The following is a 229,308-nucleotide window of genomic DNA, read 5'->3' as shown; positions in this document are numbered from 1 at the left end:
GTGGCGGCTCAGGAGTAATGTGGATGTTGAGAGACAGAAGGAAATGATCAGATATTTGTAGTGGAGTTACTATTGTTTGATCAGTGAAGCAGTGTCGTGTGTAAATAAGGTCTAGCTGATTACCTGATTTGTGGGTAGCAGAGGTAGGTGCTCTTTTTAGGTCAAAAGAGGCAAGTAGAGTCTGAAAGTCTGCAGCTTGCGGTTTGTCAACGTAAATGTTTAAGTCACCTAGCACCAATAAGGGAGTGTCATAATTAGAAAAAGATGAGAGAAGAACATCCAGTTCATCTAAGAAGTGACCTAATTTACCTGGTGGGCGGTAGATGACAACCACATTTATGTAGAAGGGGTGGATAATGGTGACTGCGTGGAATTCAAAGGAGCTGATTGTTGGCAGGGACGGTATCAGAGTAAATTTCCATTCTTTGGAAATTAGTAGTCCAGTCCCACCCCCTCTCCCTGTGTGACGAGGAGTGTGGGAAAAATAGAAATTAGCAGAAAGAGTAGCATGTGTAGCAGTGTCCTACGGCCTCAACCAGGTCTCAGTTAGAGCCATGAGATTATAGTCAGAATATGTTGCTATGGAGGTAATAAAATCTGCCTTGTTAACAGCTGATTGACAATTCCAGAGGCCCACGGAGAGAGAGAGTTGTGAAATAGCAGATATATGTATTGAACGAAGGTTGTGAGGATTACGCCTGCAGCGTACCTCCCGTGTTTTGCGAGTGTTAGTAACAACAGGAATTAGAAAACACATAATAAAAGTGCACTGACAACAAAAGATAAAGTAAAAAAAAGAAAGTAAAGTACTCAAGTTCTTTGTCGGTGTCTGCTCGGTGGAGTCGCGCAGGTAGAGTCGATGTCAGATGTGCTCCAACATTAGGCACATTCAAATCAAGACTGAAAACACATCTGTTTAGCTGTGCCTTTACTGAATGAGCACTGTGCTGCGTCTGACAGATTGCACTATCATGTTTTTCTCTTCTTCTTCATTCTTTTATATCACATTTTACCTGTTTTTATGTTTTGTTTTTACGCATTTTTATTATTTGTTTTTATTTTTATTTTACTTGTTTCTTTTATTCTTGTTTATGTAAAGTACTTTGAATTGCCATTGTGTATGAAATGTGCTATATAAATAAACTTGCCTTGCCTAAAGAAACAGCTTATATTAAATATTGTTTCATAAAGTGTGATAATTGTAATTTACAGTTGCAGAACAAAAAGCACTGTGATAACGTCAAGTACACTTAAACTCACAAGAGAAACGATATCGGTGATGTCTTGGTCTGGGCAGTCCTTCAGGTCAATGGTGGCTGGCTCATCATGGCCTAGTAGAGGACTGAAGATAGAGGGGCACAACCCTGTCAGCAGTGGGCCTCCGTAAATAAATGAGTGCCCAATCATTCAGCCAATGACCCTAAAAAGATCACTGTCCAGAAGAACTCGTGATGAAGATGGCACCAAGTGATCCTCTTCTCCATTGAAAAATAATGTTTTTCCAGTGTTTTCTTAAAAAGATAGAAGTGGCATTTATTTTACACAATAATTAAAACACAATTCTATTTAATTGCACAGGTAAAGGACAAAAAATTAAATTAATTAAATGTACCTACCAATATTTAAACTGAAACCATACTGTACTCTTGACACAATTAAATTATTTTATACATGCACATAACACACACTGCGAGCATAATTGATAGGCAAGTTGAAATTTTGGTTATATATTTTTTTCCAAAACATTTTTTTCCAATTCCAAATCACATCAATCTCAAATACTAGTAATAATTATTTATAGTTGTCTTAAAAAAAAAAAAAAAAAAAAAAAAAAATATATATATATATATATATATATATATATATATATATATATATATATATATAATATGTGTGTGTGTGTGTGTGTAAACCAATTAAATTATTTGAAACTAGGCATGAGCATTAAACACAGGTGGAGAAGAAAACACAACTGTCTAATAATTATGCATGCAGTGTAGATAATAATACTATGTTTAATAAAATAAAAAAAATATATATTTTTTTTAAACTTTTAACCACTATACCTTCAAGGTTAATTGACAGTAGACATGCCCAGTCAGTTCTGTGTGACTTGTAGAATGATAGAAACTCTCTATCTCGGTCTTCCACAGTGCTGGTAAGATCAATAGTAACCTTTAGAGGGGTCCGGTCCTCAGCTCCGCACAACAAGCTTTCTTCTGAACCTGTTTGCTGCCTGCTGTTCATCCATCTCTATTTTCCAGTCTGAAAAAAGAATTACAATCATAAGCACTAGCATTGCTGGTACATTAATTACACTATACATGCTAGATAAATTAAAAACTACTAATGATGACTGATAAAAGACCTAAGGAGCTCGTTTCAGTTTTCAATAGCAGCCTGTATCTATCTTTACTTTTTATTATACAGGTTAAGCCTTGTCTGTAAAACTGGGGGTCTATGTTCTACAGGAAAAATATATATATACAATTAAAAAACTTCATTGTATATTCACAAAGGCTCACACAATTGCATATGAAGACACATAATAAAAAGAATTTAGAAGACTTCTCAAAATATGCTAACCTTCCACTACAGTACAAATGTCAAAACACTGGTCTCTTGACGCTCATGCTCTCTGCCAGAAACACTGCTTCCTGCACTGCTACTGTTGTCACGCGTGGCAAAGCTGCTGCTGCTCCCTGCACTGATGCTGGTGTTACGTGTGGCAAAGCTGCTGCTGCTTCCTGCACTGCTGCTGGTGTTACGTGTGGCAAAGCTGCTGCTGCTTCCTGCACTGCTGCTGGTGTCAAGTGTGGCAAAGCTGCTGCTGTTGTCAAGTGTGGCAAAGCTGATGCTGCTTCCTGCACTGCTGCTGGTGTCACGTGTGGCAAATGTGACGGTCTTGCTTGGGCTGTCTTCTTACTGTACACTGTACAATGGAGACAGACAGCGCGTGTAAATAGTTGCTGGATCAAAGAAAATGACCACTTCCACAGCAATGCTTCGTTAACTCTGCTCTGTTTTATTTAAAACAGTTTTATATTTTTTTTTATATGCCAATGAATTCTTTTTAACTTTGTGATCGTATAGTGTAAATTTTAACAGTCAGAATATGAAAAACATAACACACTTTGAATTTTACATGACAAATTAATGAATCACAATTCTCAATGTACAATCACTGAGTGTAACAGAGCAATACAATTCAACTCCAAAAGTAATGAAACTTCCCCACCTAGTGGAGACTTTTAGTAACTCGTTTTGAGTAAGAAGAAAAATAATTACAAACAATTAATTTATAACATTTAGCACATACCTGTACAATGGAGACAGACAACGCGTGTAAATAGTTGCTGGATCAAAGAAAATGACCACTTCTATATGAAACACAAGACAAATTGATTTCAATCAGGCCTCGTTATATAAACACATTATAAACTCAAAATTGAACAGCACACTCGACGCCAAACACAACTCAACAGTGTCCCAACATATTTATTGAAACATTAAGTCACATTAAAGCTAATATTTATGTGTTTTAAACACTTATTAATGGTCATTTTCCACCCGGGAGAAACGTGCAACTTACCCACAGCAATGCTTCGTTAGCTCTGCTGTGGGCGGTCTCTATTCCACGCGCTTATTACATCACGCACACTCTAGAGGGCGCTGTCCCCATTTAGGCATTAATTTAACACACTTATTTACTCCGTTACATACACACCCCTTAAATTATGCTAAACTGGGGCAGTGCCTGTACAGTAACAAAGCTTAACAACACAAGAACTAGAAAAAAAAAAAAAAAAAAAAAAAACGGGAATATCCTTGACACTTTTCATTGTAAATATCAATTACAAAATTCCTCCATTAGAGGTATGCAAGAATGGACCAGTACCAAAATCCAGACTAAACACAGACTAAAGAGATGCCTTAAACACCTCCCTTTAGATATGCAATTCAAGGATTGAATTAAATTCAGACTATGCTAAAGAGAAAATTCCAGCTCAAAAATGAAACCAACTCATTTACCCACGAAAGAGATTTTTCACTACATCAAGAAGAGAAATCACAGATGGTGATGAATCAAGTACAAACTGATTGTTCATCTCACAGATCAGTCTTTGTGGAGGTTTAACGGTCCTACCAGCCCTCGTTCTAATCACGTCTGTTTGAATGTGTTCTGGTTGGGGCAAATTACAGGGTTAACTGTATCCGGAACAGGGTTTTTGACTACTTTTGAAAGAGGTGAAATTGGCCTAGTCAAAGAGTTCTGTGAGGGACTCTGGTCTAAGTCTACATCTGGAACTAGTACTTCATCCAACAAATGCGGGATGTTACTTATCATTTCACAGTCCTGTTGAGCAGATACTGAGCTATCACAGGTATCAGAATCTGCCTTTGAATCAGAATGCTGAACGACTAAAGAACACTGAGGTTCAGACAAAATTATTGAGTCAGAGTCAATGTCAGGGCAGCTATGCTGATCAGACTGCACAATCCAGTGAGCGGTCCTTAAAATACTGTCAGGATCATCAGGTAAGTCTGAGGTTGATTCAACTGAGGGAGACTGAGATGGTAAATCGGACTCATCATCATTGTACAGAAAGTTAACAGGGAGCAAAAGATTTTGGTGGACAGTCTTTTCTCTGTTTGTTTCAGTGTCTCTTATCCGATATACATTGATTGGTGACCTTACTGACATCACTTCGTAGAGATTGGACTCCCATTTGTCTGCAACTTTCCGTTTGCCACGCTCACCGCGATTCGCCAAAAGGACTCTGTCACCAACAATCAAGGGTGATCCCTTCACTTTCCGATTTTAAATCCTTGCATGCCGAGCTTGCTCAGCAGAAGTGTGCTTTTGTGCAATTTTTGCAGCCTCACTAAGGTCATATTTAAGTTTAGATACAAAATCAGAATACTTAACAACAGTGTCATTTCGGAGAACATGTTGGAACATCACATCGATGGGAAGACGTGGGACTCTCCCAAACATCAAATAGAAAGGCGCAAAGCCTGTGGTCTCGTGAACAGTGCAATTATAACAGAATGTTAGCATCTGAAGAGACTGTGGCCACTTGGCTTTTGACTGAGGAGGTAAAGCTCTTATCATGTTTCCTAATGTCCTGTTGAAGCGTTCAGTGATTCCGTTCCCCATTGGGTGGTAAGGAGTGGTGTGTGATTTCTTGACACCTGCCATTTCTAGTAGCTCCTTAATCAGTTTGCTCTCAAAATTTGGACCCTGATCTGAATGCACACGCTTAGGGAATCCATACACACAGAAAATTCCCTTCCAGAAACGATAAGCAACCTGCTTAGCAGACTGGTTCTTGCAAGGGAAAGCGTAGGCTAATTTAGTGAAATGGTCCGTTGCCACCAAAACATCCACACTCTTGTTATCACTCTGCTCTGCTGTCCAGAAATCAATGCAGATGAGCTCTAATGGCTCCGTGGTGTGTATGTTCTCAAGAGGGGCACGATCTTTTGGTTCAGGGGTCTTTCCCACGATACATCGCATACAGGTCTTAACATGATTCACTATGTTGCGTTCCATTCCTGTCCAGAAAAATCTTTGTCTGGCCAACGAAACTGTCCTGGAGCGACCTTGATGGCCAGCCGCATCATGCAGACCATGAAGAACCTGTCCTTTCAGGGAATCTGGGACAATAAATTGATATAGCTTTTTGTTCATGTGATTGTCTCTCTTGACTCTGAAAAGCATGCCGTCTCTGATGGTAAGTTTATTCCAGTTCTTAAGAAGCCTTAAGACAGAACGAGGCTCACTAGCACGTTCATGTTCATGTTTGTTAGGACGCTTATGTCGCTGAACATAAAAGATTGCTCTCCTCACTACATTATCATGTTCTTGTGCAGCTGACAAAGTGCTTGAATTGAGCGCAGTAGTCTGATCTACATTGATTATGTCTGGAATGGATTCCAAGCCTGTCATCTCTCCAACACCACCAGAACAATGAGCATCCAATACTGCAGTGACATCTTGTGAGCTCAAAGTACCTGCCATCATCTGGTCGTCGCTGCTAACTCCAGTCCCATCAGGAGGAACATCAGCAGGACTGAACACTTGATAATTAGTGGTAAGTCGAAAAGAATCCTGCACAACTCGGTCCACAACACCATTCACTTGATTTAGCAGAGAGTGGTAAGGTTCCGTTACAAGACGGTAAGTCACACTTGACTGAACAAAAGGCTCCCTGCTCAACGCGTCAGCAACAATGTTCTTTGTGCCAGGCACATATTTCAGGTCAAAGCTGAACGAGGCTATTTTAGCAACCCAGCGTTGCTCGCAGGCATCGAGTCTTGGCTTGGTAAGTATGTAGGTGAGGGGATTATTATCTGTCCAAGCTGTAAAATGGCGGCCCTTCAACCAATAATGGAACTTGTCACATATCGCCCATTTAAGCGCAAGAAATTCTAGTCTGTGAGCTGGGTAATTGATCTGAGAATGTGACAATGTCTTGCTAGCAAATGCCACAGGTCTGGCCCTAGTGCTACCCTCAGGAATTTGTGAGAGAACAGCACCTAAACCGTCAAATGAGGCATCTATTGCTAGAATGAATTCACGGTTAAAGTCAGGGTGTGCTAACGTTACGCTTGTGAGAAGGTCCTCCTTCAATGTCTCAAATGCATTCTGGCATTTGTCAGTCCAGTCTGTAGGTGTAAGCTTGATAACATTTTTCAAGTTAAGTTTCTTCCTCCTGCCTCTACAGCCTTTTGTGTCTGTTTTTGAAATCAGATCAAACAAAGGTTTGGCTTTAGCAGAACATCGCTCTATAAAATGTTGGTAATATAATACCATACCTAAGAAAGATCTGATTTTCTTATGACATGGAGTGACACCATCAGCACCCATCAAATCAACTGCTTTAACATCTGTGATGGCCTTTATTTTCCCAGGGTCTGTTCGGACACCATCTGCACAAATGACATGGCCAAGAAACTTAACTGATTTTCTCAAGAAATGACATTTACTTGGAGAAAGCTTGAGATTGTGAGCCTTTAGTCTTGAAAACACCATCTCTAGCCTTTCAAGTGCAACTTGCTCATTGGGAGCAAAGACCATGAGATCGTCAAGGTAGCATAATAGACTTGTGAAGTTCTTGTCACCAAAGACTGACATCATCATGCGCATGAACGTTGCTGGACTATTGCAGAGGCCCTGCGGCATCCTGTTATATTCATGCAGCCCAAATGGTGACGAGAAAGCAGTATATTTTCTATCATCCTCATGTAACGGAACATTATAGAACCCTGAGGTGAGATCCATAGTTGAGAAGAAAGCATTCCCTCCAAGAGCAGCCAAAGCATCTGACTGGTGTGGAAGAGGATGAGCATCTTTTACAGTTCTGGCATTTAGCCATCGAAAATCAGTACAGATCCTCAGATCTCTATTCTTCTTCCACACCAGGACAAGGGAGGAAGCATACTCACTGTTAGATTTTCTGATTATGCCCTTTTCTTCCATTTAATCCAGGGCTACTCTCAGTTTCTCATAATGGCTTGGAGGAACTCGACGATAGGGGAGACGAAAGGGCTTCTCATCTACTAGACGAATCCGATGTACAGTCTTTGGCTTCACCACAGTCCATTTTATTCCTTGAGAATATGGAGTCATATTTCTTGATGAGATGGAGTAATTTAATTTTCCATGAAGCAGAAACTTCACAAGACATCAGATCCAAGTCACTTAATCCCATTTCATTTAAGATCTTTGCCATCTCATCCTCAGATTCTTGGGAAGCAATGTCATTATTTAAATGTTGGACATGGGAGCTAATAGGGTCACTCTCTGGAAGATCCTCAACAGCAGTGCATGGTGAAACATCTGCGATCTTTGCATTTCTACGCAGTGTTAACACACTGTCTGTGGGGTTAATAATTTTCACAGGTATCCAGCCATCACCCCATAAAGGTGTAATGACCAACCATGATCCGCTTAGGGCTACATCTGGATTGTGTAGGTTCCACAAGCACCGTGCTCCCCACAGATGTTGTAGAACCAGCAGGAAGCTTGCCCCACACAAGATGTTCACAATGAGGTTGAAGTGTCACACAATGTTTGAGCTTAACAGTACCCACTTTGTCAGGTATGTGACTGCCTCTCCATCTCTGGGTATTGGAAAGCAAAGAAATGAACTCCAGACTCTCGCTTTCTGCATTACCGCTTGGCAGTGAGATTAATCTTCAGTACTCATCTGTATTTTTCAGGATAGTGAGCAGGCTTTTGATGGTGTTACTGCCCAATATCATCTCATCTGTTTGGCCTGGAACAACCAGCACAGGTATTATCATTTTACATCCATAAACACACATGGACAGATCATACATCGCTGTTGGTGCCACTCGATGATCTCCACATCCAATAATTACAACATCATCAGCAGAATGCTTTGACAGTGTGGGAGTACTCACCAACAACTTAGCTTCATTTCCCCCATAAGAGTGCAAGCCATAGAACCACTGTCGAGTAACGCAACGAAAGATGGTCCATTTTCAACAGAAACAGTGGTGTAAAATAAAGAATCATTTCTAGGGACTCGCTGTATACCTTGAAAAACAGCCGTTTTTTCAGGTGAGACACTACATTTACTTTGCTCAAAAATAGACAGGTAATCTTGTGTAGCAAATATGGGAGGATTATCATTGTGGTCTGTACTAACCTCCCTTGCGCACAGACCCATTAGTTTTCCTGGTTGGGCTGAGGTGATTGTCCCCACCTGTCTGGAATGATCAGGAGACTGACACTGAAAACATAGCCGATGCTCTTGACAATGTGTTAAAGCAGAGTGAGCAGCATCATTGCAGATAGCACATGGCAAAGCATTGAAACCTTCAATCCTAGGAAGTCTGCTGTAAGGCTGTGGTTTAGGACGAGGCCGATTTCTGTTAGTATTGGTCAGCAGGACTTTTTCAAGCATGTCGATGACTTTTTCTAGAGCAGAGACATCTGCGCTTTTCTGTTGTTGCACACAAACAGAAAGAGCAGGCGTTGGAACTGTATTAATGTCAATTTTGTTAACTGAAACTTTCTCACTTTGTCTGCGGTACACTGTGCTGGTGGCTTTGAATGATAAATCAGATTGATAGTCATTAAGCACAGCCTGAACTTCATGAGCTGACCATTTATCAATTGGTTTGGATCTGAAGGTTAAGCCCAAGTCCTTACTCGGGCAGTGTCTGATAAACATGTGAACTATTTCCACACTAGGCTTGTCAAGTGTTTTACCTTGTTCTCGCAGGCATTCAGAGGCGACATCAGCAGCTTTGTTAAGTCTCAGCCAGTAGTCATATGGGTTTTCTCCTTCCTCAGGCAAAGTAGTGTAAAAGTCAGCAAGAGGGACAGGTGAGTAATGAGTAAAACTGAAATGCTTGCGCAGAAGGCCGTAGACAGAATTTGGGCAAACAGTGGTGGCAGTATCACAATTTCTGATCCAGAATTTGACTACATCTTTTGCTTTACCACGAAGGTGTGTAAGGATTTCCTCCACATGTTCGTTGGCACTCATATTGCTCTTTTTAACAAATGTTCTCATGAGATCTTCCCATTCCTCAATCACAATTGTGTCAGAACTATCCCCTCTGAAGGAAGGCGGCTCCTTGACTTTTCTGTGTTGAATCACTTGGTTTTGCGACACATTTAACAAGCCTGAAGGGCTATCTAATTTATTATCATCAGATTTATGTCTAATAGGCGTGACAGTGTCCAAACTATAGGGGCTAAGATGAGACATGATATTGTCTACCAATTGTTGACCAATCTGATTAACAATTGAAGTCATCTGCCCTAGCATATCAGGTGCAGCATGAGGTGTTGAGGTGCTAGCCTCTACAAATCTATGACTGGCACTAAACTGCATGTCAGCTGCATTGCGCTCTTGTGTGGAGTGCACCCCATAAGTATAACCAGGTCTATTATTATTACTATCAGTACTGGGGCTTTCCATTGGAAATGGAATTGGGAGGCCTAAAACCCCTCTGCCTCTACCCACCGGAACAGAAGTATGTTTATCAGCTAAGTATCTATTGATGTTACACATTTTGACCAATGTGATTCACCAATTGTCCATTAATCAACTTGATTTCAAAAAGCAGTGTGAAAAAGTCCTGTAGTGTGAAATGTGTGAAAAGTGTGTGTCCTACACCCTTAGATTGTGTTTTTGATAATTCACATTGTTTGATTTTCACTCCCTTGAACAAACACCGATTTGCCTCCAATTTTGGGCTTTTGTCTGCAGTTTCACAAAACTTGTTGGTGAATGAAAGTCCACCTAAACTCGGCCGGTGTGAACTTGCAATGACAGTGAGAGACTGATGCAGACTCCATAAAGCCCTGATCAGACTATACAATGCCATTTGCCAGTTACCACAGATCAGATTTGTGTCAGATTATGAGATTTTGACTTGATCAAATCTTGATGTGTTGTGGGTAACAAATGAAGACTTTGGTTTCAAAGCACTACACATTTATTTTGATGGACTGATTTTAGAAAATAAACAACTTTTCTTAATGAAGACATTTAAACTTTCTGTAGACATCTAGTTTCCCTTAAAGAAATGTTCATGTGAAAACTCCCACATAACTACAAATAAATCTGTGTATGGGAAACCCAGTGTCTCAATTGTGAATGAGAACATGACTGATTTGTTAGCTTACATGCTAATTCCAGGACTTAACAGACTACTGAAGCACTTCAGCTATCTGTAAATTCCAATTATTATTAATATGCAATACATATTGTACTGCTCATGTGGACTGATAGATTATATTGTATGCTGTCTGCATATATATATATATATATATATATATATATATATATATATATACATATATATATATATATATATATATATTAGGGATGTAACGGTATCAGAATGTCACGGTACGGTAATACCTCGGTATGAATGTCACGGTACAGTATTTATTGAATAATTTACAGGAAAAAACAAAACTTATAAAAAAACTCCAAAAAAGTGCCAAAAGTGTCAATGACATACAAATTAGCCATCTATCTGTAAGCTTTGAAACAGGAACTTCAATTTTAATAACAAAAAAATATTAAACCATGAAAAAAACAATAAAGTTTCAATTTAGTATTGTTGAAAACTCATCACATTCAACATTTAATCACACTCAGCTCTGCTAGTCGGACTTCTCATCAAGCATCTCCCGCTGGATCTAATCTCACTATATTTATGAAACGGGATATTTCATTTATCTTGTTGTCTTTATCTAACGACATATTCCCTGACTTTGGGCATTGGAATCTATTACTTGTTCTCAGGTAACGTGTTTTGGCTGAGCGCAAAGATAAGTTAATGATTAATGTAACCACGTACATTCTGTATATTGACTCATCGCTTGCCTTTATTTCCTATAATGTATAAACTTATTGTATGTTATACTTTTAAAATGGCCATTATCGATTATTAAAACTGATACTCAGCAAAAGAGAGGCTGTGTTTCGTATTTTCACTGAAATTGAAAGGAGGCAGTTGTTATCGGCTCCGTTTTGTTATAAATATCCACACAATGAAGATGACGCTCATGTTATGCAGCACGACGCCTCGACATGTCTGCTGTCTAAGTTGCTAATATTAAAATGAAAATAGGCAGTTCCTTAAATCATGTTTACATTTTATTGTTGATAAAGTGAAACAACGAAGCCAGGGTGATGTGAATGAAGTTATAAAGTACACTGTTCCCTTTGAAGATTTACCCGTGTTCTCGGTATAGTCTGCTTTTCCATATCAAACTGAGAAGAAGAGACTGCAGCCTTGATCAAACTTGCGAAGTCTGAACTTAAAAGGAGAGGATGCAGGACTGAACTGTGCGTGTTAGGCTACTTAATATTCAGGAAAAGCCCCAATCAGAGAGGCGAACGTCTGCAGCCCCGCCTCCGTTTTCAGATGTCTCCGTTTTCCATTATCCACACTGAGACATTATCCACACATTTCGAAACGCTCCGTTTTCGGCGCTCGAGAACTCCGGCATAGTGTGGACGGTTGGCGTAACCGTAGCAAAACTTATGCGTTTTCAAACTAAAACGCATTAGTGTAAACGGGGCCTTAGAGTTTTCCAGCTCTTTTCATCCCCGCTTCTAGCAGCACACTCCATTTCCGCATTACTGGATCTGTAGCGACAACAGACCGCAAGGGATGATGGTCAACCATGGGCTGATGGGTATTGTGGTTTTCGCTACCTCCCGTTCGCTTCATTCGCCTAAGCAAATTTTCTCAGAAGACCTATAGTTTTACCGAGTCATGCGACTTCGGTAATATCGAAAAAAATTAATATTGCGGTATGACGGTATTTACAATACCGTTACATCCCTAATATATATATATATATACTATTACTAACCAGCAATGATAGGTGAGCAAAATAAAAATTGAAAGAGGATACTTTTATTAGGCCTTTCATGAGTCTAATAATCTCAAAGTCACACTTTAAAAGAAGGTCCAAAAACCTGCATTTATAAATGAAGAATGTTTTGCAAAGCAAAAAAGGTTGTTAACCAGGTAATGCTGTATACAATTTGCTTTAGTTACACCAAATTTAACTTGTTTATTGTAAAAAGGATTTACATGGATATTGACATGAGACATTCTGTATTATGCATTAAGTATTATGAGTCATGAGTAGGGCCAGAAAGAATCTGTCAACGTTTTTTTGCTATTTCTGCTAAGAATATTGATAAAAATCTGTGGATTTCTGCCAAACTATTTTGGGAGTATTATAACTAAAACCTAAATATGTGAAACAAAAAATATTATCTTTTAAACTTTTATTTAATGTTTAAAATGCAAATCCAATTAGATACACTTTATTTGATAAACAAAGCAAGTCCCTCATATAATATTTCTACTAAAAGACAAAAAATATTACTGTACAAACTGCATTGTACATAAATCAGATAAACATTTTTATATTAGTCAATAATATTATTAATTAATTTAAAAAGTGAATAAATATATATTTACACAAGTAAATAAAATAGAATTAATGATGTGCGCGACATTATGTGTTATGAGTCATGTACATGAGTATATGCAGTTGTGGAAAATATGCTCAGTGTTTTCAATAACTTTCACAAAATTGACAAGTTCTCCTCAGTATCAACTTTTAATCTCAGGAATTCTTTTGATGGATACACATCATTAATCATTTTAACTGAAGTTCTTTAATTTTGGGGAGAATTAAAAAAGAAATGTAACTTGTTCTTGTTTTTCTAATTCCTGTGAATTAAATTCTTTTAAAATAAATGAGATCTGAGCTGATTAGGATGAAGCCTTTGAATAAGAATATTCATTTAAAACTTATTATTACATTTTGGATCTCTAAAAATAAAGATGGAAGAGCGAACATTACAGAATAGTGTGAAAGAAAACCTCTGATCAATACTGTGATGTTTTTAGGAATAACATTAATAATTGTGTAAAACTCTTTAGGGTGACAAGCAAAACCCTCTTTAAAGAATGGGTTGAATTATTTTAATTTAGCAAAAAGATTGTCATTTCAAGTAAAAAAAAAAGTCAAATGCGATTATAATCTATTTGAACAAGTTTCCGTTTAATTTTGATGAGATGACGAGGAATCTGGACCAGCACCAAAGCCACTCCTTCCACCTGCTCCATCAATAGAATATCCACCTGTTACCTCAGATGCCACTGAACTTTTACTATAGTTCCCACTATGATTTGGCCACAACCAGCACCAGCAGTACCACCAGCTCCACCTACAACATGTACAGAGATGCTGAAGCACTGGGAGCCACTGGACAATGTACCACATGCCCCCTCAAACTACTTAACACAGTGATCTTTTTTTTTTTTTTAGCTCTGCACAGTTGCCAGACATTCAGAATCGCTCCCCAGGAAACATCAGAAACAGGTGGGTTCAACAAAGGCTTCCACCCATGTGAAAAAAAAAATGTTGCACAACAAATAGTAGTAATAACTATAATATACAGCCACAGTAAAAAGTTTGGAATACTTTATAATAAGCTTAATCTGCTCACTAAAATGTTATTGCATTTTTAAATCACTGTTATTTTATTAAATGTTTAAAATATAATTTATTCACATTTAAGCCTGAATTGTACGCATGATTAGTCTTAAGTGTGATGATTATGGAGGACCAAGAGTCCGAGGTTGCCACAGCGGGATGAACCGCCTTCCAGCCGCAACCCATCTCTGGAAAACACACACACATGCTCTCTCTCTTTCACACACACACGCGCTCTCTCTTTCACACATGCATACACACTCACACACAGGCACGCACGCATATGTCGCACACACACACATGCACATAAGCTCTCTCTCACAAACACATGCACGTGCACGCACGCACACACACACTCTCTTATGCTTATGGTTATTATTGTTCTGTATTTTAATGTACAAATGATCTATAGAAATGTCATAGAGCTACAGTGTATAGAATTAAAAGTCAGGGAGTAGTCAGTTATTTATAAATGCATTATTTATCTAACAATTGTCAACAGAACAGTAATGAATATAGAGTAGAAAATGTAAAAATAATAAATTAGTTATTAATAATACAGTATTAACAATATAAATAAACAATGTAAATAAAATGTTAAATACAAACAGAAACCGACACAAAGTGGACTTAAAAGTCAAGGACCAGTCATTTATAAATGCAATATTTATTTAACAATGGTCAACAAAACAGTAATGAACATGGAATAAAAAATCTAAAAAATTAAATGTGAAATATTAACAAAAAAATACAAAAATTAACAAATTAAATAAAATGTTGAATAAATTTAGAAACCAACAAGTGAAATAGAATAAATTGAACTATTATTGTGCACCGTTGTGGAGGATAGTAGCATCTGTGTGCAAGTCCAATATAAACTAAGGATAGCTGATGTTGTGCTGCATCTTCTTTTGTTTAAAAGTTACTGTGTAGTTCAAATACAGGGAAAATCTGTTTGCTAATTATACATACATGAACACATTAGTGCATTGAATGACTACGTTTTTGTGAGCTAAACTAGGTTTTTGGGAAATAAGCATTGTATCAGTTGATAAAATATGGTTATTTTCTGTAAATTAAAACAGTTATATAAATCTTCCGTATTTTTACAGAAAATTCCTGGCAACCACTGCCGGTATTTTTCAGTAAATTTAAAGGATTTTTTTAGCAGTGTAAATAAATTAAAGTTAATTATAAATGTTGTGTTGATTGAACTAAACACCATTACCTTACCTTTATGTAACTAGCTTAAGTTCACTCAAATGAATATTCTTTCTTTAAGGTAACTTAACTCGGTTACGTGGAACCTGTTGACATAAAAAAGTTAAAGCCAACATATAATTTTTTTGAATGCAAGGTCCTCTGTCCACGAGACTGCAATGGGCATTTCTCAATCTGAAAAAAATCATGAAAAATAGAATAAATAATTTTAACTCAATGACTCCTTTAATAAAGCACAAAATAGCTCTGTAAATTAATTTAACACTGTTTCTAGAATGTGTGTAATATTTATCTAATATGTAATTGTACAGTTTGTATCTCCAAAAAACAAAAAGAAAAAGATAGAGGTAAAGTTGGTTTTATATTCGCACATTCGTTCATTTAGGAGTCTCTATATTGTTTACCATATTACTTTGAATATTCGATCGGAATTAGCATGCAAGTATGATTTAAAAACAATATCAACAATTATCTAATTCCCTGTGAACAATGCTGTACTTTGATAATCATTAATCATTGTCAGCTAATATAATTTTCCTATTTAGAATTTGCAAATAATTTTTTTCTGAAATTATATTATTAAGGAGAATGTCTGAATATCCAAATATAAAACCAACTTCACCTCTATAAGAAAAAAAAAGAGGAACTGGACAGGAACATTTCAGGCTTTAAAACCACATGCTGTATTGTACATTCATAATCCATTCCCCCACCTTTTAAAATCTCATAAACGGTCAAACTATAGTAAATTATTCGACGTAAATCTCAAAATACATGCATTTTAAAACACATTATTATTTAAAATCAAGTATGACATGTTTTACATAGATACTGTACTGAATGTACTGAAGCCTAACAAGTTAAGCAAATTTCAACAAACATTATATCATGTAAACGAAATACACACCCTTTGATAAATCTCATGCCACTTTTTTTGCAGAGGAGCTGGCCTGTTCCTGTTGCCCTCATCTGATGGCCAAACTCCTGTGCTGGCAAACTTTTTCAGATGTGAAATCCAGTCAGCGTCTGACATGGCTTTGTGGAATTTTTCAGACATTTTTTCTCCTATAAATTAAACGGTTTTAGATTAAAGTATCCAAATTTGAATTACAACACACTAAAACATTAATACGTGCAATTATGTAGATTTTCTTATCTTTTTTAAGAAATCACTATCAGAAAAAAAGTCCTGAACTTTAAACAAAACGATGCTGTGCTCTGTCGAATGATGCTGTTTGTCGAAAATCACTGAAGGTCAAGGAACTTTTTTGACCTCTGACCCGCCTCCAGATGACCCTGTTATTCCTTCGTGTACCTTCGGCTTAGTTCGGAAAATTGATTGACATCTGACTAACCTGTTTGACTGCACACCTAGCGGTGATTCTTGGAACGGTTCCTTCCCCTGCTTTACCATTGCCATGACTCTGATTGGTCAAATGTTGAAAATGTTGAGAATTACGGTCCGCGATTGGCTGCAAATATTGAGATGCTGCAACGTGATTGGCTACAATGTTGGACCGAATCGCTCCGATTGGCCCTCATCTTCAACATTTGTGAAATATTGATGGACAATCCTTCAGCAGCTGGCATTGCTAATCCATTGTGCTCTTTAAATCCCATCCTCGTCGCTAATATGTCCTGGCATTCGAGAGAGACTGGTGCTTCTGTGGAACTTGTTTTACTCTCACTCTTTTAGCGTTTTGAAGGATGTTGTTGGAAAATTTTATTACGAAGTGGCCAAGTCCATCGAATCCCATCCTTGTCGTTCAAATGCTTTGGCGTTTGAAAGAGGCTGGTGCTTTTGTGAAAGGTGTTTTACTCGCACGCTCTTATCGTTTTAAAGAATGTTGTTGCAAAAATTCATGTCATCTTTACCGAAAAGAGCTGCAAATACATACAGAAATGCTATAGTCCAGCCCCCATCAGGAAAGGGAGTATATACATGACGAGGTGGCCGAGTCCATCGAATCCCATTCTTGTCGTTCAAATGGCAAAACTGAAAGTCATCTTACCAAAAATAGTTGCACAAACATACATTTACAAATATGTGCCACAGTCCGGCCTCCACCAGAGAAAAAGGTGTATACGAGACGAGTTGGCAGAGTAGCTAAGGCGATGGACTGCTAGTCCATTGTGCTTTGCACACGTGTGTCTGAATCCCATACTCTTTGCTAACATGTTCTGGCATTTGATAGAATAGTGTTTCTGTAGAAGTTGTTTTACTATCACTCTCTTAGCGGTTTGAAGGATGTTGTTGCAAAATTTAATGTCATCTTTATAAAAAATGAGCTGCAAATACAAACATATATGCCATTGTCCAGCCCCCATCATGAAAGTGAGTACATACATGACGAGGTGGAAGAGTCCATCAAATCCCATCCTTGTCGTTCAAAAGCTCTGGCGTTTGAAAGAGGCCGGTGCTTCTGTGGAAGGTGTTTTACTCGCAACTCTTATCGTTTTGAAGGATGTTGTTGCAAAATTTAACGTCATCTTTACCGAAAATAGCAGCAAATACATACAGAAAGGCCATAATCCAGCCCCCAACAGGCAAGTGAGTACATACATGACGGGGTGGCCGAGTCCATCGAATCCCATTTTTGTCGTTCATACAGCAAAACTGAAAGTCATCTTACCGAAAATAGTTGCAGAAACATATATTTACAATTATGTGCCACAGTCCAGCCTCCACCAGAGAAGTCGGAAAATACATGACGAGGTGGCCGAGTGGTTAAGGCGGATGGACTGCTAATCCATTGTGCTCTGCACGCGTGGGTTTGAATCCCATCCTCGTCACTCATATGTTATGGCATTCAAGAGATCATGGTCTTTCTGTAGAAGTTCTCACTCTTTTAGCGTTTTGAAGGATGTTGTTGCAAAATTTTATGTCAACTTTATCGAAAATAGCTGCAAATACAAAAATATGCCATAGTCCAGCCCCCATCATGAAAGAGAGTACATACATGACGGGGTGGCCGAGTCCATCGAATCCCATTTTTGTCGTTCATTTGATCTTTCATTCATACGGCAAAACTGAAAGTCATCTTGCCGAAAATAGTTGCTGAAACATACATATACAATTATGTGCCAAAGTCCGGCCTCCACTAGAGAAAAAGGAAAATACATGACGTGTTGGCTGTGTGGTTAACGCGATGGACTGCTAGTCCATTATGCACTGCATGAGTGGGTTTGAAACCCATCCTCGTGCTCATTTGATTCAGCATTCGAGAGTTCATGGTGTTTCTGTAGAATTTCGTTTATTCTCATTATTTTAGCGTTTTAAAGGCTGTTGTTGCAACATTTGATGTCATCTTTATCGAAAATAGCTGCAAATACAAACATATATGCCATAGTCCAGCCCCCATCATGAAAGTGAGTACATACATGACGAGGTGGAAGAGTCCATCGAATCCCATCCTTGTCGTTCAAAAGCTCTGGCGTTTGAAAGAGGCCGGTGCTTCTGTGGAAGGTGTTTTACTCGCACGCTCTTATCGTTTTGAAGGATGTTGTTGAAAATTGAATGTCATCTTTACCGAAAATAGCAGCCAATATATACAGAAATGCCGTAGTCCAGCCCCCAACAGGAAAGTGAGTACATATATGACGGGGTGGCCGAGTCCATCGAATCCCATTTTTGTCGTTCATTTGCTCTGTCGATCATACGGCAAAACTGAAAGTCATCTGACCGAAAATAGTTGCAGAAACATACATTAACAAATATGTGCCACAGTCCAGCCTCCACCAGAGAAGAAGGAAAGGACGTGACGAGGTGGCCGAGTGGTTAAGGCGATGGACTGCTAATCCATTGTGCTCTGCATGCGTGGGTTCGAATCCCATCCTCTTCGCTCATATGTTCTGGCATTCGAGAGAACATGATGTTTTTGTAGAAGTTCTCTCACTCTTTTATCGTTTTGAAGGATGTTGTTGCAAAAATTTATGTCAACCTTATCGAAAATAACTGCAAATACAAACATATGCCATAGTCCAGCCCCCATCATGAAAGTGAGTACATACATGATGAGGTGGAAAAGTCCATCGAATCCCATCCTTGTCGTTCAAATGCTCTGGCGTTTGAAAGAGGCCGGTGCTTCCGTGGAAGGTGTTTTACTCGCACGCCTTGATTATTTTGAAGGATGTTGTTGCAAAATTTAACTTCATCTTTACCAAAAATAGCAGCAAATACATACAGAAATGTCATATTCCAGCCCCCATCATGAAAGTGAATACATACATGACGAGGTGGAAGGGTCCATCGAATCCCATCCTTGTCGTTCGAATGCTCTGGCGTTTGAAAGAGGTTGGTGCTTCCGTGCAAGGTGTTTTACTCGCACGCTCTTATTGTTTTGAAGGATGTTGTTGCAAAATTTAACGTCATCTTTACCGAAAATAGCAGCCAATATATACAGAAATGCCGTAGTCCAGCCCCCAACAGGAAAGTGAGTACATACATGACGGGGTGGCCGAGTCCATCGAATCCCATTTTTGTCGTTCATTTGCTCTGTGGATCATACGGCAAAATTGAAAGTCATCTGACCGAAAATAGTTGCAGAAACATACATTAACAAATATGTGCCACAGTCCAGCCTCCACCAGAGAAGAAGGAAAGGACGTGACGAGGTGGCCGAGTGGTTAAGGCGATGGACTGCTAATCCATTGTGCTCTGCATGCGTGGGTTCGAATCCCATCCTCTTCGCTCATATGTTCTGGCATTCGAGAGAACATGATGTTTTTGTAGAAGTTCTCTCACTCTTTTATCGTTTTGAAGGATGTTGTTGCAAAAATTTATGTCAACCTTATCGAAAATAACTGCAAATACAAACATATGCCATAGTCCAGCCCCCATCATGAAAGTGAGTTCATACATGATGAGGTGGAAAAGTCCATCGAATCCCATCCTTGTCGTTCAAATGCTCTGGCGTTTGAAAGAGGCCGGTGCTTCCGTGGAAGGTGTTTTACTCGCACGCTCTGATCATTTTGAAGGATGTTGTTGCAAAATTTAACTTCATCTTTACCAAAAATAGCAGCAAATACATACAGAAATGTCATATTCCAGCCCCCATCATGAAAGTGAATACATACATGACGAGGTGGAAGGGTCCATCGAATCCCATCCTTGTCGTTCGAATGCTCTGGCGTTTGAAAGAGGTTGGTGCTTCCGTGGAAGGTGTTTTACTCGCACGCTCTTATTGTTTTGAAGGATGTTGTTGCAAAATTTAACGTCATCTTTACCGAAAATAGCAGCCAATATATACAGAAATGCCGTAGTCCAGCCCCCAACAGGAAAGTGAGTACATACATGACGGGGTGGCCGAGTCCATCGAATCCCATTTTTGTCGTTCATTTGCTCTGTCGATCATACGGCAAAATTGAAAGTCATCTTACCGAAAATAGTTGCAGAACCATACATATACATATATGTGCCACAGTCCAGCCTCTACCAGAGAAAAAGAAAAATATGTGACGAGGTGGCCGAGTGGTTAAGGCGATGGACTGCTAATCCATTGTGCTCTGCACGCGTGGGTTTGAATCCCATCCTCGTCGCTCATATGTTCTGGTATTTGAGAGATCATGGTGTTTCTCATAAGTTCTTTCACTGTTTTAGCGTTTCGAAGGATGATGTTGCAAAATTTTATGTCAACTTTATCGAAAATAGCTGCAATTACAAACATATGCCATAGTCCAGCCCCCATCATGAAAGAGAGTACATACATGACGGGGTGGCCGAGTCCATCGAATCCCATCCTTGTCGTTCAAATGCTCTGGCGTTTGAAAGAGGCCGGTGCTTCTATGGAAGGTGTTTTACTCGCACGCTCTTATCGTTTTGAAGGATGTTGTTGCAAAATATAACGTCATCTTTACCGAAAATAGCAGCAAATACATACAGAAATGCCGTAGTCCAGCCCCCAACAGGCAAGTGAGTACATACATGACGGGGTGGCCGAGTCCATCGAATCCCATTTTTGTCGTTCATTTGATCTTTCGTTCATACGGCAAAACTGAAAGTCTTCTTACCGAAAATAGTTGCTGAAACATACATATACAATCATGTGCCAAAGTCCGGCCTCCACTAGAGAAAATGGAAAAAACATGACGTGTTGGCCTTGTGGTTAATGCGATGGACTGCAAGTCCATTATGCACTGCATGAGTGGGTTTGAAACCCCTCCTCGTCGCTCATTTGATTCTGCATTCGAGAGATCATGGTGTTTCTGTAGAATTTCGTTTATTCTCATTATTTTAGCGTTTTAAAGGATGTTGTTGCAATATTTGATGTCATCTTTATCGAAAATAACTGAAAATACAAACATATATGCCATAGTCCAGCCCCCATCATGAAAGTGAGTACATACATGACGAGGTGGAAGAGTCCATCGAATCCCATCCTTGTTGTCAAATGCTCTGGCGTTGAAAGAGGCCGGTGCTTCTGTGGAAGGTGTTTTACTCGCACGCTCTTATCGTTTTGAAGGATGTTGTTGCAAAATTTAACGTCATCTTTACCGAAAATAGCAGCAAATACATACTGAAATGCCGTAGTCCAGCCCCCAACAGGCAAGTGAGTACATACATGACGGGGTGGCTGAGTCCATCGAATCCCATTTTTGTCGTTCATTTGCTCTCTCGTTCATACGGCAAAACTGAAAGTCATCTTAACGAAAATAGTTGCAGAAACATACATTAACAAATATGTGCCACAGTCCAGGCTCCACCAGACATGAAGGAAAGGACGTGACGAGGTGGCCGAGTGGTTAAGGCGATGGACTGCTAATCCATTGTGCTCTGCATGCGTGGGTTCGAATCCCATCCTCGTCGCTCATATGTTATGGCATTCGAGAGATCATGATGTTTGTGTAGAAGTTCTCTCACTCTTTTATCGTTTTGAAGGATGTTGTTGCAAAATTGTATGTCAACCTTATCGAAAATAACTGCAAATACAAACATATGCCATAGTCCAGCCCCCATCATGAAAGTGAGTACATACATGATGAGGTGGAAAAGTCCATCGAATCCCATCCTTGTCGTTCAAATGCTCTGGCGTTTGAAAGAGGCCGGTGCTTCCGTGGAAGGTGTTTTACTCGCACGCTCTGATCGTTTTGAAGGATGTTGTTGCAAAATTTAACTTCATCTTTACCGAAAATAGCAGCAAATACATACAGAAATGTCATATTCCAGCCCCTATCATGAAAGTGAATACATACATGACGAGGTGGAAGGGTCCATCGAATCCCATCCTTGTCGTTCAAATGCTCTGGCGTTTGAAAGAGGCCGGTGCTTCCGTGGAAGGTGTTTTACTCGCACGCTCTTATCGTTTTGAAGGATGTTGTTGCAAAATTTAACGTCATCTTTACCGAAAATAGCAGCCAATATATACAGAAATGCCGTAGTACAGCCCCCAACAGGAAAGTGAGTACATACATGACCGGGTGGCCGAGTCCATCGAATCCCATTTTTGTCGTTTATTTGCTCTGTCGATCATACGGCAAAATTGAAAGTCATCTTACCGAAAATAGTTGCAGAACCATGCATATACACATATGTGCCACAGTCAAGCCTCTACCAGAGAAAAAAAAAATTTGTGACGAGGTGGCCGAGTGGTTAAGGCGAGGGACTGCTTATCCATTGTGTTCTGCACGCGCGGCGTCGAATCCCATCCTCGTCACTCAAATGTTCTGGTATTTGAGAGATCATGGTGTTTCTGTAGAAGTTCTCTCACTCTTTTAGCGTTTTGAAGGATGTTGTTGAAAATTTTATGTCAACTTTATCGAAAATAGCTGCAATTACAAACATATGCCATAGTCCAGCCCCCATCATGAAAGTGAGTAGATACATGACGAGGTGGAAGAGTCCATCGAATCCCATCCTTGTCGTTCAAATGCTCTGGCGTTTGAAAGAGGCCAGTGCGTCCGTGGAATGTGTTTTACTCGCACGCTCTTATCGTTTTGAAGGATGTTGTTGCAAAATTTAACATCATCTTTACCGAAAATAGCAGCAAATACATACAGAAATGCTATAGTCCAGCCCCCAAGAGGAAAGGGGAACATACATGACGGGGTGGCCGAATCCATCGAATCCCATTTTTGTCGTTCATTTGATCTTTCGTTCATACGGCAAAACTGAAAGTCATCTTACCGAAAATAGTTGCTGAAACATACATATACAATTATGTGCCAAAGTCCGGCCTCCACTAGAGAAAAAAGAAAATACATGACGTGTTGGCCGTGTGGTTAACATGATGGACTGCTAGTCCATTATGCACTGCATGAGTGGGTTTGAAACCCATCCTCGTCGCTCATTTGATTCGGCATTCGAGAGATCATGGTGTTTCTGTAAAATTTCGTTTATTCTCATTATTTTAGCTTTTTAAAGGATGTTGTTGCAAAATTTTATGTCAACTTTATCGGAAATAGCTGCAAATACAAACATATGTCATAGTCCAGCCCCCATCATGAAAGTGAGTACATACATGACGAGGTGGAAGAGTCCATCAAATCCCATCCTTGTTGTTCAAATGCTTTGGCATTTGAAAGAGCCTGGTGCTTCTGTGGAAGGTGTTTTACTCGCACGCTCTTGTCGTTTTGAAGGATGTTGTTGCAAAATTTAAAATCATCTTTACCGAAAATAGCAGCAAATACATACAGAAATCCTATAGTCCAGCCCATATCCGGAAAGTGAGTACATACATAACGAGGTGGCCGAGTCCATCGAATCCCATTCTTGTCGTTCTTATGCTCTGTCGTTCATATGGCAAAACTGAAAGTCATCTTACCGACAATAGTTGCAGAAACATATGTAACCCTAGTGAAATAGTTAAAGTATAATCATATTATCATTATATCTACAAGTCTTTATAAATATGATAAACAAAATAAAATTCATGTATACAAATGTAGTTTGAGGTAAAGTAACAACCAATCGTAAGAGCGGGTTGTTAGCTCCGCCCCTTCCAGCTTGCCACAGAGAGAGAGCAGAGACGAGACCGGTTGGCAGAATAATAGAGGAGCAAACTTGAACAAAAAGATTAAAATACAGTATGTTAAAGGGTCATGAAACACCAAAACACATTTTTTGAGCTGTTGACAGTCATATATGTGTCCCACACTGCTAAGAACACTATTAGGACACCTATATTTCACTAAAAAGTGTAAATTGGTTGTTTTTGCGTTATTTCAAGCAAATTCGTACTTCCTGTTTGAAACAAATTTTTGAAGCTGCGTCACGGTCATGACATAATAGCGTTGTATTCCAGCGTGCAGACTGGACGTCTGTGCCAGAGTGTGCCTTATTACGTCTTACAGTGTGATGCATTAATGCATGAGTAAGGCTTGGTTCAAACCAATCAGCGCGCTCTATTGTGCAACTTCATTAATATTCATTAGTGTCACCGTCTTTACACCACAGAGACGCCACGTTGTGTTGGCAAAACAAGCGTGAAGTGTTGCTTTTACAGTTTGCTGCTGTTAAGTTTCATTTTCATTTTCTCTCTGTGAGAGCTCATCTGGATCACGTGTGGATTACAGTGTACGCGACGCTCGACAACAATAATTTACGTGTCTAAGGGGGATTATTGTTTACCTGAGAGCTGTTCTCATCTGCAAAAGCTGAAATCCGGATTCCGGATGTAGTCTTCTCTTCATAAAGACGCGGCTCTAGTTGCTGGTGATTGTCCTGTCTCTACAGATTTGGTAAGTGAGCGACCAGTGCTCTTTGTATATTCAGTTTGTTCGTATCAAATAAGTTAACTATTGCATTGAGTGCAAACATGTTAGCACCGCATTTTGTGACCGGAATAACACACGCGGCTTTCGGACGCTACCTGCTGTGTGCATCTAAGTTTCCGGGAAATGCTGAGTTTTTTTTCTGTCATTCGCCGTGCGGTATCAAACATTGCATGAAAAATACACGCTTAGAGCAGATCTTCGAATCAAATATCTCATTTGTCGCGAGGGGCATGAATGAATTCCCTGAATGAAAGAGCCAAACTGCAGTTAAAGTCCAACATTTAATAATTTGGCAAATAATTCGACTACAGATGTCCATGTAGGTTAGGTTAAACACCATCCCTTTCTCCTGTGTATTTTGACTGAAACTCGCGTGTGCCCAAATAGACACTCCCACACCCTCCCACTTTAGTTTCTCCGACACTCCCCCCTAAACAGAGCTGGACACCCCCACTTTTCTGACTTTTTCCAAAGAAGAGGTGTGAAAACACCCTGCTGAAACGAGGGGGTTTCATGGCCCTTTAAGATTCCCAAACAGTTTAAAAGTGATTGTAGTTGTACTAAATCAAGTTGTACCTGCAAAAGTGTTAGTGTATTTAAGAGTGTGTTGAAGTCAGACTGCATGTTGCATTGCGTTTACTGTGCGCTGATGCCATTTTGCAATCGCGTGTGTGTGAGAAGACCATAGAGTGATATAGACATCGTGAGTTTGACAGGTATTCCATTATATTAGCTCATTTTATGGTATACATGTGTGTGGATGTGTTTTATTTGTTCTACGTGTTGTATATTTTGTATGTTTTTGAAATAATTTTGAACATATTAAACTTATTTATAAATTCTGGTCTGTGATCAGGCCAGGTTTTTTTTTCCCCGTGATTTTCTTGACGGGGAAAAAACAGAACTTTATCTGAATTGAACTGATTTCACCAATTTTAGAGTGAACAACGACACTGATTTATTTGTGTTATTTTATGGTTTCTTTTGTTTTAACTTGAATTCATTTATTGTGATTTGTGTTTGATTTAAAATAATTGTAAAGTGGGTGCACCCTGGGGTTGTGTATAAATAGTTATGTTACTGATGTAAGTATTGTTTACTAAGACAAATACGAAAAGGAAAAAATTCATACAATCTAAAGTAAAACTATTTTTGTATTTAAAAAATTCAGTTTGTCTTTGGTTATTGCTCAGTTTCACCCCCACCTCCTTGTACTTACCTTGTAAACTTCTGGTTTTATTGTCTGGTCAAATAATAAATAAATATAGTACACTTGTTACACTTGGATGGGAGACCGCCTGGGAATACCAGGTGCTGTAAGCTTTTCGAAGTCCTTCATTTGGCAGCTGATAGACTTCCCCGTGTCACAGCTTCGCTGCCATTATTTTTTCTCACCTTCAAGGGCATTGTTTCTGTCGGTGCTGTGTCGATGCCAGCTGAGCTGCGCTCGGTCCCTGGTGCTGCGCCTGTTTTAAATAGCCAACTCTTGACAGACTCTCTTGCTTACGGCCACACCACCCTGAGCACGCTAGAGGGAGCTAGAGTGCAACAAGGAAGTGACTGGCAGCAGTCAGGAGAGGAAGGCTCTCCTCCATTTTTTCTGTTTATTTTTTTGTGTTTTACACTTTTTGTGGACTGATATAGTTTTTTTTGTTTTTGATTTTTGTTTTTTAACCACCTGACAGCAGCATTTTGCTGGCTGGAGGGTGGTTTTTTGCGTGTGTTTTTTTGCTATGGAGCAAACAAAGGACGGATTGATGGCAAACGACCCTGGACTGGATGCAGAGACACGAAAGGAATATGAAACAGGACTGGATGACGAGACAAGAATGGTTAAAGACAACGGACTGGAAAATGGACAACGAGCTGGACAACGGAAAAGCCAAGTAGGTGGAAGAAAGTATTTAAAGGAGGCAACAGTTATCATTAATGTGGAAGATGTACAGGAAGTGAGAGCAGAAGATATTATTAAAGCGGTGATTGAAAAATGTGGACATGGAAAAATTCTGGCTTTAAGACCAAGACAAGGGAAGGAGTACGAACTAACAATGGAAACAGAGGAATTATGTGAACAATTGACTGACAAACTGATGATAAATGGGGTGAACTGTGAAATTAAAAAGCTTCATAATAGGGATTTTGTTGTTTCCTTCATGCACCTGCCGGTCTATCTTGAAGATAAGGAAATTCTGGAGAAATTAGATACTTGGGGAGTTTGTCCCATATCTAAAATTAAACGAAGGTTTTATCCGGGTACCGACATAGAAGACGGAACAAGGTTCCTTAAAGTGAGGTTCCCTAAAGAGGTGGAATCCTTGCCATATAGCACAAAAATGGAGACAGCAGAAGGAACGCAGTACTTCAGGGTGATGCACAGCCATCAGGTGAAGACCTGTAGGCTGTGCATGAGCCCGGAGCACATGCTGAAAGACTGTCCAGAATTCAAGTGCTACAAATGCGAGGAAAGGGGGCATTTTGCAAGAGACTGTATCACTGTCAGGTGCCCGGAATGTAAAAATTTTTTAAACAAGTGTGAATGCTGGATGGAAGGAGAGGAAGGAGGAGGAGAAGATCAGGACCGGCAGGTGCATGAAGAAAACAACAAAAGGGAAGAAGATAATGAAGCAATAGAAAGGACAATGGAGGAGGAAATGAATAACAATGAAAAAAAGGAAGGAGAAAACGAAAATGAAGAGAAAGAAGTACAGTTATCAGGACAAGATGGACAGTGGTCACAAATGGAAATATCGGACAGTTTTAAAACTTTTTTAAGCACGATGGAAAAAGAGGAACTAAGAAAGACTGGTCAAGCTGAAGGAATGGCAAATGATGAAGAAACAAGGATGGAAAATGTGGATAAGAACAAAGTGGAAAGAGGATTTTTAAGAAGAAGAACTTTTAAGGTAAAACCAAACTTGGACATGGCAAAGAAAAAAGTTTTAACAAAGAACAGAGCTAAATATGTAAATAGGTATGAAGTGTTAAGGGGACTGGAAGAAGATGAAGAAAAATGATATTTTTAAAATATTTTATCTATTTTAAAATGCTTTTAATCTTTGCCTCTTTTAACGGAAGAAGTTGTTGGTTGAGAGCGTTGGAAGGAGATGAAGGACAATGAGGATGTGTAGGTTTTTAATTTCATTTTTATTTATTTTAATGGTTTTAAACTGTGTGTCTTTTAATGCAAGGGGACTGATGGGAAAAGATAAATTTGAGAAAATAAGAGAGAAATGTAAACACAAGGAAGTGATAGGTTTACAGGAAACAAACTGGAAAGAACATGCAATGGACGATTTTAAAAAGTTGTGGCAAGGGGATATTATATATAATAATGGTGATGGTAAATCTGGAAGAGGTGTTGCTTTTTTAATAAGGAAAGATGTTTTAAACTTTAAAAGAATTGTGTATAGGGATAATTATGGAAAATGTTTAGTAATAGAGGTGAACTATGAAGGACATGAATTAATAATAGCAAATATACATGCACCAACAGAAGATAAAGACAAAAAAGAATTTTTTGAGGTTTTAAATAAAGTATTAAAAGGTTTTAAAGAAATAATAATGATGGGAGATTTTAATACTGTTTTTAGAAAACAAGATATGGCTGATGGAATGGTTTTTAAATCGGATATAGAAAGAAAGGAACTAAATGAGTTAATAAAGGAAAATAGTTTAGTAGATATATGGAGGGAAAGGAATAGAGTAAAAAGAGAGTTTTCAAGGAGACAAATAGTGGGGAATTTTATATGTCAAACGAGAATAGATTTTATTTTATGTACTAGAAATATTGAAAATTTTATAGAAAACATACAGTATGAAGAGAACAGTTTTAGTGATCATAAGCTCTTGCATTTTAAAGTGAATATAGAAAACATACAAAAAGGACCAGGGACTTGGATTTTAAACACAACTATTTTAAAGAATCAAGATTATGTTCAAAAAGTCAAAGAAATAATAGAGAAAGAAAAAGAAAATAGAATGTATGATGAAGATAAAAGGATATGGTGGGAAAACACAAAATATCAAATAAGAAAATACACAATCAAATATTGTGCAGTACTACAAAGATATAAAAAGTATACAGAAAAAGAAGTTAAAAGATCCTTAGAAAAAGAATTAAACAAAGAAAATAAAGACATTGAAAAAATCAAAGAAATAGAGCAAAAATTAAGAGATTTAGAAGAAGACAAATATAAGGGGGCAATGTTGAGGAGCAGATCTAAATACACAGTAGAAGGGGAAAAATGCACGAAATTCTTTTTTGATTTAGAGACGCAAAGAGGTAAAGCAGGAATACTAAAGGAAATTAAAGGGAGAAATGGAAAAATTGCGAAAGGAAACATAGAAATACTAGAAGAAATCAAACATTTTTATGAAGATCTTTTTGAAGCAAAAGGTATTGATGAAGAAAAAGAAAGGAAGATTCTAAATTATATAAAAGTAAAACTAGAGAAAGATGACAACAAAGAATGTGACAGAGAAATAGAAGAAGAAGAGATTGAAATTGCAATAAAACAACTAAATAAAAAGAAAAGTCCAGGTATAGATGGAATAGGAAATGAATTTTATATTGTTTTTAAAGATATTTTAAAAGGAATACTTAAAGAAGTTTTTAAAGAAACTTTTAAATGTAAAGAGATGAATGAAAGAATGGGGATGGGATTAATGAAGTTAATATATAAAAGAAAAGGAGCAAAAACTGAATTACAAAATTATAGACCAATAACAATGTTAAATACAGATTTAAAGATTTTAGCAAAAGTTTTAGCGAATAGATTAAAGGAAGTAATGCCTAAATTAATTAAATCAAACCAAGCATATGCAATAAAAGGGAGAGATATAGCAGATGTAACAATGAGTATTAAAAGCACAATAGATTATTTACAAGAAAAGAAGATGAATGGTTTTTTAATTAGCGTAGATTTTGAAAAGGCTTTTGACAGAGTAGAACATACTTACTTATTTGATGTACTCAAAACATTTGGATTTGGAGAGAATTTTATTAATTGGATTAAAATTTTATATAAAGGGGCTTTTACAAAAGTAAAATGTAATGGTTTTTTAACAGATTGTTTTAAAATTACAAGATCGATTAGACAAGGATGTCCCCTTTCAGCGCTATTATATTCCCTAGTCGCAGAACCTTTAGGGTTAGCAATAAAACAAGAAACTAAAATTAAAGGAATAAAAATAGAAGAAGAGGAGGATGAAGGAAAAATATACCAGTATGCTGATGATACAACAATAATAGTGAAGGAGAAAAAGAGTGTAAAAGAAGCCATGAAAAAAGTACAGGAGTTTTGTAAGGGAACAGGAAGCAAAATAAATGAAAATAAAACAGAATATATGAGGTTTGGTAAAGCAGATATTTTAACAGATTGTTTTCAATTTAGAGAAGTAGAAGAGCTGAAAATTTTAGGAATTTTAATTGGTAAAAATGAAAGAAAAGCAACAGAAAAGATGTGGGATGATCTAATAAGAGGAATAGAATCAAGATTAAATTTTTGGAGGATGAGAGAACTTTGTTTAAAGGGGAAAGCCTTAATATTAAATGTTTTAATGACATCAAAGCTATGGTATAAATTATATGTAACAGAAATGCCATGTTGGATAGAAGGGAGATTGAAAAAGTGTGTTCAAGATTTTTTATGGGAGGGGAAACCCCCAAGAATTGCGTACAATACAATAATAGGAGCAACAGAAGAAGGAGGGATAGGATTGATGGATATTAAACAAAGGAAGAATTGTCTTAGAGTCAAAATAGTTAAAAAGCTTTTACAAGAGGAGAACTCAACAGAATGGAAAAAGGTTATGAAATATTTTTTAAACAAAGTTGGCAATTTTAACTTAGGAGAAGACATTCTTTGGTTAAAAACTAAAAACTGGATGACGGAAAAGTTACCAGGGTTTTATCAAGAAATTTTAAGTGCATGGGGGAAATTTTTAGACGGAGTATTTTACCAAGTAAAGGGAAGAGAAAACTTGTTAAATCAACCTTTGTTTTTAAATAAAAGTATTTTAAAAGAAGGGAAGGAACTATTTTTTAAAAAATGGATGGATGTGGGGATTTTAAGAATAAGGGATGTTCTTTATGAATTCAAAAAGGGATTTTTAACTAAGCAATATATAGTAGACTTAATGGAAGAAGCTAAAGAGGAATACAGTGTAAAGGAAATAGAAAATAAACTTGAAACGGTCAAAGGTGCCATACCAAAAGAATGGATTACAAGAATAGAAAATATGGAAGAATGTGGGAATGAAAAAGTCATACATGTCTATTTAAAAGGAAAGCTTTGTGATTTTAAAGATTGTTTACTGAAAGACTTTTATGTGTATTTTAGAGATAGTGTATTTCAAGAACCAATAGCAAATAACTTTTGGGTACAAAGATTGAATAGTGTGAAAAAGGAAAATATATGGAAAAACATGAGAGGAAAAATAATAGAAACAAGATTGGAATGTTTTGAATATTTTATAAGACACAAGGCAATTTTTACTGAGTGCATTTTAACAAAGATACATATAGAACAAAATGCAACATGTAAGGTTTGTTTTCAAGAAGATGAAGGAATTTTACACCTGTTTTTATACTGTAAAGAATTAGAATGTTTTTACATGAAATGCCAAAAAATGCTAAAAGATTTATTGAAAGATTGGGATGAAGAACAATTGGAATGGAATACTCTTGTGATGTTCGGATGGAATATGGAAAACAAAAACAAAAAGTTTGTAAATCTTCTCATAATGATGATTAAAAAATGTGTGTGGGAAAGAAGAAATGTAGCAAAACAGGAAAAAGTTGTTTTAAATGTGTAGAATGTACTAAAACGAAAAATGGAAAGATACATAGAAAGGCTGTACTGGTATTTTAAAGGAGAAGACATGTTACCAAGCTTTTATGATGTGTTTAATGATGAAGTGTATAATGTTTTAAGTGGTTTAAAGTGGAAAATGCCCAAAGAGGATGTTACTTTATGAAGAATGTTTATTTTAATGTATTTGTTTTGTGAAATTTCTTGAAGTATTTAAATGTTAATGTAATGTGAATATTTTTGAATAAAAAAAAAAAAAAAAAAAAAAAAAAAGAAATGCCCGATCTCATCTGAACTCGGAAGTAAAGCAGGGTCGGGCCTGGTTAGTACTTGGATGGGAGACCGCCTGGGAATACCAGGTGCTGTAAGCTTTTCGAAGTGCTTCATTTGGCAGCTGATAGACTTCCCCGTGTCGCAGCTTCGCTGCCATTATTTTTTCTCGCCTTCAAGGGCATTGTTTCTCTGTCGGTGCTGTGTCGACGCCAGCTGAGCTGCGCTCGTTCCCTGGTGCTGCGCCTGTTTTAAAGAGCTGTCTTAAGCTGTTGGTGTGCCAAAAAAAAAAAAAAAAAAAAAAAAAAAAAAAAAAAAAAAAAAAAAAGTCTGTTTCCACCGGGGTACTTATTATTCACCTAGAAGGGCAGGGATTTTTCTACCAGCAGTCTGGTGTCAGCGGCTGGCTACCAGGCTGGCCTTGGAGATCAGTCTGCCTTCTTTCACCTGCTTGGTTCTCACCTCGTGCACCACAATGTGCCAGCATATTCTGTAAAAAAGAGTTTAAACCCTGCTGTGTACCAATCTCGGATTCCCACTGGCTGGTTGAGAAAAAATAAGTTCTCTAGATCCACGTAGCCTTTCGCCATATACCCTAGGAACGCCTTGATCAATCCTGAAAACTTTCTATTCAGGGACCATAGAAAGTGTATTGACTCAATGTATCTCAGTGTGGTAGGGAAACAGCTCAAACCAAGACCGCAAAGCACTTCAAATAGTTGTGCGATTAGCTGAGCGCATCTCAAGGTCTGCTCTCCAGTCCTAGCAGGACATCTATCTCAAACGCTGTAAAAATAGAACTGTTAAAATCTGTAAGGACTTAAATCACCCTGGTAATTACCTATTCACTTTGCTTCCATCTGGTAAGTGTTTCCGTAGCTTGATGGCAAAAACTGAGAGACTTAGGAGGAGCTTCTTTCCCCAGGCCATCAGGCTTCTAAATTCTAACCCGGTGTTATACATCACTTGACTCTACGTATATCACTGTATTAGTCATATCTATAAGCTACCTCATATTGCTGCTATTCTTATTACTTTGTATAATTTTATCATTATTTTTTGCACATATTTTTCTTATTATTATTTAATTTTTGTTTATCTATGCTTGCACTGTCTCTTGAGCGGACCTGACCTTCATTCACTGCTGGTCATACTTTGTATTATTATTTATGTGACAAATAAAACTCTTGACTTGATTCTCGTCAGTTTGGATGAGACGTTTTGCAGACGGCCAGTGAACTCGCTTTCCAGTTTATAACCCTCAATCTCTTCCAAGAGCAGGTCTGCAGAAATGGGACGAAAGTCTAAAGTCTGCCCTGATGATATACCCCCACCAGCCCAACAGAAAAGTGCCATAACTATACTCAACTCAGGGCGGGAACATGGTCCGGGTAGGAGTACTTTTGTGAGACGTAGGCTTCCAGAGGTCTGGGGGGTGTAGGATCTTTGGCCACCCCTTGCCTGGGGGCCGGGTCGGGGAAGTGGTGCCGGCTGAGCAGGAGACTACCTTCTCCTCCTCTTCCCCCCCCACCAGCTTGCTGAGATCTTTGAGCTGGGACTGGATGCACTCTGTAGTAAGCATGCAGCAAGGTTCGGCACACAGACGCTCGGCTTCTGGGCCAACTGGTTCCCAATCATCGTCTTCCGACCACGCTAACCGAGACACCACAGGAACCGCCCATTAATTTGATTGCAACCACGCAACTACTCCTGAGCAACAACTCCTGAGTCACTTTTCGATGCTTTGCTCTTCCCATGGCCTCTTTCCAGCCAGAGGCAGAGAGCTCTGTGTGCTGCTTCAGGTGTCTGTCTAGACGGGCCGGTGTTCTGCAACAGCTGGGCACCCGGCACAGCATCTTACGTGTGTCCTTATTGCCAGCGCTGAGCGAGAGCAAAAGCCTCTTCTCTTCCGAGTTTGTCACCTTGTCAACCGCTAACAGGTGCGACAAGAGCCGGCTGTAGACTGAAGCAGAGCGTACATTCAGCCATGACCATCCAAGATCAATGCTGCAGGGAAAGACTTACACACTGAGGGGAATGGTTTAAAAGGAGGCGGCAGAGGCATCCACTTCCGAGTCATGACGCTTTTGACACTTCTTAAAGGGGAAAACATCCACCGCTGAACCAGGGGTATAAACCGATACCTTCAAGATCCCCTTGGTCCAATGCATGGATAAGCTGTAACTACTTTTGGGGGATTTCCCCATTCCTCTTTCAAAGGAACCATGTGTGTCCAAGGAACAACGCACCGTTTGGGCAGCTTTACTGCGCCAGCCGTCGGAGCTTTTACACAGCCTTTTTCTTTCTCTTTCCCACAAAGGGATGGTATGAGCCCCATCGAACACGCACCATTTTGGCAGCTTTACTGTGCCAACCATGGGAGCTTTTGCACAGCTTTTTTTCCTTCTCTTTCCCACAAAGGGATGGTATGAGCCCTATCAAACACGCACCGTTTTGGGCAGCTTTACTGCACCAGCCGCTGAAGCTTGAGCACTGCTTTTCCTTTTTCAAAGGGTTTAGTAGAACCCCACCAAACACACACACCTTTTTGGGCAGCTTTACTGCGCCAGCCATGGGAGCTTTTGCACGGCTTTTCCCTTTTTCAAAAAGAATCGTAGAACCTGATCGAACATGCACTTTTTCAGGACATTTAGTGGGCGTCATTGTGCCCACCAGTCATTAGACCAGCCATCTTTCAACTGGACCATGATAGCTCGCTAGAAAGACCAACAATCCCACAAACTGGCCTAGTCATTCCAGACGCTTGCTAGAAAGACCCACCACCCTGCAAACTCACTGAACTAGCTCTCACTTGACCAAAGCTTGCCCGGGGACCCACACCCTTCCCAGGGAGCCAGGGTCCACGTTAGGGGGGCTGGAACCACTGAGCTCAATATCCCACAAATCACACCCCTTCTGCCTAGGGACCCACATCCTTTCTGGGGCCATCGCCAGCCCCACAGGGTTCTCTTGATTGACACCTGTTCTCCAGCAGTGCCCGAGCACCCCACTTTTAAGCCCGGGAATATGGACTTAGAGAAAAAGCATGTGCTAGTTGTTCTGTTGGTGACCCACCTGGCTCTGGGGCACCACCCTCTCCACCACCTTAATATACTGTGGTTCAGACAGCAGGGGTGCACCAGCCTTTCCATGTTCCACTACCTATGGCAGTGCTCAAATTTTGAGGTGGCTGGGGTGCACCAACGACGCGTAGTTCTAGCAACAGATGATATAGGAGTTCTGTGTTAACCTTGCTCGGTTGGCAGGGTTCGAACGTGTTTGCTGGGGCAGCTAGTCTACATACAGACCCCTTGGTTCTTTCCCAACCATGCCGGGATGCACGACCAAATGCTCGCCAGAAACGGATGCAACTGCTCGGGCAGATGGCTTGGCCATAGACCCCTGCTTCTTTCCCATTGAGCCAGGATGCGCAACCAAAGGCTCGCGGGAAACAGATGCACCTGCTTGGGCAGATCAGCCTGGTTATAGCTCCCCTGGTTCTTTCCTATTTTGCCAGAACGCACAGCCAAAGGCTCGCAGGAAACAGACACAGCTGCTCAGGCAGATGGCTTGGCCATTGATCCCCTGCTTTTTTGCCATTGAGCCAGGACCCACGGCTGACGGCTTGCAAGAAACAGACACACTTACTCGGGCAGACCAGCCTGCCCTTAGACCACCTGCTTTTTTCCATTGTGCCAGGACGCACGATCAAAGGCTAGCGGGAAATGGATGCACCTGCTCGGTCAGACCAGCCTGGCCTTAGAGCCCCTGCTTTTTTCCCAATCGTGCCAAGAGGTGCGGCCGAAGGCTCGCGGGAAATGGACACACCTGTTCAGGCAGACCAGCCTGGCCTTAGAACCCCCTGGTTTGTTTAACCGCACAACTATCAACAAACAAAGTCCACAATTTCACGCCGTCCCCAAAATCCTGATGGCAGGTCAGAGGCATTTGGCATCAGGCACGTACTTCCAGGCGCAGGACATCTCGACAGGTTGGTCAGGAAAGATTGTTTCCCACCGGCAGTGGTGGAAAGAGTACTGAGAAAGCATACTTAAGTAAAAGTACCATTACTTGCATAAAAAATATAGTGAGAGTAGAGTAAATGTACCTGTTGTAAATATTACTCAAAGTAGGAGTAAAAAGCAGCCCTTTTAAAAGTACTCATGAGTAGTGAATACTGAGTATTATGCTGTTAAAAGTTGATACATTTACATGTAATTTGTTGATGTGTGTAAGCCTAACATTCTGTAGAAAAGCAAATGCATAAAACTTGTCTTCGATGTTCATCGTGCTCTGAATGAGCGTTATAACTGTAGTGTAGCGTGTAACTGCTTCATTCTGGAGGGTTAAAAAAAAAACAGACTCGTCTCTGGGAGTCGATTCTTGTCTTCAAGTCAATTCCAGCACAATGTCCATTGAGGAATAGAGGAATTGACTATTTTGGAGTCGACACTCTAATCCCTAAGCAACGGCACTCAATCTGGCTGTCAACAAAGCTGCTCATGCGGTTGCTTTCGCCAATTTCAGGTAAGTTTAGTCCTTAAAAGCACTCGAATATTACATACAGCTGTTCCCGACTCTTTTCTTACTGGTAATTGACATTTGTGTTGAATATTTATTTTATAGTGATGGTTAGAGTGTGTAAAAACTCTGTTAGTGCCTTGGCATAGTAATGGGCTTTTGTTTATAAAATTTTTAGCTTTTAATGACAATGTTTTGTTATCAATGTTTATTAGGAGGTCGTGTAGTAAATAGCCTAAAATATCTACTGTACTGTCAAACACGAATTGAAACCCCTTGTGGAAAAACAGCTTAAACCTGCCAACCAGTTTAGACAATTTTAAGCTGTTTTTTTCAGCAGGAACATTAGTACATACTTTCACTGTAACGTCAAACTAATACAGCTTTTAAAAAGTACTTTGTGATTTCAGGACTGACACAATTACCCTCACAACAGAATAGAAGAGATTTCTAAAAACCTGATGGGAACTAGCTGATCACAGAGATGGAGGAAACATGGGTAATACAAGAAAACTTATTAAACAAAAATGTTTGATTAGTGTGTTAAGGCGCATTGTTGGTGCGTTGCTATTTTGAGTAAAAAAAGTTTTAAAATTCGTAAAAAAATTCAATTTGGTATACGAAATGCATTTTTTCTGTTTGGAATAGAACACTCATTTGAGGGATGGTGGGTCTCTAGCACGACAAAGTCAGTTTGAGGGGGATGGTGGGTCTCTAGCACGACAAAGTCAGTTTGAGGGAATGGTGGGTCACTAGCACGACAAAAGTCAGTTTGAGGGGGATGGTGGGTCTCTAGCACGACAAAGTCAGTTTGAGGGGGATGGTGGGTCTCTAGCACGACAAAGTCAGTTTGAGGGGGATGGTGGGTCTCTAGCATGACAAAGTCAGTTTGAGGGGAAGGTGGGTCACTAGCACGACAAAGTCAATTTGAGGGGATGGTGGGTCTCTAGCACGACAAAGTCAGTTTGAGGGGGATGGTGGGTCTCTAGCATGACAAAGTCAGTTTGAGGGGATGGTGGGTCACTAGCACGACAAAGTCAGTTTGAGGGGGATGGTGGGTCTCTAGCATGACAAAGTCAGTTTGAGGGGATGGTGGGTCACTAGCACGACAAAGTCAGTTTGAGGGGATGGTGGGTCACTAGCACGACAAAGTCAGTTTGAGGGGATGGTGCGTCTCTAGCACGACAAAGTCAGTTTGAGGGGGATGGTGGGTCTCTAGCATGACAAAGTCAGTTTGAGGGGATGGTGGGTCACTAGCACGACAAAGTCAGTTTGAGGGGGATGGTGGGTCTCTAGCATGACAAAGTCAGTTTGAGGGGATGGTGGGTCACTAGCACGACAAAGTCAGTTTGAGGGGGATGGTGGGTCACTAGCACGACAAAGTCAGTTTGAGGGGGATGGTGGGTCTCTAGCATGACAAAGTCAGTTTGAGGGGGATGGTGGGTCTCTAGCATGACAAAGTCAGTTTGAGGGGATGGTGGGTCACTAGCACGACAAAGTCAGTTTGAGGGGATGGTGGGTCACTAGCACGACAAAGTCAATTTGAGGGGATGGTGCGTCTCTAGCACGACAAAGTCAGTTTGAGGGGGATGGTGGGTCTCTAGCATGACAAAGTCAGTTTGAGGGGATGGTGGGTCACTAGCACGACAAAGTCAGTTTGAGGGGGATGGTGGGTCTCTAGCATGACAAAGTCAGTTTGAGGGGATGGTGGGTCACTAGCACGACAAAGTCAGTTTGAGGGGGATGGTGGGTCACTAGCACGACAAAGTCAGTTTGAGGGGGATGGTGGGTCTCTAGCATGACAAAGTCAGTTTGAGGGGATGGTGGGTCACTAGCACGACAAAGTCAATTTGAGGGGATGGTGCGTCACTAGCACGACAAAGTCAGTCTGAGGGGGATGGTGGGTCTTTGGAACAACCGCTGGCAAACTTATGGATGCGATCAACGGGGGAGTTGATTAGACCCAGGCCCAAGCCCACCATGACCTTCCCGAATAGAGACCACCTTTCTCAGCATGTCCCCCGCCTGGAGATGCATGCGCGACGCTGGGGTTCTCTGACCTGCCGTTAGGTTTTCGGTGAAGGTGAAAAAAACGGGACTTAAAATAATTTTGGCTTTAGCTGTTAAACGAAACAGGGGTCTAAGGGCAGGCCAGCAGCCCCCAGAGGCGCACCCGGGCAAGGCAGGTGCGCGCTATGACCCTTGTGCAGGCAAGGAACCAGGGTCCAAAGGTATCAAACGCTGCCAGGTAGGAGTGCCCGAGCTCGGGCAAGGCAGGTGCGTGCTATGACCCTTGTGCAGGCAAGGAACCAGGGGCAAAAGGCATCAAACGTAGCCCCAGGTAGGAGTGCCCGAGCCTGGGCAAGGCAGGTGCGCACTATGACCCTGGTGCAGGCGAAGAACCAGGGCCAAAAGGCATCAAACGCAGCCCCAGGTAGGAGTGCCTAAGCCCGGGCAAGGCAGGTGCGTGCTATGACCCTGGTGCAGGCGAGGAACCAGGGTCCAAAGGCATCAAACGCAGCCCCAGGTAGGAGTGCCCGAGCCCAGGCAAGACAGGTGCGTGCTGTGTGGCCCCTGTAGGGTTACCAGTGGCACCGTTTATGCATATGGCTTAAGCTCCGGCAGGAACTCGTTCTGTCTTTGGAACGGCAGGTGGAAACAATGCGCTTTTCGGTGGAGTTAATGAAACCCAGGCCCCAGCTCACCAAGCCATTGCTGAAATGAGCTTTCCCAGCATGTCCCGCGCCTGGAGATGCATGTGCAATGCTGAGTTTCTCTGACCTGCCGCTCTGTTTTCGGTGAAGGTGAAAAAAACGAGACTTGGAATAATTTTGGCTTTACCGGTTGAACAAACCAGGGGTCAAAGGGCAGGCCAGCAGCCCCAGGAGGCGTGTCCGTACCCGGGCAAGGCAGGTGCGCACGCGTCACGGAGTCAGGAGCCCATTGCTGAGCTGTCAAGCCGCGCACGAGCGCGACCGTTTCCCCTCAGGCTAGCCCGTGCGCGTTCTGGCGCCAAAGCCGGTTGGTTCACCAGCAGCACATCTGTCTTGCCCGTGCTCTATGGGAAAGTCAGTGTCCCCGCTGGCGATCAGGAGTCAAATCTAGAGGGTCTTTGGGGACCGGCGCTTGCTCCCGGAGAGTGGGGGGTCCCTGGGCAGAGCGTGTGACATGGGGCCTTGGAGGCCAGTGGCTCCAGCATTGGTCACCAGCGGCACCATTTATGCATCTGGAGTGAGAAAGTTCCAAAAGAGAAAACGTGCCAGCAGGTGCTCACAGGGGGCGTTGATTAGACCCAGGCCCAAGCCCACCAAGTCTTGTCCGACGAGAGACCACCCTTCCCGGGTTACCTGTCGGGACGTCCCGCGCCTGGAGATATTTGCCCGATGCCAAAATTCTCTGACCTGCCGTCAGGTTTTCAGGGAACGTGAGAAATCCCGGACTTAGTTTCTGACAGTCTTGCTGCTGAACCCCTCTGATACTGAGCGATAGGAGCTCGTGTGACGCCCCAGGGGTTAGGCCCCCACCCCGGCCCCCAAGCACCAATGGGTCAGCCTCTATGGGTGTGGTTGTTTCCTCCCTGTCCAGGGCATGCTTTCAGGGAGGCGTGGGGGTGTCCCTCCGCACACAACTTTCCCCCCTTCCCGCCTCTATCCGTGGGTGAGGACTCAGATGGCCCGTCTGGCTTTGACCCAGAGCATGTCTGCCGCTCAGCCCGCCAGCTCGCCCCCCTGGACACCCCCCTCCCCCTTGAGTCGTAACAAGAGAGGCATTGAACCAAATGGATCTCGTAGGCATCGGTTTCCACCCCGCGGGGGGGGTGTCTTTCCCCTTTAAGAGAAAGATCCATGACGCAAAAGTGGACGCCGGCTCCGCCCTCTTTTGAACCGCTGCATGTGGCGTGTGGGTCTCTTTCCCCTTCAGCCTTGGTCTTGCATGGTCATGTCCGAATGTGCGCTGTGCCTCAACGTCTACAGCCGCCTCTCGCCTCACCTTACAGCCAGTCCACAAGTTGACCTACTCGGATGAGAAGGGGCTATTACTGGCGCTTGTCGCGTGGACATGCGGAAGACCCCATGCCCGGCTGTCGCAGAATGCCAGCCCGCCTAGACAGGCACTTGAAGCGGCATGCAGAGTTCTCGGCCTCGGGCTGGATAGAGGCTATGGTAAGAGCCAATTGTCAGAAAGTGGCTCGGAATTTGCAATGGCTGCTGTCCACCCAGCCGGCGGTTCCCGTCATGTCTCAGCTAGCGTCGTCCTCCGAGGAGGAGCGGGACTCGGACGGCCTAGAGGCTAGCTGTCCTTTCGCCAACCCCGGCTGCAGGCGTACTACGAAGCACATACAGGCCCAGCTCACAGACCTCGGCAAGCAAGTGGACAAGATGAGGTCTACCCTGGTCCAATTCACGCACCTCTACCGGGAGTTGAGGAGGGGGGAAGAGAGGAGGAGGAAGAGGAGAACCAGGTCGCCTCCTGCACCATCGACACTAGGCCCCCAGGCGAGGAGCGGCCGGAGGTCCGACGCCCCCCGAGCCTTTGGAAGCCTTGAACCCGCAAGCCTACCCATTCCTGGACCACGTCCTCACACTGAGTTAAGTATTTTTATAGCACTTTGCTGTTGGGCTGGTGGGGTTATGTCGTCATTTCTGCTGACTCTTGGTTGTTCCCTTTCTGCAGACCTGCTTTTGGGGGAATTTGAAGGCTTCCAACTGGGCAGCGAGCCTACCGCCCGCCTACGGAACATTGTCACTTCCAAGCTGGGCAGTATCAAGACTTTGGCAAAAGGCACCGCGGAGCCAGAGTACTTCCTTTTTCTCAATCAGCCAGCCCGAATCCGAGCTTGGCCTGCCCTGCTGGGCCGCACGCGGATGACCGAGCCAATGAGACAGCACTATCTAAAAAACCTAGCCCAGTTTCTAGACTACCTCTCAGAAACCCCGCCGGCCTCCTGCCGCCTCTCCAGCATGGCCCTGGTTCTGATTCGCAGGGAGGTCAGAGCTCTCATTTGCGGCAAACGCCGGCATTTCATCGTGTACAAGGTCAGAACCAAGCAGGCGAAGGAAAGCAGACTAATCTCTAAGGCCAGCCTGGTACGCTGTCCCCAGACCGCTGGAAGGAACATCCCTGCCCTCCTAAGTAAGTGATCTATCCGCCGGTCAGCATTTCCACCTTTTCGTTTCTCCGTTTCTGCTCCAAGGCACCAGCAGCTCTTGGTTAAATCAGCCACGTCAGCCAGCCCCCCCTTCCCCCCCAAATGGAATAAGAGGAGCAGGCTGACGTGGCTGGTTTAACTGGGTTACCAAAAGCGCTGCTGGTGACGATGTGCAGAAATTGGTGTTCTTATTTCCCCTTTGCTTTAGGCCACCAACAGCTTTTGGTTAAACCAGCCCACGTCAGTCTGAAGGGAGGGCAGACTCACGTGGCTGGTTTAGCTGGGTGAACCAAGAGCTTCTGGTGACCCGGAGCAGAATATGATTATTCCCGCCCCCTCCCTTTGCTTTAGGGCTCCAACGGCTCTTGTTAAACCATAGTTAAACCATTGGTGGTCTAATTTGTCTAACCTTACTGCCTTCATCAGATAGCCTGGAGTCCAACACAAACACTGTAGTATCAGGTTAACTACTGAGGTAGGAACCTTGTGTAGGTGTTTGTTGAAGGGGGAGCATTAAAGCCGTGGGTTTAATAGACATACTGTGTGGTCCTTCTGATGTGCCTCCTAGAAAGGTTATAGTGTACATATTAACCACTTAACATTGTGTCAGAAGCAAAAACATAATATTAACGGATGTCGAACAAATAAGAGACAACACAGTACGTAGGCTATTTGTTACTCTCTGCCGTTTACTGAAAGCTCGGGGCTAATGCTAGCGAGCTCACGGACTGCAAAATGAATCAGTTTCAAGTTTCTCCACCAGAGAAGTTTATATTTAAAGCAGAAGACTTGACTAAATGTATTATACGCTTTAACAGATTCCGCATCACATCTGGATTGGAGACGCAAGCGGATAAAAATCAAGTAAATGCACTAATTTATACAATGGGGGAGCAGGCGGTGGATATATTGTTTTCCCTGCACCTCAGCCCAGTGGAAGCGAGTGAGTACGACACAGTTAAGACAAAGTTGGATGCTCACTTTGTAACACGCAGAAATGTGATCTTTGAGAGGGCAAAGTTTAACCTGAGGCAGCAAGAAACGGACGAGTCGCCCAACAGCTTTCACACAGTGCTGCACTGCCTAGCGGAACAAACCGGGTACGGGGCTTTGCATGACGAAATAGTGAGAGACAGACTTGTGGTGGGTTTGAGAGATAAACGCTTGTCAGAACAGCTAAAACTCAATCCTAAACTGACTTTAGAGAAAGCAATTACCAGAGCTAGACAAAGCGAGCAGGTGAAGAAGCAACAAGAAATGCTAAAAATTAACTTTAAAGCTGATATCTCTAATGCTCAGCTTGACAGCGTGCACACAAGACAGCGAAACAGGGCACACGCTAAACAACTCAAGCCACAATACAAACACACAGAACAAAACAACAGAAGGAAAGACAGGCACAATGCAGCAGATGTGGTGACTCAAGATGGCATAGCCAACAACAATGTCCAGCCAAAGATGTAATATGCAATAACTGCAGGAAAAAAGGACATTACGCCAGGGTGTAAAAAACCAAAAGAATGTGTGAAATGCATGTAGCTACAGTGATTGAGGACACTGGTGAGAAAGTTGCATTTTTGGGTTCACTATCAGCAGATGCTAATGACAGCCCATGGATGACAGACATGCATGTGGAGAATCTAAATGCACGCTTTAAAATTGACACTGGCGCAGACGTCACCGCTATATCAGAAATGCTGTATAACCAGGGCCAATTCAGTAGGCTGGAGAGGTCAACAAGGGTTCTGCTGGGACCAGGAGGGTCTCGTCTGAATGTGAAGGGCAAGTTCACCGCAACTCCCTGAAAAAAACAGTAAAAGTACTAAGGGAGAAATTTACGTTGTGGAGGGGCTGTGTACACCACTGCTAGGTGGGCTCGCAGCGGTGGCATTGCACTCAATGATAAGTGTGAGTTTTCTAAGAGCAGGATAAAGTTCCTGGGGCAGGTTACAGAGGCATCAGGTGTCAGCACTGATCCTGACAAAGTGAGCGCTGTAAAACCCATGCCAGCGCCAAGTAATGTTAGCTAGGTAAGGCGCTTCCAGGGAATGACAAACCACCTGGGGAAATTCCTGCCTCACTTAGCGGTGAGAACACGACCGCTCAGAGACCTGCTGATGAAGTCCAGTATGTGGGCCTGGGGGCCTCAAGAACAGCAGGACTTCGATAATATCAAAGATAAACTGACGACACCCCCAGGGCTTGCGTTGTATGATCCTTATGCTAAAACACTCATCTCCGCTGACTCTTCCCGTTCCTCTCCAGCGGCAAACAGACACAGAGTGGAAACCTGTGGTGTATACCTGGAGAGCCCTCAGCAGCACTGACCAGCGATACGCCCAGATTGAGAAGGAGACACTAGCATCAACATGGGCCTGTGAGAGGTTCGCAGAGTTCCTTGTTGGGAAGAGTTTTTTCATTGAAACGAACCACAAGCCCCTGATTCCTACTAGGCTCAAAAAGATTAGATGAACTTCCCCCACACATACAGCGCCTGCGCATGCGACTAATGCGGTTTGCCTACACCATATCGCATGTGGCTGGCAAGGACATCGCAACTGCAGATGCGCTGTCCCGAGCTCCTGTCAGTCATACTGCAGAAGAATTGCAGGAGGAGGAAATCAACCTCTCTGTTGACTCTGTGGTAGCGAGCCTCCCAGCTACAGAAAAGAGGCTAAGAGAAATTCAGAGACACCAGGACAATGACTCTACACTCCGTCACTTGAAGAAATTCTGTGTCGAAGGATGGCCAGATAATTTTTCTATTCTATTTCTATTCTAGCCATTTCTGCCATTCAAAGGTGAGCTCACAATCCAAGATGGTTTACTATTGTACGGCAGCAGAATAGTCATCCCAGTGTCACTCAGGGCTGACATCCTGTCCAAGTTGCATGAGGGCCATCTGGGAATAACAAAATGCTGAGAGTGGGCTAAGCATTCTGTATGGTGGCCAGGGCTCAGCAGAGAGCTGACCAACATGATAGAGAAATGTGATGTGTGCAGCCATGAAAGAGTCAATTTCAAAGAAAAGATGATGTCTACTGAATTTCCGTCTAGACCATGGTCTACTGTAGGAGCGGATTTATTCCAGATAACAAACAATACCTAGTCATCGTGGACTATTTCTCCAGATATGTTGAAGTAGCCAAACTGACGTCTACTACATCTGAAGCTGTGATTGATCACATCAAGTCTATCTTCGCTCGTCATGTCAAACATGAAGTGGTCCTCTGAGACAATGGCCCACAGTTTGCATCTGAGATCTTTAGACAGTTCACAAGGGATTGGGGGTTTAGTCATGTGACATCCAGCCCCCATTTCCCACAGAGCAACGGGGAGGCAGAGCGTGCTGTGAGGACAATCAAATGTCTCCTCAAGAAATCCGGCGACCCTTATCTCGCTCTGATGGCATATCGTGCCGCTAACCTGGCGAATAGGTACAGTTCCACTGAACTTCTGATAGGGAGGAAAATAAGAATGACAGTTCCTGTCATTTCGTCCAAGCTCAACCCAGGGTGTGTAGACCTGGATAACCTGGAAAGGACAGAGAGGAGATACAGACAAAAACTGTGACAGTATTATAACCATAGACATAGAGCACGAAACATGCTGCACCTTCAGCCTGGTGATCATGTGTGGGTCAAAGATACAGTGGAAAGAGGCACGGTGGTGTCTACTGCCAGCACACCGAGGTCATACATCATTGAGACACCTGGGGGCACTATACGAAGGAGCAGATACCATCTTTCACCGACCCCTGTGGCTCCAGGAGAACCTCCTAACTTAACTGAGCCAGCACCTGAGAGCATAGTTCTTAATGACACACACACTCCTGTCACACCCGGAGCACAGAGTGCAGCCAATCAGCAGTCTCCTGTGTGTGAAAGAAGTTTCCCAGCCCGAATAAGGAATCCTCCTTCTTTCTTTAAAAGACTTTGTTCGCTCCTAGGAATGGAATTCGAGTGAAGGGTTGTCGCCTCCAATTTATGTTGTTGACAGTGTTAACTAAAGCACATGTTCATGGTACTCTTAGCTAAATTGGAAAAAAATAAGAGCCATAAATGCGATTACAGGTGTTACTGATGTTGATTGTCATTTAGTTATGTTAGGACTAGGAGTTATATCTTAAGTAAAATTAATCGGAAGAGCCTCCTGTTAAAGTTTAGAAACACTCTAAAGGTTATTTCTGTTTCTGCATCTGCACATAGTTTATCCTTTGCTTTGAAAGGGCGATGTAGTATCAGGTAAACTACTGAAGTAGGAACCTTGTGTAGGTTTTTTTGAAGGGGGGAGCATTAAAGCCGTGGGTTCAATAGACATACTGTGTGGTCCTTCTGTTGTGCCTCCTAGAAAGGTTATAGTGTACATATTAATGACTTAACAGACACTAGTGAGGATTTTTTTTTTGGGGTGTACACATTTAAACAGCTTATAGGAAGAGGAGTTTGAGCTCAAACTCCCTCTCATTGGAGCCCAAGTGGCTCTGCAGCGAGCAGTGTCTCAATCTGTTTGCTAACTGTTAACACACATTATTGCATTTAATGACTTTACATTGTTGAGCACTGAGCTATGTTTTAGTGAACTGAACATTGTATCAGTTGATGAAATAAAGTGATTTTCTGTAAGTTTAAGCATTTCTATAAAACTTCAGCATTTGTAACCGAAAAATCCTGGCCACCACACTGCAAGTTGTAGATAGTATATTTACCTACCTTGAAGTTAAAATTAACACTCCCTCAGAGTTAATATGGAAACCACTATAAAAGTGTTAAAAATAACACTTTTGAAAGTGTTAACATTATCAACACCAAGAGAGTGTTAATTAGAGAGTGTTAATTAGCAAACTCTTATTAATATAGATATATAGATTAATAATAATATATATTATTAATCTTATTAATAATAATTAATAATATTATATAGATATAAAATATCTGTTAAATTTCTAAAAAAAAAATTCTGTGAATATGGAAGTTTTTTAGAACTGTATAAATGTACAGTCATTAAATGCAATAATGTTTTCATGTGTGATTGCAACTAGAAAACAGATTTTGACTGCATTAGTAACTACAGTTACCTTTAAAAAAAAAAAAGATGCAGCATAACATCAAACACTCTCAGTTCATCTTGGACTTGAACACAGACGCTACTGTCCTTCACAATGGTGACACAAAAACCGTTTAGCTATTTTTCTTTTTCCTTTTTTGATTTTACGAAAAAAATACCGGCAGCTGTGGTTGCCAGTAATTTACTGTTTTAAACATTTAAAATTCATAAATTCAGTTTACAGAATATTTTTGTTAAAAACAAATTCCACAGTCTGTTATTTTTATATTTTTTTATTAACTACCTTGGAGTTAAAATGAACACTCTCTCAGTGTTTATATGGGAACCACTATAAAAGTGTTAAAAAAACACTTTTGAAAGTGTTAAATTTTTTAACACTCAGAGAGTGTTAATTAGCAAACTCTTATTGTGTAAAATATCTGTAAAATGTATGTTAAAATACTGGCAGCAGTGGTTGCCAGTAATCTGATGTTTTCAACATTTTACATTGGTAAATTCAGTTTCCAGAATATTTCTGTTAAAAATACATTCCACAGTTTGTATTTTTCATCGAACACATTTAACTCCTTCAAACCCAGAGCAAAATCCTCACTAGTGTTGTCACTACAGAGGGTTGAACAATCAGAGAGTGATGAAGTTAATGAGACAATTAAGTGTCTAATTAAAGAAGGATTGAGAATTATTGATGAACAACTGTCAACAGCAGAATCACTGAAGGAAAGAAAAACACAAACTACAGCCAAAACCAAAGATAAATTCAACTGAGAAAATAAACAGTAAATAAAATAATAATGGAAAAAAATTAAACAAATTACAAAATAAAAAAAAAATCTTTAAAACAACTCATCACATTAAACAACTCATCATGGAGCTTCACTTATTACTGATCTTTGACTTTATTTTAAAAAAAACCAATACACAACAAAAACCAGCATGTCAGGATGCAGAAAATGTTGACAAGATGGACTTGGTCTTTTAGAGTCTGGATGATCATGTCTCAAACCTGAGCGGTAACCTGGCCTCTGTTCAAAATCAAAGCAAAAAATGTGTGAATTTATTTTTATTTAATCTATCCTTAATCATGTGTTAAGTGTTTTTTGGAACCTCCAGTTTCATTACATCCAAACCCAGAGTCAGCTCGGAAAATGGAAATCAGGACAAACATATGCTATCGGCCATTGAAAGAGTTTCAGATCAGAAAGCCACTCTCCCATAAACTGAGGGAAAGGTGCAGTTTGGATTTGAACCTAGCACCTGCTGTTCCCAAGACAGGTGCTCTGGCCAACTCAGTCTTAACACTAATAGAAAAAAACCTCTGGATACGATACTTCCAAACGCAGTTTCATCTAAGACAGTGGGAGCAGGGGAAGCAAAATTTACTATGCTTTCTACTCAGTTACTTTGCACATGCATAAAGAGGCTCTTGTACAACAAATCCAAAAGGCTTGATCTCAGCAAGAGGTGGCAGTTACTTTTCCCCAAAACCACAGGTTGCCTTCGAGTCATTCCTCAAGCCCACTAGGCCCTACACTGTTTTCTAATCTCCCTTATTTAAAACACCTCAATTAAGTCATCGGCTTTGTTTTAGAGTACCCCTAGTATCTGAGCCTGCACTGCGATATGAAAGAAAGAAGCAAAACGGGATGGACAGATGCCTAAAATCTTGGAAACGCACCACACCTTAAGTCAGTGAAGAAAAAGAGCCAAGCTTGCGACTCTGGTGGGACTCGAACCCACAACCTTTGAATGGCTCAGCTCACAGCCTAGAAGTCCAATGCGCTATCCATTGCGCCACAGAGCCTGAGTGCTCTGCTGCTACTAGCACTGTTGCACAGAAAGCACTTTTTAGTACTCTCTGGCCCATAAAAGAACAGCTAACTGCAGACAAAGCACTGCTGGGATTCGAACCCAGGATCTCCTGTTTACTAGACAGGCACTTTGACAAACTAAGCCACAGCGCCAAACAACCTTGACAGAGGCTAATTGTTTAATTCGAAAAAAGAAAAAAAAAATAACAACGGTAGCACTGCATGTGTGAATGTCAGGACTTGAAATACTAAAGTCCAATGCGCTACTTGCACGCCTACTTCCGCATTCTTTTCAATAGGGCTCACTCAGTTCCGCTTTAGCAATCGCTATGTTCTACACCCGCTGTCTCCAGGACCTCCCACGGATTAACGTTATCGATGTGCATCGCATTTGCAGAACTATAACAGCTCCATCCAGCAAGCTGGAAAAAGGCTTTAAATTATACGCAGCCTCGTATATACACGGTTACGAAGGTAAGCAACATTTAATGTTAATCAATTTCATTGCTAACGTTAATTGTTGGCTAACTGTAAACAAACAGGAATGCATTAATTGTTTTCATCATGTGTTTGTGTTATTGTTATCAGTTTCAAATAAAGACAGGGTGTCAGGGGAAGTCTGCGTTAGAGCCTTGTGCTACAGATCAATGAGGAAAAATGAGGCACCACACAATTTAATAGTATGCTAGTGACATAGGGTTCACCGTTCTCCAAACCAGTTCAGGTGTTTTAGAGGTGAAGTTGTTTTTATATTCACACATTCGTTCATTTAGAAGTATCTATATTGTTTACCATTTTACTTTGAATATTCGATCGGAATTAGCATGCAAGTGTGACTTGAAAACAACATTAACACTGTTTATTTGACTGTGAACAATGGTGTACTTTGATATTTGTTTCTAATATGATTTAGCTATTTAGAGCTTGCAAATAATACTTTTATAAAATTATATTATTAAGGGGAAAATTCAAATGTGCAAATATAAAACCAATTTTACCACTATTCAGGTGTTCAAGTGTGTTCAAGTGTTCAAATGCCTTCATTTGTGTTCCGAATTGTTCATGTGTGTTCCGATGTTTTCATTTTCTTGAAGTATTACAAATAACAAGTAGGTTTTGCAGAAGAATCAGAATGTTGTCAGTCTGAATTTGGCTTCCATATTTAAGAAACCTAAATGGTTTTAGTATATAAGTATTACATAAACCCAGAGCAGCCAAAGTGTTATCTGCACCTACAAAGCCACCTTGGTTATTGTTCTACTAAAATTAACATGCTTCTAACTTGTATTTTATTGGCAAGAAGTACAATTAATAATTATGTATATATATATACATTTTTTTTAGGTTGGACTCAAGGATGCTTCACCTGTGGTGCTCACACACAGCAAGTGTTCATGTGTGGCAGGCACTGCTTTGTGCAATCATACTTTTGCCTTGCTGTTTCAAACTGCTCATTATTCCCAGCTTAATTTATCTGTTGTACCCCCTGTGCTTAGCTGCACTGAAAGAGAACAATCCTGACATAAACCACGAACAATGGTAATTTAACCTTAGAAATGTAGGCTTATTTGTTAGACAGTATAATCACAATATGTGACATTGTTTGTGAAGTTTACACTAAAATCTCAATGTAATTTTGAGATTAGGAGCTTTAAAGTTTAGTTTCAACCATTTATTTGACCATGATTTCAATATTTGACATGACCTTATTCTGTTCATATTAAAGATATCATGGTTAAATTTTCTAAGAATGTTGTTTATGTTATGCAGGTTAATTTGATGTAGAAACTGAATTCTTTTAAAAGTACATTTAACATTTGTAGTTTAACATTTGTTATATGATTATTTACATTTGTTTGTCAGGGTGTGAAACCAGGCCCGATCAATGCCATGGTCATCACAAAGCCGTTCTGCACAAGGTGGAGTGAGGTGAAGTTCAACAACCACATTTTTTTTCAATGGTACAAGGATGCTGAGAACAAAGATATTTTGTTACATTTCATTGCAAGGCTTTATGCTGTTAAAGCATTTAAAATAATACATATAAAATAAAATAAAAATAAAAAAACTGAAATAGTAATTAAAGCAATGAGACCTGGCCTCTGTTCAAGATCAAAGCAAAAAATGTGTGAATTTATTTTATTTAATCTATTCTTAATCATGTGTAAATTGTTTTTTGGAACCTCCAGTTTCATTACATCCAAACCCAGAGTCAGCTCGGAAAATGGAAATCAGGACAAACATATGCTATCGGCCATTGAAAGAGTTTCAGATCAGAAAGCCACTCTCCCATAAACTGAGGGAAAGGTGCAGTTTGGATTTGAACCTAGCACCTGCTGTTCCCAAGACAGGTGCTCTGGCCAACTTAGTCTTAACACTAAAAGACAAAACCTCTGGATACGATACTTCCAAACGCCGTTTCATCTAAGACAGTGGGGGGGGAAGCTAAATTTACTATGCTTTCTACTCAGTTACTTTGCACATGCATAAAGAGGCTCTTGTACGACAAATCCAAAAGGCTTGATCTCAACAATAGGTGGCAGTTACTTTTCCCCAAAACCACAGGTTGCCTTCGAATCATTCCTCAAGCCCACTAGGCCCTACACCGTTTTCTAATCTCCCTTATTTAAAACAGCTCAATTAAGTCATCGGTTATTATTGTAGAGTACCCCTAGTATCTGAACCTGCAATGCGCAATGAAAGAAAGAAGCAAAACAGGATGGACAGATGCCTAAAATGTTAGTGTTACATATTGAGTAACATTATTTTTGACAATGCTAGTTTGTATTGTTCCTGTGTGTGTTTTCTCCATTATCTATCTCTTTCTCTCTCTCCACATGAGCGGAGATCAGGTGCAGCTGTGAGAGGGGCGGCGCCAGCTATAAAGCCACGCCATTGACGCTCCTCATCGAGTTCTCTTCCTATTTCCCCTCGCTATTGTGTGTGTGTCTGAGCAGTTCGTTCTGAGTTCTCTGTGCGGCAGTGATCTGTCTGAAACCTTTTTTTTAAAGTAATCTGGTGAGATACTCTGTTAAATACGGTAATAGGAAGGTAACCTGCAGTAGCGGTGGCTGATTGTTTAATGCCTTTCTCCAACCCTGTTTCAAAGTCATCTGGTGAGATACTTAAATACGGTACTAGGACGGTATCATGTGTTAGCTGTGGCTAATATTTACCTTAAGGCTAAATGATCAAAGGGAAGGCCCATTTCTTTTGTCCAGTTTTCTCCTGTTTTGTGGCTAGTTATGGAGGTTAGAATTGTATGCTTAATTTATGGAACTTTATTTTTTGGTATGGGTAAGAGGTTTAATATTAGGTAGCGTACCTTGTTTTGTTTGTTGTTTTGGCCTTTTTGTTCCCTAATTCTGATTTTGACCTTTTTGTTTAATTAATCTGATACCCCTTTTTGACAACTTGGCCTGTGTGTGTGTGTGCTTGGGGAGCAGGAACGGGGACTCCAGGTGACCACTTTTTATAGCGGTTATCCTTAAATTTATGTGCGTAGCGGGGTGCATCCGCTACGTAACAGTATCTTACCAATCTTGTTAATAATATTTACGTGATCAACGATAATAACATAACACAGTACTGAGTTAACTTTTCGCAAGGTAACAAGATCTACAGCTCGAGGCAATGACTTAGAAGCACATAAACAAGAACACAGTTCTTACAAAATGAGAACAAAGATTTATTGAGCTACACTACGATACATGAAACTAACTACGTAATAAGCAGACAACAAACAAACTCGCGCACACACAGAGGCAGTTCAGAGGATGTACAATGAGTTGACAACCATCCCAAATTAATTCTAATACTTTTAACAAGATCTAAGAATAACACCTGAGAAACCACAAAAGCAGAGATATGGCTTATCTTTAACTGTTTACGATCAATCTGCACCAGATCAGCAAGAGACAACGTTTGTTTGTTACTTGCACTTTTGCTGAAGATGAATCTCCCTCGCCAGCTGGCCTTGGGGAAACACAGTGCTCCTGATTGGATGGTGGCTTCTGTGACGTCCTTGGAATTCCCTCGCTCGTGGGTGGGTAGTTCTGGGTTACTGAGGTGACGGACTGCTGAAAGTCGGTTTGCGGAAGTTCGTGCCGTTTCAAAGCGGTTTTCGTGCGGTTTGAAACCGTTTGTGCGGTTTCAAAGCGGTTTCTTTGTTGCAGGGTGTCTTTAAGTGACCTGGTCTGATCCATCCCTATGGCACTGTCTGCCAATGAGCAATTGCCATGAAGGGCGGGGCCACACCCCGTGCCGACGTAGAAAGGGTCAATCATTAACACACTGCATGTAGATTTCACGGGGAAGAACTCTTGCAAGATTGAAACTATCTTACATCAAATGTTACAAGACGAATACTGTTTGTACTACTAGTTTTTCATTTACACTAACAGATTGCAAATGTCACTAGCTTTCATTCAAGACCAGATCTCATACATTTCAGACACATACAGATCAATTTAATCTGCTTTAAGGGTTAAAACAACACATTGATTAACCTGGTTGGTTGAAATAACCACAGCATATGAGGAACATTATGGTGTATTATTCAAAGATACATCTGCCTTAGTTCTAACATTTTAAGAGATTTACTTTCATTTGTATGCATTAATGTTTCTAGAGATCTCTTCGTCTCTACGAAATTGTGCATCTGACAGGATGCACAATTTCAATGTCATTCAAAAGTCTTGTGAGGCGGTTCCTGCTGAAAATCCCGTAAAGCCCCTTTGTTTAGTTTAAATCATTTACTAATTTTGCTGAAGGGTACCTGGAACATCTGCAGCCAGAGAATTGGTCAGAATAACCCAAAATCAATTGGTGCTTTGTTATCGTGATGGTTTAAGCCCTTAAGCCAGTTCAATGACTGAGACAATTTGCAGATGCCCAAGATTTCAGATTCAACTCGTGTTGACCACTGCAATATGCCCATGAGTTCCTTCAATGTGTTTATTAAGGTGTGATGATTTGCTGAAACTCTCCCCACACTGAGTGCATGTGAATGGTTTCTCTCTAGTGTGGATCCTCATATGGTGATTAAGGTTTGTTGAGCAGTAAAAACTCTTCCCACACTGAGTGCATGCGTATGGTTTCTCTCCAGTGTGGATCATCATGTGTAGATTAAGGTTGGATAATTGGCTGAAACTCTTCCCACACTGAGTGCATGTGAATGGTTTCTCTCCAGTGTGGCTCCTCATGTGGTTATCAAAGTTTGTTGAGCAATTAAAACTCTTCCCACACTGAGTGCATGCGTATGGTTTCTCTCCAGTGTGTATCCTCATGTGTTGATTAAGGTGTGATGATTGGTTGAAACTCTTCGCACACTGAGTGCATGTGAATGGTTTCTTTCCAGTGTGAATCATCATGTGATAATTAAGGTGAGATGATTGGTTGAAACTCTTCCCACACTGAGTGCATGCGTATGGTTTTTCTCCAGTGTGGATCCTCATGTGTTGATTAAGGTGTGATGAGCAGTTAAAACTTTTCCCACAATGAGTGCATGTGAAGGGTTTCTCTCCAGTGTGGATCATCATGTGTAGATTAAGGTGTGATGATTGCTTGAAACTCTTTGCACACTGAGTGCATGCGAATGGTTTCTTTCCAGTGTGGATCATCATGTGATAATTAAGGTGAGATAATTGGTTGAAACTCTTCCCACACTGAGTGCATGTGAATGGTTTCTCTCCGGTGTGGATCATTATGTGAATCTTAAGTTTGCTTTTGGTTGCGAAACTCTTTCCACACTGAGTGCAGGTGAAACGATTCTTGCCTCTCCTTTTTAAAACACCATCAGTCTGTAAATGAGTTTTTTCCACAATTTTGACATGATGTTCCTCCTCTTTACTCGCCTCATTCTGTTCAATTAGGTCTGAAATAAATAAATAAATAAATAAAACATTAGTTTTCATTAAGTCTTAAAAACTCTCATCAAAAGCTAAAAAGTGAAAAGACACTGGAAACATTGGCTTCACACACTGTAATTTTGATGCACATTGAATGTCAAATGAATCAGATCATATTTTGTTTGGTTCATTAACGTGTACCAGAGGTGTGGACTCGAGTCATGTGACTTGGACTCGAGTCAGACTCGAGTCATGAATTTGATGACTTCAGACTCGACTTGACAAAATATGAAAAGACTTGCAACTCGACTTGGACTTGAACATAAATGACTCGGACTTTCACTTGGACTTGCGCCTATTGACTTGTAAAGACTTGCTACTTTCTATAAAAAGCCCAAAGATAAAAAGTATGTTGACACAGAACGCTCTATCTCTGCGTGTGTGTGCGTGTGTGACAGAGAGCATGCACGCATACTTTCGACCACTAGCGCTTTGTGGCGCACTTCCGTGTTTTTGCACCAGCGGGAAATTTGAAGATGCCATTTCATTCTGACTCGGAGAGTAAAATAAACACATCCGCAATCTGCTCCTTTTGTTTTATTCAGCGGATTTACAACATCTGTCAAAGGTTATTGTTGTGCAAAAGCATTGTTTTACTGTTGTGTATAAGTCAATGAACTTCAGTTTTTTTATTTACCCTCTCGTGATTTATATCATATAATTGTGAATGAACATGGCTGTAATTTATGTTTTTGCACTTGGTCGTTTGTGTCAATGCGCATATTATGTTTTATCTTTGTGTTTTGCCCATCCTCTGACAGTATTTTCTAACTATTTAATTAGTAGTAACATTAATTACATGCCATAATAACTAGATATATAATTTATTTTTAAAGCTCTTAAAACTGTAAAAAAAAAGTTTTTTGTTATTTTCTGGTGACATTTTGCAATAAGGTTTCTTTAGTTAATCTAACATGAACTAATAATGAACTATACTTCTAAACCTTTATTAATTATAGGTTAACATTTACTATTGCATTATTACAATTTAAAGTTATGCTTGTTAACATTAATGTTAATGCACTGTGATTTAACAAGAATTAACCAATAATTTTATTTCCATTAATTAAAGCATAAAATAATGAATACTGTAATGAACTGCACTGCATTGTTTGTTCACATTAGTACATACATAAACTTAATAAATTAATACAACCTTATTGTAAAGTGTTACATTTTTCATATTTTGGATTAATACTATTAATTTTATTTAGTATTTAAAACCTTAAAGGTATTTTTATTATTGTTGATGTTATGCCTCTTAGCAATATTTTAGTCCTCTATATGGTTTTTAATTAAATTTTTATTGTGAGATTGTAATGTAATGCATCTATATTGTTGAATTTCTGTTTGTTTGTTTTTCTGTATTTCCCCCTCTATATTTAAGGATTATCTACTATTTTTAAAGTACTTAAAACCAACCATCTAATAAAAAATACAATTAACAATCACATTTTGTTTCATGAGTGTGTCAGGGTTCTGCCACTTTGGTCTTGTAAATTCTTGTTTTGGTGGCAGAGCTCTGACACTACTCCATGTCTGGTTCTGTTTCTGTCTCTGTGTGCCCGCGCGCGCCGTCGTGGGTGTATGCAGAGTGTGCGCGCTGCCACTTGATGTGGCCGCGCACGCTCTGCGTCCCTCAGACGCGCGCGCTCTTGTACTAGTGTTTGTGTTTGTTCTGTCAGCAGCGCGCTGCTTTATTCTCGGCGCCTCCGTCTAGTTGGTTTCAGTTTTGGTTGGCGCTGAGATGAAGCATGCGCGTTGCTTATGTGTGAGCGCACGGTAAGGTGTTTATCTATCGTGTGCTCGTGTCTTGCGTCTCTTGTCAAAGCACGTGGCTTGGTGTTTACATTGTGGTCACGTGCTTTTGTCGTGTGCTTCAGTGTTGTGTTATGTGAGCGCATGGCTTGTATTGTCTCTGTGTCATGCGCTCTCCTGTCTATTGTCTAGTCCCACCCTCCTTGTTAACCCATTATTAGTTAATTGTGTTCACCTGTGTGTCAATTTACTTTTGCTTTATAATCCTCCTCATGTTTTCAGTCCTTTGCCAGTTCGTTGTCTACACTCCCCGTGTTCCTGCTCCAGTCTTGCCTTGTTCTTGTTGAGCCAAGTTTGTGTGTTTTGTTAATGTTTTCCCCCTCGGGGTAGTTTTGTTTTGCTTTTTATTTTTATTTTTATTAATAAATACCCATTGTTTCTTTGCACTTGAGTCCTCGCTCCTTTTCCCCACCACAACCGTGACAGTACGAACTGGCCAAAACAGAGGACTCAGCAGAAATATGGGTATCTTCCTTTTCCCATCTCCCAGTTCACGTCCCTCTGCATGCCAGCAGAAGGAACGTTTGGGCAAACTCTTTGGTCTTCATCAAGGGGAATCTTCAGTCAAGGAGTTTGCCAACCAGTTTGTCTACGCAGCAGAGGGGCTTGAGTTTACCACCACAGCACTGAAGGAGGCTTTCAATGCTGGACTCAACAGCCCCCTTCAGGCCTGGGAGATGGGGATGCTGGGGATACTGTCATTCTGTCAGTTTGTGAGCTATTTGTACCACAGCCAGGGAGACGGTGGCCTGCCTCCCCTTGGCCCACCGCCAATCCCGCTCACAGACTGCCAAATCCCCAGTCCTCCGATGACCCACCAACGGAGACGGAGGAGGAAGAACGGGCCCTCCTCACCTGTCACCCACCTAGAGGTGACTGAACCCACTGCAGCCCATCCAGCAACCACCCTGGCGGCAGCAACATCCCTCAAGGTGCCCGAAACAGACACTGCAACACTTTCAGAGGTAGTGGAGTGCCCAGCAGTGTCTGAAGAGGTGGCCAGCTTCCCGCCACCAAAAATAAGGAAGCGTAGGAGGAGAAAGGGCTCCTCCACCATACTGGCTCCAGCCCCTGAGCGCCCTCCAGTGTCGGCTCCAGCCCCTGAGCGCCCTCCAGTGTCGGCTCCAGCCCCTGAGCGCCCTCCAGTGTCGGCTCCAGCCCCTGAGCGCCCTCCAGTGTCGGCTCCAGCCCCTGAGCGCCCTCCAGTGTCGGCTCCAGCCCCTGAGCGCCCTCCAGTGTCGGCTCCAGCCCCTGAGCGCCCTCCAGTGTCGGCTCCAGCCCCTGAGCGCAGCTCAGTGCCGGTCCCAGTCCGGCTCCTTGCCCTGCCGGCGCCACCCAGACGTCTTGCCCTGCCGGCTTCAGCCCGGCTCCTTGCCCTGCCGGTCCCAACCAGACGTCTTGCCTTGCCGGCGCCACCCAGACGTCTTGCCCTGCCGGCTACAGCCCGGCTCCTTGCCCTGCCGGCACCACCCAGATGTCTTGCCCAGCCGGCCCCACCCAGACGTCTTTCCCTGCCGGCACCTACCAGACATCTTTCCCTGCCGGCACCTACCAGACATCTTTCCCTGCCGGCACCTACCAGACGTCTTTCCCTGCCGGCACCTACCAGACGTCTTTCCCTGCCGGCACCTACCAGACGTCTTTCCCTGCCGGCACCTACCAGACGTCTTTCCCTGCCGGCACCTACCAGACGTCTAGCCCTGCCGGCCCCAGTCCGGCTCCTTTCCCTGCCGGAACCTACCAGACGTCTAGCCCTGCCGACCCCAGCCCGGCTCCTTGCCCTGCCGGCCCCAGCCCGGCTCCTTGCCCTGCCGGCGCCACCCAGACGTCTTGCCCTGCCGGCGCCACCCAGACGTCTTGCCCAGCCGGCCCCAGCCCGACTCCCTGCCCTGCCGGCCCCAGCCCGGCTCCCTGCCCTGCCGGCTCCCCTCTGGTCTTCAGCCCTGCCGGCTCCCCTCTGGTCTCCAGCCCTGCCGGCTCCAGCCCAGCTGCTTCTAGCCCAGCCGGCTCCCCACCGACCTCCTGCCTTGTCTCCCCTGATAGACTTTCCCTGGGTCGTCCCTCCTGCTCCTCCCTGGTGTTCCCTCCCTGCACCCTGGACGGACCCTCCGGCTCCACCCTGGCTCCCTGCCGGGGCTCCCGACCCGCTGGACCCACCCTGGACAGTTCCTCCGGTCCCACCCTGGACTGATCCTCCCTTGTCTTGCCCTCCCATCCCTCCCTTGTTTGTCGTTTTGGGTCTGGCTTGGCTTCCCTCCCTCCCCCCCTTCATGTCGTCTTGCCTGTTCACCTCCCTGTCGTGTGTCTGTTGATGTTGCCTGTTTTGTTGTCTTGTAGTGTTTCTTGTCTGTCTTGTACCTTGTTGGATGTTCCCTTTAGGGACGCCAGGTGGCGTCCCTTTTGGGGGGGGCTAGTGTCAGGGTTCTGCCACTTTGGTCTTGTAAATTCTTGTTTTGGTGGCAGAGCTCTGACACTACTCCATGTCTGGTCCTGTTTCTGTCTCTGTGTGCCCGCGCGCGCCGTCGTGGGTGTATGCAGAGTGTGCGCGCTGCCACTTGATGTGGCCGCGCACGCTCTGCGTCCCTCAGACGCGCGCGCTCTTGTACTAGTGTTTGTGTTTGTTCTGTCAGCAGCGCGCTGCTTTATTCTCGGCGCCTCCGTCTAGTTGGTTTCAGTTTTGGTTGGCGCTGAGATGAAGCATGCGCGTTGCTTATGTGTGAGCGCACGGTAAGGTGTTTATCTATCGTGTGCTCGTGTCTTGCGTCTCTTGTCAAAGCACGTGGCTTGGTGTTTACATTGTGGTCACGTGCTTTTGTCGTGTGCTTCAGTGTTGTGTTATGTGAGCGCATGGCTTGTATTGTCTCTGTGTCATGCGCTCTCCTGTCTATTGTCTAGTCCCACCCTCCTTGTTAACCCATTATTAGTTAATTGTGTTCACCTGTGTGTCAACTTACTTTTGCTTTATAATCCTCCTCATGTTTTCAGTCCTTTGCCAGTTCGTTGTCTACACTCCACGTGTTCCTGCTCCAGTCTTGCCTTGTTCTTGTTGAGCCAAGTTTGTGTGTTTTGTTAATGTTTTCCCCCTCGGGGTAGTTTTGTTTTGCTTTTTATTTTTATTTTTATTAATAAATACCCATTGTTTCTTTGCACTTGAGTCCTCGCTCCTTTTCCCCACCACAACCGTGACAGTGTCTTTGTTCCTGTTTTGTAGGACTCTTATTTTAACAGATTTCATTTGGAAACACTTGACTGATCATTCAATTAAAGTTTTACCTTTATTATTCCATCACTCAATCAGATCATTTAATTGTGAGTTGAATTACTCCATTGGTAATTGTTTTTAAATAAACTAAAAACTAAGACTTGTTTTATTCAGTTTGTTGAATGTGAACGTCTCTACTTTACATATTAAAAGATATTTAAAACCACTATGAATGTATTTAAACTAATATTTAAATTTATATAACTGTTTCACTGTGGGTATTTCTATTTTAATTTATTTAGCACATTTATTGGCTATTCAAACATGAAAACAAGTTTTAGATACTTTGTGGCTCTAATAAATGGTTAAACATAACAATATCCCTGCAAAAAAATCCAGCTTAATCCAGCCTAGGCTGGTCGACCAGGCTGGTTTTAGAGGGGTTTTGGTCATTTCCAGGCTGATTTCCAGCCTGGTCTTAGCTGGTCAGGCTGGAAACTGACCAGCAAAATCCAGCTAAAACCAGCTTGACCAGCCTGGTTTAAGCTGGACATAGCTGGTTTTAGCTGGTCATCTCCCAGCCTGACCAGCTAAGACCAGGCTGGAAATGGCTGGAAACCAGCCTGGAAATGGCCAAAACCCCTCTAAAACCAGCCAACCAGCCTAGGCTGGTTTAAGCTGTTTTTTTCAGTAGGGATTTTTGACAAAATGTTCTAAAATGATTGTTTACAAGTGCCTAAGTGGGATTCGAACCCTGTTCTTTATGAAAAGAAAGAAAAATCTGATTGGCTCTGACATTACTTTCACCAGTGGGCAGGTACTTCAATCTGATTGGCTGGTCTCTCACGCGCATATTCAGTCTCTCTGCGTTTGCTTGAGTTTTGTTCACACTGGCGCTTCATAATTTTCCTGCTCTCCAGAGATCCTCCTGGTAAATTGATTATTCCAGAATGTTGATATGGTTTATGTATTGCTAAACTATTTAGTAACAATACACAAAAAACTATGAGGTTAAGGTAAATTCTATAATAAATACTAATGTTTTGAGAGTTAGGTATACTGCCTATGTTTAAGCCTAGTATTATTTACAAGTTGTTAATGAATGCTTCAGCATACTGTAGTATTAAGAATAGTGAACTAATAAAATGAAATACAGAGTGTAGTTTTACTACAGTAAAGTGTGGTGAATTGTAGTATAATATACCCAATACTGTAAAAAAAACTACAGCACTGGGTCATTTGTTTATATTACACTTGTGTTACCATAGCAACTATAATATTACCCCAACAGATTAATTAAAGTACTTTACTATAGTACTGTTCAAAACCCTGTTCATGCCAATAGATGTGTTCAGGGGCCCTGTGGAACAGCTTTTCCTCAAAATGAAGAGGATGACATGGAAAATGTTCTCCACAATCTCATCAATAATGTGGAAGACAGCAGAGACGTGTTCACTTTATTTTAGTTGCCATGATAAAATGGGATTGATAGTGAGATTTATTTAAAGAGTGAATAGTACAGTAGGCTATAATGCCAAAGTTTTTCCTTATTTTTATCACAGTTACATTTCTGCTTGCGTTAGTTATATTTTTGTTTAAATGTTTTTTATTTGATTAGTATGGTGAACCTTTTGGATGTTTAATAAATGTTTGTAAAACAAAATGCATTCTTTACATCCAACCTCTATTCTCTGTCTTTAAGTGTTTGAAACTGGAAATATCTCAACATATAACATACAGCCAAAATGTTATGGTTTATTAGATAAAAAATGTAATATGTAAGTCTATTTTAGTATTTTGGTTATTGTTAATAAATAGTGCCTCAATATAAATCATATCAAAAGCACAAAAGGAAGAGGAAACACAAGACACAAATTCTATATATAATCTCTGAGAGCGCGCAGGAAAATATGTGTGTGAGCAGTACATATTTGAGAGCGAGAAAATTTGCGCGTGAGCAGCGTATATTTGAGAGCTCGCAAGCAGTTTTGTCCACAGAGGAAATCGGTGCACGAGCATCACACAAGGTAGAGAGCAAAGTTCTTCATTGTTATGTGAAGAAAACAACGTTATTGTTTGTATGAAGTACCCTACTTCAATTAGAATATGTGCCACAATTTTACATTGCTGCTAGACAGATTTACATCTCCATCTCTTTAGCACACACGAGATTCAATTGACAAAATACCAATTTCACTCAATTTTACTTTGCAGCATACAGGAGTTGTTGGTCTACTGCTGCCTCATTGAGGTTGTTTATGTAGTTTTAGTTAATCACAAGTTGATCACTGAAGACATAACATAGCACAACTAAACTTAATGAACTAGACAGCATTAGAACTGCAATTTCTGTGTGATGTGAGGCAAAATGGACTCTTTTTTTGGTGGAACTCGTTCTTGTGCAATAGGCTGTGTAGACGAGACACAGGACTGTTTAGCACTTTTTCAGAAAATTACATTTGTATCTTTATATATCTAAGCAATGTTCTTTCATTTAAAAAAGGTTTGTTTAATAAATACAGATCTTACAGCCATACATTTAAAAGACTCGAAAAGACTCGAAAATCAAACTATAGGACTTTGGACTTGACTTGAGACTTGTTGCCTTTGACTTGGGACTTGACTCGGGACTTGCCTGTCTTGACTCGGGACTTGACTCGGGACTTGAGGGCAATGAATTGAGACTTACTTGTGACTTGCCAAACAATGACTTGGTCCCACCTCTGACGTGTACACATTTAGGCAGATTCAATTCAATTCATCTTTATTTATCTAGTGCTTTTACAATGTAAATTGTGTCAAAGCCGCTTAACATAGAAGTTATAGTAAATTTAAACAGTGTCAGTCCAGTTTTCAAAGTCATTTGGGTCATATTGATAAGACACAGATTTCTACGATTTGTAAAGTGGACAGGGAATACTTCTTTGTTGTGTGCCTGACTGGTAAATGTATCAGAAAAAAAAGTTCTGGGGTAAGAGCTGAATATTTGCCTGTGTGGAAATATAAATTTCTATCATCTAATTCCAAATGAACAATAATCTACGTATAACTAAAAAGTTATATTCTTTGGTTTTTAATTATATGATTTCATTAACATCCCAGCTTGGAGGGACATTTAATCTTAATCTTTCTGACTACAGGCTAAGCCAGTGATGCAAACGCTTTAAACGACTCTGTCTTTGTCTTCAGGTGTTGCTTTTATGCTACAGAAACCCTATGTTGATTAACTTGTGTGGTCAGTAGCTGGGCCGTTTTTTAACACCTATGCCATGCTGACTCCAACTCTTAATTTGCATGCTTTGTTTAGCCATGTCCCGTCCTCCTAAGAACACAATATAGACAAGAAATCTTTGTCTTAAATTAGACTTGTGTGAGACTTGTGAAAGAACTTGCAGACTGCGGACCTCTAGTAGGCTCTTGCAGACACATGGACATCTTAAAGACGCTGTATGACTGCAGATTAACCAACACGTCTTAATAAAGGAATTCTGCTTGTTTCGAGTCTCCTGGACTGGGTTCTCTCTTCTTTTCACTCATTTATTTTTTTACAACACCTGGCAGATATGAGACATACCTGTAGAGCATCTGCATAAAGGCTGGAATGTGCACCTTTCCTTTTGTTTGCTGTTGGGTCATTTTCATCCATTCTGGGGTGATTTTGAGGTTTAATTTGGCCAAAACGTTCTCAGTGTTTCAGCAAATGGACTGATATTTGGGGACATCTTATTTTGACATATTCTGGAAAAATGCTCCATTGGCCTCTATTATAAATTTTTTTATAGTGCACATAAAATACAATAAATAATAACAACAACAACAACAACAACATGGAAATCACTCAAATAAGCATATAAATGAGAGTAATAAATTCATCAAGACACAATGAAGTCCCCATCAATGGGAAAATGCTTTACATTTTTTTTAAAAACCTCAATACACTCTGGGCAAATTTACTCCCTTTTCGTTATATTCATGGCTGTTTTTTCTCCATTGACGTCTATTATAAGAACATTTTTTTTTATTGCAAAGCCATGACAGCACATATTCATGAATTTATGATTGTTGGTGTTCTTTGTGACGACATTGTTTAATTGGTCTCCACCCATGTGACGGCAAAAAGGAAATGGGTGAGAGAATAAAGGAGGAGGAGGAGAGTTAAAGAAGGCAGCATTATGTGGTGTGTAGAAGAAAGAGAAGTTGACTGTACTGTTGCGGTGTGGGGAAAGGAGTAGAGAAGTCGGGTCGAGATGAGCAGTGTAAACTTAACGACTGGCTGTGAGAAACAAAAAGCGGAAGTATGTATTGAAGCAACAGAGCAAAGACCGCTGTCTTGTTACTGAAGTGCACGTGACGTCGTTGAATGTGTGCGTCACTAAAGACTTCAGTGCAGTGTGTCCTGAACAAAATCAACTTACTGATTTATCTCCTGACATGGAGTCAGCTGCCAACTCACCGGCTGGGTTTCACCAACACCCTCAACCTTCACATCCACATTCGCCATTCCCCACTCATTTCCCTTGACCCCTCGCTCCGTGGGTAAGAAGCAAAAGTTTTTGTTTTCTTTGCCCAAATTCTCATTTTGTTTCTCTTGTTTTGTTTTCTCCCTGTACTATTGTTATCATTATTATTTTCCCCGTTTTCAAATCTGCTGGCCTGAAATCATTTGCATTTTTTTCTTTCATTTGAGTTATAAGTGCTGAGGGTTCTGCGTTTCATTGTTATATTGTTTGTTTTGTTGTTGATACTGCTGTTTGTGTGTGAAAAGTATTTTTTATTAATATTATTGACTAATACAAACTTTATTTAGACAATTACAGCAATTATCTGAGTTTTTTTTCTGGTTCTCATTGTTTGTTATTTTATTTATTTATTTTTTTTTTATTATTTGTAACTGGTGGTGAGAGCTAGCCGTGGTATATTTTGTTTGAAATGTATTTTGACATATTCTGTCTGGCGCCCAAGATTAACTACTTAAAAACAAGTGACAAACATATTTGTTTAATATTTGTTTATTGTATTTTTTGGGGGGGATCACCATTCCCACATCACCATTACATTTCCCTGTTGGGAAGAGATTTGTGATTTTTAAAATTGATTATCAGTTTCAGTGCAAAAAAGTTTCTGCCTTATATATGGAGTATAGTGTGTGTGTGTGTGTGTGTGTGTGTGTGTGTGTGTGTGTGTATGTGAGAGAGAGAGAAAGAGAAAGAAGCTGGATTTATTGACCTTATTCTAAAATGCGGAAGTGTGTCTGTTTTCGCGATTGTTTTAGAACTTCCGATTCAGTCGCCTATTGGAGAAATGACTAGGAATAATAAACGGCAGAAAATGGTCAAACTACTTGCTCTACAAGCAAATGTTTGCATGACTATACAGACCAAGTAGAATAATATAATAAGGAAATATCAGTTTGCAACATCAAACAGCGAAAATAGCAGTTTTTAATGTCTAAAAATGAGTGTAAGTGAAAGACCGGAAGTCTCGTGCCAAAAAGATTCAAATGGCTGCGCCCGCTCATCGGCGAAGAATAAGGTAAATACTCTAGCCTGGCACTGCATCACACACCACCGCTGACTGCACGCTCACCTCGCGAAATGGACGAGGCTTTACTCGCCACGTTCGCCATTGTGATATTCTTTAAAATGACAGGAGGCGGTCAAAAGAAACCCACTGTAAAGTCAGACGGATAAACAGAGAAGTAAAAAAGTTTCCGAACCTAGGTCATTTCGTTAATATCGTTCAATGTTTTTAAACTAAATAGATTTTTTGTTTATATAAATTATTTTAATGATTATAAGGATTTCTATGACCATTCAAGATTTTTTTATCAAACTTTGGTGCATCACTTGCTTTTGTTCATATCTCGGACAGTTCTACCCATTATAATTTCTTAAAACATTCTTCAAACATTAATGACAGCAGAACATGGGTTGCTCTACAAATACATATTTTTATTATGGCAAGAATAAAAGCAACAACAACAACAACAACAAAAAAGTACACTTACTAAAAAATGCATGTGTCTTTAGATTTTGCCCGCTCCACAATTCACAGATTACTGTCTGGCTAGTTTCCCTCCTCTGCTTATGCTAAAAAGGCAATAATGGTCCAACATTTCTGACGATTAACACCAATAAAGCCTAGAAAAACAGGGCATCAGTATATTGTAAACTGATAGGTTCAAATATTCCCTGTGTGTTTTGTTTTTGTGAAGTTTCAGTGCACTTTACTGACGCATTTCATTAAAACAGTTTGCATAGAGAGAACAGAGAGAATTCTAGACATCTAATTGTTGTTGTTCTGAGATTGTATGTAGAGCAGTCTACAAACTTGTTGTGAGTGTTTAAGTTGGCCTCTGCTGATGAAACTGCAAACTATCTACAGTAAACTTTCTTTTAATTGAATCTCTGACTCCTGCTCTTCTTCATCTGATAGACTGGTCATTTTTGGGTTAAAACTGTTGGTCCCCCTACATAGTGTATTTATGCACTCACACTATAATCTGCTGTTTTACTCCACTAAACTCCATATAAAAGACAGAAACTTATTTGAACAGGCCCATCTAAAGGGTGAATGCAGCCAACTGATGATCAACAGTAAAAATGACACATTTGACCTCTTCCCAACAAGGAAAACAGCAACAATCTAGAATGCATGATTATTTGGTGTCATGGCTTTGCGGTTAAAAAATGTGGTTATAATGGAAGTCAATGGGTCAAAAACAGCCAAGAACATAATAAAAGGGTATATAGATTGCGAGATTAATCGTATTATCATCACGATAACTATATTTTTGGCCCATGATCATGAAAATGGGAGACTAATAATACATAAAAGAATGACAAAAGACATGAGAACAAGTAACAAATGAAACTCATTCCTGTCTTTCAATGAGTGCTTATGTGCATTTAGGAGAACTAGGCAGCACACTCAGGGCTGTAAGATGGATTAATTTAGTATTCCTATTATTAAAATATATCTGAATGAGGATTAAATGACTGAGTTGTTCTTTGAGAATGAAAACTAACCTGTTTGTTCCTGTGGATCTTCCTGTTTGACTGTGAATGTTTCTTCAATCTTCACATCTTCACTCTCCTTTTTAATAAACACCATCTTTATAACAGTGTGGAGATCAGTCACTTTAGCAGAATTTTTCTCTGTGTTTGGACACTTTGTCCTGCTTAAAATGAACAAAACAATAAAAATGTTCCGTTTAAAATAAATAAAACAATGAAAAGAAACAAAATAACTTCTCTTCAACACTTACTTCAACAGTTTCTTTGTATGAAAGAAATTAACAAAAATAAATCAGGCAAGTCAGAGCAAGAAACAAAAGCTACAAAGCAGCAAAACCTGATTAAAACTAGTCCTCCATTTCTTATAGTGATGTATACTTAGAATGGAAAGACATTATACTATTTAATAAAGTAAACCTTCATTAAAACACTTATTACACACTGTTTCATCCCTGTAACTTTATTTGAGTATGTTCTTAATTGTTGTTTGTTTTATTTACTTTATTGTCTGCTTACAGCAACATGTAGCATTTTTTTGCCCAAGACAAATTTTCTCGGGGACAAAAAGTTTATCCTATCTTTATTCAAACAATAGACCTCATTACTGTGAGTTAAATAGTACTACGTTGTATAAAGGGTTAAAATACTATTGTCAACAGCAGGTACATAATTTAGCACTGAATAAAAAAACAAACTTTAATCAATCGCTTTATATAAGTGTAAACGCTTTAAAACAAACCTTTCTCCAGTTGAATCACAGCGCGGGAGCGGCGCAGGCTTATGACGTCACAATCCACGCCAAAATAAAAGCCTTTTTAACCTTTTTTTTTTGGCATTTAAGTTACTTTTAGTCATGACTTAATATTTATAGTTTTTCTCTGCGTTTTGACTTTTTATCCTGTTAAAAATTAACAAAGCAATAAAAATAAATAAAACTTTAAACAGAAACAAAATAACTCTTCTTCAACAGTTTATTTATATGAGAGTAATTAACAAAAATAAATCCAGTAAGTCCGGGCAAGAAACAATAGCCACAACTGAGCTGATTAAAATTATTACTGCATTTTTTATATATAGTAATGTATACTTAGATTGAAGTGAAATTATTTTATTTTAAAAAAAAAAAACCTTCATTAAGACTCTTAATACATTCACGTTGTTCCATAGTCCTCTTTACTTTGAGTAAAATAGTATTACATTTTATAAAGGGGTAAAATAATATTGTCAACAGCAGGTACATCATTTAGTATTGGATGAAAAACCTGAAACTTTAATCAAACGCTTTATATCTGTGTAAAAGCTTTTAAACAAACCTTTCTCCAGTTGATTCACTTTTTTTGGCAAAAGAAAAATATCTAAAATCACATACAAATACAAATAACACTATTAGACAGAAAGGGAAAAATATTAATATAATTAAAGTATTAATAATAATAATATTAATAATAAAATTACTAAATTAAACAAACAAAATTAAACAAATGAATGAAATTACAATGACACTTAAACAAATCACCATAAGGAAAGCAACTAAAATCGAGAATCTTCTTTAAATACATCTGCATAATATTTCAGGAATCTTATTTTTTTTATATTGTTAATAAGATGAAGTGATTTTAGGAGGGAGTTATTCTATTCTAAAATGAGCAAATGATGAGTAATTATTTGTGAATGAAAAATTTGCCATATAACATAAAAAAATGTATGATGTGTTTCAGGGATTTAGCTTTTGGGTTATTATAATAACAATAATGTCTTTTAGATTAAAGCAATTCACAGCATTGGCAAAAGTAGATATATGCAAATTTAGGAGTGACCAAAATTGCTTGGATATTGGACAATCAAAAAACATATGTACAAGTGTCTCATATGTACAAGTGTCTCCTCTGCTTGTTTGCAGAAAGAACAGGAGCTGTCGATGTCAAAAAAATTGGAAATACTAGAATTTTACAGGATAGATTTTCTGTACAATTTTAAAGTGTATTTCTTTTGCCTTGTTGGAAATGCAATATTTTCCAGGTAAAAGCCAAGTTCTAGTCTATATCCTCAACCAAAGACCTCCAGTAACACTTTCCTCTAAAATAATTTTTTCTTTTAAATTAAAAATTTGACACACAAAGCTATTGTTTAATTTCTTATCTAACAGACTAACACCTTCTAAAAGCAAAGGAGAATGAATATTCAATGAGCTCCTCGAGTTAAATCTACATTAACACAATTTTGTTTAACTTATATAATATATATAATATATATAATCCAACTAGACTAAGCAAAAAATCCCAGCATTCTAAAATGTATAACAAATAATCTTATGGGTGTTTTGAGCTGAAACTTTACAGACACATTCAACGAAGTACTATTTTACTCACAGTAATGACGACTATTGAACAACGTGTGTGTAATAAGTGTCTTACTGAAGCTTTAATTTATTAAACAGTATAATGTTATTCCATTCAAGTTTACATCACTATATATAAGAAATGGAGTACTAGTTTTAATCAGCTAATTTGTGGCTATAGTTTCTTGCTCAGACTTATCTGATTTCTTTTTGTTAATTACTCTCATAAGAAGAAGATAAGTTATTTTCTTTCTGTTCATTGTTTTATTCATTTTACATTTTTATTGCTTTGTTAATTTTTAACAGGATAAAGTGTCCAAACGCAGAGAAAACTATATATAAGTCATGACTAGTTAGAAGAACTAAAACGTGTAGTAGTAATGAATACTTTTTACATGAAGGATACCTATTTTACCTCCCTTTTCTGTAAAGTTTCAGCTCTAAACACTCATTAGATTATTTGTTATACCTTTTAGAATGTTGAGATTTTTGCTTTAAACACTTAGTCTTAGTGGATTAAAAAAGTTTTTTAATTGTCTTAAAATGTTTAGAGTAAAGGTTTTGATCAACTCCAAATACTGAATATATGTGCGTCTGTGAGAAAATGGAAACGAGGGAGAAATGTATCAATAAGTCAAGAGAGCAACAGTAAGTGGCAAAAGGTTTAAAAAAAAAAAAAAAGACTTTTATTTTGGCGTGACGTGTGACGTCATAAGCCTGCGTTGTTCCAGCGTTGTGATTCAACTGGAGAAAGGTTTGATTTAAAGCGTTTACACTTATATAAAGCGATTGATTAAAGTTTCTGTTTTTTTGTCATTCAGTGCTAAATTATGTACCTGCTGTTGATAATATTATTTTACCCTTTATACAACATAGCCCTCATTAATGTGAGTAAAATAGTACTATTGTTTGAATAAAGATGTGATAACCTTTTTGTCCCTGAGAGGAAATTTGTCTAGTGCAAAAAAGTGCTACACATTGCTTTAAGCAGACAATAAGCTAAATAAAACAAACAAAACGATTAAGAACATACATAAAGAATAAAGTTTAAAAAGTTACAGAGATGTGAGTAATAAGTTTCCTTATTGAAGGTTTAATTTATTAAACAGTATAATGTCATTCCATTCTAAGTATACATCACTATAAATAAGAAATGAAGTAATGTTACTTGTTTTAATCAGGTCATTTGTGGCTATTGTTTCTTGCTCAGACTTTCCTGATTTATGTTTTGTTAATTACTCTTATATAAAGAAACTGTTGGAGTAAGTGTTAAGGAGAAGTTATTTCATTTCTGTTTATTTTTTTTGTTTATTTTAAACAGGATAAAGTGTCCAAACACAGAGAAAAACTGCTGAAGCGACTGATCTCCACACTGTTATAAAGATGGCGTTTATTAAAGTGGAGAGTGAGGATGTGAAGATTGAAGAAACATTCACAGTCAAACAGGAAGATCTGCAGGAACAAACAGGTTGGTTTTCATTCTCAAAGACCAACTCGGTCATTTAATCCTCATTCAGATATATTTTAATAGTAAGAATATTCAATTAAATCCATCTTGCAGCCCTGAGTGTGCTGCCTAGTTCTCCTAAATGCACATAAGCACTCATGAGCTATGTTTCTATCCAAAAATGCAAATTAATATTATGTGCAAAACTGGATCAAATGAAATCAACTCACTTTTATTGTCACATCATCAGCAGCACGTGTGCTATGATGAGTGGAAAGCTTAGGTGCTGGCCCCAGACAGTACAAAATACAGACAGTTTAAATACAACAACAGTGCAAAATACAGACAGTGCAAATACAATGACAAAGAGTCAAAGCGAACAAAATCATCACTTCCTGATTAACTGGCGCCAAATATCAACAATGAAAATGGAATTTGCTGCGAAAAGAGAAGCTGCATCAATAGCTGCGTTTCCACTATCATGCCTAAAGTGAGCGAGCCAAGGCCAGTCACGTTTCCACTATCACTTCCGGGGCCAAAGCGGGGCTTTCTCGGGGCCAGCGGCCGGCCGTTTTCAGCCCGCCGAATACCTTGGGCCAAAGAGGGCTAGCTGGGGCGGAGTGAAAGGAGAGGCAGACACTAGTTTTCCGATCGCACACGAGTACATGCACCAAACAAATAACCAAATAAAAAAAAATAAGGGAAAGAAAGCATCTAGCCTTTTAGGCTGGGGTCTTTTTGTGTATAATCGCCCTTATGTTTCCCTTTTAAATGTAAGGCTGTTGCATAAAATAATAAAGTTTTCATTTATAAGTGACTTTGCTGCATCCTCCTTGATGTTTCAATAACGCATAATAATCTTTACACCGTATTTAAGACACAGCAGACAGGAAAGGTTATCGAGAGTTTTCATCAAGTTTAAAAGGTGTTTGTGCACGTTTAGATGCCTGTATGTGAATGTGAGACCGAGCAAAAGAGCGCTCCCTTCACAGTTCTGTTGATGCTGCGAGCGGCTTCTGTTTTTATTTATTTTGAAGATAATACACAACATAAATACAACTGAAAGACATTAAACTTTACAAATTTCGTGTCCATTTTTGTAGACTCAAAAACAATAGTGTCATATCCTAATAATATAGCCTAAGATATATTGAAATAATTTAAATAATTACAAATGTCGCATATAATAAAATCACATAAAATGAATAAACCAATATAAAACAAATAAAATCTAGCTATAATAATTTAGGTAGCCTATAAACAGTACATAAATCAAACCATTTAAACCCATATTAAACTTTCATTTTACAAAGGCCTATCTGAAAAAAAGATTTTAGATATTTTCTAAAACAATAAACACCGGAGGAGGTTTGAAATATTATTTATAAAGAATATGGATACGATAATATTAATCAAATCATGTAAACAGCATTTTATGGGTGAGTGAAAGCAGAAACTAGGCTACCTTTTTTCTGTCATGCATGCATTATCCGCCTGATTCCCGCTGAAGTGGGCGGGTTGTGTGACGTTTGATTCGGGGGAAGTTCTGGGGGCGGGGTTTGCATGACACGCTGCGAGGTACTAGCCCGACAGTGGAAACGCGACATGATTTCTGCCTCACTGCTCAACCCTCCCTTGCGATTGGCCCGGCCCTGCCCTGCCCGATAAAAGCCCTGGCTTGCACATGCCCAACAGTGGAAATGCGGCTAATCTTTTCTTCATCTAATAAATGACTTGCGCCTCAGAGGGTGATCCTGAAACGCAGTGAACGCGCGGTGGCGTTTAAAGGTGTCAGACGCGAAGATGCTATTAATTCTGGAGGTCATGAATAATATAATAACACTAATACTTAAACTGTAAGGTGTTTAAGAATGACCAAAACAAGAGTTAAGATGTTTTATAATGTACTGAGCCAGCTGGTTTGTCCATTAATACACATTTTTATCATCACATGATCTCTTATAACAAAATCACATGACCTTTTTAATGCACATACTGGAGTTTGTATCGTGTTTTCCATCGTGATTTTTGATCTTTTCTTATTGAATAAAACGTTTATCCAACTCAGTTATGCGCATACGTTTTTTTTTGTTTTGTTTTTTTTTGCATCATGGTGTTTTCATAAACCGTTTTTTTATGTGCATAAAAATAGGTGGATGGAAACATAACTATTGAAAGACAGGTATGAGTTTCTCTCTTGTTACTTGTTCTCGTGTCTTTTGTCATTATTTTATTTATTATTAGTCTCCCATTTTCTCTACCTTCTTAAGGTTATTGCTTTTCTTGTTCTCCTACTGTTTGTAAAGTGTCCTTGAGCATCAGCGCTATATTAAATAAATAAAAACAACTAATAATAAAAAAAAACTTAAACTGAGCTGAAGATATTTGACCTACTGTATTCTCATAGAAGATATCTGCTTTAACGGTAATGGTGTTGGCTTAGTACTCTCCATTTGCATATGTCACATTGATCCAAATTAACTTTTTTCATCAATATATATTTTTAATTAATTTATTATTGTATTATTAAATGTATTAAATTATCATATTTTTTTAAATGGGGCAAATTAAAATCTTTTCCATCTGGGCAATTTGAAAAATCCCTTAGCCTTTAGCCCTTTATGAGTCTAAAATTGTCATAATGGTCTCAAAAATGTCTTTAAAAATTCTTACATTTAACTTGGTGAAACCTGCAGAAACCCTGGTTTAAAGTATAAAAAAAAAAAAAACATGGATGCCCCTGATATTAAATATGCTGAATGAAGTGGACAATAAAATAATTAATTATTATAAAACATTGTACAGTAATCTAAACTATATGATGTTGCTGCAGGGCGACGTGAGACTAAATGAACAAACTATTGTGGAACAATAACGTTAAACATTGCGCTGACTACAACTGGCCAACAAACTAGTCTAAAAATGACTTTTGCTGCTTAAGAAATGGATTACAGCATGCTGATATAATGCAGAGGTTTGAGTGTAAAGTTCATCAGTATTGACCATATTCTTCACGTACCAGCAGGCGCCGCCATTTGAATCTTTTTGCTCTTGACTTTTATTAAAGAATTAATTTTAGATCCTAAAAACAGTGTTGTGCTGCTGAGGCATGGGACGATAACCGTTTTCAAGGTATAACGCAGTTTGAAAAAAGCCGAGGTTTAAAACCGCCAATATTTTCTGCTGTACCGTTTATCGCTACATGTAAGTTTTTTTTTACATTTTGTTTTAAGATTTTCAGGACAACAGTATCTCCAAAGATGCCATTTTAAATTGTAAAGAAATCTCTGTTTATGAAACAAATGAAGACAGCAGAAGTCAATGATTCAATTGAGTGATTCAGCCTGACATGTTTACTGCTCCAAAATACTTTAAAAGTTTCTCAAAAGAAAATGTTTTTTGTGTTCAAAGAGGAAAAAGTTTTTTTTTTTTTTACAGAGACATTTAAAAGAATATATTTTAGAGGAGTAATCACAGTACCATAAAACTGTGATATTTTTTATTCAAGGTTATCACACTGTCAGAATCTTATACTGACCCATGCCTAATGCTGCTTATTGTAGCAAAGTCATATTTTCTAATTTTATTGTTTTTCTTTGTATGTATAGTCATGAACACACTTGTTTGCAGAGCAAGAGAGCCTGTCTCTGAAAGAGATAAAAGATAAAGTGGTATTTCTCACTTAGCCTTACATATTCAGCCACCTAATTTTATGTGCATTTTGGGTAGGCTATAAGCATAAAAAATTGGTTGATGGAAACGTCATGATGCACATAACTTTTGAAATATAAGCATAAAGACACATGCGCATAACTGAGTAGGACAAACTTTTTATTCGATAAGAGAAGATAAACTCTCGTAAACCTTGCAAGCACTTTTACTGAACAAATTCCAGTATGTGTGTTTAAAAAGGTTTGGTATAAGAGATCATATGATGATGAAAATGTGTGTGAATGCACAAACCAGCAGGCTGAGAACATTATAAACATCTGAAATGTTGTTTTGGTCATTCTAAAACACCTGAACCGTTTCAGTATTCATGTTATTATATTATTATTGACCTCCAGAGCGTCTAGAGCATGTCGAGAGTGTCTGTTCTCTGCGTCTCATTGCTTCAAACGCCAACACGTGTTCATTGTGTGCCAGCATTGACCTCTGAGCTGTCATTTAAAGAAAAGATTCATGTAGCTTCTTCTACCGCAGTAAATTCTGTTTTTACTGTTCATATTTGGGGCCTGTTAATCAGGAAGTGACTATTTTGTTCTCTTTGATTCATTGGATGGAAACGCAGCTTTATTCGCACATTTTTTATGTGACATCCCAGTTTTGCGCATAAATTTAATTCACATTTTTAGATGAAATCATAGCTATTGCCTACATTTCAGTAACACAAAGAACAAAGTCACATAGCAGAATGGCTTGTCCTTTCTTAATGAATAATTTGCTTAAATTCACTAACCTTCGACGGACATGTACTGTAACTAGATTAATGGGATTATTACTAGTTCTAAAATGATTTTTTAGTCCTGTTTACATTCTAAATGTCATATCAACCTCTACCACTTGATAGGGCTGTGCAATTAATCGAAAATCTGGTTTCAATTTTGATTTTGGCTTCTAATGATTATGAAAATCCATTTATCGAGATAAACGATTATTCCATCATATACCGCTCCCTTTCCAGTTGTACACACTTGTTGCTCTGCAAAGCTCAGTTCCACATGAAAATGACTAAAAGCATGTGCTGTAATGTAACTTTTGCAGCACGGGACGCGCATCATTCCTATTTTTAAAAGTGCGTAAGTGCACATGCTCTGTGTGTGCACCGCGCTTAGCCTTGGACAGGCTCGGAGACAAGCAGAAAACATACATCTAATGCCATCTTAATGTGAGCGCTTTAATGATCAAGTACATGCAAATTTGTGTAGTGTTTAGTGATTAGTCATATTAACCCTTGTTAGTATAATATACAAACAAGTTGAGAATCAAAAGACACTTGAAAGAGAAACCATATCAGAGCCGCACTATTCCTAAAGTGACAGCGCACAATATTCCTGCTGCCGACTGTTTTTAGCATTAATCAAACAACAAAAGAAGAGAAAATCCCTTACTGCTCTTGACTGAAAGACTTTTGTAGCTCAAATGTTTTTCTCAAACCGAAAACTCTGAGTATTTAATCTCTCGGTAAATCAACTCAGAGTTCAAGTTTAAACTCGTAGTTGGTTGAACCTCCTTACTGAAACAGGCCCCAGGTCATCATGACGTGATTGACAGTTGTCACTGTTTGTCATTGTACTCTGTTTATCCTGAGAGCTGATGCGGAGTATTCTTAGGGCTTTTCACACTTCAAATTGTTAACCCTGGGTCATTCTAACCCTGGATAAATTCTGGGTTATCTGTAGTCACCTTCCACACTGCTCATGCTATACCTGGGGTTAAAAAATAATCCTGGGTGTTCATTAACAGACAGTTCACATTTGTAAACCCTGGGTTATCATTATTATTTGTATAATTATGTTGTCACTGTCCCTGATTGGACAAACCACAAGTAACCTTTTTAGATGGCATTTCTGCATCTTGTCAGGTATATACAATGTCAACAAGTAGGTCTTCAGCTAAGCCTCAGGGCATACACAAAGACAAGAAAACAAAGACAAAAGTGCAAATAAATGAAAACAAGTAACAAAGCATGTCATCTTGCCGTATCCTCATCACTCCTGTTTAAAGCAAATGTGGCATTAAGAATTTGCATAAGTTTTATACAATAATGCAAACTTGCAAATATAAGCGTGAATTATGCATACTTGCTATGGACATGCAGGATATGTCTCAATTGAGGAAAAAACATGAGTAATCTAGAGCGAGTGCATTTGGTTATGTGCATTTAAAGCCACATGCACAAAAAGAGCTTGGTTTTCCTCTGACCCCCAAAATTAAATATTCTACAAGGTATACGATCTAATTTTGAGCTGAAACCTCAGACACATTCTGGGAACACCAAAGTCTTATTTTACATCTTGTAAAAAATGGGTAATTGTAGGAACCTTTTAAAGGGATAGTTGATGCAGAAATGAAAATAGCCTCACCATTTATTCTTCCTCGTGTGGTTTTAAACCTTTTTGAGTTTCTTGATCATGTTAAACACAAAAGAAAATATATATATAAAAAAAAAAAACGCTACTGGCTTACTGTGTTCCACAATAAAGGAAAGTTTAAAACAACATGATGAAGAGTAAATGGTAAGGTCATTTTAATATTTGGGTGAAAACATCCATTTCTTGCTTGTCGCTTTGAGCCTTTATACTAAAGCAAATTTTTATTTTATTTTTTTTTTTAGATCTGATGGTGCTGAAAGAAGAGACTCATGGACAGAATGAAATGGATGAGAAACAGCAGTTTGAGAAACCCCAAGAAATAATGACTGATGAAAAACCCACACTGACTAAAAAGACTTCATCACACAGAAGACTTCGGAAATCCAAATCTGGGTGTAATTTCAGCTGCAAACAGTGTAGAAAGAGTTTCAGTCAAAAGTCAAACCTTGATGTTCACATGAGAGTTCACACTAGGGAGCAACCTTTCACCTGCGAACAGTGTGGAAAGAGTTTTGGTCAAATACAAGGCTTTAAAGCCCACATGAGAATTCACTCTGGAGAGAGGAAGTTCACATGCCAAGAATGTGGAAAAAGCTTCCGTCATGCAAGAAACCTGGCAGCACACATGAGAACTCACACTGGAGAGAGGAAGTTCACATGCCAAAAGTGTGGAAAAAGCTTTTATCATGCTGGACACTTTGCAGCACACATGAGAATTCACACTGGGGAGAAGCCTTTCAGCTGTAAACAGTGTGGAAAGAGTTTCTGTCAAAAGCCAAACCTTGATGTTCACATGAGGGTTCACACAGGGGAGAAACCTTACACCTGCGAACAGTGTGGAAAGAGTTTTAGTCAAATACAAAACTTTAAAATCCACATGAGAATTCACACTGGAGAGAGGCCATACACATGCCAAAAGTGTGGAAAAAGCTTTTATCATGCTGGACACTTTGCAGAACACATGAGAACTCATACTGGAGAGAAGTCTTTCAGCTGTAAACAGTGTGGAAAGAGTTTCAGTAAAAAGCTGACCCTGATTGCTCACATGAGAGCTCACACTAGGGAGAAACCTCACATCTGCGAACAGTGTGGAAAGAGTTTAGGTAAAAAACAAGACCTTTACATCCACATGAGGATTCACACTGGAGAGAAACCTTACACATGCACAGAGTGTGGTAAAAGTTTTGCACTTAAAAGCACACTCAAACACCACATGAGAACTCACACTGGAGAGAAGCCGTTTACATGTGCTCAATGTGGAAAGAGTTTCACAACCAAAACTAGCCTCAAGAACCACATGGATGGTCATACTGGAACCATATTGTTTACATGTGATCAGTGTGGAAAGAGTCTCACACGCAAAGACTCCATTAAGCAACACATGGAGACTCACTCAGGAAAGGATCGTTTTAAATGCAGTGAGTGTGGAAAGGGCTTTAAGTGTAAAAGAAGCCTCAGCGCTCACCTAAAGCTTCACAATGGGGAGTAGAGTCCTCAACATTGAGGCCTTGTCCACACAAACACAGGTATATTCAAAACGGCAGCTTTTTCACGTAGTTTGGCTGTTCATTCAAGTGAAGTTTATTTATAAACTACTTTCAAGAGGATCACATGCTTATGATTGTCCTCTTAACTCAGTTATCTTCGTCTTGAAGAATCCCCCTCCCACCCTTACTCCCCCTCCTTTCTAGATTGAGCAACACGGCAGCCAATGATTAGCCAGTGGTTAGCACTGTTGCCTCACAGGAAGAATGTCGCAGGTTAAAGTCGCTGCTAACCAGTTGACTTTTTGTGCAGAGTTTGCTCATTCTCCCTGTGCTCGCGTGGATTTCTCCTGGTTTTTTCCCACAGTCCAAAAATACACAACCTAAGTAAACTGGACATTAAATTGGCACCATAGTCGAGCTCTTAGTAAGCCTTATATCTCCCTTTAGCCGACCCTATATCTGTCATTAGAATAGAAAGAAGTCTGAGGAGTTCATCAAGATCTACCTGAGCTCACACTCCCCTCTCGTCCTGCTAATGGGAGGGAGCTTAGGGCTCGAGGATCTTTTGAGCTTAGGTCTCTTCCGGGATAGCATGCCAAACAAGTGTGAACTCTTGAATACATATTAAGTTACTGATAATGAAACCCTTCGAACACCTGAAAATTTAACCTCAACTGAAGAGGGCTGAAGATTTTGCCAGCTGTTTTGTAGTGTAGATCAGGGGTCACAGCCCAGTACCAGGTTGTGAGAGTTGCTATCGGGCTGCAAGAAGGCACAATAATTCTGTATGTTGATCGATTGTATTGGCTTGTTTCATATGCAACCAAATGACCTACAGGAACTCAAGAGATGTGACCCAACCAAAGCAGTTGTGTAATCTCCAGGGGGGTTTCATGCTTTGTTATAAATTAGTGTCTCACAGACTTTGGTTTAAGTTACTTGAAGATAGACAAGTTAACATCTGATGCTGATGAACTGTCCAATTAATTGTCTTTAATAAAGTCTTCTGCCCGTAAGAACTTTGGTCAGCTTACTTATTTTATGTATTAGAGTTATCTATACATTGGTGAGCCACCCAAGAAGGGTTAAGCCAAATACAGCAAAATCTGACAATGTGCTTCAACTTATTATGAACCAATCACCATATTTGTGCACATATTTGAGCAGGGTTCCACACAATACTTTCATGTTGTCACAACACAAATTAAGTTAACTTAACACTTTTAACAAATTTATGTGGATTAAATATTAAGGCCCAATCCCAATTCTATTTTTGTACCCCTACCCCTTCCCCTTGGCCCTTACAACTGAGGGTTAAGTTGAAGGGCTTCAAATTTTACCCCTAAGAATTGGGACAGCACTACAGTACCTGCACACGTCATCATATGTCCTCGCGATTTTTTGCTTCATATGAGATTAGACGATCGCGACTGCTGTACTTATTTCAGTTGTTATTTTTGGGTATTTATCTTCAGGAAATCACTGAAGGTATATGTTATCATAATGATCTAATGTGGCAATAAGATCGTAACAGTACTGTGCATTTAACACAGTGGCCATACTCATCAATGTAAACACAAAACAACAGCATTAACATTATAGCAGACACTGTAAAAAGCTCATTGACAGCCACTAGACTTTTCTGACAGGGTATTCCAGTGTCACCGAGTGTCAGAAATTTGTGGGACTGCTGTACAGGAGTTATGATTAGGGATTAGAGCCGCACAATTAATGGTAAAAAGATTGCGATCTCGATTCGACCCCCTTGATGATCTTCCAGCATTTCAACGATTCTGTCAATCATATTTTCAAGTTAAGGAGAGAAGAAAAGGCGGCTGCACAAGTCTTTTCATTGTTTCACATAATGTTGCTCAGTGACATAGACACCTCCAAATGTTGTTAAAAGTGTCACATACTGTATTTATAAGGTATAATTCACCTGAAAATGTCATTCTTGTCTTCATATAATGATGTTTTTGCAGCCGGAAAATCACACGTGATGTGAGCTGCTGACCGTGAGAGCGTGCTCAACTTAATAATAGACACGCACGCGCCTACTTTAGTGAACAGAATTTGCAAATGTTGTAAGTAACAGGTATTACAGTTTTAAATAATATTCAGTTTGTGGCACAGAGTGATCGTTTGGGAGCCGCGCGTGAAGTATGAAGCACTTAGCACTTAGTCAAAATAAAACCGCAAGTGTGCACTTCATTTAAATGATCATATCTCATTTTAGAGTTATGATTACGACAAGCATTTGATGTTTTTTTTTTCTTTCATAGCGAAGTTGTGCATGAAAATAAATGTTTACAGTGTCAGTATAACTACTCTAGCCTACATATTGTTGAATATAATCTGATAATGACAAATTTCTGTAATAATCTAATAGTCTAATAATGTTGTCAATGACGGATTGCAAGCATAATCAAATCAAATAGAAATACAAGTTCCTCTTAGCAAATCAGAAATCAAGACAATAATTAAAGAAGGTGTTAATAGATTATGGCAAGAGAAATGGGAAAAAGATGAGAAAGGCAGATAGAGTTACAGTTTTGCAGCTTTATTCAATATATCCTCTTTATTGTTCAGCAGAAAAAAGAGCTAAATATGTTTGGAACACGTAAATGATGTGGCTAAATGACAGAATTGTTAGTTTGGGTGATCTATTCCCATCTATCACCAAGTTAAAGTATATAAATAGATGTTAAAATGCCTAAATAATATTGATATCAATAAAAAGATCTGCTATCTACTATTTTCACATTGAGGTAATCTTGTATTGATAATTTCTGGATTTTAATTATGTGTAAGTTGCATAAACTCTATTATTTAGCCACTCACTGTTGTTTTCAAATACTCATGTAACTTGTCTTTCAGAATGTTTATGGTTGTTAAAGTCACCTCAGATTACAGTGTTGCTATATTCCTGATCTGTGGAAAGAATAATTAGATGAGGTAAGGAATATACTACTCTATTTACTATTATATTAAATGCAGTTATGTTATTCAAAACACAGTATGTCCATAGTGTGGAAAATAGATCATGCTTATGAAAAATGTCTTTATTATTTTGTACAGCTGTTATTGAAATGACACTAAGTGTAACATTCCATTTTACAGCGAGTAATGCCACAACAACAGGACCTCTTCTTCTTTCTCTTCTCATAATTTAAGTAAGTATTCAGAGACTAACTCTGACTTCTGTTAACTCAAACCAGCTTTCCCTGTCTCTCTAAATTCATTTAATTGTATGTAATTTTAGTATATGATAGATTATTAAAGAATTAAAATAAAGTAGGCTACATAATTACTCACTGTAGATGTTATGCCTGAAGCTTCAATAAGTCATTCCCTGTGTAGTCCTGTTGTGTCAAGCTCTGATATATATATATATATATATATATATATATATATATATATATATATATATATATATATATATATATATATATGAGATATATGTGTGTTTGTGTGTAATAAAATCTATACTTTGTTTTATACTGTTTGCTTATAATATTAGATGTGCACTGTATGTATTAAATGTTGTGAATATATATAATAAAAAGTTTGATTATATTCATTTGTGTGGCATTTTTATACTTCAAAGTTTACACATGCAGTTGTTAAATTAAAAATAAATGAACAATGTTTAATATTAATAGAATTACTGCTGTATCCTGTATTCTAGGCAGTATTGATAAACTGCCACAAAAAATATTAAAACAAGTAGTAAGAATGCCGTCTCACAGTTGTTGAATGTCACACGAATTTTATTTTATGAAAATGAACAAATTATTTATAACCTCAGCAAAACATCTTGTATGATGTCTTAATTAACCAATAAGGGCCAGTTAATAATGTTTAAAAGTTTGACTAAATATTTTAAATCTTGGATTTTTATTAAAAAAATTATGTGCAACGATTGCATATTTTATCTGGAAATCAATGTTTTGTCCAATATTTCATTATTAGGAATAGGTTTTTTTATAATCTATAAAGTTGGGTTTGTAAAGGGACACATGGCCTTTCTGAAAATACACATTTATTAATCACACTAAAATGAAGATATACTTTGAATTTGTCCTTGACAGTGTTGACACAATTTGAGGTTTGTTTAAGTGGCAAAAAACTAAAAACAAAAGACTTTTATTTTGGCGTGGCGTGTGACGTCATTAGGCTGCGCCGCTCTTGCGCTTGATTCAGCTGGAGAAAGGTTTGTTTTTAAAACCTTTACATAAATATAAAGCGATTGATTAAAGTTTCAGGGTTTTCATCCGATGCTATAAATTATGAACCTGCTGTTGGCATTATTTTGACCCTTTTTACAACGAAGTACTACTCACAGTAATTAGGGCTATTGTTTGAATAAAGCAACAGAAATGTGAGTAATAAGTGTTTTAATTAAGGTTTAATTTGTTAAAAAGCATAATGTCATTCCATTCTAAGGACAAATCACTATATATAAGAAATGGAGTACCAGTTTTAATCAGCTCATTGTGTCCTGCTCAGACTTACCTGATTTATTTTTGTTAATGACTCTCATATGAAACTGTTAAAGCAAGTAATGAAGAGAAGTTATTTTGATTCTGTTCATTGTTTTATTTATTTTAATCAGGACGTTTTTAATGTTTTTATTTTTTTAAACAGGATAAAGTGTCCAAACGCAGAGAAAAACTGCTGAAGTGACTGATCTCCACACTGTTATAAAGATGGCGTTTATTAAAGAGGAGAGTGAAGATGTGAAGATTGAAGAAACATTCACAGTCAAACAGGAAGATCTGCAGGAACAAACAGGTTGGTTTTCATTCTTAAAGACCAACTCAGTCATTTGATCCTCATTCAGATATATTTTAATAATAAGAATACTAAATTAAATCCATCTTGCAGCCCTGAGTGTGCTGCCTAGTTCTCCTAAATGCACATAAGCACTCATTTAAAGACAGAATGAGTTTCATCACTTGTTCTTATTTATGTCATACTTGTTATGTATTATTCGTCTCCTATTTTCACTACCTTCTTAAGGTTATTGCTTTTCTTGTTCTCTTTGTTTGTTAAGTGTCCTTGAGCACTGGCGCTATATAAAATAAATAAAAACAAAAAATTAAAAAAGTTTAACTGAGCTGAGAATATTTGACCAACAGTATTCTCATAGAAGATATCTGCTATTACAGTGGTAGTGTTGGCTTAGTATTTTCCATTTGCATGTGTCACGTTGATCACAATTCCCTTTTTTTATCAACTTCTTTATGGGTTTAAACTTGTTTTGGTAGTTGTTACTAGTTCTCACAGATATTATCTTAGTTTGACCTACATTATTATAATAACTAATTACCAGGGCTATTGTGTTTAAACAGGGTTTCTGCTGGGTATTAAAATGTCTTAAATTCCAAAATCAAAAATTTAGGCCTTAAAAAACACTTAAATTTACTGAAATATTGTGCTGTATGTCTTAAATCTTTTTAAACAAGTCTTCATTTTCCTGTGTTCATGTTTTGTTACCCAATCTGGCCAAAACCCATACAATCACCAACAAGACATTTTAACTCTGTTTATCATAATGATAAGGACTGCTGAGGATATCGACCTGGACAGATTGTTGTGCATAGATTTAGTTTAATATAGTTTTATTTAAAACATTTGTTAATTTGTTTTTTTATTTTAAAGAATGTTTATTTTGGGAAAAAAGTGTGTGGATCCAAGTAGAGCTCTCTTGTTTTTACACAATATTTAAGATCTTTTGCTAAGAAATATCTAAAATATTTTAATGTTATTATTATTATTAATGTTATTATTTATTATTGTATTAATAAATATTTTATATTAAAATATTTTTTGTTTGGACATATAAAAATCTTTTTCATCTGGGCCAATTGAAAAATTCCTTAGTCTAAAATTTCATTCATAATGGTCTTAAAAAGTCTTACATTTAACTTGGTGACACCTGTAGAAACCCTGATTTAAAGTATGTCAGAAAAACGTGGATGCCCTTAATTTTAAATATGCTGAATGAAATGGACACCAAAATAATAAATTATTATAAAACATTGTACAGTTTTCTAAACTATATGATGTTGTGGGACGATGTGAGACAAAACTAATTAAAGTGAAACAATAACGTTTAGCATTGCACTGACTACAACTGGCCAACAAACTAGTCTAAAAAAGACTTTTGCTGCTTAGGAAATGGATTACAGCATGCTGATGATGTGCAAACATTTGAGTGTAAAGTTCATTAGTATTGACCATATTCTTCACGTACCAGCAGGTGTCGCCATTGGAATCTTTTTGCTTTTTAAACAATACATTTTTAGATCCTAAAAACAGCGTTAATATAATAAGCCAAGACTGACATGCAATGTGTTGAACACCTGCAATGTTTTTTCAGCAATTCATAAAAATACTGCATAGGAACTGTCTATTCATTTATACAAATAAAAACCATTTATTAATAATAATATAACAATTAATTAATCATTTATTAATAATATAATACACCTTTACTAAATGTGCTTGTGCATTTTTTTGTTTATTTGTTGATGTTATCTCACAGATGAAAAGAGAACAGAATATTTGTACTCAAGTTATAAAACACTGCTAAAATAATTCAAGTTTTAGTAAATGATCCTAATATTTTACAAATTACTCTTTAAAAAACTACTTTGAGTACTAGTCAATTACTTTTGGGGAAAAAAATCTGTTTTTCATTATGGCCCTTTTTAATTATACAATTATTTAAATTGTTTAATTGTTTAAATCAAAGGCTACATATAGGTATTTGCATTAACAAAGTATGGTCTATTTTTTTCCGTACACGACAATGAATCATTTTTAATAGCACTGGCAAAACTACCACAAACTTTTAAGGCCATAGAGACACTTTTTGTCCATTTTTAAACAATACTTTCAAGCTTTTAAATGTTTAAAGTATATGATGAAAAGATTTAAACTTGGGGTTTTATTTACATATTTTACACTGTTTTTCTTATTTGCTTGTTGTCTATACAATATTTTATTTTACTCTTGATCCTAAACTGAAATAATTTTACAAAAAATATAAGAACACTGTCAGTAATAAAATAAAAAAAAGTAATTACTTGGTTTCTGACAACAATACATTTCTCAAGGCAGTGCTTTAATATTGTTTATTTTGATAAATGTAACAGATTGCTTTGACCTGTAATGCTCGTACAATTTTGTGATGCTTTAAGACAGATCAGAATACCTCTATTATTTATAAATCACATAAATACCTCATCCAGAAACATTTCTAGCATAATTATTTTGCCGTAAAGAAATAAAAAGTTCTACCTTTGCTAAAAGTTATGGTAGGCTAAGTTTCACATCACAATACAGCCAAGTAAGTGCGTTAGCATTGTCACCGGTCATGCATCAATCTAATTCTAAATACTTGATAGTTTTTGACTAAGTTTAGTCGAGGAGCAAAGATAAATAATTTCTACTTCTGAGAGATCACAATTGTATATAGTCTGAGCACACACACACGATGATGAGATCATGAGAGGACTTGCAGTTCATTTGAAAAAGCCTATTTAAGGGCTCGGATATCCAGTTTTGGCGATTAACTACATGACTGCACTCTCGTGTTAAAATAAAGCACTTGCGACATTTGCAGAAATGAAGAATTGCGCATTACCTGCAGCTCGCGCCGACACTCTTAGAGCCTACTCACACTATGCTATCCAAACCGTGCCCAGGCCTGTTTCCCTGATCGTTTGAGAAGTGTAAGTGCGCTGAATCGGGCTCAGGCACAGTTCACTTGGGCTTTGGCGCGGTACGCTTGTGTGTGAGTGCAAAACGCCCCTAAGCCAGAAACTGAAAGCAAGACGTTTCTTTTAAGGGACTATTTCATATGCATTTATTAATCATTCTTACCGTTCAATGAACACAAAACTGTTGTAGTTTATTAAAGACGCAAACCCCTCACTGCACCACAGCTGTGCCTTCAGCAAACCTCCTAATTCCTGCAGCACGTGGACTTTATGACTGTTTATGAGCGTCAGAATTGGCGGATCTGTTCGGCGAAATATTTGATTGTGTGTCACTGCATCCCAAACAACTAAAACAACATAACTAGAGAAGTCTCGACTGTGCTGAGCGAGAGCACTTCTCTACTGAACAGTGCATCATCGATGTTGTAAGCGTGCCCTGGCCTGAATGGAGGACAAGCGTGCTTTGGCCTAGTTCAAAGCAACTGTACATAGTGTGAGTATGCTCTCAGATTGTATTAAACTAGGCTTCAGAAGAGTGATAGATTAGAGGCGAGTAAACTCCGTCGAAGAGAATTCAAAATGGCAGGATGTCCGCGGCTTAATTACTCTTGTGAATAACATAATCATCTCTATAGTAAAAACACCCAAAAAGCATTATTTCAATATTGCATTTGTTTTTAAGTTGTTGTTTTCTGTCACTGGAACATAGAAAGGCCTTTGTCCCGCCCTTACGTTCAACGCAAAACTAGACAAGGTTGACTGTGATTGGTCACTTTTCATGTCAGTCAAATCATCTCTTCGAAATCCTGGTATATTTTATATTGGTATATTGAGAACCACTGCTGAAGGAGATAAAATATACCCACACAGCATCGAAGGCCTGTACCTTCTCACAACAGCATCTCTGTTACAACTCCAACTCCACAATTACAGCAAAACCAAGTCATCCTCCTACCCATGAGTTCATACCACAACAGCTAATTGTATCAAGCACCCTTGGAGCTTGGTCTGGAAAAGCCATAATCGACACTGGAGCCAGCTATACCCTACTTCACCAACATTTGAGGGCAGCACTTGCTTCCCTTGATGTTCTTCATCAATGGCCCCATGGTCTCCTCTACTTTGCTAATGGTGAGACCGCCATACCTTTAGGATGGGCAAAAACAAATGTCATTCTTTACAATATGCTTTTTTTCCTATTCCATTTGCTATCCTCACTTCCACAGCTCTCACTTATTTAGTGATCCTAGGATTGGATTATATATTTACCAGTGGGCTACAGATCAATGTGGCTGGTGAAAATTAAACCTGCACATCAACCCGAAACCAAGTGTATCCTTTTCAGCCTGGGCAGGCCAGCATTCCAGAAAAAAACATACCTGCACCAGAAGAAAAAAAGTGCACAGAAAAAACTCAAGCCAAGCTCTTTCGTTGTTCACCTCAATTCCCCCATCACAAAGTCTATTCCAGTTACCAGATAATAGGGATGACAAGACAATAATAAAAGCATCAGTTGATCAATCTCACCTGCATCCAGAAGAAAAGTGCCAGTTACATCATCTACTTCTGCAGAATCCACAAGTATGTACCTCCCAGCTTGGAAGAACAACTGTTCTACCGCACTGTTTGTATACTGACTACCCTGTGCTGATCAGACAACGTCCATACCGTTTAAAACCAGAGAAGCAAGAGATTGTTAAAGAGCAAGTCAAAGAAATGCTAATGAATGGCCTCACAGAACCTACACACTTAGCGTGGGCCTCACGCATTGTCCTTGTTCCCAAAAAAGATAGCAGTATGAGGTTCTGTGTGGACTATCGTAAAGTGAACGCTATCACAGAAAGAGATGCCTACCCCTACCTAACATCACAGAGATACTGGAATCCCTCTCTGGTGCTGTCATCTTCTCCACCATTGATCTCAACAGTTGGTACTGGCAGGTAACTAGGGAGCCTGGAAGTGAATCCAAGACTTTTGGATTTAAAAACTTTAAAATCCCCCAGCAACATTCCAGCAATTAATGGAGTCTATCCTAGCAGAGTTGCTGGGAATAATGTGTTTTGTGTATATTGATGACGACATCATATACTCACCCTCAGTCACCCAACACTTCAAAGATCTTCACCTGGTTACACAAAGCTGGTCTGATCATTAACCTGAAGAAAAGTAAATTCTGCCAACATAAATTATCATTTCTTTGACATGTGGTGAACACCCAGGCCATTCCTGCTGATTCCCTTAAAGTAGAAGCGATAACAACCTACCCGGTTCCAAAAAAACATCAAAGACATTAACTCCTTGGATTGGCAGGGTGGTACCATATGTTTGTGCCAAACCTTTCTCAAATTGCAGAGCCCATGAACTCATTGAAGAAAAAAGGGTGAATTTTTCAATGGACACCTCAATGTCAACAAGCGCTGAAGAAATTAAAGACTTGTCTCACCTCGCCTCCCATCCTTGGACATCCTGTTCTCCGACTCCCCTTTGTGGTTTACACCGATGCCAGTGATTCCGGATTAGGTGCAGTGTTGACACAACACAAGGCGCAAGGACAGGAGGAATTTATTAATATTTATAATTTGTTTAGCCATACTATAGGCCAGGGGTTTTCAAAATGTCGGGCACCAGCGACTGTTAAGGGGGGATCGAGAAACTGAGGTGTGCACTCGAGTAAATTATGACGTTTTTTTTATGTTCACAAGAGTCAATCTGATTAGTCCCGCAGCTAACTATCAGGCACGAGGCACCTTTTGTAGTTAATTCGATCACGTAAAACATATACAAAAAATGGACCTGTGGCTTTTTAAAATTAACGACTGTGAAGTTAACACCGGTAAACCGTCTGACAAAAAAGATGACGAGTGCCCTTCTGAAGCATTAAAGCAAACGGATGACCAACCCTCCGCGTCAACGGGGATCTCCACACAGAGAGGTTTAACGCTCATTACAAAAACCAAAGGCCTGTGTGCATCAAAGCAACGGAAGTATGATGAACAGTACATACAATACGATTAATAACAAACCATGTCCACAATGTGTTGTGTGTTCAGAGGTCCTTGCAAATGACAGTTTAAAACCTGTGAAACTGGTGCGTCACTTACAGAAGAAACATCCGATGTTAAAAGATAAGCCAGTCGACTTTTTTCGATGTAAAGAATCAGCATTAAGAGGACAAAAACAAACGATGACCAGTCAAACCACGCTGCAAGTAAAATCGCTTACTGCTTCAAATGAGGTGGCACATTTAGTTGCCAAGGCCAAATAGCCACATACATTTCCAGAGAGCCTCATATCTCCAGCTGCAAAGGCCATCTGTAAAACTGTTTAGAGAGAAGTATGCAAGTTACATTGAACAAATTCCACTACCAGACAACACCATAAGCCGGCGTATAACTGATATGGCATGCGACGTCAAACGTCAGCTGATTAAAAGAATAAAGAATGGGATTTCTTTTTTATTACAATTAGTTGAGTCGACAGACATATCAAACTCATCTCAACTACTTGTATTCGTCCGCTACAGTCATGAGAGAAAATTGCTTGAGGATCTACTATTTTGCTCATCAATGAAAAGACGTTTACAGGAAAAGATATTTTAGAAAAACTCAGCGGTCAACTGAATGAACTTGGTCTTTGTTGGGACAATTGTGTCGGTGTGTGCACTGATGGAGCGGGATCCATGTTAGGAAAAAATAAAGGACTCGCTGCTTTGGTTCATAAAGTAGCTCCGCATGTTTGTTTCACCCACTGTATGATTCGCAGAGAGGTCCTCGCAGCGAAAACACTTCCTGCGGACTTGAACGCAGTGCTTCAAACAGCAATACAGATTGTGAATTTCATAAAGACTTGTCCCACTAAATCAAGACTGTTTGCCTTGTTGTGCATAGAAATGGGGTCCGAATATGAGTCGTTGCTTTTGCACAAGGAGGTTAGATGGCTCTTCACAGGCAAAGTCCTGCAGCGTATTTTTTCATTGCATTACGAACTGAGGATTGATTGTGGATCTTCCTTTAGGAGTTATTTTACTGACGCTAAGTAGCTCACAGATCCTACATACCTGTCTGACATATTTGATAGGCTTAATTCGCTTAATTTGTCCCTTCAAGGCCGTGTTCAAGCCAACTAAATCTAAACATGTTCCTGACCTTGGATGAATTTATCACAGAAAGTGTGTTTAACTGGGATACTACTAAAACGGAAATCACTCTCCATCTGCAATCTCTGTCTGCACATTTCAATAGGTATTTTTCTGAGCAGCATAATTGGAACCAGTACGACTGGGTTCGTAAACCCTTCATCAAAAGCACAGTGAGTCTGTCATCAAACCAGCTGGATGCCCTTCTGCACCTTTCAAGTGACCGTACTTTGACCCATCTCCATTGCAGAAATCTGGGAAGAGCAACACAAAGACCCAGATATAATCAAGATATTTCAGAACCTAGCAGACAGAGATTCTACTGTGCAATCCTAGAGGAAACACTGGAATTATTTCCCATGCGAGAGGCCACTGCCCAGACAGAAGCCAAATTCTTCAGAGAAGAAATACTTACTTGTTGGGGATTACCAGATTCCATTCTATCTGACCGAGGCACACAGTTCACATCAGCAGTTTTCTCTGAAGTTTAAAAATGGAAAATCAAACAGAAAATGACAAAAATCAAATAGCCTACCAGCCCCAGACCAATCTCACAAAACGACTGAACAGAACCCTAAAACAAATGATTTCTGTGTACGTAGAAGATAACCATAAAAATGGGACCAATACTTACCAGAACTTCGCTTTGCCATAAATTCTGCAGTCCAAGAAACCATCGGCATGACTCTAGCAGAGCTTCTACTCGGGAGGAAACTCCAAGGTCCTGTAGATAAGTTACTGCATGGACACAATTTATACCGATTCTCCGGCCTACGACGTTGCAGAACAACTGTCAAATTTGAAAATGAAAGCAAGTGAGTTCAGAAAAAAAGCTATGGCAAGACAACTCTGCAGTTACAATAAAACAGGATGAGAGGCATCCTATAAAGAAAAAGACAGTGTCAGGGTAAGCTTTCCTCAGTCAAGTTTATTGCATAATTTCAGTGCAAAGCTTGCAAACATATTTTATAACATGTTTTATAAACAACCAGGGGTTGTTGTTTTTTTTTTTTTTTTTCAAGGGTGAGAGTGTGGCAAGACTACACTGTTAAAAATTGTCCCGTTAAAAAACAGTAAAATACTGGCAGCTGCAGTTGCCAGCAATGTACTGTTATTTTACAGTATGTTGCTGTAAAAATACATGGACTACATTGATTTACACAATACTCAAGTGAACTCATTTTGCTCACTGAAAGCAACTGCCTCAACTTGGTCAACTGCTGAATGAGTTTATGAAGTAATGTGCTATATATGCTTAGAAGTATACTTATAATGATAACTTGTTTTAGTTAATTAGAAAAGTTCGGTTTAACTCTAATGTCTTATTTTTCACAACAGCACACATACATGTAAATCTGGAATCACCAGAGAGATTCTGACTGCATCAGCAACTAAACAGCTGCTGTCTTTAAATAAATAAACATGCAGAATAACATCAGCAGTTCATTGTTCATCTTTAACTCATACACTGGCTCTACTCTCCTCCACAATGGTGACAGACAGAGGAAATTAGCTTCAGGTTTTACAGTAAAATACTGTTTTTTCCTTGATTTAACAGTAATCTACTGGCAGCTGTGGTTGCCAGCAATCTACTGTTTTTTTACAGTCTATTTCCGTTGTTTAAATTAACAGTATATTACTGTTAAAATACATTTTTACACTGTATTTTTACACTTTTTACCTCTCACACCTTTAACCCTTTAAACCCCAGAGCATATACTTCAGTTTTTATTGAAGTGTCCACACTACTGAGTGTTCAAGAAACATGGAGCAAAGCTGAAGTAAATTCATTAATTAACTGACTAATTAAATGATAATTGAGGATTAACAATGAACAAATGAAGAAATACTGAAGGGAAAAAACAAGAACAGAACATACAAAACTTTAGTCACAGCTTTATAATGAAATAACCTGAAGAACAACAAATGATTAAATCATTTAAATGATCAGCGGATGATTAAACAACTCTACAAACATCATCACCAGCTACACTTATTACTTAATACATGTATTTTTGTATAACATCTACTAAAGTTCTTCTTGAGAAAAAAGTGAAAGTTTTACGTCACCATCATGGAGAACAGAGTTTGCTTTAGTTGGGCTCTTAGCCCTGTCATTTTTAACATTTATATATCTTGGCTGCTGCAATTGTTAAGAACTTTGCTTAAAAAGCTCCTTTGTTGTGGCAAGCCAGCCAAAAACCTAAATCTGAAAAAATAAGATCTGGTGATGTTCATGTTGCAATTAAATGGCAGAGTCTGTTCTCATTTAGTATAATATAATTTTCTGCTCCTGTTCAATGTTAAATCTATTGTTTTACATTATATGTCTATATATGGCAATGATTTCTGGAAGTTTTTAAGAATATCTTGGACAATAACACTGCTCTATGGTGTAAATCGCACTCAAAAAGACATCAATAATCAGCGTATGAACCTCAATAATGGTGACAACTAACAAAATTAACAGTTTAACTCACAAACAGGCAACTGAAAGTCGAAACATAAACAAAAGCAGAATCAAATACAAATAAAGAAAACTGTTTTCCATTATACAACATTTATTTATACAGCAATTCATGCTGGGATATTTGTACCGTGCCACTCCCAGCAAGCATGCATTGCAGCATGAAACATTTGAGATGTTACCATTGTTGAGATACAAGGTCAGATTCATGAGGTCTGAGTGTGTAGTTGTCATAACTGAACTGTTTTTGTATGTTATTTCTTAACTGTTAAGTAATTACAGAGGTATCTTTTCTGTTTCCACTTCTCATTAATTAAATTAATACCTGCAACTAAGCATAAATTCTATTGCATGAGGCCCTTCTTCCAGATTTATACCAAAACATTTATCAGAACTAATTTCAGACAAATAGATTTTTCTATTTATTGACTATCCAACTTGATTACTATAATACAAGCATTTTGTTAACTCTTTATTATAGTGATTGGAGAGTCTGAATTAATAAGTTCAAGGGTGAAGAGCCCAACTAAACCAGCCCCTCACTCCATTACGGTGACACAAAAAACACCTTAATTTCTGTTGGATCTCAATGAGAATAGTATGGAAGTCAAATCAGTCAGTAATAAGTGTGTCTGCTGTTGTTTGTGGAGTTGTTTAATGATCCTCTGCTGAGACTGAAGCTGTTTTATTTGATTTGATTTTATTTAATGCTGTAACTCAAGTCACTGTTTGTGTTTCTTGTTTATTTTCTTCAGTAATTGTAATTATTAACAGCAGGTGTTCATCAGTGTCTGAATTCACTCATTAGTGTTCATTAACTCTGTCAGGTGAACTATATTGATGAACTAGTTGATGGAATAGTGAACAAAGTGTGATTTTAAACACAGACTTCAAAATGTCGAATCTGAACTCTGTTAGCTCAGTTTTCTGCTGTTGGTTATTTTCTCGAAAACAAATTTTTTTTAACAGATTATTACTGTTTTAGTGAAAAAACATTATTTTACCGTAGAATCCGACCGTTTTTTAACAGCAATTTTTTACAGTGTAGATCAGCTCCTGACAGACATGTTAACTAATCAGTTTAACTCTTATTAAATTCATTCATTCATTTTCTTTTCTGCTTAGTCCCTTTATTAATCTGGGGTAACCACAGCGGAATGAACTGTCAACTTATCCAGCATATGTTTTACGCAGTGGATGCCCTTCCAGCGGCAAGCCATCACTGGGAAACAACCATATACGCTTGTTCTCACTTATACACTACAGACAATTTAGCCTACCCAATTCACCTGTACACCATGTCTTTGGACTTGTAGGCAAAACCGGAGCACCCAGAGAAAACCCATGCAAACGCCGGGAGAATTTGCAAACTCCACACAGAAATGCCAGCTGATCCAGCCGAGGCTCGAGTCAGCATCCTTGCTGTAAGGCGACAGCACTACCTATTGTGCCACCACGTCACGCTCTTATTAAATTATATTTATATAATTTTGTGTTTCAGTACATGCTATTTTGGGAAGACAAAATATATTCATAAGCTCTCAGAAAATTCAATAAGAGAATTAACTGCACAATTACTTGAAATGTGTGGATGGGATTCAATTATTTGTTAACCCAAAGTGAGTTTCTCTTTTTTTGCAGTATTGGATGCCTGATTGCAGTTCAACTCCAAACTCAGTTGGACCAGCTGATCAGTGTCTTCAGAATTACCACAAGCTTCTGGGCAGATGTGTGGACAGCTATGAGCCAAACTTGGGACGTTTGGCTTTTAGGTAATTCCAGAGACAAGGTATTCAGTAAATTGCTTATAATAAAAGATGCTCACTGCTTACCCCCTTATAGTTAAGTTGTTTGCAGTTTCATTGTTGTAAAAATACCATACTTTTTCCTTTTTTTATCAGCAGGTGGAGAGACCGTCTGGGCAGCAGAAACAAGACAACTAATCATAGTTGAGTTGAGATTAGTATTATTAACTTGACTAGTTTGGTTGCAGACTTGTTCAATAATTAACAATTTGTATAAGTTACAAGATCAATGGTCCTGCTATCAATGTTTTTGTAACTTAAATTCAGTACAGTTTAGATACAATCAAATGTCCAAACCATCTCTGACTGAATGACATCAAGGAAACAGGATCAAAAGATCATTCATTATAGACCGTTTCATAGGTAACAGCACATCCTTTGTGAAAAATAATTTATTTTTGTGTCATCATCACACGACAAAATACATTTCAACTGATTTCAGTTGGTTATATTTTTCAGGTCCTCCTGATCATTCTGTTCTCCTGGTTGTGAGGATGTGCAGAGGCTGTATTTGTCAGTGTTAAAAGACTTGTGCAGCTGTATGCAGACATACAAGCAGCTGACAAAGAGTTCTGGAGCAGGACAGACAGGTAGTTCACAGTGGCTAGGCTAGAAGTTTATACTTGGGTGGCCAGAAAGTGGCCTCCGCTATTTTGGGGGGTCCATACAAATACACCAGTGTAAGCTATACTATTGCACTGAAAAAATTAAATGAAAGAATTAATTAATCGGTTGAACACAAAATATTTTAAAGAAAGCTTAAGTATCAAGGTGGCAATATACAGTATCTGTTACATTGTAGTACATGAGCTGGAAAATACAGACTCGTAAATGTTTAGTTGTTAAGATTAGTTAAATACTAAATCCTATACTTGAGACCGGCTGCATATACAGCTTTAACTGAACTGAATTTAACTAGAACTACACCAGCATTCCAAGTGCTCTAGACTAGCTTTTTGCACTGGTGCATCTAAAATGTTTGATGGCATTGCATTTAACACTGCAATTTTATATGTTATTTTTTTTTTAATCACAATCCATATAGGCAATATTGACTTGTAAATGATTAACTAAAATCGGGTCAACAACCATTATCGCGATTGTGTGTAGAATTTTGTGGAAATTAATGAATTTAATCCATTTTGAAATAAGACTGAACCATTAAAAATGTGAAAAAAGGGAAGCGCTATCAATACTTTCTGGATGCATTGTATATGGTTTATAGCGCGTTATCAAAGACTTAAAAAAAATAGTCCAACTTTATCTACAGCAGCAAAAGACCCTCCACATCAAAAGCTACTGGTCAGCTCACGATTAAGAAAAAATCTGAAAAACAAATAGCTTATTATGCCTTCACAAGAAATCAGTGTTTTTGAGTCTAATGAAGATAGTACTATTTTATCAAATTACTATTTAGCCTGGCATGTTTACTGTTACAAAATATTTTAAATGTTTCTTAAAATAAAACATATTGTGTTCAATGGGGAAAAAGTAGCTGTTTTTTACACAGAGATAAAAAAAAACACATTTCAGAGCAGTAATCACAATACTGTGAAACTGTGATATTTTTATCCAAGATTATACCCTCAGAATCTTATACCTGCCCATTCCTAGCCAGTTACAGTCAGAGTTTTTTTAATTAATTTTTTTTTCATTTGGCCTATATTCTGTTTTTCTATGTTCTTGAAAATGCTGCTGTGCATGAAAATGTGACGATATATCCAGGTTCTATAGTTAATTCTGAAATAAATCTTAAAATGAAACAATATTTAAAAATGCATTATTTAATGTGTCAGACACTAAATAAACATGTCAATTCATTTATATTAATCTGATTCCCTAACAGGGCAGCACGGTGGCGCAGAGGGTAGCACGTTGCCTCACAGCAAGAAGGTCGCTGCTTCGAGCTTCGGCTGGGTCAGTTGGCGTTTCTGTGTGAAGTTTGCATGCTCTCCCTGTGTTGGCGTGGGTTTCCTCCGGGTGCTCCGGTTTTCCCAAGTCCAAAGACATAGGTGAATTGGGTAATCTAAAATTGACCATAGTGTATAAGTGTGTGTGAATGAGTGTGTATTGGTTGCAGCTGGAAGTGCATCCGCTGCGTAAAACATATGCTGGATAAGTTGGCCTTTCATTCCGCTGTGGTGACCCAAGATAATAAAGGGACTAAGCCCAAAAGAAAATGAATGAATGAATCCTTAACAGTTAATATTGGTATAATGAGCAGCAGTTGACATTTATGTAAATTAACCATTTGAGCGTGCTTAGTGTGGGCTATGTTGTGCCATTAAATTGTCAATAGGTTTTTTTTTTTCTACATTTTAAATCTGCTTTAGCTTTCTTCTTTCCTATAAACCTGGAAATATAATATATATATATTTTTGGTTTTTAACAAATTGCTCATTTTATTCTTAGATTGGTGTACGCTGATGGTCTGCTGAGAATTCTGCTGAGTTGAAGGGATCCTCCTGTCAGACAACCTCTCCAAAGTACAATAGGACTAGTAAGTAACATCTTAAACATACACTACTGTTTCATAGCTTTTAGGTTGGTATGGTAAATTCTCTTCTGATAGTGTCAGCTTTATTTAATTAATACAGTCAAGCAGTAATACTGTGAATTTAATACAATGTATATAATTAATAGTGTCACATGATCCTTCTGAAAAAATAGTATTCCAATGTACTGATTCTCTCCTCAAGCTGTTTTTTTTTTATATAAAACATTTTAAATAAACATATTTTTAGTATTCTTGATGTATGAAAAGTTTATTTTTAAGAGCATAGTATTTATTTATATTTTATTTATATATATTTGCTCTTTGATGATTGCTAACAATCAGACATGTTTCTTTAGAACAAAAAGAATTTGTGCAAAAAAGTATTCTCACTGAGCGTTGTCCAACTGTGGTCCAACACGTCATTTAAGTTTTCAAATAAGCCTAAAAGACTTGATTAGCTGCATCAGGTGCATTTAATTAGAGAGTTGAATATATAATTTCTTTATATATCCTCCTCTATAGCCTACATATAATAGAAGTTGTTTGCTGAAAAACCTTTTTGTAGCAGAAATAAAGCTATGATTAGGCCCACCCGGATTTTTCGCAGAACTCCGCAGATGTTTAGCCTATCATTAATTCTGTTTATTTACTTGAGTAAATGTGTGTAAATCTATATTAATTCAGTTTTTTAAATTAATTTCAGTAATATTATTGACTAATGTGAAAATATTCATCTAATTTATGTACAATGAGGTTTGTACAGTAATATTTTCTGTCTTACTAGATATGTTATATGAAAAACTTGCTTTATTTACCAAATAAAGTTAATCTAATTGGATTTGCATTTTAAACATTAAATAAAACTTAAAATATATATATTTTTTATATTTTTATATATTAAGGTTTTAGTTATGATACTCCCAAAATAATTCCGCAGACTTCCACCATAATTTTCAGCAGAAATAGCAAAAAACACCCGCAGATTCCTCCTGGCCCTTGCTATGATATATTAAATGTGGTGTACAGTGTGACATTTTAGTTGACGAAACTTAGTTTATTTTGCATGTAATGTGGTATCTGAAGATTAGACATATATTTAGATACACATTTATACTAACACAATGATACTAAAAACCAAAAAAAAACATTTATTATGATTTCACAAGGAATTTAACTTTCAAATGGCTTTTCTAAAAATTAGTGCTCAGACACACTCTTTAAGTTTAAATTAAATTACACATTTTAGCTAGGCACTTGCATAACACATACTCCAGTTATATGTCATGAAACAAATAATATATATTTGTGGTAATATGAACTGCTGCAATGCTAATCTTTCTTCTTTTGGTTTCTTGCTTTATTTAAGGGTTCCCACTACAAGGATTAGATTTGGCTACTGCAGTCCCGGTTTGGGCCAGCCTCACTTGTGAAGACTAAAGATGAAGACAACATACAAGAACAATTTAGAGGATGGCGACACACTTTTTATTCCACCTATATATCCCCTTTTATGTGTAAGCAACATTCCACAAGAATAAAACAAAACTAGCCCCTTCAAGCAATTTTTTTTGACTGTCTACAGAACAAACCATCGATATACAATAACTTGGCTAATTACCCTAACCTGCCTAGTTAAGCTAATTAACCTAGTTAAGCCTTTAAATGTCACTTTAAGCTGTATAGAAGTGTCTTGAAGAATATCTAGTCAAATATTATTTACTCAGTTATTAGAAATGAGTTATTAAAACTATTGTGATTAGAAATGTGTTAAAAAATATATCCGTTAAACAGAAATTAAGGGATTTTATATATATATATATATATATATATATATATATATATATATATATAATCCCTTAATTTCTGTTTGTGTCTTGCATTAGAGTTTGCTTAAAAAAACTGGTTATCTCTGAGAAAGTATTGTTATTTTATATTATTGATGTGTTATTAGTTCAGAGGAGATTGCAAATTGTTGAATGCCATTTATTAAAAAAAAATTGTACTACAGACTTTAATAAGATTTTATCAGACAATTATTTTAATTTGTATGATTTTATTTACTACTGTAAATATTGTTTGCTTGGTATTTTTTTTGTGTTTGTGTACTCTTTTATTATTGTAACTCCCTGAGGAAAGTCTTTTGGATAATGAACACATGACTGGTATTATCTTGTATTTTAAAATTATAGTCTTGGAAACATGCATTTTCTTTAACACTATTTAAGAAATTATAAGCATTATAACATGTGCTGACACAAGTTATTTGTGTTTTTACTATAGTAAACTATAGTCACCCTTAGTGTACATGTTTTGAAGTACTTGTAAATATTCCTATGGTCTTAATGTAAATGCTGCAATGGACTTTGTATTTAAAATCTTTATTGCACAGTAGTTCAGCCATGGTTATAGTAAAACTTGTTGGTTTTGTTTTAAACGTGGTAAAACATGGTTATGTGTGATAAAAGTATGTTAATCTATTTGTATGTTTGTGACAATATTAATAAATCTTCAACTGTTATTGAGAGTGGTGTGTCGTGTTTATTATAAATAAGCAGCTGCTGCAGCTAGTGGTCCACAAGTATGAGCAAAACGCCTGAGAACAGCGCCTCCGCGGCGCGGCCGGTATTTCCGGTTGCGTCGTCCTAACATCGGCCGGACAGCGTTTCCGATCATTTGCCGACGTCGCGGCGACATTTTGCCAATTAACAAACGCTTCCTGAGCGACATCGCACCGATGGAATTTTGAAAATCGGCACGACGTCGGCCCAACGTATGTGTGCTGTCTGGGATATAAATGCAAGTATATATAAAACAAAGATGTCACTCTGTAAAAAGGTGTTTATTTTAATTAAACAGCCGAAATGCAGAACATAGGCTACTTGATTTTTACACTGGGAAAAATGTAGCCTATTAGAAAAAGCCACAATAAAAAAAAGCAAACAGCAGTTAACACCAGAAAAAAACAACGTTTTCATTATTAAAGCATAACAACAAAACTTTTTATATTTTAATGAATTGAAATCATGTATTGTAGGCATTTTGGTCAGTTTTACTGCATTAATGTAGGCTATTTAAAGCTGGACCGACCGACGCAGTAGACATGATGCGCATTTGTCTAATTTATTATGCACGCAAAAACTTGTAAACCAAATATGTTGCCGGATTCTTTCATGGGCATGAGAGATAAAGTGCTTATGAAGTGCTTCGTCGGCCTCTGGTCGTTAACCGATGCAGAGCCGACGTTTGTTGAGCTGGAACAATAGAACACACAACCGAACGATCATGTGTATGTTTGGCCAACCATATACCGATGTTAGAATTAAAGGGGCCGACGTGTTGACCTTCGGCCGACGTCGGCCCAACGTATGTGTGCTGTCTGGGATATATATATATATATATATATATATATATATATAATAAGATTGCTTTAATAGGAGATTAACTCGCTGTTTGGTTAACTGGTGATCAGTAACCTTTAGCCAGAAAAGTTTTTTTTAAACAAAAAGAGCATGTATACAGCTATATTCAGCTTGTTTTGACACATTAATTAAAAATTTGTGGCTAAGAAATAAAGCCCCTTTACAGCCCTGGAGTTTCAAGGCTTAGATCGGCCCACCTCAGTTCACAACTGACTATATTAAACTCAGGTCATTTCCAGTTCAGTTTCTAATGACACGATCACGTCTTTTTCAAGCACACAGCTGCTTTTAAGATTAAAGGGGAGCTGAATCTCCAACACTATTCTTTACAACAGCACAACGTCCTTTCCTGCAATATCTGAATATATATTCTGTGCTGAACTCTTTATAGATATCCAGTCCTTTTATAACGGTGCTCACACGATAAGATAAAATATGTACACCTATATAAGTGACCCAAACAGTATTACATGTCTTAGCACTAAAAATGAAAATAAATGACTCGGGTGAGGTTTGAACTCCGGTCAGCGGCGTCATAATGAAACGTGCTGACCGCTGGACCACAATGGCTTCAGCATTTACTCTCCTTTTTAGATTTCTGATCAAGGTATGTCAGATTTATTTCAGTTTTTCTGCTTTGGTTTGTGCTAACTGATCCTGAATCTGTGAACTCTTTTCCACCGATTTAAAGGTTTTAATCATTCCCTGATTTCAATACAGAGTTACTGTAAAAATCTATTAAGATGACAATGTTATCTGTATTTAATTTAAACATTCCCTTTTATAATGATTTGTGCATAACTATGTATTCCCTAATGCAGTGGTTCTCAAACTGTTTTCATCAAGTACCACCTCAGAAAAAAATTGTCTCTCCAAGTACCACCAAAATGAGCAGTATTGAAATACAGTAGCGTAGTAGGCCCAATAAAGCAGCTACAACTCTGCACAGTTAAAAACACGTGGCAGATTACCTCAGAAATATAGGCTATATGTCATATACGGCATATTATATCCATCATTTTAGATACATTTTGAAATATGTGTAGCATGTACATGACATATTTCATTCCTCCGCGTACCACTAAAGGAAGCCTGCCACAGTTTGAGCACCACTGCCCTAATGTTATTTGCCTTTAAACATATAATAAAAAGAACAAATAAATAAATAAGAGCTGCTAAATTTGATTTTACTGATAATAATAAATCATTTCTAACAACCAAGACACGACAACCCTGTCTTAGTTTCTGAGGAGAAATATTAATATTTTTATTGACATTTATCCTGAATTTTAAGTAATGACCACAAAAAAATAGTATTTAACATCAGTATTGTAATAGCAAGTGTAGACAAACAGATATATTGATTAAAATAAGAGTCTAAAAAACCCCTTCAGAAATAGAGAGATAACACATGTACATTCACATTATGTGCTGCAAACAATAAATAAAAGACAAACTACAACATTTGAACTGAATGTAATGCTGTTTAATGGTTTTCTTGATTTTTCCTCTGGTTAAACATTATTCATTTGTGTGTGCTGTTTCTCTTCACTGTGATCTTCAGTTATTTTGTTCAGTTAGTTCAGTTTTGCCTTTGGTACTGACTAATCTATTGTATAAACACTCTTATTGAATATTATTAAACAGCATCCTATAGAAAATAATAATAATATAGCAGAGAGATCTGTATGAGGTGTACTCATTTATATAGAAACCTCTAATCTTATTTTACAGGTTCAACATTACTCTAAATATTCTTCAGAGACCTCTCAGATTTCATCTTAAATACCTTCTCTAAATCTTGCTTCAACACACTCGTGTTCAGGACACGCCCACAGACAGGTGAGTCTCATGAATATTCATGTCAGTGTCACTCTGTGGAGCCAGTAATATTTCAGGATGTACCTGTAGATCACACAGGTGTGTTTTAGTGAAGTGAAAGAGTGAAAGAGCTCAGATTGTGTTCCTGCTGCACAAGAGCGTCTGTACTTCTGCATGTGAGTTTAACACTTCTACATTACGCTGATTTGTGGAGATGATGAAGGGTTTATATGTGTGAATGTGATTTAAATGTCTGATCCTGAAGATCAAATCCTCAAACACAGATTAAACACTGAGTCAAACACGCTCATTTAAACACTGTGTCTAAAAGCTTTATTTTTAATCCCTTTAAAGTGTTTGTTCTCTTCTATATCAGACTGACTCAATAGTGTCCAATAATTCAGCATTAAATATAACTCTAAACATTCAGAGTCACCAAATCAAAAGTAAAGTTAAAGCAGACCTTCCAGTTGAACAGGAAGAAAAGCTGCTGAAAAACAACAAGCTGATGATCCTTAAACAACACTGCATTTAACCCTTTACTGTCAGAGTAACTCATTAACCAAATAGCCTCTTTAGTAGAGAGACATTTTAATACTCACTAAATCAACAATTGGCTGAACCTGAACTTCTCTTGATAAACTCTATATAACATGCATTTACCTTAAATCAAATGTGAAACAGCTGAGATGTCAGATCAGGGTTAAACCAACTGCATTCATGTTAATGACTATATATATATGTGTGTGTGTGTGTGTGTATGATAGTTTCCTGAAAGCTCTGCTAATGTCTGCATTGGTGTTTTAGCTGCAGTATGGCAGAGGAGCGAGTAAAGGACTCTCTCTCAGAGAAACACAGGTATTGACTCTGTTTTTACACCATTATTTCAACACTTTCACTGAAGAACAAAGACCAACAACAATGCACTTATTTGTGTTGCTATTGCCTGATCAAATGATGGACAAAGCTTCAGTTTACAGCTTCAGCAAATGTGTTTAGATCATTCTAGATTACAGACAGCTTGATCTGGTGACATATTTACCAGAGCTGAATATGTGTAATTTGTGCTGTTTAAAGTCCTGTACAACAACTGAATTAAGGCTTGATCAGATTTAATAAACATTTTGATTGAAATCAGAATACAGAATGAAAGGTTTTAGAGTCAAATGTGTTGTTCATTGACGATTCCTCTGGTGTGTTTATGTCTTCAGGGTGAGATCAGGAAAATATGTGTCCAGATCTGTATTTCTATTGAATGACTGCTCAAAAGATCCGCCAGACCTCGGAGAGAAAACACCATCATCTGCCCAAAGGTATTTTGAGGTTTACATTATTGGTCACACAAAAAATCTTAGCAGTGTTCATCAGGTTTTTAAAAAATATATAATTAAACAATACTTTAAGATTAGTCTTAGACCTTGAACAGCACCGTGAGGTTGTGATGCTCCTTCTCCACTGGTGTGTTTGTGTCTTCAGTGTGAGATCAGGATCATGTGTGTCCAGCTCTGTGTCTCTGAAAAGTGACCGTTCAAAAGGTCAACCACCAAACCTCAGAGAGAAAACACCATCATCTGCCAAAAGGTATTTAGTGTTTTACATTATTGATTACACATGGACTGTATTGTGTAAACCAACAATCCACCACTAGAAAATAAATCACACTACTAGAAGATAAATCACGACACTAGAAGATAAATCACGACACTAGAAGAAAAATCACGACACTAAAAGATAAATCACGACACTAGAAGAAAAATCACGACACTAAAAGATAAATCACGACACTAGAAGATAAATCACGAAAAAAGTAGATAAATCACGACACTAGAGGATAAATCACGACACTAGAGGATAAATCACGACACTAGAAGATAAATCACGACACTAGAGGATAAATCACGACACTAGAGGATAAATCACGACACTAGAAGATAAATCACGACACTAGAAGATAAATCACGACACTGGAAGATAAATCATGAAAAAAGTAGATAAATCACGACACTGGAAGATAAATCACGACACTGGAAGATAAATCACGAAAAAAGTAGATAAATCACGACACTGGAAGATAAATCACGACACTAGAAGATAAATCACGACACTAGAGGATAAATCACGACACTAGAAGATAAATCACGACACTAGTAGATAAATCATGACACTAGAAGATAAATCACGACACTAGAAGATAAATCACGACACTAGAAGCAAAATCACGACACTAAAAGATAAATCACGACACTGGAAGATAAATCACAACACTAAAAGATAAATCACGACACTGGAAGATAAATCACAACACTAAAAGATAAATCACGACACTGGAAGATAAATCACGTCACTAAAAGATAAATCACGACACTGGAAGATAAATCACAACACTAAAAGATAAATCACGACACTGGAAGATAAATCACAACACTAAAAGATAAATCACGACACTGGAAGATAAATCACGAAAAAAGTAGATAAATCACGATACTAGAAGATAAATCACGACACTAGAGGATAAATCACGACACTAGAAGATAAATCACGAAAAAAATAGATAAATCACGACACTAGAAGATAAATCACGACACTAGTAGATAAATCACGACACTAGAGGATAAATCACGACACTAGAAGATAAATCACGACACTTGAAGATAAATCACGACACTAGAGGATACATCACGACACTAGAAGATAAATCACGACACTAGAAGATAAATCATGACACTAGAAGATATATCACGAAAAAAGTAGATAAATCACGACACTAGAGGATAAATCACGACACTAGTAGATAAATCACGACACTAGAAGATAAATTACGAAAAAAATAGATAAATCACGACACTAGAGGATAAATCACGACACTAGAAGATAAATCACGACACTAGAAGATAAATCACTACACTAGTAGATAAATCACGACACTAGAAGATAAATCACGACACTAGAAGATAAATCACGAAAAAAGTAGATAAATCACGACACTAGAGGATAAATCACGACACTAGAAGGTAAATCATGACACTAGTAGATAAATCAAGACACTAGAGGATAAATCCCGACACTAGAAGATAAATCACGACACTAGAAGATAAATCACGACACTAGAAGATAAATCACGAAAAAAGTAGATAAATCACGACACTAGAGGATAAATCATGACACTAGAAGATAAATCACGAAAAAAGTAGATAAATCACGACACTAGAGGATAAATCACGACACTAGAAGATAAATCACGACACTAGAAGAAAAATCACGACACTAAAAGATAAATCACGAAAAAAGTAGATAAATCACGACACTAGAGGATAAATCACGACACTAGAGGATAAATCACGACACTAGAAGATAAATCACGACACTAGAGGATAAATCACGACACTAGAAGATAAATCATGACACTAGAAGATAAATCACGACACTAGAAGATAAATCACGACACTAGAGGATAAATCACGACACTAGAGGATAAATCACGACACTAGAAGATAAATCACGACACTACAAGATAAATCACGACACTAGAAGATAAATCACGACACTGGAAGATAAATCACGAAAAAAGTAGATATATCACGACACTGGAAGATAAATCACGACACTGGAAGATAAATCACGAAAAAAGTAGATAAATCACGACACTGGAAGATAAATCACGACACTAGAAGATAAATCACGACACTAGAGGATAAATCACGACACTAGAAGATAAATCACGACACTAGAAGATAAATCACGACACTAGAAGATAAATCACGACACTAGAAGATAAATCACGACACTAGAAGATGAATCACGACACTAAAAGATAAATCACGACACTGGAAGATAAATCACAACACTAAAAGATAAATCACGACACTGGAAGATAAATCACAACACTAAAAGATAAATCACGACACTGGAAGATAAATCACGACACTAAAAGATAAATCACGACACTGGAAGATAAATCACAACACTAAAAGATAAATCACGACACTGGAAGATAAATCACAACACTAAAAGATAAATCACGACACTGGAAGATAAATCACGAAAAAAGTAGATAAATCACAACACTAGAAGATAAATCACGACACTAGAGGATAAATCACGACACTAGAAGATAAGTCACGAAAAAAATAGATAAATCACGACACTAGAGGATAAATCACAACACTAGAAGATAAATCACGACACTAGTAGATAAATCACGACACTAGAGGATAAATCACGACACTAGAAGATAAATCACGACACTTGAAGATAAATCACGACACTAGAGGATAAATCACGACACTAGAAGATAAATCACGACACTAGAAGATAAATCATGACACTAGAAGATAAATCACGACACTGGAAGATATATCACGAAAAAAGTAGATAAATCACGACACTAGAGGATAAATCACGACACTAGTAGATAAATCACGACACTAGAAGATAAATCATGACACTAGAAGATAAATCACGACACTAGAAGATATATCACGAAAAAAGTAGATAAATCACGACACTAGAGGATAAATCACGACACTAGTAGATAAATCACGACACTAGAAGATAAATCACGAAAAAAATAGATAAATCACGATACTAGAGGATAAAACACGACACTAGAAGATAAATCATGAAAAAAATAGATAAATCACGACACTAGAAGATAAATCACGACACTAGAAGATAAATCACGACACTAGAAGATAAATCACGACACTAGTAGATAAATCACGACACTAGAAGATAAATCACGACACTAGAAGATAAATCACGAAAAAATTAGATAAATCACGACACTAGAGGATAAATCACGACACTAGAAGGTAAATCATGACACTAGTAGATAAATCAAGACACTAGAAGATAAATCACGACACTAAAAGATAAATCACGACACTAGAAGAAAAATCACGACACTAAAAGATAAATCACGACACTAGAAGATAAATCACGAAAAAAGTAGATAAATCACGACACTAGAGGATAAATCACGACACTAGAGGATAAATCACGACACTAGAGGATAAATCACGACACTAGAAGATAAATCACGACACTAGAGGATAAATCACGACACTAGAAGATAAATCATGACACTAGAAGATAAATCACGACACTAGAGGATAAATCACGACACTAGAGGATAAATCACGACACTAGAAGATAAATCACGACACTACAAGATAAATCACGACACTAGAAGATAAATCACGACACTGGAAGATAAATCACGAAAAAAGTAGATAAATCACGACACTGGAAGATAAATCACGACACTGGAAGATAAATCACGAAAAAAGTAGATAAATCACGACACTGGAAGATAAATCACGACACTAGAAGATAAATCACGACACTAGAGGATAAATCACGACACTAGAGGATAAATCACGACACTAGAAGATAAATCACGACACTAGAAGATAAATCACGACACTAGAAGATAAATCACGACACTAGAAGATAAATCACGACACTGGATGATAAATCACAACACTAAAAGATAAATCACGACACTGGAAGATAAATCACAACACTAAAAGATAAATCACGACACTGGAAGATAAATCACGACACTAAAAGATAAATCACGACACTGGAAGATAAATCACAACACTAAAAGATAAATCACGACACTGGAAGATAAATCACGAAAAAAGTAGATAAATCACGACACTAGAAGATAAATCACGACACTAGAGGATAAATCACGACACTAGAAGATAAATCACGAAAAAAATAGATAAATCACGACACTAGAGGATAAATCACGACACTAGAAGATAAATCACGACACTAGTAGATAAATCACGACACTAGAGGATAAATCACGACACTAGAAGATAAATCACGACACTTGAAGATAAATCACGACACTAGAGGATAAATCACGACACTAGAAGATAAATCACGACACTAGAAGATAAATCATGACACTAGAAGATAAATCACGACACTGGAAGATATATCACGAAAAAAGTAGATAAATCACGACACTAGAGGATAAATCACGACACTAGTAGATAAATCACGACACTAGAAGATAAATCATGACACTAGAAGATAAATCACGACACTAGAAGATATATCACAAAAAAAGTAGATAAATCACGACACTAGAGGATAAATCACGACACTAGTAGATAAATCACGACACTAGAAGATAAATCACGAAAAAAATAGATAAATCACGACACTAGAGGATAAATCACGACACTAGAAGATAAATCACGAAAAAAATAGATAAATCACGACACTAGAAGATAAATCACGACACTAGTAGATAAATCACGACACTAGAAGATAAATCACGACACTAGAAGATAAATCACGACACTAGAAGATAAATCACGAAAAAAGTAGATAAATCACGACACTAGAGGATAAATCACGACACTAGAAGGTAAATCATGACACTAGTAGATAAATCAAGACACTAGAGGATAAATCCCGACACTAGAAGATAAATCACGACACTAGAAGATAAATCCCGACACTAGAAGATAAATCACGAAAAAAGTAGATAAATCACGACACTAGAGGATAAATCATGACACTAGAAGATAAATCACGAAAAAAGTAGATAAATCACGACACTAGAGGATAAATCACGACACTAGAAGATAAATCACGAAAAAAATAGATAAATCACGACACTAGAAGATAAATCACGACACTAGTAGATAAATCACGACACTAGTAGATAAATCACGACACTAGAAGATAAATCACGACACTAGAAGATAAATCACGAAAAAAGTAGATAAATCACGACACTAAAAGATAAATCACAACACTAGTAGATAAATCACGACACTAGAAGATAAATCACGACACTAGTAGATAAATCACGACACTAGTAGATAAATCACGACACTAGAAGATAAATCACGACACTAGTAGATAAATCACGACACTAGAAGATAAATCACGAAAAAAGTAGATAAATCACGACACTAGAAGGTAAATCATGACACTAGTAGATAAATCAAGACACTAGAAGATAAATCACGACACGTGAAGTTTATTCATAAACTAATTTCGAGAGGAGCACGTGATTATGATTGAACACGGCTGGTTCTGCATTAGCATGCTTGATCCACCAATCAGGCCATTCCTAACCACTATAAAGAGCCAGGGTTTTCTCACTACAGTCATCTTCGATTTGAAGAATCCCCCCTTCCACCTCTACCTTTTCACCTTTCCCTCCATAGGGCAGCACGGTGGCTCAGTGACTAGCACTGTCGCCTCACAGCAAGAACGTCACCGGTTCTAGTTCCTTAACAGGCCGGTGGTCGTTTCTGTGTGTAGTTTGCATGTTCTTCCCGTGCTTACGTGGGTTTTCCCCGGGTTCTCCGGTTTCCTCCCACATTCCAAAAACATGTACAACAAGTTAATCGTTAAATCTAAATTTCAATACAGGTAATCTAATAATGCAGCATATCTTTTAATAGCCTTCAATCTTAATCTTTAGCTATTATAAAAAGGGGAGTTGTCGAGATCTACCTGAGCTCGAGGCTCCCCTCTCTTCCTCCAAACGGGAGGGAGCCCAGGGCTCAAGAACCTTCGAGCTCAGGGCTCTCTCCCGGGACAGCATGCCAAACTTGCTTATAATCAATCATCAGCTAAGTGTGAACTCTTGAATAGTAGATAAATCATGACACTGGAAGGTAAATCACGACACTAAAAGATAAATCACGACACCAGTAGATAAATCACGACACTGGAAGGCAAATCACGACACTAGAAGGTAAATCACGACAAAAGTAGATAAATCACGACACTTGCAGATAAATCACCACACTGGAAGATAAATCGCGACACTAGAAGGTAAATCACGACACTAGAAGGTAAATCAGGACACTAGTAGATAAATCACGACACTAGAAGGTAAATCACGACACTAAAAGGTAAATCACGACATTAGAAGGCAAATCACGACACTAAAAGATAAATCACGACACTGGAAGGCAAATCACGACACTAGAAGGTAAATCACGACACTAGTAGATAAATCATGACACTAGAAGGTAAATCACGACACTGGAAGCTAAATCACGACACTAAAAGGTAAATCTCGACACTAGAAGGCAAATCACGACACTAAAAGATAAATCACGAAATTGGAAGATAAATCACGACACTAAAAGATAAATCACGACACTGGAAGGTAAATCACGACACTAGAAGGTAAATAACGACAAAAGTAGATATATCACGACAATATAGATATATCACGACACTGGAAGATAAATCACGACACTAGAAGATAAATCACGACACTAGAAGATAAATCACGACACTAGAAGATAAATCACGACACTAGAAGATAAATCACGACACTAGAAGATAAATCATGACACTGGAAGGTAAATCACGACACTAGAAGATATATCACGACACTAGAAGATAAATCACGACACTAGAAGATAAATCATGACACTGGAAGGTAAATCACGACACTAGAAGATATATCACGACACTGGAAGGTAAATCACGACACTAAAAGATAAATCACGACACTGGAAGATAAATCACGACACTAAAAGATAAATCACGACACTGGAAGATAAATCACAACACTAAAAGATAAATCACGACACTGGAAGATAAATCACAACACTAAAAGATAAATCACGACACTGGAAGATAAATCACGAAAAAAGTAGATAAATCACGACACTAGAAGATAAATCACGAAAAAAATAGATAAATCACGACACTAGAGGATAAATCACGACACTAGAAGATAAATCACGACACTAGTAGATAAATCACGACACTAGAGGATAAATCACGACACTAGAAGATAAATCACGACACTTGAAGAGAAATCACGACACTAGAGGATAAATCACGACACTAGAAGATAAATCACGACACTAGAAGATAAATCATGACACTAGAAGATAAATCACGACACTGGAAGATATATCACGAAAAAAGTAGATAAATCACGACACTAGAGGATAAATCACGACACTAGTAGATAAATCACGACACTAGAAGATAAATCACGAAAAAAATAGATAAATCACGACACTTGAAGAGAAATCACGACACTAGAGGATAAATCACGACACTAGAAGATAAATCACGACACTAGAAGATAAATCATGACACTAGAAGATAAATCACGACACTGGAAGATATATCACGAAAAAAGTAGATAAATCACGACACTAGAGGATAAATCACGACACTAGTAGATAAATCACGACACTAGAAGATAAATCATGACACTAGAAGATATATCACGAAAAAAGTAGATAAATCACGACACTAGAGGATAAATCACGAAAAAAGTAGATAAATCACGACACTAGAGGATAAATCACGACACTAGAGGATAAATCACGACACTAGAGGATAAATCACGACACTAGAAGATAAATCACGACACTAGAGGATAAATCACGACACTAGAAGATAAATCACGACACTAAAAGATAAATCACGACACTGGAAGATAAATCACGACACTAAAAGATAAATCACGACACTGGAAGATAAATCACAACACTAAAAGATAAATCACGACACTGGAAGATAAATCACAACACTAAAAGATAAATCACGACACTGGAAGATAAATCACGAAAAAAGTAGATAAATCACGACACTAGAAGATAAATCACGAAAAAAATAGATAAATCACGACACTAGAGGATAAATCACGACACTAGAAGATAAATCACGACACTAGTAGATAAATCACGACACTAGAGGATAAATCACGACACTAGAAGATAAATCACGACACTTGAAGAGAAATCACGACACTAGAGGATAAATCACGACACTAGAAGATAAATCACGACACTAGAAGATAAATCATGACACTAGAAGATAAATCACGACACTGGAAGATATATCACGAAAAAAGTAGATAAATCACGACACTAGAGGATAAATCACGACACTAGTAGATAAATCACGACACTAGAAGATAAATCACGAAAAAAATAGATAAATCACGACACTTGAAGAGAAATCACGACACTAGAGGATAAATCACGACACTAGAAGATAAATCACGACACTAGAAGATAAATCATGACACTAGAAGATAAATCACGACACTGGAAGATATATCACGAAAAAAGTAGATAAATCACGACACTAGAGGATAAATCACGACACTAGTAGATAAATCACGACACTAGAAGATAAATCACGAAAAAAATAGATAAATCACGATACTAGAGGATAAATCACGACACTAGAAGATAAATCATGAAAAAAATAGATAAATCACGACACTAGAAGATAAATCACGAAAAAAATAGATAAATCACGACACTAGTAGATAAATCACGACACTAGAAGATAAATCACGAAAAAAATAGATAAATCACGATACTAGAGGATAAATCACGACACTAGAAGATAAATCATGAAAAAAATAGATAAATCACGACACTAGAAGATAAATCACGACACTAGAAGATAAATCACGACACTAGTAGATAAATCACGACACTAGAAGATAAATCACGACACTAGAAGATAAATCACGAAAAAATTAGATAAATCACGACACTAGAGGATAAATCACGACACTAGAAGGTAAATCACGACACTAGAAGATAAATCACGACACTAGAAGATAAATCACGACACTAGAAGATAAATCACGACACTGGAAGATAAATCACAACACTAAAAGATAAATCACGACACTGGAAGATAAATCACAACACTAAAAGATAAATCACAACACTGGAAGATAAATCACGACACTAAAAGATAAATCACGACACTGGAAGATAAATCACAACACTAAAAGATAAATCACGACACTGGAAGATAAATCACAACACTAAAAGATAAATCACGACACTGGAAGATAAATCACGAAAAAAGTAGATAAATCACGACACTAGAAGATAAATCACGACACTAGAGGATAAATCACGACACTAGAAGATAAATCACGAAAAAAATAGATAAATCACGACACTAGAGGATAAATCACGACACTAGAAGATAAATCACGACACTAGTAGATAAATCACGACACTAGAGGATAAATCACGACACTAGAAGATAAATCACGACACTTGAAGATAAATCACGACACTAGAGGATAAATCACGACACTAGAAGATAAATCACGACACTAGAACATAATTCATGACACTAGAAGATAAATCACGACACTGGAAGATATATCACGAAAAAAGTAGATAAATCACGACACTAGAGGATAAATCACGACACTAGTAGATAAATCACGACACTAGAAGATAAATCATGACACTAGAAGATAAATCACGACACTAGAAGATATATCACAAAAAAAGTAGATAAATCACGACACTAGAGGATAAATCACGACACTAGAAGATAAATCACGACACTAGTAGATAAATCACGACACTAGAAGATAAATCACGACACTAGAAGATAAATCACGACACTAGAAGATAAATCACGAAAAAAGTAGATAAATCACGACACTAGAGGATAAATCACGACACTAGAAGGTAAATCATGACACTAGTAGATAAATCAAGACACTAGAGGATAAATCCCGACACTAGAAGATAAATCACGACACTAGAAGATAAATCACGAAAAAAGTAGATAAATCACGACACTAGAAGATAAATCACGAAAAAAGTAGATAAATCACGACACTAGAAGATAAATCCCGACACTAGAAGATAAATCACGAAAAAAGTAGATAAATCACGACACTAGAGGATAAATCACGACACTAGAAGGTAAATCATGACACTAGTAGATAAATCAAGACACTAGAGGATAAATCCCGACACTAGAAGATAAATCACGACACTAGAAGATAAATCACGAAAAAAGTAGATAAATCACGACACTAGAAGATAAATCACGAAAAAAGTAGATAAATCACGACACTAGAAGATAAATCCCGACACTAGAAGATAAATCCCGACACTAGAAGATAAATCACGAAAAAAGTAGATAAATCACGACACTAGAAGATAAATCACGAAAAAAGTAGATAAATCACGACACTAGAGGATAAATCACGACACTAGAAGATAAATCACGAAAAAAATAGATAAATCACGACACTAGAAGATAAATCACGACACTAGTAGATAAATCACGACACTAGAAGATAAATCACGACACTAGAAGATAAATCACGAAAAAAGTAGATAAATCACGACACTAAAAGATAAATCACAACACCAGTAGATAAATCACGACACTAGAAGATAAATCACGACACTAGTAGATAAATCACGAAAAAAGTAGATAAATCACGACACTAGAAGGTAAATCATGACACTAGTAGATAAATCAAGACACTAGAAGATAAATCACGACACGTGAAGTTTATTCATAAACTAATTTCGAGAGGAGCACGTGATTATGATTGAACACGGCTGGTTCTGCATTAGCATGCTTGATCCACCAATCAGGCCATTCCTAACCACTATAAAGAGCCAGGGTTTTCTCACTACAGTCATCTTCGATTTGAAGAATCCCCCCTTCCACCTCTACCTTTTCACCTTTCCCTCCATAGGGCAGCACGGTGGCTCAGTGACTAGCACTGTCGCCTCACAGCAAGAACGTCACCGGTTCTAGTTCCTTAACAGGCCGGTGGTCGTTTCTGTGTGTAGTTTGCATGTTCTTCCCGTGCTTGCGTGGGTTTTCCCCGGGTTCTCCGGTTTCCTCCCACATTCCAAAAACATGTACAACAAGTTAATCGTTAAATCTAAATTTCAATACAGGTAATCTAATAATGCAGCATATCTTTTAATAGCCTTCAATCTTAATCTTTAGCTATTATAAAAAGGGGAGTTGTCGAGATCTACCTGAGCTCGAGGCTCCCCTCTCTTCCTCCAAAAGGGAGGGAGCCCAGGGCTCAAGAACCTTCGAGCTCAGGGCTCTCTCCCGGGACAGCATGCCAAACTTGCTTATAATCAATCATCAGCTAAGTGTGAACTCTTGAATAGTAGATAAATCATGACACTGGAAGGTAAATCACGACACTAAAAGATAAATCACGACACCAGTAGATAAATCACGACACTGGAAGGCAAATCACGACACTAGAAGGTAAATCACGACAAAAGTAGATAAATCACGACACTTGCAGATAAATCACCACACTGGAAGATAAATCGCGACACTAGAAGGTAAATCACGACACTAGAAGGTAAATCAGGACACTAGTAGATAAATCACGACACTAGAAGGTAAATCACGACACTAAAAGGTAAATCACGACATTAGAAGGCAAATCACGACACTAAAAGATAAATCACGACACTGGAAGGCAAATCACGACACTAGAAGGTAAATCACGACACTAAAAGATAAATCACGACACTAGTAGATAAATCACGACACTGGAAGGCAAATCACGACACTAGAAGGTAAATCACGACACTAGTAGATAAATCATGACACTAGAAGGTAAATCACGACACTGGAAGCTAAATCACGACACTAAAAGGTAAATCTCGACACTAGAAGGCAAATCACGACACTAAAAGATAAATCACGAAATTGGAAGATAAATCACGACACTAAAAGATAAATCACGACACTGGAAGGTAAATCACGACACTAGAAGGTAAATAACGACAAAAGTAGATATATCACGACAATATAGATATATCACGACACTGGAAGATAAATCACGACACTAGAAGATAAATCACGACACTGGAAGATAAATCACGACACTAGAAGATAAATCACGACACTAGAAGATAAATCACGACACTGGAAGATAAATCACGACACTAGAAGATAAATCACGACACTAGAAGATAAATCATGACACTGGAAGGTAAATCACGACACTAGAAGATATATCACGACACTAGAAGATAAATCACGACACTAGAAGATAAATCATGACACTGGAAGGTAAATCACGACACTAGAAGATATATCACGACACTGGAAGATAAATCACGACACTAGAAGATAAATCACGACACTAAAAGATAAATCACGACACTGGAAGGTAAATCACGACACTAGCAGATAAATCATGACAATGGAAGGCAAATCACGACACTGGAAGGTAAATCACGACAGAAGTAGATAAATCACGACACTTGCAGATAAATCACCACACTGAAAGATAAATCGCGACACTAGAAGGTAAATCACGACACTAGAAGGTAAATCACGACACTAGTAGATAAATCACGACACTAGAAGGTAAATCACGACACTAAAAAGTAAATCACGACACTAGAAGGCAAATCACGACACTAAAAGATAAATCACGACACTGGAAGATAAATCACGACACTAAAAGATAAATCACGACACTAGAAGATAAATCACGACACTGGAAGGTAAATCACGACACTAAAAGATAAATCACGACACTAGTAGATAAATCACGACACTGGAAGGCAAATCACGACACTAGAAGGTAAATCACGACAAAAGTAGATAAATTACGACACTTGCAGATAAATCACCACACTGGAAGATAAATCGCGACACTAGAAGGTAAATCACGACACTAGTAGATAAATCACGACACTTGCAGATAAATCACCACACTGGAAGATAAATCACGACACTAGTAGGTAAATCACGACACTAGAAGATAATTCACGACACTAGAACATAAATCACGACACTAGAAGATAAATCACGACACTGGAAGGTAAATCACGACACTAAAAGGTAAATCACGAAATTGGAAGATAAATCACGACACTAAAAGATAAATCACGAAATTGGAAGATAAATTACGACACTAAAAGATAAATCACGACACTGGAAGGTAAATCACGACACTGGAAGGTAAATCACGACACTAGAAGGTAAATAACGACAAAAGTAGATAAATCACAACACTAGAGGACAAATCACGACACTAGAGGATAAATCACGACACTGGAAGGTAAATCACGACACTAGAAGATAAATCACGACACTAGAAGATAAATCATGACACTGGAAGGTAAATCACGACACTAGAAGATATATCATGACACTAGAAGATAAATCACGACACTGGAAGGTAAATCACGACACTAGAAGATAAATCATGACACTGGAAGGTAAATCACGACACTAGAAGATAAATCACGACACTAGAAGATAAATCACGACACTGGAAGATAAATTACGAAACTGGAAGGTAAATCACGACACTGGAAGATAAATCACGACGCTAGAAGGTAAATCACGACACTGGAAGATAAATCACGACACTAGAAGATAAATCACGACACTAAAAGATAAATCACGACACTGGAAGGTAAATTACGACACTAGCAGATAAATCATGACAATGGAAGATAAATCACGACACTAGAAGATAAATCACGACACTAGAAGGTAAATAACGACAAAAGTAGATAAATCATGACACTGGAAGATAAATCATGACACTGGAAGGTAAATCACGACACTAGAAGATATATCATGACACTAGAAGATAAATCACGACAGTGGAAGATAAATCACGACACTAGAAGATAAATCACGACACTAGAAGATAAATCACGACACTAGAAGATAAGTCATGACACTAGAAGATAAATCACGACACTAGAAGATAAATCATGACACTGGAAGGTAAATCATGACACTAGAAGATATATCACGACACTAGAAGATAAATCACGACACTAGAAGATAAATCACGACACTAGAAGATAAATCACGACAATGGAAGGTAAATCACGACACTAGAAGATAAATCACGACACTAGAAGGTAAATCATGACAATGGAAGGCAAATCACGACACTAGAAGGTAAATCACGACAAAAGTAGATAAATCACGACACTTGCAGATAAATCACCACACTGGAAGATAAATCGCGACACTAGAAGGTAAATCACGACACTAGAAGGTAAATCACGACACTAGTAGAAAAATCATGACACTAGAAGGTAAATCACGACACTAAAAGGTAAATCACGACACTAGAAGGCAAATCACGACACTAAAAGATAAATCACGACACTGGAAGATAAATCACGACACTAGAAGATAAATCACGACACTAGAAGATAATTCACGACACTAGAACATAAATCACGACACTAGAAGATAAATCACGACACTGGAAGGTAAATCACGACACTAAAAGGTAAATCACGACACTAGAAGATAAATCACGACACTAAAAGATAAATCACGAAATTGGAAGATAAATCACGACACTAAAAGATAAATCACGACACTGGAAGGTAAATCACGACACTGGAAGGTAAATCACGACACTAGAAGGTAAATAACGACAAAAGTAGATAAATCACAACACTAGAGGACAAATCACGACACTAGAGGATAAATCACGACACTGGAAGGTAAATCACGACACTAGAAGATAAATCACGACACTAGAAGATAAATCACGACACTGGAAGGTAAATCACGACACTAGAAGATATATCATGACACTAGAAGATAAATCACGACACTGGAAGATAAATCACGACACTAGAAGATAAATCACGACACTAGAAGATAAATCACGACACTAGAAGATAAATCATGACACTGGAAGGTAAATCACGACACTAGAAGATATATCATGACACTAGAAGATAAATCATGACACTGGAAGGTAAATCACGACACTAGAAGATAAATCATGACACTGGAAGGTAAATCACGACACTAGAAGATAAAACATGACACTGGAAGGTAAATCACGACACTAGAAGATAAATCATGACACTGGAAGGTAAATCACGACACTGGAAGATAAATCACGACACTAGAAGATAAATCACGACACTAGAAGATAAATCACGACACTGGAAGATAAATCACGACACTAGAAGATAAATCACGACACTAAAAGATAAATCACGACACTGGAAGGTAAATCACGACAAAAGTAGATAAATCATGACACTTGCAGATAAATCACCACACTGGAAGATAAATCGCGACACTAGAAGGTAAATCACGACACTAGAAGGTAAATCACGACACTAGTAGATAAATCACGACACTAGAAGGTAAATCACGACACTAAAAAGTAAATCACGACACTAGAAGGCAAATCACGATACTAAAAGATAAATCACGACACTGGAAGATAAATCACGACACTAAAAGATAAATCACGACACTAGAAGATAAATCACGACACTAGAAGATAAATCATGACACTGGAAGATAAATCACGACACTAGAAGATAAATCATGACACTGGAAGGTAAATCACGACACTAGAAGATAAATCACGACACTGGAAGATAAATCATGACAATGGTAGGTAAATCACGACACTAGAAGATAAATCACGACTTTGGAAGGTAAATCACGACACTAGAAGGTAAATCACGACACTGGAAGATAAATCACGACACTAGAAGATAAATCACGACACTAAAAGATAAATCACGACACTGGAAGGTAAATCACGACACTAGCAGATAAATCATGACACTAGAAGATAAATCATGACAATGGAAGGTAAATCACGACACTAGAAGATAAATCACGACACTGGAAGATAAATCGCGACACTAGAAGGTAAATCACGACACTAGAAGATAAATCACGACACTAGAAGGTAAATCACGACACTAAAAGATAAATCACGACACTAGTAGATAAATCACGACACTTGCAGATAAATCACCACACTGGAAGATAAATCACGACACTAGTAGGTAAATCACGACACTAGAAGATAATTCACGACACTAGAACATAAATCACGACACTAGAAGATAAATCACGACACTGGAAGGTAAATCACGACACTAAAAGGTAAATCACGAAATTGGAATATAAATCACGACACTAAAAGATAAATCACGAAATTGGAAGATAAATTACGACACTAAAAGATAAATCACGACACTGGAAGGTAAATCACGACACTGGAAGGTAAATCACGACACTAGAAGGTAAATAACGACAAAAGTAGATAAATCACAACACTAGAGGACAAATCACGACACTAGAGGATAAATCACGACACTGGAAGGTAAATCACGACACTAGAAGATAAATCACGACACTAGAAGATAAATCATGACACTGGAAGGTAAATCACGACACTAGAAGATATATCATGACACTAGAAGATAAATCACGACACTGGAAGGTAAATCACGACACTAGAAGATAAATCATGACACTGGAAGGTAAATCACGACACTAGAAGATAAATCACGACACTAGAAGATAAATCACGACACTGGAAGATAAATTACGACACTAGAAGGTAAATCACGACACTGGAAGATAAATCACGACGCTAGAAGGTAAATCACGACACTGGAAGATAAATCACGACACTAGAAGATAAATCACGACACTAAAAGATAAATCACGACACTGGAAGGTAAATCACGACACTAGCAGATAAATCATGACAATGGAAGATAAATCACGACACTAGAAGATAAATCACGACACTAGAAGGTAAATAACGACAAAAGTAGATAAATCATGACACTGGAAGATAAATCATGACACTGGAAGGTAAATCACGACACTAGAAGATATATCATGACACTAGAAGATAAATCACGACACTGGAAGATAAATCACGACACTAGAAGATAAATCACGACACTAGAAGATAAATCACGACACTAGAAGATAAGTCATGACACTAGAAGATAAATCACGACACTAGAAGATAAATCATGACACTGGAAGGTAAATCATGACACTAGAAGATATATCACGACACTAGAAGATAAATCACGACACTAGAAGATAAATCACGACACTAGAAGATAAATCACGACACTGGAAGGTAAATCACGACACTAGAAGATAAATCACGACACTAGAAGGTAAATCATGACAATGGAAGGCAAATCACGACACTAGAAGGTAAATCACGACAAAAGTAGATAAATCACGACACTTGCAGATAAATCACCACACTGGAAGATAAATCGCGACACTAGAAGGTAAATCACGACACTAGAAGGTAAATCACGACACTAGTAGAAAAATCATGACACTAGAAGGTAAATCACGACACTAAAAGGTAAATCACGACACTAGAAGGCAAATCACGACACTAAAAGATAAATCACGACACTGGAAGATAAATCACGACACTAGAAGATAAATCACGACACTAGAAGATAATTCACGACACTAGAACATAAATCACGACACTAGAAGATAAATCACGACACTGGAAGGTAAATCACGACACTAAAAGGTAAATCACGACACTAAAAGATAAATCACGAAATTGGAAGATAAATCACGACACTAAAAGATAAATCACGACACTGGAAGGTAAATCACGACACTGGAAGGTAAATCACGACACTAGAAGGTAAATAACGACAAAAGTAGATAAATCACAACACTAGAGGACAAATCACGACACTAGAGGATAAATCACGACACTGGAAGGTAAATCACGACACTAGAAGATAAATCACGACACTAGAAGATAAATCACGACACTGGAAGGTAAATCACGACACTAGAAGATATATCATGACACTAGAAGATAAATCACGACACTGGAAGATAAATCACGACACTAGAAGATAAATCACGACACTAGAAGATAAATCACGACACTAGAAGATAAATCACGACACTGGAAGGTAAATCACGACACTAGAAGATATATCATGACACTAGAAGATAAATCATGACACTGGAAGGTAAATCACGACACTAGAAGATAAATCATGACACTGGAAGGTAAATCACGACACTAGAAGATATATCACGACACTGGAAGGTAAATCACGACACTAGAAGATAAATCATGACACTGGAAGGTAAATCACGACACTAGAAGATAAATCACGACACTGGAAGATAAATCACGACACTAGAAGATAAATCACGACACTAAAAGATAAATCACGACACTGGAAGGTAAATCACGACAAAAGTAGATAAATCATGACACTTGCAGATAAATCACCACACTGGAAGATAAATCGCGACACTAGAAGGTAAATCACGACACTAGTAGATAAATCACGACACTAGAAGGTAAATCACGACACTAAAAAGTAAATCACGACACTAGAAGGCAAATCACGATACTAAAAGATAAATCACGACACTGGAAGATAAATCACGACACTAAAAGATAAATCACGACACTAGAAGATAAATCACGACACTAGAAGATAAATCATGACACTGGAAGATAAATCACGACACTAGAAGATAAATCATGACACTGGAAGGTAAATCACGACACTAGAAGATAAATCATGACACTGGAAGATAAATCATGACAATGGTAGGTAAATCACGACACTAGAAGATAAATCACGACTTTGGAAGGTAAATCACGACACTAGAAGGTAAATCACGACACTGGAAGATAAATCACGACACTAGAAGATAAATCACGACACTAAAAGATAAATCACGACACTGGAAGGTAAATCACGACACTAGCAGATAAATCATGACACTAGAAGATAAATCATGACAATGGAAGGTAAATCACGACACTAGAAGATAAATCACGACACTGGAAGATAAATCGCGACACTAGAAGGTAAATCACGACACTAGAAGATAAATCACGACACTAGAAGGTAAATCACGACACTAGAAGATAAATCACGACACTGGAAGGTAAATCACGACACTAGAAGATAAATCACGACTTTGGAAGGTAAATCACGACACTAGAAGGTAAATCACGACACTGGAAGATAAATCACGACACTAGAAGATAAATCACGACACTAAAAGATAAATCACGACACTGGAAGGTAAATCACGACACTAGCAGATAAATCATGACACTAGAAGATAAATCATGACAATGGAAGGTAAATCACGACACTAGAAGATAAATCACGACACTGGAAGATAAATCGCGACACTAGAAGGTAAATCACGACACTAGAAGATAAATCACGACACTGGAAGGTAAATCACGACACTAAAAGGTAAATCACGACACTAGAAGGCAAATCACGACACTAAAAGATAAATCACGAAATTGGAAGATAAATCACGACACTAAGAGATAAATCACAACACTGGAAGGTAAATCACGACACTGGAAGGTAAATCACGACACTGGAAGGTAAATCACGACACTAGAAGGTAAATAACGACAAAAGTAGATAAATCACAACACTAGAGGACAAATCACGACACTAGAGGATAAATCACGACACTGGAAGGTAAATCACGACACTAGAAGATAAATCACGACACTAGAAGATAAATCACAACACTAGAAGATACATCACGACACTGGAAGGTAAATCACGACACTAGAAGATATATCACGACACTGGAAGATAAATCACGACACTAGAAGATAAATCACGACACTAGAAGATAAATCACGACATTATAAGATAAATCACGACACTGGAAGGTAAATCACGACACTAGAAGATATATCATGACACTAGAAGATAAATCATGACACTGGAAGGTAAATCACGACACTAGAAGATAAATCATGACACTGGAAGGTAAATCACGACACTAGAAGATAAATCATGACAATAGAAGGTAAATCACGACACTAGAAGATAAATCACGACACTGGAAGATAAATCACGACACTAGAAGGTAAATCACGACACTGGAAGATAAATCACGACACTAGAAGATAAATCACGACACTAAAAGATAAATCACGACACTGGAAGGTAAACCACGACACTAGCAGATAAATCATGACAATGGAAGGTAAATCACGACACTAGAAGATAAATCAAGACACTAGCAGATAAATCACAACACTGGAAGATAAATCATGACACTGGAAGATAAATCACAACACTAGTAGATAAATCACGACACTAAAAGATAAATCACGACACTAGAGGATAAATCACGACACTAAAAGATAAATCACGACACTAGAGGATAAATCACGACACTAGTAGATAAATCATGACACTAAAAGATAAATCACGACACTAGAAGATAAATCACGACACTAGAAGATAAATCACGACACTAGAAGATAAATCACGACACTGGAAGATAAATCACGACACTGGAAGATAAATCACAACACTGGAAGATAAATCACGACAATATTAGATAAATTACGACACTGGAAGATAAGTCATGACACTAGAAGATAAATCACGACACTTGAATCACGACACTAGAAGGTAAATCACGACACTAGAAGATAAATCACGACACTAGAAGGTAAATCACGACACTAGAAGATAAATCACGACACTAGAAGATAAATCACGACACTTGAATCACGACACTAGAAGGTAAATCACGACACTAGAAGATAAATCACGACACTAGAAGATAAATAACGACACTAGAAGGTAAATCACGACACTAGAAGATAAATCACGACACTAGAAGATAAATCACGACACTAGAAGGTAAATCACGACACTAGAAGGTAAATCACGACACTAGAAGATAAATCACGACACTAAAAGATAAATCACAAAATTGGAAGATAAATCACGACACTAAAAGATAAATCACGACACTGGAAGGTAAATCACGACACTGGAAGGTAAATCACGACACTAGAAGGTAAATAACGACAAAAGTAGATAAATCACAACACTAGAGGACAAATCACGACACTAGAGGATAAATCACGACACTGGAAGGTAAATCACGACACTAGAAGATAAATCACGACACTAGAAGATAAATCACGACACTGGAAGGTAAATCACGACACTAGAAGATATATCATGACACTAGAAGATAAATCACGACACTGGAAGATAAATCACGACACTGGAAGATAAATCACGACACTAGAAGATAAATCACGACACTAGAAGATAAATCACGACTCTAGAAGATAAATCACGACACTGGAAGGTAAATCACGACACTAGAAGATATATCATGACACTAGAAGATAAATCATGACACTGGAAGGTAAATCACGACACTAGAAGATAAATCATGACACTGGAAGGTAAATCACGACACTAGAAGATAAATCACGACACTAAAAGATAAATCACGACACTGGAAGGTAAACCACGACACTAGCAGATAAATCATGACAATGGAAGGTAAATCACGACACTAGAAGATAAATCAAGACACTAGCAGATAAATCACAACACTGGAAGATAAATCATGACACTGGAAGATAAATCACAACACTAGTAGATAAATCACGACACTAAAAGATAAATCACGACACTAGAGGATAAATCACGACACTAAAAGATAAATCACGACACTAGAGGATAAATCACGACACTGGAAGATAAATCACGACACTGGAAGATAAATCACGACACTGGAAGATAAATCACGACAATATTAGATAAATTACGACACTGGAAGATAAGTCATGACACTAGAAGATAAATCACGACACTTGAATCACGACACTAGAAGGTAAATCACGACACTAGAAGATAAATCACGACACTAGAAGGTAAATCACGACACTAGAAGATAAATCACGACACTAGAAGATAAATCACGACACTTGAATCACGACACTAGAAGGTAAATCACGACACTAGAAGATAAATCACGACACTAGAAGATAAATAACGACACTAGAAGGTAAATCACGACACTAGAAGATAAATCACGACACTAGAAGATAAATCACGACACTAGAAGGTAAATCACGACACTAGAAGATAAATCACGACACTAAAAAATAAATCACAAAATTGGAAGATAAATCACGACACTAAAAGATAAATCACGACACTGGAAGGTAAATCACGACACTGGAAGGTAAATCACGACACTAGAAGGTAAATAACGACAAAAGTAGATAAATCACAACACTAGAGGACAAATCACGACAATAGAGGATAAATCACGACACTTGAAGGTAAATCACGACACTAGAAGATAAATCACGACACTAGAAGATAAATCACGACACTGGAAGGTAAATCACGACACTAGAAGATATATCATGACACTAGAAGATAAATCACGACACTGGAAGATAAATCACGACACTGGAAGATAAATCACGACACTAGAAGATAAATCACGACACTAGAAGATAAATCACGACTCTAGAAGATAAATCACGACACTGGAAGGTAAATCACGACACTAGAAGATATATCATGACACTAGAAGATAAATCATGACACTGGAAGGTAAATCACGACACTAGAAGATAAATCATGACACTGGAAGGTAAATCACGACACTAGAAGATATATCACGACACTGGAAGGTAAATCACGACACTAGAAGATAAATCATGACACTGGAAGGTAAATCACGAAACTAGAAGATAAATCACGACACTGGAAGATAAATCACGACACTAAAAGATAAATCACGACACTGGAAGGTAAATCACGACAAAAGTAGATAAATCATGACACTTGCAGATAAATCACCACACTGGAAGATAAATCGCGACACTAGAAGGTAAATCACGACACTAGAAGGTAAATCACGACACTAGTAGATAAATCACGACACTAGAAGGTAAATCACGACACTAAAAAGTAAATCACGACACTAGAAGGCAAATCACGACACTAAAAGATAAATCACGACACTGGAAGATAAATCACGACACTTAAAGATAAATCACGACACTAGAAGATAAATCACGACACTAGAAGATAAATCATGACACTGGAAGGTGAATCACGACACTAGAAGATATATCATGACACTAGAAGATAAATCACGACACTGGAAGATAAATCACGACACTAGAAGATAAATCACGACACTAGAAGATAAATCATGACACTGGAAGATAAATCACGACACTAGAAGATAAATCATGACACTGGAAGGTAAATCACGACACTAGAAGATAAATCACGACACTGGAAGATAAATCACGACACTAAAAGATAAATCACGACACTGGAAGGTAAATCACGACACTAGCAGATAAATCATGACACTAGAAGATAAATCACGACACTGGAATGTAAATCACGACACTAGAAGGTAAATCACGACACTAGAAGGTAAATCACGACACTGGAAGATAAATCACGACACTAGAAGATAAATCACGACACTAAAAGATAAATCACGACACTGGAAGGTAAATCACGACACTAGCAGATAAATCATGACACTAGAAGATAAATCATGACAATGGAAGGTAAATCACGACACTAGAAGATAAATCACGACACTGGAAGATAAATCGCGACACTAGAAGGTAAATCACGACACTAGAAGATAAATCACGACACTAGAAGGTAAATCACGACACTAGAAGATAATTCACGACACTGGAAGGTAAATCACGACACTAAAAGGTAAATCACGACACTAGAAGGCAAATCACGACACTAAAAGATAAATCACGAAATTGGAAGATAAATCACGACACTAAGAGATAAATCACGACACTGGAAGGTAAATCACGACACTGGAAGGTAAATCACGACACTAGAAGGTAAATAACGACAAAAGTAGATAAATCACAACACTAGAGGACAAATCACGACACTAGAGGATAAATCACGACACTGGAAGGTAAATCACGACACTAGAAGATAAATCACGACACTAGAAGATAAATCACGACACTGGAAGATAAATCACGACACTGGAAGATAAATCACGACACTGGAAGATAAATCACGACAATATTAGATAAATTACGACACTGGAAGATAAGTCATGACACTAGAAGATAAATCACGACACTTGAATCACGACACTAGAAGGTAAATCACGACACTAGAAGATAAATCACGACACTAGAAGGTAAATCACGACACTAGAAGATAAATCACGACACTAGAAGATAAATCACGACACTTGAATCACGACACTAGAAGGTAAATCACGACACTAGAAGATAAATCACGACACTAGAAGATAAATAACAACACTAGAAGGTAAATCACGACACTAGAAGATAAATCACGACACTAGAAGGTAAATCACGACACTAGAAGGTAAATCACGACACTAGAAGATAAATCACGACACTAAAAGATAAATCACGAAATTGGAAGATAAATCACGACACTAAAAGATAAATCACGACACTGGAAGGTAAATCACGACACTGGAAGGTAAATCACGACACTAGAAGGTAAATAACGACAAAAGTAGATAAATCACAACACTAGAGGACAAATCACGACACTAGAGGATAAATCACGACACTGGAAGGTAAATCACGACACTAGAAGATAAATCACGACACTAGAAGATAAATCACGACACTGGAAGGTAAATCACGACACTAGAAGATATATCATGACACTAGAAGATAAATCACGACACTGGAAGATAAATCACGACACTAGAAGATAAATCACGACACTAGAAGATAAATCACGACACTAGAAGATAAATCACGACACTAGAAGATAAATCACGACACTGGAAGGTAAATCACGACACTAGAAGATATATCATGACACTAGAAGATAAATCATGACACTGGAAGGTAAATCACGACACTAGAAGATAAATCATGACACTGGAAGGTAAATCACGACACTAGAAGATATATCACGACACTGGAAGGTAAATCACGACACTAGAAGATACATCATGACACTGGAAGGTAAATCACGAAACTAGAAGATAAATCACGACACTAGTAGATAAATCACGACACTAGAAGGTAAATCACGACACTAGAAGGTAAATCACGACACTAGAAGGTAAATCACGACACTAGTAGATAAATCACGACACTAGAAGGTAAATCACGACACTAAAAAGTAAATCACGACACTAGAAGGCAAATCACGATACTAAAAGATAAATCACGACACTGGAAGATAAATCACGACACTAAAAGATAAATCACGACACTAGAAGATAAATCACGACACTAGAAGATAAATCATGACACTGGAAGATAAATCACGACACTAGAAGATAAATCATGACACTGGAAGGTAAATCACGACACTAGAAGATAAATCACGACACTGGAAGATAAATCATGACAATGGTAGGTAAATCACGACACTAGAAGATAAATCACGACTTTGGAAGGTAAATCACGACACTAGAAGGTAAATCACGACACTGGAAGATAAATCACGACACTAGAAGATAAATCACGACACTAAAAGATAAATCACGACACTGGAAGGTAAATCACGACACTAGCAGATAAATCATGACACTAGAAGATAAATCATGACAATGGAAGGTAAATCACGACACTAGAAGATAAATCACGACACTGGAAGATAAATCGCGACACTAGAAGGTAAATCACGACACTAGAAGATAAATCACGACACTAGAAGGTAAATCACGACACTAAAAGATAAATCACGACACTAGTAGATAAATCACGACACTTGCAGATAAATCACCACACTGGAAGATAAATCACGACACTAGTAGGTAAATCACGACACTAGAAGATAATTCACGACACTAGAACATAAATCACGACACTAGAAGATAAATCACGACACTGGAAGGTAAATCACGACACTAAAAGGTAAATCACGAAATTGGAATATAAATCACGACACTAAAAGATAAATCACGAAATTGGAAGATAAATTACGACACTAAAAGATAAATCACGACACTGGAAGGTAAATCACGACACTGGAAGGTAAATCACGACACTAGAAGGTAAATAACGACAAAAGTAGATAAATCACAACACTAGAGGACAAATCACGACACTAGAGGATAAATCACGACACTGGAAGGTAAATCACGACACTAGAAGATAAATCACGACACTAGAAGATAAATCATGACACTGGAAGGTAAATCACGACACTAGAAGATATATCATGACACTAGAAGATAAATCACGACACTGGAAGGTAAATCACGACACTAGAAGATAAATCATGACACTGGAAGGTAAATCACGACACTAGAAGATAAATCACGACACTAGAAGATAAATCACGACACTGGAAGATAAATTACGACACTAGAAGGTAAATCACGACACTGGAAGATAAATCACGACGCTAGAAGGTAAATCACGACACTGGAAGATAAATCACGACACTAGAAGATAAATCACGACACTAAAAGATAAATCACGACACTGGAAGGTAAATCACGACACTAGCAGATAAATCATGACAATGGAAGATAAATCACGACACTAGAAGATAAATCACGACACTAGAAGGTAAATAACGACAAAAGTAGATAAATCATGACACTGGAAGATAAATCATGACACTGGAAGGTAAATCACGACACTAGAAGATATATCATGACACTAGAAGATAAATCACGACACTGGAAGATAAATCACGACACTAGAAGATAAATCACGACACTAGAAGATAAATCACGACACTAGAAGATAAGTCATGACACTAGAAGATAAATCACGACACTAGAAGATAAATCATGACACTGGAAGGTAAATCATGACACTAGAAGATATATCACGACACTAGAAGATAAATCACGACACTAGAAGATAAATCACGACACTAGAAGATAAATCACGACACTGGAAGGTAAATCACGACACTAGAAGATAAATCACGACACTAGAAGGTAAATCATGACAATGGAAGGCAAATCACGACACTAGAAGGTAAATCACGACAAAAGTAGATAAATCACGACACTTGCAGATAAATCACCACACTGGAAGATAAATCGCGACACTAGAAGGTAAATCACGACACTAGAAGGTAAATCACGACACTAGTAGAAAAATCATGACACTAGAAGGTAAATCACGACACTAAAAGGTAAATCACGACACTAGAAGGCAAATCACGACACTAAAAGATAAATCACGACACTGGAAGATAAATCACGACACTAGAAGATAAATCACGACACTAGAAGATAATTCACGACACTAGAACATAAATCACGACACTAGAAGATAAATCACGACACTGGAAGGTAAATCACGACACTAAAAGGTAAATCACGACACTAAAAGATAAATCACGAAATTGGAAGATAAATCACGACACTAAAAGATAAATCACGACACTGGAAGGTAAATCACGACACTGGAAGGTAAATCACGACACTAGAAGGTAAATAACGACAAAAGTAGATAAATCACAACACTAGAGGACAAATCACGACACTAGAGGATAAATCACGACACTGGAAGGTAAATCACGACACTAGAAGATAAATCACGACACTAGAAGATAAATCACGACACTGGAAGGTAAATCACGACACTAGAAGATATATCATGACACTAGAAGATAAATCACGACACTGGAAGATAAATCACGACACTAGAAGATAAATCACGACACTAGAAGATAAATCACGACACTAGAAGATAAATCACGACACTGGAAGGTAAATCACGACACTAGAAGATATATCATGACACTAGAAGATAAATCATGACACTGGAAGGTAAATCACGACACTAGAAGATAAATCATGACACTGGAAGGTAAATCACGACACTAGAAGATATATCACGACACTGGAAGGTAAATCACGACACTAGAAGATAAATCATGACACTGGAAGGTAAATCACGACACTAGAAGATAAATCACGACACTGGAAGATAAATCACGACACTAGAAGATAAATCACGACACTAAAAGATAAATCACGACACTGGAAGGTAAATCACGACAAAAGTAGATAAATCATGACACTTGCAGATAAATCACCACACTGGAAGATAAATCGCGACACTAGAAGGTAAATCACGACACTAGTAGATAAATCACGACACTAGAAGGTAAATCACGACACTAAAAAGTAAATCACGACACTAGAAGGCAAATCACGATACTAAAAGATAAATCACGACACTGGAAGATAAATCACGACACTAAAAGATAAATCACGACACTAGAAGATAAATCACGACACTAGAAGATAAATCATGACACTGGAAGATAAATCACGACACTAGAAGATAAATCATGACACTGGAAGGTAAATCACGACACTAGAAGATAAATCATGACACTGGAAGATAAATCATGACAATGGTAGGTAAATCACGACACTAGAAGATAAATCACGACTTTGGAAGGTAAATCACGACACTAGAAGGTAAATCACGACACTGGAAGATAAATCACGACACTAGAAGATAAATCACGACACTAAAAGATAAATCACGACACTGGAAGGTAAATCACGACACTAGCAGATAAATCATGACACTAGAAGATAAATCATGACAATGGAAGGTAAATCACGACACTAGAAGATAAATCACGACACTGGAAGATAAATCGCGACACTAGAAGGTAAATCACGACACTAGAAGATAAATCACGACACTAGAAGGTAAATCACGACACTAGAAGATAAATCACGACACTGGAAGGTAAATCACGACACTAGAAGATAAATCACGACTTTGGAAGGTAAATCACGACACTAGAAGGTAAATCACGACACTGGAAGATAAATCACGACACTAGAAGATAAATCACGACACTAAAAGATAAATCACGACACTGGAAGGTAAATCACGACACTAGCAGATAAATCATGACACTAGAAGATAAATCATGACAATGGAAGGTAAATCACGACACTAGAAGATAAATCACGACACTGGAAGATAAATCGCGACACTAGAAGGTAAATCACGACACTAGAAGATAAATCACGACACTGGAAGGTAAATCACGACACTAAAAGGTAAATCACGACACTAGAAGGCAAATCACGACACTAAAAGATAAATCACGAAATTGGAAGATAAATCACGACACTAAGAGATAAATCACAACACTGGAAGGTAAATCACGACACTGGAAGGTAAATCACGACACTGGAAGGTAAATCACGACACTAGAAGGTAAATAACGACAAAAGTAGATAAATCACAACACTAGAGGACAAATCACGACACTAGAGGATAAATCACGACACTGGAAGGTAAATCACGACACTAGAAGATAAATCACGACACTAGAAGATAAATCACAACACTAGAAGATACATCACGACACTGGAAGGTAAATCACGACACTAGAAGATATATCACGACACTGGAAGATAAATCACGACACTAGAAGATAAATCACGACACTAGAAGATAAATCACGACATTATAAGATAAATCACGACACTGGAAGGTAAATCACGACACTAGAAGATATATCATGACACTAGAAGATAAATCATGACACTGGAAGGTAAATCACGACACTAGAAGATAAATCATGACACTGGAAGGTAAATCACGACACTAGAAGATAAATCATGACAATAGAAGGTAAATCACGACACTAGAAGATAAATCACGACACTGGAAGATAAATCACGACACTAGAAGGTAAATCACGACACTGGAAGATAAATCACGACACTAGAAGATAAATCACGACACTAAAAGATAAATCACGACACTGGAAGGTAAACCACGACACTAGCAGATAAATCATGACAATGGAAGGTAAATCACGACACTAGAAGATAAATCAAGACACTAGCAGATAAATCACAACACTGGAAGATAAATCATGACACTGGAAGATAAATCACAACACTAGTAGATAAATCACGACACTAAAAGATAAATCACGACACTAGAGGATAAATCACGACACTAAAAGATAAATCACGACACTAGAGGATAAATCACGACACTAGTAGATAAATCATGACACTAAAAGATAAATCACGACACTAGAAGATAAATCACGACACTAGAAGATAAATCACGACACTAGAAGATAAATCACGACACTGGAAGATAAATCACGACACTGGAAGATAAATCACAACACTGGAAGATAAATCACGACAATATTAGATAAATTACGACACTGGAAGATAAGTCATGACACTAGAAGATAAATCACGACACTTGAATCACGACACTAGAAGGTAAATCACGACACTAGAAGATAAATCACGACACTAGAAGGTAAATCACGACACTAGAAGATAAATCACGACACTAGAAGATAAATCACGACACTTGAATCACGACACTAGAAGGTAAATCACGACACTAGAAGATAAATCACGACACTAGAAGATAAATAACGACACTAGAAGGTAAATCACGACACTAGAAGATAAATCACGACACTAGAAGATAAATCACGACACTAGAAGGTAAATCACGACACTAGAAGGTAAATCACGACACTAGAAGATAAATCACGACACTAAAAGATAAATCACAAAATTGGAAGATAAATCACGACACTAAAAGATAAATCACGACACTGGAAGGTAAATCACGACACTGGAAGGTAAATCACGACACTAGAAGGTAAATAACGACAAAAGTAGATAAATCACAACACTAGAGGACAAATCACGACACTAGAGGATAAATCACGACACTGGAAGGTAAATCACGACACTAGAAGATAAATCACGACACTAGAAGATAAATCACGACACTGGAAGGTAAATCACGACACTAGAAGATATATCATGACACTAGAAGATAAATCACGACACTGGAAGATAAATCACGACACTGGAAGATAAATCACGACACTAGAAGATAAATCACGACACTAGAAGATAAATCACGACTCTAGAAGATAAATCACGACACTGGAAGGTAAATCACGACACTAGAAGATATATCATGACACTAGAAGATAAATCATGACACTGGAAGGTAAATCACGACACTAGAAGATAAATCATGACACTGGAAGGTAAATCACGACACTAGAAGATAAATCACGACACTAAAAGATAAATCACGACACTGGAAGGTAAACCACGACACTAGCAGATAAATCATGACAATGGAAGGTAAATCACGACACTAGAAGATAAATCAAGACACTAGCAGATAAATCACAACACTGGAAGATAAATCATGACACTGGAAGATAAATCACAACACTAGTAGATAAATCACGACACTAAAAGATAAATCACGACACTAGAGGATAAATCACGACACTAAAAGATAAATCACGACACTAGAGGATAAATCACGACACTGGAAGATAAATCACGACACTGGAAGATAAATCACGACACTGGAAGATAAATCACGACAATATTAGATAAATTACGACACTGGAAGATAAGTCATGACACTAGAAGATAAATCACGACACTTGAATCACGACACTAGAAGGTAAATCACGACACTAGAAGATAAATCACGACACTAGAAGGTAAATCACGACACTAGAAGATAAATCACGACACTAGAAGATAAATCACGACACTTGAATCACGACACTAGAAGGTAAATCACGACACTAGAAGATAAATCACGACACTAGAAGATAAATAACGACACTAGAAGGTAAATCACGACACTAGAAGATAAATCACGACACTAGAAGATAAATCACGACACTAGAAGGTAAATCACGACACTAGAAGATAAATCACGACACTAAAAAATAAATCACAAAATTGGAAGATAAATCACGACACTAAAAGATAAATCACGACACTGGAAGGTAAATCACGACACTGGAAGGTAAATCACGACACTAGAAGGTAAATAACGACAAAAGTAGATAAATCACAACACTAGAGGACAAATCACGACAATAGAGGATAAATCACGACACTTGAAGGTAAATCACGACACTAGAAGATAAATCACGACACTAGAAGATAAATCACGACACTGGAAGGTAAATCACGACACTAGAAGATATATCATGACACTAGAAGATAAATCACGACACTGGAAGATAAATCACGACACTGGAAGATAAATCACGACACTAGAAGATAAATCACGACACTAGAAGATAAATCACGACTCTAGAAGATAAATCACGACACTGGAAGGTAAATCACGACACTAGAAGATATATCATGACACTAGAAGATAAATCATGACACTGGAAGGTAAATCACGACACTAGAAGATAAATCATGACACTGGAAGGTAAATCACGACACTAGAAGATATATCACGACACTGGAAGGTAAATCACGACACTAGAAGATAAATCATGACACTGGAAGGTAAATCACGAAACTAGAAGATAAATCACGACACTGGAAGATAAATCACGACACTAAAAGATAAATCACGACACTGGAAGGTAAATCACGACAAAAGTAGATAAATCATGACACTTGCAGATAAATCACCACACTGGAAGATAAATCGCGACACTAGAAGGTAAATCACGACACTAGAAGGTAAATCACGACACTAGTAGATAAATCACGACACTAGAAGGTAAATCACGACACTAAAAAGTAAATCACGACACTAGAAGGCAAATCACGACACTAAAAGATAAATCACGACACTGGAAGATAAATCACGACACTTAAAGATAAATCACGACACTAGAAGATAAATCACGACACTAGAAGATAAATCATGACACTGGAAGGTGAATCACGACACTAGAAGATATATCATGACACTAGAAGATAAATCACGACACTGGAAGATAAATCACGACACTAGAAGATAAATCACGACACTAGAAGATAAATCATGACACTGGAAGATAAATCACGACACTAGAAGATAAATCATGACACTGGAAGGTAAATCACGACACTAGAAGATAAATCACGACACTGGAAGATAAATCACGACACTAAAAGATAAATCACGACACTGGAAGGTAAATCACGACACTAGCAGATAAATCATGACACTAGAAGATAAATCACGACACTGGAATGTAAATCACGACACTAGAAGGTAAATCACGACACTAGAAGGTAAATCACGACACTGGAAGATAAATCACGACACTAGAAGATAAATCACGACACTAAAAGATAAATCACGACACTGGAAGGTAAATCACGACACTAGCAGATAAATCATGACACTAGAAGATAAATCATGACAATGGAAGGTAAATCACGACACTAGAAGATAAATCACGACACTGGAAGATAAATCGCGACACTAGAAGGTAAATCACGACACTAGAAGATAAATCACGACACTAGAAGGTAAATCACGACACTAGAAGATAATTCACGACACTGGAAGGTAAATCACGACACTAAAAGGTAAATCACGACACTAGAAGGCAAATCACGACACTAAAAGATAAATCACGAAATTGGAAGATAAATCACGACACTAAGAGATAAATCACGACACTGGAAGGTAAATCACGACACTGGAAGGTAAATCACGACACTAGAAGGTAAATAACGACAAAAGTAGATAAATCACAACACTAGAGGACAAATCACGACACTAGAGGATAAATCACGACACTGGAAGGTAAATCACGACACTAGAAGATAAATCACGACACTAGAAGATAAATCACGACACTGGAAGATAAATCACGACACTGGAAGATAAATCACGACACTGGAAGATAAATCACGACAATATTAGATAAATTACGACACTGGAAGATAAGTCATGACACTAGAAGATAAATCACGACACTTGAATCACGACACTAGAAGGTAAATCACGACACTAGAAGATAAATCACGACACTAGAAGGTAAATCACGACACTAGAAGATAAATCACGACACTAGAAGATAAATCACGACACTTGAATCACGACACTAGAAGGTAAATCACGACACTAGAAGATAAATCACGACACTAGAAGATAAATAACAACACTAGAAGGTAAATCACGACACTAGAAGATAAATCACGACACTAGAAGGTAAATCACGACACTAGAAGGTAAATCACGACACTAGAAGATAAATCACGACACTAAAAGATAAATCACGAAATTGGAAGATAAATCACGACACTAAAAGATAAATCACGACACTGGAAGGTAAATCACGACACTGGAAGGTAAATCACGACACTAGAAGGTAAATAACGACAAAAGTAGATAAATCACAACACTAGAGGACAAATCACGACACTAGAGGATAAATCACGACACTGGAAGGTAAATCACGACACTAGAAGATAAATCACGACACTAGAAGATAAATCACGACACTGGAAGGTAAATCACGACACTAGAAGATATATCATGACACTAGAAGATAAATCACGACACTGGAAGATAAATCACGACACTAGAAGATAAATCACGACACTAGAAGATAAATCACGACACTAGAAGATAAATCACGACACTAGAAGATAAATCACGACACTGGAAGGTAAATCACGACACTAGAAGATATATCATGACACTAGAAGATAAATCATGACACTGGAAGGTAAATCACGACACTAGAAGATAAATCATGACACTGGAAGGTAAATCACGACACTAGAAGATATATCACGACACTGGAAGGTAAATCACGACACTAGAAGATACATCATGACACTGGAAGGTAAATCACGAAACTAGAAGATAAATCACGACACTAGTAGATAAATCACGACACTAGAAGGTAAATCACGACACTAGAAGGTAAATCACGACACTAGTAGATAAATCACGACACTAGAAGGTAAATCACGACACTAAAAAGTAAATCACGACACTAGAAGGCAAATCACGACACTAAAAGATAAATCACGACACTGGAAGATAAATCACGACACTAAAAGATAAATCACGACACTAGAAGATAAATCACGACACTAGAAGATAAATCATGACACTGGAAGGTGAATCACGACACTAGAAGATATATCATGACACTAGAAGATAAATCACGACACTGGAAGATAAATCACGACACTAGAAGATAAATCACGACACTAGAAGATAAATCATGACACTGGAAGATAAATCACGACACTAGAAGATAAATCATGACACTGGAAGGTAAATCACGACACTAGAAGATAAATCACGACACTGGAAGATAAATCATGACAATGGAAGGTAAATCACGACACTAGAAGATAAATCACGACACTGGAAGGTAAATCACGACACTAGAAGGTAAATCATGACACTGGAAGATAAATCACGACACTAGAAGATAAATCACGACACTAAAAGATAAATCACGACACTGGAAGGTAAATCACGACACTAGCAGATAAATCATGACACTAGAAGATAAATCATGACAATGGAAGGTAAATCACGACACTAGAAGATAAATCACGACACTGGAAGATAAATCGCGACACTAGAAGGTAAATCACGACACTAGAAGATAAATCACGACACTAGAAGGTAAATCACGACACTAGAAGATAATTCACGACACTAGAACATAAATCACGACACTAGAAGATAAATCACGACACTGGAAGGTAAATCACGACACTAAAAGGTAAATCACGACACTAGAAGGCAAATCACGACACTAGAAGGCAAATCACGACACTAAAAGATAAATCACGAAATTGGAAGATAAATCACGACACTAAGAGATAAATCACGACACTGGAAGGTAAATCACGACACTGGAAGGTAAATCACGACACTAGAAGGTAAATAACGACAAAAGTAGATAAATCACAACACTAGAGGACAAATCACGACACTAGAGGATAAATCACGACACTGGAAGGTAAATCACGACACTGGAAGGTAAATCACGACACTAGAAGGTAAATAACGACAAAAGTAGATAAATCACAACACTAGAGGACAAATCACGACACTAGAAGATAATTCACGACACTAGAACATAAATCACGACACTAGAAGATAAATCACGACACTGGAAGGTAAATCACGACACTAAAAGGTAAATCACGACACTAGAAGGCAAATCACGACACTAGAAGGCAAATCACGACACTAAAAGATAAATCACGAAATTGGAAGATAAATCACGACACTAAGAGATAAATCACGACACTGGAAGGTAAATCACGACACTGGAAGGTAAATCACGACACTAGAAGGTAAATAACGACAAAAGTAGATAAATCACAACACTAGAGGACAAATCACGACACTAGAGGATAAATCACGACACTGGAAGGTAAATCACGACACTAGAAGATAAATCACGACACTAGAAGATAAATCACGACACTGGAAGGTAAATCACGACACTAGAAGATATATCACGACACTGGAAGATAAATCACGACACTAGAAGATAAATCACGACACTAGAAGATAAATCACGACACTAGAAGATAAATCACGACACTGGAAGGTAAATCACGACACTAGAAGATATATCATGACACTAGAAGATAAATCATGACACTGGAAGGTAAATCACGACACTAGAAGATAAATCATGACACTGGAAGGTAAATCACGACACTAGAAGATAAATCACGACACTGGAAGATAAATCACGACACTAGAAGATAAATCATGACAATAGAAGGTAAATCACGACACTAGAAGATAAATCACGACACTGGAAGATAAATCACGACACTAGAAGGTAAATCACGACACTGGAAGATAAATCACGACACTAGAAGATAAATCACGACACTAAAAGATAAATCACGACACTGGAAGGTAAATCACGACACTAGCAGATAAATCATGACAATGGAAGGTAAATCACGACACTAGAAGATAAATCAAGACACTAGCAGATAAATCACAACACTGGAAGATAAATCATGACACTGGAAGATAAATCACGACACTAGTAGATAAATCACGACACTAAAAGATAAATCACGACACTAGAGGATAAATCACGACACTAGTAAATAAATCATGACACTAAAAGATAAATCACGACACTAGAAGATAAATCACGACACTAGAAGATAAATCACGACACTAGAAGATAAATCACGACACTGGAAGATAAATCACGACACTGGAAGATAAATCACGACACTGGAAGATAAATCACGACAATATTAGATAAATTACGACACTGGAAGATAAGTCATGACACTAGAAGATAAATCACGACACTTGAATCACGACACCAGAAGGTAAATCACGACACTAGAAGGTAAATCACAACACTTGAATCACGACACTAAAAGATAAATCACGACACTAGAAGATAAATCACGACACTAGAAGGTAAATCACGACACTAGAAGATAAATCACGACACTAGAAGATAAATCACGACACTTGAATCACGACACTAGAAGGTAAATCACGACACTAGAAGGTAAATCACGACACTAGAAGGTAAATCACGACACTTGAATCACGACACTAGAAGGTAAATCACGACACTTGAATCACGACACTAGAAGGTAAATCACGACACTGGGGAGAACATACAAACTCCTCACAGAAACACCCACCGGCCCTAAGGGACCAGGGGGCCGGCAGTGTTCTTGCTGTGGGGCTCGCAGTGCTAACCACTGGGCCGCCGTGCCGCCCAATCAGAGGAAAAGGAGGAGAATAGAGGAGGAGGGGGGTTTCTTCCAAACGAAGATAAAATGAGCTGAAAACTGTGGTTATTTATAGTAGCTTAGGGCTCATGTGTTTGGAAGATAAAGATTAGTAAATAAGGGACTGGCCGTGGTAAATCATAAGCACGTGATCCTCCGAAATTAGTTTATGAATAAACTTCACTTAAAATGTAAGTCAAATGTTTCTGTTTTTTTTTTCTAAAATATTTCCATCTATAGCTACTTTTGAAAATTCTCTCAGACGCTAACCACAATACTGACTTTGGTGTGTGATTTCACAGCTAAATGTATTATGTGACACAGCAGTGGTCCAATCACACAAGAGACAGTTCTGTCCACTGTCCTGACTATCTGTTTATTATAAGCTCTACAGCACATGTATTACTTTCAGTGTTTATGTCACACAACCAGCGATCACTCTCCAGAGATCGCTGGTTCGCACACGAACACCAGGACTACACTTCCGCATTTGCCAGGACTACATTTTCATACATGCACTGCTCTCAGACACCCATGCTCACACATCTAGCTTGATTGCACTCACCAGCTGCACCTTGTCAGAGACTGATATCACACCACTCATGAACCCATCCAGTTTGCAGAGTCTTGTTTACCTAGTGTGACATTACAACGCTGTTCCCTGTCTTGTTTCTCCGAGTTAGACCCTAGCCTTGTATTCCCTGTTCTCCTGTTTAGCCGCCTGCCTTTTGCCTGTTGATACGACTACGATTTTGGATTAGCCTGCACATACCTGTTTGTACCTGATTTGACCACTGCTTGCCTGATGCTGAATAAACCTGCATATTGGATCTTACCTCCAGTTGTATCTGTCACTCCCCCCGGTCGTTACAGTTTGTAAGATATATCTGTCTGTGTTTGCCTCTAAATGTTTCTTACAGTAGTTTTATTTGTTAACAGTGTTGAATATGAGTCAGCAGATTCAAGAGACAAGACTCACAGGAAACACAAGAGTTTCACAGACAATCTCCAGTGGATCTTCCAGGTGGGAAAAAACTCATTTTCCTTCATTAAAGTCACTGAAATAACTCCATGTGACATCTAAAGGTATCAAGCTCTGGCAGACGATAAATATCTCTGCCACTAATGACGCCATTGCTGACTGTAAACAAATCTTCTACTGGTGCAAGCAAACTAGTCCAGTTGGGGTGATGTTTGACTGACAGTAGGTACATATTTTATATATATTAATATATTACGTATATAGCTGACAACAGTTTAAATCATGAAGGTAAAAATAAAAGATTTTGATAAAATATGAATAAAATATATTGTTCATTATGTTGATTATTATACTGATAAATAAACATTAATTTCATGTTACTTTCACAGATAATACACACATTTTTGATATACTAGGTATATGACTTGTTTGCAACACTAGTAATAAATTCTTTGTTGGACATTAATCTAGAGCAGTGGTCACCAAACTTGTTCCTGGAGGGCCGGTGTCGTGCAGATTTTACCTCCAACCCTAATCAAACACACCTGAACAAGCTAATCAAGCTCTTACTGGGTATACTTAAAACATCCAGGTAGGTGTGTTGAGGCAAGTTAGAGCTAAACCCTACAGGGACACCGGCCCTCCTGGACCAGGATTGGTGACCCCTGATCTAGAGTCATTTCAAATAGTTTCTGAGACACTGAAGTAATGATGAAAGCTTTGATCACAAGAACAAATAATATTTTGAACACAACATTTCAAAACCTTTTACATTCAGCAGTTTATTATGATGAGTTTGCCAATCATGCTGACAGACACAGAAAGAGAAAGCACTCCCTGCCTGTTTTACTAATTTTACTAGAAAATATAAACTGAGTCTTTACTGTTCAGATCTGTCTTTGTCTAATCAACATGATCAAAGATGTGACATATCTTTGATCCCGCACAATACAATGAGAATGTGAATATGGGTCTGTTGACCGGACACCACCTGCATTGGAATATCATTTGCCTACAGCTGTGTTTCTCACCCTCTGCCAGTACTGACTGGTGTTGGCTGAAAAACACGTGCTGGTCAGGGAGGTGTCCGCTCCTGCCGTATTTCTCAGCTCACTCGCTATTTGCTCCTCTGGAGCCACACGCGGTTTGAATCACTGTGTGGCATTCATATCCTGAGCAAGCTCAACCGCGCAGATGATACACTCTCACTGCATCTCACCTTTCTGGGAAAATGGCAGCTCCACCCCGTTGCAATCCACTTGATATGGAAACGTTTTAGTGAGACCCAGGTCAACCTGTTTGCCTAAGCCAAGACCACACATTGCACCCTACTTTCAGTAGCTGACACCATCACCCAGGCTAGAACCTCATCTACGAGACAGGCGTACACCCTAAGGTGGAGTCTATACGTTGATTTGTGCACTTCTCACAAAGAAGTCCAGAGAACTTGCTCAATCACTGTCGTGCTTTCTGTCCTTCAGGTTAAGATGGAGGATGGGCTGTCGCTCTCCACACTGAAAGTTTTCGTTGCAGCCATTTGCAGCTCACTAGAAGTAATACAATACAAATACAATTGCGAGACTCTATAATCTAATAGTGTAGCCGGTTTCTTCCCAGGTGCTGGGTAACACCGGCCATTCAAGAGAAAACTAAGCTCGGTGTCAAAAATGCTTGCTGCGCCACACTCTATAACCCAGAGCAACATGCGTGTTTTAACTGCTCTACTAGGTGAGTTGTTGGCACACCCTAGAGAGTTATTCTGAGGCCCCCTCCATTTGACACGATGGAGGAGTCAGGTGCAGGCCCGTTATGTTGTTGGTATGCCCGTTTGTCATCTTGAGTGCTGGGGAACGGTGTCAACTATGTGTGGTTCCTTTTTAAGGCAACACCATATGCATTACTCGACCATGGTGTGTCCCCTTACTGAGGTAAATCCGTATCTTCCCTACCAAGCGAACCATTTTCCATATGTTGTACTCCCCCTTCCTAGGGCGAACTCATATGTTATTCTTGTAACAGGTCTCACCATCAGGGTAGTAGTGATCTCCACAGTGTCCTTCCCCTTCAAAATTTTCCAACATACTGTCATATTATAGGTCAGTCCTAACATAAGTTGCTAGGCATGATTAGTGAGTGTAACTTCCCAAACTATTTTCCCTATTGAAGAAATTAGGGCCAGGAAAGTTGGTTGGTTACACCTTTGGTGGTAATTGGTATTCATGCTACTTGCCTGCTACACTTTGCACTCCAAAGTGTGCCATGGCACTTAGACTATTTTCCCCCTAGTCAATCAACTCTACACAAATTTGTAGTTATTGACTAATGGGGAAAATCTTGGTTACATATGTAACCCTCATTCCCTGAAGGAGGGAACTGAGATGTTTATGTCCCCAAATTTTATATGCATTCTATTTTGCATGTTTGCCTGTTTTATACAAATTACAGTGATTGATGCTTCTACGCGAATCCCCTACTTGATCAACTCGACATAATTGTCTCTGCTCCCTCCTTCAGGGAATGATGGTTACATACATAACCAAGACATATTTCACTGACAGCCCACATTTAGCCTTGTTTTAGCAAAGCTGTCTTTGTTTAGATATGTTTATTATGGTTCCCACAGCTAAAGCCTGTTCTGATGTATTTCAGACATTTGCAAGGTTTTTATTCTTAATCTGCTCCTGTGTATAAATAGGTTCTTAAACATCTTAACCAAAGACTTCTGTTGTAATGTGATGTGATTTTTGTTTGCTGCAGTTGTGAAATATCTGAAAACATTCACTGTAGTGATATGGAAGTGCTCAAAACCTGCCTGGATGTACTTTAGCTATGTTTATCCAAAAAATAACCGTTGAATGTTCATCAGCTCATCAGAATCAAACATTCAACACTCATAATGTATTAAAATATATTTTTAAGTATTGAGTAGTTTGTGTATGTACAGTTGCGTGTGAAAGAAAAGTTGGTTAAATATTTCTTTTTCTTTTTTCTTTAATTATAGAATCTTGAGAGCAAAATTAGCATATTTCTAAAGAGAGAACTGGAAAAGTTTAAGAAAATCTTACAAGATGAAAACAGACAAGACTTCGTCAAAGACTTTAATGCAAACAGTTGTAGTATTACAGAAGCAGCTCTTGATCTCACACTCTTCTTCCTGAGAGAGATGAAGCAAGATCAAGCTGCTGATACTCTCCAGGGTAAGAGACTCATGACCATCTGTCAGACTGACACTTACAAATATAGCTGGAAAAGTCTAGACTAAATCTCTCTGTTTCTTTGCTCCTGTGTTTAGGCGAGCTGTTCTTCATTAATCAGCTTAAATGTAGCCTGAAGAGGAAATATCAAAGTGTGTTTGAGGGAATTGCTCAGCAAGGAGACTCCACACTTCTGAATAAGATCTACACAGATCTCTATATCACTCAGGGTGCGAGTGAACAGGTCAACACTGAACATGAGATCAGACAGATTGAAGCTGCTTCCAGACGTCATCAGTCACCAGAGATACAGGTTGAATGCAAACATTTGTTTGAAGCAGCTGAACAAGACAAGCAGATCAGAACTGTCCTGACAAAAGGAGTTGCTGGCATCGGGAAATCAGTCTCTGTGCAAAAGTTTGTTCTGGATTGGGCTGAAGGGAAAGAAAATCAAGACATCAGCTTCATATTTCCTCTTCCATTCAGAGAGATGAACTTAAAGGAGAAAGAAAGACAAAGTTTAAAAGACCTCATAACTCAGTTTTTCCCAGAGACTAAAGGACTGAACCTTACAAGAAGCACACTATTCAAAGTCCTGTTCATCCTTGATGGATTGGATGAATGTCGTCTTCCTCTGAACTTTGCTGGTAATGAGACGTGTCGTGATGTATCTTCAGCAGTCTCTCTGGATGTTCTCCTGACGAACCTCATCAAGGGAAATCTGCTTCCTTCTGCTCTCATCTGGATCACCAGCAGACCAGCAGCTGCCAGTAAGATTCCTGCTGACTGTATCGACCGGCTGACAGAGATACGAGGATTCAATGATGCCCAAAAGGAGGAGTATTTCAGAAAGAGACTCACAGATCAGAATCAGGCCAGAGAAATCATTGATCACATTAAACAGTCAAAGAGTCTCTTTATTATGTGCCACATCCCAGTCTTCTGCTGGATTTCAGCCACTGTTCTCCAGAACATACTGAAACTGAAACACAGGGCTCATGCTGAAACACTGCAGGAATCTCCCAAGACTCTGACACAGATGTACACACACTTTCTCCGCTTTCATATCCAGCAGAGCAGAAGAAAGTTTGATGGAGAAAATACAGCAGATGTCTCCTGGGATCCAAAGCTCATCCTTTCACTGGGGAAACTGGCCTTCCAGCAGCTGGAAAGAAACAATGTGATCTTCTATGAGAGCGATCTGAAAGACTGTGGCATTGACGTCTATAAGGCATCGGTGTACTCAGGCATGTGTACCCAGATCTTTAGGGAGGAGACGGGAATCATTCTTGGTACCATGTACTGCTTTCTTCACTTGAGCATTCAGGAGTTCATTGCAGCCCTTTATCAACATCTGATTCTAGACAGAGACAAGACACAAGCAGTAAAAAGCAGAGATGAGTTTATGATTGATTTGCTGAAGACTGCAGTAGACAAGGCTCTGGAAAGTGAGAATGGACATCTGGACCTTTACCTTCGCTTCCTTCTCGGTCTGTCTCTCCAGTCCAATCGACAACTCTTACGAGGCCTGTTGACACAGCAGGATGACAGAGACCAGAGCAAAAAGAAAATAATTGCCTACATCAAGCAGAAACTTGAAGGGAATCTGTCTCCAGAGAGATCCATCAATCTGTTCTACTGTCTGAATGAACTGAACGACCAAACTCTGCTGAAAGAGATTCAGTCTCACCTCAGAAGAGGACGTCTGTCATTTGCTCGCCTTTCACCTGCCCAGTGGTCTGCTGTGGCCTTTGTGTTGTTGACCTCAGAGGTGGAGCTGGAGGAGTTTGAGCTTCAGAAATTCAAGAGATCAGACGAGTGTCTCATCAGACTATCAGCAGTCATCAAATCCTCCAAAAGAGCTCTGTAAGTCAAAGTGCTTCTTTCTTTCATCTGTAGAAGTCCATCTATTAGCCCAATGATGAAACTAACAGCATGGTCAAAGGTTAAATGCATATAAGCCTTTTCTAGTGCTTCTGAAAATAATTTTGTTATTTATTGGAATTTATTTATATTTGTTTTTTAGCTCTAAATTTTATCTAACTCCAATTTTAAGTGACCATCAAATTTAGACTATTTCTAAATGTAAGAATGGATCACATTCATCATTTATGACTCAATGTAGAGTTTTGATCTATATCTGTTCCCATACTCCTCAGTTATAAGTTCATTAAATGTTTGGGAGAAATACCTCTAAAGTAACAGCATAAGTAACAGTACAGTATTTAGCACACTTTTTTTTTTTTTTTTTTTTTTTTACAATTTGTATATTTCTTTAATATATTACTACTATACTTTAAATTAGTCATAAATATATTTAAATGTTTTAAATTAGGGTTTAAGTGTATTTCTAGTTGTAACTAAAAATATTTTTTAAAATACAGATATAGCATGTTAAAAGCACATTTTAATTAAATTTCAGTGTGTCTCATAATAGCACAGTTGAGTACACTTAGATGGTATTAAGTTTATCTTAACATATACTTAATACTATGTTTTAGTACATTAAGTACAAAATTAGTGTGCGAAAATAGAGCACTTTTAGCACATTACTGTAAAAAGTGTACTAAGTATACTTAAATAAAGTGCATTTTAGTGCACTTTTTTTTTTTTACCTGGGATAATGTGTGTACAAAGAAAACAGCATCTGTGGTTCATCAAAACACTTTAATATTTTTGTGCAATAAACCACAAGTCCAAAAAATGCCTTATGTGGAAGGGAACAAAAACTGAGAACACAAAAATGTAAATAAGATGCAACATTACAGCACATATATGAAAGACATTTTGGGAAAATGTACTTGTACTTAAAATTACTTAAAAACTTAAAATTACCACACTCAAAATCAGTTTAAGTGTTAGTGATAATATTGCATTCACATTAAGTGTACTTAAGTACAACTTTTGGGAAAATGTACTTCTACTACAATACATTACTAATAGATTTTTAATATATTAACTTTTTTTAAACTTAGGATTAGTATGTCAACAGTGTACTCAAAATCAACTAATGTTTAAAGCATTTAAAGCACACTTTTAAAACACACTAATAAAAGTCTTTTGGATGTTTTTTCTGTAGTGTACTTTATTGAATTACTGGTATTTGGTATACTTTTGTCAAGTGTACTAAAGTCCTACTGAAGTATAAACACTTTTAATGAGTATATTTATAGTGTAAAACCATCAAACTTTTATTTAACACAAAAAATAACAATGAGCTAAAAATGTATTTGCGGGTATTTAAGTGTATTTTAGTTGCATTTAATTATAGATTTTTTTTCACCTGGGCACACTGTGGAGGAAACTGGAGCTGGGACTCAAACCAGTGACCTTCCTGTTGTTAGGCAAAAGTGCTAACCACTGAACCACTGTGCAACCCTCTTCTTCATTATATCTTCCTCTAATCGTGCAAGCAAAGCCAATGTTAGATTCAGGTGCAGTTCTAATGTTTAATGTAATCTAAACACAAAGAAAATGACAGAGCTGAAGAGCAGAAAACACAGACAAGAGAGACACACACACATACAGCAAACTATGATCAACACACAGTGACTGAAACAGAGGAGCTTAAACACACAGAGACTAGTGAGTTAACAAGAGGGTGAAGAGTAGTTGGGCAACTAACAGGTGTAACATGGAGAACACAAGGACAACATAACAATACACGGACTGGCCAACCAGGACCGTGACACAGCTCCCTTCAAGAAGAAGACTCCAGATGATCCTCAGAGGAAAACACATAACAAGAGTGAGTTCAGCAGCTGGAGGTGTTACAGTGGACAAGGGTGATGGCCAGTGCCAGACGGACTCTGCAGATGTTTTTTGCTATTTCTGCAGAGAATTTTGGTAAAAATCGGTGGATTTCTGCGGAATTATTTTGGGAGTATCTAGTGATGGAGAAGAGGCACGTTAATGACATGACAGGGTACAGGACAGGTGAGGGGAAACTGACAGGCAGGAGGACAAGGCAAAGCCATGGACTACTGGACAGTAAACCAGAGCAGATCCTGTGGATCAGGATAAACAGCTGAGCACAGAGATATAATGTGTTCCTATATTTTGCATTCACGGGTGAGGCAGTCCTCATCACTGGCACTGATCAATATAAACATGTATTTTCTGTATTTCTATGATGTCTGTATCTCTGTTTGCTTTTATTTGTCTGTTAATATGCAACTTTTAAATGTGCTAAAGGAAATGATTATTATTTACTTTTGTTCATGTGTTTTATTGTCTGTCATCTGTGGACCTTTTTGCGTGATTTTCTCGTCTTTTGATAAAAATATTTCTTGGACTATTCAGACATCTGAAGGAAACCATTTACTGTAGTTGCACAAACATAAATCCTATTAAAAGCTAAAATCAGCAGATGTGCTCACTAATTAGTGAAGTTAAACCAGTCACTACAGTCAGACGTGCTTCAGACTATTAAACACACCAGATTAACACAGAAATATTGTGTTTGTCCTCTACACAGGCTACAGGGCTGTAAACTCACTGTTCGGTCCTGTGAGAGTCTGTCTTCAGCTCTACAATCCTCAAACTGTGTGCTGAGAGAGCTGGACCTGAGTAACAATGACCTGCAGGATTCAGGAGTGAAGCTTCTCTCTGATGGACTAAAGAGTCAACACTGTAAACTGGAGATACTGAGGTAAATGATTCTCCACTCTACAATAACTACAGTCAGACAGTTTCATATTAGAGCTCTTCATGCTTGAACATGTTAACCCTGGGTGATACTAAACCCCAGATAACAGGAATTCTGGTTTATCAGTAATTGTGTTTCACACTGCTCATACTATACCTGTAGTTAACCCTCAGGGGTCTGAGGTGATTTTGGGACCCCTGAGATGTTTTGACATGCCCTGACATCGGTGCTGATTTCAGCTACTTATTACACAGAACTGGCCAACATGTGTTTTATTAGTGTTCAGCACAAACTGAGCTACAATAATATGTGGGAAATATTGATGTACATGCTTGTGTTTTTTAGAAAACAAATATTATGTGTGGTTAGTTGGTTTTAGAGGAAAAAAACAGACTGAATGTGCCTGAACAAGAGTTTAGAGTAAGCAGTCTTGTAGACTAGAATATTTACTGCACAATTATGTGAAATTATTCTGTTCTCTCATTCAGAGAAAACATTACAATGATCTACATTTTGTTAAGTTTGTTTTGGGTGATCTCAGCTGTATGTGTGAGTGACAATGCTCATGAATAATTCACACCTGAGAGACAACAGACACTCCCCCACTCACCCATCAAGGGCAGTATACAGCAATGTCCATCTGCAGAAGCTAGCCCAAACTCAATGCTTGTTGTGTTACTGCTGTGTGACCATGTAAACACTCTGGGTGAACAATATACAGTGCTCAGCATATATAAGTACAGCCCTCACTAATCTCTCTTTTACATTCATAGTTTAATAGGAAGCTCTACAGTATTATATTTGTGCATATACAATAGATTAGCCAAATCTGGAGCTCATCTAACAAAATAACTTAAGATTAAAGCTGCAAGCAGCGATGATAGGGACCTCGCACCCGGGCTCACCGCCGCCCGGTGACCTTACGATGACAGAGAACAGCGAACAATAATAATTTAAGCCGATATATAAAAAAAAATCTAAGAAAATCACAGATTTATGCCAAACTTCCTCCTGTCAGCAGGTGGCGCTATAACTGTGACTTAAGATTGGCATGTAGATGTCTTCCGGAGAGGAATCTTATCAACCATGTGAAGTTTCAGGCACATGGGACATTGTGTGGCTGACTTATAAGCCAAACTACCTTCTGCCAGCAGGTGGCGTTATGACTGACTCAATATTGTTATGTGGATGTGTTCAGGAGCGGACTTTTATCAACCATGTGAAGTTTCAGGCAGATCAGAGATTGTGTGGAGATTGTGTTTTAAGACAAACTACATTCTGCCAGCAGGTGGCGCTATGAAAGACATTATTATGTAGATGTGTTTAGGAGAGGACTTTCATCAACCATGTGACATTTTAGGCAGATCTGACATTGTGTGGCCGAGTTACAAGCCAAAATTCCTTTTGCCAGCAGGTGGCGCTATGACTGACTCAATATTTTTATGTGGATGTGTTCAGGAGAGGACTTTTATCAATCATGTGAAGTTTCAGGCAGATCAGACATTGTGTGGTTAAGTTATAAGAAATTCCTGTTCCATGGCGAAGCGTTGAGGTTTGTCATGCCACCACAGACACGCCCCTCTGCAAAAACTCTAGATCTTTACAATATATCATCGCTAGAGCTTTCAGATGACACCACTCTATTTTGGTGCTGATATGGGAAAGTTTGTGGGAGGAGTTTGTTGCAGTGTCAAACATATCACTTCCTGTGGCCAGCAGGTGGCGCTATAACTGTAACTGGATATCGGCACGTAAACCTGATCAGGTCAGGACTGTTATTAAATGTGTGAATTTTGAGGCAGATCGAATATTGCATGCCAGAGTTATAAAGACTTCCTGTTTTGTGGCGAATCATCAAAGTTTGCGAGGCCACCACGGACACGCCCATCGATGAAAACTCTAAAGCTTCGCAATTTAACATCACCAAGGCTTTAAGATGACAAAACCCAATTTTGGTGTTTATCAGATAAAATCCCTAGGAGGAGTTCGTTAAAATACAACGTCTGAAAATGGCAAAAGCGCCACTTTTTCGCCACAGGAAGTTAAAAATATCCGACTTCCTGTTGGGTTTGAGATATGGCTCCAAGAGACTTTTTCATATTTTTCGGCATGTTTGAGGTGTGTGCCAATTTATGTGCATGTGCGTGATTCGTAGATCGGGGGCTCGTCCGTTTAATTTTTCTAGGTGGCGCTGTCGAGTCATTTTGCCACGCCCACTTCAATATTGTTATGTGGATGTGTTCAAGAGATGACGTTTATCAACCATGTGAAGTTTCAGGCTGATCGGACATTGTGTGGTTGAGTTATAAGGACTTCCTGTTCCATGGCGAAGCGTTAAGGTTTGTCATACTGCCATGGACACGCCCCTCTGCGAAAACTCTAGATCTCTACAATATATCATCGCTAGAGCTTTCAGATAACACCACTCAATTTTGTTGTTGATACGATAAAATTTGTGGGAGGAGTTTGTAACTCCGTAAATCATGTCATTTCCTGTGGCCAGTAGGTGGCGCTATAACTATATCTGGATATTGGCATGTAAACGTGTTCAGGTCAGGACTGTTATCAAGCGTGTGAATTTTGAGGCAGATCGGATAATGCATGCCTGAGTTATAATGACTTCCTGTTTTGTGGCGAATCGTCAAAGTTTGCGAGGCCGCCACGGACACGCCCATCGACGAAAACTCTAAAGCTTCGCAATTTATCATCGCCAAGGCCTTTAGATGACAAAATCCAATTTTGGTGTCGATCGGATAAAATCCCTAGGAGGAGTTCGTTAAAATACAACGCCTGGAAATGGCAAAAATGCCACTTTTTCGCCGCAGGAAGTTAAAAATATCTGACTTCCTGTTGGGTTTGAGATATGGCTCCAAGAGACTTTTTCGTATGTTTTGGCATGTTTGAGGTGTGGGTCAATTTTCGTGCATGTGCGTGATTCGTATATCAGGGGCTCGTCCGTTTAATTTTTCTAGGTGGCGCTGTCGAGTCATTTTGCCACGCCCACTTCCGAAGCCCATAACAAACGTAAATTTTCGCCACTTCTGAGGCGTGTGCAAAGTTTCGTGAGTTTTCGGGCATGTTTAGCCCCTCAAAACCGCGATTCATTCCGCGGAAGAAGAAGAAGAAGAAGAATTAAAGCTGCAAGCAGCGATGATAGGGACCTCGCACCCGGGCTCACCGCCGCCCGGTGGCCTCAGGATGACAAAGAACACCTAAAAACCTTAATTTAAGCCGATATATATAAAGAACCTGAGAAAATCACAGATTTATGCCAAACTTCCTCCTGTCAGCAGGTGGCGCTATAACTGTGATTCAAGATTGTTTTGTAGATGCCTTCAGTAAAGGAATCTTATCAACCATGTAAATTTTCAGGCAGATCGAATATTGTTAGGCTGAGTTATAAGCCAAATTTCTGGTTGCCAGCAGGTGGCGCTATGACTGTGACTCAATATTGTTTTGTAGATGTCTTCAGGATAGGACTTTTATCCACAATGTTAAGTTTCAGGCAGGTCAGACATTGTGTGGCTGAGTTATAAGCCAAAATTCCTCCTGTCAGCAGGTGGCGCTATGACTGTCAGTTAATATTGGCATGTAGATGTCTTCAGGAGTGGATTTTAATTAACCATGTGAAGTTTCAAGCTGTTCAGACATTGTGTGGCCGAGTTACAAGCCAAACTACCTTCTGCCAGCTGGTGGCGCTATGACAGATTCAATATTGGCATGTAGTTGTGTTCAGGAGAGGACTTTTATCAACCATGTGAAGTTTCAGGCAGATCGGAAATTATGTGGTTGAGTTATAAGGACTTCCTGTTCCATGGCGAAGCGTTGAGGTTTGTCATGCTGCCACGGACACGCCCCTCAGTAAAAACTCTAGATCTTCACAATATATCACCGATAGAGCTTTCAAATGACATCACTCAAATTTGGTGCTGATACGATAAAGTTTGTGGGAGGAGTTTGTTACTCTGTAAATCATGTCATTTCCTGTGGCCAGCAGGTGGCGCTATAACTCTATCTTGATATCGGCATGTAAATGTGTTCAGGTCAGGACTCTTATCAAGCGTGTAAATTTTGAGGCAGAACGGATAATGCATGCCTGTGTTATAACGACTTCCTGTTTTGTGGCGAATGGTCAAAGTTTGCGAGGCCCCTACGAACACGCCCATCGATGAAAACTCAAAAGCTTCGCAATTTAACATTGCCAAGGCCTTTAGATGACAAAACCCAATTTTGGTGTTGATCGGATAAAATCCCTTGGAGGAGTTCGTCAAAATACAACGCCTGGAAATGGCAAAAATGCCACTTTTTCGCCGAAGGAAGTTAAAAATATCCGACTTCCTGTTGGGTTTGAGTTATGGCTCCAAGAGACTTTTTCGTATGTATAGGCATGTTTGAAGTGTGTGCCAATTTTTGTGCATGTGCGTGATTCGTAGATCGGGGGCTCGTCCGTTAAATTTTTATAGGTGGCGCTATGGAGTCATTTTGCCACGCCCACTTCAATAATTTTATGTGCATGTGTTCAGGAGAGGACTTTTATCAACCATATGAAGTTTCAGGCTGATCAGACATTGTGTGGTTGAGTTATAAGGACTTCTTGTTCCATGGCGAAGCGTTGAGGTTTGTCATGCCGCCACGGACACGCCCCTCTGCGAAAACTCTAGATCTTTACAATATAACATCGCTAGAGCTTTCAGATAACATCACTCAAATTTGGTGCTGATACGATAAAATTTGTGGGAGTTAGTTTGGTACAGTGTAAAACATGTCATTTCCTGTGGCCAGCAGGTGGCGCTATAACTGTATCTGGATATCGGGATGTAAACGTGTTCAGGTCAGGACTCTTATCAAGCGTGTGAATTTTGAGGCAGATCGGATAATGCATGCCTGAGTTATAACGACTTCCTGTTTTGTGGCGAATCATCAAAGTTTGCGAGGCCGCCACGGACACGCCCATCGACGAAAACTCTAAAGCTTCGCAATTTAACATCGCCAAGGCCTTTAGATGACAAAACCCAATTTTGGTGTTGATCGGATAAAATCCCTAGGAGGAGTTTGTTAAAATACAACGCCTGGAAATGGCAAAAACGCCACTTTTTCGCCGCAGGAAGTTAAAAATATCCGACTTCCTGTTGGGTTTGAGATATGGCTCCAAGAGACTTTTTCGTATGTTTTGGCGTGTTTGAGGTGTGTGCCAATTTTCGTGCATGTGCGTGATTCGTAGATCGGGGGCTTGTCCGTTTAATTTTTCTAGGTGGCGCTGTCGAGTCATTTTGCCACGCCCACTTCCGAGACCCATAACAAACGTAAATTTTCGCCACTTCTGAGGCGTGTGCAAAGTTTCGTGAGTTTTCGGGCATGGTAAGGCCCTCAAAATCGCGATTCATTCCGGAAAAGAATAATAATAATAAACGGAGCAATTCCAATAGGGCCTTGCACCGTTCGGTGCTCGGTCCCTAATTAAAGCTGCAAGCAGCGATGATAGGGACCTCGCACCCGGGCTCACCGCCGTTCGGTGGCCTCAGGATGACAGAGAACAGCGAACAATATTAATCTAAGCGATATATATAAAGAACCCGAGAAAATCGCAAATTTATGTCAAACTTCCTCCTGTCACCAGGTGGCGCTATGACTGACTCAAGATTGGCATGTAGATGTCTTCAGGAGAGAATTCTTATCAACCATGTGAATTTTCAGGCAGATCAGACATTTTGTGGCTGAGTTATAAGCCAAACTACCTATTGCCAGCAGGTGGCGCTATGAATGATTTAATTTTGTTATGTGGATGTGTTCAGGAGAAGACTTTTATCAACCATGTGAAGTTTCAGGCTGATCACATTTTGTGTGGTAGAGTTATAATGCAAACTACATTCTGCCAGCAGGTGGCGCTATGACTGTGACTCAAGATTGGCATGTAGATGCCTACAGTAGAGGAATCTTATCCACCATGTGAATTTTCAGCCAGATCGGACATTGTTCGGCTGAGTTATATTTAATTTCCTGTTGCCAGCAGGTGGCGCTATGACTGTGACTCCATATTGGCATGTATATGTCTTAAGGAGAGGAATTTAATCAACCATGTAAAGTTTCAGGCAGATCAGACATTGTGTGGCTGAGTTATAAGCCAAACTACCTTCTACCAGCAGGTGGCGCTATGAGAGACTCAATATAATTATGTAGAAGTGCACGGGAGAGTACTTTCATCAACCATGTGAAGTTTCAGGCTGATCGGATATTGTGTGGTTGAGTTATAATGCAAACTACCTTCTGCCAGCAAGTGGCGCTATAACTGTGACTCAAGATTGGCATGTAGATGTCTTCAGTAGAAGAATTTAATCAACCATGTGAAGTTTCAGGCAGGTCAGACATTGTGTGGCTAAGTTATGAGCCAAACTATCTTCTGCCAGCAGGTGGCGCTATGACTGACTCAATATTGTTATGTGGATGTGTTCAGGAGAGGAATTTTATCAACCATGTGAAGTTTCAGGCAGATCGGACATTGTGTGGTTGAGTTATAAGGACTTCCTGTTCCATGGCGAAGCGTTGAGGTTTGTCATGATGCCACGGACACGCCCCTCTGCAAAAACTCTAGATCTTCACAATATATCATCGCTAGAGCTTTCAGATGACAACACCCAATTTTGGTGCTGATACAATAAAATTTGGTGAAGTAGTATGTTACAATGTAAAACATGACATTTCCTGTGGCCAGCTGGTGGCGCTATAACTGTATCTGGATATTGGCTTATAAACGTGTATAGATCAGGACTCTTATCAAACCTGTGAATTTTGAGGCAGATCGGATAATGCATGCCTGAGTTATAACGACTTCCTGTTTTGTGGCGAATCGTCAAAGTTTGCGAGGCCGCCACGGACACGCCCATCGATGAAAACTCTAAAGCTTCGCAATTTAACATCACCAAGGCCTTTAGATGACAAAACCAAATTTTGGTGTTGATCGGATAAAGTCCCTAGGAGGAGTTAGTTAAAATACAATGCCTGGAAATGCCAAAAACGCCACTTTTTCGCCACAGGAAGTTAAAAATATCCGACTTCCTGTTGGGTTTAAGATATGGCTCCAAGAGACTTTTTCGTATGTTTTTGCATGTTTGAGGTGTGTGCCAATTTTCGTGCATGTGCGTGATTCGTAGATCGGGGGCTTGTCCGTTTATTTTTTATAGGTGGCGCTGTCGAGTCATTTTGCCACGCCCACTTCAATATTGTTATGTGGATGTGTGCAAAAGATGACGTTTACCAACCATGTGAAGTTTCAGGCAGATCGGACATTGTGTGGTTGAGTTATAAGGACTTCCTGTTCCATAGCGAAGCGTTGAGGTTTGTCATGCCGCCATGGACACGCCCCTCTGCAAAAACTCTAGATCTTCACAATATATCATCGCTAGAGCTTTCAGATAACACAACCCAATTTTGGTGCTGATACGATAAAATTTGTGGGAGGAGTTTGTTACTCCGTAAATAATGTCATTTCCTGTGGCCAGCAGGTGGCGCTATAACTGTATCTGGATATTGGCATGTAAACGTGTTCAGGTCAGGACTCTTATCAAACGTGTGCATTTTGAGGCAGATCGGATAATGCATGCCTGAGTTATAACGACTTCCTGTTTTGTGGCGAATCATCAAAGTTTGCGAGGCCGCCACGGACACGCCCATCGACGAAAACTCTAAAGCTTCGCAATTTAACATCGCCAAGGCGTTTAGATGACAAAACCCAATTTTGGTGTCGATCGGATAAAATCCCTAGGAGGAGTTCGTTAAAGTACAACGCCTGGAAATGGCAAAAACGCCACTTTTTCGCCGCAGGAAGTTAAAAATATCCGACTTCCTGTTGGGTTTGAGATATGGCTCCAAGAGACTTTTTCGTATGTTTTGGCGTGTTTGAGGTGTGTGCCATTTTTCGTGCATGTGCGTGATTCGTGTATCGGGGGCTCGTCCGTTTAATTTTTCTAGGTGGCGCTGTCGAGTCATTTTGCCACGCCCACTTCCGAGACCCATATCAACCTGCTATTTACACCGCGTTTGGTGTGTGTGCAAATTTTCATGAGTTTTCGGGCATGTTTAGACCCTCAAAAGTGCCCCGATAGGGGGCGGAATAATAATAATAATTAAAGCTGCGAGCAGCGATGATAGGGACCTCGCACCCGGGCTCACCGCTGCCCGGTGGCCTCAGGATGATAGAGAACAACGAACAATAATATTTTGAGCCGATATATATATAAAGAAGCCAAGAAAATCACAGATTTATGCCAAAATTTCTCCTGTCAGCAGGTGGCGCTATGACTGTGACTCAAGATTGGTATGTAGATGTCTTCAGGAGAGGAATCTTATCAACCATGTGAAGTTTCAGGCAGGTCGGACGTTGTTTGGCTAAGTTATAAGCCAAACTTCCTGTTGCCAGCAGGTGGCGCTTGACTGTCCTAATGTTGGTATGTAGATGTCTTCAGAAGAGGATTTTAATCAACCATGTGAAGTTTCAGGCAGATTAGACATTGTGGGGCTGAGTTGTAAGCAAAACTACCTTCTGCCAGCAGGTGGCGCTATGACAGACTCAATATTGGCATGTAGATGTCTTCAGGAGTGGATTTTATTTAACCATGTGAAGTTTCAAGCTGTTCAGACACTTTCTGGCTGAGTTATAAGCCAAACTACCTTCTGCCAGCAGGTGGTGCTATGACAGATTCAATATTGGCATGTAGATGCGTTCAGGAGAGGACTTTTATCAACCATGTGAAGTTTCAGGCAGATCGGAAATTGTGTTGTTGAGTTATAAGAACTTCCTTTTCCATGGCGAAGCATTGAGGTTTGTCATGCCACCACAGACACGCCCCTCTGCAAAAACTCTAGATCTTCACAATATATCATCGCTAGAGCTTTCAGATGACACCACTCTATTTTGGTGCTGATACGGGAAAGTTTGTGGAAGGAGTTTGTTACAGTGTCAAACATGTCATTTCCTGTAGCCAACAGGAGGCGCTATAACTGTAACCGGATATCGGCACGTAAACCTGTTCAGGTCAGGACTGTTATTAAATGTGTGAATTTTGAGGCAGATCGAATATTGCATGCCTAAGTTATAACGACTTCCTGTTTTGTGGCGAATTGTCAAAGTTTGCGAGGCCACCACGGACACGCCCATCGATGAAAACTCTAAAGCTTCGCAATTTAACATCACCAAGGCTTTAAGATGACAAAACCCAATTTTGGTGTCAATCAGATAAAATCCCTAGGAGGAGTTCATTAAAATACAACGCCTAGAAATGGCAAAAGAGCCACTTTTTCGCCGCAGGAAGTTAAAAATATCCGACTTCCTGTTGAGTTTGAGATATGGCTCCAAGAGACTTTTTCGTATGTTTTGGCATGTTTGAGGTGTGTGCCAATTTTCGTGCATGTGCGTGATTTGTAGATCGGGGGCTCGTCCGTTTAATTTTTATAGGTGGCGCTGTTGAGTCGTTTTGCCACGCCCACTTCAATATTGTTATGTGGATGTGTTCAGGAGAGGACGTTTATCAACCATGTGAAGTTTCAGGCTGATTGGACATTTTGTGGTTGAGTTATAAGGACTTCCTGTTCCATGGCGAAGCGTTGAGGTTTGTCATGCCGCCATGGACACACCCCTCTGTGAAAACTCTAGATCTTCACAATATATCATCGCTAGAGCTTTCAGATAACACAACCCAATTTTGGTGCTGATACGATAAAATTTGTGGGAGGAGTTTGTTACTCCGTAAATCATGTCATTTCCTGTGCCCAGCAGGTGGCGCTATACCTGTATCTGGATATTGGCATGTAAACATGTTCAGGTCAGGACGCTTATCAAGCGTGTGAATTTTGAGGCAGATCGGATAAAGCATGCCTGAGTTATAACGGCTTCCTGTTTTGTGGCGAATCGTCAAAGTTTGCGAGGCCGCCACAGACACGCCCATCGACGAAAACTCTAAAGCTTCGCAATTTAACATCACCAAGGCCTTTAGATGACAAAACCCAATTTTGGTGTCGATCGGATAAAATCCCTAGGAGGAGTTCGTTAAAATATGACGCCTGGAAATGGCAAAAACGCCACTTTTTCGCCGCAGGAAGTTAAAAATATCCGACTTCCTGTTGGGTTTGAGATATGGCTCCAAGAGACTTTTTCGTATGTTTTGGTGTGTTTAAGGTCTGTGCCAATTTTCGTGCGTATGTGTGATTCGTGGATCGGGGGCTCGTCCGTTTAATTTTTCTAGGTGGCGCTGTCGAGTCATTTTGCCACGCCCACTTCCGAAGCCCATTACAAACGTAAATTTTCGCCACTTCTGAGGCGTGTGCAAAGTTGCGTGAGTTTTCGGGCATGTTTAGCCCCTCTAAATCGCGATTCATTGGAGAGAAGAATAATAATAATAATAATAATAATAATAATAATAATAATAATAAACGGAGCAATTCCAATAGGGCCTACGCACCGTTTCGGTGCTCGGTCCCTAATTAAAGCTGCAAGCAGCGATGAAAGGGACCTCGCACCCGGGCTCACCGCGCCCGGTGGCCCCCGGATGACAGAGAACAGCGAACAACCTAAATTTAAGCCGATATATATAAGGAACCTGAGAAAATCACAGATTTATGCCGAACTTCCTCCTGTCAGCAGGTGGCGCTATGACTGTGACTCAATATTGTTATGTAGATGTCTTCAGGAGAGGAATTTTATCCACCATGTGAAGTTTCAGGCTGATCGGACATTGTGTGGTTGAGTTATAAGGACTTCCTGTTCCACGGCGAAGTGTTGAGGTTTGTCATACCCCCACGGAAACGCTCCTCTGCAAAAACTCTAGATCTTCACAATATATCATCGCTAGAGCTTTCAGATAACACCACTCAATTTTGTTGTTGATACGATAAAATTTGTGGGAGGAGTTTATAAAAAAAATGCCACTTTTTTGCCGAAGGAAGTTAAAAATATCTGACTTTCTGTTGGGTTTGAGATATGGCTCCAAGAGACTTTTTCGTATGTTTTGGCATGTTTGAGGTGTGTGCCAATTTTTGTGCGTGTGTGTGATTCGTAGAGGGGGGGCTCGTCCGTTTAATTTTTATAGGTGGCGCTGTAGAGTCATTTTGCCAAGCCCACTTTAATATTGTTATAGGGATGTGTTCAGGAGAAGAATTTAATCAAGCATGTGAAGTTTCAGGCAGATCAGACATTGTGTGGCTGAGTTATAAGGACATGCCGCCACGGACACGCCCCTCTCCGAAAACTCTAGATCTTCACAATATATCATCGCTAGAGCTTTCACATGACACCACCCAATTTTGGTGCTGATACGAAAAAATTTGTGGGAGGAGTTTGTCACGATGTAAAACGTGTCATTTCCTGTGGCCAGCAGGTGGCGCTATAGCTATATCTGGATATGGGCATGTAAACGTGTTCAGGTCAGGACTCTTATCAAACGTGTGAAATTTGAAGCAGATCGGATGATGCATGCCTGAGTTATAATGACTTCCTGTTTAGTGGCGAATCGTCAAAGTTTGCGAGGCTGCCACGGACACGCCCATCGACGAAAACTCTAAAGCTTCGCAATTTAACATCGCCAAGGCCTTTAGATGACAAAACCCAATTTTGGTGTCGATCGGATAAAATCCCTAGGAGGAGTTCGTTAAAATACGACGCCTGGAAATGGCAAAAATGGCCCTTTTTCGCTGCAGGAAGTGAAAAATATCCGACTTCCTGTTGGGTTTGAGATATGGCTCCAAGAGACTTTTTCGTATGTTTTGGTGTGTTTGAGGTGTGTGCCAATTTTCGTGCGTGTGTGTGATTCGTGGATCGGGGGCTCGTCCGTTTAATTTTTCTAGGTGGCGCTGTCGAGTCATTTTGCCACACCCACTTCCGAGACCCATAATAAACGTAAATTTTCGCCACTTCTGAGGCGTGTGCAAAGTTGCGTGAGTTTTCGGGCATGTTTAGCCCCTCTAAATTGCGATTCATTGGAGAGAAGAATAATAATAATTAAAGCTGCAAGCAGCGATGATAGGGACCTCGCACCCGGGCTCACCGCCGCCCTGTGGCCTCAGGATGACAGAGAACAGCGAACAGTAATAATTTAAGCCGATATATAAAAAAAATCTGAGAAAATCACAGATTTATGCCAAATTTCCTCCTGTCAGTGGCGCTATAACTGTGACTCACGATTGGCATGTAGATGTCTTCAGGAGAGGAAACTTATCAACCATGTGAAGTTTCAGGCAGATCGGACATTGTTTGGCTGAGTTATAAGCCAAACTGCCTTTTGTCAGCAGGTGGCGCTATGACAGACTCAATGTTGTTATGTAGATGTGTTCAGGAGAGGACTTTTATCAAACTTGTGAAGTTTCAGCCAGATCGGACTTTGTGTGGTTGAGTTATACTGCAAACTACCATCTGTCAGCAGGTGGCGCTATAACTGTGACTTAAGATTGGCATGTAGATGTCTTCCGGAGAGGAATCTTATCAACCATGTGAAGTTTCAGGCACATGGGACATTGTGTGGCTGAGTTATAAGCCAAACTACCTTCTGCCAGCAGGTGGCGTTATGACTGACTCAATATTATTATGTAGATGTGTTTTGGAGAGGACTTTCATCAGCCATGTGACATTTTAGGCAGATCTGACATTGTGTGGCCAAGTTACAAGCCAAAATTCCTTCTGCCAGCAGGTGGCGCTATGACTCTGACTCAATATTATTATGTAGATGTGCTCAAGAGAGGACTTTCATCAACCATGTGAAGTTTCAGGCAGATTGGACATTGTGTGGCCGAGTTACAAGCCAAACTACCTTCTGCCAGCAGGTGGCGCTATGACTGACTCAATATTGTTATGTGGATGTGTTCAGGAGAGGACTTTTATCAATCATGTGAAGTTTCAGGCAGATCGGACATTGTGTGGTAGAGTTATAAGGCATTCCTGTTCCATGGCGAAGCGTTGAGGTTTGTCATGCCACCACAGACACGCCCCTCTGCAAAAACTCTAGATCTTCACAATATATCATCGCTAGAGCTTTCAGATGACACCACTCTATTTTGGTGCTGATACGGGAAAGTTTGTGGGAGGAGTTTGTTAGAGTGTCAAACATGTCATTTCCTGTGGCCAGCAGGTGGCGCTATAGCTGTAACTGGATATCGGCACGTAAACCTGATCAGGTCAGGACTGTTATTAAATGTGTGAATTTTGAGGCAGATCGAATATTGCATGCCAGAGTTATAAAGACTTCCTGTTTTGTGGCGAATCGTCAAAGTTTGCGAGGCCGCCACGGACACGCCCATCGATGAAAACTCTAAAGCTTCGCAATTTAACATCACCAAGGCTTTAAGATGACAAAACCCAATTTTGGTGTTTATCAGATAAAATCCCTAGGAGGAGTTCGTTAAAATACAACGCCTGGAAAAGGCAAAAGCGCCACTTTTTCGCCACAGGAAGTTAAAAATATCCGACTTCCTGTTGGGTTTGAGATATGGCTCCAAGAGACTTTTTCGTATGTTTTGCCATGTTTGAGGTGTGTGCCAATTTTTGTGCATGTGCGTGATTCGTAGATCGGGGGCTCGTCCATTTAATTTTTCTAGGTGGCGCTGTCGAGTCATTTTGCCACGCCCACTTCAATATTGTTATGTGGATGTGTTCAAGAGATGACATTTATCAACCATGTAAAGTTTCAGGCAGATCGGACATTGTGTGGTTGAGTTATAAAGCCTTCCTGGTCAATGGCGAAGCGTTGAGGTTTGTCATGCCGCCACGGACACGCCCCTCTCCGAAAACTCTAGATCTTCACAATATATCATCGCTAGAGCTTTCAGATAACACCACTCAATTTTGGTGTTGATACGATAAAATTTGTGGGAGGAGTTTATAATTCCGTAAATCATGTCATTTCCTGTGGCCAGCAGGTGGCGCTGTAACTGTATCTGGATATCGGCATGTAAACGTGTTCAGGTCAGGACGCTTATCAAGCGTGTGAATTTTGAGGCAGATCGGATAATGCATGCCTGAGTTATAACGACTTCCTCTTTTGTGGCGAATCATCAAAGTTTGCGAGGCCACCACGGACACGCCCATCGACAAAAACTCTAAAGCTTCGCAATTTAACATCGCCAAGGCCTTTAGATGACAAAACCCAATTTTGGTGTCGATCGGATAAAATCCCTAGGAGGAGTTCGTTAAAATACAACGCCTGGAAGTGGCAAAAACGCCACCTTTTCGCCACAGGAAGTTAAAAATATCCGACTTCCTGTTGGGTTTGAGATATGGCTCCAAGAGACTTTTTCGTATGTTATGGTGTGTTTGAGGTGTGTGCCAATTTTCGTGCATGTGCGTGATTCGTGGATCGGGGGCTCGTCCGTTTAATTTTTCTAGGTGGCGCTGTCGAGTCATTTTGCCACGCCCACTTCTGAAGCCCATAACAAACGTAAATTTTCGCCACTTCTGAGGCGTGTGCAAAGTTGCGTGAGTTTTCGGGCATGTTTAGCCCCTCAAAACCGCGATTCATTCCGCGGAAGAAGAAGAAGAAGAAGAAGAAGAAGAAGAATTAAAGCTGCAAGCAGCGATGATAGGGACCTCGCACCCGGGCTCACCGCCGCCCGGTGGCCTTAGGATGACAGAGAACAGCGAACAATAATAATTTAAGCCGATATATATAAAGAACCTGAGAAAATCACACATTTATGCCAAACTTCCTCCTGTCAGCAGGTGGCGCTATAACTGTGACTCAAGATTGGCATGTAGATGCCTTCAATAGAGGAATCTTATCAAAAATGTGAAGTTTCAGGCAGATCAGACATTGTGTGGTTGAGTTATAAGGACTTCCTGTTCCATGGCGAAGCGTTGAGGTTTGTCATGCCGCCACGGACACGCCCCTCTGCAAAAACTCTAGATCTTCACAATATATCATCGCTAGAGCTTTCAGATGACACCACTCAAATTATGTGCTAATACCATAAAATTTGTGGGAGGAGTTTGTTACAGTGCAAAACATGTCTTTTCCTGTGGCCAGCAGGTGGCGCTATAACTGTATCTGGATATTGGCATGTAAACATGTTCTGGTCTGGACTCTTATCAAACATGTGAATTTTGATGCAGATCGGATAATGCATGCCTGAGTAATAACGACTTCCTGTTTTGTGGCGAATCGTCAAAGTTTGCGGGGCCGCCACGGACACGCCCATCGACAAAAACTCTAAAGCTTCGCAATTTAACATCGCCAAGGCCTTTAGATGACAAAAGCCAATTTTCGTGTCGATAGAATAAAATCCCTTGGAGGAGTTTGTTAAGATACAACGCCTGGAAATGGCAAAAATGCCACTTATTTGCAGCAGGAAGTTAAAAATATTCGACTTCCTGTTGTGTTTGAGATATGGCTCCAAGAGACTTTTTCGTATGTTTGGGCGTGTTTGAGGTGTGTGTCAATTTTCGTGCATGTATGTGATTTGTAGATCAGGGGCTCGTCCGTTTAATTTTTATAGGTGGCGCTGTCGAGTCATTTTGCCACGCCCACTTCAATATTGTTATGTGGATGTGTTCAGGGACGGACTTTTATCAACCATATGAAGTTTCAGGCTGATCGGACTTTGTGTGGTTCAGTTATAAGGACTTCCTGTTCCATGGCGAAGCGTTGAGGTTTGTCATGCCGCCACGGACACGCCCCTCTGCAAAAACTCTAGATCTTCACAATATATCACCGATAGATTTTTCAGATGACACCACTCAAATTTGGTGCTGATACCATAAAATTTGTGGGAGGAGTTTGTTACAGTGTAAAACATGTCATTTCCTGTGGCCAGCAGGTGGCGCTATAACTGCATCTGGATATCGGCATGTAAATGTGTTCAGGTCAAGACTGTTATCAAACGTGTGAAATTTGAAGCAGATTGGATCATGCATGCCTGAGTTATAACGACTTCCTGTTTTGTGGCGAATCGTCAAAGTTTGCGAGGCCGCCACGGACACGCCCATCGACGAAAACTCTAAAGCTTCGCAATTTAACATCGCTCAGGCCTTTAGATGACAAAACCCAATTTTGGTGTCGATCGGATAAAATCCCTAGGAGGAGTTCGTTAAAGTACAACGCCTGGAAATGGCAAAAACGCCACTTTTTCGCCGCAGGAAGTTAAAAATATCCGACTTCCTGTTGGGTTTGAGATATGGCTCCAAGAGACTTTTTCGTATGTTTTGGCATGTTTGAGGTGTGTGTCAATTTTCGTGCATGTGCGTGATTCGTGGATCGGGGGCTCGTCCGTTTAATTTTTCTAGGTGGCGCTGTCGAGTCATTTTGCCACGCCCACTTCCGAAGCCCTTAACAAACGTAAATTTTCGCCACTTCTGAGGCGTGTGCAAAGTTGCGTGAGTTTTCGGGCATGTTTAGCCCCTCTAAATCGCGATTCATTGGAGAGAAGAATAATAATAATAATAATAATAATAATAATAATAATAAACGGAGCAATTCCAATAGGGCCTACGCACCGTTTCGGTGCTCGGTCCCTAATAATAAACATAGCAATTCCAATAGGGCCTACGCACCGTTTCGGTGCTCGGTCCCTAATAATAAACGGAGCAATTCCAATAGGGCCTTGCACCGTTCGGTGCTCGGTCCCTAATAAACGGAGCAATTCCAATAGGGCCTACGCACCGTTTCGGTGCTCGGTCCCTAAAAACGGAGCAATTCCAATAGGGCCTTGCACCGTTCGGTGCTCGGTCCCTAATAAAAAACGGAGCAATTCCAATAGGGCCTACGCACCGTTTCGGTGCTCGGTCCCTAATAATAAACGGAGCAATTCCAATAGGGCCTACGCACCGTTTCGGTGCTCGGTCCCTAATAATAATAATAAACGGAGCAATTCCAATAGGGCCTACGCACCGTTTCGGTGCTCGGTCCCTAATAAACGGAGCAATTCCAATAGGGCCTTGCACCGTTCGGTGCTCGGTCCCTAATAATAATAATAATAATAATAAAAAACGGAGCAATTCCAATAGGGCCTACGCACCGTTTCGGTGCTCGGTCCCTAATAAACGGAGCAATTCCAATAGGGCATACGCACCGTTTCGGTGCTCGGTCCCTAATAAACGGAGCAATTCCAATAGGGCCTTGCACCGTTCTGTGCTCGGTCCCTAATAACAGTCCAAAAACTAGTGCACTTAAATCTATGTGTTATAGAAAATTATTAAATACAAAATGTAAAAAGAGGAAAATTAACAAAACATTTAGCTGAAATTTAGTAGTTTTTTTTTTTTTTAGCAATATTTAGCTTGAATTTAATTGCATTATCTTTTAATTTCTGAATATGTTTGGTGTCTAAAATATGATGTTCATAAATAAATCAGTTTAATAAATGTGTTCTGTTTAAATGCAGCAGAATACACTGCCTATATTGACTGAGAAATGGAGGAAAATATAGATTTTCAGAATGGGCTGTCCTCCATTATGCTGAGCGCTGTATGTGACTTATACAGCCGCACATATAATATATATTTGAAATGGTGTAAAACGTGTTCGCCAAACTCTCTTGTGCATTAATCCAGCATTTAATAATCATTTCTGAATGAGTCTGAGAGATCAGATTTAAACATGAAAAACAATTACTGTAAATCTAAATCATATTTGAAGAGCTTTAAAGGGTCACGAAACACCAAAACACATTTTTTGAGCTGTTGACAGTCGTATATGTGTCCCACACTGCTAAAAACACTATTAGGACACCTATATTTCACTAAAAAGTGTAAACTGGTTGTTTTTGCGTTATTTTAAGCAAATTCGTACTTCCTGTTTGAAACAAATTTTTGAAGCTGCGTCACGGTCATGACATAATAGCGTGTATTCCAGCGTGCAGACTGGACGTCTGTGCCAGAGTGAGTCTTATTACGTCTTATAGTGTGTTGCATTAATGCATGAGTAAGGCTTGGGTCAAACCAATCAGCGCACTCTATTGTGCAACTTCATTAATATTCATTACTATCACCGTGTTTTCAGGACAGAGACGCCACGTTGTGTTAGCAAAACAAGCGTGAAGTGTTGCTTTTATAGTTTGCTGCAGTTAAGTTTCGTTTTCATATTCTCTCTGTGAGAGCTCAGACTCACGTGTGGATTACAGTGTACGCGACGCGCGACAACAATAACTTACGTGTCCAAGGAGGATTATTGTTTACCTGAGAGCTGTTCTCATCTGCAAACGCTGGGATCTGGAATCGTTTGTAGTATTCTCTTCATAAAGACGCGGCTCTAGTTGCTGGTGATTGTCCTGTCTCTACAGATTTGGTAAGTGAGCGACCAGTGCTCTTTGTTTATTCAGTTTGTTCGTATCTAACAAACTATTGCACAGAGTGTAAACACGTTAGCACCACAACAGAACTTTAACCTCGTGTAGGGTTTTTACCGCATTTAGTGACCGGAATAACACGCGCGGCTTTCTGACACTACCTGTCGTGTGCATCTAAGTTTCTGGGAAATGCAGAGGGTTTTTTTCTCTCATTCGCCGTGCGGTATAAAACATTGCATGAAAAATGCACGCTTAGAGCAGCTCCTCGAATCAAATATCTCGTGTGTCGCGAGGGGCGTGAATGAATTCCCTGAATGAAATTGCCAAACTGCAGTTAAAGTCCACCATTTAATAATTTGGCTAATAATTCGACTACAGATGTCCATGTAGGTTAAACACTATCACATTCTCCTGTATGTATGTGTATGTGTGTGTGTGTGTGTATTTTGACTCTGAAACTCGCGCGTGCCCAAATCGACACTCCCACACCCTCCCACTTTAGTTCCTCCGACACTCCCCCCTAAACAGAGCTGGACACGCCCACTTTTCTGACTTTTTCCAAAGAAGAGGTGTGAAAACACCCTGCTGAAACGAGGGGGTTTCATGGCCCTTTAATATAGATTTCACTAATAGTTGCAGTCTCAGTTCACTGTTTGAAAACTTTACCAGGTTGTGTCTGTCTGTGGGTGTCAACATTCAACAATTCTGTGTGAACAGCCCTTAAATATTACTAGATGTGGAGCCCAAATGTGCTGGGGTAATATTTTATTTATATTGATATAAACTTCTACAGATGATGTCGAGTCCTTGTTGAGTGTGTGTGTGTGTGTTTGCTGATGTGATCAATATGGAGAGCTGATCAGGATGTGTGTGTTCATCACTGCTGTTGACATGAGCAGAAACAGCAGTCAGCATCTTCACAACACAAAGAGATGTGTGATTGTCCAACTGTGTGATGTGGACTATTGCTGTGTTTGTAGATTGTCTGGCTGTATGGTGACAGAGGAAGGCTGTGGTTTTCTGTCTTCAGCTCTGACTTCAAACCCCTCACACCTGAGAGAGCTGGATCTGAGCTACAATCATCCAGGAGATTCAGGAGTCAAGCTGCTCTCTGAACAACTGGAGGATCCAAACTACACACTGGACAAACTCAAGTATGTGGAGCAGCACTGGCCTTGTTTATTGTGAATACAGATACTTTGATACTTCACTGCTTTTCTAGTGTCCAGATATGAATCAAAGCTGTTAAATATGTCAGTGCACTGGGGCAGTTCTCACATTAAGCATGATATTATATCTCATATTAACACTGTACAGTTTCAGCATTGTAGTTGAGCAGTGAAACTTGTTCTCTACATTTCTGCTGAAGAACTGTACAGTATCAGCTCAGAGATGTGTGTGTACTGTTCTCCAAATAACGTCCTGTGTATACTTTAACAGCAAGTTAAACTCTCCCTCATGAACTTCACAGACACAGAATGTCCTTTATCACACTTTAATAAGGGCGGAGTAAAACTATAAACAGGAAGAAAATAAACAATATCAATTTACATTCACAATGTGGACATAACAAAGATGTTTCTGCACTGTTAGAAAAAAGGGTACGGTTGGGGTACATTTGTGAACACTTGGGGTACAAATGGTGAAGTTGTACCCTCAATGGTTCAAAGTAGCACCCTAAGATACTTATATGTACCATTTAAGGGTAAAAATGGTACAAATATGTTCCCAACAGTCAAAGGGTCCATGTTTGGGCCATTTAAGGCCAAAAGAAAGGTACAATCACTTGTGTGAAAAAGGAGCAAGGCAACGTGTATGAAATGGTCCTTCATTTATGTTATGACCCAGATAGCAAAATACACTCGGGCCAGTTCCGGCTAGATTGTCGCCTGCCGGAGACTTACCCCTCGGCCCAACTTCGGCTGCCGGACTCGGGCCGGATGCCTGTGGACTCACTGCCCGATTCCGGCCCGAATCAAGCGGGCCAGATGCGGCGGCCGTAAGCGAGCCGACGCTGCGCATCCGCGCCGGAATCGGCGCGAGGGTAATGTGCGCTGCGGCCCGGAGCTGGCGCGACTCCGTATTTATACACCTTATAAAACCTTTTGGTATTACATTGGTACTTGATATATGGTATTACAACCATTTGAATTTATATAACAGCAAACACAGGCTATAATGTAAACACAAAGTGTAAGCACTGCGTTTAACCTTTGAATAAAGTGCAAACTGCATACATATTCTGTAACGAAAATAATCAGACAAATGACAAAATAAATAAATGTTAAACGTTTATTGATTGCAAGAAAAAAATAGTACTAAAATTTTATAAATAATTTTGTAGTGCACAAGAATATCAATATAAAAACAACAATAAAACAACACATTAAAGACACACAGAAAGATTTAAACAAAAAATCTAAAAATTACACACAAACACAGATGTTTTTAAAACAACCCTGTTTTCCCAATAGACTTCAATTAAAAATTAGTAAAAAACAGCTTAATTTTATATAAACCTAAATATAGAAACCAATTTAAGATATAGCAAGAAACATCTTAAAATACCAATGACAATCCGTAAAATATCAAAGTCAAACTTGTAAAAAGTACTGCAGAATTCTGAAGAAACATCTTGAAACATTTTTTAATAAAACATTAAAATAATAATAAACAAACAAACAAATATATTTACATAATTGCAGAAGTATAAAGTCAAACTTATTTTTAAATAAACTTGAACAAAATCAATTGCACAAACAGCAAGACATGAGTGAGATGATTATACATTTCATATATATACACGTCTTGTGCAATTTTATATTTATAATTTTATTTGTATTACGTTTATTAAAAATGTATCAAGATGTTTCTTCAGAATTTGGCGCACACATACATACATACATACATACATACCGTACATATATATACACACACACACACACATATATATACACACACATATATATATATATATATATATATATATATATATATATATATATATATATATATATATATATATATATACATGCATATATATATATATATATATATATATATATATATATATAAATGCAAATGAAAGAAACAAATTGTTCAAGTATCAGGGAACATCCTAATACACTTAAAATGTTGTTTAAAAAATAAAACAAAATAGTGATGTAGACATTTGACACATTAGCTTTATCTTCTTTCTTCCTCCATCCCTGTCAGGGGCAAGTTGTAGCTACCTTGTAATGCATTTTTCCACTTCTTTATCAGTGGCGTGGTATGGACATTTGTCCTCACTCCATCTGTGATTAAAAGATAAACAGATAATTAGTAGTGAACAAGTACTAATGTAAAAAAAAAAAAAAAAGAAAAATTAGGAAAAAAGTAGGCTACCTACGAAGCAAAAAAAACAATAAAAAAAACAAATAAACTTAAAACACTTTGAAATAAGCAAGAGCTTGAACTTACCAGTTTCTTCATTTGTTCAGGCTGCTCCTTTAGTTGATTTTCAAGCTTTTCCAAATCAAATTGGCCAAAGGAAGGTCAAATGTGTTTACATCTGGAATTTCATCACGTCTGTTTTGGTTTTGTGAGAATCAGGCCCAGCTGCTGCTTTATGACGTTGCATGATTTTAAAACTTCAGTCAGTCGTGCTAAAAAAGAAAAATAACAGATTAGTATAAACCAACCTGTAGCTTATTCTCATACAACTTCTGTAAATACAACAGTGGGTTAGACACTGCTGATATTCTCTAGTTGATCTTTACTTTCTAGCTGCATTAAACCTTAACAAATTTAGTGATGTCTTCAATTCTTACAAAAACATCACGAGATGCAATAAGTTCTGTCTTGATCTCAAACTGCACTAGAACAAAGACTGTAAATGTTCATAGGTGTACTGCAGGAGTGTCCAAACTTTTTGGGCCGAGGGGCAGATGCAAAAAAACAAACGTTGTCGCGGGCCAAATTTTACATACATCACAGACACGTGTGTGTGTGTATATATAATATATATATATATATATATATATATATATATATATATATATATATATATATATATACACACAGTTGAAGTCAGAATTGTTAGCCCCCCTAAATTATTAGCCACCGTTTATTTTTTCCCCAATTTCTGTTTAACAGAGAGTTAAACATTTTTTTCCACACATGTCTAAACATATTAGTTTTAGTAACTCATTTCTAATAACTGATTTATTTTATCTTTGCCATGATGACAGTAAATAATATTTGACTAGATATTTTCAAGACACTTCTATACAGCTTAAAGTGACATTTAAAGGCTTAACTAGGTTAATCAAGTTAACTAGTCAAGTTAAGGTAATTAGGCAAGTTATTTTATAACAATGGTTTGTTCTGAAGACTTAAGGGGCTAATAATTTTGACCTTAAAATGGTTCATAAAAAAATTTAAACCGCTTTTTATTCTAGCCGAAATAAAACATAAGTCTTTCTCCAAAAGAAAAAATATTATCAGACATATTGTAAAAATGTTCTTGCTCTGTTAAACATCATTTGGGAAATATTTAAAAAAGAAGAAATAAATCAATGAGGGGCTAATAATTCAGACTTCAACTGTGTGTAGATAGATAGACAGACAGACAGACAGACAGACAGACAGACAGATTTTTTTTGTATAGCGGGCCAGATTCTATTGATATTTATAAAGCCTCGCGGGCCGCAGATGGCCCGCGGGCCGTAGTTTGGACACGCCTGGTGTACTGGAATGTACAGTATCTGTGCATCTTGATGGTGGTCTTAAGATTTCTGCCATCGTCATTGATGGTGATGGTACTTGTGGTGCTGCATTGATTTCTGAAATCTTCATACCTGCCTTTTATCCAGCCTCTTTGTTCCAAGTAATTTTTCTTCATCACGGTATAGATGTGTCTATACTGTCCCTTAATCAGATACATTTACAAATCAAAACATCACTTTAGTATAGTGCCAGGGCAAAACTCACAGGTTGTAATAGATCAATGACATAATGTTGACAGTATGTGTTTAAAATAATTGCAAACAAACTGTTCTGTCTTTAGATGTATGACAGACGATCATCATCCTCATCTGTCTACCAGTCAGAAATCACAGTTGCGTGTGGATGTTTGAGTCGAGCTTCCTCATATGCATCTATAATAAAACATCACATTGTTGTTAACCTCCCGTAAAGAAAAAGTTCAAATCTTGAAATACTATCAAAGTTAATTAATGCATATAATACCTATAGTGTAAATAATCAGTACACAGAAGGTTGCACAAGATTTATTCGGAGATTCATGCAGAGTGACAGCCTTATGAATCTGAGACATCGATTTGTAAGATGGTCAAGCACATGCATTATTCTGTACCCATGAAGATTAACCTACCATTGTGAAAAATGTTTGATGATGATAGCCAATAACAATAGACCATTTCAGCTGTTTGTGAAGCAATTAGTAATGTAATGTCTGAAAAGCTCAATCTATGTTGAAAATGTATCAGCAGTTTACAGCTTATAATGGACTTTTAGCACACAACTATAACATGCCTATTCACGTTCAAAAGAGTGTGCCATTGACTTCTTTGGTCGTGATGTACTGCAAAATGATCTCACTAACCTTTGTTAAACAAGAACAATAAGACTTAACCAACAAATATTGTTACCCATTCATTTAAATCAGAATTTATCACTGTCAATAACATAAAAAAAACATCAAAATCTGCTTTAAGACGTTCAGTTTTACATTAACTGACCATTACAGCTTGAACAAAAGATATAATTGATTCACATAGGCTAACACATATGAATTAAAGTGCATAGTAATATATTTCTCTTGGATAATTTAAAGAGAATAGTAAACAGTCGAGTTTCGATCACTTTTCGTGACTAACTGCATAGAGGTAAAGTTGGTTTTATATTCGCACATTCGAACTTTCCACTTAATAATTTAGTTTCATAAAAGTATTATTTGCAAACTCTAAACAGTGAAATCACATTGGCAGCCAATGACTATCATAGTACAACATTGTTCACAGTCAAATAAACAGTGTTAATGTTGATTTCAAGTCATACTGGCATGCTAATTCCGACCGAATATTCAAAGTAACATGGTAAACAATATAGAGACTTCTAAATGAACGAATGTGCGAATGTAAAATCAACTTTACCTTAATACTAACTGCATAAACAAGATAAACAATAATATTTTATTAATCCAAAACGATTAGTTTTTATTTACACATAATCACAGAATTAATACTGTTGGATAAGTATACGCCTGTACAAAGATTTTTTTCAACATCCACGGTACTTTATAATGTTAAATCAGGAAAAAAACACGTTTTGCCATGTTAGTTAATGGATTCGTCTACAGAAACTTTCTTTAACGCAAAGTTGGCATAAACACAAATTCGTTTCATGTTTCTTTAAAATAATTAAAATAGTTTTCAGTTACTACACACGTTACAATCTAACATTGTGTAAAAGGAAAAGGAACTTTCAGACGTGTTTGTAACTGTTAGCGTTAGCATACATTAGCTCCAGTCGTGTTTCTTAAAGCAAGTTACATTTCGTATCAAACTGTTTTAAATTACTAAACGCTGTTACAACCAAACACTGTGGAGATGTTTTAAGCTCTAAATTTGCTAATTATACAGTACACAAGCAGTAAAAAGCTTACCTTTCTGACCGGAATCCTCGTGAAATGTCTGAAAAACCAAACTTTTTCTTCTTGTGATCTTTGTGCCATGGTGGTTGACAACCAGCTTTTTGGAGCATTACCGCCACCGTCTGGATTGGAGTTTGGATCAGGAGTTTAGTAACGCATGTGTTTATTATGAAACCAACTTCTGCTTAAAAAAAAAACTGTCAGCACAGGAGCGTGCTATCTCAAAAATAAGCGAATTTTACATAGTTTTTCTCTAGATGACATGTATAATCTATTTATAAATAATACTGTTTTGTTTGCGTCTAAACATTGCGACCATCCACACTAAATATTCTTTTTTTTTTTTTTTTTTTTTTGCTATCGTACCATGAATATTTTCTCAAATTATCATTACACGTTGAGCTAACAGATTACTAGATAAAATAAGAACTTAATCGGTTGCCATCAGCCGAGTCCTTGCCAGAAGCGGCCAGGACTCTACAGACAGACTCGAGCCGGATATGGTTGACCGGAATCGGGCCAGTGCTTTACAGCCGCATCACAACCGCATGTGCGCGAGCGAGCTGCGGGCCGCACTCGGCCCGGATAACACTCGCCGATGCCGAGTCGGAGCCGGAGGCGCCGGAGGGCAGCCGAGCTCGGGCCGATTACTGCCTGCTATCTGGGAAGTTGTTGGTTATTTGGAAGAAATGCACAAAAACTGTACATTATAAATTAAATTATTTAATTATATAAACATGGCCTTATAAATATTATAAATTAATATTTTTGATTTAAGAAAATGTTAACATAAATCCCCCTAAATGTAAAGTGAAATGGCTTATTATACACAGACCTTTCTTTGATTATCAGATTTAATAAACTACTAGAATGGACATACAAGTATAAAGTAGATATATACAATAGGAATTAAAGGTAACCAGCTTGGTAAACAAAGACAGAGTACAACATTGTAGCATTAATAAATAAATTAATTAATAAAACAATTATAAAACGTAACAGAATAATACTGCCAAAATAATACAGCTGAGAACAAATAATAGATTTAAAAGACCAAAAGCTGGCCGTTAGATATACACAAAATGTATTAAATATAATGTTTTAACTACAAGGGGGAGATTGAATCCAGTGGCAGATCCGAGATTGACTGGCCGAAGTAAATGCTGCTGTCGGCGGGGGAGAGAATCATAAAGCTCCCGCTGACAGAGTCCGCTTTCACTGAAGCACATTGTCAAAGAAGCGCTGTCTTTTTAAATAAACTGCCGATTCGAGTTTAAAACAACTACATTCTCGCCTGAAATACTCTTAAAACTACATTTTGAGACACATTAGATGAATTTTTTTTAAACTTGCGGGTCTGCACAGCGGGGGATTGTCCATTGACTTTCGCTTAGCATTAGCAGGCAGCCAGCAGATTTGAATTCGTGTTGTCTAATAGGATTTTGCCCGCGCCGTGCATTCATAATGCGAGCTGATTACGTGCGACGGTTAATCTCCAGCTGTTGCACTGTTCTGACGCTCTTCTCACCGCCGATGAAGGATGGACCTGAAGGACTCAAAGAAGCTGGAATACGCTCGTGAAGACGAAGCACAGACATTTGCAGGTACGTTTAATGTTAAATAACTTATTGTAAATATCCGTTGGGTCATATTCAATTCATAATTGACGTTACTTTGCCTTGTGTATGTAACTTCATTATGATTACCGTCGAGTTACCTGCCGCGTGAGGGGACCCTTTTGTAATTTAAGGTTGACCAGAAATGAAAATATGATTTTTCACATAACCTGGCCATGAGACAGAGCTCAAGACGCTGAAAAAACAGCGGTGAAACGTCCAGAGAAACAGTTCAAACACATTTCGTTTTGTTTGGATAATGTTGTTAAGCCTTTATTGCATACGTTATTTATAAATTCAGAATTTTCTCAGTGTTGGGAAGCTAACGTTAACGTTCATGCTAACGTTCATGTTTACTCAGGAGAGGAGTGAAGTGAATGCCTGTCCCCTTTATGTCTGAAACAATATAATTTTAGTTTTTTAGTTTATGCATATCTCAACCCACGTTCATTTATAGAAGTTGTATTTTGTAACGTTACATATTTAAATAACGTTATAAACGGATGTTCAAGAGAGTCCTAATCATCTGTCGTGTCAGATCGAGGTGCAGGTCTTTATCAAACATTTGAGTTGCTAATTTTAAGCTTTTTTTTTGTTTGCTGTTAACCAAGTTCACACCGATCATGATTTTTTTTTATTTCAGAAAATGAAGTGGACAAGGAAGCAGTAGTGTAATAACGTAAGTATTTAGTATTTTGTCTTTCATCTGTTTGTTAATAATATATATATATATATATATATATATATATATATATATATATATATATATATATATATATATATATATATATATGTGTGTGTGTGTGTGTGTGTGTACTTTTTCCCTAGGAATTCATTGTGCAGTCTTAAATTTAAAGAGCCCATATTATGGTTTTTTGAAAATTCCCCTCCATGTAGTGTGTAACACAGCTCTAAGTGAAGTGAAGTATTCAGCTAAGGCTTAAATCTGTAAGAATACAGTGTTTAAAACGGTTGATTCATCTATAAAAGAGTCGACTCATAGTGCTTCAAACGAGTCGCCTTGATACCGATTCATTAGGTGTTTCGCCATGACGTACGAACGAAACCAAGTTATTCACGTGCACGCGCAAACCCGGGAGATTTCAAACCTGAGGCCCCGCCCTCTGACGCAGAAACCCAGACACACACACACAAACACAAGCACACCCACAAACACACGCACACCCACAACAACACGCACACAAACATGCCGGTCGATTGAAGTCACACTGCAGATGGATATTATATTGAGTCTCTACCCAAAGATGAAACATCAGCATTATAACCAAGCAGTTGAAAAGTACTGGAAGCTACATGCTACAAAGAATACTTCATCTGAGTTTGTTAAAGGAAGGATCAGTAAAGAGTAACTTACTGATGGATGTCAGGATGGGTTTCTTCCTCCATTTCTCAAGTGTAAGTACGTGCGATTAAAGTTGCCTCGCTGACTCTAGCTTGCAAATGTATTTAGTTGTGATTTGTTACTTGTAACCGCGTGTACTGTATCAGGTTAACTGGCTATATTCTCTTATCGCGTGCAAAGTCACGTTAAAAATGCGACGCGTGCTGCTTTGTTTATGGAGCTCCGTGCTAGAGTTCTGCTCCCGCGATTTATTCGGAAATTTATTCCGAATAAATAATAATAAATTTCCGAATAAATCGCGGGAGCGGTCGGTAACGGGTTTAATTTGGGACGGGAGCGGGCTGTCTAGCAATATCACGGATATTGCTATGCGAATGAGAGAGAGAGTCTGCTTGGTGCTTGTGTGTGTGTGTGTGTGTGTGTGTGTGTGTTAGTGCGCACGCGCGCGTATGAGAGAGAGAGAGAGAGAGCGCGAGAGAGCGAGCAAACGAGCTTTGTGTGCTTGGTGCTGTGTTTATACAGACAGCTTGGCTGTCTGGACTGTATAGCTGGGTGATTTTTGGTCCCCCGCTCTAGCGGGATCGGGCGCGGCAGGCAGAAAACGGAGCGGGTTCTTAGGCTAAAACCTGGCGGGTGCGGGCGGAAGCGGGAGCGTTGTCGTCCGGAGGTGTGTGTGTGTGTTTTTGTGTGTGTGTGGCAGCTAAAATCCACGCCTACACTATCGAGCGTGTATGAACTGTGATTACTTTTATATTGCTGATTAGCTGTTGGCCATTTCACTCTCTGACTGAAGGCAGTCGACCAATCGCGACAGACTGTCATCGGTCCAATCAGAGCAGATTAGCTTCGCGCTAAGGAGGGGTTTGGGAACAAATGAATCACTGGACGATTCATACGGGAGTCGCTGGGATAATTAGGTAAAAATAAATGCAGATTATAAGACCATGACAGTGTTTTTTGACTTTGCATGCATATTAGACTGTTGTTGCAGACCCTTACAACCAAGATATGACCCTATTTCATGTATAATATGGGCACTTTAATCTCCCCTTTTTCTATGAACTGTAAAGTGAAGTGTTAAAGTTATATTTGAATTTTTATGATTGTCATTTTTGACTTATATTTGATCCAATAGGTGATTCCTGCAATTGGTGAGGATGCATCATCTTTTGAGAATAATACGAATGTCCTGTGTATCCAGTGAAATAAGGTGTGTGACCCTTTATTAAAAACACCCTTGTCAGTGAGATCCCACATTTTAAATCAGTTCTCAGTTTAAATTAAATGTTTAATGTCAGTATAAGCCAAAGTGTAGGATCAAATGACTATTATAAATGTTATGACTATTGTAAAAATATTTTAATTTTCAAGCTTTGTGGTGAACATATGTGCATTCAAGCTTACAACTATTTGTACAGTGATAACTAAAGGGAAATGGCAACAAAGAATATTAGATATAGTTTTTATTTAAAGTGAATCACTAATTTCCTTTTTGTTTATTATAGTCATGGTAAACCTGACTGAATGCATTCATCAACCATCTCCAACCAAGTCAGAGCTTCAAGGACAGCTTGTGCTAAAGGTGCCTGAGCTTGATTAAGAAAAAAAGCATCTCCACTGGCCAAAGTCTACAAAAAAGCAGGAGAATAGAAGTTTGCAGATGATCTAACAGGTATTAACATAAAACTTACATAATAATAATTTTGCTAGATCAAACCTTTATTTCTTGGATGGGATCATTAAGTGCCTTTTCAAGCTGCATTTAGAAAGGTTAAACTCATAGGCCTTATATACAAACCCTTTATATAGAGAACATGTCTCAATTTTTTTCTTTAAAAAATGTAATTCATAAAAATACATAAAATATCTTTTATTCAGCATTTGCTAAACATTCCAATATTTTTTTTCTTTATTTTAAAAACGGGTCCTTTTATATTAAAAATATATTTAAGAGTACTTTGTTAATTTTTTGTCTTTATTTTATTTTAAGGTTGTGCAGTGGGTAGCACGATCGCCTCACATCAAGAAGGTTGCTGGTTCGTGACTCGGCTGGGTCAGTTGGCATTTCTGTGTGGAGTTTGCATGTTCTCCCCATGTTGACGTGGGTTTCCTCCAGGTGCTGCGGTTTCCTCCACAAGTCCAAGTCCAACAAGTCCAAAGACGTGCTACAGGTGAATTGGGTAAGCTAAATTGGCCATATGTATGTGTGTGAATAAGTGTGTATGGGTGTTTTCCAGTGATGGGTTGCAGCTAGAAGGGCATCCGCTGCGTAAAACGCGTGCTAGATAAGTTGGCGGTTCATTCCGCTGTGGCGACCCCAGATTAATAAAGGGACTGAGTCGAAAATAAAATAAATAAATGGATGATTTTATTTTACAATAGATTCAGACTTTCGTGCTGCTCTAATTCTGCTCCCCCATATCTTTAAAGAGAAAGTTGATTGCTTACAGTAATTACACTGGAAAAGGTTTGGGTACTGTTGGTTAAACACTTTGTAATACTCTGATAGATGTTATGCAGTTCTGACAGATTTTACATTGTTTATTGATGTCCTTTTTCTTTTTCTTTTCACAGTGGGATGATGATGATGCTCCCTACCCACCTCTACAGATGGCTGAAAGTCCTTTGCAAAGTATTGGAGAATAGGAGTTAAAAGGCATTATTACATCCTTCGCCGTTTACTGTGTTTTCAACGTGGCTTATCCACGCTACATAAAGACTGCAAAGGATGAACATCAGCAACTCCCCGAGATGGAACAACAATTTAAATTTGAACATCAGCAACGGTGTGAAGATGGAGATCCAAAATTACAAGAAAACAACTCAGTGCAGCTGTCCGAGAGAACTGGTATTGCTGGGTCTGCATCAAACAGCAATGCTTGGATCTTTGCATTTACTTTGGTGCATGCGTTTCGAGTCTGTGCATCAGTGTTTTAAGACTAGCAGCTATAGACATTTCAATAACATTGCCCAAATCAACTGAGAAGCACAAGATGACACAATGCTAAGAATTTTTTTCCGCCCAACATCCTTGATGAGATTGACACATTCAGGTGTTCAAATTGAACTGTTTTTGTGAGCATGTGAGACTGCTAATGGAGAAGAAATGACTCTTTCCTAATGAAATACATTTTAAATGTCAATACTGCACTGGTTTCTGTGTGGCAAGTTTATAATACTGCTTTTGTATAATTCATATTTCCATGCAAATACACTAGGAGTTGACTTTGAATGGGGTGTTATAAACCAAGACAGATGGACTTTCAGGCTCTTGAAACATACTCTGCTGATAAACTGCTTAAGAATGTTTAGAAATTTTAAATCAAATGTGTAATACTGTTTGATCAAATGTGTTTTTGAGATCTAAAATGATTAAGGGTATACAGTAAGTGACATGTTTCAATGTACTGTATGGAAAAAGATTGCTTTGAGATTCTTGATGCTTTTAGAAAATGTAGAATGCAGTGCACTAACAAAATTATACTTCATGAGGTCTAGTGCTGTTTTAGAAAGATTACTTTGTTACATTGGTAAAAATGCTCAGTGAAATGGGATGTACTGGTGTTAAAAAATAATATTAAGCTTTTTTGCTGTTTCATAAAATGTTTTAAAATGTTTAAGCAGCTATTTTTTAAGTTTATGCATCTGGTAGGACATTGTGATAGTTTAAAACTTTCATCCTCTAAAAAGGTGACAATGTAATTGTTTTGAATCTTTCAATGTGTGTTTGTGATAAAATGTTACAAGTATAAAAGTACAATTATCGGGCAGTTTGTACTCATGGAAAAATATTGCTTTTTATTATTTTAAAATGATGCAATGTTTAAACATTCATCCTGTAAAAATGTTGATATTTAATGTTTAATAAATGTGATAAATGAAATTTAATGTGTATGGAGTACAATTCTGAAATGAAAGGGTACAAAATTAATCCCTATGGAGGAGAAATTGTACCTTTTTTAAAGGTACATTATTGTACCATAGCCCAAGTAAGGTACAAATTAGTCAGCAGAGGTACATATTTGACCCATTAAGGTACATACTGCTAGGGTACAAATATGTACCCATGTGAAAGGGTACAACAGGTGTACCCTTGAGGGTACTGCCCCAGTGACAAGCCATTGTACCCCTAAAGGTACAAATTTTGCACATTTTTTCTGACAGTATGGCAAATATCTCACATATCTTGTAATCTGGCTCTTTTCTGCTTATAAACTAACATGAACACAAAATATCAGGCAATAAAAGTGATCAGCAGACAGTGATGCTGGTTCTGATATAGTCCAGTGACAATCACATGTTGAACAAACTCAAATAAAGCAAATGACAAAAAACTCCTAAACTAATCCTTTATAACTGAAGTATTATGAACAATAAACAGAACACAAACCCACGAAGCTTCCAAAGGGCGAGGAGGACTGCAGATTGGTCTGGATTCACTGCTCTCCAACTTAGCAATGTTTGGAGATGATGAAGAGGCATTTGACAGAAGATGAAGATCTCCATCATATTTCAAGTCATTTAACACTGAATTCTGCTTTATTATTGTGCTGCGCTTTTGTCAATTGATCATTGAATGAATCCTTCAGTCTTTATATCTGTCTGTTTCTGTGTTTCCATTCTGTTTTCTGTTTCCACATCTGATCTAAAAGCTCTGTGTGTCATTCAGAAGCTGATTTGACAGCTCCACACACACTCATGTTGTTTTACTGCAGTTATTAATGCACTGAGATCAGCCAATCACAATCCAGCATTCAGCACACACTCCACATGTCTTATTGTGTGTGTGTGTGTGTGTGTGTGTGTGCGTGTGTATTATGAGCTGATGTTGGTGTACTGACTGAAGGACAACCTGAGTGTGTGTGTGTGTGTGTGTGTGTGTGTGTGTGTGTGTGTGTGTGTGTTTGCGTGTGTGTGTGTGTGTGTTAAGCTGATGTTTGTGTACTGACTGAATGTGAATCTGTGTGTGTTTACAGTCTGGATCATGGAGGAGAGACGAGGATTACAGCAGGACCACACAAATGTAGGACTACACACACACACTCTCAAACACACACACGCATGCACACACTCACACAATCAGACACACACTCACACACACACACACACACAATCAGACATACACACTCACTCTCTCACACACATGCACTCTCACACACATGCTCACGCGCACACACACACACACACACACACACACTTCCTCTCTCTCTCACGCTCATACACACACACACAGCAGTGAACACATGCACACACACACACACACCCTCTCTCTCTAACACACACACACACACATGCACGCACACGCACACACAGCTGTGGTTGTAAATGTGTGTGTTCTTGTGTTACCAGATGCCTGTTTCCTCACTCTGGATCCAAACACAGCAAACACTGAACTCATTCTGTCTGAGGAGAACAGAGAGGTGAAGAGTGTGAGAGAGAATCAGCCGTATCCTGATCATCCAGACAGATTTGATGATCTTCCTCAGGTGTTGTGCAGAGAGAGTGTGTGTGGACGCTGTTACTGGGAGATTGACTGGAGTGGAGATGAAGTGGAAATATCAGTGTCATATAAGAGCATCAGGAGGAAGGGAGGAGGTGATGAGTGTGGGTTTGGAGGTAATGCTCAGTCCTGGAGTTTGATCTGCTCTTCCTCCAGATTCACATTCAGTCACAATGACACAGACACTGATCTCCCAGTGGAGCCGCTCAGCAGTAGAATAGGAGTGTTTGTGGATCACAGTGCAGGAACTCTGATCTTCTACAACATCTATAGAGACACAATGAGCCTCATCCACTCAGTCCAGACCACATTCACTGAGCCGCTCTGTGCTGGGTTTACTGTTTATTCTGGATCATCAGTGAAACTGAGCTGAAGACTGACGAGAGATTTACCCAGAATCCTCTGCAGGAGCAGTCAGCAGCAGTGTGTGCGTGTGTGTGTGTGTGTGTCTATGTCTGTGTGTGTGTTTGAGAGAGAGGGGTGTGTGTGCGTGTGTGTGTGTGTGTGCGTGCGTGCGTGCGTGTGTGAGTGCGTGTGCGTGTGTGTGTGTGTGTGTCTCAGTCTTCATCAGTGTCATCATTGATGTTGATGAAGTGTCCTCCAGGATGCTGCTGTGTTCAGATCAGCTCATTCTTGTCTACAGATTGATCTTCTTCATTGTTTCTCTGTTGTTTGAGCACAAATAATAAAAGTCAATGTCAAATCCACTGCTGATATTAGAATGTGATGATAGAGCCTGCTTTGAGTATCGAGAGGCGGGTCTCCTGGCACTGACTGAAACATGGCTTCGTCCGGAGATTCCGAGTTCGCTGGTAGAGGTACAAGGCTTTTGTCTTATTCGAGCCGATAGATCTGCCGCCTCAGGAAAAAGCAGAGGAGGTGGAATCTGCGTTTATGTGAATGAGCGTTGGTGCAGTCACATAACAATTAAATCTGCAGTATGTAATCCGGATATTGAGCTCTTATGCTTGAGTTTGAGACCTTTCTACCTCCCAACCAAGAGAATTCGGGAATATATTAATCTGTGTGGCTTATGTTCCACCTTCCGCTAAGGCAGCTATAGCCGCCAGTGCTATAAGAGACTGTATTCAAGACCAACTTGAACGTACACCAGGAGCGTCTGTGTTTATTCTTGGTGATTTTAATCATTGTAAATTGGAGACTGTTCTTTCTGGATATGATCAATATGTTAAAGACAATACAAGAGACAAAAATGTTTTAGACAAATGCCATGGAAACATCAAAGAGGCATACACGTCCAGGGTAAGACCTCCCCTTTCAAACTCTGATCACAATACTGTGTTTTTAATTCCTACGTATAAGACTCTTTTAAAGAAAAATAAACCCGTGGTGAAGACTGTGAATGTTTGGTCAGAGGACAGCGTTGAAGCCTTGAAAGGATGTTTTCTCTGTACTGACTGGGAAGTTTTTCATAGCGAGGATATTAATGAAACTATGGAAATTAATGAAACACTGTAATAACAGATTATATTAATTTCTGCACTGAGAATGTGATACCAAAAAAGGAAATAGTCATCTATGCCAACAATAAACCATATATCACAAAGGACATTAAAGATTGTATTAAGAGGAAGAAGTTGGCCTTTCATAATCATGATCATCAAGGATTAAGAGTTACTCAGAAGGAGTTAAATGGATTATTAAGAGACGCTAGGATAAAACATAAACAATGCCTGGGGAATAGACTACACATGTCTAAATCTAAACAACTGTGGGACTCTATGAAATCTATGTCCAATATGCAGTCTTTTACTCCCTCTATTTCTATTTTTGATGACTCACAGAAAGTGAATGAGTTGAATGACTTTTTCTTAAGATTTGAGAATTGTGAATACACCCCAGACAACAGTTCGGAGGTAATGTCTCCTAGAGGTGTTACTTATGATAGGCCACTGATTGATGATAAGCAGATACATTTTTATTTTAAACATATTGGCTCAAATAAATCTGCAGGTCCGGATGGAATTTTGCCATACACTGTTAAATGCTGTGCTGATGAACTGACTCCAGTTTAGGTTACCATACTTCAAAAATCCTTAGACTCTGGTATTGTTCCTAGTTTGTGGAAAAAAATCACTTATTGTTCCTGTTTCTAAGTTGGCGAGGCCCTCTGAGTACAATGATTTTAGACCGGTGGCATTAACATCTGTTATCATGAAATGTTTTGAGAAATGTGTGGTGTCCATTGTAAAATCAGAAGTTGCTAGTAATTTAGATCCTCTACAGTTCGCCTACAGGTATGGCAGAGGTACTGAAGATGCAGTTTATAGTATTTTGCACTTGATTCTTAAGCACTTAGACAATCCTAAAGCTTATGCTCGACTGCTTTTTATTGATTTTAGTTCCGCTTTTAATACGATCCAACCACATTTATTAATTGAAAAGATGGAACAGCTGAATATAAACCCATTCATATGCAAATGGTATTTCTCATTTTTAACAAACAGAACTCAGGTTGTCAAGGTTAAAAACATCTGTTCAGAGGAAAAGAACAGTAGTACTGGGGTTCCACAAGGCTGTGTCAGTTCGCCTATTCTTTTTACACTTTTTACAAATGAATGTATAAGTAAGCATTCACAGAATTTTATTTTTTAAATACTCTGATGACACAGCCATTTTAAGTTTACTTTATGAGAAGGATGATATTGGGGTTATATATCAGTCAGAAATTAGTCAGTTCATTGATTGGTGTGATAGAAATAAGCTAAAAATAAATACTAAGAAAACAGAAGAGATGGTATTTGACCCAAAGTGCATAGGTGACCATCGTCAAGTGGTTGTACATGATGATCCTATTACTCAGTCAGATACCTATAAGTACTTGGGCATTCATATCGACAGTTCTTTCACATGGAAAACACACAGTGATTGGGTTTGTTCTCGTTTACACCAGAGATTGTATTTTTTACGGAGGTTGCGTCTTTTTGGAGTCAACAAGAAGCTCATGATGCTGTTTTATAAAGCAGTTCTTGAAAGCATTGTCAGGTATGGCATTACAGTGTGGTTTGGCAACCTTTCTGTTCAGTGTAAATCTAAACTGATGCATCTCTTAAAGACAGCATGGAAAATTGTCGGGCACAATGAAAATTTTAATCCTCAAGTTTTATATGAGAACTGTGTCCTCAATCAGGTGGATAGGATTGTAAAGGATCCAACTCATTTTTTGTTTCCCCAGTACGAACTGCTTCCCTCTGGTAGAAGATATAGAGTCCCAAAGTGTAGGTTAAACCGCTACAAGAAATCCTTTGTACCTGTGTCAGTGGGTTTACTTAATAAGAGTATATCTTAATTGGCACCATAAATTTTGTAATTGTTGTATTTTCTACTGTTTTTTATTGCTTGTTTTAGTGAGTGTCTGCAGCAATATGGCGATGCCCAAAACAAATCTCCTGTCAAGGACAATAAAGTTTTACTACTACTACTACTACTACTACTACTACTACTACTACTATTACCGATTAACAGGGAATTAGGGATAAATTAAAAAAAACTTCTATAAAACTCTTTGCAGCTCTGAGGTAAACAAAATTCAGCTTATTGAGAGCTTTAATTATTAGAGATTACCATCCCTCTGATTCAGATCAGTTGACATTAGAAGGAAATATAACACCTTCTGAAATTGATAATGCAATCAAAAAATTAAAAACCAGAAAAGCACCAGGCCCTGATGGCTTCCGGCCGAGTTTTACAAGACGTTTACTGCCAAGCTAACACCCCTGTTGTGCAAGGTATTTGCTGAAGCTCTTGTCTCGGAATCCCCCCCCCCCCCTTTCTTGACATCAGCTTTTATAACACTACTTCTTAAAAAGGATAAGGATCCACTTATATGTGAATCTTATCATCAGCTTACTCTGTGGTGATTATAAGATCCTGGCTGAAGTGCTGACAATCAAGAGTGGAGTTAAGTCATGGAAAAGATAATTCACCCATATCTAACTGTTCTTATTTCTGGGAGACAGTTATCTCACAACCTTTGTCGCTATTTAATAATATTTATTCACCTAAAATGGATGAATTCCATTAAAATGACAATACTACCAAGATTTCTGTTTCTATTTCAGGCCGTGCCTGTTTTTATTCCCAAGTCATTTTATTCATGGAGTTGAAAAATTGTATTTCTACATTTCTCTGGGATGAAAAAAATTCCTCGCATAAGAAAGGAATTCTTGGAAAGAAAAAAGGAAGAGGGTGGATTGGCAGTGCCAATTTTTTATACTACTATTGGGCAGCCAATTTACACAAACTGATATTCTGGTTTTCCATCATCTGTAATGATGAGGCCTCACTTTGGTTACTGATGGAACAGCACACGTCTAATCCAGTGTCTTTATGTTCACTTCTTTGTGCTCCGATTCCAGTGAGTAAACAATATTCTATGAATAACCTAGTTATAAATGGATTACTCAGAATATGGTTACAATTCAGACCTCACTTTAATAATAAATAAGCATTGCCTTCTGCTCCCATTTTGTTAAATCTGCTAATCCCTCCTTCTCTTATAGATTCAGTATCCCAATGATGGTCTAGAAAGGGAGTTAACTGTGTTAAGGACCTGTTTAAAGATGGCATATTTATCTCATTTCAACAGTTAAGAACAGACATTGAGATTCCCCAGTCTTATCTTTTCAGGTACCTTTAGGTCCATAGTTTCATTAAAAAAAAACACTTCTCACCTTCACTGAACCAACCAGAAGCATGCTGGATAGATGAATTGGTAAATATGAACCCATATCAAAGGGGTATCTTGTCCCAGATAAAGTTTGGAGGCAGCAGATCTGAGTCATATGTTCTGGGGATGCCCTAGATTACATAGATTTTAGACCAATATTTTTAGATCATTTTCATCTATATGTAATACAGATATGTATCCTAATCCTTTCACCTCAATTTTTGGTACAGTGCCACAAGAAATGTACCAGTCAGCTAATCACGTAGAAATAATGAGTAATGATCCTATTAATCTAGTTACAGTACATGTCCCTGTCGAAGGTCTTTGAATTTAAGCTAATTATTCATTAAAGAAGAACGAGCCATTCTCTAACAGGACTTTGTTTTTTGTCTGACTGAAATGTAGGAAGTAGCTGTTTCGATCCAAAAATGTTAATAAAATGTATGTGCAAAACTGGAATATTGCATAAAAAATATGCAAATAAATCAGTGTTTCCGGGTGACGAGGTGAAGCAGTAGGTAGTGCTGTCACCTCACAGAGAGAAGGTTGCTGGTTCGAGCCTCAGCTGGGTCAGTTGGCATTTCTGTGTGGAGTTTGCATGTTCTCCCTGCACTTGCATGGGTTTCCTCTGGGTGCTCTGGTTTCCCCCACAAGATCAAAGACAAGCTGTATAGGTGAATTGGGTGTGTGTGGATGTTTTCCAGTGATGGGCTGCCCTCCAAACGCTCTGAAGGTCATTAATAATTTAATAACATTAATGCTAAAACGGTAAAGGCATTTTGAATGACCAAAACATCATTTCAGATGTTTTACAGTGTGCTCAGCCGGCTGGTTTGTCCATTCACACACATTTTCATCATCATACGATCTCTTATTACAAACATTTTTTTAATGCTCATACTGGAACCTCAAACCTGGTCAGGAGCAGGTTCAAGTCATATAAACAGGATTAGATTGGGTCAGTTCAAGCAAAGATAATACAGAAAGCATGTATCGAGTTCTGCTATTTTCTTACAGTAGTAGTTATATACACCTGGGAAAATAGTACACATTTTTTAAATATATATATATATATATATATATATATATATATATATATATATATATATATATATATATATATAAAATTATAGTGATTAATAAAATAAATAAAGTTATGTGTGTGTGTGTGTGTGTGTGTGTGTGTGTGTGTGTGTGTGTGTGTATTTATTATATTATATTATATTATAATATATTATATAAATAGACTGCCACCTGGTGGTGCAAAGAGAAAACTTATTGATATGAACTTTTTACATCGCTTTAGTACAATTTGTGTATGATAATAGACATGCACAATATGTGACTTTTTTAAAAGCAATAATACATTTATGCAGTCATAAACATGTTTTGACATTCAATATGATGGTAATTTGATGCTTCACAAAAGTTGCACACGCCTTTACCAATATCAAAATGCTTTTGTAAACATCCAGTTATTTACACCAATACAATACACTAATACTACAATAACACTAACTATAATAGGGAAAATCTGTTCTAACTGTAAAACTAAATAAATTGCTCTTGACACATGAAAGGGCCAAGCATGCAGCCCACAACAAGGTGGAAAGTTATTGCGTGTCATATTTAACAAACCGTTTACAACTAATTTGATGTAATTTTGCTCACATGGATAATTGAATATTAATCAGATGATGTCATTACGCTGCTGTGCCGTCAGCCAATCGTTGCATTGCTGATCATGATTTCGAGGATCGATAGATCTGTCCTTCACAACACCAGCAGTGATCTCAGATCAGTTCATTCAGACATTTTAATCTGATTCACAAGATTGTTTGAAGAACTAAATTAGCGAGAGATCAGTTATCAAGATTAAAAGATCCAGGATCTGCCTAATTATCTTAGATCATTTAAGCGAGCTACGAAGAACAGACCCCAGGTCGATGTCCTCAGCAGTCCTTACCATTATGATAAACAGAGTTAAAATGTCCTTTTTTAATTAAAAAGTTGAAAGTTTTATTGAGATGAATTGTTGGTGATTGTATGGGTTTTGACCAGATTGGGTAACAAAACACGAACAAACGAAAATGAAGGCTTGTTTATAAAGATTTAAGACCTACAACACAATATTTCACTAAATTTAAGACTTTTTAAGGCCTAAATTTTTGATTTTGGAATTTAAGACCTTATAAGACGCCACAGAAACCCTGCTTAAACACAATAGCTCTGGTAATTAGTTATTATAATAATATCGTCAACTGAGTTAAACCTTTTTTAAATTTATTGTTTTTATTTATTTTATATAGAGCCATTGTCAATGACGCTTTACAAACAGAAGAACAAGAAAAGCAATAACCTTAAGGAGGTAGAGATAATGGGAGACTAATAATACATAAAATAATGACAAAAGACACGAGAACAAGAAACAAATGAAACTCATTCCTCTTTCAATGAGTGCTTATGTGTATTTAGGAGAACTAGGCAGCACACTCAGGGCTGCAAGATGGATTTAATTTACTATTCATATTATTAAAATATCTGAAGGAGTATCAAATGACAGAGGTAAAGTTGGTTTTATATTTGCACATTCGTTCATTTAGAAGTCTCTATATTGTTTACCATGTTACTTTGAATATTTGATCGGAATAAGCATGCAAGTATGGCTTGAAAACAACATTAACACTGTTTATTTGACTGTGAACAATGTTATACTTTATTAGTCATTTGTTGCTAATATGATTTCGCTATTTAGAGTTTGCAAATAACACTTTTATGAAATTATATTATTAAGGGGAAAGTCTGAATGTGTGAATATAAAACCAACTTTACCTCTATGATCAAATGACTGAGTTGGTGTTTGAGAATGAAAACCAACCTGTTTGTTCCTGCAGATCTTCCTGTTTGACTGTGAATGTTTCTTCAATCTTCACATCTTCACTCTCCTCTTTAATAAACGCCATCTTTATAACAGTGTGGAGATCAGTAGCTTCAGCAGGAGTTTCTCTCTGCGTTTTGACACTTTATCCTGTTTAAAATTAACAAAACAAAAAATGTTCTGATTAAAATTAATAAAACAATGAACAGAAACAAAATAATTTCTCGTCAACACTTGCTTCAACAGTTTCTATAAATAAAAGTGATTAACAAAAGAAATCAGGTAAGTTCGAGATAGAAACAATGAGCTGATTAGAACTAGTACTCAAATTTCATATATATATATATATATATATATATATATATATATATATATATATATATATATATATAGTGATGATGTTTACTTGGGATGGAATGACATTATGCTATTTAATAAATTAAACCTTCATTAAACACTTATTACTCACATTTCTGTTGCTTTGTTCTAACAAAAGCCCTAATTACTGTGAGTAAAATAGTACTTCGTTACATAAAGGGTCAAAATAATGTCAACAGCAGGTACATAATTTAGCATCAGATGAAAAACCTGAAACTTTAATCAATCGCTATATGTTTGTGTAAACGTTTTAAAACAAACCTTTCTCCAGCTGAATTTAGCGCAAGAGCGGCGCAGCCTTATGACGTCACACGACATGCCAAAATAAAAGTCTTTTTTGTTTAGCTTTTTTGCCACTTACTGTTGCAGCCATGACTTATTGATATTTTTCTTCCTCGTTTTTAACTTTACACTTGCTCTCTCACACACACACACAGACACATATTTTCAGTATTTGAAGTTAGTAAAAACCTTTAACCTAACACATTTTGGACCATTTGAAAAACGTTTTTAGGGTCATTAACACCATAAAGTGCCTTTGAGACATCAACATTTTCAATATTTTTTATTTAACCACATAGTTGTTGTATTAATTAGACCATAGGCTGTAAGAAATTAATGTTGGTCAAGCTCCTGCACTTTTTACAAACAATCTAGCAGCAGAAAAACAAGAAACAAACCTCAAACCCTTGTCAAAAAATCCTTAAGGATTCCAACAGGATTTCTTTATAGGAATCCAATTAGAATTTTTATCATATTTTGGAGCCTTTCCTTAAGGATTCGAATAGGATTTCTGTATTGTATTCCAACTGGTGTTCTAAAAGGAATCCTATACAGAAATCCTGTTGGAATCCTTTAGGAAAGTTTCTAAAACATGATAAAAATTCTAATAGGATTTCTGCGTAGGATTCCATTTAGAATTTATATATGTTTTTCGAACCTTAAAACCTAAAGGAATCCATTAGATTGTCTAATATGACTTAAAGGACAAGTATTTAATGGAATTGTTATGGAATCCTAAATGTAGACTTTTCTTTTGTATCTGTGACTGTCTTTCGAAAACCTTGACACCTTAATAATTGTGCAACCTATATTAGAGAGCAGCATTAGTGCACAAACCTTTCATAATGATCCTGACTGGACCCCCTTTTCCTGGATTTCACACCTCCTGGCAATTCAAAATCGACATGTGTGTTTATCTGTGGAACTCTCCTGTAATCCTGCAAATGTAATGAGCACCTAGATTATCAGATGACACAAAAAATACACTTCCTTTCACACAACTTTTTTTCTACTAACTGTTCAATATATACACCATGTGTTTCAAGAGTTTCAAAGTCTTGAACAAATTAGTGCAAGACCACCATGCTGTTTTACAGTGCTAGCCCCCTGCAGTGCTGGGTTATTGTGGGTGCAGTGGTGGGTTATTTTTATTGCAGTGGTGGGTCTTGGAACAGAAACAAAGACGAACAGGACGATGACCAGATGAGGAATCAGGAAGGGTGGAGTACCTGGTCTGACTGTGACAGCTGTGAACTTAAAAAGGTGTATTCAGTAGTTCACTGTAGAACTTCTTTGTCAACTAAAGAGCTTCAAGTCAATTTAATTCATGGCCAAGCTTTACTGGTTTTAGATAAACTGAGAATAACTTTTTCTGCTTAAAATAAAGGTGGCTGTTACTCCATCATTCTAAATAATCTTTCTATTTCTAATTATATCATCAGGGATTTTCAATGAATTAAAGTCAGTTTAAATGAACAATTCAGTAACTAAGTTGTTTTTACTGTAATTTATTTAATTTACTTTCTGTAATAAAGCTGTTTGGTAAATCTCTTACATTGATTTTTAAATCTCCATTTGTGTTTTGTGAAAATGATAAAAATGAAAGTTCAAATTAATAAATTTCTAAATAATTAGAAATACTTTAAACATTATAAATAAATGTATAATTTTTTAAAAATTATTGCAATGTTACACAAATTATTACTTTAAACTTTCTTTTTAATAATTGTAAGAATCATTGTTAGTAATTTTGTACCAATAACATCTGATCATAGAAAAACAGCAGATCTCCATGCTGAAAATGCAGCTTTGAATCACAAGAATAAATGACATTTAAAATGACAATTATAAAGAAAATAGTTTGTACTGGCCTCACTAACACTGGCTGCCTGACTGTTCAGTCAGCAACATAACCACAGATGCAGTTTGAAGATTTGTCTTTTTTGTCTAGATTCTTTTTTTGTAAAACAGTGAAAATGAAATAAATCTCTTTGACTCTCTCATATAAATCTTGTACAGTGTGTTTTATCACATAATAATGTTCTCCTGATGAAATCAGCCATCATGAATGAGCAGTTATACAAAACAAAACTATTCTTTAACAGAAAAAAAACATTTACAGTAACATTTATCAAATCAGTTTGCAAAAAATTTGCTTAAAGGTTATTACCCTTGATGGAAATATCTAAACTATTAGCACAACGCTTTAATGCTGTTTGTTTCCAAATAAAAGTAAAACTGAAAGCAACACTTTCTGCAACCGACATCAACCAGCAGATGGCGCTTAGAAACCACAGAAACTCAAATCCATTTATTATGAGCCACACATATTGCTATTTACCTTGATTCATTCATACCTCAAATATTCTCCATTGCATTTATGATCATCTAAGACTACGACACAGTTATTTAAAATGGTAAATTAACTTAAAATTATTCTGTGACGTTATTCTAAAAAACTGCAAAATTCAGTAAATGACTAAATGCCTCTTAACTTATTTGCATAACCATGTAAACCTAACCCTAACACATTCTCTGTTCTAACCTATATATATATATATATATATATATATATATATATATATATATATATATAGAGTAATTGGTCACACTTTACAATAAGGTTCATTAGTTAATGTTTCTTAATCCATTTACTAACATGAACAATGAACAATACATTTACTACAGTATTTGTTCATGTTAGTTAATGGAAATACAGTTGTTCATTGTGCGTTTATGTTAACTCACGGTGCATTAAGGGTCTCGTGCTCTACCGAATGAACTAGCCGAGCTGATGCTGATGAGGAGCCCTTTCAAGAGCTAGACACCGTTTACAGAAATACCTTCCCTACCCGTGAGAATCTTCTGCTAAAGCCTGATTTCATCTTGTAACGCTGGACAGAATGTGGCCCAGGATATATGCCCAGTGCATGTGTTAGCAGTTGCAAGGCAGCAAAATGCCCAATTCGTCCCTGGGTTGGCTTGAACCACCAACCTTTCAGTTAACAGCCGAACGCACTAACCAATTGCGCCACAGAGACTTAGTAAAAGGTCACCTACAGTGGTAGAAAGGCGAAACTTTGTCTCAAAAGGTCTGCTATATGAACCCTAATGTAAGTTTGCTGAGAGAAAGAGAGAAAAGTAACAGAAACGCCCAACGTGGGGCTTAAACCCACGACCCTGAGATTAAGGGTCTCATGCTCTACCGACTGAACTAGCTGAGCTGATGACAAGTCCTTTCAAAACCTAGACACCGTTTACAGTAATACCTTCCCTACCCGTGACAATCTTTTGCTAAATCTTGATTTCATCTTGTAACGCTGGACAGAATGTGGCCCTGGATATATGCCCAGTGCACGTGTTAGCAGTTGCAAGGCAGCAAAATGCCTAATTCGTCCCTGGGTGGGCTTGAACCACCAACCTTTCAGTTAACAGCCGATTGCGCCACAGAGACTTAGTAAAATGTCACCTACAGTGGTAGAAAGGCAGAACTTTGTTTCAAAAGGTCTGCTATATGAACCCTAATGAAAGTTTGTTGAGAGAGAGAGGCAACAGAAATGCCCAACATGGGGACCTAACCCAGACACCTAAGTTAAGAGTCTGATGCTCTACCGACTGAGCTAGCCGGGCTGATGCGAAGCCCTTTCAAGAGCTAGACACCGTTTTTAGTAATACCTTCCCTACCCGTGACAATCTTCTGCTAAAGCCTGATTTCATCTTGTAACGCTGGACAGAATGTGGCCCAGGATATATGCCCAGTGCATGTGTTAGCAGTTGCAAGGCAGCAAAATGCCTAATTCGTCCCTGGGTGGGCTTGAACCACCAACCTTTCAGTTAACAGCCGATTGCGCCACAGAGACTTAGTAAAATGTCACCTACAGTGGTAGAAAGGCAGAACTTTGTTTCAAAAGGTCTGCTATATGAACCCTAATGAAAGTTTGTTGAGAGAGAGAGGCAACAGAAATGCCCAACATGGGGACCTAACCCAGACACCTAAGTTAAGAGTCTGATGCTCTACCGACTGAGCTAGCCGGGCTGATGCGAAGCCCTTTCAAGAGCTAGACACCGTTTTTAGTAATACCTTCCCTACCCGTGACAATGTTCTGCTAAATCCTGATTTCATCTTGTAACGCTGGACAGAATGTGGCCCAGGATCTATGTCCAGTGCACATGTTAGCAGTTGCAAGGCAGCAAAATGCCTAATTTGTCCCTGGGTGGGCTTCAACCACCACCCTTTCAGTTAACAGCCGAATGCGCTAACCTATTGCGCCACAGAGACTTAGAAAAAGGACACCTATAGTGGTAGAAAGACGTAACTTTGTCTCAAAAGGTCTGCTATATGAACCCTAATGTAAGTTTGCTGAGAGAAAAGTAACAGAAAGGCCCAACGTGGGGCTCGAACTCACGACCCTGAGAATAAGAGTCTCATGCTCTACCGACTGAGCTAGCCGGGCTGATGAAAAGGTCTATCCAGAGCTAGACACCAATTTCAGTTAAACCTTCCCTACCTGTGAAAATCTTCTGCTAAATCCTGATTTCATCTTGTAACGCTGGACAGATTGTGGCCCAGGATATATGCCCAGTGCATGTGTTAGCAGTTGCAAGGCAGCAAAATGGCCAATTCGTCCCTGGGTGGACTTGAACCACCACCCTTTCAGGTAACAGCCAAACGCGCTAACCGATTGCGCCACAGAGACTTAGGTAAAAATCACATACAGTGGTAGAAAGGCGAAACTTTGTCTCAAAAGGTCTGCTATATGAACCCTAATGTAAGTTTGCTGAGAGAAAGAGAGAAAAGTAACAGAAACGCCCAACGTGGGGCTTGAACCCACGACCCTGAGATTAAGGGTCTCATGCTCTACCGACTGAACTAGCTGAGCTGATGACAAGCCCTTTCAAAACCTAGACACCGTTTACAGTAATACCTTCCCTACCCGTGACAATCTTCTGCTAAATCTTGATTTCATCTTGTAACGCTGGACAGAATGTGGCCCAGGATATATGCCCAGTGCACGTGTTAGCAGTTGCAAGGCAGCAAAATGCCTAATTCGTCCCTGGGTGGGCTTGAACCACCAACCTTTCAGTTAACAGCCGAACGCGCTAACCGATTGCGCCACAGAGACTTAGTAAAATGTCACCTACAGTGGTAGAAAGGCAGAACTTTGTTTCAAAAGGTCTGCTATATGAACCCTAATGAAAGTTTGTTGAGAGAGAGAGGTAACAGAAATGCCCAACATGGGGACCTAACCCAGACACCTAAGTTAAGAGTCTGATGCTCTACCGACTGAGCTAGCCGGGCTGATGCAAAGCCCTTTCAAGAGCTAGACACCGTTTTTAGTAATACCTTCCCTACCCGTGACAATCTTCTGCTAAATCCTGATTTCATCTTGTAACACTGGACAGAATGTGGCCCAGGATATATGCCCAGTGCACGTGTTAGCAGCTGCAAGGCAGCAAAATGCCTAATTCATCCCTGGGTGGGCTTGAACCACCACCCTTTCAGTTAACAGCCGAATGCGCTAACCTATTGCGCCACAGAGACTTAGGAAAAGGACACCTATAGTGGTAGAAAGGCGTAACTTTGTCTCAAAAGGTCTGCTATATGAACCCTAATGTAAGTTTGCTGAGAGAAAGAGAGAAAAGTAACAGAAAGGCCCAACGTGGGGCTCGAACCCACGACCCTGAGAATAAGAGTCTCATGCTCTACTGACTGAGCTAGCCGGGCTGATGAAAAGCTCTATCCAGAGCTAGACACCAATTTCAGTTAAACCTTCCCTACCTGTGAAAATCTTCTGCTAAATCCTGATTTCATCTTGTAACGCTGGACAGAATGTGGCCCAGGATATATGCCCAGTGCATGTGTTAGCAGTTGCAAGGCAGCAAAATGGCCAATTCGTCCCTGGGTGGGCTTGAACCACCACCCTTTCAGGTATCAGCCAAACGCGCTAACCGATTGCGCCACAGAGACTTAGTAAAAAGTCACCTACAGTGGTAGAAAGGCGAAACTTTGTCTCAAAAGGTCTGCTATATGAACCCTAATGTAAGTTTGCTGAGAGAAAGAGAGAAAAGAGAGAGAGTAATATCCGGTACCATGTGTCAAACAGTTTGATTGATGACTGCCACGCCCCTTTTAGGGCGGGCTTCCGGTGTAAACCCCGCCCCTTTCCGTTAATTAGATTCTTATCAGTTGAATTAAATTAATAATTCCAGTAATCAGATTCTTATCAGCTGAATTAAATTAATAATTCCGGTAATTAGATTCTTATCATTTTAATTAAATTAATAATTCTGTTAATCAGATTCTTATCAATTGAATAAAATTAATAATTCAGTTATTATTACATTAATATGAGATATTTTAATATTATGAAATAGATTATAATGAAATAAATTATATCAACCGTTATTAAAACTATATTATACACTATTATACAGTATTATATTTTAATTATTGTAATCAATTCAGTTATTATAATTATACAATATTATATTGTCATTATTGTTTTAAATTATGTTAATGTAATTAAATTATATATTATAATATATTATGTTAATATATTATGTTAGAATTAATAAACTAGGTATATGCACCGCTGTGTTGCCTTTGCTCTGTTATGGTCAGAACTGCGTGTCTGTGTATGTGTGTGCGTCTCTCCAGCTCGGGTGTGGGTGTGTCGACAGGCTCTGGCTGTGCCTGTGTGATTGTGTGTGTGTGCGGGAAATTTGAACCGGTTGAAGCGTGCCTGAGAAAGATAAAATACATCTGATGACTGTTACGGCGTATGCGTGTATCTGATAAGCGAACATTATGACATCGGTTGTTAAATAAAACGCAAACGTCCGTTTACATGGTTATCGTTCAGTCCGGCTCTTTCCGGCTGTTAAAGCGTGAGACTGTGTGTTTTTATATCTGTTTGCGTCTCTCTGGTACGGCTCTCGGTCTGTTTGTATGTCTCTCTATCTGTGCGAATGAGACAATGATTGTTCAACATTGAGAAATATTCATCCATCGCGATTATTATGGTTGTTTAACTTTATTTCAATGTTATAATAAAACAATAAACGATTAACTGTGTTGTATGATCCATTTCTAATGTAAAGATTATCTCATGCAATTTTTTAATCTATCTATGATCCAAACTGTGAATAAATGTTCAATTACAAATATTTTATATTCCTACACAAGGAATATCAAATATTTAACTTTATTTAAATGTTATAATAAAACAATAAACGAATAACTCTGTTGTAAGACCCATTACTAACGTAAAGTTTATCTCGTACAATTTTTTAATCTATCTATGATGTAACCTGCGAATAAATGTTCAATTACAAATATTTTATAGTCCTACACAATGTATATCAAATATTTAACTTTATTTAAATGTTATAATAAAACAATAAACGAATAACTCTGTTGTAAGACCCATTTCTAACGTAAAGTTTATCTCGTACAATTTTTTAATCTATCTATCTATGATGTAACCTGTGAATAAATGTTCAATTACAAATAATTTAAAATCATACACAAGGAATATTAAATATTATTATAAACACTCGACACAATTTGAATGTTATATTATTTTGGCTCAATATAGAAAAATAGGAAGAAATGAATTCAAGAAACTGTATTTAATAAACCATCATCATTTTGGTATGATGTTTAACTCAATACCCCCGTTGTTACATATTTTAATCCATGCTAAAGATAACCTCTTACATCATTTTAATGATTGCCGCAAGTAGGTTGTATATTGTTTACGTTAATAATCTGGCATACGTCAGATAATCATTATTGAACGTCTTGTTTTAGTCTATTTAAGTTTATTTGATACAAACATTAAACTGCGTTTACGTTTCTTTTAATTTGGCTGTCTGTTATGCAAACAGTCGTGTGGCACCTCTGTCGAACTAATTTCCTCAGCGCTGCATGAAGCGCCTACAAGTCTCTGCGATAAGGTTATAGCCGTTGTCCGTTGTAATAAACACAGTAAGGATCCGAACACATCTGTGAACACGAACAGCGGGTGGTTCCGCTAAGGTCTTTTGATGCCGATAAGCGCCATGGGTCTCTGAGCACAAACATAGACCTCTAGCGCCATCTAGTGTTTACTCAGCAAATACATAAATTCGGTTATTCCCTTATTTTCACCCTGTTAAATTAAATATGTTTAACCTTATCTAAATAATAAACGAGTGTATTACATCAACTTGGATGCAATAGTCTAAAAGACCGTATTAGCTACAATTATCATATTCCATGTTTTATCTAAACACATCTGATATTTTAATTAAAATAACCACATATTTATGCAGCCATTAAAACAGTAATATTACTTGTTAAAATGTTTCCGGATGCTTGATTATATCCGACTACAATGATAGATAATAACAATGTTTTTAATTTCATTCTTATAAAGTGAAATGATTCAATATTAAAGATATGCGTTATATAATACATACACGACTATATTTATATATACTTTATTTAACCCTACATTCCAGTTATTCCATTACTTTATATCAGGTTTTAACGATACTCTTTAATAAATTAAATAATCTATAAACTAGCTGTCATAATATATAAAAGATATTTTTATTTCTACTATTATATAAAAGTCCGTGTTTGTGATCCTGAAAGTAATACATTCGAGTAGTTTTTATGGTTCTTATCTCTCTCCGACACCTGGGCACGACCCCCACATCTTTATACTTAAATACAGCAGACAACCAAGGGAAAGTTATTCATCTGGTCATCGCCTGTTGATGTGATTCGTCTCCTTCACCATCTCTTCTAGTCTACACTAAACTTTTTGAGGAAGCATGGCTCGTCGTAAGTAAAATATTATTATTATGCTGTAATACATTGCATTAAGTAATACTTCGTCAGTCATACTGTGACCTGAAATATTTTCAATCTATCAGCTTTTATGTTACAGAATTAAATTCATCAGAGATTGATGCTTTTGAAGCCATCAACCAATTCTGTGAGTAAATACTGTTTATACGGATATTTTATATGTTATATAAACGGCTGTTTTAAATCATACATTTCTGCTTTATCTCGTAGTGTGGCCTCGATCCAATGCTGACGTCCAAAGGGAAGAAGGTAAATGTTTTATTTAAATGAAATATTCTAGGCCCATTGTATCCTAGCGTGTATTCGAAACCCGGTTAGAAAACACATGTGGCCCGAAGACGAGCGCTTTACATACAGGCCACAGAAATAGTCATGTGATTTTGCTCATTCAATATCTCTAGAATGGTGCAGCTATAGATAATCTAAACGTTATTAATAAAATATTTTCACTTTTATGTTTCAGATATAATCGAGGTCATTGATTTAACAGCGGAGGACGAGCAAGAAGCCACCGATCTGGTCCAAGCAACGTTGGTCAGCTCGACACGGCCGGAAAAAAGACGCCTTGATTATAACTTTAGCCCTGTTTCAAACAAGAGGCTGAAAATTTATACCGCCGTACAGGATCAACATATTGAATATGATGGTGATGATGAAGATGAAGCTCGTTTAGGTAATGTATTATCTTGTTTTATACGGTTTAAATCTATGTAATTTATAACTGTTGAATTGTGCACCCGTCCATGCTGAATGTTTCATGCTAGAGCTAGTTTGAATTTTTTTTCTGAATATCTGCTTCTACTCTAGTTCCGCGATCACCGGATACCAGCCCGCTCGGACCTCGGGAAAGTGTTTTTGAAATACAACAACGTAAGTGTTTTATTAACTGTGAAAATACATTAATCGGATATGATGTGTACACATTTCTGTTAATTTAAATTACATTATATATGCATTTCTCCTCTAGTTCCCACGTCTCTGGCTAGCAGCCCCAACGGACCTTCTGAATGCAGTATTGAGGCACAACATTGTGAGTGTTTTATTTTATTAAATGTAAAATTACGACTTTCTAAACAATATATTAAAGACTTTTTCTTTTTAATGATGTTTTAGCACCAAGCCCTCAACGCTGGACGGATGACGGTGAATCCAGCGATGGTTATGCCTCAACGCTAGGTGGCGGTCGCAGTCCTGTATATACACCATACCCGTCTTTAGTAGTAGAAGAAGACGAGCCGGAAAAGGAGGAAGAAAACAATCATGGCGGCGACCACGTTTTCCAACCACAACAAGCCGATGATCTCACACTAACAGGACCCAACTCTATCGTCGAACCCGTTTTAATCAACTAGTTCTGCAATATCTGGAACGAAACCAGGTAAAAATTGATCAGATATCTGAATATGTTTTACACCAGCAGCGTGATATAGATGAACAATTAAGGGGTGCAAATCAGAAACTGACTGAGGTATTAAATTTACTGAACAAAGCTGAACGTGATCGCCGTGTTTTAGGTTCAATACTCTGTTCAATTAAAAATGCTTTGATACGTAGATGATTCATCAATAACACTGTTTTTATTTACTCAATGTACTTTTATTACTAGATTTTGATTCATGTTAGCTAGCCTTATGTTTTAGTTATTCGTTTTGATTAAATGTGTTAAGTTTGTGTTTAATATCTGATCTCTTTTGTTTGATTAGTTAGATTTTATTTTCCCCCTGTATTAATTTTCTTAATTCTGTTTTTGATTGTACATTTTAAAAGATTTATAAAATTTTCAATTTGAGTTTACAATTAAACATTGTATTTGGTTTGTTTCATACTGTTTCAGTGTATACATTTAATCATCTTTGATTAAGATATAAATTCTATTCAATATTATTAATACTGTTTTAGTTATTCAATAAAATATTTCTATTTCTTTAATTTTTTCTGTTTTACATTTTTTAAAATTCGATTCTATATTGTTTAATACTGTTTTTAGTTTCACATTTAAAATATCTGATTTGTTTATTTCTGCTTTAGTTATACATTTTAAAATTTAATTAATTTTGTTTCTGTTTTACATTTTTAAAATTTGATTCTATATTGGTTAATATTGTTGCTGTTATACATTAAAAATATCTGATTTGTTTATTTCTGTTTTAGTTTTAAATTGGTTATTTCTATCGAGTCATACTATGTATTTCTTTACAATTATCTTTTTATACCATTACTGATATTGTTGTTAATGCCTTTCTAATAAAATAGATTTAGATTGTGTCCGTTTTATATGAATAAAATATAAAATAATAAAAAACAATAATATAAACAAAGTATACCTGAAAATAAAATTAATAAAACAAGCCAGGTATACACCAATAAATAAAATAAAATAAAAAATAGTAATACATTTAAAAGTATTACCCAAAATAATTAAAAAGTCATACCTAAAATAATTAAAAGTAAAGAATAAAAACTAAAATATTAATAATACTAAAACAAACTTAACTATAAACAATCAATAAAAGCAATAATATCAACATAAAAATTAAAAAGTAAAGAATTAAAATATTAATAAAACTAAAACAAATCTGATTATAAATATTAAATTAAAAATTAAAATAAAATCATTTTAAAATAAAGGATAAAAATAATTTTAAGTAGTCAATAAAAATAAAAGTTTGTAAAAAAATATTAATTAAACATAACTATAAATAAAACTAAAAGATTAAATAAATTCTATGGTACGATATTCAATAAAAGTAATCATTAATTTAAACAATAAATAAACATTTTAAATTCAAAATAATCAAGTAAATGAAATAACTGTAATGGGTAACGTAAATACTTCAGATGATGCACAAAAAAAAAAAAAAAAAAAAAAATCAACCAGATCAATCATTATCTGTTACGCCACAAAGGTCTATCGAACCTGACACAGATAGATTCTTAGATGATTTACAGTTAAATTCTATGGACGATGCTTTTAACTTCGATTCTATTTTAAGTCCAAATTTAGATGAGATGGATCAGGAAAATGAATTTAATTTATCAGACTACGTACAAACGTTATTATCTACCGAACAGGGCGGTGGGGCACTAACTCAGGACGCCACTCCTTATAACGACACTAACGGTATGCCGTCAGCTATCCCGATTGATCATGAACAGCCGACGACTAGTCGCGCGATAAATGATACGAGTAATAACAAAACACCGCACCCGGCCGTCGACAATGATCAGCAACCATCAACATCCGCTAATGTTGAACCTTTAGGGCAACAACATATCGACATTGAAACATTGTTGAGAGAAGGTGGTAGTGTAAATGAATATCACGTTTTACCAAGACCTCGTTTCAACAGCGTATCGCTGCGTAGGTCTTTAAATATGAGAGAAATAAGATCACAGGATTTAGCGACGTACCACATACGTTTACACAATACAATGGATGACATAGTGTCATTTGCTAGACAGATTGGCGGTGACGGTAGCGTTATCAATTTATGCCTTAGAACCCCATCTCTGAAATCTGATGTAAACGCTGTTTTAACACAGTAATAATTATGACGTTAATCTTTTTATGGACCAAATTGCGAAAATTTTACAGAGCGATGACCAGTTAGCAGCTAACGAGACTGTCGAGATTGAAGCTAATGTTGTAATGAACAGACTAGGAGGCGGTGGGGCTCGTCATAAACTTACTGATTTGGCATTTGATCAGGTAATCAAAAGAAAAAAGACGAGCTTATTTATACCTACAAACATATCAAACAAACTGTGCTTCTCTATATGTCTAGCACATTTTCTAGAGCCTGAATTACCGGAGTGTGAATTAGAAAACCGAGCAGCTATCATACACAATAAAGCTGGTCTTGCTATCCAACAGGAAGTAGGTCTTCATGACATTGATAGATTTGAACGACTGTTTGATGTAAAAATTGTTGTTTTTTACAAGACGAACATTACTACATGATTCTCAATTTGAAGGCTTTTATAGGCGCTAGCTATGTGTGTGAATTTTGCTATAAAGGGTTCTCGTACGTTAATCACCACCAATGCGATTACGTCTGTAATGTCTGTTTTGACAGTGATTGCTACAAGCATCCTAAAAAAACCATCCATTGCCGCGATTGTCTGCGTTATTGCAAATCGGCTTACTGCTACGATGCTCACAAGAAAACGGTGCTTGAAAGAGGTAAAGTGCCTTGTGACATTGTAAAATACTGTAGACGTTACGAAAAGTACAGGTCTCCCCATGTGTGCGCCCCTATCCGTTGCTGGGCATGCCGTGAAGAACTTACCAGCGCAGGGGTGCATGAATGTTTTATCAAGCCTGAAATACTCAAAAAAACACAGAAAAAATATGTTTTTTACGATTTTGAGACCCGCTATGAAAATGGTAGGCACGTTGCTAATTTTGTCCGCGCGATAACATTTCGCGGTACAAGATTTGTAGCTGAAGGAACTGATTGTGTTGAAAAAATGATTACGCATTTCAGAAAACCCAGATACAAAGGCTACTGTTTTATAGCTCATAACGCGTCCAGATTTGACTCCTAATTCTCGAATATTACTGCAAAGCCGGTCTAAAAAATGGACATCATCATGCAAGGTTGTAAATTAATATTAATGATCGATGATGTGTTCGAACACCGCTACATCGATAGCATATCATTCATCCCGATGGCTCTATCGAAGATGCCCGCGGCATTAAATCTCACCACGACGGAGAAAGGCTACTTTCCGCATCATTTCAATAGAAAAGAAAATGAGAACTATATTGGCCTTATCCCAGACAAAAAGTTCTATGGGTATGACAACCTATCTGAAAAAGATCGAGTAAAGTTCGATGCATGGTACAGTACTGCTTCACGTTCGGTCTTTAACTTTAAGAAGGAGTTGTACCACTATGGCGAAAACGACGTTATCTTGCTACGCGAAGCGTGTATGAAATACCGCGAGTCCTTCATAGAGTGTACTCAAATCGATCTGTTCAGTTTCACGACTCTTGCAAGTTGCTGTATGGGGGTGTTCAAAACTCATTATCTCGTAGAGGACACTGTGGCTCTAACTCACAATAATGCGTACATTCAACAAAATTAGACGTTCAAGCGTGTCGATCGAATGGTTGGAGTATGTAAAAAAAGTCTAGAAACGTCGACGTTCATCATGCTCTGAATCATGGTGAAATGCAAATCGGTAAATTTTTCTTAGACGGTTATTATGAACAGGGCGGAGTTAAGTATGCTCTCGAATTCAACGGTTGTTTCCACCATGGGCATGAATGTCGCTACGAGCCCCACAACCTACACCGACTGTCGGTGGTCTCGTACGGTGTTCTCAGAACTCGGTCTGACGAAAAGGTCGAAATTCTACAAAGTGCGCATGGTATGAAGGTAGAGGTTATCTGGGAATGCGAATGGGCTAAGATGAAGCAGACAGACGCTTCAGTGATGGAATTTATGAGCACTTATTCGGCTCCCGAGAGACTGAAACCAAGAGATGCTCTTTTTAATAGGCGCACAAATGCTTATAAGTTGTATCACAAAGTGTCCGATGGTGAGAAAATCAGTTACCTTGATTTTACGTCTTTATACCCGTTCTGCCAATCCAGAAAGAGTTACCCAATAGGTCACCCGGAAATAATTTTCAACGATTTTCAACCAATTGAAAATTATTACGGTCTTATCAAAGCCACCGTGTATCCTCCGCGTAAATTACTACACCCGGTCCTACCTTACAGATGCGGCGGTAAACTCATGTTCCCCCTATGTCGAACATGCGCGCATGGAGAAAACCAGACATCATGTTGCGATCACACAGATGATGAGAGGGCTCTTTCCGGGTGCTGGATCAGTATTGAGTTTTTAAAAGCGAACGAGAAAGGGTATGTAGTCGTCAAACTCGACGAAGTTTGGCATTTTCCTGTAAGGACGGATAAATTGTTTAGCGAAGAAGTTAAAACGTTTTTGCGTTTGAAACAACAAGCATCCGAGTACCCTTCAAACGTAGTCACCGATGCTGAAAGAGACTTATATTCGTGAGTACTACGAGAAAGAGGGGATTCAACTTGACCCCTCAATGATGTGTCATAACTCCGCCCAGTGGGCCATAAACAAGCTATTGTTAAACAGCTTGTCCTCCTGCTTCTCAGGGGGTTCTTTGAGTGTCCTTTTAATGTCTTGATGAGCTTTGCTTTGTTGGTGTCCTTTGGATCATGTGAAACACAGTAGAGGTGAAAAGGTGAGAATTATCATCAAGTTGTTTCATTTTCTAATGTCAAAGTTGTTTTATTTTATTATTTTTTTCTTTCTCTAAATTGCAGTGTTAATTTTTCTGTTTCCTACTTTTTGCTTGCAGAATCCTGCCACCTGATTCCAATCTGCGCAGCTAATTTCCTGAGACGTATAGACGTGAGGGGCTTGTGGCTTTATTGGATTTGTTATTTTGGACCCCCATATCCGGACATACTTTTTTTTTTTTTTGCATTATTATGCAAAGTTAAGTTGAAAACAAAATAAACCAATGCTCGCCTCATGGCGATCAGAAAGATGACTAAGAAATGTGTTTGTCTCATAATTATGGGCATGATTGATGCTAGGATCAAAGTGTGTGTGTGTACGTCACTTAAAATGTCACAAAACACTAGCATATTCCTATAAACTGGTACAGTGCCTATTGGTCAGTCATTTCACCTAATTACGGTAAAAGAGCTATTTAACCTACTCCGTTACACATTGATAATTTCTGTGCTTCGTTTTCATAAACTTACTCTTAATATTGTATTATTTTAAGCATTACTTGTATCGCTTTTATATATATATATATATATATATATATATATATATATATATATATATATATATATATATATATATATATAAATATAAATATATAACCCCCCCCCCCCCCTTTTTATAACTTAGTTTTTATTGATTTTTTTAGGAACATAAATGGAACATATGTATACATACTTGTATAGGCAAATACATCCATTCCACACATGTATATCCATACACACACACACACACGCATAAAAATATGAAATTAACCTCATCAAAATAAATAAAGTATAAAATAACTTATAATAAAAGGTTGCCAAACATATTTTCACAATGATACATTACCTCTAGATTTATGTAAAATGTTCAGTTATAAATAATTATATTGTCGTTGAGGAGAAAGCCAGCCATTTACTCCATTTCTTTTTAAAGGTTTCTAATTGAAATCGAAGTGCATTGTCATTTTTTCCATTTCCTTAACTTCTGCTTTAATTTTGAACCATTCGTCTTTAGTTGGTAGCTCTTCTTTATACCCTTTCCAGGTTATAGTTTTTTTTTTACTTGTTGCCAAAAATATCTTAAACAGATATTTATTTTCCTTTTTAAGATTAATAGGAGTATCTCCTAGATAAAGTACTTCAAATGATCTAGGAATATAAAGATCAAAAATATCATTGATGGTGGAGTGCACTATTTCCTAAAAACTATCAATTCTTGAGCACTGCCAGAATATATGCGCATGATGTGCCTCTTTTACTCCGCAGTTCCTCCAACAAGGATGAGTAGTCCCCGATTGTAATGATTTAATTTTTGGTGTAAAAAAAAAAAAAAAAAAAAAAAAAACAACAATTAAGTGTTTCCAACAAAACTCGCGCCACATTCTTGAGCTTATTTTCACATATTTTAACCCATTGGTCTTGATTCAGAATAATGCCTACTTAATTTTCCCATTTTAATATTATATAGTCTGTTGAGAGTCCTCTAGAATTACTTATTGCTTTATATAATTTAGAAATTGTTTTAGTCATACTTTTTCTTTTATGTCTGTACAAAAATCTGAACAAGCTGGTTGTTCCAGTCCTCATCCTGTATTTCTTTTATATAATAGTCCCGCAACTGTAAATATCTAAATAGATCTTGATTTAGAAGACCAAACTTATCTTTTAAAGTTTGGAAGCATTCCATTCTGCCATCTTTTGTAATTGTACAAAATGAAGAGATTTCTAAATATACCCATTGTTTAAATCTATTATCCATAGTTACAGGATTGAAATCTGGAGTCATGCCCCACCCAATTAAAGATTAATTTGTTTCTCCAAATAAATTTCCTTTACCACTGTATAGCAAGTTTTCAGAGTAAACTCTGTTAGGGGGTTAAGATACTGGATCTTCATCTGGAAATTAGTTTTTACCTATTAATGCTTGAATTGGTATTTCCTGAATTTTGCTCTCGATTTCCTTCCATCTTGTCTCTACTTCAAGATCACACCAGCATACCAAGGGTCTTAATTGTGCAGCATAATAATAATCTTTGTAATTAGGGAGGGACATTCCTCTTTTTCTTTTATCTAACTGCAAAGTCTTACACCTAATTATTGTTTTTTCTCCTCTCCAAATAAATCTAGAAAACTGTTTATCCCAGTCCTGAAACTGTCTGACTGGGACTTCCATGGGAAGTGACTGGAAAAGATATGAGTCTTAGGAGCATATTCATTTTTATGCTTTCAATTCTAGAACTAAAGTCTAGATATGTTAAAGAGGACCAGCGTTTAAGATCATCTTTAATTTTATCATTGATTATATCAGTTTTTACTATTATAACGAAGAGTCTGACACGGGAGGATCCATTTGCAGTATATTTAGTAAACAGTTTAATCACAATCACACAATACGCACTTGCGTGCGAACTCACATTCAACGTTGTTAGTATGGGTCTATGGGCTGGTGGCTGACTGTCAAGGATTGTGATAGCAGGCATGGGTCAGAGGCAGGTGGCGTGGTTCAGAGGCGAGGGTATAAGCAAGGTTCGAGGCAGGTGGCAGGCAAGACAAGGTCAAGATACAGTCCAGGTAATACACGGGAGATAAGGCAGGGAGATAACGCTAAGTAATGTCAGACAGGGCAGAACAAGACTTCGCACAGGACTTCTTTTGTTTTTATTTGGCGGATCGCACCAGTTCTTGTGCATTACCGCCACCTGCCTGTGACCTGATTCAGAGACTCTCTGTTCCCATTATAATCCCTTCCCCCAACCTAGTGAGAGACTTCGCATCCGCCAGCGCCACGTCTCCAGCTCCTCTGACTTCTGCTCACTCCTCCCACTATGTACCTTAAACTAAATAAATTTGCATTAAAGTAATTCTAATAATCAAATCTTATTAATCAGTCCTGTATCTTTTAAAAATCTAAACAATGCAGTGTACCTAATATGCCTTCCAACCTCAGGATTTAATAAAAATTTCAATGTAAACTCAATCTCTTTCTGTCTTGACTTCTTGCAATAACTCTCTTCTTTCTTCATTATACAGCTCAATGCATAATCACATGTTCAACAGATTCATTTTTCCCCACACTCACATAGACCTGTTCTGTGCTTTGCAATTACCTTCAAATGTACTGTTAAGTCCAGTATGCCCAATTCTTAGTCTGGATAAAATAGTATCCCCTTTCCTTTTTCATTTTGAGTGCCTCCCTTTACCCACTTTTAGCTGAATATTGTACATTTGCCTTCCATTCTTTCCTGCTTCCCAATGGAACTGCCATTTCCCCATTATTTGTTTCTTTATTATTGCTTTAACTTCAATTCTACTGTAATTCACTTCCATTCCTATATTCTCTTCCATAGTAGCTTGCTTTGCCATTTTATCTGCTTCTTCGTTTCCTTGTAATCCCACATGAGCCGGCACCCAGATAAACACTACCTTTACTCTCTCCATCTAATTTATACAACTCGTATAATATTTCAATTACTAAATCTTGCCTACAGTCTGAGTGTTTTGCTTCAATGCTTAAGAGCAGAACTGCAATCCGAGCAGACTAAAACTCTTAATTCCCCCACTCTTAATTTCACCCATTCTAAAGCTAAACTTAATGCCAACATTTCCCCTGTATACACTGCCAATTTGTTTGAAATCCTTATTTTTTTTAAATTATATTAAACTTTGGAATTACATATGCTATTCCTAGCTGGTCATTATCTGGATTTTTTGATGCATCTGAATAAACATGTACCATATCTCCGTATTCTTCCATTAAATATTCCCTTACATACATTTCCTCCAATTGTCCCATTCCCTCTTTTTGTCTGTTTTCTAACATTTTTAAATCCACTACTGGTTGAGGCAGAACCCACAGAGGTACAGCAGGTATAATCAGTCTGGGAGATACTTAACTCTTTAATGTTCACTTCCTCTACTAAATGTTCCACTATCCACCCAAAACAGTTACATTCACTTTTTCCATACTCCCAGCATTTCTGTAAAACCTTAATTGTAGGGTGAGACTCCTCCTGCCCCATTAGATTAACCCAATAAACTGCCGTTAACCATTTCCTCAAACTAAGAGGCATTTCTCCTACTTCAACTAGAAGTGCTGACACAGTAGATGATCGGATCGCTCCACAACAAATCCTTAATGCCTGAGCCTGTATTCTTTCTAACTTCTCTAGATGAGTCTTTGCTGCTGAACTGTACACTACACAGCCGTAATCCAACACTGATCTAATCAGTGTAATATATATAGTTTTTAAAGCCAATCTGTCTGCCCCCCAGACCTGCCCAGCTACACATCTCATTTTGTTCAAAACCTTTTGCATTTATCTTCCATCCTTTTAATATGTTCATTCCATGTAAGTCTATGATCTAACCACATACCTAAAAATCTTTTTTTTGATACCCGTTCTAGCAGTTGATTATATAACCTTAACTTCAAATTTGTTCCTTTACTTTTTTTGTAAACAAGACCACTTGCATTTTTCCACTGAAAACTTGAAACCCCATTTAAAATGGACCACTCTTCAACCTTATTTAATGCCTCTTGCATTTTCCTCATAATATAATCTATATCTCATCCCCTAAACCACAAAGCTCCATCATCCGCAATTAAAGACCTACTTATCCCCCCTATCTACTTTCTCAAATACTTCATTAATCATTATAATGAAAAGCAACGGGCTTATGACACTCCCTTGAGGAGTACCATTCTCTGTCAATTGTTTTGGTGTTATAAATTCTCCTACTTTTACCTTAATTGATCTCTCTTGCAAAAAAAAAAATATTTAACCCAATTAAACATTCTCCCTTCTACTCCCATTTTTTCCAGTTTTATTAACAGTCCATCATGCCATGCCATATCATAGGCCTTTTCAATATAAAAAAAAAATACTGCTCCCACTGATTCTTTATTCATTAATGCTTTTCTTATATCTGTCTCTAAACATACTACTGGATCCATAGTCCCTCTACCCCCCAAAGCCACTCTGATTTGGTGATAATTTCTTACCCTTTTCCAAATGATACATTAATCTGTCAGTTTTTTCCATTATTTTACCTAAATGAGATGTAAGTGCTTTTGGTCTGTAGCTGTTTGGATTACTATAATCTTTTCCTGGTTTCTTAATTGGTATTATTAAAGCTTCTTTCCAACTCGTTGGCAAAATTTCTTCTCTCCATACCTTATTGCAAAAATCTAACATAATATTCAAAGCCTTGTCACTTAAATGTTTAATCATAGTGTAACTTTATCTAAACCAGGGAAAGATTATTTTACTCTGTTTATACTCTTTTCAGTTCTGCCATTTCCAATGGAACATCCAAAACACTGCCTGTTTCTTCTTTCCGTTGCTTTATCATAGGATTACTTGATAACACCTCCTCCCTGATCCTTACTCTATCCTCACAAAAATTTCTAGAGTTTACTTTGGTGAATGCTTCTCATAGCATCATAGCCTTTTCTCTGTCATTCACTGCCATCACGTTTCCTTCTTTGAGCACAGGAATTTCCACATCTTTTCTAATTACTCTCATTTTTCAATCATATTCCATATTTCCTTTTCTGGTGTACTTCATATTTTGTTACAAAATTCCCTCCATTATTCTTTTTTTGTTTGCCTTAATACTCACCTAACTTTTGCTTGAACAGTTTTATATTCTATTAAACTTTGAAAGTTATGTGAATTTGTCATTTTTTTAAAAATGCCTCCCTTTTTCGTTTTATGACTTCTCAGCATTTCTCATTCCACCAAGGCACTATCTTCCTCTCTCTTCCCCCTTTACTCTTTGGAATATATTTTTCAGCTGCCTCCATAGTTACTGCTACTATTCTGTTGTTTTTTCATCATCGTCAGATATCTCCATTTTATCCAGTGTTTTTAACCCTTCTTCACTAACTGACATAAATTCTTCCCAGTTTGCTTTTACATAAATCCATCTCTCACCAATCTTTGCACAAGACGGAGTGTGTGAGCTGCTTTTATGAGTGAGTGTGGTTCATCAGTGTGATGTGCTGCAGGTGTGTGTGGCAATTAGTGTTTGTGCATGACGTCATGGTTAGAAGTCCGGTGATGGTGACCTCTGCTGGCCAGCGAAGAGAATGACTGGGACCGAGTCAGTGAAATTACAGGTCAGCTGCATCTTGTGTTAACCATACTCCTAAGTATTTAAGGGAGTTTAGTTTACAATTAATATTTTATTTATGTTGAAGTTTATTGTTTGGGTTGTTGCCAAATTATAAAATGAGTTTTTTGTATATTTAATTTGTACCCAGAGAGTTCTCCAAACCTTTCAAGAACAAGAAGCAGACTAGAAAGTGATTCATCTGGATTTGAGAGATATAGTAGCACATCATCCGCATATAGAGCAATTTTATGGTCTACCTTATTATTTGTTGATCCCCCCCAATTGATTTTTCTTCTCTAATTGCCTGGGCTAGAAGTTCAATGTACGTGGCAAACATCAGGGGAGAGAGGGGACAACCCTGCCTAGTTCCTTTTTCTAGTTTTATCTTTTTTGAAAGACAATCGTTTATTTTTATCCTAGCCTTTTGGTTTTAATATAAACATTGAAAGCTTCTAACTGTATTTTCTGTAAATCCAAATCTATATTAAACATTAAATAAATATTCCCAATTTACACAGTCAAACACTTTCTCTGCATCTAGGCTAACTAAAATTGCTTTAATGTGATCTTTTTTTAATTTGTCGTATTGCATGAAGTGTCCTTCCTATATTATATTGAGTCTGCCGTCCTCTAATAAACCCTGTTTGATATATGTCTATCAAATCAGGTAAAAATGTTTCAAGTCTCTTGGCTAAAATAAAGGCAAATAATTTATAGTCTACATTTAAAACAGACACAGGTCTAAATGAACTACAAAGAGTTTTATCCTTCCCCTCTTTAGGTATGACTGAGATAATTGCTTCCATCCAAGAAAGGGGCATTTCTGCCTCTTTAAGTGTCCAATTAAATGATGATATAAGAAGAGGTGAGATCTCTTTTTCATCATTGCCGGGTGTTTTATTATTTTTAAGATTATTTATAGCTTTATCTAATTCCTCCTCTGTAATTTCTTTTGTTAGGAGACTATTTTGTTCTCGTCCAATGCAGGGAAGATCAAGAGAAACCAAAAAAGCTTTAATTGATGTATTATTTACCTGTGTCTGTTGTGAGTATAAAGATTTATAATATGTTTCAAATGCCTCTATAATTTTATTTAGACTATACAATATTTTTCCTGAGTTGGGGTCTTTTTATCTTATGAATTGAAACCTTTTGTTGTTGTTTTTTTAAGTTTCCATGCTAGCCTTTTTGTTGCTTTTGGTCCCGATTCATAAAAGGCTTGCCTTAAGAATTTTAATTTTTACTCTATGTCCTCTCTATACATCTCATCTATTTTATTTTTTTTTTATTTTTGATCTGTTTCAAAATCTGGGTATCTTTACTAGTTGCATGTTGTTCTGTGAATTGCTTTAATTCATCTTCAAGATTTCTAAATCGAAGTTATTTTATCTTCTTAAGGGTTGCTGTAATAGAAATGATCTTGCCTCGTAATACAGCTTTAGCTGCATCCCATAAGATTATAGGACTTACTTCCCCATTATCACTATTCTCTACGTATAATTCAATTTCTGATTTAATTTGGGCCACTACTTCTGTTTTCCCTAGTATACTTGTATTTAGCCTCCATATTTTATCAGCTTTTCTGTCATTCAAATTTAAAGTGAGGTACAATGTTGCATGATCTGATACATCGGCCGCTTTCAGTTCACATTCTTTTACCGTGTCTGTCCCTGCTAAACATAAAAAAAATCAATCCTACTGTATACTGCATGGGATGAAGAATAATAGGAGTATTCTCGATTTGAGGGGTAAAGATCTCTCCAAACATCTAATACTCCAAGATCTTTTAATGAATTCTTAAAACTTCTTAATTGAGCCATTTTAATTCTTTTATTTTTGAAAGTGTCCTTTTGTTGGTTAAGAACTATATTGAAATCACCTCCACATATTGTTATTGCCTTAGTTTCCATAGCCAAAAGGTTGATAATTGTATTGGACAGCGTTTTACTGCCAGAGGGTGCATATACATTTACTAAAGTGATTAATTGTTCATTTAGTTTTCCCTGAAGCAAAATATATCTGCCTTCTTTATCTGATATCTCTTTAACCAACTCAGAATTATGTACTGATATTGAAACTCCCCTTATATTATTTTTCCAAAAAGAACTATAAAAAGTTTGTGTATATCCAATTTTTTAAAGTTTATCATGTTCAGATGGGGAAATGTGTTTTTCTTGCAAGAATATGATTTTATTTTTTTCACGTTTCATTTTGGCCATAACCTTACTCCTCTTAATTGGATTATTTAACCCATTTACATTTAAAGATGCAATTTTATTTTATTTTATTTTACATATCTCTGCATGGTAATTTCGGAAAGTTAAGTTGGCAACCTTTAAAACTAACAAAAATGATAATAAAACTAAACAAAGAAAAAAGAACATTGGCTTCCAAAGTTGTGGGCCACGTTTGACCCAGCAAAAACCAGCTCCAGTCCTGGGGAGAGGGATTTATTCCTGCCTCTTGCAGGGGTACCTCATTTAGATGAGAAAAATTATCTTCTAACATACCAATCTAAACACTTGTCCCCGGTCTTTTTTCTTTTTAACTCAGATTATTAACTTAATATTATTTTAAACAAAATGATTTCTATAGCCACTCGAGGATTCCAACCAACTAGGAATCATGAGGATTGTTCAAATACAAAATGAAACGTATTCAGTCTTGAACGACGTAGTTTTTACCTTTTAAATTACTCTATCGAGAAGAACACATATTCAAACAAATTGTAGAATGGTTAGAGTTCAAGTATTTCAGCCGAAGTCAGTTCGCACTCATAAAGTAGTTTGAAATAGCGTTATTTGTAAGTTGTGTATCGTAACAGTGCCTCCGCAGACCTCTTTAACGTTAACAGTCAGCGGTGTTTCTCAACAGTTAATCTTCATTCGGTGTTTGTCTCTGAAAGCTCTTCAATCTTTCCCGAACACAATCAGGAGCGATCCGTCCAGCTCTTAGCCACTGGATACGGCGTGTCAGTCTTTCTTACCATCGACACCGGGGGTCTTCGGATACCTGCTGCGTCATCGTCAGATCCACCGTGTATCCTCTCTTATTCAAGTCTTTCGTAGCTTCAGCCACGCTTTCGTAAAGTTGTGGTCCTGTCTCCCAGTGTATTCGCATCTTGGCTGGGTAGGGTGTCTGAAATCAGATTTTGTTCTCCTTGAGGACTTTTTTCACTTCTTTATATTCCTTCAGTTTTGCATTAATCTCCATGGGGAAATCGTGCGCAAAGAAAATCGGCTTGCCATCGTTTGCAGTTCTTTTGCCCAGGCAGCTTGCAAGATCTTATCTTTAGTGTACTGCAGGAAATTTAATATAATTGATCTTGAAGTATTATTATTTTGAGGTGTAGGAGAGGGAGATCTGTGTGCTCTCTGTACCTGCAGGTCTAATTCGGAGTCCAGTGAGAGCTCAGTTTTTAGCAAAGACGTGATGAAATTAATCATGGACGTCCCTTCTGCTCCTTCTTTAATACTGTATATTCGGATATTATTTCATCGTGATCGGCCCTCCAGATCTGTGACCTTATTCTGCATCATTTTTTGCTGTTTTAAGGTGTGCAGTAAGGCGTCTTTTAGTTCAAGGTTTGCCGACTCGAGTTCAGTTTATTCGCTCCTCTGCTTCATTCAGTCTTGTGCCATGTGACTGAATATCTTCGGTGATGCCTTCTAGCTTCTAGTTTATGTCGCTTTTCAGCTTGTCCACTTCTGTTTTCATATCCTTTATGAACTCTTCTTTGAATTGGCTGAATTCTTTTCTTAAATCTGTCTTCAGTTCGGAGATATCTCTGCTGAGTGCTCTCACTGCTCGCAAAGTTTTGGCACCATGTTCTTTCTCAGGTAGGCCTAACTTGTCGTTATCATTCCTCTTCTCCTTTTCCTCCTCGCTTAATTTTGGCTTTGAATTCCCCTTTTTAGGTTTTGCCCTATTCATTTTGAAGTCGTCTAGCGCAAAGCTCACTTGAATTGGTAAAAGTATAAGGGCTTTTTGAACACATTGACCGGAAGAGTACGTTCTATGCTGCCATCTTACCGCTCACCCAACTATGGCATTTATGTATGTATTTGCAGCTATTTTCAGAAAAGGTGACATTAAATTTTGCAAAAACATCCTTCAAAACGCTAAGAGAGTGTGAGTAAAAAAAATTCCAAGGAAGCACCAGGCTCTCTCAAATGCCAGAACACACGAGCGACAAGGATGGGATTCGCACCCACGCGTGCAGAGCACAATGGATTAGCAGTCCATAGCCTTAACCACTCGGCCACCTCGTCACATATTTTCCTTTCTTGTCTGGTGGAGGCTGGACTGTGGCACATATTTGTATATGTATGTTTCTGCAACTATTTTTCGGTAAGATGACTTTCAGTTTTGCCGTATGAATGACAGAGCATATGAACGACAAGAATGGGATTCGATGGACTCGGCCACCTCGTCATGTATTTACTCACTTTCCTGATGGGGGCTGGACTACGGCATTTCTGTATGTATTTGCAGCTATTTTCAGTAAAGATGACATAAAATTTTGCAACAACATCCTTCAAAACGATAAGAGGGTGCGAGTAAAACACCTTCCACGGAAGCACGCGTCACCAAATTTGAAATGAAATGTTACATTTTATATTGTTGAAAAAGATATCAATATTCAAAAATGTCTATATTTAATGTGAAAAATATTTATTTTTTTACACATAGTCAGTGAAACACTATTCAGTGTTTATTAAACTCATCTGGTCATTGTCTGTTACTTTTAAAGTCTTTCAATTTAATATTAAGCCTTGAAGGGCAAAAACTTAATTTAATTCACAGGCCATATAATTCAATAAATACAATTCAGTAATTCATATAAAGCATAAAATGTCATAAATATTAACATATTAATTAGATAAAACTAACATCTGCACTGGAAAAAAATATTTAGCCCAGCTTTGTAAGCTCAATTTAAACAAGAAAAATATTCATCCTAAAACATGAAATAAATGTTATAGAAACCAAAATTTAACTTTCTCAAGTATCAAAATATTGTTACAACACCAACTTATACATTTTTTGATTGTATTTCTTGAAAAGTAAAGCTTCAATGAATGATCTGGCAGATAGAACCTCATAATTCCAAGCGGAAAATGACTTCTAATGTTTTTTACTTCAATTCACAAGTGCAAAGTAACTGACATGACAGAGACCTTAAGGGTTCTCTAAATGCAAATGATCAATGTATGAAAGAGAAATGCTACACACATGTTTGATATATGGAATGCAAAAACTTTTAAGCTCAATATCACAAAATCATTCAGAACGCAGATAGAACCTTATAATTCTAAAATGACAATTTGCCAAACCTATTTTACACAATCTAATTTCACTTAATAAACAGTTTAGTCTTAAAATGTAATCAAAATTCTCTAAAACTGGACTTTTCCACCAAGCTCTCAAATTTTGCCATATTTCCTTCTTTTAGATATTGGGATATAATCTTTTCCAGTACTCTTCTGCTTTGGGTGTAACAAACACGTGTTTAGATAAGCAAGAATAAAACATTTTTAGTATACCATCTTTGAAAGCATATTGATTTTCTTGATTGATTTAAAGTTTATCACCCTTCCTTCATCGCTGTGCCTTTCCAATTTATTCTCTATCTTTGACAAGAGTTATTGAAAATCAATTTACTAACTTGAAAAAAAAATAGACCAAAAGAATGGAAAGAAATTATAGAAAACAACAGAAAGACCTTCTGCAGTTGCTATTGATCTATTTAATGTCTCCAACATGACATGGAGTCCAAACTATTGTGTTGCACTGATGTCTACACCTACAACAACCATAAACCCAACCTCAAAGTAACCTGTCGTGTTTTAGCAACATCCACACCAACCATAAGCTTAAAACCCCATCTCACGGTAAACTTTAGTGTACCCTAAAGGTCCGCACCGACCACAACCCTAAACCTTGCCTACTTAAAAAGCTTAGCCATGGAGCCTGGATGGCTGAGTCGGTAGAGCATCAGACTTTTAATCTGAGGGTCCAGGGTTCAAGTCCCAGTTTGGGCATATAAGACCCTTTTTGTGGAGCCACAGCTTTTGCGGTTGAGTTATTGATTGCCGAAAGTTTCATCTGGATGCACCATACCACACGTGTGCTAGCCATGAGGACATGGCAGTACAGGTAGTTGTGGCCGAGTGGTTAAGGCGATGGACTCGAAATCCATTGGGGTCTCCCCGCGCAGGTTCGAGTCCTGCCGACTACGTGCTGGCAGTGCGCAGTATTTTACTTTGCGACCTTCCTTGATTGTTAACAACTCCATTGTTTCTTGTGAAAAGGGATGTGATGGTAGGCAAAAGCCACAAAAATAAATCGGCAGCCATGGTACCTAACTGCCCTGGAGGCCCTCCATTTTCAAAGACATTTGACAGAGAGTGAAGGTCCAGTGGTTGTCCCATAGCTTGCCGTGATCATATAATGGTTAGTACTCTGCGTTGTGGCCACAACAACTCCAGTTTGAATCTGGGTCACAGCAGATTTTTCAAGGTGATATTGGCGTTGGACTATGTGTTGCCATCCGAAATCTCCAGCCTCCTTTTAGTGCAGGCTGTGCTAATGGCACGTCCTGAATGTTTATGTTTCCTAAAGTGTGGAAGACTAGCGAGGAACCTTTGATGCCAGCATGCTGTGTAGATAAGCATTGATCAAGTCACGCTTCTAAGGCATGGAAGGAATCTTTTCAATTGTTAAGTCTCCATTCATTGCCACAACAACAGTAACCCCTTCTGCAGTTGCTATTGATCCATTTAATGTCTCCTACATGACATGGAGTAAAACTATTTTGTTTTACTGATGTCTACACCTACAACAACCATTAACCCAACCTCACAGTATCCTGTTGTGTTGTAGCAACATCTACAACAACCACAAGCCTAAACCCCACGTCACGATAAATTTTTGTGTACCGTAAAGGTCTGCGCCGACCACAACTCTAAACCTTGTCTACTTAAAACATTGCCGTGGAGCCCGGATGGCTCAGTCAGTAGAGCATCAAACTTTCAATCTAAGGGAACAGGGTTCAAGTCCCCATTTGGACCCTTATAAGACCCTTTTTGTGGAGCCACAGCTTTTGCGGTTGAGCAATCGCTTGCCGAAAGTTTCATCAGGATGCACAACACGTGTACTAGCCATGAGGACATGGCAGTACATGTAGTCGTAGCTGAGTTGTTTAGGCGATGGAAACCTGTTGGGGACTCCCCGCTTAAAGCAAGAAGGTTCTTCTTAACCATTCTCAACCCAGTATGCAGAAATTTTATAGGCTTGTTGTCTCAAGTTAAATGTCAGTACTTCCATGTCATACACCTCTTTAACAATATCATATCATTCGCCTACAGATGGAGGATCTTCCTTTAGCAATTTTTTTTGTAATGGCATTTTTGCTAGTTGTTAGTAGTGTGTTAAGAAGATACACATCATTTTATGGTATTTCTGCAGAGTAAATTCCCAGGTACATAGTTTTAAAATTAAATACCAGATTCAATCTCATTATTACATTTTTCTCTTTATTTAAATCTTGTGTATAATATTACAGTCCCTAAATATGTGGAAATGGTCTGCCAATACAATTTCACATTTTCTCCAGCATTCACCATTTTTTGATCTCCCCTTTGAAAGTATTTTATTTTACGTGAAATAAAAAACCTGATAACATTTCTCCAAATAAATCCCCTCCATTAATCGGAATTAATTGTGATCATTTGTGTTTCCCAAAGAGTCAATCATTCCTCATTTGTTAGTATTAATTTGGCTACCCTTTCCCGTTTATGTTTTGTATACATTATTGAGTGTTTCTTTGTTAATGTCAGACAGGAATAAAGTCTTGATACTAGTTTTTTTATTAACCTTCTTTTTGTAAGCATCTATAAATACCTGCACTACTGTTGTTTTTATGTCTTCAGAATCTCTTATGCTTTTATTGAAGTAGTGTCTAACGTGAAGGTAATGGAAAAAGTCTTGTTTATCTAAGTTATATATATTGGAAAGTTGTTGAAAACTTTCTAATTCATTATCAGTAGTGTTGAGACAGAAGGATGTTATGGCCTACAAACTCCATTGTTTAAATCTTAGATCTAGTTTTGCTGGTTTAAATTGAATATCATGTTCAACCCCTCTTAATATCTTAGCTTGTTTTTCACATTTAGGATTCTTTAATTCTTTGTACCAAATTTCTAAAGAGCTCTTTGTCAGGGAAGTTAGTTTATGCAATTCTGTATGTTAGAAGTTTCTATCTCCTAATAATTATTGGAGAGGTAAGTGGATTAGTAATTGTTCAAATTCTTTCCACTTTGCACAGTATTTGTCATTGCACCAACAAACTATGTGTCTAAGCTGTGCTGCCTTACAACAAACATCTAATGATGTTTTCCGTTCCAAATGAAGCGAGACACTAGTTTTTTCCATTCATCAAATTGGCTTTTTGGTTTCTCCACTGGTAAAGCTTTAAAGAGAAAAAGTGGGCATGGTAATATATTCATCTTTATTATCTCTATTCGATTATATAGATCTAAAGATAGAAGGGGCCATCTGTTCAAATCCTTTATTATAGTTTCTGTAATGGGAAAGTCATTTATTTTTATAGATATCTGATAGGTCTGCAGAGATTTGAACTCCCAAGATATCTGATAGAAGGTATGATCCATTTAAATGCATAATCCTTGTGTATTTTATCATCTGGGTTATAGTTGCATTAAAGAGTTTGTGTTTTAAGTAAATTGAATCTATATCCTGAATGTAATCCAAATTTGTCAAGAGAATGCATCACCTTAGGTGAACTAAATTCTGGGTATGTAAGAAACAGAAACACATCATCAGCATATAAACAAATTTTATGTTCTACATCTTTAATTTTCACTCCCCTTATTTCTGCATAATCTCTGATTAGTTGTGCCAATGGTATAACAAATAATGCAAATAAGGAAGGACTTAATGGGCACCCTTGTCGACATCCTCTAATATAATATGTTCTGAAAATATCCACAGTTATTTTAATTCTAGCTGTAGGAGTTTAATATAAAGATTTAAAAAATGTTTAGTGTCATTCTCAAATCCAAATCGTTGCAGAACTAAATATAAAAAATCCCAACTCATCGAAAGCTTCTTCTGCGTCTAGGCTACTCAGAAGAGTGCTAATCTTGTTTTGAGCTATATAATCTAATACGTGAAGGGCTCGCCATATATTATCATATGTTTGTCTTTGTTTTATAAAACCTGTTTGATAAGTATCTATTAGGTCTGAAAGAATATCCTATAATCGTTTAGCTAATATAGATGCATAGGGCCCTATCATACTCCCGGCGTAATGTGGCACAAGACGCCAAGCAATTGCTATTTGCTACTTTCACCTCGGCGCAAGGGTCATTTTGAGGCATTGCGCCACACTGTTTAAATAGCAAATGCATTTGCGCTCGTATGTGCGCCTATAGGCATTCTGGTCTAAAAAAGCAGGCGTGTTTTGGCGCGTTGCTATTTGGAGAAACTGTAAATAGTCTGTTCTTTAGATCAGAACAAAGTTGGTCTATTGTTTGGCGCAAAGTGTGCCTGGCTTACACACTACACACAAGATGCAGACCAATACGCAAATATCATTACATATGAAAAAGATATTAAGGATATATATATATATATATATATATATATATATATATATATATATATATATATATAGGATATAAATATAAATGATTAAATTATTACAAAACATATTAATTTCTAGCCTACATATATTTTAAAAACCACTGCCTTCATACTTTCTTCATCTCGAGAGGCTTTTTCAGTTCATTTAATTTGCTTTTGTATAATGTTATTATTATTAGCAGTATTATTTATTATATCCATATTTATATTTGTTTGATTAAAAACAAGCTTAGATTTGTCCACCTGTCAGGTTTTAGGTCGTATGGGGCACAGCAGGTGTATTTGGAAATAACTCAGTTTTTTGAACACACTTGATTATCAATGTTAATTTATTCGTTTGCTGGAAATTAGAACTGAATTTAGAAATAGTTTTAAAACAAATTTTTGCGCTTAACAAACAAAATGAATTATTTATAGGCTAATTGATGTCTGAGCGTAAAGGTTTCCCTATCCACGAGAGCAAAAGCGAAAGTGAACTTACTTTACGTTATGTAAATAGCAAATGCGCTCATGACGCGACGCAACTGGCTCTTAAAGGTAATGGGAGATGAGTCGCTGATTGGTTTATTCTCAAAACACACCTATAACTCATTAAGAAAATAAAATCAACCCTTTTAGACCATGCGCCATGGCGCAAAAACGGATTTTCCCATCCTTAAATTAGCAAGTATGGATTCCGACACGCCCTCAAATATTTTATTGAGTTCCACTTTAACTTCTTTGATATTATTAAAAATATCTGGATATTTACCATATTTAGTCTCTAAATCTTCAAGTTGTATATTTAGATTATTTATGCAATTCCATTTTTTTCTTGATCCCCACATTATAAGTTTACCATGCATAACAGCTTTAGCTGCGTCCCATCGATACTAGGTGACACCTCTGCATTATTATTATTATGTTTTAAATATTCTAATAGTTCTTTTTAAACATATTCTACACACGTTAAATCATTCAAATGATTGTTTAAATTGCCAAAATGTCTTACTTGGTTTATTGTCCAGGTACACTCTTAAACATACTCCTGCATGGTCTGAGATGTCCCTTGTTCCAATTTTAGTCTTTTATTTTATGTTGATCTGACCCAAACATAAAAAAACAAAAAAAAAACAATTCTAGAATGAGACATGTGGGCAGAAGAGAAGAAAGTATATTCCTTTTTTAAGAGGAAATATGTCTCTTCATACATCTATCGAGCCTAATTATTTCATCAAATATCTTATTTGTCTAGTTTCTTGACTAATTTGCTTATTAGAAGATGAGTCCAATTTAGGCTGAAGTTGTACATTCCAGTCTCCCCCACAGATCAACGTACCTGATGTCTCCTTGGCTATAACACTTAATATTTTTTTGAAAAATGCTTTGTCTTTTTCAGGTGGTCTATAACTAATGTAACTTTGTATTGGTCGATAGTTTCTTTAATTAGGTTATATCGCCTTTCTTTATCAGTAATCTTAGAAATTAATTGGAAGTTGATTTTATTTGAGATTAATGTCATTACTCCTCGTTTACGACCAATATTATTTGAGGGAAAAAAAAAAACTAAATCCCATTGTTTCTGATTTCCTATGTTCTGTACCAGAAAGATGCGTCTCTTGCCAGAAGATTATCTGTTGGTTTTCTCTTTTAATTTTAGCCACAGGTTTGCTTCTTTTAATCGGATTTAGTAACCCATTAATATTCAAAGTAATTACTCTATATTTCTGTTTTTGCATAATCAGATGTTTTTGCGAAGATCACTGTGATCGGAACATGAAAAACACAAACATGAATATCTTGAACCACATAAAAAAACATTACGAAAAAGATCTCCAAACCTTGAAGTCTTAAATAACTTCTTAATGTGAGGGGAAAGCCTTCCTTCTCTAAAAAGCCCTTCCTTGCCGTGCCTATTGTTATTTAAATATGGTTTAGGTTATCATATATGACGTAAAAAGGAAGATTAATACCAGTGTGTATAGGAGCTCTCTTTCTCAGCTTCTTAAGCTGCCCCGAATGAGTGAAACTCTAGGTTTGGGTATCGTTTGGTTTTTCGATACCGGTGCTAAATTGATACTTTTAAAACGATACCGGTGCCAAAACGGTGCCTGAATCAACACTTTTTAGCCACAAAATGATGGTGGACGACTCTTCAAAAATATTTTATTTGACAAATGATTTTTTTCAAAATAATTTTAATAGAACAATATAATTACAGTTTAAAGTAAACATCAGTTAATATTGTATTACATTAATACATTTCATTTGATCATTTGTTGGTTAGCATGAATTTAAAATTTGCATTATGAAATTACATTAGCTTACTATTAACCTGTGGGGGGCGGGCAGGGGCCACATACTTTTAGGAGCACATTTTAACATGTATATATCACAAAATACTTAAAACATTATTGGAAGTCATTTGTTTTCATCCATCACTCTGCAGTCTTCATAAACAAGATAATTAAATAACTTAAACTCAAAATAATCTTCCTTGTTCAATTATTTGACAAGTAACATTGTACTGGTGTAGGAGAACACATTTCTAACATTCAAGTACATCAAGGCACATTGTTGCACCTGTAAACTTTAACAGGCCTACAGTTGAAGTCGATTCATTTTGCCCTCCCATTCATTTAAAATAATGTTTTTGAAAACTTTTAGTGTTTCCTAAAACATAAATATTCTGGAGTCATAATAAGTCCTATTTCTTATTGTTTATTTCATGAATAAAAGCCGTTTGTAATAAAAATAAATAAATAAAAATAAGGTCAGTATTATTAGCCTCCTTAAGAAATATTTACTATATATTTTTGATTTACACAACAAATCAGTTACAAAATAATTTGACTAATTATTTTAACTTTCGTAGTGAACTGATAAGTCTAAATTACACTTTAATCTAAATAAAAGACTATAAAATACTTAAAAAGACTTTGTCTGAATACTGTCTTGCAAAATAACTAGTAAAATGTTCTGCACTGACTGTCAGCATAAAAAAGTAGCGTTAGATATTAGAAACGAGTCAGTTAAACTATTGTGTTTAAAAATGTGTTGTAAATAAATCATGTGTTCAAGACAGAAATCAAAAATGAATGAAGTCAAAACTAAACGAGTTGAATATTAAATGTTTAGTGATGCTGTGACAACACCTATATGTGCCTTTTTTCATGCAACCCTCACGTCCATGCCGCAGCACCGAAATTCATACGCTGATTTAATACCGGTGCATACCGGTTACCATGGTACCGGTGCTATAATGGCACCGGGTTTCGGTAACAAACCCTAGAACACACTGATCATGTCTACAGTTTATCTCCAGCGTGAATCCTCTCATGTGTTTTCAGGGTTTCTGAGCGAGTAAACCTCTTACTGCAATGTGAACACTTGTACGGTTTATCTCCAGTGTGAATCCTCTGGTGCCGTTTCAAATCTGCAGCTGTAATAAAAGTCTTCTCACACTCCAAGCACATATACTCTCTCACACCAGTGTGGATTTTCATGTGTTGTTTAAGGTGTGATGATGTGCTGAAACTCTTCCCACATTGAGAGCATGTGAATGGTTTCTCTCCAGTGTGGATCCTCATGTGTAGATTAAGATTTGATGAGTGGATGAAACTCTTCCCACACTGAGGGCATGTGAATGGTTTCTCTCCAGTGTGGATCATGATGTGTTGATTAAGGGATGATGAGTGGCTGAAACTCTTCCCACACTGAGTGCAAGTGAATGGTTTTTCTCCGGTATGGATCCTCATATGTCTATAAAGCGACGAAGATTTGCTGAAACTCTTCCCACACTGAGTGCATGTGAATGGTTTTTCTCCAGTGTGGATCATCATGTGCTTTTTAAGGTGTGATGAGCAGTTAAAACTCTTCCCACACTGAGCGCATGTGAATGGTTTCTCTCCAGTGTGGATCCTTATGTGTTTTTTGAGGTATGATGAATCGTAGAAACTCTTCCCACACTGAGTGCATGTAAATGGTTTTTCTCCGGTGTGGATCTTCATGTGTTTATAAAGCGACGATGATTTGCTAAAACTCTTCCCACACTGAGGGCATGTTAATGGTTTCTCTCCAGTGTGGATCCTCATGTGTAGATTAAGGAATGATGAGTGGTTGAAACTCTTCCCACAATGAGTGCAAGTCAATGGTTTTTCTCCAGTGTGGATCTTCATGTGTCTATAAAGCGACGATGATTTGCTAAAACTCTTCCCACACTGAGTGCATGTGAATGGTTTCTCTCCAGTGTGGATTCTCATGTGTTGATTAAGAGATGATGAGTGGCTGAAACTCTTCCCACACTGAGTGCATGTGAATGGTTTCTCTCCAGTGTGGATCCTCATGTGAGTCTTTAATTTGCTTTTGCTTGCCAAACTCTTTCCACACTGAGTGCAGGTAAAACAACTCTTGTCTCTCACTTTTAACACACCATCAGTCTCTAAATGAGTTTTGTCCTCAATTTTGACATGATGTTCCTCCTCTTTACTCTCCTCGTAGTCTTTAATTAGGTCTGAAATAGAAATAAGTTTACTTTTTAGTAAATCATAAAACTCAGTGAAAAGGAAGTGAAAACATTGGCTACACAAATCTTAATTTTGATGCACATTAAATGTAAAGACAAAGCAGATCATATTTAGATTGATCTTGTCATATTAACCTCCTGTCCATTACACAGATACACATTTAAGCAGATTCTTATATGATTATTCCCAGATTAATTTTTGTCATATTGATGAGACATAAATTTGAAAGCTGTAAATGGCCAGTTTCTATTTGTATATATTCATAATCACAACAAAACAATTTGTTTTTGTAAAACTTGTAAAGCCAATAGGGAATGCTTTTTCATTCTGTGCCTGACTGGTAAACCTGTTAGAACAAACAGCTGAATCTCTGCTAATATTTGCCTCATAGACATATATGACACATGTATAATATCTGCATAAAGCTTTAAATCTGCACCTTTAAATGACAAATGTTCTAGAGGTATGTAATCTGTAACAAATGCAAAGCAGAAATCTAACACTTAACTGTTTCAGATCATCAAACAAATGTAAATATTAGTCAAAGATAACACAATTAAACACATTGTGCAGTTTTTAAATCAAGTTTTTTATTCTTAAATTGAAGACAAAATACTGAACTACACTGACTTGTGTGAAAAAAGAAATTCCCATTAGAACAATTTTAATTTATCACACCTGCTTCAAGTTCTCTAGCCACACCCAGACCTGATTACTACCACACACGTTCGCAATCAAGAAATCACCTAAATAGGACCTGTCTGACAAAGTGAAGTAGACCAAAAAAAGCCTCAAAGCTAGATATCATGCCAAAATCTAAAGACCTTTAAACACAAATGAGAAAGAAAATACCTGTCACAAGTAAAAAAAAAAAAAAAAAAAAAAGAGTGAGCTCAAATGCAAGTCTTTATTGAGAAGCGAGTCTTGGAAAAAGCAAAAGTCAAAGTAAACACCCGGTCGGGTGAGCGCTGAGGAAGTGCCGTAGGAAAAAACAACCAGACACTCACTCACTGGTGGTCTTGGAAACATACAGGGTGAGTAACAAAATAATATGCACACAAATGATCGATAACATACTGACAAACATGAAGGGAAATGATGTGGTATAAACAGGAAAAAAGGGAAACAAGAGCTTCAAAGCCCCTTTCACACAGTGATACCGGTAAATATGCAGAAAATTTCCGGAACGACTTTACCGGTATATTCAAAAAAGCGCTGTTCACACAGGCGAGGACGTTATGGAAATTTTCCAGAAAAGACCTTTCACAAATCCATTCCAAAATACCAGTAAATTCTGACATCATTCACCACAAATGAGCCTTAAACGGCTGCGCTTGTATTTGTAAACATTTGACTACATTACAAACTCTGTGGATGACCAGTATTGTGAACAACTTCGAAGAAAACATATGGAGGATCACTTTGGCATGTCGAGATATTCATAATATGTGCGTGTGCTGGCGCTCACAGGCTGTTTCACAGGCACACGCAAAGCGTGAAGGTAAACAAACAGCGGCTTATCATAAGCATCTCATCGATGATTATTTACACAGTTGGCATTAAGAAGAACATATAAACATTATCTGACTAACTTCTAACTAAATGCGTCTGACTGTTCTGATTGGCTAAAGCAGGTGTCTCACGTCAGCACGTTCTAGACGTGCACGCGTTCTTTCCGGCAATCTTCCTTCTGCATTCACACAGCGCAGCATTCCGGCAAATTACCGGGAATGTTACAACTTCTCTTTCTGGAAAATAGCCAGAACGAATTTACCGGTATTTTTAAAAAGGACCTGTTCACACATACAACCTTTCCAGAAAATTGCCGGTAATTTTCCGGAAAGGTCTGCATGTGTGAAAGGGGCTCAAGAGAAGAGAGCCAAAGAGTAAGGTATCAAAGGAGGATGTCACATCAAAGATTCAAGCGTTACCACTCAGTGGGTTATGTCACAAGACTCGCGTCACTTTATTGTGGCTTTGAGGCTCAATGGGATTCTAATTACTGGCCAAAGTTATATAAAATCACACTTTATTACAATATATATGTAGAATATAAATAATTATAATATGTATTATATAATATTAAATTAAATTACATGGGGGCCATGGGGGGTGGTTCGTTTGAACAACCCGAAACCCCCTGGCTACGGGCATGGCACAGTGATCTGTGTCATTACAATGGCTTTTCCCACAGCTGGTGGAGAACACGAGAGTTCGGTTTGAGTTCAGTGTAGTGCATACATTTTCATTGTTTTCACTGTAAAATCCTCACTGCGTGTGCAGATTTAGGAGACATTTTTGCAGAATGCATCTTTGCACCTAAAAACGTCAAACGCAGCACTCAGGAACAGATTAAAACAGTTGTTATGTGAACTCGAAGTAAAAAAGTCTGCAATGCTAGCCCCGCCTTTGTACTCTACTTATTGGCTCACTGCTCTACAACTGAATGTAAATGATTGGTTAATATCAGCTGTCAATCACTCAGTCAATGCCTTCTGCCTTCAGATGATAGGAGCTACAACTGCGAAAATGTGAAGCGCTGAAGATGAAAGAATGAAAATAACAGACATTTACCTAAAGTTATTAATAACGGCGCATCTGTTTAGTGATCATGTGCTGAATGTTAATCCACCATTTACACTTTTCCAAGAGTGGATAAAAGACTTCTAGTGGCTTCAAGCAAATAATAAGTTATATATCAATATAAATGTGGGGCAGGGCGATGGATCGTGATGCCGGCTAAGCATCGTGA

The 229,308-nt window shown here is 38.0% G+C and overlaps 4 protein-coding genes, 3 long non-coding RNA genes and 8 other non-coding genes across 32 annotated transcripts in view; 9 read left to right on the top strand and 6 right to left on the bottom strand.

The window, feature by feature from the left end:
• Window positions 1–17,957: 17,957 nt before the first annotated feature.
• trnas-gcu (transfer RNA serine (anticodon GCU)) lies at window positions 17,958–18,040 on the top strand. Its single transcript has one exon. It is a non-coding gene; the product is annotated as a tRNA-Ser (tRNA).
• A 2,663-nt stretch (window positions 18,041–20,703) lies between these two features.
• trnas-gcu (transfer RNA serine (anticodon GCU)) lies at window positions 20,704–20,785 on the top strand. The gene has a single exon. It is a non-coding gene; the product is annotated as a tRNA-Ser (tRNA).
• A 1,185-nt stretch (window positions 20,786–21,970) lies between these two features.
• trnas-gcu (transfer RNA serine (anticodon GCU)) lies at window positions 21,971–22,052 on the top strand. Its single transcript has one exon. It is a non-coding gene; the product is annotated as a tRNA-Ser (tRNA).
• A 26,437-nt stretch (window positions 22,053–48,489) lies between these two features.
• Window positions 48,490–48,578, bottom strand: trnar-ucu (transfer RNA arginine (anticodon UCU)). The gene is given in 2 exon segments: window positions 48,490–48,525; window positions 48,542–48,578. It is a non-coding gene; the product is annotated as a tRNA-Arg (tRNA).
• Window positions 48,579–52,255: 3,677 nt separating this feature from the next.
• Window positions 52,256–67,320, bottom strand: LOC137490979 (uncharacterized). Of its 4 annotated transcripts, XM_087250368.1 has the most exons (4): window positions 67,031–67,320; window positions 66,782–66,850; window positions 66,543–66,691; window positions 52,256–54,460 (listed from the first exon to the last, which is right to left on the bottom strand). In XM_087250368.1, exons 3-4 carry the CDS (start codon window positions 66,625–66,627, stop codon window positions 53,493–53,495), a joined length of 1,053 nt encoding a protein of 350 aa, XP_087106494.1. In that variant the 5' UTR covers window positions 66,628–66,691; window positions 66,782–66,850; window positions 67,031–67,320; the 3' UTR covers window positions 52,256–53,492. The 4 variants fall into 4 exon arrangements, with proteins under 4 accessions (XP_087106494.1, XP_087106492.1, XP_087106490.1 ...); XM_087250366.1 differs by having other exon boundaries at window positions 66,782–67,320; XM_087250364.1 differs by lacking the exon at window positions 66,782–66,850 and having other exon boundaries at window positions 66,543–66,694; window positions 67,270–67,320.
• Window positions 67,321–69,561: 2,241 nt separating this feature from the next.
• Window positions 69,562–78,913, top strand: LOC100536609 (uncharacterized). Of its 2 annotated transcripts, none has more exons than XM_088650374.1 (4): window positions 69,562–69,622; window positions 70,190–70,336; window positions 76,653–78,170; window positions 78,208–78,913. In XM_088650374.1, the coding sequence occupies exons 2-3, from the start codon at window positions 70,252–70,254 to the stop codon at window positions 77,897–77,899; spliced, it is 1,332 nt and encodes a 443-aa protein (XP_088506500.1). In that variant the 5' UTR covers window positions 69,562–69,622; window positions 70,190–70,251; the 3' UTR covers window positions 77,900–78,170; window positions 78,208–78,913. The 2 variants fall into 2 exon arrangements, with proteins under 2 accessions (XP_088506500.1, XP_088506501.1); XM_088650375.1 differs by having other exon boundaries at window positions 69,598–69,755.
• A 3,158-nt stretch (window positions 78,914–82,071) lies between these two features.
• On the top strand, window positions 82,072–98,367 carry LOC147845207 (uncharacterized). Of its 10 annotated transcripts, none has more exons than XR_015942759.1 (9): window positions 82,072–82,110; window positions 82,545–93,653; window positions 93,871–94,001; window positions 94,131–94,177; window positions 94,307–94,397; window positions 94,494–94,624; window positions 95,881–96,055; window positions 96,447–96,534; window positions 97,898–98,367. It is a non-coding gene; the product is annotated as an uncharacterized LOC147845207 (long non-coding RNA). The 10 variants fall into 10 exon arrangements; XR_015942760.1 differs by having other exon boundaries at window positions 94,477–94,624; XR_015942762.1 differs by lacking the exon at window positions 94,307–94,397.
• A 3,499-nt stretch (window positions 98,368–101,866) lies between these two features.
• Window positions 101,867–183,561, top strand: LOC137490822 (NLR family CARD domain-containing protein 3-like). Of its 2 annotated transcripts, XM_087249813.2 has the most exons (11): window positions 101,867–101,947; window positions 102,579–102,629; window positions 102,983–103,084; window positions 103,248–103,352; window positions 141,633–141,717; window positions 144,677–144,872; window positions 144,968–146,735; window positions 149,347–149,520; window positions 168,753–168,926; window positions 182,386–182,432; window positions 182,759–183,561. In XM_087249813.2, the coding sequence occupies exons 2-11, from the start codon at window positions 102,586–102,588 to the stop codon at window positions 183,280–183,282; spliced, it is 3,219 nt and encodes a 1,072-aa protein (XP_087105939.1). In that variant the 5' UTR covers window positions 101,867–101,947; window positions 102,579–102,585; the 3' UTR covers window positions 183,283–183,561. The 2 variants fall into 2 exon arrangements, with proteins under 2 accessions (XP_087105939.1, XP_087105940.1); XM_087249814.2 differs by lacking the exon at window positions 102,983–103,084 and having other exon boundaries at window positions 101,867–102,629.
• Window positions 170,830–173,093, bottom strand: LOC148682336 (uncharacterized). Its single transcript, XR_015942824.1, has 3 exons — window positions 172,614–173,093; window positions 171,235–171,419; window positions 170,830–171,068 (listed from the first exon to the last, which is right to left on the bottom strand). It is a non-coding gene; the product is annotated as an uncharacterized LOC148682336 (long non-coding RNA).
• Window positions 175,914–181,292, top strand: LOC147845206 (uncharacterized). Its single transcript, XR_015484336.1, has 6 exons — window positions 175,914–176,034; window positions 176,690–176,725; window positions 178,545–178,619; window positions 178,915–179,081; window positions 179,400–179,589; window positions 179,984–181,292. It is a non-coding gene; the product is annotated as an uncharacterized LOC147845206 (long non-coding RNA).
• Window positions 183,562–196,186: 12,625 nt separating the features above from the next.
• Window positions 196,187–196,260, bottom strand: trnan-guu (transfer RNA asparagine (anticodon GUU)). The gene has a single exon. It is a non-coding gene; the product is annotated as a tRNA-Asn (tRNA).
• Window positions 196,261–197,031: 771 nt separating this feature from the next.
• Window positions 197,032–197,105, bottom strand: trnai-gau (transfer RNA isoleucine (anticodon GAU)). Its single transcript has one exon. It is a non-coding gene; the product is annotated as a tRNA-Ile (tRNA).
• A 2,775-nt stretch (window positions 197,106–199,880) lies between these two features.
• Window positions 199,881–206,541, top strand: LOC147845205 (uncharacterized). Of its 2 annotated transcripts, XR_015942892.1 has the most exons (6): window positions 199,881–200,124; window positions 200,208–200,246; window positions 200,461–200,670; window positions 200,805–200,867; window positions 200,965–201,027; window positions 201,111–201,796. It is a non-coding gene; the product is annotated as an uncharacterized LOC147845205 (transcript). The 2 variants fall into 2 exon arrangements; XR_015942891.1 differs by lacking the exons at window positions 199,881–200,124; window positions 200,208–200,246 and adding an exon at window positions 206,346–206,541 and having other exon boundaries at window positions 200,600–200,670; window positions 201,111–201,375.
• A 12,000-nt stretch (window positions 206,542–218,541) lies between these two features.
• Window positions 218,542–218,623, top strand: trnas-cga (transfer RNA serine (anticodon CGA)). The gene has a single exon. It is a non-coding gene; the product is annotated as a tRNA-Ser (tRNA).
• Window positions 218,624–224,171: 5,548 nt separating this feature from the next.
• LOC110439488 (uncharacterized) overlaps window positions 224,172–229,308 on the bottom strand; it is a 95,437-nt gene continuing 90,300 nt past the window's right edge. For all 3 annotated transcript variants that reach the window (XM_088650453.1, XM_088650454.1, XM_087250162.1), the window contains one exon: window positions 224,172–226,543. In XM_088650453.1, coding sequence (XP_088506579.1) covers window positions 225,339–226,543 — 1,205 coding nt within the window. In that variant the 3' untranslated portion in view covers window positions 224,172–225,338. The remainder of the gene's footprint in view (window positions 226,544–229,308) is intronic.

Source organism: Danio rerio, chromosome 4 (assembly GCF_052040795.2).
Source record: "Danio rerio strain M-AB ecotype USA chromosome 4, GRCz13ab, whole genome shotgun sequence".
NCBI lineage: Eukaryota > Metazoa > Chordata > Actinopteri > Cypriniformes > Danionidae > Danio > Danio rerio.
The sequence above is the reverse complement of the archived record's forward strand: the minus strand, read 5'-3'. Positions and strand labels throughout refer to the sequence as shown.

Coding starts and splice junctions, on each gene's coding strand:
- LOC137490979 (XM_087250366.1), bottom strand. CDS start 66,627: ATGGTGTTTATTAAAAAGGAGAGTGAAGATGTGAAGATTGAAGAAACA. Junction 54,461..66,542: donor AGATCCACAGGAACAAACAG/GTTAGTTTTCAT, acceptor TATTTATTTCAG/ACCTAATTGAACAGAATGAG.
- LOC100536609 (XM_088650374.1), top strand. CDS start 70,252: ATGGCGTTTATTAAAGTGGAGAGTGAGGATGTGAAGATTGAAGAAACA. Junction 70,337..76,652: donor AGATCTGCAGGAACAAACAG/GTTGGTTTTCAT, acceptor TTTTTTTTTTAG/ATCTGATGGTGCTGAAAGAA.
- LOC137490822 (XM_087249813.2), top strand. CDS start 102,586: ATGGCAGAGGAGCGAGTAAAGGACTCTCTCTCAGAGAAACACAG. Junction 149,521..168,752: donor TGTAAACTGGAGATACTGAG/GTAAATGATTCT, acceptor CTGTGTTTGTAG/ATTGTCTGGCTGTATGGTGA. Junction 168,927..182,385: donor TACACACTGGACAAACTCAA/GTATGTGGAGCA, acceptor GTGTGTTTACAG/TCTGGATCATGGAGGAGAGA.